The sequence below is a fragment of the Telmatherina bonti genome (genome assembly GCF_933228915.1).
Source record: "Telmatherina bonti genome assembly, chromosome: 2".
NCBI lineage: Eukaryota > Metazoa > Chordata > Actinopteri > Atheriniformes > Telmatherinidae > Telmatherina > Telmatherina bonti.
In genome coordinates this window covers 9,954,687-10,243,044 of record NC_136620.1, presented here as the reverse complement: position 1 = coordinate 10,243,044, position 288,358 = coordinate 9,954,687, and the positions used below count along the sequence as shown (strand labels likewise).

At 41.7% G+C, this 288,358-nt stretch overlaps 4 protein-coding genes across 4 annotated transcripts in view; 3 read left to right on the top strand and 1 right to left on the bottom strand.

Annotated features, from left to right (window-relative positions):
• The window catches only part of ranbp10 (RAN binding protein 10), a gene marked incomplete at its 5' end in the record, with an annotated part of 54,052 nt that extends 14,484 nt beyond the window's left edge, over window positions 1-39,568 (bottom strand). Inside the window, 11 exon segments of the mRNA XM_079256054.1 lie at window positions 1,600-1,810; window positions 1,907-2,078; window positions 2,081-2,132; window positions 2,134-2,242; window positions 2,320-2,432; window positions 2,890-3,074; window positions 4,367-4,389; window positions 4,472-4,639; window positions 16,858-16,910; window positions 23,059-23,170; window positions 39,370-39,568. Coding sequence (XP_079112180.1) covers window positions 1,600-1,810; window positions 1,907-2,078; window positions 2,081-2,132; window positions 2,134-2,242; window positions 2,320-2,432; window positions 2,890-3,074; window positions 4,367-4,389; window positions 4,472-4,639; window positions 16,858-16,910; window positions 23,059-23,170; window positions 39,370-39,568 — 1,397 coding nt within the window.
• A 19,690-nt stretch (window positions 39,569-59,258) lies between these two features.
• nutf2 (nuclear transport factor 2) lies at window positions 59,259-66,637 on the top strand. Its single transcript, XM_079247257.1, has 5 exons — window positions 59,259-59,327; window positions 62,307-62,416; window positions 63,018-63,089; window positions 65,457-65,555; window positions 65,743-66,637. The coding sequence occupies exons 2-5, from the start codon at window positions 62,318-62,320 to the stop codon at window positions 65,854-65,856; spliced, it is 384 nt and encodes a 127-aa protein (XP_079103383.1). The 5' UTR covers window positions 59,259-59,327; window positions 62,307-62,317; the 3' UTR covers window positions 65,857-66,637.
• A 2,611-nt stretch (window positions 66,638-69,248) lies between these two features.
• On the top strand, window positions 69,249-113,315 carry edc4 (enhancer of mRNA decapping 4). The gene is made up of 30 exons (XM_079253991.1): window positions 69,249-69,357; window positions 72,686-72,845; window positions 72,918-73,029; window positions 73,470-73,569; window positions 74,604-74,790; window positions 75,060-75,207; window positions 76,661-76,765; window positions 79,007-79,119; window positions 79,893-79,976; window positions 80,069-80,164; window positions 80,393-80,492; window positions 80,746-80,926; window positions 81,011-81,077; window positions 81,775-81,866; window positions 84,195-84,379; window positions 84,787-84,866; window positions 86,994-87,123; window positions 87,199-87,491; window positions 88,169-88,393; window positions 89,657-89,752; window positions 89,838-89,981; window positions 90,468-90,504; window positions 93,542-93,689; window positions 95,786-95,941; window positions 98,623-98,738; window positions 98,836-99,001; window positions 106,135-106,321; window positions 107,040-107,259; window positions 107,720-107,883; window positions 111,401-113,315. Exons 1-30 carry the CDS (start codon window positions 69,270-69,272, stop codon window positions 111,582-111,584), a joined length of 4,164 nt encoding a protein of 1,387 aa, XP_079110117.1. The 5' UTR covers window positions 69,249-69,269; the 3' UTR covers window positions 111,585-113,315.
• Window positions 113,316-123,620: 10,305 nt separating this feature from the next.
• On the top strand, window positions 123,621-269,753 carry nrn1la (neuritin 1-like a; the record flags this gene model as incomplete). The annotated part of the gene is made up of 3 exons (XM_079254519.1): window positions 123,621-123,675; window positions 232,143-232,293; window positions 269,456-269,753. The coding sequence occupies 3 exons, from the start codon at window positions 123,621-123,623 to the stop codon at window positions 269,751-269,753; spliced, it is 504 nt and encodes a 167-aa protein (XP_079110645.1).
• Between the last annotated feature and the right edge of the window lie 18,605 nt (window positions 269,754-288,358).

The window sequence follows — 288,358 nt, the reverse complement described above, 5'->3', positions numbered from 1 at the left end:
TTTCCTGCTTTGTCGGCGCCGATTGATTTGATTTGATGTTTACATAAATGTGACCAAAGATACTTTATCTATCCCCGAGGGGAAAGTCAAGGTTCAAACCAGCTCGTCCAAAGTTAGACATACAGACATTTGACAAGTTTACAGGACGAAGCTGATACTTAAGCCCTGCTGCAAGTTTTTTAACCGACGCTACCTTAAAATGCAGAAAAATAGATTTTAAGGCAGCGCGACATGAGGAAGAATGGGATGGGCTCCGAGAACATGATGACAGCAGCGTGATTCTTCCGTATCACACGATTAGAAAGAGGGGTCGGTCATACTGATCGGCCAATCACAGCCAAAGTTACGCGCATTAAACACACGCCCACTGCATACGATGACGTAGTAGTCAGTGGCGCGGCGTCTGCTTTGTACTTTTTATTTAACAAACAGGATCCAGGATCTCTTCCGGATCTCCACCAAAATGTCATCATTTGTTCCTCGTGTCACCTCCAACATATCCCGAAGATTTCATCAAAATCAAAACAGACAAACAACAAACTCAGACGAAAACATAACCTCCTTGGCGGAGGTAATGAATAAAACTGCATCTTGTCAACTTCTTACGATGACCATTTAATTCCAGTCAGGTGTGTTGGAGCAGGGAAACAACAAAAACCTGCTGGATTGCGGCAGTTTGCGATCCCTGCTTCAGGTGATGTGTAGAAGTTTTCCAAGCATTTCTATCCCATCCAGGAAGTTTACAATCCAGTGTTTATTCAGGCACTTTATATCAGCGGTACTCAGTTCAGTCCTAGGAGACCGGCAATCCAGCCGGTTTTCCATTCATCACCTGACTCAGATGAATGAGTGTTTGTGCAGAACCCAATAGGCTGTTAGATCCATTTTATTTGATTGAGGTGTGTTGAAGCAGGAAAACCACAGAAAACCTGCTGGATCGCAGTCAGACTGAATTGAATACTCTATATGGTAAATCCACAATGATCCAGGATTATTTATCACATTTTTCTAATAAAGCTAGATCACTATGATGTTGCTAGGAGACCTTTGTTTTAATCTGGAAATGACCACGAAGCCACTTCCTGTTAAACACTCTATATTGTGTAAATAAAACTTTTGTTTGTTAAACTTCTCCTCAGAGGAGCAGGAAGGAAAATGTGGGTTTTACCAGGTTTTACTAATGGAATGCAGCCTCTTCCTCTTCACCAGGGTGGTTTGTTATCCCACTACCTCCAGTGACGGGATGTGATGTAACAATGCTGCTTGGCGTCTCTACGTGTAACGCAGCCTTTGCTTTGCCTTTCAGGACGTATTTACCCCCCCCCCCCCCCCAGCTGTCTCAGACTGATAAAGTCTTCTCTTAAATAGCGGCGGAGTCGTTACATTCGGCTCTTTTAGTCGCCTCACAACCACTTTTCCACGTCTGCAGCGCCTCCTGCTGCTGCTGCTGTTTGGTTTGCTAATGAAAACGACTCCTTAATGCATGTTTGATCTGACGTCTGGCTTCGTTTGTCTGCCAGCAGCAGCAGCACATCTGGCTTTACTGACTCATTCAGTCTGCCTTCGGCAGCGGCGATGGAGGGGCTCGGGGGGTCCTACCTGGTTTCCTGGGTGCTGTTGGCGCTGTGCGGCTGGCTCTTGGTGGAGTCGGAGGAGTTGGACTCTGAGTAGTTGATGGAAGAAGGGGAGGAGGAGGTGGAGGAGGAGGCGGAGGCGGAGGAGGATGCGCTGGGGTATTTGATACTGCCGCCGTGGCTCTTTGACTTGCTGGGGGGGGTCACACCGTTACTGCAGGTGGGGCTGTCTGCTCCTGATGGACACAAGAACATAAACCTCATTTCTACCAGTGTCATTTTTCCAGCGTGTGTGTGTGTGTGTGTGTGTGTGTGTGTGTGTGTGTGTGTACCTCCACTGTGCAGGTGTGTGTTGCTAGTGGCGTGGCGGGGGCTGAGGCTGGGTGATCCAGGGTAACTGTCCTGGGACTTTGGGGAGCGGACGGTCAAGCAGCGAACCTCGCTGTCCGTACCGTTCACCATCTCCACAAACTGACGACATCTGGTGGCCAGAGAGCACGAGTGTTACTGGTTTTACTGGGAAGCTCCCGTCTACTCTGACTGGTAAATCCCAACATACTTCAACATGAAGAGTAGGTTTGGGTTGCGCTCCAACAGGCCTGGATACAGCTGCTGAGTGGCTTCGATGGCTTCCCCCACCCGTCCTGCCAGCACCAGCTTCTGTATTCCTGTTGAAGCAAAACGCCGGCGTTTACGGCGGAGAAGCCAACAATCTAGTACCAACATCGTTAGACCGCCTGCTCACTTTGTCGGTTCTTTATAGACATCTGGTCCTCTTGGATCATGGTTTCCGTGGCTCTGGCGAAGGCGGTGGCAGTGGCGCAGTAGCCGTGGTGAACCAGGTAGCTGGACACCATACTGGATACAAAAACATCAGCTTGTTAACCACTTTGATTCATCTGGTGTTTCATTATGTGGACATCAGAAAAACAAAAGTTTATTGTTGTTTCTGGGGGTATAAAACTGAATAAATAACAGCAAAGGTTTGAAACGGGATGGACATCTGCAGAAAAACACCAAAAAATAACAGTCCAAAAACGTTCAGCCTGACACCGGCATCTGTGAGAAACCTTCACGCTGCTTCTTCCGCCAAAAAAAAGGACAAATTTAGGAAGATTTCCAGCCTTATTTCTGAATAACTTTCCGGCCTAAACTTTGTATTTTACAGAAAAAAGAAAAAAGGAGGAAAGATTGCTGTAAATTCTTCCTGTGTGCATATAATGTAAGGTTTATACAGCGTGCGTAAACATGCTGCAGTGTCCAATTATGACCAATTACAACAGCAGAATTTTGTTTCATCAGCATGCGGTCTTACTTCTGCAGGACGGCCTGCCACTCTCCCAGCCGCTCGCCGATGGGGAAGCGTGCGATCATGCCGTGGATCTTGGCCCGCCACTCGCTCATGTAGTCCTCGATGTCAAACACAAACGGCTGCTGGCCAAAGTTGGCATCTACGATCTCCCCGGGCGTCTGAAGCCCCACGGTGGGGTACAAGTTGGGCTGTTGGATTGGAAAGAAGGTGGACGTTAACACGTCTTTACTGGATCAGGTTTCATGGTGGTGGGAGTTACTTTGCTGTGGCTGCAGGTTCGCCAACAAAGCCAATGCTTAAAACTGTTATACGACCTGAGAGACAGATCTTTGTGTCTGAAATAAGACGGCATCATGAGGACAAAAAGAAACAACTGCAGCTTGTTGATGTTCCCTGGAAAGTGTGTTTTTCTGTTTACTTCTCTGTGTTTGATGTTTCTTGTAAAAGCAACAACTTCAGGCTCCGACGCAACAAAGCAACATGAATAAAGAGCCACCGGCCAATGTTTCAGTGCACTGGAAAGGTGGTGGTTTACAACTAGGGCTGTAACGATATGCTTTCCTCCCGATCTGATTCTATTACATTTAGGTTTTTTGGGTGCCGATTCCATTTAAATTGCGATTGTCGCGATTTTTCGATATTGCTGATTTTTGAGACTAAAACCATTTTATTGTCTCGTCATTTTTCTTATTTTCAATTATGAAAAAACAACCCAGTAGCCAGACCATCATCCTGCTTCTATAATGCCCAAGAAGACAAGTAAAAAAGATCCACAAAAACAATAAAAATGACAAAAATTTCATATTAGATTATTGTTATCTATTTAATTTAAAAAGAATCGGCACCCAAAAAAAATCGGAATGGAATTGGGATGATAGCATATCGTCACAGCCCTAATAGCCTGTATATAAAAGATGGGCGGAGCCTCCGCGACGTCACCCGTATGAGTATAAAGAGCTGAACTGAAGCTAACTGGAGGTTCCCACCGTCAAGCATGTCGTCTCTCTCTCTCTAGATTGAACTTTCCAAACATTTTAAATAATAGACATGAGCAGGATTGCACTGATTATTGGTTTTGGACGTTGGTTTCGATTAATTTGATGAATTGCCCAGCAGGTCCATTCTGATATTCCCCAGGAAAATGCAAACACATTCAGTGTATTTGTTTGACATCTCCAGAAAGGAATTAAATGAACATGCAGCTCAGTCTGGAGACTCAGAGTGTCTTGTACATTCTTAAACTGGTTTGATTGGTTAATCTTCTTTCTCTGGAGATTTTTCCAGTTACAGCTGCCACTGGACACCCCCACAAAGAAAGAAAAGATTCCCAGCTCAGCTGCTTACATAAACAACACTTAAATGGGCAGCATCGTGGGCCTGAGGGAGGAAACTATCTTGCATTTGTTGCTTTTGCTGAAGGAAGTAAAACTTCTAATTAGAAAACATGGGAGCAGTAAAATTTAAATGCTTTAATACTTACAGGGAGGTCTGTGAAGGCAACACCTGCGGACATGAAGGACACGCTGAGTTAAAACTGCATTTACACCTGATAATACCTCACACAGAAGCCGCCAAGCTGACCGACCTAGACTGATGCCATTTTTGGTGTAAAAGCAAGTGTTGTTGATGAGGTTGACGCAGCAGCCAATCACATCGCCCGTGGTGAACGTCGGCCCGTACGGCTGGCCAGTTCCAGAGGAGCAGAAGGAGTGCCCGTCATCTCCATGGTAACCATATGAGTGCTTGTCCCATCCTAAATAGAAAGAAGATGGGGATTATTTTTTCCTGCATTTCACACTTGACCCCCTGTGAAATATTCCCACTGTGACAAAGTGGGACACAGTTACTCATTGCCTGCAACGACACAGACTTTCCCATCATACGCTGCCTGCAGGGCGACTCATAAATATTCACACACACACACACACACACACACACACACACACACACACACACACACACACACACACACACACACACACACGCTTGCTGTGTTTCTGTCGTGGTGCTGCTGCAGCGCCCTGCACCGCCAGCAGGGGGACTGGGTCTCTGCAGAGAAACTGGTGAGTCACCGCTGACAGGAGCAGCAGCTCAGCGGCCAGAACCAGCAGAGTAAAAAACCTCCGGAGGGAGAGAGGACGATGTCATGATGCGCTTATTATGTTAACCAATTTCTTCTTCATTCTGCTGCTGGTGATGCATGTGAATGCAGCACAGTTCATTTCTGGGTGAAACTGCACACACACACACGCAGAGTAAAATACACTCATTTCTTTAGATTTTGCTTCCAAGTAGCCAAACTTTCTTTAAAAAGTCTCCATTTCTATTCCTCTTCTGTTAATGTCCTCCTATGAGTCAGCCGTTGAGCACATTCAGCATGACCAGTGTGTTGATATCCAGTTGCTGGTGTGTGACAGGATACCGTAAAGAAAAACGCAGCTTTCGTGTGACGCTCCGAAGTGGAAAAACAAACTTCTAAGTGAAGTTTCTACGCCTCAAGACGCTGCTGGGGAACAAAAGCTGCATAAATCATGTCAGCGTGCCATCAGACAAGGCTGGGTCTTAAGCTTGGAAAGTCAGCGGAATTGCATTTATATTTAATTTCACCTCAACAAAATCTGACATCTGAAATCTGTTTAATGGCATTGTTCAGTCCAGGGAAAGAGAAACAGTTTCAGACTGTATATTTTAAATATGCATGACTACCATGGCCATTAAAAAGAAGAGAAAAAGAGCTTCAGATGCAGCGCAGAACATGATGAAGATGAACTACGACTGAACATGAAGGCAACATGCAGTCCAGTCTGACCTAAAATGACCTTCATATATTTATATGCCCCTCTTAAAGAGTGTAATTCAATCCTTACAGTAATCTGCCTGTCCAAGACAAACACACTGACACTAATATTGAGCTGGCACAGACAGATTCCTGCAGCCTGACACACACACACACACACACATCTAAAACCCAACCTCAGACTTCCTACGAGACAACATGGATCCCGAACCAGTTGCGCGATGCAAAGTAAAGCAAGCAGACTGAATCAGAAATCTGTCTCTGTGACACATATTCACATCAGGACTTTGTTTACAGGAGGATTTGTCTGCGCCGTGAGGCCAACCATTAAATTTTCCCCTCATCAGACCTTTAACTCATCCAGACGAGCCCTTTTAGTTCTGTCCTAATCGAGTTTTTGCAGGAATTCCTTTTCCTACGCTGCCCGAGCCGACGACGTTGGGCTACGGCTCGCTCTGACACCGTCCCTCCTCGGTTGCAGCGTGCATGTTGTTGCCAAAAAGCAAAGCGGGGTTAACGGAAAGTAGGTCGTGGGACAGCGGAGATATTAGATGTGTGCTTGTACATGTGCATATGTGGATCTGTGAGCATGAAAGAAAAAGTATTAACCTAAGCTGAGAGTGTGTGTTTGTGTGTTTAGATCCTCTGTGCAGTGGTGTATTTCTTTCAACTTGAGCACATATTGTCTTCCATTTCTCCATGTGTTCTTCTGTGCATATACTTGTGTTTGTGTGTGTGTGTGTGTGTGTGTGTGTGTGTGTGGGGAAAGGTATTAGATTAATCTGCTGACAGGGATATTGCCTCTAAAGCCAGGCTCACTGCTCCAACATGCTAATGAAATGGGCAAGCCTCCACGGCAGGATCAGACACAGAGGTCAGCAGTGGAGAACAGTGTGCCCAGCAGGACACACAAGTACTAAAAACTGTTTATCACATGCTTTACTCAGCTCACTCTATGGCAAACCACTTCTAAGAGAATTTGTCTCACATGTCTGAGACAGATTTGTCATGAAATCCTCCAGGTTCTCCTACTTCCTCCCAATAACAGCAACGATGCAGGAGGTGTGATGTTAATGCAGGGAAATTACTTAAAACTAGTAATTTTTGCTGAAACAAACTCTGAAGTTCTCATTTGTTTCATGTCAACTCCACAGAGGAAATCTAAGAGGACTCAACGTTTGTTTACAGGACGTGGTTTGTTGCCGGGGAGTTGCATGCAGTCTCAGCGTGTGCACAGTGGGGTGAGTGAGGAGGTTGTGAACCGCCCTGTTTGTGGTTGGACACCAACCTGTCAGATGCGGTGCAAATGACGTGTTCGGAACAAACTGGAAAAGCTGGAGGGTGTGTGAACAGGTCTGTCTCTACAGATGCTGGTTTGATCCCCCAAAACCAGAAAAGGCTAAATAACTGTGAGTCAAATGAATCAAATATGGGGTTAAAAATAAAGTAAATGAAAGCTATTTTATATGAAAGAAGCACTTCCTGTCCAGTTCTTTCTGGCTGTATTCCTGCAGGGTTTTTGTTTCATTTGCTTGCTGCTGACACCTACTGGTCAGGATAAAGAAGTGCAGCAAACTCAGTCCAGTATAAGCACTGGAAAAAAAAGGTTTTGATGCTGTGTTGAAGCATCTTCACAGCATTATTCCAGAGAAACTAACTGCAGCATTGCATGTAAACTAAATGATTATGATTATGAACCTGCCATCTGGATGAGTTGAAGAAGAAGGAAAGCACATTTTCACAGAAGAGAACTGCAACACCTCCGGCTTTGGATGTAAAGGGTGACTGATAGGTCTGTGAAAGACATTAAGCCCAAAGTATTCTCTCCTGGCTGGCCAAGGCACGGATCTGTTGCAGAGATATCATGTCCAACTTCAGTGACTGTAAACAGGAATTCATTTTAACACTTTTAATGGTGTTATCAAGATCCGGGACGTTCCAAGAGACCTGGGACAGTGAGTCTAAAATGCTATACACAAGGAATACCTTTTCCATTATTGTAAAACAAATACATAAGATTCAGTTCAGCAGCCAAAATAACAGGTCAAACAGCAATCAGAACACTAACAAAGCAAACTGGAACATGTCCACAGACAGAACTCTACCCAAAGCTTCCCCAGTTGCCCTGGGCGTGGGGTCTGGAGCCATCTGGAGGTATGTCCTCTGGGTGCTCTGTCTTCGTTCCGTCTATGATGACCGGCTTTTTGAGCTTGTCTTTTCACAGCAGCTCAGGGATGAGGCTGGGAACAAATTCAGTTAACTTCCACTTCTCCTCCCTTCTGGAACACCAACATTTTTTATGTTGATCTATCTAGATCTTCCCTTGAGATGCAAGAGTTTGATTGTAGTTTATTATTCTCAAGTAATAGTTGGGGACAGGGATTTCCATTAATGCGTGGCTCATGATGTGTAGCTTGACTCGGAGGTGGACCACCTCTCGGGTAGTGCTTGTTAAGCAGCCTACAGACTAAAAACTCAGCTCAGATTGATCAAGCTTCTTGTTCATGGCCTGCGGGAGTTTGTTTGACATCTGAGAGATGAGCGGGGGCCTCGTCCTAACTGCTCTCCACGGATGGGCTGGGCTTGTCCTGCTAGGTTCATTGCAGCCAGTGATAGCAGAAGCTGCCACTTTACTGCCTTGTAAGTTCTTGCCAGACGTGTTGTCTTTCCAGAAAGCTGAATAGGGTGGATTGCCCTCTCCGGGTCGGGAGTCAGGTCCTGCCTCAGGTGGAGGAGTTTAAATATCTCGGGGTCTTGTTTATGAGTGAGGGAAGGATGGAGCGTGAGATCGACAGGCGGATTGGTGCGGCGTCTGCAGTAATGCGGACTCTGTGCCGGTCTGTCGTGGTGAAGAAGGAGCTGAGCCAGAAGGCAAAGCTCTCAATTTACCAGTCAATCTACGTTCCTACCCTCACCTATGGTCATGAGCTGTGGGTCGTGACCGAAAGAACAAGATCTCGTATACAGGCAGCTGAAATGAATTTCCTCCGCAGGGTGACCAGGCTCTCCCTTACAGATAGGGTGAGGAGCTTGGTCGTCGGGAGGGGCTCAGAGTAGAGCCGCTGCTCCTCCGCATCGAGAGGAACCAGTTGAGGTGGCTCGGGCATCTGGTCAGGATGCCTCCTGGACACCTCCCAGATGAGGTGTTCCAGGCATGTGCCTCTGGGAGGAGACCCAGGACATGCTGGAGGGATTATATCTCTTGGCTGGACTGGGAACGCCTTGGGATCCCCCCCGCAGAGGTAGCAAATGTGGCTGGGAAGAGGGAAGTCTGGGCTTCCCCGCTTAGGCTGCTGCCCCCGTGACCCGACCCCGGAAAAGGGGCATAAGATGGATGGATGGATGGATGGATGGATGGATGGGTAGGTGGGTGGGTGGGTGGTTGGATGGATGTCTACTCTTTATCCATAACCGCTACAGCAGTTCTGAAGGCAGGAGGGTCCAACCCCAAACACGATAAAATGGTTAGTGAGAATATATTAATGCCTGTGTACACAAGATAATCCTGATATTTTAAAAAGGCGAGGCAATGCGATTGCTAGAGCATGTATCCTACAGAAACAGCAAATACATGTCACTTTCAGCAAACACAAATACAGTCAACATATAAGAGTAACTGATTAAAGAAATGACAAACATAAATAATCATGTAAAAGTTTAAATAAGGTGATAGAGATAAAATAAAACTATAAACACAGCCAGCAATAAGATTTTCAGCCTGGTCTTTGAATATTGGCACACTAGCCTCCCAGTTCTAAGTCTGGAACAATAAGATGTAATGCAGCCTCGACATGCTTCGTCCTGACTCTGGGAACTACCAGGACACTACTTTCTGAGGTTCTCAGAGCCTGATATGGTTCAAATCGTTCTAGTGTGTCAGAAATATTCCTCTGTGCTCGACCATGAAAGGACTTGTAGACAAGCAGATTTGCCAGAGGGCCAGAGAAGCCAGCGCAGAGACTTGAGCACTGGTTTGTTTTCTAGCTTGTTTAGAGAGTCGTTGCGATAATCCAGTCCCTCCACATCAAATTTGGACATGACGCCATTGATTTTGGCAATATTTTCTAGGTGTTAAAAGACTGCTGATATTGATTTAATTAGACTCTTAAAAGTTCCAAGACTGAATCTATTACCAACCTATTTTTTATGTTTTAGAGAAGGTGACTTATAACACTTTCTCTTTGTTTCTGTGGGCCAAAGACATTGATTTCGATTCTGACTGGGTTAAGCAGTAGGAACTTGTTTTGCATCCACACACTGATATTTTCAGTGGAATGAGAGTGACGCCACAGGGCCATGTTCAGTCTCTGTGAGTGACACGTAGATCTAGGTGTCCTCTGCATAAATGTGGTAGAACATATTTTTGCTGCACATTAGCTGATCTGAAGAAAACATGTATAGGTTGAAGAAGAGGGGCCCCAGGATGGAACCCCACAGGTCATGACCACCTGATCTGAGACACCAAACAAAACAACCCTGTTCTGGGAAGTAATCTCATGTACTTCCTCTATGTTTTATCCCACCATAAAGCATTACGTTATTTTCCAGTACCAACATTCATTGTGTTGTCGCTAGGGACCTCCTCCAGTTTTAAAGACTGGTTCTGCAAAGTTTCAGAGTGCTTTTTAAGAGTCTCAACTTGCTTTTAAGTACCTGCACATTTGAATAGCAGAAAAGTGTTTTAATCCATTAAGGATGATCTTGGTTAACTGTTTGCCTTTCGGTGGAAAAAATATTGTAGAGATGATCAACATTTATAGTTGAGACATCAAGGAAATTATATGCAACCAAGATTTGGTTTGTCAGGAATCACTCACGAGTGTGTTTTTAGTCTGCCGTACACATCCTAACAACAGATGCTTAAAGTCACCGCTTACCAAAACAATTTTGACAGAAAAAAAGAGCTTAGAATAAAAAGAGCACTAAAAAATGTAAACAACATGCTAGTTTTGTTTTGTTATTGTATGGTTTGCTGATGTGAGCTCAGGCAGGATATGTTACTCAGGGCTTTCACTTGAGATAAAGTATTTTCAGGAGGTTGTGTTGGTATTTCTCCAAACTACCCTAACAGAGTCAGCTGTTTTAGCACATCAGTCCTGGAATAAAATCATCTCTTCATGATGGCCAGTTTTATGTTGGATTCATTAAGAAAAGAGTTGAATCAAACAGAAGCTGCATGGTGGTGATGTTTAACTGTACTGCAATACACCGAGGGCAGCGTCTAATGTTGTGTCCATCTCTGCACAAACTGCTGAACATTGTAACCTTTACCAGAACATACAGTACATGCACACCCTGCTGGGAAAGTGTGCTCAAACACAGATGCCCAGATGAGCCGGGATGGACGCACTCAGAAATGCAATCAGTCAGCGCGGGACACACGCATAAATCCACAGAGTTTGGGACAAACACACTGGCACACAAACACACAGAGTCAGTCAGAGTTAAGGCAATCAGCAGTAATCTGCCAGCCGGGGCCGCAGACCATCTGTGGTGGGATCCTCGCAACAACATATTTTCATAACCGCCATGTGGCCAGGTTTGAAAGCACGTCGGTCGCCGCGACGCTGTTTCAGCCTTTGTGTGACTTTTGATGTTTGTCAATGAAGAAGAAAAGAGAAGCAATGATGTGTGTGTATGTGCTGAACTGCACAGTGTTGATCCGCCCATCCCTGGCGTCCACAGCATTCCACAAACCTCTGCCACTGCCCAGATCTTGACCAGTCGATATGCAGGTCAAATGGCCCTGGACAGGCCTCGAATAACCGGGACGCAATTGGTCAAAGCCGAGGAGTGGTCTGATTAGTTGAGCAGACAAGGGGGGCTTCAGTAAAGCTATTGACAGCTAAATGGCTTCTACTCTTCGTCCTATGCCATCAGAGTCACTGAGCCAGTCACGCATACCATCGCAGGCGAGGATGGAAGCAGAGGAGTGAGAAATATCAAAGACAAAGTCACAATAAAAACAGATTTTTTTTTAGTTAAAAGACATTTTTATGTGACAGTTTGAGTTTGCACTCTTACAGAAAAATGTAGAGAGCACAATCAATGTTTGTGAATCAGCAGACAAAGGAAAGTTTTCTTATTAAACCTTTAAAGCGGCCATATTATTCTCAGAATCCTCCTGATGCGAACACCATCGCTTTAAAATGTAAGGATAAAAAAAAACAGACTTTGCAAATATGATCCCCAACAGTTATAATTATATCTTCTGTTCTGGGAAAAAAATGACTTCTTCCATGGAGACGAATGTTTGGTCTCAATTATATGGCATGTTTGCGCTTTGATTTAATTTGCTGAACTTTTTTTTTCCTGAGGAAAATCTGCTCGTATGAAACTGAAGAAAATCCAGCACTTTAAAGCTTGTATCTAAAAATAATTCAGTAAACAGCTCCTGTCAAAAGGTTTACATACAAACATCCACGGCAATGTCATGGCAACGTTGCGTCCTCAGTCTTTCTTTGTTGTGTTTTTCTTGTGCAGACTGAACGTGAATCTTCAGGTGCTGCTGATCAAATGTATTTGATTAAATGAGCATAATGAGCAGTGTGAGCGCCTCCATAAAAGCAGCAAGGAGGAAACGCATTGACATTGAGCGTTGAAGCAACTGCTGCTGTTGCTGAAGGGTTGCAGGAAAAAAGAAAAAAAGGAATTAAATCATTCTCAATTCACTGTATTCTACGAGTTTACATAGAAATAATAATTTTGAATGGGGGTTTACATGAAACTCGTCCTTACTAGGGATGGGAAAATCTGGATTTTTTTGTTTCACAATTTTAAAATATATTTTTTTGTTAAAAAAAAATTATTTTTTTTCAAACAAATAAAATTAATCCACTAAAATTATTGTCATTTTTATTGTTTTTACTGATCTTTTTACTTGTCTTCTTGGGCATTATATCAGCAGAATGATGGTCTGGCTACTGTGTTGTTTTCTCCTAATTGAAATAAAAAAAAAATTACTAGAAAAAAGATGTTTTATCTTTTTTTTTTTTGTTTGTTTTTAATCTACAAAAATCAGCAATATTGAAGAATTTTGAGAATCGCAATTTAAATCAAATTGGCACCCAAAAATCTGAGTTGAATCGAATCGGGACAAAAGCATATCGTCACAGCCCTAGTTCTTACTTAACTCCTCTTTTGAGCGGTGGGTTGGGAATAATAATTTTGCGCGTTGCCCTCACCGAATACTTGTCCTGGTACTTGTAAAAACTACATCAAAACGCCAGTTTCGCCGCTTTTTTTTACAATAAATTTGAAGTACGAGCTCAACACGAGCATACTACGTCACTTTTTGCAGAAACTAAGAAGGTGAAAAAAGATGAAGGAAGAAGAAGACAGGAGGCAAAACAAGAATATGTTGGAATATGTGCGTCATCAGGACGTCGTCGGACGGGACAAGGTAACGATTAACACGCAGAACAATAGGAATCAACCTAAGCAGAATAAATGTTTACATGACAGAGAAATCAAACAGTTCGGGTTTAAAATGCGAATAAACCATCCACTTATATCGGATTAAGTTTAATTACGAATTTTTGGAAATTTGGAATTAGGTGTTTACATGTTCATTCCTTTGTAAGTTTAAAGTGTAATTAACTTTTATTCAGAATTAAAGAGGAATATAAACTCTAATGTCCTGTAGACAGACCAGACCAAATTTGGAGACGTAGCAGCATAAACACCTCATACCAGCTGTCAAGCACGGTGGTGGAGGGATGATGATTTGGACCACCCTTCAGTGACCAATGAACATGTCGGCATACCAGCCTATTCTGAAGTCACATGTGAATCCATCAATCTGCCAGCAAACAATTAGCTAAAACTGTTTCTTGCAACCGGACAAAAGACCTTTTACATGCATGTTTGTCCCTACCAAAGATGGTCAGAAAAGTTTATTTGCACTTTATTTTCCCATTGAGCGCAGATTATTTTTTTAAATTCCGGTGAAATGGCTTGCATAGAAGCCGATTCAGAAGTGAGGAAGAAAATAGACTTATTTGAGACTGCCAGAAGTTATTCTAACCTGCCCAAGAAGCTGCCCAAAACATCTTTAAGTTAAACCAGCCCACCTTGTCCGCAAGGCTTTCGATTGAGCTGTTAAACACGCCTCAGTGGGAAACGTCAGAGATCTACACCTCTCTGGGCTTTGGAACAGATGAGATCTTTTAACAAGTTTGCATTCCCTTCATGTGGACGAAGGAAAACACTTATTTGTCGTGTTGCGCTCACCGAATGTCAGGTGCCAAGTGGCCGAAAGACTTGTACTAAGAGAAAAATTGGCCCATTTAACCCCATTTACAGGGACAGATGGCCCATCTGGCACAGCGGTCATTTTCCTGGTAGCCTGATGTGTTTCTGGGCCAACGGAGAATTTATTGGTCTCGTTGGTTCATAAGATTCACTAGATAAGCAGCTCAACGAACACTGGATCGCCTGCTTCATTCTAAACTTATTCCCTGTTTAACTCAACTTCGCTCCTTTTCAGCTGGAAAAGTCAAACCTGCAACAACTCTCTGGCATTGTTCTAATTTTCCTGCTAAAAGGCGACTGTGCAGATTTAAAATGGCATCAAAGCTTTCTGACCTTCTCAAAAGGTCAAGGCTTTCTACGAGCATGCGTAATGTATGACGTTTTAATGAATTACAATAATCAACTATGATCCCAGAAAAACACAGCAAACGATCTACAAGAGAATCAAGGTATTGACGTGATTCATACTTCAGACCTCAACCTGCTTGAAATACTGTGGTGGGACCCTCAGAAAACTGTGCAGAGATCAATGATGAAAATTTATTTGAACCGAAGGAAGAACAGATCAAACTTCTTTTTGAATGATGCAAGAGACCTGGTATTTCATTATGACGACATGGTGCAAGATGTGATGTGCTATTGTTTATTAGCGGGCCTTCACACCACGGTGGTCTGGGGGTCTCAGTCCGACTGGGTGGGGATTGTCTTTATTCGATATAAAGAAGATAAATAAAAAAATGTAACCACAAAAAAAATATATGGAGACACACAAAGCCATTTATAATTATACAGAGTTTCCTATCTGTAGCGAAAGAAATTTATGAGTGACAAACACATTAATGGATTAAGAAATATATTATTAAAAATCTATATTTTTTATCAAGTTTTCTTTTTCTTTAATATTTCTGCATGCCATCATTTTCCAGGGATTTGTTCTTCTGCCTGTCACTGTATTAATGTATGAATTTTAATTTTGAATCATGCATTTAATTTGACTGGTTATATGTGTGTGTATATGTGTATGTATGCATGTATACATATGTATATGTATGTATGTTTCTTTCCTTTTTTATTTATTTTTTTTACCTGGATAGATGAGATATTGAGAGGGTGGGGTGGGAGGTACAGTTGGTCTGTTTTCTCTAATCTTGTAGACTGTTTCTCTGTGTTTTGATCCAACATCAAAACTAAAACCAAAATTAAACAAAATAAATGTTGAGAAAAATTACATAAATAAATAAATGAAGTCACATACAAGGTACTTGTATGGTTAAGACATACAAGTACCTTGGAGTCAACCTCGACAACAAGCTGGACTGGTCTGTGCAGGCAAACGCTTTGTACAAGAAGGGACAGAGCAGGCTCCATTTCCTGAGAAGGCTCAGGGCTTTTAATGTGAGCAGAGACATGCTATATATTTTCTATCAGTCTGTTGTAGCCAGTGCAGTGTTTTTCGGGGTCATCTGTTGGGGGGGCAATATGACCCTGAGGGACAGGAACAGGCTGGATAAACTGATGAGGAGATGTGTTTCTGTGATGGGGAGGAGGGTGGACACTGTGGGAGAGATCCTGGAGAGAAGGATGAGGTCTCTCATGCAGGGCATCCTGAGTAACACCAGGCACCCACTACACCAATGTCTGTCTGCTCAGAAGAGCAACCACAGTGACAGGCTTCTCTCCCTACGGTGTAGAACGGAACGGTTCAGGAAGTCGTTCGTCCCTGCTGCTATAAGACTGTATAACAGCTCAGTCTGATCATGTGCACTTTTTATTACTATTGCTAGTAACTTTTAACTTTTTAACCTGTACTGAATGTGAATTTGTGTGAATGTACAGCTGCTGGACACTTGAATTTCCCCTACGGGGGATTAATAAAGTATTTATCTATCATCTATCTATCTATCACATTTAAGACTGCAGTTTGACGGATTGTTTCTACTGTATATTGTGGAAAAATAATTTCCCTCAGTCTTTTAAAATTCAAATAAAACAATTCAACTCAAATATGTGAAAAATTAAAATTAAGACGTATAAAAGCCATAACATAATTTCTTTTTAAAATACAAACTGAGCAATCCCTAAATAAAATGAGAATCCATGTTTGTCTTAAATCGGATTAGAATGAGGTCACACCATGAGATCATGTCCACATCATCTGTCAGTGATCCATGCGACATGTCCAGACATGTTCCCTCTGCTGCTGTCAGATTGTCAAATCCACAAACAACATCCAATAATTACACAAATGCCACACGTCCCCTCCTGCTTTCACCCCCAAACGTCACCAACCAGCTTCATTTATCCACAAAATCAGCTTCTTCTTCTTCTTCATTCCCTTTATCTACCTTCATGCAGATCCACATGATTTCCTCAGCCACTTCAGCTCTAAAAATATCCTGTCTGAATGAAAACAATGAAGAAGAGCTAATGAGAAACGCTTTTTCCAACGTTTACAGTGTTAGAAGTAGCCTCCCTGTTCTCAGGCTAAAGTACACACAACTCCATCAATGCTGGGCCGTAATGTGAGCTGATGAAGTCACAGAAGTGAAACCGTTGGCCAAAATGTAATTAGAAAATTTCAGGGTGGAGGTTTTGAATCTCCCGTCCAGTTTCAACCCGAAATGGAACAAAAGAAAAAAGTAACAGGATGTTTTTCTTGCCAGTCTGCCAAAGCACCGGTCCGAACCGCCGGCTAAGTGGCTGAAATTCTGGCTCCAGTCCAGGAAGTCAGTGTTATTGTTAGACACTGGTATTATGAAATAACAGCATTCTCCATTAGTAACCTTAAGGATCCTTATTACGACCTCATTTCACTGAGTTCTCTTCTTCAAAGCATCTTCAAACAGCCCGCTGTTGCAACCTGAAATCAAAGTTCGCCTTCCTCCTGGTCACGTTTTAGTGATTTCATTCAGGTTACTCACCAGGCAGCCTGTTCATGTTGACACCCTGGGCAGACAGACCGATGCCCATGTACCTGCAAGCAGCAAGACAAGAGATTATCATCAATACAGCTGAAAAATATCCAGATAAAGCTCGCATTTTGATGAGAGTTTGGCAGAAATAACAACTTTGAACTCCTCTCATATCACATCTAGTCTCTGCTGAGTGAGCCGTGCCATCTTAAAACTGTCCTTCAAGGATGAACTGCTGGCACTTTCACAGCAAAAACAGCAGCGCAAAACCTTTCAGCTCAGTTGAAGGAATCATGGTCATCACTCACACCAGTTAGAAATATCTGATCTATGAATGGGATTAATCACAAGTTCCCTGCTTTTATCTCAATAAATCTGGAAAAGGACACTGAGAGTCACAGGGGTTAAGGCCAACAATTAAACAGGATTTTTTTTAGATATTGCCAAATAAGTTGGTACAATAACACTGATGTGGAAAAACAGAACGAAGTCAGACATTTCTGTGGTAATTTCCCAGCCTGGCATTGTGAAACCAAACAAGTCTGTAAAGCACTCGGAGACCAACGACTTCAGTAGCAGCCGTTGCAGCTCGGACATAGATGTTTGCATCAATATGGTTTCTAAAGTAAATGAGTCATTAAAATATTCTGAGATGGAACGGCAGAAAAGTCACAAAATAAATGTAAATAAACCAACAGATTGGATCCTTTGGGGAGCATCAGAACTCTAGAAAAACGCCCATCAACCCTCCAAATGTAGGATGAAGTTTCATTTCTGTTGGTTTAAGTTTGGCCAGTGATGACTGAGACTAATCATTTCAGCTATTTGTCCTGTTGGTGCCATAACTACCTTCCTATTAACACTATTTCATCCATCTGTTGGCTGTGTTTGGTAAAGTCATGTGCAGACGGAAAACCTAGCATGTGGCGGTGTGAAGAACGAGGCTGGTTGGAAGAAAAGAAAGGAGGTAGGGGAGAATGTTAATATTAATGAGAAGGTAAGGAAAAAAAAAAAAAAAAGAGGAGGTCTGGAGCGGCGTTTGACAAACATAATTTACTATCTGGACTGATGCATCTACACTACAGGTGGGCCGATTCCATAGATTGTATATAAAGAGATGGACGGAGCCTCTGTGACGTCACCCGTAGGTTTCTGAAGAGCTGAACTGAAGCTCGGTGGGTGGTTCCTACCATCACCATCTTGGCAGGGGCATGCGTGTCGTCTCGCCCGGGAAAATACAAATATGGAGAAAGAGGTGGACGTGAGAGGGGGGCTGTGAGCGTCATGGTGGATGATTGACATCGAACAAACTCCGAGCTTTCTTTTGCTTAGAGCTAACCGAGCTAACCCGGAGACAACAGGAGCTAACCAGCTAACGGAGGTAAGCGGGCTAAAGCTAAGTCACGTTGTTAACCGGCTAAAAACCGCAGTTGTTTTACGTTCTTCTTACTTGAAGCGGGAGATCGGGTACCTGTCAATCAAAAGGACACGCCCCTAGATATGCTAAATTTTGAGATTAAATTACTTTTAAAAGGGCGACTTGGAAAAAAATTCACTCCCCCCACAGTTGTCATGGAGGTAACCCTGACCTATTAAACTGAAAATGGATTTTTGTACCAGGCTGTAAACATGTTTATTTCTGCTGTAAAGTTGGTCTTTTTAACATGGGAGTCTATGGGGATTTGCTCTGTTTTGGAGCCCCTAGTGGATGAAGGGGGAACTGCAGTTTTATGCACTTCCGCATTGGCTTCACTTTTAACCGCCGGAGGTTGCTGCTTGGCCGATTCACTATCTTATGGATACATTGTGATGCAATTCATTCCAATTCAATCATTATTTGTAAATGCCTAAAAGATATGAATTTATAATAATTAAATGGCATCCAGACAGCTGGAAAGTGTGGCAGGAAACCAAAAGCCGTGTTGCTGCCCAGACACTTCGGATAGAGGACACGCCCCTAGATATGCTATGCCCACCCTCCCCTCATTTAGTAGAATCATAACTTGTCGTATTTTTTCGGGACCAGTATGTTAAATGGGATTGTTTGTAGAAGAAGTGTGAGCATTTCATGGTTGATTCATGGTTCACACACCTCTTGTTTTTTATGGTTAATCATCTGTTAAAGAACAGAATTTCCTGCAGTTCTACGTGTGTACAAAGGTTTAGAGGAAGTCTCATTTAATTCACCTGTAAGGTTATAGATGCGTTATGACATCACAGAAAGCGAGCAGTGTATGCAGCACATTGGCTTGCCTGACTGATCTATGAAATATGCTACATAAATAAAATTGATTTTGTTTTCATAATCATACAAGTACAGGCTTCAAAATGATTATTTCCCCTTTAGAAATTAATACAAGTAATTTGTTTCCTTTTTGTTTTGTGTTCATTTATAGATATTTTTACTTTTCTGGTTTTATCTATTGACTGGAATACTGAGCTAAAATTAGACTCTGTTTGACTTTTGTTGTTTTTTTATTTAAATTCAGTGTCCTACTATGTTTAGTATTTTAGAACTTTTCTTAATGCAACTTTTGTTAAGAAAAGTGCTAAATAAATTATTATTATTATAAACAAAATGATTTTTTGGAGCTATTTAATGAAGCATGATAATAATAATAATAACAAAGATGCTCAAAGTCCAACTCAGAGTTTGAAAACCATCTTTTCAGTCAACCTGAGCCAGTCGAATGCTTAATCTGAAACAAATCTCTGCTCCAGATAAATTCTGATTTATTTTTGCTTTGCTACAGACCGTCGCTGTAATCTTTGGCTTGTTTTCACTGTAACTCCCATTTCCAGCAGTATAATTGGTACATAGAGTACACAGAGTACATGCGATACAGTGGAATGTGAAGGCATTACTCACGCTGTATTTCCTGACATACGGCTTCTATCCTCCCTGTTGAATGACAGGAATGAATTTTACATCTTACACCCTGTGTTTAGTGTTTATGCTGCAGCGAAAACACACATTTGAGATTGCAGCTCTTATGTTTCACTGGTTCAAAAAAGTTTAGCAGCTGAGTTGGTTTGGAGAGAGCATGTTAAACGTGAAGATACTTCCTCTTGTAAACGTCTTGAACACCACAGTTTGGCTGGAGCTGTTCGGCTGGAAGTGGGGGGTGCTGACAGCTCATTATGCAAAACTTTTACTCGGGACGATGATGAAGAGTCTGATCAAATAGTGGGAAATCTGAACACAAAGCAAAGCGATGCACCAGAGCTGAAGCAAGAATGAGAGCACTACATCTGTGCAGCATCATTTAAAACCGTCTCCAGAGACAGATTTAATATGGAGGGATTTTTACTGAAGTTGCCATTTTGGGTTGTAATGTTGGTATTTTTTATGCCGAGTCAAGATGAGAAATGCTCAAGCAGCCACAGAAAGAGAAGTGTTTACTTCAGACAGTAGCATCTGATGGTAATCAGTGCAGAAACTGGACCAAGATGGCTGTTTATGTCAGACATGATAATATGTACAGCACCATAACTAATAGGGGTGGGACAATCTAATCGAAAAATCAAATATTGGGATTTTTTTGCTTCACAATTTTAATTTAAAAAAAATTTTTTATTTTTTTTTAAACAAAAACTTTTCTTTTTTTTTTTCCAAATAAATAAAAATAATCCTTTACAAAATTGTTGTAATTTTTATTGTTTTCGTTTATCTTTTTACTCGTCTTCTTGGGCATTTTAGCAGCAGAATGATGGTCTGGCTACTGTGTTGTTATTTTCTCATTTAAATCAAGAAAAACGACTAGCCAAAAAAAAAAAGTTTGATACATTTATTTAATTTTTAATCTACAAAATTCAGCAATATCAAGGGATCATGAGAATTGCAATTTAAATCGAATTGGCACCCAAAAAAAATCGGAATTGAATGGGGACAAAAGCATATCGTCATAGCCTTAATGAATACCTAGAAATCTGTGTGTAAAACACAAGCGGGTGTGATAAGAGCTTTCTTCTCAGAAAACTTCTTCTTTCATAATACTTATCAGGAAACAGACAATGCAGCGCAGTGATTCATTGGCCTGAACATGAATCTGAGAAGTACGGACTAGAATTAATGAGCCGTGTGACCTCAACCCAAGCCTCACAGTTCATATACCTCCACTAACCCTTCTGTCCTCACAGAAACACAACCATTACAAGGAAAAAAAAATTAAAAGGAATTTTGTATAAAAAAAATAGTTTTGAAAAAGTCTGAAGCTGACTGATTGTTTTTACTTTGATTTGTAAAATTATCAGTCAAAGCATAGAACCAGCTGATTTTTTCACCAGAGAACCAGTGTCTCCTCACCCCCCCCTTTTTGCATCATATTAAATGCCAACAGGTTAATAACACGACTGAGAACAAGAGCACCCTAGAGAGGCCGAGTCCATCTGACATAACGGTCGGGAGATGGATTACAATTTGGGGAATTCATTGTCTAGTTTTATGGTTTTATCATTAAACAACCTAAAGAGATGGGAGAATGCTCTATCTGCAAAAGACACGGCTGAAAACTAACACTGATTATTGGAGATCAGAATGAAATAATACACTTCTGACAGTCTAAGATCCATTTACGCTCGAGGCAGAAGACAGATGTGCAGAGAGAAGGACAGTTTGGACTGTCTCCTCTGTTGTTTACACAAGTTGGCTTGTTTTCAAGGGGCTTAGCTTTCCGTCACTTGAAGAGGAAATCAGAGCAATACCCCTGGAAAATACGGAAGCAGCATTGAGTTGTATAGCTAACACACAACCAGAGAAGGATGACGAGGAACAGGAAGAAAAGGACTCAGAAAACACCAAATAAGAAGCACCTGAAGAAGATGCAGAAGAAGTTTAGTAAAGCAAAAAACATAGTGGTTTTATTCTTCTTCTTCTGGTGTTTTATTAGGTGGTTGTAAACAACTTTATAGTGGTGCATTACTGGTGCCAAAATGCAGAAGTGAACGCTGAACTCAGCACTGCCCACTAGAGGATGAACTGATGTAACTATAGCAACGTAAAAGACGCATCGCAGCATGACGGTGGCGACGTATAACAATGTTTAAAACAGACGTCCTCATTTATGTGCGCAGAGGAGTATAAATACAGGTGAACTGACCGAATTTAATTCTCTGAACTTTTCAATATGTATCCAACTTTTTAATGGTTAGAGACTTTCTGTCCATGTTGTTACCCAGCAAGATGAACAAACAAACAAACAACATATCTAAACCAGGAGTCAACCACAAAATATTCAGATTAAATAAACACTTGTTTCTAAACCATAAGAACCAGTGTGACAGATGAAACTTCCAGTTTCTGAGACATTTGGCATCACTTTGATGAAAATCCTGTGGGACAGTCTGATTTTTGTCTTCTGCTGGCTGGACACCAGAAAGCAGAAGATTACGTGTTAAAATTTTGACACATCACATTTTAAAAGAGGGAAATATCCCTTAAAAAATGGTTAAGAAAAATTTTTTCTTTTACATTTTTAAAGGAATAAATAAAGACCTGATGTTAAAAAATAATTGGACTTAACCCATGAAAAAATATTAGGATAAGTCTTTATGGGTTAAACAGCCCTTTCTATCATGCTGTCCATATTTTGATTTCATCCGACCAACATTACACCGAACACATAAGTTGTTGACATGCAGACATTTTACTTTCTGGTACACCGGCCAGTGTTTTGTTTGCGTCAGTTTGTTTGAGATTAAAGATTTATCCTTGAATGCTTCTACATCCAAGATAAAATATCTCTGTAGCATGATTTTTTTTGTTACATTTTCTGTAAATTTCACCTAAAAGTTGAATATCCTAAACTTAGAGTCACATATACATCTGCAGCGTCCTCTGGGGTTAAGAGGAAACAGATCCCCCAGCTTGTGACTGTATGAGGTAAATGGACATGCCACTGGGTCACTTGCCCCTTCGAAGGCAACATTAATGCTGAATGATTTATGCAGATCCAGGAACAAAAAAAGCTGCTATGTCAAGATACTTTTCAGGGAATATCTTATTCTATCAAAACCAGTAAGATTCTGTGATACTACCAGTCCAGATGCTTAACGTACCTGCCTACAGTAACAACTGTCAGTGGTATGAGGGAAAGATGCTTCAGCTGTATAGTTTGATTGGGAAACCATGAAAATATTATGTGAGAGAGGTAAAAGTAGCAGACATGGTCATTTAGGACAGAAACTCTGAACAGAGACGTGTCTACTCACCCATCTCGACCTTTACTGACGATCTTCACTTCAAAGTAGTAGATCCCGCAGGCAGCAGGGATTGGGTGTGTGGCTCGCACCGATGCTGCATCCTTGTGGTTCTTTCCATGGCCTGGAAAAAATAAACACATGTGCAATAAGCCAACGCGTTTACCCTGGTAAGTCTACATCATTTAGCCATGAAATTAGGAATTTTACAGTAAGATTTACTAAGACTCCCTGAGCTGCCGAGTCATACAACAGCATCAAGTGTTGATTATGTTTCAGATGTGGGCAGAAACTATAGACAGGCCAGAAAAAAAAAGACATAAGACTCCTGCACTTATCACATCTCCAGATCTATACTATCAAAAATACAGTTTCTTAATTGGGATGAAACTAAGAAAACTTCCTCATAACATTAATGTCCAGAAAACTACCTTTCTTTATGTCTTAAGCCTTTTTTTTGGCCCCTGAACTAAATAAAAATGCAATATGGGAATGGGAATTCCCATATTGCATTTGGGAATTTAGTTCTGTTGGATGTTGGATAAATTTTGGGAATTTATCCCACAGTTTTGAGAAAAGCTTTTACCATAAAATGATGCAACAGGAGCTAAAGGGTTAAGTTGTCTGGATCAAATCCAAACAGTCTAAAAGGGTTCTTATGAACCAAACCAAGAACCACAAAGACGACTTCCTACTGCAGACTTCCTGTCTGCGTCTGTCTTTTACGTGTTTTTAGTCATGCTAAACAAAACTGGTCTCATGAATTCTGCTTATTGGTTTCTTGGCTATGCATGACCATGATGGTGTAAAAGATCCAAGACTTTCTGGAAGGTTGAAGAGGAAAAATAAGAGGAGGTTGAGACGTTTTAAGCTAGCTGCTTGCTTTCTGTTATCACGGCCACTGCACTTAAAGCCAATCAGACTGAGTGCTCTCGCTGACTAACCTAAAAGATGTTCATATAAATAAGTTTTAATAGAAAACGGTTCATCCCAGAGGGAAATTGTAACGGCATAAAGTCTTTTTTCTTTTAAAAGAGCGCATCTCTAGATTTACTATTCTTCACTTTTCCCATCATCCGTTAAACAAAATCCAGCTCCTCATCTTATTCCATTGCTTTCTTCCCCGTTTGCTTCTTTCACAAATAGTTTGTTCTTTGTGTTTCTTCACTTGCAATTGGATAGATGGTGTGTCCATCTGAATAAAGTACTCCCCCTTTTTAGGGTTCGACCATAGACTGTAAAGAAACAGATGGACGTAGCCTCCACGACGTCACCCGTAGGTTTCTGAAGAGCTGAAATGAAGCTTGGTGGGCGGTTCCTACCATCGCCATCTTGGCAGCGTCATGCGTGTCGTCTCACCCGGAAAATACAAATATGGGCAAAGAGGTGGAGGTGAGAGAGGGGCTGTGAGCGTCATGGTGGAAGATTGACATCGAGCGAACTCCGAGCTTTCTGTAGCTAAGAGCTAACCGAGCTAACCTGGAGATAACAGGAGCTAACCAGCTAACGGAGGTAAGCGGGCTAAAGCTAAGTCACGTTGTTAACTGGCTAAAAACCACGGTTGTTCTACATTCTTTTGACTTGAAGCGCGAGATCGGGTACCTGTTAATCAAAAGGACACTCCCGTAAATATGCTGAATTTTGAGATTAAATTACTTTTAAAAGGGCGAGTTACAAAAAAAACCACTCCTCCACAGTTGTCATGAAGGTAAACCTGACCTATTAAACCTAAAATGGATTTTTGAACCAGGCTGTAAACATGTTTATTTCTGCCGTGAAGTTGGTCTTTTTAACATGGGAGTCTATGGGGATTTGCTCTGTTTTAGAGCCCCTAGTGGATGAAGGGGGAACTGCAGTTTTATGCACTTCTGCATAGGCTTCACTTTTAACTGCTGGAGGTTGCTGCTTGCGTTTAGCTCAATGACAAAAGTTGACAATTTGCATTGACTACAAACAATCTACTTTAAGAGTCGGCTCATTCATATCAAAAAGTCACCTTGCCATGACCAACATGGCTGACGCATTGCATGTGTGTACTCATCTTAAATCCTTTTTAAAAAACTAGAAAAGATGCAGGTGGTGTGTAAAAATCGACTTTCCTTACATGTTTACATTGAAAGCTAATTCAAGGAAGAATGTTATCAACTTACTGAGCATTTATGAAAGTGACATTCATAACAAGAATCAACATAAAAAGTAAGAGACTCTAGTAAAGATGTCCACAGCAGAGTTACAGAGCTCATGAATTGTGTCTGGACCAATTAGATTAAAGCACATCAGACTGTGTGTCACTCTATATTCAGATGGCTGCTTATGCAATCCGTTGGGTTATGAAGGAAACTGTGTTCAGTAGAGGGTTGTATAACGGCAATTTAGCCTCCACATTAGGCATGTGCATCTCTTTCTGTAACATGCCATCACTCCACTAACTGAGCTCACCTGTTGTAACACATAACAAGCCGCTGTTAGCCGTGCACATGTACCAAACGCAGACAGGCTGTAACTTTAAACGTAGCAGCTGGTTGTCAGCAGACACCTTGAGGCTGTTGCTGTATTTTGTGTTCACGAGAGACACATGAGCATGGCTGCCTCAGTCACCGTCACACAGCACGTGCAGTTACAATCACACTGTTACAAACACACTGCTGACTAAAGCTGAGCTCGGTGTTCTGCTTCATTATTTACTTTGACATTCTGCAGTTTAGGAAATCTAACATTAATGCTGGCAGTGATTTCCTAACATCTGAAAATGATGTTGAAAAATATGGAATTGCATAGCACTGGTAAAACAAAATATGCGCACAAACATGATACACACACACACACACACACACACACATTACACACTAAAAAAAAAAAAAAAAAAAAAAAAAAATTTATATATATATACATATATACATATATATACATACATATACATATATACATACATATATATATATATATATATATATATATATATACATATATATATATATATATATATATATATATATATACATATATATATACATATATATATACATATATATATATATATACATATATATATACATATACATATATATATACATATATATATATATATGTATATATATATATATATGTATATATATATATATATGTATATATATATATATATGTATATATATATATATATATATATATGTATATATATATATATATATATGTATATATATATATGTATATATATATATATATATATATATATATATATATATATATATATATATATATATATATGTATATATATATATATATATATACATATATATATACACACACACACACATATATATACACACACACACACACATATATATACACACACACACACACATATATATATATATATATATATATATATATATATATATATATATATATATATATATATATATATATATATATTTTTTTTTTTTTTTTTTTTTTTTTTTTTTTTTTTATAAATATGTTTTGTGACCCGTTAAATCTACTGTGGTACAGAGTTGTGTCAAGTGTCATTTCATGTGTGTGCATGTGGCCAACAAGCCTGGGCATGTTCAAGTAGCGCTTTTGTTGTGATTTTTCTGACCCAGAATCTCCAGTTTTAATCCTCACAAAGCCAGTCAGTCTCTTTGTTGCAGCATAGATGAAATGATGCGTAATTTCACTTTCAAACGTCATAGTTTGTGTAATAGCAGGTGAGTAACTGCAGCTGTAACAGAGTATCAGAGCTGTTGACCCTATATGTTAAATAAAAATCCCATCATGTTTTGCAGATTAAGACAAACAGCGGTAGTCGTAGTGTCAACCTGCCACGTGAAAGCCCACTTCTACCCCGCATGTCAAAGATCTAAAGGTTAAACTCCTACACTTCTCAACCAACATCACCGCAAGACCTTAAATGCCTACAACCCTATCAGTGATCCCACCCCAGGCTCTATCTTTGACTGTTACCAGGGCAAAAGTGCAAAATCTATCAGTTCAATAACAGCAATGACAACAAAGCTCGCAGCAACGAGTCACACTCTGTGTTGTCTTGTCAACATCCTGGTAAGCAGAAGAGGGAACGGTACCACATCCCTGTCAGGGGGGTTGAAAGGGTCATTTTTAACTCAACTTGATGAGATGAATCGGTGCCATTCGGATCCAGTCATATTTAGTTAAATCAAAAATCTAACAAACTATTGTTTTGATCACCCAAATAACAGTCGAGATTTGTCTCCTTCAGACTAACATAATTTATCTGGAAAGAAAGAAGAAATTTTGATCTTCAACAAGCTGTCACATGCAGGAATTTAGCATCTACTGTACATTTCATACACACTTCCCAACACACACTACAATCAATAAGCAATTTAAGGATACACATTGGAAAAACACAACTGGAGCAGCTGTGTAGCAACTGGGTAGCTGTTGGGGAGGTGTACGGGCTTACTGGGAGGCTCTTCCATGACGACGGGGACATAGTAAGGCAGCTGATCCTTCTTTGTTGGTTACAGAAGCAAACCAACGACCTTTAGGTTACAAACTGCTTCCCTAACCTCAAACCCACAGCTGAAAACCAACGATCTGAAGATGCTGCTGCTTGTGTTCACACATCCATTTGGCAGATACAGCGTGCTTTGTTTAGCTTTTTATTTTTCCCACCTGAATAAAAATAACGTAAACCACAATACCTTAATGTCAACAACGCATTCACATCAAAACTTTCTGACCATTACAACAAGTTAATATAAACTTACAACACCTTTCATTTGGTCGAAGAAAATCCAGACCAATTAGCGGTTTGCAAAGAAAGGCTCATTTTCGGCTCCCACAAACTTTGATTCAGCAAATGTAAAGGGGCTTTAGATTATATCTGCTGACCATTGGTGAAATGATACAAAAATATGTTGCAAGGCAACATATTTAGGCCCCTACATGATGAGAATCCGTAGCTAGCAGATGGAGTAACCATGTCTATGACAGAGCTAAGTAGCTGTGGGTAAAACTGTTTACATGCACACTAAGGCTGCAACGATTAGTCAACAAAGCCGACAACGAAAATTAATTGAAGCGAAATTTCAGTCGATGCGTCGCGTTATAAACACCCGTAAAAGCTTTGGTAATAAAACACTACGCCGGGCAACCTAATGCCATTTACCAACCACGGCTTTTCAGACAGTAGAAGAACTCTAAACACCAAGCAAACGACGCAAAGCACCACGAGAAGTGCTGGGGGCAGTATTGACATTTTGTGCAGCGTCTTTCTTGAAACAACGAAGAAGAAACTGACGGCAGCGCAACCTATTTCCAAAGTTTGGGGATATTTCACGCTAAACAAAGTGTCAAACAGGTGAAATGTGTCGTCTGCCACGCAGAGCTGGCGTAACCACGGCAGCACGACAGTCATGCATGAGCATCTGGAGTGAAAGCACACCGGAGTCGTGGTTTCCAGCATCCTGGATGGCAAAGTTAACATTAGCAAGTAGCGATGTGATGTTGTTACCTCTGCCAAAGAGCTTATGTTTCTACCACCGTTTATCTGTTTGTGTTCAAGATAACTCAAAAGGTTATGGATAGATTTTCATGAAATGTTCAGGAGTTGTTGGAAATGTGAAAAGGAAGAAGTGATTTAATGTTGGTGGTGATCCGGATCACCCTTTGGATTCAGGAATTTTTTAAAGGAATCTGGCCCTTGTTTACCTATAAAAGCAGGCTTTTTCAAGATGTAAATAATCATTTCAATGCAATTCCATGAAAATTAAGGTGTTAAAACATTTTATCTATTTTGTTTTCCTTTTGAGGCAAATTCTATACAGCTTGGATTATGACACTATAGCTAAGTCTGAATGTTTCAAAATAAATTAGTCGTTAGCTGTTAAGCTTAAATTTAATATTCAACTGGTTCAGGAGTCATTATTTTAACTTGCTAAAGGACAATCCGTGCATTTACATGGGAGTTTTAATTCTTGTTTAATTCCAAATACAAGTTAATTCCTCTCTAAAGTGATGAAAAATTACCATGTAAACACTTAATTCCTAATGCAAATTTCTATTCGGAATTAAACTTAATCCCGATGTAAGTGTCTGGTTTATTCGCATTTTAATTCTAAACTATTTAATTCCTCTGTCATGTAAACCTTCATTCCGCTCTAAGTTAATTCTGGTCGTTCTGAGCATGCTCGTTACCTTGTCCTGTCCCGATGACGCGCGTTGTTTTGCCTCCCGTGTTCGGTGGTCTATCTTTCTTCTCCTTCTCAGTTGCGGCAAAAAGTGAAGTGGTATGCTCGCGTTGAGCTGCTACTTCACATTTATAATAAAAATAGCGGCAAAACTGGAACTTATTATGTAGTTTTTACAAGTTACGACTGAAGAGACGAGAAGCAGGGAGCCAGCTTTGTTTATTTCCGGTATACGTCATACGTCACGTGCACCCTCTGTCCAATCAGAACCCTTCCCAACCCGCCGCTCTAAAGAGGAATTAAATGAGGACGTGTTTCATGTAAACCTTCATTCGGAATAATTATTTTCATGTTAACTCGTAAGAGAATACGTTAACTCCGAATGATTTAACTCCGAATTATTAATTCGGAATTTTAAAAAAAACACCATGTAACATTAGCCATTTAGTAGTGACTGACTGGGAATCAGGGGGACATTCATATGATGCAAATGAAGAGGGTGGGGTAGAACATACTGGAGCCTGTAAAAAGAGCTGTGTCAACTGGAAGCACAGATGGTGGGCGTGACAGAAATGATCGTGACTAATCGAAAAAATTATTTAAAGATTAGTCGACTATAAAAATAATCGTTAGTTGCAGCCCTAATGCACACCAAAGCTCTGATTTTTCCTCATTACTGCTGTTATCAGATAATGGATGAACACAGCATTATTTGATAACTTTAACAGACAAAAGCAGTCTGATGATGATGAGAAATCAGATTAACACATACAGATTTATGTAATGTCTTCATTCGTTCATTGTCAAAACTGAAGCGAACCACCCAAAAAAACTTCACCCTGTGGAGTTTACTGGCCGAAACTATCTCTACTGCCACCTGGAGAGCCAGAAAAGAAATTTCAACTCAACACTCAAGTATTTACACAAACTCCATCTGCGTCAGCTACGCAGGCCTGAACTGATGAAGACGTCGCACGAGTATAAACCGGCTTAAGACTAAATCTAAATGGAAATCTAAGTTAAGAAAGTTGCACTGGTTTGTAGGGGGCTTCTCTTCCAGAGCTCGGGTGAATCTTTAGAGGACTTAACACAGTCCTGTGATTGGTCACAAGCAGCTACATCTGACTGATCATCTTTCTCCAACACATTTGGTGTTTACAAAATCTTTTATTCCAGTTTTATGAAAGGCAGAACAGTTGTGGGGTGCCTGGAGGCTGTCCGGGCACTTCACTTCTGCTTTTCCAACACTTCCCTTTGTGGTTCATCAACATTTCCAAACCAGTTACGATGCAGATGGATTCAGATATGAAACAGATTCAAATTTTTCCACATCTGCGTCTTGATACATCTGAGACTTGATTGTCATTGTCATAAATTAGTATTGACACTCAAGTGTATTATAACTAGGGCTAAGTCAATGGTGAGGTTTGCTATGGTGTCTGCACAAGTTTTCTGCCTTTATAACAGCAAAATAAAGTTATGTACTCCAATGCAGAAAAATATATATTTTTAATGTTTTTATTATAATTTCAGTTCAATTAGCTGTTGCCAGGCTGCTCTCACCAATGGTTAACATGATTTGTTACAAAAAAATATATATATTGCACATATATTCATACCCATACACATATATTCATACCCTACTAAATTCTGAGTCCAGTCAGGCCATAAATCAAAGGAGATGATGTGACCGCTGGACTTTTGTTTGTATCAGAAACAACAAAAATGCAGAATTTCTATTATCGTATCTATTAGGGCTGTGCCATAATGCCCAAGAAGACAAGTAAAAAGATCAATAAAAACAATAAAAATGACCCAAACAAACTTGGAATGGATTACTTATATTCATTTGAAAAAAAACATTTTTTTTGTTTAAAAAATCTATTTTAAAAGTTGTGAAGCAAAAAACCTGATATTTGATTTTTCAATTTGATTTTCCCACCCCTAATTATAAACCCTCTACATAGAAATGCATTGATTCAAAACTGACTCATACACCTTAGAGCTATTATGTCAAAGCACACTGTAGAATTTTGTAAAAACAACATTTTTTTCAATGTTACAAAGCGGTTTATAAATAAAAATTCATTTTACCCCCTACTTCATCTACCAGGTTACTATAAAAATCCCAAAATGGGCATTGAGTATTCCAATGCTCCCGCAATATGTTTGTGTTTTTCTCGGAACATCACAGCTCCTCTTACAAGCTGTGAAGAGGAAGGTGGGGTGGTGGCCATTCAGTTAGTTGTTATTTGCAGTTTGCACAGCTAAAATGTCACTGCATCTTAAAAAGCTGAGCTTATAAACACACAAAGGATATCGAAAACCAGATCTGACCAGAATCCATCCACATTACAGCATGTTTACAGTGGGAAGAGTTTAAGTTTAGATGAGAGGGACACTACAGGTTCTGCTGCCAGCTCACAGCTCTCGTTTGCAAATTCATCTGGTCAAATAGCACGACTACTCTCATCCAACCACCTGCCCACGTACTACATATGATGGTGTGAAGACTGACTACACAAACTCCACGAGCCAGAAGTCCAACATTCCAGTCTGAGGGAAAATGTGTCCATTTTGCAAACAGCACCAGTCACAGGTTTACAGAACATGCTGAAATTAACAGTTCCAAGGAGATCTGATCCAATCTGAGGACCATCAAGTTAAAAGAATCAATCACATCAATTAAAGCTTTTTTATTTTTCAATTAACTGCAGATTCCAAGATGCTGGATAAATAAGATCCTGATAGGTGGAACTAAAGTGTTCCCTGTTGCCAGGAAACAAAGTGATTTAAATATTGTAAGGAGCCACCATAGGAACCAACAAAGACAGGTTTGCCTTAAAATGAAAGCAGGTGATGTATTTTATTTCTACTTCCTCTACATACGTCCATGTCAACTGCTGTCAAATGTCACTGCCTAGATCAGGGCTGTCCAGACCTGCAGCACTGTGGCCCAGAAGGACCGGGACTGTACACCCCTGGCCTAGATGCTCTCATGTGTCCTTTACATTGGCGTGGTTACAAGTGAATACATCCACTAGTGTAGTGGACACCCTTCAAGCAACTACAATCTCATGTAAAAAAGCCTTGATTGAAAAAACTACAACATAAATTATTAAAATTTCATAAATTTTGCTAAATTATTACAAGAAAACCCTAAAAGTGTGGTAACTTTAGCTCTAAAGCACAAGAAGGTTTCTAACTTCGAGCGGGAGCTAAATGACTGCTTCCTGTTTCCTGATGTAGCGTCTGATGGACCAAAACGTTGTGTTCACACCCGAAACGTTTTGAGCGTCAAGAGCGTCAGGTTTACATGTAAAGTCTATGTGAAGGCGTGTCAAGGATGCGTCAACGTTTCTCGCGACGCGATTTTAGCATTTGCTTCAGCAGCGTGACGCGCCAAAAATGGCAGAGACGGAAAATCCAAACTTTTGCCACTTGATGCGGGGCGTCAACCAATCGCAGCGATATATAATTCGGCTCAGCAGGTTGTCAAACTGGGCCGGGTAGACGAAAATAGCGCTGGAAGTGAACCTCATCAGCATGCAGCTCTCAAAACTCAGAACAGCTACAATTTATCTGGTGAACCCAGACACGAAGCTGAGACGCCCTACGACAACGTAGCCATCCTGCTCTCTCTACTGAATCTGCCATCATTCAAACTGACCGGAAGGAAAGCTCCACCTTTCCCCCCCTCTCTTTTCCGCCGCGATTGCCACTCCCTCCTGACAAGCAGCAAACGCGACACAAAAGTGACAGTTTAGTGAGTCAGCATTTTGAGCGTTTTTGACACTAAAAAACACGTTTGGTGTGAACACACCGTTAGAGTGGCGCTAAATGAAGGTCCACAGTGTGCTGAAGGGGCAGATTTAGGGACCATTGAGCCTGATGCTGTGAACAACAGGACCAAAACCTTTGTTTTCATTCCTGGCACATCATAAGACTCCTAGAGATAATGAATTCTGTCAGAATTTACATCAAAGGACTGGAGGATGTCAAGTCTTTGGTCGAACTTGCAAACAATTTATTTTGGTTTTTTAAGCCATCCAGCAATCTAAGTCCCTGTGTGGCTTTGGACTGTTGACTATCATGGTTTATTGTAGGTCAGTGATTACATTTTCATGTCAGACTGAGATGAAATATCTCAACTGGAGTAAACTCCACCACGACTTATAAAGTTCTCATGAGAAATGCAGCATTCCTTTTCAAGGACAAACCTACGTTTAAAGCATAGACTGTACATAAAGAAATGGATGTAGCCTCCGTGACGTCACCCATAGGTTTCTGAAGAGCTGAATTGAAGCTTCCTACCATCACCATCTTGGCAGGGGCAAGCCCAGAAAATATAAATATGAGCAAAGAGGTGGAGCTGAGAGGGAGCAATGAGCGTCATGGTGGATGATTGATATCGAGCCAACTCCGAGCTTTCTGTAGCTAAGAGCTAACCGAGCTAACCCGGCGATAACAGGAGCTAACCAGCTAACAGAGGTTAGTAGGCTAAAGCTAAGTCACGTTGTTAACCGGCTAAAAACCACTGTTGTTCTACGTTCTTCTGACTTGAAGCGGGAGATGGGGTACCTGTTAATCAAAAAGGACAGGTCCCTAAATGTGCCAAACTTTGAGATTAAATTACTTTTAATTAAAAAAAAGTTCACTCCCCCCCCACAGTTGTCATGAAGGTAAACCTGACCTATTAAACCGAAAATGGATTTTTGTACCACGTTGTAAACATGTTTATGTCTGCTGTGAAGTTGGTCTTTTTATGGGGATTCGCTCTGTTTAGGGGCCCCTAGTGGATGAACGGGGGACTGCAGTTTTATGCACTTCCACATAAGCTTCACTTTTAACCGCCGGAGGCTCCATTCATCTTTCATATACGGTCTATGGTTTAAAGTCATTTCTTCAGCCACATGATGATTCAAAGTCCAATATTTACCCTTCTGCATGACAGATTCATCATTTTGTTTTTCTTTGTTTTGGTGTGACTGCAGATAAACACAGTCTTGTTCTTTACTGGCTAAATGTTCCTTTATGTTTACCAAGCAGTTGTCGGACAGCACTGTGATGTCAGTCATCTAGAACCAAGGTTTATTGGAGCGCTGGTTAATAATTGTGGATTTTGAGGAACGGAAAGATGAACTGATGGTTCAGATAGATGTTAAACTTTTCTATGTCAGACTTCTGCAGTCATAAACCAAACAGCATTGTTATTATATGGTTTGTTTTGGGATACCCATCAGCTCCATGGAACATGGATAGTTTGGGATGGTTTTATCAACTTTAAAGACAAGTTGAAGAAAGCAAAGTTAATCTTTCTGCACACGGACAAAGCATTGAATTTATTAAACGTCTGCATAAATGCATAACTGAGCTTTTTCTTCAACTAAATCTCCATTAGAAGAAAAAAAAACCACCTTTCTTATACTCTGAAGTGGTCTTTTACGCTTGGTCTATATTGTTCATCAAACGGCTTATGTAACACAGAAATCATTACAGACAAGAAAAACACAGTGATGTGTTGCTGGGAGAAAGAAATGCTGAGAAATACTGACCAAAGTAAAAACAGTGAAGCAAAAAGACCACAAAACATACTGAAAATGACGAGTCAACAACTTATCACTTACTGCAACAAGTTACCACGAATTTCTACAGATTTCTGGAGTCCCAATGAGGGTTTATGCAAATAACACGAGACCTCTCAGTTGCAGAACCTTTTAAGCTAGAAAAAACTATGGATTTTTCGCACTAGCTTGTTTGACTAGTATTCTGTCTACTTTACTGGAGAAGCTGTGGGATGGGAGGGTTAGAGGTGGGCCTCATCTGCATATAGAGATCCTAAAACATTAGATAAGATTTTTTTTTTTAATGTAGCAACATCCAAGATTTATATGTGGACAGACAAAGACATCATGCCTTCCATAACAGGCCTTAGAATTAGGTAAATATGATGCAAGATGAACAAGTGAACGTACTCTACCACATCGTTTCTGACTTCCCAAAAACAAAAAGTCAAAATGCCGCCACAGTGTGAGGAAATCTAACTACACTATGTTTTCTAAAAGTTTGTTTTGGCCCATAGAAGCAACACAGAAAGCTTGTGTTCCTCCACAATCAGTGATAACCAAATTAACCAGCTCCAATAAGACTTTCACACAGACACAATTCTGGTTCTGGTTGTGGTCATGGCACAGGCTTTGTTCTGGAGTCTCAGAACCTTGGTGCCTTCATGAAAAAGCCTGGAAGTAAACAGACGGACAGACGGATGGATGGTGGATGGATGAAGAGACGGATGACGGTGGGATGGATGGAGGATGGATGAAGGGTGGATGAATGGATGGATTGACTGACGGATGGATGGATTGACTGACGGATGGATGGAAGCATGGATGGATGGCAGAGGGATGGATGGTGGATGGATGGATTGACAGACGGATGGATGGATGGACGGACGGATGGATGGACGGACGGACAGATTGACAGTTGGATGGATGGATGGATGGATGGATGAATGGATGAAGGAGGGATGGATGGTGGATGGATGGATAGACTGACAGATTGACAGTTGGATGGATGGACAGATGACGGAGGGATGGATGATAGGATGGATGGATTGACAGACGATGGATGGATGACAAAGGGATGGATGGATTGACAGACAGATGGATGGATTGACAGATGGATGGATGGATGGATGGCTGGACAGACGGACGGATGGACGGACAGACAGATTGTGAGTTGGATGGATGGATGATGGAGGGATGGATGGACAGATGACAGAGGGATGGATGGATGGATGGATTGATGGACGGATGGATGTATGGATGACGGAGGGATGGATGGATGGACGGATTGACAGAGGGATGGATGGATGGATGGATTGACAGACAGATGGATGGATCGACAGATGGATGGATGGATGGCTGGACGGACAGACACAGATTGACAGTTGGATGGATGGATGACGGAGGGATGGATGGATGGACAGATGGACGGACAGACAGACAGATTGACAGTTGGATGGATGAATGGTGGATGGATGGATGGCTGGACGGACAGACACAGATTGACAGTTGGATGGATGGATGACGGAGGGATGGATGATGGATGGATGGGTGGATGGACAGACAGACAGACAGATTTACAGTTGGATGGATGGATGATGGAGGGATGGATGGATGGATGGATGGACAGATGGACGGACAGACAGACAGATTGACAGTTGGATGGATGCATGGATGGATGAATGGTGGATGGATGGATGAATTGAAAGCAAAAGTTTCCAAAAATAAAGAAAATATGCAGACAACCTGGTGAACTTCATGAGATGTTAGGATGTAAACAATCAGCATAAATCTCCTTCTGAAAATTAAAATTGGTTTCCAGGCAACATAATAAATGATGGCTGCACCAGATCTGAACTTTATTTTCAATAATAAACCTCTTGTTTTAATCGGTGGAGGACAATGCAAGGAGACGGTGCTTTTTTCCCCCCATCTACCAAGGTGTAGGTCTTGGTGGTCAAACCATGTTCAGCTCCACTTCTGTCCAAGTCTGTTTAACTTACTTCTTTAACACTTTAAGTTACAAGTATGTCAGGAACAAGTAGAAATAAATGAGTGATTCATTGGTCATAATGTTAAAACTTGGGCTTTTATATATTTAATGTGTTTTAAGGTTGTGTTTAGTTGTTCATTTGAAACCTGTTGTCATAAACTAAAAACAAACCACTCACAGTATTTTTTTTAATATTATTTTAATTCTTTTTTATTTAATTTATACAATTGTATATATTTATTACTATATATGATAGGATTATTTACACTATGTATTCACATCATTTGTTTTTATTATTTATTTTATGTTTAATTGTAATTAATTTATTTAAAAGTCTTTATTTACAAATAAATTCAGGAGCTACAGGCTTTAAATATTTAACTGAAAAATGAAAAAAAAAAAAAAAAGCTTAAAAAATGTTTTGGTAACAAGAAAAATTACCAAGACAGAAGCCATGTCAGATAGTGAAATTAGGCTAAAATAGTTGTTCTGAATTATACTAAAAATACAGTTCAGTACAACTTAATCCACAAATCCACAGAAAAGCTAATTATATCCATATTTTTTCCTGCTGAAGTCATCTCATAGTTTGGCTGCTAGTGATGATAAAGTCATATTAATCATATTAGGATTACTTTCATACTTTTAAAGACCGAAAACATATTGTTCAAAGCATAAAAGCTTTAATTTGTCCAGTAAATGTATCTGTCTTTACATCCAGATGCATTTTTCTGGACCTCAAAGGTGCATTTTTGTAAAAATACACAAATAAATAAACAACATCGACATCAACCACTTGCAGAGTCATTTGGTGGAAAGTCACATTTGTCTACATATGTTGCTGCTGAAACAGGCCAGATAAATCTGTGTCTGCCGGTGCACATTAGGTCTAGGTGGAGACTGTGTGGCCTTGAACAAAAATTGGCACACTGGTCAAAATAGCATCCAAACCACAAGGGTGAGGTAACAGAGCAGGAGCTGGAACAACCAGGAGGAGAAAAAATATCCTGCGCACTCCAGAATAGACCTATTTATGTGTCACCCCTTAACAATTGTGCAGTGTCACTTAATCTCAGCAGTCTTTACAGACATAAAGACTCAATGTCCTAAATAACCTCAACATGAAATGGCATGATTTATCTTTAGCTAGAAGATCCCCGTGTGCCAGCACCACAAGCTGTGGCATGTGCATGGAAAAAAAACAACATTACGATTAAAAAAAGTTCAATTAAAACAGTTGCTATGACTGTATTTCGTCTCCTAATAAAAGAAATCCACATTCATAAAGTGACACCACGTTAAACCCAATGTGGGCTTTTATCCAGTTTATCAGCAGCGAGGTGATTAATTATTCATTAAATGATCAGTGGGTTCAAGCTCTTGATTTAAACAAATACTTGGCCTTGCCTGGCTAACTACAGCTGAGCTGATATTTAACAGATAAGCCTTTCAAAATGGGATACACAGTCTGAATGTATCCTCTCAACGTTTGCACTGATGCAAACAGCCAAGCAGGCCCAAAGGCTCCTTTATGCTGATTTTATTTGGCTTTGCAGCTACTGGAGGGGCTGTCCAATGCACAATATCCAACTGAACACACAGATGTCACCTTGTTTTGATTCAGAAGGTGAACATATTGGACTGAAACTGCACCGTGTAGTTGCTGTTATTGTTATAAACTACCAGACTGTGTCGATAACCTGAGATTTATGACAAAACCTGGCCTGATGTAATGCTCAGAGGCCTCCTGTGTCACAGCTGGAGACAGGACCTGAGGCTGTTGTTAGCACACCCAGATCCAAATGCAGTTGGGCCGGTTGCTTCTAGGCTGAGTAAAAAATAAAAAAAGATTTCTGGACAAAAAAAGAAAGAAAGGCGTCTAGAAAAGACTGCAGCTGAAATCACGCGAGAAAACACACAATGCCATTTTTTATCCTCTTTTTTCCGCTTGCTGTAGTGAAAAACTAAACAGCTATAGCATTGGGCCCTGCATTGTTAAATGTTAACAACAAGTTTGGCTCATGTCCATCTTGTAACCCAGTGTTCCCAGTACAGCATTAACCAGCAGGAGCAGCTGGGTTAGCCAGGCTAACTGGTTAGCCACAAGGCCAGTAAACTACTGCTGTATTTGCTTCAGAAGCTGCGTTGTGTTAGCAGAGGACTGTCTCTTAAACACCATTAGAGCTTATCTACAGTCCCTGGACTCTCTGCTTCCAATGCTTGCTATGCAGACCGTCAGATACAGCTGATAGAAAACAGACATGCATATAAACAAAAATAAACAAAGAGTGCCATGTTGTTGACTGTCAGGTTAGCGGGTTCACTGTCACCCATTTGGGCATTCCTGTGCTTATTGGTGAACAAAGCAAGGACAGGAGAGGCAGCTCAGACTAGATTTACCAGGCTGCACACACACACACATATACACATTCAACATAATCGCATACAGTGTGTGTGTGTGTGTGTGTGTGTGTGTGTGTGTGTGTGTGTGTGTGTGTGTGTGTGTGTGTGTATAAATATGTGAGTGAGCGTAACAACAGTGACAGATCTTAGCTGAGACCTGTCTAACCCATCGGGGATGAAGTAGCTCTCTAACCTTTATAATGGACCCGCAGGTTGTTCTGTGACAGTCCGATGTAGCTGTATTTATCCTTGGGGCTCCAGGAACGAGGTAGCGGGGTCTCTTCCTCGTTTACAGCCGGGTAGAGTCGCTTCAGCCGCTCGCTCAGCTCCTGCTCCTGGTAATTAAATGCAGGATCCCCTAAAGGCAGGCTTCCCGCAGCAAGCTCTGCCATTTTCCGCCTCTGTTTGGTCTTATGGTCGGTTTGTTTCTGTCCAGAGCCCAGTGTTAGTCCGGTGGAGCTGTAGGCTGAGAGTGAGAGGGACTGAGGGGAGAAAATAGCAGCGGTGTGACATCCCCGGATAAGCAGCAGAATGTACTGTAGGCTGGAACAGGGCTGTGTGGGTACTGTAGTTCAGCTCTGACTTCGCTTTTATGCTGATATATCTGGAACCAACCACACAGCTCCACCGCTTACCTTCTAGTTCAGCGCTTTCTGCTCAAAATGGAAGCGAGGGAATTTAGTTTTAATGCATAAACTATATAACTTCATAAAAAATTATGTTTTAGGGATGGAAACTAATTTAGAGCATTAACAAACGAATACATTTGGGGCGAAACAGTTGTGAAATAACAGTCTAGATACAAAGATTTAATTTTTATTGATGTGATTAGGTGTTAAAGGGAAAAGAATAATACATCAATGTGATCAGTTTGCAAATTGTTAAGGCGCGCCGCGGACTACTCTGAAGGGGTCTTGGGCCCAGACTCGTCACCATGGCAACCGCGCTACAACATTCTGTGATGCTAATTACAACCTGAAGCAAACGCAACAATATTACACGAGCAAAAGCTTATTATCTTATTGATTCGTTTTCATATAATCACAAGAGATGTTTCCACACAGATATGTTACATTTCCAGCTTTAACAGGGTCACAAAAACCAAAGCAAGTGATAAAATGATTAAATTGTATTAGATCTTGTAATAAGCTAATAAGCATGGTCTGATGTCTGAAGCTGTAATTCTGTATTTATATGTGGATTTATGCTGTGTATTCAGTATGATTATATGATGTGCAACATTGACAATCAGAAAAAGGGATAGGATTTAATAAGTTTTCCACTTCTTGTCTACTCCTTTTCGAACAGATTGTTCCCATATATGTTTTTTGCGTCACATGTGTTACCTTTTAATTTAGTTTGCTTTGTCATTTTATATTCATGTTTGAGTTATAATCTAACTACTGTTCGAAATAAACAAACAATTAGATTAAACTGGTGTTACAGTGCTTATAATATATGTTTTGTTTTAATTTCGTCCAGACTCACAGATGACCACAGTCTGCAAAAGTACTCTGTCCAGACGACCAGGGAAGGACATAACAGAACCACTTCTGTTCAAACCTGTTCACAGAGAAAGGTAAGTAAACCACATACAGGTAGATTCAGTCTGGAAGAATTTAATTTACGCAAAGTTGATGCTAAATTGATTCAATTTCAATTTAACTTTATTTATATAGTATGCCATCTCAAGATGCTTTACAGATAGGAAAAAAACATCATGAAGACCAATTCACAGTAGCCGATATAAGGAAACCAACAGATTGAGTTGGAGGCTCCAACTCAATCTCGCATCCTGAGCAAGCACACTGGCGACAGCGGGAAGGAAAAAACTCATTTTTAACAGGAAGGAAACCTCCGGCAGAACCCGGCTCAAGGACAGGCAGCCATCTGCCTCTGCTGTGTGGGGGGAAGAGGACAGAAAGACAACAGACAACAGGAACTGCTACTCCCGGCCAGGGAGACCTTCTGAGACAGGAGACATACATGTTAATGATGCAACACTGTTATTGGGGGGTGAATAAGAGAGAGAGAGAGAAAGAAGCTCAGTGTATCAGGAAATGTCCCTCAGCAGTCTAAACCAATAGCAGCATAACTAAGGGATGCTAACCATCCCTAGCTATAGGACTTATCAAAAAGACAAGTCTTCAGCCTAGTCTTAAAGGTGGGGAGGGTGTCTGCTTCCCTAACACTAACTGGGAGCTTATTCCATAAGAGAGGGGCCTGATAACCAAAGGCTCTGCCTCCTGCTCGGCTCTTTGAGACTCTAGGAACCACAAGTAAGCCTGCAGTCTGCGAACAAAGTACTCTGCTTGGTATGTAAGGAACTATGAGGTCTTTGATATATAGTGGTGCCTGGTTGTGGAGGGCTTTATATGTAAGGAGAAGGATTTTAAATTCTATTCTAGATTCAACAGGCAGCCAATGAAGAGAGGCTAAAACTGGAGAAATATGATCTCTCATGCTGGTTCTGGTCAGGACTCTGGCTGCAGAATTCTGGATCAGCTGAAGGCTTTTCAGGACATATTTAGGACAGCCCAGTAATAGAGTTACAGTAATCTAGTGTTGAAGTAACAAAAGCATGAACCAGTTTCTCTGGTTCTGTCACTCTGAGACAGAATGTCCCTAATTTTGGATTACTATATTTGACATTTTTTCTGTAAAAATAATTACCCTCACTAGTTTTTATTCTGTTTGCAATACGCTGGTAATGTTTCTTGTAATGTTTGAGGTGGTCTTGAGCAACAGTTTTTTATCAGGTTTTCTGAAAGTTTCTCTGTTTTACTTTGGACATCAGCTGCTTTTTCACTCATATTTGTGCAGTCCTTGTCCCTGACCAGTTTCAGTCAAATCTATTTCTGTTTGTGAAGCTAGTTTTGTCTGACTTGTTCATAATTTTTCAACAATTGAAAAAGGAGTTCCTAACTAAAGTAGTGAAGCAGCGTTTTGCCTCCAGATTACAGACATTTACATCACATTTAGGTTTATTGTTGTTAGCAGCCTGTCACCAAAAAGCATAATTTCTTTAGGCTTCTTTTATTGTGACTTAAAATAAATGACATAACATTAAACAATCGTCTGACAGACATGAAATTGTATTTTTGCACCAATAAGGTGTCTCCCAAAGAGCTACAAGCTGGAAACTGGCATATCTTAGTATGGTGTGTTGTGTTTGGCTGAAAGTGATACAAGTACTCTGTCTACCACTGGAATAAGCGATTGTCTCCCCTCCCCCACTCTCACAGCTAAGTCGTTATCACAGCATAGTGTTGGTACATGTCTGTGTTTGAAACCTGTAGCTGTGCTGGACTGGAAGCAGCTACATGTACACAGGCTCAGGGAGAAAACCTCAACTCCTGGTGCAGCTGGAGAGCTCCATGAAGGCGCAGCTTCATGATATCAGCCCACATGAACCAAAGTTTCAGGAGCTGAAACTACAGGTGCTATGTTTTTGTTTATGATAACAACCAGATGAAATGGACACTTTCCAGAGGCTGAATTCTTACAAATCTTCATCTGCTTTGCGTTCAGGTCTACCGCGATGTCTTCAGTTGTTTCATAAGTGCATCCAGGACCTACCAACCTCTTCTTTCTGCCATCAAAAAAGAATATGAAAACACTTTAGGTCAGTAAATTTACAAACTGAGGATTGATCATAAACCATACTATAAGTATTCCTATACTTCAGACACATACACACACCAGTAAAAGACTGTGATGATGTGATAAGGAAAACTTCTGGTAGTTGAAAAAATAAAGAGTCAGCAGAAAACAAGCAGCATGCAGTCATGTTTGGATTGTCCTGCATTTCTACAAGAACACATTTGTTTGCTTTACATATCTTCATCCGGGCATTTGACGCCATCAGAAACCTACGTGTTTCCTAAAAACAGGTGGAAGTAATGAATGCAGAGATTATTTAACCTTGAACAGATCGTGCAGCCGTTTGGGAACAGCAAGGTAGAAAGTACATTTAATCCATCTGTTTGAGAGAATTGTGCATTATATACTGATATGCTTCACGTTTTCTTCCTTTTTAAAAAAAAAAAAGTAATATATTTCTGTTAAATTCATTTGGGAAAAGACAAGAAAAGAAGGGATTTTCTCAATTACAGAAAGAAAAAAAACTTCAACCTCCTATCATGGGGAATGAGAGCATACGAGAAAGGGTCTGAGATTGAACAGAAAACATTCTTATGAGGGCAGCAAACAAGAAATGTGCCCGTTAGAAATATGCTCCATTATGAGATGATCATTTTAACTTTTATGATGTCTTAAGTTATACTTTGTGTTCATAATAAAAAGACCTGGAATGGTGTAAAAAAGCTGTATTGAGGCAAAAACAAATCAGAATTCAACCACAATATCTAATCAGTGACATTGCAGCTTCACATCTGACCAGACAAAAAAAAACGCAGTCCTAAACCTCAGATTCGGATATGATTTAAATCACTCACACTCACATATCTGCTGGTTCTGGTGGAGGCTCATCTTGGCTGAGATTTATTTGATTAACTGCATAATGGAAAGTCACACTGTTTAAAGTGAGAGAAAAAGAGTGAGTGTTATCTATGCAGCGTGAATACAAATATCTGAGCATTTTGCATAGAAAAGAGGACTAAGTGTTCACTTTCAGCAGAACTTTGTAAGAGTGGGGTCATCATCACAATTACACTGCATGATTATGTCGCTCTGCCTCTAAATCCCAGGTGTTAAACTCCAGTCCTCAAGGGCTGGTTTCCTGCAGGTTTTTGTTGTCTCCATGCTCCAACACACCTGACCAATACTCATAAATAGGTTGACGAGAAGCTGCTGGATCCATTTGATTTGAATCAGCTGTGTTGGTAAAGAGAAAAAACAAAAACCTGCAGGATACCAGCCCTTGAGGACTGGAGTTTGACACCCCTGCTCTAAATGAATGACTTGCTATTGTGGTGTAAATGCACAACTTTAAAAAAAAAAGTGTATTTATTTAAAACATGTTTTAGGACTTTAGTAAACTTCCAAGTGTCGTGGTTTGTTGGCTTTGACAAGCTCAGGATGCAGCTGAGAGAAGAAAGAAGCTGGTACAACTGGAAGCGGAAACTGGTGTCACTGGAGGCGGAAACTGGTGCCACTGGAGGCGGAAACTGGTGTCACTGGAGGCGGAAACTGGTGTCACTGGAGGCGGAAACTGGTGTCACTGGAGGCGGAAACTGGTGTCACTGGAGGCAGAAACTGGTGCCACTGGAGGCGGAAACTGGTGCCACTGGAGGCGGAAACTGGTGTCACTGGAGGCGGAAACTGGTGTCACTGGAGGCAGAAACTGGTGCCACTGGAGGCGGAAACTGGTGCCACTGGAGGCGGAAACTGGTGTCACTGGAGGCAGAAACTGGTGTCACTGGAGGCAGAAACTGGTGCCACTGGAGGCGGAAACTGGTGCCACTGGAGGCGGAAACTGGTGCCACTGGAGGCGGAAACTGGTGTCACTGGAGGCGGAAACTGGTGCCACTGGAGGCGGAAACTGGTGCCACTGGAGGCGGAAACTGGTGTCACTGGAGGCAGAAACTGGTGTCACTGGAGGCAGAAACTGGTGCAACTGGAGGTAAAAACTGGTACAACTGGAGGTAAAAACTGGTACAACTGGAGGCAAAAACTGATACAACTGGAGGCGGAAACTGGTGCCACTGGAGGCCGAAGCTTGGTGCAACTGGAGGCGGAAACTGGTGCCACTGGAGGCAGAAACTGGTACAACTGGAGGCGGAAACTGGTGTCACTGGAGGCGGAAACTGGTACAACTGGAGGCAGAAACTGGTGTCATTGGAGGCGGAAACTGGTGTCACTGGAGGCAGAAACTGGTGTCACTGGAGGCGGAAACTGGTGTCACTGGAGGCGGAAACTGGTGCCACTGGAGGCGGAAACTGGTGCCACTGGAGGCATAAACTGGTGCAACTGGAGGTAAAAACTGGTACAACTGGAGGTAAAAACTGGTACAACTGGAGGCGGAAACTGGTGTCACTGGAGGCAGAAACTGGTGCCACTGGAGGCGGAAACTGGTGCAACTGGAGGCGGAAACTGGTGCCACTGGAGGCAGAAACTGGTACAACTGGAGGCGGAAACTGGTGTCACTGGAGGCAGAAACTGGTACAACTGGAGGCGGAAACTGGTGTCACTGGAGGCGGAAACTGGTGTCACTGGAGACGGAAACTGGTGTCACTGGAGGCGGAAACTGGTGCCACTGGAGGCAGAAACTGGTGCAACTGGAGGTAAAAACTGGTACAACTGGAGGTAAAAACTGGTACAACTGGAGGCGGAAACTGGTGTCACTGGAGGCAGAAACTGGTGCCACTGGAGGCGGAAACTGGTGCAACTGGAGGCGGAAACTGGTGCCACTGGAGGCAGAAACTGGTACAACTGGAGGCGGAAACTGGTGTCACTGGAGGCAGAAACTGGTACAACTGGAGGCGGAAACTGGTGTCACTGGAGGCGGAAACTGGTGTCACTGGAGGCGGAAACTGGTGTCACTGGAGGCGGAAACTGGTGTCACTGGAGGCGGAAACTGGTGCCACTGGAGGCGGAAACTGGTGTCACTGGAGGCGGAAACTGGTGCCACTGGAGGCGGAAACTGGTGCCACTGGAGGCGGAAACTGGTGTCACTGGAGGCAGAAACTGGTACAACTGGAGGCGGAAACTGGTGTCACTGGAGGCGGAAACTGGTGTCACTGGAGGCGGAAACTGGTGTCACTGGAGGCGGAAACTGGTGTCACTGAAGGCAGAAACTGGTGTCACTGGAGGCAGAAACTGGTGCCACTGGAGGCGGAAACTGGTGCCACTGGAGGCGGAAACTGGTGTCACTGGAGGCGGAAACTGGTGTCACTGGAGGCAGAAACTGGTGCCACTGGAGGCGGAAACTGGTGCCACTGGAGGCGGAAACTGGTGTCACTGGAGGCGGAAACTGGTGCCACTGGAGGCGGAAACTGGTGTCACTGGAGGCAGAAACTGGTGCCACTGGATGCGGAAACTGGTGTCACTGGAGGCGGAAACTGGTGTCACTGGAGGCGGAAACTGGTGTCACTGGAGGCGGAAACTGGTGTCACTGGAGGCAGAAACTGGTGCCACTGGAGGCAGAAACTGGTGCCACTGGAGGCGGAAACTGGTGCCACTGGAGGCGGAAACTGGTGCCACTGGAGGTGGAAACTGGTGTCACTGGAGGCGGAAACTGGTGCCACTGGAGGCGGAAACTGGTGTCACTGGAGGCAGAAACTGGTGCCACTGGAGGCGGAAACTGGTGTCACTGGAGGCAGAAACTGGTGCCACTGGAGGCGGAAACTGGTGTCACTGGAGGCGGAAACTGGTGCCACTGGAGGCGGAAACTGGTGCCACTGGAGGCGGAAACTGGTGTCACTGGAGGCAGAAACTGGTGTCACTGGAGGCAGAAACTGGTGCAACTGGAGGTAAAAACTGGTACAACTGAAGGTAAAAACTGGTACAACTGGAGGTAAAAACTGGTACAACTGGAGGTAAAAACTGATACAACTGGAGGCAGAAACTGGTGCCACTGGAGGCGGAAACTGGTGCAACTGGAGGCGGAAACTGGTGCCACTGGAGGCAAAAACTGGTACAACTGGAGGTAAAAACTGGTACAACTGGAGGCAAAAACTGATACAACTGGAGGCGGAAACTGGTGCCACTGGAGGCCGAAGCTTGGTGCAACTGGAGGCGGAAACTGGTGCCACTGGAGGCAGAAACTGGTACAACTGGAGGCGGAAACTGGTGTCACTGGAGGCGGAAACTGGTACAACTGGAGGCAGAAACTGGTGTCATTGGAGGCGGAAACTGGTGTCACTGGAGGCAGAAACTGGTGTCACTGGAGGCGGAAACTGGTGTCACTGGAGGCGGAAACTGGTGCCACTGGAGGCGGAAACTGGTGCCACTGGAGGCATAAACTGGTGCAACTGGAGGTAAAAACTGGTACAACTGGAGGTAAAAACTGGTACAACTGGAGGCGGAAACTGGTGTCACTGGAGGCAGAAACTGGTGCCACTGGAGGCGGAAACTGGTGCAACTGGAGGCGGAAACTGGTGCCACTGGAGGCAGAAACTGGTACAACTGGAGGCGGAAACTGGTGTCACTGGAGGCAGAAACTGGTACAACTGGAGGCGGAAACTGGTGTCACTGGAGGCGGAAACTGGTGTCACTGGAGACGGAAACTGGTGTCACTGGAGGCGGAAACTGGTGCCACTGGAGGCAGAAACTGGTGCAACTGGAGGTAAAAACTGGTACAACTGGAGGTAAAAACTGGTACAACTGGAGGCGGAAACTGGTGTCACTGGAGGCAGAAACTGGTGCCACTGGAGGCGGAAACTGGTGCAACTGGAGGCGGAAACTGGTGCCACTGGAGGCAGAAACTGGTACAACTGGAGGCGGAAACTGGTGTCACTGGAGGCAGAAACTGGTACAACTGGAGGCGGAAACTGGTGTCACTGGAGGCGGAAACTGGTGTCACTGGAGGCGGAAACTGGTGTCACTGGAGGCGGAAACTGGTGTCACTGGAGGCGGAAACTGGTGCCACTGGAGGCGGAAACTGGTGTCACTGGAGGCGGAAACTGGTGCCACTGGAGGCGGAAACTGGTGCCACTGGAGGCGGAAACTGGTGTCACTGGAGGCAGAAACTGGTACAACTGGAGGCGGAAACTGGTGTCACTGGAGGCGGAAACTGGTGTCACTGGAGGCGGAAACTGGTGTCACTGGAGGCGGAAACTGGTGTCACTGAAGGCAGAAACTGGTGTCACTGGAGGCAGAAACTGGTGCCACTGGAGGCGGAAACTGGTGCCACTGGAGGCGGAAACTGGTGTCACTGGAGGCGGAAACTGGTGTCACTGGAGGCAGAAACTGGTGCCACTGGAGGCGGAAACTGGTGCCACTGGAGGCGGAAACTGGTGTCACTGGAGGCGGAAACTGGTGCCACTGGAGGCGGAAACTGGTGTCACTGGAGGCAGAAACTGGTGCCACTGGATGCGGAAACTGGTGTCACTGGAGGCGGAAACTGGTGTCACTGGAGGCGGAAACTGGTGTCACTGGAGGCGGAAACTGGTGTCACTGGAGGCAGAAACTGGTGCCACTGGAGGCAGAAACTGGTGCCACTGGAGGCGGAAACTGGTGCCACTGGAGGCGGAAACTGGTGCCACTGGAGGTGGAAACTGGTGTCACTGGAGGCGGAAACTGGTGCCACTGGAGGCGGAAACTGGTGTCACTGGAGGCAGAAACTGGTGCCACTGGAGGCGGAAACTGGTGTCACTGGAGGCAGAAACTGGTGCCACTGGAGGCGGAAACTGGTGTCACTGGAGGCGGAAACTGGTGCCACTGGAGGCGGAAACTGGTGCCACTGGAGGCGGAAACTGGTGTCACTGGAGGCAGAAACTGGTGTCACTGGAGGCAGAAACTGGTGCAACTGGAGGTAAAAACTGGTACAACTGAAGGTAAAAACTGGTACAACTGGAGGTAAAAACTGGTACAACTGGAGGTAAAAACTGATACAACTGGAGGCAGAAACTGGTGCCACTGGAGGCGGAAACTGGTGCAACTGGAGGCGGAAACTGGTGCCACTGGAGGCAAAAACTGGTACAACTGGAGGTAAAAACTGGTACAACTGGAGGCAAAAACTGATACAACTGGAGGCGGAAACTGGTGCCACTGGAGGCCGAAGCTTGGTGCAACTGGAGGCGGAAACTGGTGCCACTGGAGGCAGAAACTGGTACAACTGGAGGCGGAAACTGGTGTCACTGGAGGCGGAAACTGGTGTCACTGGAGGCAGAAACTGGTGTCATTGGAGGCGGAAACTGGTGTCACTGGAGGCAGAAACTGGTGTCACTGGAGGCGGAAACTGGTGTCACTGGAGGCGGAAACTGGTGCCACTGGAGGCGGAAACTGGTGCCACTGGAGGCATAAACTGGTGCAACTGGAGGTAAAAACTGGTACAACTGGAGGTAAAAACTGGTACAACTGGAGGCGGAAACTGGTGTCACTGGAGGCAGAAACTGGTGCCACTGGAGGCGGAAACTGGTGCAACTGGAGGCGGAAACTGGTGCCACTGGAGGCAGAAACTGGTACAACTGGAGGCGGAAACTGGTGTCACTGGAGGCAGAAACTGGTACAACTGGAGGCGGAAACTGGTGTCACTGGAGGCGGAAACTGGTGTCACTGGAGACGGAAACTGGTGTCACTGGAGGCGGAAACTGGTGCCACTGGAGGCAGAAACTGGTGCAACTGGAGGTAAAAACTGGTACAACTGGAGGTAAAAACTGGTACAACTGGAGGCGGAAACTGGTGTCACTGGAGGCGGAAACTGGTGCAACTGGAGGCGGAAACTGGTGCCACTGGAGGCAGAAACTGGTACAACTGGAGGCGGAAACTGGTGTCACTGGAGGCAGAAACTGGTACAACTGGAGGCGGAAACTGGTGTCACTGGAGGCGGAAACTGGTGTCACTGGAGGCGGAAACTGGTGTCACTGGAGGCGGAAACTGGTGTCACTGGAGGCGGAAACTGGTGCCACTGGAGGCGGAAACTGGTGTCACTGGAGGCGGAAACTGGTGCCACTGGAGGCGGAAACTGGTGCCACTGGAGGCGGAAACTGGTGTCACTGGAGGCGGAAACTGGTACAACTGGAGGCGGAAACTGGTGTCACTGGAGGCGGAAACTGGTGTCACTGGAGGCGGAAACTGGTGTCACTGGAGGCGGAAACTGGTGTCACTGAAGGCAGAAACTGGTGTCACTGGAGGCAGAAACTGGTGCCACTGGAGGCGGAAACTGGTGCCACTGGAGGCGGAAACTGGTGTCACTGGAGGCGGAAACTGGTGTCACTGGAGGCAGAAACTGGTGCCACTGGAGGCGGAAACTGGTGCCACTGGAGGCGGAAACTGGTGTCACTGGAGGCGGAAACTGGTGCCACTGGAGGCGGAAACTGGTGTCACTGGAGGCAGAAACTGGTGCCACTGGATGCGGAAACTGGTGCCACTGGAGGCGGAAACTGGTGTCACTGGAGGCGGAAACTGGTGTCACTGGAGGCGGAAACTGGTGTCACTGGAGGCAGAAACTGGTGCCACTGGAGGCAGAAACTGGTGCCACTGGAGGCGGAAACTGGTGCCACTGGAGGCGGAAACTGGTGCCACTGGAGGCGGAAACTGGTGCCACTGGAGGCGGAAACTGGTGCCACTGGAGGCGGAAACTGGTGTCACTGGAGGCAGAAACTGGTGCCACTGGAGGCGGAAACTGGTGTCACTGGAGGCAGAAACTGGTGCCACTGGAGGCGGAAACTGGTGTCACTGGAGGCGGAAACTGGTGCCACTGGAGGCGGAAACTGGTGCCACTGGAGGCAGAAACTGGTGTCACTGGAGGCAGAAACTGGTGTCACTGGAGGCAGAAACTGGTGCAACTGGAGGTAAAAACTGGTACAACTGAAGGTAAAAACTGGTACAACTGGAGGTAAAAACTGGTACAACTGGAGGTAAAAACTGATACAACTGGAGGCAGAAACTGGTGCCACTGGAGGCGGAAACTGGTGCAACTGGAGGCGGAAACTGGTGCCACTGGAGGCAGAAACTGGTACAACTGGAGGCGGAAACTGGTGTCACTGGAGGCAGAAACTGGTACAACTGGAGGCAGAAACTGGTGTCACTGGAGGCGGAAACTGGTGTCACTGGAGGCGGAAACTGGTGTCACTGGAGGCGGAAACTGGTGTCACTGGAGGCGGAAACTGGTGTCACTGGAGGCGGAAACTGGTGCCACTGGAGGCGGAAACTGGTGTCACTGGAGGCGGAAACTGGTGCCACTGGAGGCGGAAACTGGTGCCACTGGAGGCGGACACTGGTGACACTGGAGGCGGAAACTGGTGCCACTGGAGGCAGACACTGGTGCCACTGGAGGCAGAAACTGGTGCAACTGGAGGTAAAAACTGGTACAACTGGAGGTAAAAACTGGTACAACTGGAGGCAAAAACTGATACAACTGGAGGCGGAAACTGGTGCCACTGGAGGCCGAAGCTTGGTGCCACTGGAGGCGGAAACTGGTGCCACTGGAGGCAGAAACTGGTACAACTGGAGGCGGAAACTGGTGTCACTGGAGGCAGGAACTGGTACAACTGGAGGCGGAAACTGGTGTCACTGGAGGCAGAAACTGGTGTCACTGGAGGCAGAAACTGGGGCAACTGGAGGCGGAAACTGGTGTCACTGGAGGCGGAAACTGGTGTCACTGGAGGCAGAAACTGGTGTCACTGGAGGCAGAAACTGGTGTCACTGGAGGCAGAAACTGGTACAACTGGAGGCAGAAACTGGTGTCACTGGAGGCGGAAACTGGTGTCACTGAAGGCAGAAACTGGTGTCACTGGAGGCGGAAACTGGTGTCACTGAAGGCAGAAACTGGTGCCACTGGATGCGGAAACTGGTGTCACTGGAGGCGGAAACTGGTGTCACTGGAGGCGGAAACTGTTGTGGTTCCTGCTCTGACCTGTGCTGCAGTGGGTGTGCCTGTTTCCCTGGCAATCAAGTCCACACCAGGTTCTCATCGGGTAATCAGCAGCAGCAGCAAGATAAAAGGCCAGCTCAGTTCACCAGTCATCGCCTGATTGTTGTTTCATCTGTGGTAACAGCTCTCGGCCATTGCAGCATTTCTGCTTAAGAATTTAAACTGCTTGTTTCACAACTGTCTGTTCTGTCACCAGTGCATGATTCTTGCCTGCCTGCCCGTCAACCTGCCTGCCTGCCCGCCAACCTGCCTGCCTGCCCGCCAACCTGCCTGCCTGCCCGCCAACCTGCCTGCCTGCCCGTCAACCAGCCTGCCTGGCCACCTACCATTCTGCCCAGGAGAACAATAAACCTGTCCTAGTATCCACATCCAATCTGCACTTGGGTCCTTGTTTGTCCTACACTACAACAGAAACTGGTACAACTGGAGGCGGAAACTGGTACAACTGGAGGCGGAAACTGGTACAACTGGAGGCGGAAACTGGTACAACTGGAGGCGGAAACTGGTACAACTGGAGGCGGAAACTGGTACAACTGGAGGCGGAAACTGGTGGCAGTAGAGGCAGAAGTCGTTGCTATCATCTTGTAGACACGGTGTGTTATGTCGGACATCTGCAGATGGAGAATCAGAGTAACTGACAAGCCATTGATGATGACGTCATACTCGACTCGTCACGTTCGACTTCTGACAAATCTTACCTTCATGTCAATAAGAAATCTCTGGAGTCGCGTTGCTACGGGCAACCCATGTTTAGCAGCTGTTTCATGTGGGAAGAGACAGGTAGAAACTCAGGGTTTCCGTCAGCGAGCAGGTTTACTTCACAGAGCCAGTTACCATGGTAACAGACTCGGAGTCAGACTAGCCTTGCTTTCTGGAACAGAAAACCCAGATTTCCCCAACTCAGGTTTACCATACTTCAGTTTCAACATAACCTGATGTGTAGCAACCAAAAGCAACAAAGACACAACACACAGGAGGATGGAGTCCGCCGTAAACAAAGACCAGACACGGAAAGCACAACAGAAAATCTACAAGAACTCCGTCAAAACCTACAGGCCAATACACCAAGAACGAAATGTAAACCTGCAGACCTGGAGTGGAAAGCTCTGATGGGAAAACATGAGATCTGTAAGATACGATGAAGCTTGGCTTTTATACAGTGTATGAGGAGAATTATGTTCTACATGTCTCTGAGAGGTGATGAAGAGGAGCAAAAACTGGACACACGGGATCTCTTGTGCGGGTTCAGAACCTGCTTCAGCATTTTCTGATTATAAAGGCATGATTTCACTACAAGTAAACACATGAACCAGCTTTTCTGCGAGTGTTAGTTTAGGGGTCCTGGTCTGATCAGAGCAGGGAAATAATATTGCCTAGAAATAGTAAAAACTCAACATTTTCCCTGGTTTTTTTTAGTGCAAAACAGAATATTATCAAAGGGTCTGCAGGTTCAACAATATTTCGTCTCAGTTTATCATTTACACATAAATTCCAAGTTAGAAATCACGATGGATCTACAAAACATTTAATCATAAATATCTGGAACTGAAAACAAAAACTGCACGGTGGCACAGTGGTTAGCACTGTGGCCTCACTGGTTCAATCCTTGGCTGGGGAGGGGTTTGGTCAGTGGCCTTTCTGTGTGGAGTCTGCATGTTCTCCTCGTGTATGCGTGGGTTCTCTCCGGGTACTCCGGCTTCCTCCCACCATCCAAAGACATGCATGTTAGGTTAATTGGTTACTCTAAATTGTCCCTAGGAGTGAGTGTGAGCGTGAGTGGTTGTTCGTCTGTCTGTGTGGCCCTGCGATGGACTGGTGAGCTGTCCAGGGTGTACCCTGCCTGTCGCCCAAAGACAGCTGGGATAGACTCCAGCTTCCCCGCGACCCTGAATTGGATTAAGCGGTTCAGAAAATGAATTAATGAAAACAAAAACAGGATTCCAACAGTATGATCAGAGTAAGTTGTCCAGAGCTTGAAGTTATTTCAAATGTACATTTGAACAGACTCCGCTCACAATACAAGCAGAACTGGCAGCTGTTCTTCCAATGTTTTACCTTGGATGAAAAAGTAAGTTCACATAGAATATTCCCTGTTTATCAATCAATCAAGAATACTTCATTCATCCCCAAGGAGAGAATTCAAGGTTCAAGAGCAACTCATCCAAGATTTTATCAGACAAACATTGAACATTATGACACAGATCACAGGTCAGAGCAGCCTTAGGCCTCGCAGCCGGCTTCATCATGTGGGTCAGATTGGACCCTCCGGCGGGCTGCTTTTGGCCCCTGAGCCATACGTTTAACACCCCTTGAAGAGGTTAAGTCAGTGCTTTTAACCAGCTTGTTTCCCAGGGAATCATATTGTTTCACTGTATCTGTCAGGCCTTAACATCCTTAATGTTTAACGTGCCACTTTTCACGTTGTCCTACTGATTTATCTCATCACGCAACTGACTGATAAATCATTTTAACAACTTTTTTTTTATGAAAAGCACATCAGCAGGATCAAATCCGAGAGCTGGAGCCTCTGCGGTCCCGCCTGAGGCTGATGGCCGAAGAATGTGAGCGGAAGTCTCAAATGCAGAGGAAAGACGTGCAGGCTGAGATTGACACCTTAAAAAAAGAGAAGCAGCAGCTGCAAAAAGTCGTTGAAGCCATGACGGAGAAAGAAAAGACCATGCAGACAGTGGTACATGACACATGCTAACCATTGTTTATCCCTCAGTATTGCTATGCAGAGGCATCAAAATGAGACGTTTCATCAGAAATGGCTGCATCAAAGCATGTCTGTTGTCCCTGTAAAGGTGGACCATCTCCAGGCTGAGCTGTCCAGCCAGTATCTGCAGTACAGGAAGGAGTGCGATGCTCGTAAGTTGCTGATTTGGCAGCTCAATGACCTGCTGGGAGACTCTGTGACGAAGAAGCTCCGTGCAGATGAAGACTCAGGTAGAACGGTCATCATACAATCAGCTGAGTGACAGAAAATAATCAACTTTGAGGTGGAAATACTTCTTGATTTCATTATGTTTCATTAGATCCTAAAAAACAACTCATTTATATTTCTAAAAATTGCCATTTTTCTTCATTTTTTACCCTGAAAAACTCTTGTGGCTTTAAAATGCCCGGGGATGTGTCGATGCCTTTTTCCTCATTCAGTCAAAGGGAACCTATAAATATGCTAATATGGTTTTTCCAACATTTCCTGCAACCAGAAGATGACTCTGCCCTCCCTGTTCATGCTGTACATGTCCCAACCAGAGAGAAGAGGACAATAAATTATATAAGGCTGCGTGCAAATGGAAATATCCGAATGGAAATTTATTCACCTTCTGTCTCTCTCTACAATATTAGAAATGCACTGCTTGCTAGTTGTCTGAGTCTCCAGGTTCAAGCAGCCCGCAGCTGTACCTGCAGGCAGCCCCCTCAGCTCTCCTGGCTTTCCCAGTCTCAGGGCTCCTTGCAGGGCTTTGCTTTTACCGTCTTGTCTAGATTGCATCATGTCCTTATCATGCATCCCTCTGGTGTTTTACATGGAACACATGGGTTGCCAGACCTGTTCTGTAGCTCCTGTTCTGCAGTTTAAAGGGAAGAGTTCTTCCATCATCACATCAAGACAACAGGAGTTCTCACACATAACTGTGATTTTCATCTTTAATAAGTAAATTCTGAAATGTGTTGCACAAAAACAAGTCATTTAGAGATGTCACCTCGGGCTTTAGGGTGAATTCTCACTTGTTTCGCACATGTACCTGGCCTTTCGTCTTCTTTTAACCGTTATATGGGGTAATAGGACATGGGTGAGGGTGGTCGTGGGCGGGTGAAAGGGAACTATGGATGTGTGTGTGTGTTTTATCTATTTTGATATAAATTGTTTTATTATGTGAAGCACTTTGTATTGTTTTTAAGCACGAAAAGTGCTATACAAATAAAGTTTGATTTGATTTGATTTATTTTTAAACCAAATCTGACATTTAAAGAGACAGAGACAAAAAACTTAACATACAGATAAGAAAGTAATCATTTGTTGCTCTGTTTTCCTTTAAGTCCTTCTTTACAGACTCATTATTTTACATAGGAGGATAGTTTAGCCTATGTCAGTCTAATATTGGCTAAAAGTTCGTCTGTTTGCAGTGTGAGCTTAAAAAAAAAATCATTCTAATTAAGAAGCTTTTGTAGCACTTAATTCTACATGAATTCAGGCGGCTGTAGCTTAGGAGGAAGAGCAGTCGACTTTCACCTGGGTAGTTGGGAGCTCAATTCCCCTGACTATGTGCCGAAGTGTCCTTGGGCAAGACACTGAAGTCGCTTTGGATAAAAGCATCTGCTAAATGACTATAGAAAAGAAAATAAAACAAGAAGCTGCAGCCTGCAGGCCTTTATATTAGCATCAAACCTCGGCACACACAGGTTTTACCACATTCCTAAAAGAAGCCTCTGAGCCTGGTTGTTCTGAACTGCTCCTTCATGAACCGGTGATGGACTCGCAGCTTGTTCGGGACGCACTTTGCCTCCCAGCCGGTATCATCACACGATACAGAACAGAGCAAATATAACTGGTGTGTGTAGAAATGTCCATATGAACGTGTGTTCTGCCTGTTTGACAGAATATTCCAAAGACTCTGTCGAGCTGCAGCTCGCTCTCAGAGTGTGCCGGGAAGACCTGACGAAAACCCAGGAGCAACTCAACAAGTTAAAGGCAGAGTACTGGGAAGTTGTTCCCCGACGCAACTGGGACACGCTGGAACAAACCCACACACAGACTCTGCTGCAGGTATCTCACACAGATGCAGAACATGATACTGGACACACATGCAGCTGAGGACTTTTGTCTTTCATCCTGATGATGTTTGTATTTGTCCAGCTGAAGACACTACAGGGTGACTTTGATCTGATGAGGAGTGAATATGAGATCCTGTTGGAGATCTGCACGAAAGGCAGCATGGAGACCAAGACACACGTCTCAGCTAGCGTACAGGTTCTTCACATGATGTCTGCCATGATCAGGAAGTTTAGTTTGGTGTGTTTAGAGGCAGATTGCTCATTCATTTTGTTTCAAACAAAGGTGGAAGGGAAAAAAATCAGCTAAACTTTGCTCAGACCTGATGAGGGTGTTAACTTTTATTTTAAAAAACTAATTTTTAAGTTTTAAAAAGCAGTTTGTTGTTTTTCAGACGGGGGAGGACGAACCTGAAGAGCAACACCAGATCCAGTCCGAACAGCTGGAAGAACAAGTCAGCTCTGAAGCTAACCTCACCATCCAGGAGTTCAGGTGATATAAATGTATACTCAAGCACCTTTTTTAGCAGATTCTTGCTTCAAATTCAATTCAACTTTATTTGTATAGCGCCACTTCACAACAATGTTGTCACAGGGCACTTTACACACACGAATCAACATACACATCATTTCAAGCCAATTCATACATATCCTATAATAGAAACCAACTGATTGCGTCGAGTCATGACTTGGATCCAATCCCCCATCCTGAGCTGCACAAGGCGACAGTGGGAAGGAAAAAACTCCCCTTTAACAGGAAGAAAACCTCCAGCAGAACCCGGCTCAGGGAGGGCAGCCATCTGCCTCGATTGGTTGGGGTGGAGAGGACAGGAAAGACAGATCAACATGTACAACTGCACTTAATCAGAAAGACCTGCGGAAAAAAGAAAAATAAGTTAGAAACGGCAATATTGACATATATTTGAGGCTTTGGCATATATTTGAGCCTATATTGGCACATAAATGAGCCTTTAACCCTTTGTATGCGTTCTGTTTTCTGTGTTTTGTGTCATGTTTGTGTATGTAGGCATGGGGATGACCTTGAGACAGCAAAGTATAATGAAGAAACAGATGAACATGTGGCCGAGGCTGAAAATGAAGCAAATCGCGGCAATGATGATGTCCTGTCTCAGATTCCACCATGAGACAAAGAGAAGCTTCAGTCCTCAATCTAAAGTTTGATGCATGTCAGTGGAGACTCTAAAACTCTACAGCTGGTGAAAATGCCACATGCAGTCTTTCTTCAATATGTCCTAAAGGTTTTAGATGCTACACTGCAATTGCAGGAAAGTAGTTCTGGATAGAGAAGCACCTGTGATACCTAGTTGTTTTATTAGTTTATTTCTTTTTAAAAGTTCAGAAATATATCACCATAATGATGGATGGAACTTTGGTTATTGAATCACATGTTATTTTATGTTTTTTTAAAAGCAGATTCACATGGATGTGCAGGAAAAATTCCACCCAGATCAATGGTGTTAGGATCAAGTCATATTTCTCAGTGTAACTAATTTTACATCCTGGTGAAATCTTGAGCAAAGATACAACATGTTGAAAAACAGGTTAAATCCATCATGTCTTATGCAGCTTATCAGAATTTATAAATCTGAATTTATAAATAGAATTCAGACAATATTCATTTATTTGTGACTTTATCAGTCTTCCCAAGAGGATTCATTAAACATCCAGCGTCTACTGTGCTGTACTGTACATTGTACACCTCCGACTTCCAGTACAACTCTGAGTCCTGCCATCTGCAGAAATACTCTGATGACTCTGCAGTTGTGGGGTGTATCAGGGATGGACAAGAAGCAGAGTACAGAGAACTGGTCAGTCAGTTTGTTAAATGGTGCGCTGACAATCATCTCATATTAAATAGCAGCAAAACAAAAGAGATGATTGTTGACTTCAGGAGGAAGAAGAATAAACAAAGCACTGTTTCCATCCTGGGAGAGGAGGTGGAGGTGGTGGAGGAATACAAGTATCTTGGAGTTCAGCTGGACAACAAACTGGACTGGAAATGCAACACTGACTACATCTACAAGAAAGGTCAGAGCAGACTGTACTTCTTAAAGAAGCTGAGATGGTTTAACGTCTGCACCAAGATGTTGCATATCTTCTATAAGTCTGTTGTGGAGAGTGCAGTCAGCTTTGCAGCATCTGCTGGGGTAGTAGCATCAGAACCAGAGACTTGAAGAGAATCAACAAACTGATCAAGAAAGCTGCTTCTGTGCTTGGAGTAACTCTGGAGCCGCTGGAGCTGATTTTCCAAAGAAGAATGCTGCACAAGCTGATGGGGATTCTTTACACCCTCTCCACAACACAGTGATGAAACAAAGAAGTGTGTTCAGTGAGAGGCTTCTTCAGGTCCGATGCAAGACTGAAAGATACAGAAGATCATTCCTGCCAGCAGCCATCAGCCTCCGGAACAAGACCTCCTCAAATTAATTATATACTGCAATATTGAATTTCCCTCTGGGGATTAATAAAGTTTTTTTTATTTATTTATTTATTTTATTTACTGTGCTATTGAGTTTTATCAGATTTATTTTAAAATGACTTACTCTGCAAACCAGTAATACATTTAATCTTTTTTATTTTTTGAAAGCTAGAGGTCACAAACACTGCACACTTTCTTAGTCTCGAACTAGTCTCTAACTGCTGCTTCAGGTTGAAAAGAAAACAAGTAGATTGCCCCAATAACATTGTCCCTACAGTAAAAAAAAAGTTTGCTTCGTGTGGCTTGTGAGGAAATATGTACAGAACTACAAATCCCACAATTCCTCGGGTCAGTTACGTCGTTTGCGTGCGTGCCCCCGTAGCGACGAAGACGTTGCACCGTGCGATCGTGCAGCCGGCCTCGGCGTTAGCGAGAGGTAAGTTTGCATTACTTCTCTAAAGAGAGCTCTTGTACCAAGTAGTGAATGGAAACATGTACTAAAACAAAAAGTCCTTGTTTGGATTGAAATGTGAAGAAACTAAACTGTGTATAAGTACTTAAATCGGCTGCTCTCCGCCTGTTTTGGGGCTAACGTCTGGCACGCCTAGGTGGGGTAGCGGCTCCAGAAATGTGCGCCCGGGCCCACAGGAGGCATCGGCTCCATCAGGAGACTGTTTATTTTTAGCAACCGGTGACAAGGCTGACACCACACAGTTGTTCCAGCCAACAACTGGGAAAACTATTTCTCTGACGATGAACACAAGCTGGCGGGAAGGCAAGCTAGGTCAAGTTAGCAAACAAATCAGCACTGGAGCTAGCAGCTGCTACCTAGCCAACTAGCTAAACAAGAAGATCTTTCACCACTTATTGACCTAAATACTTTGTTTCTCCTTTGCTATTTACTCCGTTTGATCTGATGTAATATACTCATATATAGCTGCTAATGTCTATGGCGCTCAGATTGTCCCAGTACGTGTAGACGTGATGAAGGAGCACGTGACCTGTGCTGTCAGTGTCGCCCCAGGAAGACCAGTAACAGGGTGCTCAGTCTTAGTTTATGATTGTTTTCCTTTCTGTTGAGAGGATATTATTGTTATAAATTATATATCATTATAAATAACAATATAAACAATCTTGTGTGGACGTTTTTCAAATATTTATAAGGCATTTATTACGATAAATAAGCAATTATGCTATTCTTGATCGATTGATTGAAAAAGTTTATTTGAACATAATGAAATCTAAAAACAAGAAAAAACTGAAATAAAAAATGACAAAACGGTCAAAAGGAGTGGGTCGAAGCATAAGTTTATATGTAATCCCACCCCAGTGATGAGCAATACAGTATTAATAACAATATTAACCCATATCAATACAACAGTAGCAACCCAGTATATTAGTAATATCTGGATAAAAATAATAATATCCTTTATATGTCATAATCTATATGAATAGAATAAGCAGTTACAGTGATGGAGCAATGCAGTCATAATACTAATAATAAAAACAATTCTTACTTACAATGTTTGACTGCTCCACCCACCTCTGATTATCATCAAAGCGAGTTAATTTGAACTAGGTGAAATCCTTCTGACAGTGTTTATTTGAAAGTGTTTGTACTGAGTGTTTACAGTTTGTTGGGTCCAAAGAAATAAAGCATCAAAAATTAAAAGATCAGTTATGATGTTGTATTCGCCTCCATATTAGAGAATTCAGTTGCGTATACAGGCAATGGAAGGTTTGATTTGTATTTGCATCCAAGTTTAAGGTCATTCATTATGTATACTGCTTAGGGTTAGCTGACGCCTATCCCAGCAAACATCAGGGCAGAGGGAGGAACACCCTGGACAGGTCACTTATCTAACAGTAAACTTTATTTATGTTAGAAACAGGGCAGGTCGTCCAGCAGCTACTTTGTTCTCCTGTTTGAGCCGCATCATTTACTGTTTCTGTATAAAACAGCAGAGAAGCTAATCTGTTAGTTAGCCTACAGTGGAAAAGCTCCGCAGTTTTCACTTTCTGTTTACAGAAGTCATACCAGCAGGCCACCGTACGCTTCTTTCACTCATATTTTCCTCATGTTTCATTATTTGTCTGATGATTTGTCAAAGGGGGGTTGACTCCCTCTTGTCACACCATTTCACACAATAACATTAGATTAGCTGTAGCTTGGTAGCAAATCCATGGAGGACATGCTTGTAACGTACAGGCATCAATAAGGAAACAGAATTGTGTATCATTCTGCCCCTCATCACCTGACGGGACTCTCTGCCGCTTCGGTAATGGTAATAACACGCCTAAACAACGAGATGCCAGAGAATACGTCTCGGTTGTTTGCATTCAGTCACTGCACCACTAGATGGGTGTAATTCCCACACTCTGTGGTTTTAAATGTCCCATATTACGTATTTTTTCAACAATTTCTATGGTTGTCAGAGACCCAACAACAGTCCAAAAGTGTCTCCAGTGAGTGCTGCTGAGAACGGACTGTTTCTGTATCTGAACCTTTACATGTTCATAGGCGGTGCTTGTCCACATGGGAGGGCTCATCTATAGACTGAGACACGTATGACTTAGAAAGGGAGTTTTGTGAACATGGGACCTTTAACTAACCAGTTCAAGTAAAAGCAGGACATTCCTGACTAATCCTGGACCAGCCATGGGGCAAATCAATGGCTCTCAAACTGGGAGCTGGGACCCCATTTGGGGTTGCAAAACCATTTTAATGGTTTGCCAGATAACTGTAAAAAAAAGGAAAGATCTTGTTCATATTGAGCTGAAAAATCTCGCCATTTAGCTCATATATCAGCAGGTATTAAACAGCTAATTCATCGTGAGCTCAATCCAACTTGCGTGTTAAATATAAAATACCAACTTTCAATAATCAGTGTTCATTTAATGAAAAAGAAAAACTCAAGTGGCGAGTTTAATTTTGTTTACTGACCAGTTATAATGGATTTATAAGTGGCAGTCTCCTGTTGCTCCTTTTTTACAGATTTAATTTGTCAATTATTTGTGTTTTTTTATTTTTTTTATTCAATTTCTTTCATATATTTTCCTATTGTTGTTTTTTTCTTCTCTAAAATCAGTCTGCATGTCTACTCTGGTAGTAAAATGTACTTCAGTTTTGTATGTAAAAAAAAAAAGCACACCAGTACATCTGCCACTGAAAACAAGCATCCATATTTACTGGTGTAAAATGAACACGAAAGCTGCCAGAGGTGATACTAAAAAAAAGCTGCTGTAATTCTGATTTTTGTTTTATTTGTCTGACCCACGCATGTTCCTGCTTTCCTGTGTGTGTGTGTGTCTGTGTCTGTGTCTGTGTCTGTGTGTGTGTGTGTGTGTGTGTGTGTGTGTGTGTGTGTGTGTGTGTGTGTGTGTGTGTGTGTGTGTGTGTGTGTGTGTTATGCAGGGTGATTCAGGATGGTGGACCAGCCTCTGTGGGAGCAGATAGGATCCAGCTTCGTGCAGCACTATTACCAGATGTTTGACTCTGACAGATCACAACTGGGATCTATATATGTGGGTGTAACTCTTCTTCTTTCCTCTCATTACTGCCTCAACAGCGAGACTTTTACTGGTTTTTTATTCTGTCTCGGCAGTTCTACTCTCTGTTCTGAGCACATAGGTGTCGGAGCTTCTGACGGTCCAGATGTTATACGCGCTGTGACCGTGGTTTTATGTGTTATGCTTTCTGAGCTGTTCATTGCTCAGCTGCCAAAGGTAGCAGTTAGGTGATCGAAATATTGTCACGATTTTATATAAATTTATCAAGCTGAAAATCCAAATATGCATGTGGTCCAACTTAACTGTGTGGATTTCAGTCTTTCTTCATTTTTAATTGGCTTTTTTGGTGAATTTTTTTTTATTTTGTTGATGTTATTTCATGTTAGAAATTTGACATAGAAATCAACTTTGAAACTCTTCAGCAAAGGAATGACGCGTTTATTTCCTGCTGAGTTTAATGTCTTTATTTAAAGGGTTTCGTCATTTTGTTCAACATTGTACTTTAAACTGTAAATTTGTTTGTTTGATTTCCACATAAACACGACAGGCTGGGATTATTGAGACCTTGTGAGGTTGTCACCTGGAACTTGCTCTTTTTGTGTGTCACTCCACACAGATCGATACATCATGCCTTACGTGGGAAGGACAGCCGTACCAAGGAAAAATAGCAATTGTCGAGAAGCTCACTGTGAGTCTTTATGGTAATTTATTTTTTCACACCTGTGACGTGTAGTTTCTGAATGCCTGTCAACAGCAAACCAGAACAAGATAATTTGTGATGACTTTAATAATCTCATTGCTCCTCAGACCCACAGGAGTAGCTACTAAACTAAACCATCTCTTTTCGCCAAGTTGCTGCTTTTTTACTATTTTTCTACATTACATTTCCAGAGTCTTAAATAAACCCAAATTTCTTTATACATCACAAAGAAATAATATTTATGTGTCCATCAAACGGTGTTTGGCACTTTTTGTCGATGCAGCTGAAGATTTGTAAACAGACAGCTGGTGACAAATGACAAAACGAGATCAGTTTTAAAGTTTAGCTGCTCGTTATGTGCAAAAACAACCCCGATTGACATCTCTCAAACTCCGACCTGCCTGTAGCTAAAAGCTAACTGAGCTAACTTGGAGTTAACACAGCGTGTTAAAGCTAAGTCACACTGGTAACCAGTTAAAACAGCGGTTGTACCACTCTGCCTTCCTACAACCGGATGTCGGGTACCTGTCAATCAAAAGGACACGCCCCCAGTTATGCTTAAAATCGGGATTAAATTACTTCTAAATGGATAAGTTAATAAAAAACCCTCACACCTCCCACAGTTGTCATGAAGGTAAACTTCCCCTAATACATCTAATTGTTTGGTTTTCTTTTTGTACCAGCCTGTAAACATGTTTATTTCTGCTGTAAAGTTGGTCTTTTTAACATGGGAGTCTATGGGGATTTGCTCTGTTTAAGAGCCCCTACTGGATGAAGGAGGGAACTGCGATTTTTGCACTTCTGCATAGGCTTCACTTTTAACCGCCAGAGAAGATTTCCCCTTGCTTTAAAGAAAGATAACACACACACACACACTTCTATAAATGTTCAGGTTAAAAACTAGACTGAGAATGGGTAAAAAATCCACCCGAGTGCCTGAACAGCTGCTGCTCCAGACCACGTTGAAGCATAAAAGTCTGGTTGCTTGGAAGAAAAATGAAAAAAGATGAAGGATGAATGATGAAGTGGCGCATCTTCATCTTTAAGTTCTGATTTCTCACAGTTTAATGAGGTTTGTTGAGGATGACTTAGGTCCTGTTTATACTGCATTTCCACAGGAAACTTTTCCCTTTGTAAAAAAAACAAAAAAACAAAACAAAAAGACACTTTTATACAGAAGCAGAATGACAATTATTTCTGTGCAGGGTGAAACACAGATGGGACCAGAAACGATGTAGCGCACACGGCAGGCCCTTCAGAGGGCTGTAAAACTAAAATAACACACCCAGGTGTGCGCCGCATCCTCAAACGGAACAGAAGCACTGCATGCTAACTGCTGGTTATCTGGCGCATGTAACCTCTGCTTCTTAGCATAAATGTTTTACCAGGTTCGAAAAGACGTCACTGTCTTCCTGTTCACACTGACAGGATTCACGTTGCAAGAAACCTTCGCGCTGGAGGCTGTCGCCAAATCTTTGAGATTTTATCGGTCTGTTGTCATGGCAACAAGAGGCTCAAACGCAACAAAACTTTTCCGTTTTACAGTCACAGTGTTGTGTTGCAAACCATAGACCGTATATGAAAGATGGACGGAGCCTTCTGTGGTTAAAAGTGAAGCTGATGCAGAAGTGCATAAAACTGCAGTTCCCCCTTCATCCACTAGGGGCTCCAAAACAGAGCAAATCCCCATAGACTCCCATGTTAAAAAGGCCAACTTCACAGCAGAAATAAACATTTTTACAGCCTGGTTCAAAAATCCATTTTAGGTTTAATAGGTCAGGTTTACCTTCATGACAACTGTGGGGGGAGTGAATTTTTTTCTAACTCGCCCGTTTTAAAGTAATTTAATCTCGAAGTTTGGCATATTTAGGGGAGTGTCCTTTTGATTGATAGGTACCTGCTCTCCCGCTTCAAGTCCGAAGAACGTAGAACAACCGCGGTTTTAAGACGGTTAGGAAAGTGACTTAGCTTTAGACTGCTTACCTCCGTTAGCTGGTTAGCTCCTGTTATCTCCTGTTATCTCCAGGTTAGCTCTTAGCTACAGAAAGCTCGGAGTTCGCTCGATGTCAATCATCCACCATGACACTCACAGCCCCCCTCTCAGCTCCACTTCTTTGCCCATATATGTATTTTCCGGGCGAGACGACACGCATAGCGCTGCCAAGATGGTGATGGTAGGAACCGCCCACCGAGCTTCATTTCAGCTCTTCAGAAACCTGTGGGTGACGTCACGGAGGCTCCGCCCATCTTTTTATATACAGTCTATGATGTCAACGGGACCTTAGAGGAGTCAGAGGTAATCGTCTCCTGCTCGACTTAATCCTCTTCTATGTCTTGTGTGTCTGTGTGTCCCAGAGTCTCCCATTCACAAAAATAGCGCATAGTATAACAGCGCAGGACCACCAGCCGACGCCGGACAGCTGCATCTTGAGTATGGTCGTAGGACAGCTAAAGGTAGGTTCCTCTTGTTTAAAGGCCACGGTCGTCCCCCTGTCCAACGTCGCTGGTTGCTAGTGTGGCTGGTGATCTCGCATGTCCTCCTCCTGAGCCTCCACTCCCACTAGAAACTGGAAACCTGACCCCCTCTCCTCCCGCCGGATGCCTTCACACTGACGCTTCTGTCTTGTTTGTGTGTCTGCAGGCAGATGAAGACCCGATCATGGGTTTCCATCAGAGTTTCATCCTGAAGAACATTAACGATGCGTGGGTGTGCACCAATGACATGTTCAGGCTGGCCATTCACAACTTTGGTTAACCTGACTCTCCATGCAGGCGGGCAGGGGCGGCCACCATGAAGGGCACTGTGAGATGAAGTCTGGAGGGTGGGGAGGGAGGAGTTGATGGAGGGGAGAGGGGGGACACTCATCCCTCCCTCCTGCCATTTCATTTACGCCTTTTTGACAAACAAGCAAACGCCGGATTCTAGATGTCAATCACTGAACCTCGTCCAGGTGGGGTTTCCAACCAGCCCAGCTAGTAGAACTGCGATGTGTCGCCGGCTGACCAATCAGACGCCCCTGTCTGCCGCTCTGCTGACCTGCATGACGCTGGGAGCTCCTCATTACAGTATCTACACTCAAGCCACCGGAAGGACAAACAGCTGATTGATGCCATTAAATCATGTTTTGCTCTCTGCTCTTTATTCTAACCCATTCTGCTCTGCGGTTGACGCTGTCAACCGGGTTCTGTTAGCACTGTCGTTGACTGGTTTGTAGATCCATGTTCAGGTTCAGAGTCGGCTTCTTCAGTTCAGACTTAGTGTGTTGTTATTTGTCTTTTTTAGATGCCACTCGTGTGTTTACTTAGCTCGCCTTAGTGTGTTGATTGAGTTTTATCCTCCTCTGCACCGTTCGCCATCATCCGTTCTTTTTCCCGGGTTTCGCTCTGGCAAACCAAAGGTTTGTTGAAGACAAGGGTTGACCTCCATGTATTATTTTCTCTGATCCTGCTTTTCTTTTTTTGTTTTCTTTCACATGTCTGGCAGATAACATGGACTACAGCCACGATACACAATAAAACCTGGACTTTTTTCTTAATGGTGTGGTCTCTCCATATCATTTTCTGGCTGATTCAAGGTTTTTGCTTGTTGCAAATGTATTTGATCGAACAGCAGAAAATGGATTCATGCCGTTCCACGGCCAAATAAACAGGTTTTGTTATTATAAAATGCAGTGATTTTGTTTTAAGTTGTAGAAATCCGTTTCCAAGTGAGTTTGACACGATGAGATTTAAATATTAAAAGTACGAGATGGTGATTGCTCAGCAGATTCCCTGACTTGAGCATTAAGAAGTTTGGTTAAAAGGCTGACAACGAAAGCTGCGTGCGCACACGGTTTGTGTGGCAGATCCTCAGGATGTCTTCGAACTGTAAACAAACCTTTTTCTTCCAAGCAGCAGTAAGATTTTATGTGTTTTTATCACTTCATCCTCTAGAGATGCTGCGTCCCTTTGCCGGGTCTTCCTCTGGGATTAAATTTGTCTGCGGTTCATGAATGCTCTCATTGGACGGCAACAGCATGCGGCAGGAACAAGTGTCTGAAGACTGATTCAACTTTTTCCCTTGACGCCCTCATTAAACTTCTCTTTATGTGTAGCAAAGTGTTTTCATAAAGGTTCTCATTTTTGGACGAAGCTCTTGAAAACATTTAATAAAGCAGAACCGTAACATTAAAATACAAGAGTTTAATGAACTTTCAGGTGTTAGTTTCATTGTTTTGGTAAAACTGAAGCGATCAATAAAGGATTCAGTTACAGTAGATGTGATTCTTTCATAAAATCTTCATTAACTTGAGAAACTCTTTGATATGAGAGATCTTCAGTGCAAAAGGCTTCAGATGTGGGAGAAGCTGTTCAAGTGCAGTGATGAAAGCTTTGATTCAGCGTCACCAGGGGGCCTCAGTGAGAGTCTATTTGTGGGACTTAAAAGGGTTTGCTTCTTGTTGGACATTTGTGCTGCAACATGAATATATCTGCAATAAGATTTGAGTAAATTTATGTGGTTGTGATGTTTTCTGGTTGTCATGTATTACAAAAGAACGATTTTGAAATTATTTTGTGTCCAAAACAAACATGCTTTCACTGTTCTTTGGGGCCCACAACAAAGAAAAACAAAATGATATATAACTGGGATTATGTAATCATATAACGTGGTAATAATCTTTATCTGCTGGTTGTTTACGTTTGGCTGCAATCATTTTAACTAATTAACTAAACTAAACCATTAACTAAAATCTTTGTTTAAATTATAAATTAAATTATAAATAAATGATAAAATTATCCTTCACATTAAGCATCCCTTTTATGTTAGGGGGAGCTCTTCCTCTGTATATGGCTTGTCTTAAAATCTGATGTAATAAACATTTTCACCAAAAGTAAGATATCCCAAGACAAATGCAAAACACACAATGTGCACCTGCTGTTTGTCAGCACTGCTTATCACCAGTTTTAGCCTTTCTTCATTGGCTGCCTGTTGAATCTAGAATAGAATTTAAAATCCTTCTCCTTACACATAAAGCCCTCCACAACCAGGCACCACTATATATCAAAGACCTCATAGTTCCTTATATACCAAGCAGAGTACTTCGTTTGCAGACTGCAGGCTTACTTGTGGTTCCTAGAGTCTCAAAGAGCCGAGCAGGAGGCAGAGCCTTTGGTTATCAATCAATCAAACTTTATTCATGAAACGCTTTTCCAACATAAAATATGTGACTCAAAGCACTTTATTGTTTAAAATCAGACATAAATGAAACACACAGACTGACACATTATATAAAAAGATACCTCCAACCCCCCTTTTTAGATACACCTAAATGAGAGAGGTGAGTGCCCCTCTCTTATGGAATAAGCTCCCAGTTAGTGTTAGGGAAGCAGACACCCTCCCCACCTTTAAGACTAGGCTGAAGACTTATCTTTTTGATAAGTCCTATAGCTAGGGATGGTTAGCATCCCTTAGTTATGCTGCTATTGGTTTAGACTGCTGAGGGACATTTCCTGATACACTGAGCTTCTTTCTCTCTCTCTCTCTCTTATTCACCCCCCAATAACAGTGTTGCATAATTAACATGTATGTCTCCTGTCTCAGCAGGTCTCCCTGGCCAGAAGTAGCAGTTCCTGCTGTCTGTTGTCTTTCTGTCCTCTTCCCCCGACACAGTAGAGGCAGATGGCTGCCTGTACTTGAGCTGAGTCCTGCAGCAGGTTTTCTTCCTGTTAAAAGTTTTTTCCTTCCCACTGTCGCCAGTGTGCTTGCTCAGGATGGGAGAATCTGTTGGTTTCCTTATATAAGCTATTATGAATTGGCTTTCATGATGTTCTTTTTTTCTGTCTGTAAAGTGTCTTGAGATGGCATTGCCGGGATTTGACGCTATATAAATAAAGTTGAATTGAATTGAATTGAATTGAATTGAATTTAGTTGAATTACAGACTAGTAGAACTATCATGACAGGGGTAAAGTCTAGGTGACTTTGTGGTGACGTGTGGAATTATAATAACTGAACAGCAGTAGAGTTTGATGTAGGAACCAATGACGTGACCCAGTGACAAGCCGGAACTGTCGGCACGGACTTACCGGAAGTTTAGACGGTTGCTCTGGGTGAATAGTGACAGCATCGCATCAAACAAAACTTGTTTTCTCCCTTTAAACTAGCCCAGTCTCCCCCTTTCCCTCACCCATGGCGTCCGGTTCTAATATGGACATTGAGGGGGCAACTCAGCACCTCCGGGACATCCTCAAACTGGACCGTCCGGGAAACGGCACCGGTAGGTGGGATCGGGAATAAAAAAGCGGGTGCGCTGCTTTAGGCCGCGGATGCTAATGGAAGCTAGCTGGCTACATTGATGCTAACGGAAGCTAGCTGGTCGCATTGATGCTAATGGAAGCTAGCTGGCTACACTGATGCTAATGGAAGCTAGCTGGCTACATTGATGCTAATGGAAGCTGGCTGGCTGCATTGATGCTAATGGAAGCTTGATGGCTTCATTGATGCTAATGGAAGCTAGCTGTTTACATTTATGCTAATTAAAGTGAACAGTTTCCATCTCTGACAAGAAATTTAAGAATGCTTTCATAAGAAAACGCATTACTAAAACCATTGCACCTGCTAGATACAGATGGCTAGAAAACAGACACTATATGATAAAAACGTGGAAGACTATATTTACTCACAAATTTATTCTGCCCAATAAAGTTAAAGAACTTGTCTTCAAAATTGTGCATAAATATTATCCTGTTAATAATCTCATGTACAAATACATACCTGGTTTAAATGATAAATGCAACTTTTGCCAAAAATGAATCTGAAACCATAAAACACTTATTCTTTCGATGTAATTTCTGGTCTGACTTTTAATTAGATTTTAAGAAACATTTGGGTAAGGATTTCCTTTTAAACGAGCCTGACCTGCTTCTTATTCTTAGAGATTCTAACTCCACCAAAAATGAGTCATATATCATCAATTTGCTGATTATTTAGCAAAGTTTCACATGCATAAAATGAAATACTTGGGGGGGGGGGGGGGGGGGCTCATTTTCTCTCTTCAAAAATTTTATCTATGTACTTATTTTCATGTGATCCAAAAATTGAACTGTACTAACCTAAAACATACTAAAACCTTACATCTGTGCAAACTGCACCTCATTGGTTGATTCTCCTTGTATTATACCGTTATATTTGTTTGATGTTGTTCCTTTTTAATGATCATCTTCATAATTACACTTTGGAAAAACTGACCCATGTAATAACTTTTTGAAAACTTAATAATGATAATAATAATAATAATAATAATAATAATATTGATGCTAATGGAAGCTAGCTGGCTACATTGATGCTAATGAAAGCTAGCTGGCTACATTGATGCTAATGGAAGCTAGCCGGCTACCTTGATGCTAATGGAAGCTAGCTGGCTACATTGATGCTAATGCCAGCCGTAACGCAGCAAAGTTAGCTCCGTAGCAGTTTTACACGCTGCTTATGAAAGACCTCGCCCCGAGGAACTACTTGAATGTCAGTAAATTATTCTGCTTTTATCCAAACTTATTTAAATGAACGAATTGATTCACTTTCGATCCTGACTGCGTTGTCCTCAGTGTTAGCAGGGTAACGAGCTAGCTAATGTCTCAGTCTATTTTCTGTGTCGCCTCACGTCAAATGTCTAAAAAGGAGGATAAAATGGAGTTTAATTAACATTATATTTATTAAATGCATCTTATTTAGGGTTTACAGTAGTAGTTTTTGGCATTCTGTGTTCCCCACGTTTGTGGAAATCATTCCACCTGTTCAGTAATTAGTTTGTGTTCACACAAACTGCGCAGAAGACACTGCTTTTGGCTGGTCTAAATATCACTTTTTAGGCTTATTAATGTCTATTATGAGCAAAGGATTTAATTTGTGACACTAGTTTCTCATTCTCCATATTATGATAAAGTTTCACAAGCCAATGTATGTGTTTTTAAAAGGCATTAGGTTATTATAATGTTTTATTCAAGTGTCAGAGATGAGGTGGAAAGTCACAATGTAATGCAATAAAATACAGCAAATCAAGTCTTCTCTTGATAAATTATGTCCTTCGGTTGCAAAACATCAAATACATCTAAAATAATGTAAATCTGAAGTGTCAGTAAGAGTACGGTGACTAAAAGCAAAGGTACAACCAGGTTTCTGGTTGTATTTCAAAACATTGATCAGAGATCATTTTATACATGTAAGATCAGACTGAAAAATGTTTAACTACATACATAACTACACAGTGTGTAGTAACTAGTTTCTAAGTTGTTGGACTGGGTCCGCTGTTGAGTTTGTGGTTTCCAGTCTGCTCTGTGTGAGAAGACTGAAAGTGACTTCACATAGATGTTTTGTTGAGGTTTGAACAGGAAGGAAAGAAGAGGCTGGAATATTTTAATGATTTCTCGACTGATTGTGATGGTTGTTTGGACGGACATTATTTTCAGTAAAATAAAACTGGGAAAGCTTCCTCCCTCATCCAAACCTTCATACTGTTTTACAGATATGTGGTTGAATTTCGTTATTATGATTCCCCAAACGTAGTAGCTGTTATATTTTCTTCCATCTTGTGTTTTATGTTATTGTTAAGCTCATAGCATGCTGCTAGTCTCACCCAGCCTTTCTTTTAAGCCCTTTGATCAGGATTAATCTCCCAGTTGAATACTAAAATAGTTGCCCTGTTGCTGAACTGTGGAAGTTTTTCACACGTTATACAGGAAGTACAACATGATGACCGTCTTTGCTGCTGGCCTCAAAACGATTTATGTGACCTGAATTTGAGAATTATTTTATTTACGTTTTAAATCATTTGAATAAATACTACTCTGATGTTGTCCTGTCACAAAGCAGGCATTCGCCCTCTGTCTTAATAAATTAGATATAATTTAAAGTGTATTAATATGAATATAATAAAGAGTTCTATCAATGTTAAATCGTCCTAGAACTGGTAAGCATGAACACAGTTAATAATATTACTATTATTTGTTCAGTTTTAGTTTATTGAACAGGAACTACAAAAACGGATCACAGGGGAAATGTGCTTTATATCATATTGAATACGTTGAACAAAGAACACATTGAATTATTTCCATTTATTCTGTTATAATAATCAGAATATTTTATTTTCATGTGACATGGACATGTTTCTGTCCAGTAACTATGATGAAAGTTGGACGAAAATAACTTTATTATAACGGACCTCCTAAAAGGTTCGGGTTGAGTCTCCTAAAAGGAGCAAGCTTTACACACTCTGTCTGTAAATATCTTCTTTGATGTGAACATTTTAAAGCTCGTCGTATGTTTTTTTTTTTTTTCTTTCAAATAGATTGTTTTTCATTTAAATGTCTGATTGAGCTTCAAGTTTGTATTTTAGTTGTTTTGTAGTTCGGTAAGCGGTTGTGTTAAACCAGCTGTGATATCCTCTCATATCGATGAGCGGCTCCTGATTCGTATTGTGACGCTGTAAAACCCTGAAATGTGAGCTTCTGGTAATGTGACTAACTTGCATCCCCAGTTAGAACGTTTCATAGGCTTTCCACCTGCTTTTGTTTCTCAGATTCTTTGCTTTCTCTGTTTATTTCTTCCAGATGCACAGTCGAGTGACGGTCAGAGGAAGCCGTCGTTCAACGGAGAGCTGAACGGATTACTGGGAGCCGGCCTGCTGGGAAGCACTGATCGGTCAGCCATGTCTGAATCCACTAGACCCATCTCCACTGACATGAGCAGTGCTCAAGAGAGTCAGATGATGTGAGTGTCACTTCATCATCCTCGCTGTGTATCTGTGAGGGAATAAACTAAAGCCATGTGGTGCATTTTCAGCTGTCTGCTGGGCGACGATGGCTCCACCTGCATCCCCATAACCTCCAACAATGTGGAGATCGTGGCGAGTCAGGACTCCAGCATCAACAGCAAGGCGCGAGGCAGCAACAAGGTCAGATGGTGGAAAGAACGAAATGAATCAGACACGTAAAGATGGAAAAAGTTGCTGGTTTTTTTTCTGCTGACTCGGCAGGGTGTCTTTTATTTTGGTTCTTACAAAGAAACGGTTTCACGCTATTTATTGATTAAATGTGCAAAAGTATAACAGAATATTGGAGTTTTATTCCAGTTCCAAAGCTTCACAATAAGCCTTCATTACGCGCTTTGTTAGACTTAGACTTAGACAGACTTTATTCATCCACAAGGGAAATTCTGTTGTCACAGTAGCTCAGAACAGCAATAGAGGAAGAAATAGAACAGCAATAGTAGGTAAGAAAAAAAAAAAGTAAATAATAATAATAAAATAGAATAGATGAGAGTTTATTAATGTTTTTGTTTGTTTGTTTTTGGTTTTTTTTTTTTTACTAATGTCAAATAAAATTGTTCATTTAGGTGAAGATTCAGCCTGTTGCCAAGTACGACTGGGAGCACAAGTATTATTATGGGAGGCTGATAGCTGTGTCCAACTCCTTCCTGGCCTACGCCATCAGAGGTAAGCCTCCCAGCAGAGTAACCATCATAACCATTGTTACCACAGACACACGATATCTGTATGTTTTATATGTCTTTTGGACATACAGCCGACTCCAAATCAGATCAGGTTGCCTTTATTTGTGACATTTACATCATGATACAATGAGCTTTGTGCTCGTCCTCCAGGTGCTTAAACGCAACAACAACAGGACCAGGTGTGTAAATGAAAACATCAATATGTGTCAGTGTTGATGATGCTGATGGTCTGAGGAAAGAAGCCCTTCCTCGTCCTCGTCACATGAGGCAGCGATAACGTGTCCCTGAAGGCAGCAGGGTGAATAGTGGCTTCTGATTGGTCTAACTCGTAGGATCCACTGAACGCGGAAGCGCCGCTGTGCAGCTGCACCGCGCCTTCAAACAGCACACCAGGTGCGCTGCGGTGCGTTTCTGAGGCATCCCAGAAGCGCCGCCACTTTCTGCTATTCTAAAACACATGTAGGTTGTATTTTTGCCGCTTTGAAACCTCATCAATCCAGAGCAGACGAGTTGTTCAGGCAGGAATTGGATCCAGTGGCTTTTGCCAGTAAAAGACCACATGTCCACTTTGGAGGCATTTTACTCTGAAACATCAACATTTCTTCATCACCGGCGGCAGCGCCACCAAGCCGGTAAGTGAGACGGTTTCACTGAACAAATGACACCGTGGAAAAAGCACATTTATCTCAGGAGGAACCTGTTGCTGTGACGCCACACTTCACCGCTAATGAGGATGGTTCTGTTCGTATGGAGCAATATTTCAGAGGTTGTCTGGGTGGAAATGGACTGAAAGCGGAGAAGCACAGCCAGAAATGTCTGAAAACATGTTCATGAAATAACATCAGGACGGAATAAATCCCAGAAATTTCTTTGTCTCTCGTCTAAAGCTTTGTCTGTTTGATTCTTAACTTTATTTAGTTTTGCTTCTGTGATATTCACATGAAGACAAATCGTTCCAGATAAAACATGTCTGATTGTTGAAGCATTTTTCCCCACAATGAACGTTTTTTCCTTCAGGAACCAACAACCACGCCATGATTCGGGTCCTGAGCGTGGATTTTAACGAGCGCTCCCTCCTGAAGGGGTTCACTGGGGCGGTCACAGATCTGGCTTTCGCCCACCTCGACTCCTCGCTGCTGGGTTGTGTGGACGAAGCAGGAAACCTGATGGTCTGGCAGCTCACCTTCACCGGCAGCAAGATCCTGTATCCTGCCATATGGCGGCAGCAGCAAGGCTGTGTGTGTCTGTGTGTGTCTGTGTGTGTGTGTGTGTGTGTGTGTGTGTGTGAGAGAGAGAGAGAGAGAGAGAGAGAGAGAGACTGTGGAGAGAGAGAGTGAGTGAGCGAGTGAGTGAGAGGATGTTTGGCTGTATTTCTGTTCCTGGTGCAGATTCTCAGATTTTTACACCAATCTGCGCGGATCCTCCAGGAACAGTTCTTCTCCTCCTGGTTTTGCTTAACCGAACACGTTTTAGGGATCAGATCGTGGTTCACATCCAACGACCAGAAGACACACCGCTGAACTCCCACCGTCGCCTCATCTGGTGCCCGTTCATCCTGGACGACAGCGAGGAGAACCAGGATGACGTCAGCCAGACTCTGGCTCTCCTGCATGAGGACAGGGTATCCATGTTTACACGTCACACTGCCTGAAATCCACTCAGACTCGTATGCCAGCCGTCCCGTCCGGAACAGCAGCAGGAAGTGGCAGGTTTTCCCTCCGCTGTAACGCTGTAGAGGGATTTTCAGCCAAGGTCCGCCTCAAGCAGGACTGTCCGTTTACATTTTAGTTCAGGGCCGCGAAGTAAATGATGAAAATATCTTTCTCTTTGTTTTCCTATAAACAGGTTCGTTATGAAGATATTCATATTTAATGTTTTGTTTTAGAAAAAATCATAAACGACCTAAAATTTCATCGTGAACGTTTCAATTTTAACCCTCAGTTACACATTTACAGTTTTATTTAATTAGCCAATGTTTTTATCAGATATTTTTCTGTCATTTATTTCTTACTGAAAACACATTTATTTATTTGAGGGGGGGTGGCTGTGAAGTGCTCACTGTGGTGGTTCAAGTTCCAGAGAACCCAGGCTCTTAAATTCTCTTAAATTTTTATTTAGTTATTTTTTTATTTTATTTTTTTAATCTTTTATTTTTCCAGTGTTTTAGCTTCCAGACACAGTTAAGGGGGTCGGACATACCTTAATGTGTTTACCTTGTTGGGTATATGTAGGCTTCGCAGGCTCTTTATTTTGGGCGATTGATAAGTTGATTTTTTAAAAAAAATTTTTTAATGCTTTAGCGCAACATTTTCATTGTATAAAAAGTGCTTTACAAATAAAGATTGACTGATTGAACTTTGGGCCGTTAATCAGTGCAGCTACTTGCTGAATGCAGAACTGATTTTCCAAATCTGGACTCATTTATTGATTTAGTTTTGCTTTATTGTTATTGTTTGTTTATATTTTCATAAAATAAGCGTTATTATTTATAGATACATTTTAATTTCATGTACAGATATGTGTCAGAATACTTGTTTAAATGATATTTTTTTGGCAATATGCGACTTTATTGCAAAGCAAGTTTGCACATAAGGAACTTGTCTGCCCACCTCCGACATCACATGTTGGATCCACGTGGGATATTTATCTTCATTACGTCTCACAGATCACAGAACATTTCATCTCTGGTATCTGGAACAAATAAAATCCCGTATTTCACATTTTGATCCGTAACTTTATAGGATCTTCAAGGTATTTTAAATCCACATGCGTGTACATTTCCACGTGTGTGTCGGAGTGCTGACCGCCTGAACTCGTCTCATGTCAGAAATATTAAACGTGACGCAGGAGAAGTTATTCCTCTTTTGTTTTCTCATGTCGCTCTGGAGGGCTTTTTCATGTATCCCTGCTCCAACACACCTGCCTCAACTTAATGCAGAAAGCAGAACTACATTGGCTGTTGAATCCATGTGTGTTGGAGCAGGGATACAGTGAAAACCTGCAGGAGCGACTGAACCCTCCTGATGTAGCAGCTGATGAGAAACGAAGTCTTTCATGTCATTCCTCTCTTCTAGGCGGAGGTTTGGGACCTGGAAATCCTGCGGGCGAACAACAGCAGCTGGCCCGTCGATGCCACCGAGCTGAAAGACGGACTCATCACAGTCAAGGGCCACACGCAGGTAAACTGGTTTTTCTCTGGGAGACGAGTCGGCTGGCCAGCGTCCAGCTGGGATCCGGGTTCGTTGCTTTGGTTCACCGTCGCCCTGTTTGCAGCTGGAGATGTGTGTTCTGGTGAAATGAAGTAAATGGTAACTAAAGTCTGGTTGGGCTCTGCTGGTTTCCTCAGTCACACAGTGGAAAATGTGTCCCTGTGATGGTTTTCAGTGGCGTGAATGTTTCGCCTGTTAACGTTCATCCAAAGCGGTACAAGCAGGTTAGTCTCAGCTTTATGTGGAGCTTGTAAAAAGTAGACAAGCAGCAGTTTAACGTCGTTCTTTTTATACGTTTTTACTCGTCCTTGATGATATTTCAGGATTGTTGCTCGACGTGGTTTGATTTTCTATAAATAGCTTGTTTTGACTGTTGTGTGAAAAGAACCCATCTCTGCACTGTGTTCCACATGATCCTACATGTGTTCATTTAGTTTCTTACTGGGAAATCGGTGCAAATGACACTAAATATAATGTTTTAAACGCTCAGATCATCAGATTTTAACGGAACAAAACTGCCAGTGATGAAAACTTGTCCCAGTTGCTTAGAAAAGCTTCCGGATGATTCTGGAGGAGTTGTAAAGAACTGAAAATGGTCTGTTCTTTCTTTCCTACCATGGCAGGAAATAGTTGGAAAGTGTACACGCTTGGCAGAGGTCACGACAGCCTCGTTTCCACTAGCAGGTGTGGCGCGTTGCGGTGTTGTTGTGTTGTTGCAGCCTTACCTGAGAGGCGGAGTATCAGCGGGATTGCGGTTGATGCCGCAGCTACGTGGTAGCGTGACGCTTTCCTTCACCAAGGCCTCTTTGGTCCTTTTCCTCCCTGATGATGCAGAGGAAAGTGCCGGCGCCCGCGGGACTCTCCTTCCTTTTTAAACCTTTTGTTTTATTTTGATTTAAAATCAGTTGAAACAACTTTTCATTTACAATGACGACATTTCTTCAACAAAAAGAGAACCTGTTGCTCTCAACGAGAAGCCGCTGCTTTGTTTCTATGCCAACCGGAGATGCCAGACCTTTTTTTTTTTTCCCCCAACCTATCAAATTATTGCAGTGTGTTAAGGTCCAGTTTGGGTCGGATCGGTTAGAGTTGTTCTCCAACAGAAAGGCCCCAGAAAGGTCAGGTTGGATGTTAGGCTACCCTTCCCAGTTTTTGCATGTGGACACATACGGCATACATTTGTTGGTGGAAACAAGGGTTGAGCTGCACTCAGGGCCCTAATGGGGCCCCACCTCCTTGCTGAAGGGGCAGCCATGTTGGCAGCCATTCCTCAGCGACTAAAACAACATGAAGAGGAGTTGTCATGCAAACGTTTGTCTCTTGTGATCGTTGGATAAATCTGCAGCATCCTGCGTGGAGAGCTTCACCAGTCGTGTGAAGAACCTGCTCAGCAGCTGCTCGGCTAATGCGATTGATGTAGATTTTCCTTCATCTGAATCACACAACAACCGTTTGCATCGAATCCTTCTCTGTCCACAGACTGCGTGGAAACTGGGACGTGCGTCGCAAAGTGAAACTGGTTGCTTCGCTTTAGTCCAGCCCATCTGGGAAAACGCGTTAGACAGGAACCAGATAATCGGTGATCTGAACAGGCAGATGTGACCCAAGCTGCATCTTTCCAGATGTCAGCAAAACCCAGATGTTTAATGAAAATGAAAAATACTTTATTAATCCCCAAAGGGAAATTCAATATTGCAGTAGATAATTAACTAGAGGAGGTCTTGTTCCGGAGGCTGATGGCTGGAATGATCTGCTGTATCTTTCAGTCTTACTGAAGAAGCCTCTCACTGAACACACTTTGTTGTTTCTTCACTGATCACATCCAACATGCAGAGTAATTGTGTGTAAATTATATTTAATAGGTCTCGAAAAGCTTTACACATTTATTTCAGGTTTAGTTTTGCTGCCAAGTATTAAAAAACCCACAACCATTAGAATAAATATGACATTTATAAATGAATGAATAGTTCTGTTTTTTACAGTGTTTTCATTCTTGAATATTTTTATTAAATTGACACATTTCTGCAGTCATGTGTTTTACACGTAATAAAACATTTATTGATGTATTTGTACTTTTATTTGTACTTTTCTACGTTTCTTTCCTGTGATGAAGAAGTTCTAACTGGAAACCAGTTCTGCTCCCCCCTTGAGCTTCATTCCCGTAGATCCTTCACACTCATGACTATTTTCATCATTTTCCGTCTTTTCCAGCGAGTCAGTGAAGGTGCGCTGTCTCCTGATGGGACGGTGTTGGCCACCGCCAGTCATGATGGATACATCAAGTTCTGGCAGATCTACATAGAAGGTGAACAGGACAAGCCCAGGTAGGCTGCGCCATCACCGTGTACGGTTAGATCTACATGTCTTTATTCCTCACAGTGGCTACGGTTACATTATGGTTTTTAATTCAGAATTAACGTATTCTCCTACAAGTTTATATGGAAATAATAATTCTGAATGAAGGTTTAAATGAAACACGTCCTCACTTAATTCCTCTTTAGAGCGGCGGGTTGGGAAGGGTTCTGATTGGACAGAGGGTGCACGTGACGTATGACGTATACCGGAAATAAACGAAGTTGGCTCCCTGCTTCTCGTCTTTTCAGTCGTAACTTGTAAAAACTACATAATAAGTTCCAGTTTCACTGCTATTTTTATTATAAATGTGAAGTAGCAGCTCAACACGAGCATACTACTTCACTTTCTGCAGCAACTGAGAAGGAGAAGAAAGACAGACCACCGAACACGGGAGGTAAAACAACGCACGTCATCGGGACAGGACAAGGTAACGAGCATGCTCAGAACGACCGGAATTAACTTAGAGCGGAATGAAGGTTTACATGACAGAGGAATTAAATAGTTCAGAATTAAAACGTGAATAAACCAGACACTTACATCGGGATTAAGTTTAGTTCCGAATATAAATTTGCATTAGGAATTAAGTCTTTACATGCTCGTTTTTCATCAGTTTAAAGCGGAATTAACTTTTATTCTGAATTAAACAGGAATTAAAACTCACATGTAAACGCAGCAACTGTGGGTTTTATTGTTTCGGTCCTAATTTTCTCCCTGAATCCTCCCTTTGCGCTCTCTTCTGCAGATGTCTTCATGAGTTGCGGCCGCATGGAGGACGTCCGCTGTCCTGCCTTCTTTTCTGTGACAACCACAAGAGACAGGACCCAGAGTCAGTACTCGTGTTTATTTCCTGTCAGCTGAAGGATGCGGCTCATCTGCTTTGCTCCTCATTTCCACCTTGTTGCTGCTGTTTGTTTGAAGGGTTCCTTTCTGGCGATTTCTGATAACCGGAGCGGATCAGAACCAGGAGTTGAAGATGTGGTGCACCGTCTCCTGGACCTGTTTACAGACTATCAGGTCATCATCTTGACTTTTACTCATTCCCAGTCTGTGTTACTGGTGTAATGTGATACGTAAAGCCTCCTTTAAACAAGCCTTTCCAGATCAGCGTATCTGTTGGGTTTAGCTCAGTTGAAGAGATTTTCTGGGTGATTATTGACGGCGAACTAATCATCCTTTTAATGCAGGTTGCTTTTCAAGAACATGTCAGAACGATGCTAATGGTGGAGCTGTTTCTTCTCGCAGATTCTCACCAGATCCGTTCAGTTCATCGGCTCTGCCGAGTCTGAAGGCCAGTTTGGATCTTGCTGCAGAGTATTTGATCCTGACGGACGTTCAGAGGAAGGTCAGCACAATGTTTTCAGCTGTGGGTTTAAGATGTTTGTAGGTATAAACTCAGTAATAATCTGCAGGTAAAAAGCCTGATGTACCAGTTAAAATACTTTATCACACAAAATGAGGCATTAAATTAATGGTCATTTTATATTGGAGAGGTTTTTTTTAAAAAATTTAGTTTCTTTTCCTGTCTGGACCAAGCAGCCGTCTTCATCGCCCTCCTTCACCCAGCTTCATGCCTCTCTCATGTCACCCTGTGCCAGGTTCTGTACGTGATGGAGCTGCGGCAGGACCTGCTGAAGGGGAAAGCCAGTTTCACAGCGGTGTCAGAGTTCCTGCTAACCCACCCCGTGCTCAGCTTCGGGGTCCGGGACGTCACGACCAGCCGGCTGCGACACACCGAGGTCCTCCCCGCAGAGGAGGAGAGTGAGAGCATGACAACAGGTGCACATGCGCAGAAACCTTCATTTTAAAAGTAGAAACTGGATTTAGAGGCTCATTGTTCCTTCTTTGTGCTTTTTCCTCCAGAAAGCACGCAAGGACCCACAGAATCCAAGTCTGGGATCCAAATTAAGCTCTACTGTGTTCACACAAAGTAAGTAAATCTGTAAAAACTCTGGACATCCAACGCCATCCATTTGACATCCAACCACGCCCATTGGACATCCAACCCCACCCGTTGGACATCCAACCCCACCCGTTGGACATCCAACCCCACCCGTTGGACATCCAACCCCACCCGTTGGACATCCAACCCCACCCGTTGGACATCCAACCACACCCATTGGACATCCAACCACACCCGTTGGACATCCAACCACACCCATTGGACATCCAACCCCATCCATTTGACATGCCCATTGGACATCCAACCACAGCCATTGGACATCCAACCACACCCATTAGACATCCAACCACACCCATTGGACATCCAACCCCATCCATTTGACATGCCCATTGGACATCCATCCCCGCTATTTGACATCCAACTCCGCCCATTGGACATACAGCCCTGCCCCATTTTCCAGGCTGCTGCCGGGGGTTATTGTAAAGGTTTGGCTCGTTTGACCAAAGTGCAGCGTGCACGCATTCTCGGTCTAAATAGATACACCCCCCCTACAACTGAGCTGAGTCCCAATCGGACCAAGTCTGGCAGACTGTCACGATGTGAAAGCAGCATAAATGTGCTCAGAGCTCCCAGAATGTCTCGTCTTCCCGTATGATCTTTGCATATGAAAGCGGCTGGTGTCTCAGGTGTCTTCATTTCCTTTTCTCCTCTTGTGCATTTTCAGGAGTTTGCAGGACGTCCAGATCTGGTTTCAGCCCAATGTGGGCTCCAGCTCTGCCGACTTTCTTCCCCACTCTGATTCTCAGGACGGCTTTGGTAAGTTGGCGTGTGGCGAGGGATGCAAGAAGTCAAGATTTACACCCATTCAAAGTCAACTAAAACTTTATTCACTCTGTTGGTCTCTTTAACGTTTGACCTTTTGTAAATCTTACGCGTTTTTAAAGCTTTTTTCTTTGTGCAAAGTTTAGAAACTCAATGGGCCCTCATTGTAAGTCATCTGCCGAGCACTGAATTGTTAGTTCATCACACGTGACCATAAATGACTCTTTAGAGCAGCACACAATCATCGACTCACATGTTATTTTAAAGTCCAGCCAATGTATGAAGATGGCGTGTTAATGCAGCTTACTGTTAACACTTAAACTCCATGAAACATGTCGACTGCTTGTGAAATTCAGCGAGTTCATCTCTTAATCTGTGGGCTACTTCCAGTACACATGTTGCTACGTCTTCTTTTTAAGTAATGGAGCTCCGGTGTGTTCCCTTGATGAAGCTTGGCTAACTTTCTCCCCTGTAGAGCCATTTGTTTCTCAGGGGAAATCGTGTCACTCTTGATGTGAGTATAGTCATGGGGGCAGGGCGGTCCAGATAGTGGGTACGGTTACATGGTGTTTTTTAATTCGGAATTAATAATTCGGAATTAAATAATTCAGAATTAACTTAATTCTCTTACGAGTTTACATGAAGATAATAATTCCGAATGAAGGTTTAAATGAAACACGTCCTCACTTAATTCCTCTTCAGAGCGTTGGGTTGGGAAGGGTTCTGATTGGACAGAGGATGTATGACGTATACCAGAAATAAACAAAGCTGGCTCCCTGCTTCTCGTCTCTTCAGTCGTAACTTATAAAAACTACATAAGAACCAGTTTAGCCGCTATTTTTATTTTGAATGTGAAGTAGCAGCTCAACACGAGCATACTACTTCACTTTCTGCAGCAACTGAGAAGGAGAAGAAAGATAAACCACCGAACACGGGAGGTAAAACAACGTGCGTCGTCGGGACAGGAGAAGGTAACGAGCATGCTCAGAACGACCAGAGTTAACTTAGAGCGGAATGAAGGTTTACATGACAGAGGAATTACATAGTTTGGGATTAAAATGCGAATGAACCAGCCACTTACATCGGGATTAGGTTTAATTCCGAATAGAAAATTTGCGTTAGGAATTAAGTGTTTACATGGTCGTTTTTCAGCAGTTTCAAGCGGAATTAACTTTTATTCTGAATTAAACGGGAATTAAAACTCCCATGTAAACGCACTTAATGAATCGGATCGTAAAAAAGTTGCAGCATCTTTTAAACTCCTGCATAGAGGATTCTTATACTAATTCTGCTGCCTTCAGTCATATCAGTCCTCTCCTCTCTCTCAATGGCGTTCACTGAACCAACAACGTGCCTTGTTTTGTGGTCCGCTTCCTGTATTTGGTCCGCCTGAAACAGACCGAGACCTGCTTTTTTTTTTTTCCAGGTGGACGGAGTCAGCGTCTTTGAATCCGAACCAGAATATATTTGTACATTTGCAAAACCCCTAAACGAAGGATTCTAATCAAAAAGGCAACTGTGAATGTACCCTCAGAAACCGTCTTTTCCAGTGTGTTCATGACGCAGAGAAGCAGCCAATCAGCTGGACTTTGGCAGAGCCTGCGATTGGTTGGATTTATGATCCATTTATAGCTCCAATGGTAAAGAATCCTTTTCCTGAATAGAAAACCATTTAAAGCAACAGATAAAAGGAGAAAGTTGACAAACTTTCAATAAAGCGCCGGTAAAAGTTACATAAAATGTTCGCGCAGATCCAAAACATATCGAGGCTTCTTTTACGATGGACTCCGTTTGTGTCCTTCTCAAAATTTAGCTGTGAAACAAAGACTGTATCCGAGTACCTGCAGGTCTGGACGATCCGAACCTCTTCGACGTGATTCCTGCTGACTTGTGTTCAGTATGAATGAATGATTTATTTGCTTTTGGTTACATGCAGATCGAGGGAATAAACGCGCGAGTCGGCGAACAAATAAGCCTCTGCTGTGATCTCACTAATTAGCCACGAGTAGCGCGCAGTTTTCTATGATGATCACAGAATGTTGACATGTTTACATCTGTCATGTTGTTGTTTGTGTGATCGTTTGTTTACACTATTTAACTCCTGCAGCGTGCTGGTCGCTTACATCAAGCGTGGTTGTATTCATACAAAGTGACACCATGTTGATGCCTGAAAGCGGCAAGGAGACGGAGCCGTTCTGCTTCCCCCTCATTTTGCCTCGACTCTTTGAAAATCACACAAGCCTATAAAGGAGACGTACATAGACTCCCCTGACTAACAGCATGAAGTGAGGCTGACCCACTCCTCGTATTTTCTGTTTCCAGCAGCTTTTTCGGACCATCTCACTGACCAGAGCTCCGATAAGGAGTCTGGAAGCGGCTCCCAGACCGACCTGAGGAAGATCCCATCACTTCCTGCTCCTTCAGATTTCCTGACAAACTCCGGCAACGATGGCGGCTCGATGCCCAAACTGATGACTCCAGACGCCTTTATGACCCCGAGCACTTCGGTACAGATGTTATTTATTTATTTTACTTTGTTCAGAAACAAATTGAGCTTTGGTAAATGAACACTATGTCCCGTATATGTTATTGTTTGTCGCCTAGCAACGTCTTATAAGCGAATACCACTTCCTCCCACATATTTGAGTCCTACTAGCAACAAAAAGCAAACAGGAGCTCCCAGCACTGTTAATGGGGAGTCTATACAAAGTCCTTACATTTTTGGCGGCAGCGGTATTTTTACACGTATTTCATGTTCGCGATGACGTCAGTCCTGTTACACGGCTTCTCCAACTGTTTTATAAGTCATATAAAAGTTTTATATATCATCAGTCATCATTTAGTTTTTACCATGTCAGAAGTTTTCCACATCTTCTGGTTTCTTCATGCGTGTCGTGTTTTTGTCTGCGTTCAGGTACCGGCGTCTCCCGGCAGCAGCGCTAGCAGTCTGACCGTCGTGACGGGCATCAGCAGCAACTCAGACTCCACTAACAGGTCAGCTTTTCTCTAAGACCTGAAATTGTAAATTATTCTGTTGAGTTTTACCAACAGAATAATAAGACTTTTATAAAATAATTTACATTAAAATAGGTTAAGATGTTAAAAAAAGACAGTTAATCCACTTCACTGATTATTCTTTACAAAAAGTTATAGTAGTTTAAAGGTGGAGTATGTAAGATTTTCAATATTTTCAGAATAAATTAACAAAAAATAACTACAATCATAATTAGTTTTTTTAACATGTAGGTTCCAGTCTGTCCATATTTGATGTGTTAGTAGATTACAAGTTTAATTAATGACAAAGACCCTTCTTAAATGTTTGCCTACCAGTAAAAAAAAAAAAAAAAAAAAAGAAGCTTTTTGTCATTAATTAAACTTGTAATTTAATAACGCATCAAATATAGACAGACTGGAACCTACATGTTCAAAAAACTATCTAATTATGATTGTAGTTATTTTATTAGTTAATTTATTTTGAAAATAAAAGGTTCAGTGTGTGACTTATTTAGCTTTTTATTTACCAAAAAATCAAGTAACACTTTGATAAATACGTATTTTACTGAAGTTAAATCCCAATCGCATCCTGATGAAAGCGTCTCACAGCTTAGAATGACTTATTTATAAAGGCAAAGGTGTCGGCGCACCAAACAGAGGGCTGCCATGTTGCTTCGCCATCTTTAAATGGTTTAGCCGAATGGGGACAAACTTGTTAGCCTTACATGGTTTAGCTGTGGTGTAGGAGGAGGGAGGGGGACACCAAAGATGACCATTTAGTCGTTCATTGTGCCTTTTAACAATGAAATGGAGGAGGATCCATATTTTATGTCCGATGAGACGAAGCACAGAAAAGCCAAGGAAAGAAAAAGAAATAAAAACCAGGAGAAAAGGAGCGTCTAGAAGGGTGTATGGACCAGATGGAGGCAGATTATGAGGGATCTTAGGTGGAGGTTTCAGCTTTCTGCTGTTCATTCAGTCTAACAGTGATGTTTGTTAATGTTAGAAACATGGCAGGTTGTCCAGCAGCTACTTTATCCTCCTGTTTGAGTCGCATCATTTACTGTTACTGTATAAAACAGCAGAGATGCTAATTTGTTAGTTAGACTACAGTGGAAAAGCAGTTTCAGTTCCTGCATACCAGCAGACCAGCGTGCGCTTCTTTCAGATGAGTTTTTCCTCATGTTTCATTATTTATTTCAGCTGATTTTTCATAGAGGGTGGGGATTGATGTCCTCGCTGTAGTCAAACCATTTCACACGATAACATTAGCTATTAGCAGTAGCTTGGTGCCACAAATATGGAGGACATATAACTTATCAGCATCAATGAGGAAACAAAATTCAGTGTCTTCTGCACCTCATCACCTGACGGGAGATTTTTTTTTTCCACATTTTTTTCACATTTGGTTGTGATAATAACATGCTAAAAAGAACTACTCAGTTGTTTGCATCCCATTGGTACACCACTAGATGGGAGTAATTCTTATACACTGGGGCTGGGACTGGGGTGTGCGAATTAAGGCTTGATATTTAACATTAAAGATGTAGATAAATCTGATTTCTGGGTCAACATTGTTCCCTAAACCAGCGATTTACACTCAGTAGTTGCTTATGAAAGATTTGGCTCCAGATTTTATCCAAGTTTAAAGTAAGAACATCACCACTGGTGGTGCTCTGAGTAAATTGGATGGTTTAAGCAGCGTATCGGCCGGACCACAGAGCAGAGAAAACTCACATATGTCTATGATCATCCATCATAGAGGTGTAATGATGAATGGAACATGAGCGACTACTGATGGTGCATCTTTTATCCAGATGTTTCTCCATCAGTGGATGACGAAGAGCCTTGTCCCGCAAGTTGACAACAAACTGCTAGAGAAGCATTTGAGTCACGTGTTGCAGCAGGGAAACATGTAAAACCTGCAGGACTGACCCAAACGGTTCGGTGTTGGGGGGTCCCTGAACTTGGCTGGAACTAAATTTGTTAAACAGTGGAGTTGTACAAAATGCAGTGTTTCATGTTCAGATATGTTCAGAGGAGAAATTTTAGGTGAAAACCCTTTTTCTCATGGGGCTGTGCAGAAAGTCTGCATGTAGACATGCATGTCTTGTGATTCCCCTGCAGAGCGATGGACGATGTCAGTCAGAGTCCGAGCAGAGGAGACAACAGTGGCAGCAGCCTGGGCCTTTCTGGCTCCACCAGCAGTCCAAGGACCGCCTCTGCTGTGCTGCTGCCTGGACTAGAAAGCCTACCGGTAAGAGTCGCGTCCCGCTCACTGTCTCTTCTTTACTCTGACTCCTATCGGTACATTGATTGTTTTCTTCTCCAGGCTTTGCCGTCCCCTAGTGGTCCTCTGGGGCTAGATAACCCTCAGGTCCTGGATTCTCCCCTGCTGCCACCCCTGACCTCTCCGACCCGGGCCCGATCCCCTGACGTCATCTCCTCAGCCTCCACGGCCATGTCGCAGGACATGCCAGAGATCGCATCGCAGACCCTGCAGCTGCAGCGTGGACTTGTGTCAAACTTGGACTCTTTACCTCTGTCTGCCCTGCAGACGGACAGCATGGCCTCTGCTGCCTCTGCTCTGCACCTGCTAACCTCACCACGTGCAGCCAACAACAGGTAGGAAAATAAGTCGAGTCAATTCTATCCCATCATAACCCCAACTTCTATTAGATCACTTATTGACCTAATGCTTTAATCATTTTTTACTTTTTATTCTTTTTTCCTATTTTTATTTTTTATTTTGTTTGTATGATTTTTTTAAACTTTTTATTCTTTTTTCTATTTTTGTTTATTTTATTTGTGATTTTTTAAAAATTTTTATTCTTTTTTCCTTTTTTTGCTTTTTATATTTTATTTGTATGTTTTTTTTTTACTTTTTATTCTTTTTTCCTATTTTTGTTTAATGTTTTATTTGTATGATTTTTTTTTTTTACTTTTTATTCTTTTTTCCTATTTTTGTTTATTTTGTTTTATTTGTATGATTTTTTTAAACTTTTTTTTCAAACTTTTTTTTTCCTATTTTTGTTTATTTTGTTTTGTTTGTTTGTTTTTTCCTTTTTTTCCCCCTATTTTTGTTTATTTTGTTTTATTTGTATGATTTTTTTCACTTTTTATTCTGTTTTCCTATTTTTGTTTTTGTGGGTTTTTTTTGCTTTATTTGTATGATTTTCCTTTTTCCTTTTTATCCTTTTTTTTTTTTTTTTTTTTTTTTTTTTTAAATTATTGTTCCTGCCACATTTTGTTTTATTTCACAGACTTTAAAATGACTAACTCAATCCTATTTCCTCTCGCAGCTTGTTGCCTCTGGAACTCGGAGGAGCAGACGGGCCGGTAGGCGGGTCAGCAGACTCTGAATCCTTACTCAGCAACACTCCATCTCTACTGGAGAACGCGTTATCCCAGGAAAACCCCGGGGCAGGCTCCTCAGACGGCAACGTTAGCCACACCGCTTGGCCGGCTGCACCAGACATCACCAGGGAAACCAGGAACAGTCTCAGAGACAACGGTCTTGGAGAGTGGTCAGTAACCTCACATATAAACGCATAAAATCTTGAAAACATTCTCCTGGTGAAAGTTTTCTGAGGCTTGTTTTGCTTTTGGATCAGTTTTAAAACCAATTCATATCAGTTATGCAGCAGTTTGATCAGAGCGGTGCTGGTTATGTGTTTATCCTTCTTTACATGAGTTCGGGAAAGTTCTGTCTTTGGAAAGAAAGAAAGATGGGCTCTAAAAACAGAAATAAAGAGAAGTTGAGGTGTCCCCCCGTACCCCCCCGTCTCGGTCACAAAACCTCCAGCTGTGGGACGAAAACAGCTGCAAAAGACTTTGGCTTGAAAATACCTGACGTTGATGAAAGCAAACTGCTTTGTCACATTTACACCTCTGGGCTGTTTCCCAGCTCAAAGCTGGACGACTGGTGGCTCTTATGGCTCAGTCGCTTGCAGTCATTCCAGACGGAGATTTTCCTTGTGGGCGACATGAAGATGTGTTTGTGGAAAGATGTTTTATTTATTTCTTGCCAAGACACGGAGTAGAACAGAGCATGCAGGGTGAAAGTTGTTTCACAAGGTTATTGTTACGCCCAGTCTAGGGGTTCCTGAACGCAACAGGAAAATACCGTCACACCGGCTCTCGGGAAGGTTCGAAGAATAAGATACTTAATAAGATACTGATCTGGAAAACAAGTCAGAGATTACAATGTGTAAAGTAATCTCAACAAACAAAAGAGATCCTGTGCTCCCTGTTTGACTTAACTATGCGAGAAGCAAACATGAAAACAAGACAGGTGCTTACCTCCTTATCTAGCAAACACAGGAGAAAAGTCAAACCAAAATATGCAGCTCACAGCGACTGACAAAGTTTCCAGGAATATTTCACAAACTTTCACACTCTCTGCCCGCCTGATGCAAGGCGAAGGATGGTACGAACGCTGCGTCCCTCTGAGCCCTCCAACCAGGCCCGCTGCTGTCCGTCTTTTTAAAAAGTGGACAGTCAATCCCGTCCCGACCCGTCTCCTCAGGCGGTCCAACGCCGGTGTCGGGCGGCGCATCTGTCCTTGCCGACGCACACTTATCGAGAAAAAAAACCAAACACACAACTAACAAAACAACCGCAGTCGTAACAAGATGTTTAGATATTTAATTCTAGTTGTCGTATCAATAAATAAGAGTAAATCTACAGAAACGATGAAAGTGTGTTTTAGGCTTTGTTCTCTGCAGCCTTGTGGTGTGTGTGTGTGTACTTGCTGATGGGATTAACTTGATGCGTTTTGTTTGCTGCAGTTCAAGAGAAGAGTCGAAGCACTTGAGCTCGTCGTATCACCGGCGCTCCTACCACCTCACGCAGAACGACAGTCAGGACGGCGGCGCTGAGCAGAGGTAACAGCCCAGCACGGATCAGTCAGTGGGCGTCCACCCTGCCGAGGCTGCAGCAGTTTAAAGATGACTTCTGTGTTTGCTTTAGTGATCCCGACGACGAGGTGGCCAGTCTGGCGTCGTCTTCTGGAAACTGCGGCTCTCGCTCTTCTCACAGAATCCCAGTTAAGGACTGGAAGATGTCCCCACGAGGCTCGCCCAAAGTAAAGAGGAAGATCAGGAAGGATGACAGGTGTGTTTTCCAGCTTTTCATGCTCATGCTAAATACCTCAAGTATCTGCAGGTCTGATGTCTACAAGCAGCGATGGGGTTGGGTGCCTAACTGGCCTGAGAAAACTTTCCAGTCCATCATGTGTGGAGTGACACATGAAGCAGTTTGGTGTATTTTAAGATTTGGTCACCAGACGTTTGCAGGGTATTGACTGGCTAAAAAAAGGAACTATTTATATCAATACTGCAGTTTTTAAAGAAACACGATGACAAGACTGACAAAGTATTGATCCAGACTCGGTTCATCATAGTTAAGTTATAAAACTGCAGCTTCAGCCAAACATCAGTCAATGTCGCCTCTTGGAGTTCCTGAAATAATCAATCTAGTCCATATAAAATGGTACCAGATAGAATAAATGACTTTGTACACAATGAGGACAAATTGATTGATCTGAACGCTACAGTTGGGTTTTAGGTTTACTAACAGATCTGTTTCTTGTGTTTTCAGCGAATCATCTCAGTCCAGACAGATGGATCCTGGTCAGGTAGGATTTCTATAAAATATCACTTTGTTTTGGTTTTATGCTGTTTTTTTTATCTTTTGAACACAAACTTTGTCAGAATCAGCTGATTCTGCTCACACAATGTATTTGATCGGTTATGTAATGTTTTAAATTAGTTTAATAGTTTTAGTATCATTATATTTATAATTTGTGAGATGAATATGTCATAATGATGAGTCATCAGACTAAATATCATCATATCTCTGGCTTAAATCACAGCAGTCTGTTCTGCTGGAGTGGAAACCACTTAAGGAATTGTTGTCTTACTTAAAAGGAACCTTTTTAACGTAATATAAATAAAAATTAAATGGACAATTAAATGAAAAGCAGGAGAAAATTCCTGTTTGTGTTTAGTTGTTTTAGGATATTGTAAAGCCACCAGGCTGTGAAGCATTAGCTAAAGGGTGATGGGAGGTCTAGCAGAAACTCTGTTTTCTGCATTAACTACCCTGAATGCAGCATTATTTAGTACCATAGAGCCGGTTTACATGCGCACCAAAACATGGATCATCATGTGATTTCTTGTGTTATCAGATAATGCATGTAGGCGGCATAATCTCATCTATTTTTGAAGAGAACGGAAAACTTCATCAACACACCTGGATTTCTACCTCAATACCGTGATGTCTTTGTGCTTGGATCCGATTTTATTTAGTTTTTTCACGTCTGTATGTGTTACAAAAATGTCTTAAAGACTGAAACAACAAAGGCTCAGCATGAGTGGAACATGAACACCGTGGTGGTGTGCTGCAGCAGGAAGTTCACGTAGTAATTTGCAGGTTTCTTCGCTCCTATATTAGCAGCTAACGCTAAGACGATGATGCCATGTTCAGAGTTTTTACCGCGTGAGCCTCCGCTTTAGCTGCCTGCTGCTCGGGTTTTGGTCGTGTGTTGTAGAAAAAAAAGTCTGTCACTGACAAAGAGTCTGGTTCTGAAGTGAAAAAGATTACAAAGTTTATTGAACAGAAAATAAGAAAGAACAGAACAATACAAATTGCAATTAGGAGAGACAGTCCAGAGGTCCGACGGGGTGGAAGTCTGGAATGCTCTAAAGAGTCCTAGACTAAAATGCCTTTTAAGGTCTCACCTACAGTACGTCAATTGCATATCACAATCTGTTATTCTAAACTCAGGATGATCTGTTGTCCTACAGATGAGATCCACCTGACCACTAACTTTTAATGTCCCTAATGGCTCCCTGGTATCTGACCTCCTGGCTGTAAAACTCTTCAAAGGAAGAGAGTGTCCCAGCTAACCAGATCCAAGATGTCTGAATGCAGACATCTCAGAGGCTCTACACGTTATCTATGCCTGTAAGGAGGATAAGCAGACCAAGCCTGAGTTCATCGTGACCTCTTCAGACCTGCCCATATATGACAATCTAAGTCAGAACATAACATTTCCACAACACGTGTTTACCCTTCATGCGTCTTTGCTTTGTAATCCACTTGCATTTGGTTCACTTGAAGCATTAACGTTGAAGCAGACTTTGCCTTGTTGGTCTTGTTGGTCTTCGCATTCACCAGACTTTCCGAGCAAATGGCCTCCCATCCAAGCTGAAGCAGCTCCACAAGCTAAGCGTTAATGCAGAGGATGCCGGTTGGATTTAACTGCTCAGCCAGCCAGTTTGCATGCTGCGTTTCCACCACTTGTGTTCCTCAACATTTTTATTAATTAATATCTTAAGAATCAAGTTTTGAACATTGACACATCGATCCAGAATCGTCTGTGTCTAAAAGGCAACTTTTTCTACGACCCTGAAATGGACTTACCGTTTAACTGCCACTGATTGGGCCTCATGTTATCCTGTAATTCCCCTTCATTTGACTAATTTTAGTGAGATATATATTAACAAGGAAAAAATGCAACTGTGTGTATATAATCGGTGTCTTACAAATGCAACAGCTGTCTTGACGTTAGACTCCGCTGCATGTCCGTTATTCCTTTTAGGCAGGTCAGGACTCAGTGCAGCTTTCCAGAAAACAAACTAAATAAATTAAACCAATAGTCTGATCGGACTTTTTAGTGACCACAGAGCAAGTAATCAGTCGGGAAACCCTCGATACGGTCCTGCAGGCCTTCATTGTCCCGGTATGTCTTCTCCTCAGGACTGTGTTGAATTGGTTTTCAACACTCAGGATATTTTGAAATGTCACAGGAAGAAGAGCACCTTGATATAAATGTTAAAAATGATGATGACTGAATTCCTTCATCTGCTCCAGTTTCTATGTCCAAGTATTACAACGTTGGCTCAGAGTCACAACTAATGGCTCCGCATATTTGTAGTTTTTTCTTGCTTCGATTCTCCATAGCGTCAGAAATGTACGTGCATGTTGACAAAGCACTGCTCTTTTAAAGTAGCTGAACTTGGATCTTAGTCCTGGCTTGAACATTTTTACTGGGGCCTAAGGTTACTGGGTAGATTGGGTTGATAGAACCAAGAAGTTTGCTTCAGGTGTCAAACTAAACCATTTCAGGTCATCCATTTTAGCTCATTATTTGTTTTAACTGCTGTTAAACATGCAGATTGTTTTATTGCGCTGATTTCTGATTAACGTAAAGTTTTATTAGAAAATCATTTAACTGAAGTCTGTAAATCTCTTTTTTTTATGTGCTGTTTTTTTGTTTTTTATTTTGTTTTATTGCATTATGTGTTACTGTAGCATACCTGGCCAGGTTTTTTTTTTTTTTTTTTTTTGTTAGAGCAACATAGTAAAACACTGCTTATAAGTTGGGAAAAACATGACACTGCAGTCGGTTTTACATGGTACATTTATTTGGAAGTAAAAGAATAAAATGTTTTAATCTCTCTCTCTTTCTAAATCCCTTCTACTAATGTATATACTCACCTTCAGCCCTTCGAATTGTTTCTAACATCATTTATCTTTTATGCAAGGTTTGCAGGGAAACATTGCGGGTGTTTAATGTTTGTACACTAGGATTGAAACTTTTTTCTACTGCAGGTATTGAATGTTTTTTCGAAATGTTTTGTTCACGTTTCCTCTCCATCTGTGTGCAGTTCAGTGCAGAATCGCAGGACGAGCTGTTGATGCTGCTGCGCGCCCAGCAGAGGGAGTTAACTGAACTGTGGGGGCTGATTGAGACCATGCCCACCACCATCATGGCTCAGGTTGAGCACGTCCTGATTAAACATCAGGAACAAGAGCGTATCCTTCTGTTGTACATGGCATGTACTTCCTCACATGAAACTTACTTTCTTTTGTTTGTTTTGGGAACATATAACAAATAATACAAGCGATAGCTTCCAGACAATGCAACAAAAAATATGCAGGCAAAATATAAAAAAGAAGAAAAGAACATTTTTAATGACTGCAAAGGAGGGGGAAGAAGATCTGACCCCTATTTCATCAATAACTTATCATGATGCAGTTTCTAGTTTCCCAAGCCTCAAACAAGGACAACGAACAAACAGCCCATAATAGATGGAATCAAGGTAATTTAGGCTTCTTTCAAAGAGGGTAAATGGCTACATCCGGTGCTTCACAACCAAGCGGCAACCTCCGGCGGTTAAAAGTGAAGCCGATGCGGAAGTGCATAACACTGCAGTTCCCCCTTCGTCCACTAGGGGCTGGCTCACAAACAGAGCAAATCCCCATAGACTCCCATGTTAAAAAGGCCAACTTCCATGCAGAAATAAACATGTTTACAGCCTGGTTCAAAAATCCATTTTCGGTTTAATAGATCAGGTTTACCTTCATGACAACTGTGGGGGAAGTGAATTTTTTTCTAACTCGCATGTTTAAAAGTAATTTAATCTCAAAGTTCGGCATATTTAGGGGCATGTTCTTTTGATTGACAGGTACCAATCTCCGGCTTCAAGTCAGAAGAACATAGAACAACCGCGGTTTTTAACCAGTTAACAACATGACTTAGCTTTAGCCCGCTTACCTCCGTTAGCGGGTTAGCTCCTGTTATCTCCAGGTTAGCTCTTAGCTACAGAAAGCTTGGAGTTCGCTCAATGTCAATCATCCGCCATGACGCTCACAGCCCCCCCTCTCAGCTCCACCTCTTTGCCCATATTTGTATTTTCCGGGTGAGACGACACGCATGCCTCTGCCAAGATGGTGATGGTAGGAACCGCCCACCGAGCTTCAATTCAGCTCTTCAGAAACCTATGGGTGACGTCACGGAGGCTACGTCCATCTCTATATGTACAGTCTATGTTCACAACTGAAGAACATCAGACTTGCAAAGAAGCAGGAGAGCTGGAGTTACCTGATAGTTACAGCTTTATATTGCAAGCTAAAGCCCTTTAAACTAAAAACATTTCAGGTAGACTTTAAGCTAAAGACTAATCTCTAAAACTCATTGAGCTAAAGACTTTTAGCGAGGAAACTTTAGCTTGAAACTAGTAGCCAAATCCCTTTTAGCGAAAGACTTCTAGCTTAAAACCTTTTGGCTAAAGACTAGTAGCTAAAAACTTTTCAGCTAGACTTTTAGCTGACGAGTAGTAGCTAAAGCCCTTTTAGCTAAATAGTTTTAGATAAAAAATTTTCAGCTAAAGACTAGTAGCAAAAACCCATTTAGCTAAAGACTTTTAGCGAGGAAACTTTAGCTAAAAACTAGTAGCTGAAACCCTTATAGCGAAAGACTTAGCTTGCACAATAAAGCTGTAAAAGTACTGGTGAGCCCCAGTTCTTTCCCCTCTTTGCAAGGACACAATAAATTTATTTGACAGTATTCGCTTCATTTACCAGAATATGTGAAAAAACACAGTAGTAAGGTACATTTGCATGTTGTAACCAAGGGCAAAAGTCAACCTTTTATTTATATTTAATTAAAAAAAAAAAGGTAAGAAACCGAGATGTGACCACATCATATGTTTATATACCAGTTTAAATCTGTAGATATTTGTTTATGGCGTGTGTTCAATTTCCAGACCCTTCCAAGTTTTGCTCCACATGTAGACACACAAACACGAGGGGTTTGAGTTTTAGGTCATGTGTCCATGTCTCCATTTCTTCTCGAGTTATGAGAATTCCTTTGAATTGTATAACTTTTTTGTAGATGACTTGGTAGTTATGTTATTGAATGTTTGGAACAGAATTATTGATGTGTTATATTTAATATCATTAATTTTAAGCTTTCTTGCCCAGCCTTGTGAATAATCTGTAGTGTGACCAATGGAAACCAGAGATAATGATTAAACATTTTAGCCAAGAAGCATTTTAACACCCTAACGTCTGGATGGTGAGCTCTCCTCGTCGTGTTCCCTGTGAGCCTTGACTCAAAGCGACCTCAGACCGCAGATTAGAGCGAGTCCTGGCAGAGAGTCAGAATCACCACCAGCAGCTTCAGGAGCAGCTCAGCCAGCAGCTCAGCCACACTCTCAGCACAGCGCTCACCAACAGAGTGGACAAAGTGCTGCGAGAGGAGATGAAAAAGACTGTCCCACAAAGTAAGAACACACACAGCTCACAGCAAAGGAACGTGCATGTGTGCCTTTTACAACTGAATACATTCTGATTGATACATGCAGTAAATCTGCTACGTTTTTTTTAGATCAGGGATGTCCAGTTCTCCTTGTCCTTGAGGGGCATAATCTCACAGGTTTTCAGTGTTTTGCTGCTTCAGCGCGCCTGACTTAAATGCACGACTCATTGCACTAAACTTCCAGACAGGAAACATTGACCTTTTTTGGAAGTTTTAAACTGGTCCAGCCAATTAAAGCGTGCGTTCCCTCTGCAAGTTGGACCGCTGCTGCGCATGCAGGGTTTAGACCTGAAGCCTAGTGTGGCGTCATAATACAACAAACGCTAAAGTTGTAGTTCCAGAGCCGATCAGACCAGGCATCCTTTTCCCTCCATCTTTCCCACGACCACTGACCATGAGCTGAACTGTTGTTTGTGTTTCCTTTGGACACTCCTAGTTTTGATGGCTTGAAGCAGTGACCTGGCCAAAACTTGTATGATTTATATGACATAGTTCTCAACTGGATGTGGATTTAACAGCTCTTATATGACTCTTTTTTTTTTTTTTTTTCTCCTTCCTTTTATGTAATTTTTGTATAATTCTATGTATGTGAAACGTAAAACAGGAAATCAGACATCCAGAGGAAACCTCATTGCAAGTGTAAATTGTCCTGCTGGGAGAGGCTGCAGAGGAAACGATAAGTTCAGATGTATCGAAAAGAATGATAAAATTCTGAAAAAAGGCATCAACATCATAGTTCAGCTACAGTCATGCTACTAACTAGAGGTGAGATAAACCATGAAATGGTGCTTGTGCTCCTCATTCTGGCCAGTGCAACATCATAAGAGCTTTCCACTCTTGGTATGTTAAATGTTTGGCAGATTTTCAGCGTAATTTACAAAAACGTGAAGATGTTTCAGTAAAAACACATTTCATTGACCACATGGATGAGAAGATATTTGTTCCTGGTGTCAGCCTCTCTTCCTCCCAGATGATGGTGTCATTTCACAGTTCAGATGTTTTATTCTACTTTTATGTGTATACTCATTTCTCATTTTAGGTGGAGTGCTGGGCTACAGTTTTTCTTTTGTTTTTAAGATTGTTTCATTTTCTCTTTATTTTTACTTTATATTATTTATTTCAGAAATTACTGAAGTATTTTCAGAAAAAAAACTTTCTTTTTTTAGTATTTTAAAGGATTATTTAACATGTTATTCTCAGAGTACTGTTTAATGTGATGTTTATGTTTAAGAGAAACATACAGCTGGACTCTTAACAAATGCAAGTTTTGTCATATTATCTGTTATCAAACCACACAATTATGCATATGCATAATCACAATGTAGGGGCAACCATACATTGCGATACATTGTGATATATTGCGATATATCATGTAATATATTGTGATACATTGTGATATATTGTGATACATTTATATATTACAATATATTATGTGATAAATTGTGATAGATTGTGTTATATTGCAATATATCATGTGATACATTGTGTTATATTGTAATATATTGCGATATATCGTGATATATTGTGATACATTGTGATATATTGCGATATATCATGATATATTGTAATACATTGTGATATATTGCAATATATCATGTGATATATTGCTATATATCGTCATATATTGTAATACATTGTGATATATTGCCATATATCATCTGATAATTTGTGATACATTGTGATATATTGCGATATATCACGTAATATATTGTGATACATTTTTATATGTTGCAATATATTATGATGAGATACATTGTGATATATTGCAATATATTATGGTGCGATATTGCGATATATTGTGATGTGATATAAAGCAATATTTCTTCATACAATGCGCTTTTTCTTTAGTCAAATTTTATGGTAAGAAAACCGTCACAGTGAGTGAACACTCGAAGCACGTACACGTGTTTGACATCAACGTACTGAATATGAACAAGAGATGAACATTTCACTATAGAGTAAATAAAAACACCTCTTTCTATGAAAGATGAAAAAAGGAAGTAGTAAGATTTACCTCATCTGTTCATTAAAAAAAAATCAATACAGTGCTTTTGGATCTCAATATAATGTCTTATAAAATATTGCAATATTTCAGCATAATATTTTTGTGCACATCTACAGAACTACAAACTGACAGTTTGTGTCCGTTGTCCGGAACAAAAGAACATTTCATTTCATAATCTAATCTGAAGGCTAAAAAAGGCTTCTTACCGTTCTCTACGCTCTTTCTTTCAGTTTATGCTGTAGTTCAGGTTCTTATTCTGAGCAAATGAAGCATAAAAATGTTTTAAAAGTTTGATATTTTATTTACTCGTTACATAATTTGACATCTATTTGGCATCTTTAACTTTTGTTTTGGGACTTTGAAACAAATGCAGTGAGTGAGTGCACAGCAGGCGGTGCATCAATAAGTTATTGTTATTTAATGCTAAAGGTTGTCCAGGCGTGAGTAAAGGTAAAAATAGTCCTGAACATGGAGGTGAGTTGAACGGGGCAGCGCCTGGAGAGATGTTTCCGTGCCTCGCTTCTCCTGCCCCCTTAACTCAAAATTTATTTATTTTTTCTTTTTTTCACCCTCCAGCCTCACTCACTTAATTAAAGAAAACTTCTAGCTAATCTCTCCTGCTAATTCTCTTCCTTCTCCAGCCATTTCTAAGAGTCTGGAGCCGGTGACGGGTCAGCTGAATAACACAATCGCTGCTAAACTCACCGCTGTGGAGGTCACCCTGAAAGACAACATGACCAAAGTGGTCAAATCTAAGGTTTGTATTCATCTGTTTCCGTTTTACTGATGAGGAAAGTGCAATCATTACTCGGTGCACGTCTCAGATGGATTTACCTCTGCTTCCTGTCCCGCAGAACACTACGGATGCAATTGGTCGAGCGGCGGCTGAAGCCATTCAGGGACCCATCCACGCGGCATATAAAGACACTTTCCAGAGCATCGTGCTGCCTATCTTTGAAAGAGGCTGCCAGTCCATGTTTCAGCAAATCAACGACAGCTTCAAACAAGGCACACAGGAATGTAAGTCGTTTTTATACAAGTCCAAGTTGTACTGATGTGGTCCTGTGCCAACTCTTTGTTCTGTAAAGAGCATGGTGCAGGTTAGAGCCCCGTTAAATCAAGAGTAGATTATGTTAGAAATTTACAACTGTATCAAAAACTGCAAGACAGGAAGTGATGTAGGAAAAGGGAGCTGGTGTTGAGCCGAAAAAAGCCCCCAATCGCAAGAAGCGCAGTAACCTCATCTCACCTGCAGATGGCGTGTAGTCACTATTACCCTTACAACGGCTTTATGTGTCTCCAAAAGGCCAAATAGTAAATTTATAAGTGGGTTTGTATTCAACATCAGTTCCAACAATATTGTTCTACATGCTGATTTAAGGCAGGCTCTAACCTGCAGCATGCTCTGTAAGTGTTCTGAGTCTATCTCAATCTTTTAAAGAGCTCTTGAGCAATATTTCTTTTGGCTTTTTGAAAGTAATTCCATTTCTTTACTTAGTTATTTGCTACTTTCTCACTTATTTTCAGTCCCATCCTTGTCCATGACCATCCTGAACCTCTTAACACTGACCCCTGAATTATTCAACCATGTAAGATTTACTGAGTAAGGTAATGTTTTGTTCATGCTCAGACACCTGAGCAAAGAAACTGTTTTAAATTAGATCTTTAGATAAGATGGGTTCTCGTAGCCTGGTAAATAAACAAATTAAAACAGTATTTTAGCCGCGACACATTGATTCCCAAAGAGCTGTTGCTCTGGATTGCACGGTGAGCACTGTGTCCTTCAAACTTTTGTGGAAACTGGATAATCAGAGGATAACGTCACTACCCACATGCTCCCATTCACGCTTCAAGCTGACATGTTCAGAAATACATCAAGTAGCAGGTGACGTCAGTCTTAGGCAGGAGGAAACGTGGTGACGTTGGAGGAGATTGTGATGATGGTCGTCATCAATAGAGACAGAGAAGAAGCAGCGCGGTCGATGGCACACCACTAGATATAAATGAGTCTCTTCTTATTCTCGATCTCTTTTGTTGGTCACGCATGAGTTGTACAACACAGCAGTGCTCCTGCGGTGCCTATTGGTACAGCGCCGTGTTGCTATGCATCAACAAGCACTCCACATGCATGTGCACGTCTCTTAAAGATGAAGCTTCAGTGGTGCTTCAGCGACGCTCACACTGCAGTTAAATCTGACTTTTTTTCTGATCCATACCTGTATTTTTTTATTTGTTGTTCAAATCAGACCCAGAACACGTCTAAATGTTGTCCTAAATCAGATACATGTCAGTGTTTTTCCAAGAAACCTTAGTCTGGACCTTCGCGTACTGTTTCATCTGACTTTAATGTCCTAGAAGCGAGGCGGAAGCAGCGATTTCTGCATTGGAAGAGGCTGGATGCGGCAAGATCCAATGTAAACAATGGACATAACACAATATTATGTAATTGACTCCGATTGAACGATGACTTTAAAATTCACATGCACCCGCCAACATACATCTGTATTTACCGAGCACGCTGCATGTGACGCCACGTCTCCTTGTGCTGCTTCTGGTCACTTCAGGCCCGTGGATTTTCACACCATGCAGAAGGAAAAAAAAAAATCTCCTTCAAACGTCTGATTTGAGCAGAAAGGACCTGCAGTGTGAACGTAGCCAAGCCCATTCAGATCCTCCCTCTGTTGATGTTCTCTTCTTTTTTGTGACCTGGAAAATAGTTCATGGTCTTCATGGGGAGTTATGTCGCCATCGCTGGGCATCCCAGTGAGTTTCTCTCATCTCAACCTGGTTGTATCTAACATTTCCCTCAAAACACTGCATCCCCAGTGCTTTTTCGGCTTATTTTTGCTGGATGGACATGAAGTGTTCAGCTTGTCCGGACATCAGAAACTGTGTTTTCATCCGGGTGATTCTGATGAGAGATGTGGGAAACCATGCTGTCTGTCTGCGCAGAGAAATCCAAGCACAATGTTCTGTCTGCAGAGTGAAAATTTCCTTGATTACACGTGGGAACTTCAAATGTTCCTGCAACTATGCCCGTCCCAGATACTTAGTTTTTTTTGTTTTGTTTTTTTTTGTATTTGGGGAAGATTTTCATTTTGTTCTCCAACATTACAGACATCAAGCGGCTTGAGAGTAAAGAAAAAAATAAAAAGCACAAGACTACAAGGTTGTGCAGCTTCTGTATCGATGCCTTCTCACACTGATGTGTAGATTTGCTGGCAGCCTATTCTTATTCTCTAAAGCTGCTAAGCTGCAGCAAGCCTACAGTAAGTAAAACAGCCTCAGCGGTCTCCGCTTCCTATTAAACTTAATCCATGATCAGAGTTTGACTGAAGCCGCAGCATCAGCAGCTATGTAGGTACTACACCCGTCATGATTGCTTCATTACGCTTCGATGGTGGGTATTTAGCATGATTAGTCAGTTTTTATGATCACATGTGGAAATAGTTTGGCTAAACTCAGAGATGGTTTTATGTTTGTATTTCTATGAGCATCTATGAACATTTAACTCATTGATGTAGCTTCAAGGCATCGATGAGGGCAGGCTTATGTCTGATATTAAAAGGTTTGTTAGGTTTCTAAACACCACCATGTTTAAAGATATCATGAGCAGCACCACTTGATCTCGTATATGCAAGTGGTTGCATGGAGCGTTCAGGGACACCAGCTGTTAGAACAGCATGAAAGGTGACTTTACTGCAGCAGTTTGAAGGAAAAATTAGACTAACTTTCTGTGGTTTTCTACACAAACTCTGAGTTCACCAGTAAGACGTTCCAACAAGTATAGAAAGATGCATTTAAAGTGATGCCAGGACACGTCACTGTTGTGACTCTCTGGAAAGTGAGACCAGTTTCCAGCTGGTTATTTATAGAACCAGCTTAGAACTGGCTCCTAGACCAGCACTGATACCACTTTGATGTATGATACATATATGTCAGAAGTAAATGATTTACTTTTACTGTGAAATACAATAAAAAGCAGGTTATTTAATGGTGAAATAGAAATGTTTTAGATGTTATTTCAGTGGCAAACATTCACTCACTGGTCACTTTATTAAATCCACTTTGCTGACACAGTGTTTGACCATCAAAAATAACGGCATTTCTCATCGCTGCAGAAATGCCATCATTTTTGGTGTCATAGATTCAACAAGGTGTTGGAAACATTTCTCAGAGATTTTGTTCCATGTTGACATGAATCATCACACAGTTGCACAGTCCACCACATGATGATGATGAAAATCTCCCGTTCCTCCTCATTATAATGAGAATCTCCCGTTCCACCGCATCATGATGAGAATCTCCCGTTCCACCACATCATGATGAGAATCTCCCGTTCCACCTCATCATGATGAGAATCTCCCGTTCCACCTCATCATGATGAGAATCTCCCGTTCCACCTCATCATGATGAGAATCTCCCGTTCCACCACATCATGATGAGAATCTCCCGTTCCACCTCATCATGATGAGAATCTCCCGTTCCACCTCATCATGATGAGAATCTCCCGTTCCACCTCATCATGATGAGAATCTCCCGTTCCACCTCATCATGATGAGAATCTCCCGTTCCACCTCATCATGATGAGAATCTCCCGTTCCACCACGTCATGATGAGAATCTCCCGTTCCACCACGTCATGATGAGAATCTCCCGTTCCACCACGTCATGATGAGAATCTCCCGTTCCACCACGTCACGATGAGAATCTCCCGTTCCACCACGTCACGATGAGAATCTCCCGTTCCACCACGTCACGATGAGAATCTCCCGTTCCACCACATCATGATGAGAATCTCCTGTTCCACCTCATCATGATGAGAATCTCCCGTTCCACCTCATCATGATGAGAATCCTCCGTTCCACCACATCGTGATGAGAATCTCCCGTTCCACCTCATCATGATGAGAATCTCCCGTTCCACCTCATCATGATGAGAATCTCCCGTTCCACCATATCATGATGAGAATCTCCCGTTCCACCACATCATGATGAGAATCTCCCGTTCCACCACGTCACGATGAGAATCTCCCGTTCCACCACGTCACGATGAGAATCTCCCGTTCCACCTCATCATGATGAGAATCTCCCGTTCCACCACATCATGATGAGAATCTCCCGTTCCACCACGTCACGATGAGAATCTCCCGTTCCACCTCATCACGATGAGAATCTCCCGTTCCACCACGTCATGATGAGAATCTCCCGTTCCACCACGTCACGATGAGAATCTCCCGTTCCACCTCATCATGATGAGAATCTCCCGTTCCACCTCCTCATGATGAGAATCTCCCGTTCCACCACGTCACGATGAGAATCTCCCGTTCCACCACGTCACGATGAGAATCTCCCGTTCCACCACGTCACGATGAGAATCTCCCGTTCCACCACATCATGATGAGAATCTCCCGTTCCACCACATCATGATGAGAATCTCCCGTTCCACCTCATCATGATGAGAATCTCCCATTCCACCTCATCATGATGAGAATCTCCCGTTCCACCACATCATGATGAGAATCTCCCGTTCCACCACATCATGATGAGAATCTCCCGTTCCACCTCATCATGATGAGAATCTCCCGTTCCAACACATCATGATGAGAATCTCCCGTTCCACCACATCATGATGAGAATCTCCCGTTCCACCTCATCATGATGAGAATCTCCCGTTCCACCACATCATGATGAGAATCTCCCGTTCCACCTCATCATGATGAGAATCTCCCGTTCCAACACATCATGATGAGAATCTCCCGTTCCACCTCATCATGATGAGAATCTCCCGTTCCACCGTGTCCCAAAGCTGCTCTGTTGGATGGAGATCTGGTGACTGTGGAGGCCCTTGGAGGACAGTGAACTCATCGTCATGGTGGAGATGACGTGATCTTTGTGACATGGTGCATCATCCTGCTGGAAGTTTCCATCAGAAGATGCTACATTTTGCTCATAAAGGGATGGACATGGTCAGCAGCAGGACTCAGGTAGGCTGTGGAGGTTAAACCATGTCATGATGGTACTGAGAGACCAAATAGTCACCAAGGACAGATTCTGATCCTACCATGTGAATGTGGAGCTAAACTGGAGACTGATCAGACCAGCAATGTTTCTCCATCTTCTATTGTCCAGTTCTGGTGAGTCTGTGTGAATTGTAGCCTTAGTTTCCTGTTCTTACTGACAGGAGGGAACCCGGTGTGGTCTTCTGCTGCTGGAGACCATCTGCTTCCAGACCATATGGACGGGTTGTATGTTCAGAGGTGATGTTCTGCAATGACCTGGTTAGAACCAGTGTTGACTGGACTTCCTGTTGGCTTTCTGTCATCTCCAACCAGTCTGCCCATTCTGACCCCAGAGACGGTTGTGTGTGAAAATCCCAGTAAATTAGCAGTTTCTGAAATACTCAGACCAACAACCATGTTATGTCTGAAGTCACTCAAATCTCCTTTCTTCTTGATTCTGATGATCAGTTTGGACTTCAGCAAGTCGTCTTCATCACGTCTACATGACCAGATGTAACCAGTTGCTGCCATGTGATTGGCTGATCAGATAGTGTTTAAAAGCGATTGAACAGGTGGACCTGATACAGAGACCAATGCATGCATGTTGGTGATCTTACCAGAACTTTCTCTCTAATCATGTAGCCAGGCTGTCAGACTTTGCTTGTGCGGAGAGGAGGTTTTATTAGACTCCCTGCTCGCCGTGGAGATATCATGAGCTGTTTGAAAGGCGGCACCTTTGGTTTTGGCTGTTTGTTTTGCTCTGAACTGCTACTGCTTAAGTACAGCATACAGTAGGGAAATTATATAGGCATTGTACATTACCCGTTCAAGCTCTCATTAACATCTTGCTTGCGCAGTATTTTGTTTACAAAGTCTAAAAGGCACAAAGAACCACTGTTTTCTCTCCCTCTGTGTTTATTACTCGCTAATTGCTGATAGTTCACATGTTGTATACAGTTAAAAATGTCCTGGCTTTATATCACACCATAATATATTGCAATATCACACCATAATATATCGCAATGTATTTCAAATTATCACTTGATATATTGCAATATATAACAATGTATCACAATATATCACATAATATATCACAATATATTATAATGTATCACAATATTTCACATCAAAATTTCAACATATAACAATGTATCTCAATACATCACATGACATATCAGTATATCACAATGTATCACAAACTATTACAACATATTGCAATAAATAATGTATCACAAGATACCACATATCACAATGTATCACAATTTATCACAATGTATCACAACATATCACATAATATATCATAATATATCACAATATATCAGTGTATCACAAATTATCACATAGTATATTGCAATATGTAACAATGTATCATAATATATCACATAATATATCACAATATATTATAATGTATCACAATATTTCACATCAAAATTTCAACATTTAACAATGTATCTTAATACATCACATGACATATCACAATATTTCACAATGTATCACAAACTATCACGATATATTGCAATATCTAACAATGTATCACAAGATATCACATAATATATCACAATGTATCACAATTTATCACAATGTATCTCGATATATCACATAATATATCACAATATATCACAATGTATCACAAATTATTACAACATATTGCTATATATAACAATGTATCACATTATATCTAATATATCACAATATATAGCAATGTATCACAATATTTCACATAATATATTGCAACATATAACAATGTATCTCAACACATCACGATATATCGCAATGTGTCACAATGTATTGTTGCCTCTGCATTGGTATCCATATCGTATCACCAGTATACACCTCTATTTGTCATATTAAGAAACTTAAAAATGGAGAATATCCAACATCTGACAAATGCTGTTTTAAACCATCAACAAAGCTGCTAAAACCATAATTTACTCATTTCCAGTTGATGTTTTTTGTTGGTTTGCAGCAACACTAGTTTACCTTGTGTCAGCCGTTTATCAGGCTGGTGGATTGCATGCTTTTTATTGAAGTAAACAACAAGTTTAATGCACTTCAACAACACGGGGAGTCGTTTCACTCGGTGTTACTGTGGAAAAACAATACTCGGACGAGCTTTGACTGAGCCTTTTTCCCTTTGACTTTTATCTCTGCAGACATCCAGCAGCTCGAGACTCACATGAAGAACAGGAAGCAGAGAGAGCAGGAGACGCGGGACCCGATGATTGGGCAGCTCCAGCAGATGATCGACAGCTTCCAAAGCTCCACCGATCAGCTGGCCAACAACATCACAGCTACCGTCCGGGCTGAGGTCCAGCACCAGATGCAGATGATGGTGGGAAAGTATGTATCCCAGCCGTCCCCCATTGATTGTTCTGGTTTCTGAATCTGAAATGTTACTGTGTGATTTTCATGATTCTAGTTGTGCTTATTCAGTGCTCCCCAAAGGATTTTTTTAGTGCAGTAAATTAATGAATTCACATTTTAACCCGTTAAACTCCAAGCAGTTTTACTTTACTGAGAAACTGTTAATAAAAGCTCATGTGTGCCGGCGATGTTGCGGAGTTTTAAGGGTTAAAGGAGGTGCTGTTTCTAAAGCCTAAAGCATCGATCGTTAATCTTTTCTCTCATGGACGCTTTGCGTATCTGGTATAGGTATCGGCAGATGTCCATGCCACCTGCAAGCCTTCGTTCTCTGCCTCTGAGCAGGTGCATAATGGACTGAGAGTAAAAGCAAGTAAAGCTTAATCCTGAGGCTAATGTAAGAACATGAATTCGATCAGGTCTCTTGTTCCCCGTGCAATTAATTTCACGGCCTCCAGAGTTTATAGATTGTCGGGGGCGGAGCAGAGAGGACATAAGTGGCGAACTAAAACTTTCAAATCTGGAAAATGAAGGTGTCGGGTCTTTATATATTAGCAGATCAAATAAACATTGTGTCAACACAGGAATCAGATTGTAATCAAATGAAGGGATGTAGCATTAAGCGTCTTTATGAGACTCGACGGTGATGGAAATAAACATAATCTGAAGGTTATCTTCCTGTTTTGCTCCTCTTCAGCCTGCAGGAGTCCATCCTCAGTCATGTGCAGCGGATCGTCAAAGGGGAGGTGAGTCTGGCGATGAAGGAGCAGCAGGCCGTGGTCACCTCCAGCATCATGCAGGCGATGCGGTCGGCGGCAGGAACCCCCGTCCCCACAGCACACCTGGACTACCAGACACAGCAGGCCAACATCCTGCAGCTCCTCCAGCAGGGCCAGCTCAACCAGGCTTTCCAGCAGGTAACCAGTTGATACAGATTCCTCCCTTTTCTGTACGCTAATGAATGCAGGCACTGACACACAACTCGCCGACGTAGTCACGCTCGGATTCCCTGGCATACTGAGGCTCGGCGGGGGCTAAAAGGTCCAGAAAACCCCTGCAGTGTCAGTGTTGGTCGCTCCACAACACACCTTCTCCTGCGATTTACTTCCAAAACTGCTTAAAGCTGTAGCTGCACCCACATTTCCACTACTTTTCCATCCATTTTGCTCAGTGATCTTCCATGTTTGGTGTCTACACTGGCAGTTTGAGCTGCCTGTCTGGTTTTATTTAACTCTCTGTGCATGTATCTGGAATAAATGTCTGACGTTGTGGCTAAAGCACGTGTTCAGCGGTGTTCTCCGTGCTTATGGAGAGTCTTTACAGCAGCCGCAGGACCCAGGTTTGATCAGAATAAAGGCTCCTCTGCTTCCTCCACAGGCGCTGTCGGCGACAGATCTCAACCTGGTCTTGTATGTGTGCGAGACCATCGACTCGCAGCAGGTGTTCGGTCAACACGCGTGTCCTCTCAGCCAGCCCGTGCTGCTGTCGCTCATCCAGCAGCTTTCCTCCAACCTCACAACCCGCTCCGAACTCAAAATCAGGTGAGGAGACCAAGAAGGCCGCTGCTCTTTCTAGGCGGCTGCAGTTCTTCATGTTGTTGTGTCTGAGCGGTCAGAGAAAAACATTTCTGTTTCCAGCTTTTAAATGATCACTGAGACATGTTTCTGCGCGCAACCTGGACCACGTGTCAGGTGAAGTCTGTTAACGGCGGATCCTTCCTCACACTGACGTTTCTGCAGACCCATCAACACGTTTATTAGGGCTGTAACGAGATGCTTTTGTCCCGATTCGATTCCGATTTTTTTGGTGCCGATTCGATTTAAATTGCAATTTTTAAAAAAATCTTTAAAATTGCTGGGGTTTTTATTTTTTACATTAAAAACAAAAGAAACTTATAAAACTTTTTTTTGCTCATCATTTTTCTTGATTTTAATTAAGAAAAACACAATAAGCCAGGTCATCATTCTGCTGCTATAATGCCCAAGAAGACAAGTCAAAAGATCAATAAAAACAATAAAAAATTACTAAAATTTGATAGTTGATAGAAATTTGATTTCTTAGAAATTTGAACTCTTCGGCGGAGTTCGGTGCAGCTGAAATCAGCCAAAACTGGCCACTCTGACAGGGTTAGTTAGGGCCATTAGGACAGCAAAGCTTCTGCAAGCAGCCTGCAGCTGTTTGTGGAGAGAACTGCAGCGTTGAAGATCATTATGACTTGTTAACATCTGTATCCGTCTGTCCATCCATGTTTTCTGAGGGTTAACATCTGTATCCGTCTGTCCATCCATGTTTTCTGAGGGTTAACATCTGTATCCGTCTGTCCATCCATGTTTACTGAGGGTAAACATCTGTATCTGTCTGTTTTTCCATCCATGTTTACTGAGGGTAAACATCTGTATCCGTCTGTCCATCCATGTTTTCTGAGGGTTAACATCTGTATCCGTCTGTCCATCCATGTTTTCTGAGGGTTAACATCTGTATCCGTCTGTCCATCCATGTTTACTGAGGGTAAACATCTGTATCTGTCTGTTTTTCCATCCATGTTTACTGAGGGTAAACATCTGTATCCGTCTGTCCATCCATGTTTACTGAGGGTAAACATCTGTATCTGTCTGTTTTTCCATCCATGTTTACTGAGGGTAAACATCTGTATCTGTCTGTCCATTCATCCATGTTTACTGAGGGTTAACATCTGTATCTGTCTGTTTTTCCATCCATGTTTACTGAGGGTAAACATCTGTATCTGTCTGTTTTTCCATCCATGTTTACTGAGGGTAAACATCTGTATCTGTCTGTTTTTCCGTCCCCTCTTGTTTTTTTGGGGTCGTGTTACGGGAAAAGCAACTTAAGCAGCGAGATCCTAACGTCCTGCTCACTTCTTCAAGCTCACCCATGGGACTCCTGAGGTGTTCCCAGACCAGCTGAGAGATGTAGTTCCTCCAGTGTGCCCTGAGTCTTACTGGCGCCTCTTCCCGATGATTATTGCCTAAAAAATCCCCCCAAAGAGGAAACCAGATGACCGAGTTTCTCCCCGTGTCTCTACGGGAGAGTCCTTCCCCCCCCTGCAGTGGAAACTCATCTCTGCAGCTTGTATTCATGGTGTTGCCCATTCTGTCCCCCCCCCCCCACAGCTCATGGCCTTATGTAAAGATAGGAACGTAGATCCGCCGTAAGCAGGAGCTTTTCCTTTCAGCTCAGCTGCTCCTTCACCGCCACAGACCGATGCGGCGTCCACATCCCTGCAGACGCTGCGGCGAGCTCCTCGTAGATCTCCTGCTCCATCCTTCATCACTCATGAACAAGACCTGAGATGCTTGAAGTCCCCGGCTTCATGCAGGACCTCGTTCCCAATCTGGAGAGGAACTGTCGCCTTGTCCTTCCGACACAGAACGTGTACATCTCATTTACACGCCACTGAAACTCAGAAATACCTCCGATTGCTTTCAGTTTGTTTTATTTTTTATGTTCTTTTTATATTCTGTGAAGTGGGAGGATGAAAAAAGGCAAGAGTGTGTGTGTGTGTGTGTGTGGTTGCACATCTTTCTGCTCAGAGAGCAGAGCTGACGTGGAGCTGTCGTCATCACAGCAGCGCAGAGCGACCTGGTCTGACGCGTGTCTGATCCTCTCGCTGCTCCGTCACATGGTTTACAAATGAAAGCAACACGTGTGACGGATCTTATGGTCACTTGCAAGCGTGTTCGTTTCCACGCGCTTTGAATTATTGTGAAGCAACTTTATGCTGCACAAACATGCAGATTTTGTCCCTCCTGAGGTCATTAACCGTCTCTGATTTGACATTTTTATGCACCTGCGTGTGAATGGAGGCAGAAGCTTTTTTTTATCATGGAAAATGTCCTTCCCTCCTCAGAACAGCCAGAGAAAAGTCCATTATTCACCGCCTCCGGGGGGGCGAACGGTACCGAGGTTCTGACCCCGGCGTTCCTCTTAGTGTCCAGAGAGCTCACATAACCCCATGAATCGTCTCCCAGTTCTTAGATGATCTCTGTCTTTCTGTTCTTCGCGTCCTTGCTCGTGTTTGATGTTTTATTCGTTCGAAGTGCCGATGTGTCCCGTCAGAAGTCTTCTCCTTATGTTCCTTTCTCTTTCTTCTTTGTATCCCGTCTCCTCCTCCTCCTCCTCTTCCTCCTCCTCTCTGAGTCCCGCTGCATCACCGCTCTGCGTTCAGCTCGTCCGCCTGGCTCTGGGTGCATGACGCTGACGTAGCCCTGTGGTGTGGAGAACCCCCGGACCCCCGGCAGGGTTCGGTTTGCAGCCGACGTATCCAGAGTTTAGTTAAAAGATTTACAAACACTTCCAGTTTAATCTTTACTGGAAAGTTCTGTCTCAAGCGTCACCACGTGTGATGAAGATGAGCTTTCAGCAGGATGAAGGATGATGCTTCGGTTTTCCAGCAAGTCTCCTGTTGGTTCTGGTGATCCCCGCTGAAACCAGCAGCCTTTAACCACCTTGTTCTCTCCCCAGTCCCTCAACTGGACATACTGGTCCATATCATCATGTCTAGAAAAGCTTTGCGTTACATTATCAAAATACTAAAAAAGAAAATAAAAAAAAAAAAGACTGTATTGCTATAATTTTTTATTTTTGATGTTATTCCTATTATTATTTCTATTATTAATATATGTTTTTTAAACATATTTTAATTTAATTTACATGAAAAATAAATATTTTTTAATACATTTTTTATTACAATTTTAAAAAAAAATTGTTTGTTCTTTTAAAAAACATAATTAATATTTATTGATCTTTTTAATAAAAATATAAATGTGTGCTATTATTGATGATAATCAGTTCAAATCTATTTAAAGTAATTGAAAAGAGAAAATGTAATTTTTATTCCACAGATTACTAAACAATACATTTATTGATGTTTATTGTTTATTATTCCTGTGCATCAGATAAAACCTGCAGTTTACTTCCAGGTTTGTTGCGATTGTTTTGCTGATGATGATGATGATGATGATCCATGTCGGCAGGTGATCTGCTGGAGCCAAGTGGTTCAGATGAATTCAGTCTCACCCTGTCTTTGTCCTCCCGCAGCTACCTGGAGGACGCAGTGATGAACCTGGACCACAGCGACCCCCTGACCAGAGACCACATGGCCTCGGTGCTGGCTCAGGTGCGGCCGAAGCTCATCACCTTCCTGCAGCAGGACCCCCACAGTTCGCTCAGCAAGAGGGCCCGGCGCCTGGTCATGATGCTGCAGGGACTCGTCAACCACTAGTGGTTTGTTTTCCTCCTGCATACGATCATGTTTCTCCGCGAATGTTCCAGAGGATGAAGCATCAGGGACCGCTTCGATCTGCTTCAACCAGACTCAGAAACCCACATCCAGCCGTTTCTCCTCTCATCCCTCCTTCATGCACCGCTCGCGTTCAGAAGTGGACCTTGTTTTTTCCTGCTGGACGGTGATAGTCCAGATAGAACGATTGTCATTTTAAGTTCACTTTAAAGACTCTGAAACCTTCATTTCTGCTGTTGACCCCCAAGAGACGTTAAGTTTGACTCCGCAGCGCTTCCCAGAAGCCCCAACGCACCTGTTGGCGAGACGAGCCTGGAAGGATGTCCGGCTGGTCGCAGCTGCTCCTCCAGATCTGCTGCGTTGATGCGATGCAGGTGGGGAATCTGAAGAAAACGTGTCCCGGGTGGAAATGTCGCCTTGTTTTTCAATGCCGTTGGAGCAAACAGGAGGCTTCAGACTTTTTTTTTTTGTTCTTCAGAGCAGACCAGCATCTTTTGCTCATCTTTCTGCTTATTCAAGCTTTCTTTAAAATCTCATCCTGGCAACCAGAAGTATGGGAGCTCCACAGGCGGCGTCCGACGGAGGCATATTTCTCCTCTCAGTTATTCCCTAATGAGCTGGATGCCGCATTCTCGCCACGCCAACTGTTTTGGAAAGGGTCAAAGATGAGAGAATTTGTTAATAATCATAAACATAATGTGTTTGTTGGGCTTGTTTCAGGTCCGATTTGAGTGAACGTTTCAGAAGGAGAAAAACAAAAAGGAGACAAACGAGTAAATCATTGTTAATGAAGCTGATCTGAACTCTCCCTTTAAAATCGGACATATCTGGAGGCCGTCCACGTGTACAGCTCCGACCTTTAATCGATCATTTCCTCCCTGTCTTCTCTACGTTAGCCCCTTTTTTATATAAACATTTAGTATTTGTAGGCCATGTATACTTGATTTCAGTAGCTTAATGAGAACACTTCCTACATGATTGTTACTGAGGTTATTTTACCAGGATTTTCCAGGAAACTGAAATGTTTGTGAACTTTAACTTGCAGTTACTTCTCCTCGGCTCTAGGAGGCAGCACTTAGTCTGACGGCAGACTCTCGCTCTGCTTGGTGTTTAGGTTTTTGGTTTCACAAATCATTCCTGCTTGTTTCCGAACGTTTTACCAATCGATAAGAAACCTGCCCTTTTTTCTTTTTTTTAGGTCCTAAACACAGTTTTGTTTGCTTTTGAAAGTGTACGATGGTTTGTGTACAGCCCGTTCACTCACACACACACACACACACACACACACTTACACACGGTTGTTTAACCACAGGGTGGCCGCACTCTTTCGCTCATTGTAAAAATAAAAAACCAGTTCATTTGAGCGGTGTGTGTTTAGGAATCGGTTGGATTTTGTCTAGTAAGTGCCTTACTGTGTTTTATCAGTTTTGGGTTCACGCGTGACGCCACAGCGGCTCCGTTTAGTTTTTATGCCATTGAAACGGGAGCGGCAGAGGAGAGCCTGTATGTTTGGTTGACTAACATTTGACTTGGAGACGGTCGCTCTGGACGCTTTTACTCGGGGGTTTGAGAAAGAGAGAAGCGCTTTTTTGACTACTGGCGGTTCAGCCTCAGCCACAGTCGGCAGCCGAGTCTGCTCGACATCAATAAATGTCAGACTCTGCTCAAATCGGCTGCGCACTCGGATGCAGACTTGAATTGGCTGCGTACTTGGCTGCGTACTCGGCTGGAGACTCGGCTGGAGACTCAACTCTGCGGCAGACTCTGCTGCGTACTCGGCTGCGTACTTGGCTGCAGACTCGACTCAGCTGCGTACTTACCTGCAGACTCGGCTGCAGACTGCTGCAGACTCGAATCGGCTGCAGACTCTGCTGCGTACTCGGCTGCAGACTCGGCTGCAGACTCGGCTGCGTACTCTGCTGCAGACTCAGCTGCGTACTCGGCTGCAGACTCGGCTGCAGACTCTGCTGCAGACTCTGCTGCAGACTCAGCTGCGTACTCGGCTGCAGACTCGGCTGCAGACTCGGCTGCGTACTCGGCTGCGTACTCTGCTGCAGACTCAGCTGCGTACTCGGCTGCAGACTCGGCTGCAGACTCGGCTGCAGACTCGGCTGCGTACTCGGCTGCGTACTCGGCTGCAGACTCGGCTGCGTACTCGGCTGCGTACTCGGCTGCAGACTCGGCTGCAGACTCGGCTGTGTACTCGGCTGCGTACTCGGCTGCGTACTCGGCTGCGTACTCGGCTGCAGACTCGGCTGCGTACTCTGCTGCAGACTCGGCTGCGTACTCTGCTGCAGACTCGGCTGCGTACTTGGCTGCGTACTCGGCTGCAGACTCAGCTGCGTACTCGGCTGCAGACTCTGCTGCGTACTCTGCTGCAGACTCGGCTGCAGACTCGGCTGCGTACTCGGCTGCAGACTCGGCTGCGTACTCGGCTGCAGACTCGGCTGCGTACTCTGCTGCAGACTCGGCTGTGTACTCGGCTGCGTACTCGGCTGCGTACTCGGCTGCAGACTCGGCTGCGTACTCTGCTGCAGACTCGGCTGCAGACTCGGCTGCGTACTCGGCTGCAGACTCGGCTGCAGACTCGGCTGCGTACTCGGCTGCAGACTCGGCTGCGTACTCGGCTGCAGACTCGGCTGCGTACTCGGCTGCAGACTCGGCTGCGTACTCGGCTGCGTACTCTGCTGCAGACTCGGCTGCGTACTCGGCTGCGTACTCGGCTGCAGACTCGGCTTCGACGCTTCACTGGGAGTTCTGTCTGAGAAACAATAATGAGGCTTGTGTTGACATTGTTTTTTCTCTCTCCATTCTGTTCATTTCTGCTCGGAAGGTTATGTTGTACCTTTTACAGTTTATTTTACCCTCAGCATTTTGGAATAAAAGATAAAACCTCGTACGTGTGGATTTGTGAGTTTTTAATTAAAGGGGGCTGATAAAAGTTAGAGATTCACTTCTCTCCATGAACTTATTTCTTTTTTTTTTTTTTTTTTACTTTCAGAGGCTCAAAACGGCTAAATCATTTCTTATTTCACTCATCGACGAGCCCATCAGAAGCAAAGTGAGCTTCAGTGTTTAGTCTGAGGACATTTCAACACAAACACCGTCTGCGAAGCAAATCAGGACCTTCTGATTGGTCGACACAGATCAGTTCTCACATGGTGACCCTTGAGCTCCAGTTACAGTTTATGTCTCACATGGCTGCAGAAGCAAAACAAAACAAAGCACAATGCACCACCATGCCTGAAAAGGAGCAGGATGAATAAAACATTCTTTGATCTGCCCCTTTTTATAAAAAATAAATAAAGTAACACACCAGTAAATGGTCTGTCAATTTTTTGACAAGACTTTTTTTTTTTTTAAACTATCAATCTATAATCAGCTGTTGTATATCCATAACTCTTCAGTTTATAAATGGAGAATCTCCCACATTTTAACTCCATTTGTATGATTTCCACAAATTAATTTCACATACATACAAATACATTCATACTCACATTTACATGTACATAATGCATACATGTACGTGTGTACATATGTATGTATGTGTGTATATATATATGTATATATATATATATATATATATATATATTCAGACACATGGACATTAACACACATAAGTCAAGGTGGTTCTGTCCTGTATATTTGTAATATTTGATTTATTTTAAATATTTTCACGTTGTCACTGAAGTTGTTCCACAACTTAATCCCGGTGGTTGTAATTCAGCGATATTTAGTTTTCGTTCTTTATCTGTTTTTAGGATGCTTGTAGCTTGTAGCTCTTAGTGAACTCCCCTGGATACTTTGTGGTACATGCTGATGAAATTGGCGAGATCTTTCAAGGTGACAGAGTTGGTCTGTGGATCGTCTGGACGTTGCTTATAATTCTTATTGCTCTTTTCTGGATGACATACATTGACTTTATAAGGTTTTGTACGTGCTTCACAAACTTCCACGCAGTGGGTCAGGTATGGGAGTATGAAGGAACAGTACATATATATATATATATATATATATATATATATATATATATATATATATATATATATATATATATATATATATATATAGACACACACACACACACACTTACACACGGTTGTTTAACCACAGGGTGGCCGCACTCTTTCGCTCATTGTAAAAATAAAAAACCAGTTCATTTGAGCGGTGTGTGTTTAGGAATCGGTTGGATTTTGTCTAGTAAGTGCCTTACTGTGTTTTATCAGTTTTGGGTTCACGCGTGACGCCACAGCGGCTCCGTTTAGTTTTTACGCCATTGAAACGGGAGCGGCAGAGGAGAGCCTGTATGTTTGGTTGACTAACATTTGACTTGGAGACGGTCGCTCTGGACGCTTTTACTCGGGGGTTTGAGAAAGAGAGAAGCGCTTTTTTGACTACTGGCGGTTCAGCCTCAGCCACAGTCGGCAGCCGAGTCTGCTCGACATCAATAAATGTCAGACTCTGCTCAAATCGGCTGCGCACTCGGATGCAGACTTGAATTGGCTGCGTACTCGGCTGGAGACTCGGCTGGAGACTCAATTCTGCGGCAGACTCTGCTGCAGACTCTGCTGCGTACTCGGCTGCGTACTTGGCTGCAGACTCGACTGCAGACTGCTGCAGACTCGACTGCAGACTGCTGCAGACTCGAATCGGCTGCAGACTCGGCTGCGTACTCTGCTGCAGACTCAGCTGCGTACTCGGCTGCAGACTCGGCTGCGTACTCTGCTGCAGACTCGGCTGCAGACTCGGCTGCAGACTCGGCTGCGTACTCGGCTGCAGACTCGGCTGCGTACTCTGCTGCAGACTCGGCTGCGTACTCGGCTGCAGACTCGGCTGCGTACTCGGCTGCAGACTCGGCTGCGTACTCTGCTGCAGACTCGGCTGCAGACTCGGCTGCGTACTCGGCTGCAGACTCGGCTGCGTACTCTGCTGCAGACTCGGCTGCAGACTCGGCTGCGTACTCGGCTGCAGACTCGGCTGCGTACTCGGCTGCAGACTCGGCTGCGTACTCGGCTGCAGACTCGGCTGCAGACTCGGCTGCGTACTCGGCTGCGTACTCGGCTGCAGACTCGGCTGCGTACTCGGCTGCAGACTCGGCTGCGTACTCGGCTGTGTACTCGGCTGCAGACTCGGCTGCGTACTCGGCTGTGTACTCGGCTGCAGACTCGGCTGCAGACTCGGCTGTGTACTCGGCTGTGTACTCGGCTGCAGACTCGGCTGCGTACTCTGCTGCAGACTCGGCTGCAGACTCGGCTGCGTACTCGGCTGTGTACTCGGCTGCAGACTCGGCTGCAGACTCGGCTGTGTACTCGGCTGTGTACTCGGCTGTGTACTCGGCTGTGTACTCGGCTGCAGACTCGGCTGCGTACTCTGCTGCAGACTCGGCTGCGTACTCTGCTGCAGACTCGGCTGCAGACTCGGCTGCGTACTCGGCTGCAGACTCGGCTGCAGACTCGGCTTCGACGCTTCACTGGGAGTTCTGTCTGAGAAACAATAATGAGGCTTGTGTTGACATTGTTTTTTCTCTCTCCATTCTGTTCATTTCTGCTCGGAAGGTTATGTTGTACCTTTTACAGTTTATTTTACCCTCAGCATTTTGGAATAAAAGATAAAACCTCGTACGTGTGGATTTGTGAGTTTTTAATTAAAGGGGGCTGATAAAAGTTAGAGATTCACTTCTCTCCATGAACTTATTTCTTTTTTTTTTTTTTTTTTTACTTTCAGAGGCTCAAAACGGCTAAATCATTTCTTATTTCACTCATCGACGAGCCCATCAGAAGCAAAGTGAGCTTCAGTGTTTAGTCTGAGGACATTTCAACACAAACACCGTCTGCGAAGCAAATCAGGACCTTCTGATTGGTCGACACAGATCAGTTCTCACATGGTGACCCTTGAGCTCCAGTTACAGTTTATGTCTCACATGGCTGCAGAAGCAAAACAAAACAAAGCACAATGCACCACCATGCCTGAAAAGGAGCAGGATGAATAAAACATTCTTTGATCTGCCCCTTTTTATAAAAAATAAATAAAGTAACACACCAGTAAATGGTCTGTCAATTTTTTGACAAGACTTTTTTTTTTTTTTAAACTATCTATCTATAATCAGCTGTTGTATATCCATAACTCTTCAGTTTATAAATGGAGAATCTCCCACATTTTAACTCCATTTGTATGATTTCCACAAATTAATTTCACATACATACAAATACATTCATACTCACATTTACATGTACATAATGCATACATGTACGTGTGTACATATGTATGTATGTGTGTATATATATATATATATGTATATATATATATATATATATATATGTATATATTCAGACACATGGACATTAACACACATAAGTCAAGGTGGTTCTGTCCTGTATATTTGTAATATTTGATTTATTTTAAATATTTTCACGTTGTCACTGAAGTTGTTCCACAACTTAATCCCGGTGGTTGTAATTCAGCGATATTTAGTTTTCGTTCTTTATCTGTTTTTAGGATGCTTGTAGCTTGTAGCTCTTAGTGAACTCCCCTGGATACTTTGTGGTACATGCTGATGAAATTGGCGAGATCTTTCAAGGTGACGGAGTTGGTCTGTGGATCGTCTGGACGTTGCTTATAATTCTTATTGCTCTTTTCTGGATGACATACATTGACTTTATAAGGTTTTGTACGTGCTTCACAAACTTCCACGCAGTGGGTCAGGTATGGGAGTATGAAGGAACAGTACATATATATATATATATATATATATATATATATATATATATATATATATATATATATATAATATGTATGTATACAATAAAGATGAAATGATGAGATTTTTAATTCAAAGTAATGTGATTAATTTAGATGTTTATCTTAAAATAACCTATATGTGGTTTCCAATTCAATTTGTCATCAATTATTAATCCAAGAAATTGATATTTATTACTCTACTTTATTTATATTCAATTTTTTTGTTAGCAGAGGTGTATAAAGTAGAAGTAAAAATAAAGTAGAAGTCCTGCCTTTTTTCTTTTAATCTACCGATTCGAATAGGTGTTTTCACAAACAGGCTCATCTACCTGCAGTGGAGCTGAGCTGATTACATTCAGTTGGTTTGGTGACTGATTGGGAAGAACTGCTGAACAGGATTTCTACTTTCTACTTCTACTTTTTACACCTCTGCTTTTTAGTGATAATTTGACGATTTCCTAAAATATTTAGTTTTATTTAAATTCAATGTCAGTTTATTGTCATCAAACCATCTCTTCAGCGTTAAAAGCCCTCTCTCCATTGTATCCAGGAGAAACTTCAAAATAAATTGGTGTCGTCTGCAAATAATATGGGTTTCAGGTTGTAACATGATTTGTTTAAATTATTTATGTAGAAGATAAACAGGAAAGGGCCCAGAACTGACCCCTGTGGAACCCCACAGCTAATCTATATTTCAGATTTTACTTCTTGTATTTGTACATATTGTTTTCTGTCCTATAAGTAATTTCTAATCCAGTTCTGTGCGTTCCCTCTAATTCCATATTTTGTCCTTTTCCCTGTAATCGTTCATGGTCTACATTGTTATAAAATAATAAACCTAATTACCACCGGATGGTGGCGATGGGTACTACTGCATCCCTGGTGGGGATGAAGAGGTTAAAGAAGGCGGCACGCTGTGTTAAATGTTAACTAGAAAAGTTTTGTCTGTAACATAGAATCATATTTTTGGAGCAACAAGCTGATTATTAAGTAGCTGTTAGATAAAAACTTAGCATATCTTGGAATGGTGGATGTTCAATTCAGCTTTATTTGTATAGCGCCGCTTCACAACAATATTGTCTCGGCACTTTACAGACACATCAGTTCAAGCCAATTCATACATAGTCTATAATAGAAACCAGCTGATTGCATCGAATGATGACTTCGATCCAATCCGTTACATCCTGAGCTGCACGAGGCGACAGTGGGAAGGAAAAAACTCCCTTTTAACAGGAAGAAAACCTCCGGCAGAACCCGGCTCAGGGAGGGCAGCGATCTGCCTCGACTGGTTGGGGTGGAGAGGACAGGAAAGACAGATCAATAAATTGTTGTCCTGAAAGGTCCCATATTATGCAAACTTCACTTTCTAAAGCTTTTTAATAGTCGTGTCCCCACAGCCTGGGAGTGGGCAACTCTGGTACTCAACTGCTATAGTCCTGCAGATGTTGAGAGTTTCCCTGCTCCAACACACCTGACTAAAATCAATCGCTAATTAGCAGATTGCTGCAGTTTAATGTCAAGCTCTGCGTCGGCATGTTCATTAGGTCAGGTGTGTGTCAGGTGTGTTGCAGCAGGGAAACTCTGAACTCTTGCAGGACTGTGGTCCTCGAAGACCGGGGTTGCCCACCGCTGCCACAGCCTGCGTTCAGTTCTGTCCCTTCTCCCGCTTGCTTACCGAATGTGTGCTCAGTCAGGTGGGTCTGATGACCTCATCCCCGGTGGTGGATGCTGATGTCGACCCGTCCCCCCCTTGGCTAGCTGAGCCTACCCTCGGGACTCACCAGGCAGGCGCCAACGAAAGCCACATCCACTCTCCAAGAGAGGTGTGGAGTGGGTGTGGACAGGCACTGCTCATGAACAGTAGTAGATTAGATAAGAGTAGATTCCAGTAGAAACACTTCTAGACTATCTGAAATTAAGAACCAGTTTGGGGTAAAACGCTTTGAAAGTTATAGTGTTGGACCTCTGATATCCAGGTGAAACTGGCTGAAAAAGTGTTGAGTGTGGGACCTTTAAAACACTGAAGGAAAGTGGACCAGTGGAGGACAGAAGACTTGTCCAGTCTGAAAACTTGCAGCAGAAGAAGAAAGGGAGACTTTGAAGAAATCCAGAAAAGACCTGGACCTGAGAGATGCATCTGGACCTTCCGCTGATCCATGTACGGTTGTCTTATCAGAACTGGTCTCCATGGAAACATGGCTGTTCATATGACTTGTATAGCAGTATTTGTGAGTAGTATGGGAGATCTGTTAAAGGTACGAGTAAACGACTGAATAAATAAGCAGAATGAAACGGATGAGTTTTCTGTTGGGATGTGAAGGGGACTGGGTCTGTGGTGTCTCAGCTGTATCATGGGTGGAGGAGCATGGATAAAAGACCAGATCCCACCCCCCTGGCTTAGTGCTTGTTCCAGGACAGTCGGGAGGTCGGCATCAGTGGAACGGAGGGTTCAGGAGGGGCGTTGGAGAGGAACATGTCTTTTATTTAGACAAGGAGGCCTGGTTAGGAAGTGGTTTGTGGGTGAGGAGGAGGATTTTGTTTAGGATTCCAGATCAGGAACCAGTGAAGGTTCTGGAGGACAGGGGTGGGCGGTGGTTTTCAGATGATGGAAAGTTATTTAATGTGTTGGATGAAGGCGAGTTTAGTAGCAAAAGCTTCCAGCAGTGAAGAAAGGGGAGGGAATCAGGACGGGTTTGTCTGTTTAACTGGAGAAGAGGAGAGGACCAAGCACAGGGTCTTGGGGAACACCTTGGGAAGGGGGGGGGCGGCGTTACTGACGGGGATTAACTACTTCTGGTCTGCGAGAGATGAAAGGCAACAGGGAGTAAAGGTTGAGGTATGCCAGATGACACCACCAGGTCGGACGGAGGGATCAGTCCTCTCCAGAACCTCTCATAAGTCTTCATATTTAACCTTTAAACAAGACCCAGCACATGCCATGAACCTTGTTGCATGAGATGGTTTCGGCCAAGTTTTAGCAGTGAGACAAATGAACTGCTTTGTTCTGGATGGGTCCAGGTCCTTTAGCGGTAGAACAGGCCCAGATCATCATCCTGCCACCACCGTGCTGCTGACTGTATGAGTTGTTTCTGTTGACATGATGCAATTTTCTCTAAACATCTCTACTTTGGTCCAGTTTGGTCCGTAGTCGTGTGTGATACCACTGATTTTCCTTCCGATTCGATACCAAGTAAAATTCAAGACAGTATCAGTGATACTGACACTGATATCCTTTGTGCAGAAATGTAATGTATTCATAAACTCACTAACTCAGGGGTCACCAACTCCGGTCCTGAAGGGCTACCATCTTGCAGGTTTTATTGTTTTCCAGGTACAACACACTTGACCCAAACCAATGGCTCATTAACAGGCAGGTGCAGAAGATGACAACAAGTTCTTGGAGAACTTTTTCACTTGGATCAAATGTGTTGTACAAGGGAATCACTAAAACTTGCAGGATGGTAGCCCTGAAGGACTGGAGTTGGTGACCCCTGCTGTAACTGTACATAAACTATATATTTACCTGAAATGGCAAAAATGTTGACATTCCTTCATGAAAATGGATTCTAAAAGATAAATAGCTGGCATCAGAGGTGTTGATATTCCAGTATCTGGTCTGTCAATCGGACGTTATTCCCAACGTCTTGTGGTCTGTTTGGATGGCGCTTTGTAAACCTAAACATGTTTCTTTACAGAGAAGTTTCCCCTTCCGTTCCAGAGTCATACTTGATCAGTTTTTCCCTTTTGGGCTGTTTTGAAGTTTGACGTATCATGATGTAACTCTGATATATATATATAAAAAAAAAAAAAAGCCTTCTGACTCATTTTGAGGGTACAGTGCAACTTATAATGTCGCTCTTGGAGCTGTCGTTGCCTGCAGCATCCTGAGGCTGAGAAACTGAACCTCTTGGAAGCTGCATCATGTTACGGCGGAGTTTTGCTTCATGGCACCATGTCACACACCGATGACTGAAAATCAACAGTCCATCTGCTTTTTTTAACACACAGTAAGGCCGATTCAGCAAAGAGATGCAAGAGGACGTTGTCAGAGAAGAACTACAGATGAGTCAACATTATCAGACTGACTTTTACTGCTGGGAGAGAGTTGAGAGAAGAGACAGGATGCAGATGATGATGACTCATCAGTTCAGTACTGTTTGTATTTAACATGCAAAGTGAGCTCTGTAAAATGTCAGATATGTTTTTTTTTTTTTTTTTTAAGTTTCTCTGCGGCTGCAGGTCTGATCTGCTGATTTCACTGTGATATCTTGACTGTTTTAGACTTGGAGAAAATTATTCTCCAGTGCAGTGTTTTTCAACCACTGTGCCTTGGCGCACTAGATAGCGGTGATCATCAGGTGTGCCCGGAGAAATGATCCAATGTCACCTGATTGGTCTAAAAAGCAGATCTGTGTTCATCCAGGGCCCAGGTGAAAGATAATGAAATTAATTTTTGTGTTTATCTTATTTCTATTGAAGGCCACTTTGACAAGATGGACTTTATATTCATTTTATGGGCTTTTTAAAAAAATAAAAGAATAAAAATAAATAAAAACAAAAACAAGAAAACATTTTGGTTTGTGGTGTGCCTTGTGAGTTTTCAGTGAAAAAAAAGTGTGCCTTGGCTCAAAAAAGGCTGAAAAACACTGATCTAGTGGGTTCCGGACTGATGCACAGCAGTGGCTGCTTCTCGCAGATCCTTTCTGATGACTTTTTCCCTCCTTTGCTTGATGTTTGCGCACATGAATGGCGCAGAAAACAGCTCTGCTGCTTTCTGACTTCAGTAAACCTCCACAGGGTCTACTTTCTTTTCCACATCACTGTAAATGTGGAAAAATCTTGTTTTCCCTCCCCATCAGTCCCACCGAGTCTGTGGAGGTGAAAGAACCTCATGTTAGAGACATTTGGGGTGAAAATATTCCGCATAAATCAGAACGGCGCTAATAACTCTGCGCTCTGACTTGAGGAGGATTGTGATGCGGCGCAGCGGTCCGTGCACAGATTCCCTCACATGCAGCTCATCAGGAGGCGCTGCTGTAGATCTTCCTCCTCCTCCTCCTCCTCCTCCCCTGCACGGACTCGCCCACCCCTTCAGCTGAGCGGAGCGCGCGCGCGCGGCGGATGCTCTGGCAGTGCGTGCGGCGCTGTGAGGAGGACTGCAGAAGACTTTGACCAGCAGCGGGGAGCGGACTGCTGCTTTTACACCTTTTCAGCACCAAACTTTGGAGTTGCGCGTGCAAGCTGAACTTGTGAGTTCCACGGACGGAGTGTCGGGTCAGCATGGCGTCTCTGGTGCACTGCGCGTGCCTCCTCCTGCCTGTTGCTCTGCTTCTCAGTGAGTACCGACAAATTAATCTGCGTGTCTGTTGGAGCGCGTGCTTCTGGTGTGTGTGCGCAACTTTCCGCTGCAGCAGCGGTGTGTGTGTGTATGTGTGTGTAACTGATCTGGACCTCTTGGTGCTGGTCCGGTTCAGTTGTGCCGGGATGTTCGGGCATCTGCGCGTGCGTCTCATCCAGCCGGTCGCGCGTGCTGCAGCTGCGCGAGCGATCCGGTCTGAGAGGCTTTTTAGAGATAAAAACCACGCAGAGGTTGTGGATGCAGCAGGATGGGTGCTGCTTTCTGAGTTTCTCCTCTCAGAGGTGGATCAGATCAGGTCCGTTACGCAGGATGCAGGTTTCCAGAAAGTGTCTCCAGCTCTGACACACACACACACACACACACACACACACACACACACACACACACACACACACACACACACACACACATTCCCAGCTCGCTGTGCTTATCAATAACATCTGCAGCGTTATATTAGAAACTGGTAGTTTGTTTCCACGTGGCAGTTTGAACACAGTAGCATCTTTAAGTTAATTTTCACGCATCTCTGATGTTCAGATTCAGGTAAAATGAGTGAAAAACCGCCAGAAAAGAGCTGCAAACCGCAGCTTGGAAATATGTTTCATTAAACACTGATTGTTTTATAAAAAAGATACATGTGCAAATAGATTCAGATGAACCTGCAGCTGGTTAAAAAAAAAAAAACAACAAAAACCCACTTTCAAGTCTGTTTTACCTTCCATGAGGGTGAAAGTGGACAGAGGAGAAATGCTGACTGGACTCTAAAGACCTGATCAGGAAGTTACCAAAACTAAAATATTCTGATATCCCTACGGTACCAACATGTTTTAGACAAAGAAAAAAAAAACATTTCAGAACTGTCGCAGTAATTTCTGACACACATTTCATGAAACTTTTTCTTGAAAGAACATGAAGGGATTTATAATTCAAGTACATTTAATCTTACTCAGGATGTGCTGAAGTGACGGACAAAACTGGGACCAAATTGCGACTTACATCGCCCTCTTGTGGCCGAAACTAGTATTACAAAAACATCTATCTATCTATCTGATATATATATATATATATATATATATATATATATATATATATATATATATATATATATATATATATATATATAAAATTTAAGCATTAAGAGCAGGTAGAAGCAAGTAGAATGAAAATGTTTGAACTGAATTAGAGGAAAGAGAGATAAAGTTATATCCACATGGTGTTATGATTTTTCTGGGAGTTTGTTCAACATTTGAGGAATGTAAAAACTTAACGTTTTTTTTAAATCAATATTTACACACACACACACACACACACACACACACACACACACACACACACACACACACGAAAACACAAAACGATATAAAAGAAAATGCCATATTCCAAAAGCTGAATTACAGCCCAAAAGTTTATTTTTTATTTTTTATAGAGAATAAAAAATATTTTAGCTCTGCCGTGTCTTCGTCTTATCTCAGCCCCTATTTCTCTTCTCTCCTCCATCCTCTATGTTTGATCTGGAAATCATTTTCAGCAAAATGTTTTTATTCTTTTCCATTTCCTCTGGCAGTAAAGGTCTTTATGTAAGGGTGTCAGAGGCCGGGACGTACAGCTGTGCACCAGAGGTCTTATCTCAGCTGTAACTTCTGCAGTGGGGATATCATGCTGACCGAACATTGTGACTGAAGCTACAAGTAGTTTATAATTAGTTTGAGTAGTTTATAAATGGTTTTAATTAGTTTTTAAGTAGTTTCTGATTAGTTTCTGAGTAGTTTATAAGTAGTTCATAAACTACTTATTAACTAATTATGAACTACTTATAAACTACTTAAAAACAATTATAAAGTAGTTTTTTAGTAGTTTATAATTAGTTTGAGTAGTTTATGTAGTTTATAAACTACGTAAAAACTAATTATAATTAGTTTTTAAGTAGTTTATAATTGGTTTATAATTAGTTTATAAGTAATTCATAATTAGTTTTTCATTAGTTTCTAAGTAGTTTATTATTAGTTTATAGGTAGTTTATAATTAGTTTTTGAGTAGTTTATAATTAGTTTATAAGTAGTTTAGATTTAGTTTTTGAGTAGTTTAGAATTAATTTATAAGTAGTTTATAATTAGTTTATAGGAAGTTGATAATTAATAAGTAATTCATAATTAGTTTTTCATTAGTTTCTAAGTAGTTTATTATTAGTTTATAGGTAGTTTATAATTAGTTTTTGAGTAGTTTATAATTAGTTTATAAGTAGTTTAGATTTAGTTTTTGAGTAGTTTAGAATTAATTTATAAGTAGTTTATAATTAGTTTATAGGAAGTTGATAATTAATAAGTAATTCATAATTAGTTTTTCATTAGTTTCTAAGTAGTTTATTATTAGTTTATAGGTAGTTTATAATTAGTTTATAAGTAGTTTAGATTTAGTTTTTGAGTAGTTTAGATTTAGTTTATAAGTAGTTTAGATTTAGTTTTTGAGTAGTTTAGAATTAATTTATAAGTAGTTTATAATTAGTTTATAGGAAGTTGATAATTAGTTTATAAGTAGTTTATAATTATTTTTTGAGTAATTTGTAATTAGTTTATGATTATTTTATACTTACTTTTTATGTAGTTTATAATTAGTTAATAATTAGTTTTTGAGTAGTTTGTAATTAGTTTATAATTATTTTATAGGTAGTTTATAATTAGTTTTTAAGTGGTTTATATTTGGTTAATAAGTAGTTCATAATTAGAATACAATTAGTTTATTATTAGTTAATAAGTAATTTTTAAGTAGTTCATAATTAGTTTAAAAGTAGTCATGAAAAGTTCATGAGTAGTTTATAATGGGAATATAATTAGTTTGTAATTGGAATATAATTAGTTTATAAGTAGTTTATAAGTATTTTAATCGTAGTTTATAGCTGGTGACAAACAGAAAGCAGAAGCCTGCAGATCATGCAGTTCTGTCCTGCTGGTAGTTCATTGGTAGTTTTCTGAATGAAAAGATCAAATGAATAGGTTTTTTTGCTATTTTAAAGTAGTTCATATTGTCTTACATCGTTCATACCAAAAGAAACATGATGTTGAATTAACCCCTGAAGCATCAGTGAGGTTTAACTCCCTCAGTGGAACAGCGATGACAGAAATTCTCAATCACACACTAAACACACGTTTAATGTTCCAGCTGAATTTGTTGTGCATGAAAGAGTTTGCAGGGAAGATGATGTTGCTGTTGAGATTCAGTGGTGATGACGGCTCGTGTGGCAGGAACACAGTTACGCCTAAAAACAGAAGAAACAACCAGTTTACAGTTTACGTCTGTAAAAACCGTAAAGTTATAGAACAGAAAAAAACAACAAAGATTACACAAGATTGGATTGTCTTTCCCATGCGCAGACACCCCCCCCCACCACCACGACTTCTGTTTGCATTAGTTTTAATACAAACTGTGCATTTATAACATTTTAACTAGACTTCCTTTATTTAAATAGCAACTATTTTTCATGAATGACTGAATTATTTCATCTTCTTTGTGACATTGCAGCTGCTACACGAGATGCCGCCAAACATTATTTCGTTGTGTTTCTCTGCAAAGTTCCGATTCTATTAAAAATAAGCAAAAGACTAAAATTCTGAAGCAGCAAACTGAAACTCAGACTGGAGACGAGGAAATATTAAAAACTTTGTGTTTCCTGCTTGATGGTTTAAAACTGCATTCAGGTCTGTTCGTCCTGGAATCAAAGCACCTCCAACGTCTCCAGACGTGTTACAGAGTAGATACTGGCCGGTATCGCTGATACAGATACCGATACTTTTTTATAACTTTACAGTTCAGAGAGACAGGATTTCTGCATCGAGGACTTGATTTGGAGATACCTGCTTTAGATGATCAATGTTAGCACACGAGTATCGATTGATATCAACGCGCTCAGCTGGTAGAACCGCTTGTCTTGTGACCTGATGGTCGGTGGTTCGAGTCCTGCTCCCCTATGCTGCTGCAGCCTCGAGGAGGATTGTCCTCTAAGGCAGAGGGCATCCGGTGTAAAACACGTGCCAGTTCACCTAAATGATGATTCGCTGTGGATATTGATTGATATCAATGGAAATATTGGTATCAATATAAATGATATTTGGATCAATCTGCCCACTAGGCATGTGATTATGGTGTCTTCTGTTGACCTGGTTAAACTGGGACAAGGAAGAAACATTTTTAGGGATATTTAACACGTGAAACGTCAAACTTCTTATAGTGCAATCTTCATCTTTCTAGTGTCCTTGATTTCTGAGACCGATGTGTGTGTTGATCAGTGTTTTCATGTGACGCCTTGTTTGTGAGGAGACACGATCAGAAGCTCCAACATGGACGGTGATGTTCTCCCGGTTTTCTTACGTTGCCATGTTACTGCCTGGAGTTTGAACTGTTTTATTTGGATGCTGATGCTTGGTGGAGTCTTTCAGCAGCTCTTTTACTTGTCATTTTAAATTGTTATGAGTTGCTGCTGTCCAATATGTGCAAAGACCTTGCAAAGACATGTTAAACCTATTAAGACCCAAACCATGGAAAAAATGGGAAGAAAAGTCTCTTTATTTGTCCTTTTAACTAAATGTCAACAAAAAAAAGGGAGAAACATTTTTAAGGATATTTAACACGTGATATGTCAAAGTTCTTATAGTGCAATCTTCATCTTTCTAGTGTCTTTGAGGGGAAGAAAATTATGTTTAACATGATTTTAACAAAGTTTTTTACCATGAAATGATGCTGAATGTCTCACACCCCCCCCTCCCCGCCTATATGAGGTCCTGAGCAGAACTTAAAGTTAATGACGCTTTTATTTGTGATGCTTCCTTTAGCTTTGTGTCTGTTAAAATCTTGGTTTAACTGGTATATTAGTGGTGAAGAAGTCGTCCCAGTGACGTCTGATGAGTTGAAACGTCGCCTCTTTTCACATCACAAAACATCTATAATTCAGCGTTCGGCGCTCCTGCTTTCCTTTCTAAACTCTCATCATCCACATTGATCATCTTGATCTCCTGCTGTTGGTGCCACAGAAATGAGGAGCTGGATGGGATGTGGAGAGGGGGGGGGGGGGGTCCCGTGGGAGGAAAACACAGTGGGATAAAAAAGGGGAGAAAAAAAGTCGTGCTGATGGAGATAAATGATGAATGAATCACATCTGTCCCCTTCCTCTGCGTCTCCAGAGGCCCGTCTGTGCCCTGCATGTGAACCGGACCGTGAATTAGCCGCGCGCTGCTGCCCGTCCAACTCTTTCAGATAAAACTTTTCTTTTGTTCCCATCAATGTGTCTTAAAAGCAAACTAATAATGTAAAGAAAAGAGTCAAGCAGAATGTTGACAGTCTGCATCTGAGCCTCATGTTTCGGATTGTGGAGGCGCCGCGGCTTTAAAACGTCGCCGCTCACTTAGATTCATTAGTGGGATAAAAACTGATCTTCCTTCTGCAGCTGTTCAGACCTCACTCTGCTTTCTTGATGGATGCTCCTCTTCCTCTCAGAGAACAAAGCTCAGCGCGTCCTGACGGCTGTTAAAAGGGTTAAAGATCTTAAAAGACGACCTGAATGCAGCAGATTTACTTATTTATCTGTTTTCTTTGTTAGATGCGGAGAGGTTGTGTCCTTCCGCCAAATTTTACATACATAAGATAACCTGCTATTAAACCTGATCATGAGTGCACCTAAAGCTTCTGCACCTCACAGCCATTAAATAGAAAACAGCTTCATTTTAGACCAGAAAAACCTCCCAGTTTGCCAAACACCAGTGTAGAAAATCTTCTAAGAGCGTCTGTGCTCGGTGTGTTTAAGGGGGAAATGCACAACATTTATACGAAAACATTCCTCTGAAGAAAAAAGGAAGCTTTGATGCACAAATGCAGACACACAAAAAGGGGTTTTGAGTGGCGGCTACGCTGGATTGCAGCGTATTTCAGGCTCTGCTGCTCCTCCAGGCTGCATCCACACTGATGTGTTTATACTAGTACGGACACACAAGAGATGAGGTGAAAAATAAATTAAAGCAAATGTTTTATCTGTTTATTGCCCTAAAGTGCATCTTTCAGGACCCTGAAGATGAACCACGGCTATAAGTTGCAGCTAACGGCCCCATGCTTCATGCTCCCGACACAATATCCCCGCTTCATTCACACCCCCCATCTGTTCTGAGACATTAGGTCACGTGAATCAAGGAAAAACAAAATGGAAAGAATTTTAAAATGTTATATTTCTGTCACCATCCTCTTCATGAGAGAGCTGCTGCTGAAATCCAACAGTCCCCATTTAAAGGCATCACAGGACAAAGGAGGAGATTCAGCCCGAGCATGCAGTGCTGAGTAACGGTTGTAAAGTTTCTGATGATCCTCCATCCGCTGCAGATGACAGCTACGGCGATGATGTGCAGATTTGCTGCACAGAGATACAAGATGAGGTGACTATTCCCATTCTAGCCTCAAAGAAAAGAAAAGACTTCTTAACCTCTGGTATCACAGGCCTAATTATTCTGCTTCTTGTCCGGAACGACACGCCCAAAACATATGAAGTTTATTTTTACAGCTACAAAGGCTCAGACGGGAGATTTCTACAGATGTATTACTGTGATGGAGTAAATTACCTTTACATTACCTTTACTTTACCTTTAGTGAAAGCCATCTACGAACACATTCATGAATCTGAGATACGAACTATCTATGAACACGTTCATGAATCTGAGATTTGAACGATCTACGAACACATTCATGAATCTGATATTCGAACTATCTATGAACACGTTCATGAATCTGAGATACGAACTATCTATGAACACATTCATGAATCTGAGATTCGAACTATCTACGAACACGTTCATGAATCTGAGATACGAACTATCTACGAACACGTTCATGAATCTGAGATTTGAACTATCTATGAACACGTTCATGAATCTGATATTCGAACTATCTATGAACACGTTCATGAATCTGAGATACGAACTATCTATGAACACATTCATGAATCTGAGATTCGAACTATCTACGAACACGTTCATGAATCTGAGATACGAACTATCTACAAACATGTTCCTGAATCTGAGATACGAACTATCTACGAACACGTTCATGAATCTGAGATACGAACTATCTACGAACACGTTCATGAATCTGAGATACGAACTATCTACGAACACGTTCATGAATCTGAGATACGAACTATCTACGAACACGTTCATGAATCTGAGATTTGAACTATCTACGAACACGTTCATGAATCTGAGATTTGAACTATCTACGAACACGTTCATGAATCTGAGATACGAACTATCTACGAACACGTTCATGAATCTGAGATACGAACTATCTACGAACACGTTCATGAATCTGAGATTTGAACTATCTACGAACACGTTCATGAATCTGAGATTTGAACTATCTACGAACACGTTCATGAATCTGAGATACGAACTATCTACGAACACGTTCATGAATCTGAGATTTGAACTATCTACGAACACGTTCATGAATCTGAGATTTGAACTATCTATGAACACGTTCATGAATCTGAGATACGAACTATCTATGAACACGTTCATGAATCTGAGATACGAACTATCTACGAACATGTTCATGAATCTGAGATTCGAACTATCTACGAACACGTTCATGAATCTGAGATACGAACTATCTACAAACATGTTCATGAATCTGAGATACGAACTATCTATGAACACGTTCATGAATCTGAGATTTGAACTATCTATGAACACGTTCATGAATCTGAGATTTGAACTATCTACGAACATGTTCATGAATCTGAGATACGAACTATCTACGAACACGTTCATGAATCTGAGATACGAACTATCTACGAACACGTTCATGAATCTGAGATTTGAACTATCTACGAACACGTTCATGAATCTGAGATACGAACTATCTACGAACACGTTCATGAATCTGAGATTTGAACTATCTACGAACACGTTCATGAATCTGAGATTTGAACTATCTACGAACATGTTCATGAATCTGAGATACGAACTATCTACGAACACGTTCATGAATCTGAGATACGAACTATCTACGAACACGTTCATGAATCTGAGATACAAACTATCTACGAACACGTTCATGAATCTGAGATACGAACTATCTACGAACACGTTCATGAATCTGAGATACGAACTATCTACGAACACGTTCATGAATCTGAGATACGAACTATCTACGAACACGTTCATGAATCTGAGATACGAACTATCTACGAATACGTTCATGAATCTGAGATACGAACTATCTATGAACACGTTCATGAATCTGAGATACGAACTATCTACGAACACGTTCATGAATCTGAGATACGAACTATCTACAAACACGTTCATGAATCTGAGATACGAACTATCTACGAATACGTTCATGAATCTGAGATACGAACTATCTACAAACATGTTCATGAATCTGAGATACGAACTATCTACGAACACGTTCATGAATCTGAGATACGAACTATCTACGAACACGTTCATGAATCTGAGATACGAACTATCTACGAACACGTTCATGAATCTGAGATTTGAACTATCTACAAACATGTTCATGAATCTGAGATACGAACTATCTACGAACACGTTCATGAATCTGAGATTTGAACTATACGAACACGTTCATGAATCTGAGATTTGAACTATCTACAAACATGTTCATGAATCTGAGATACGAACTATCTATGAACACGTTCATGAATCTGAGATACGAACTATCTACGAACACGTTCATGAATCTAAGATACAAACTATCTACGAACACGTTCATGAATCTGAGATTCGAACTATCTACGAACACGTTCATGAATCTGAGATACGAACTATCTACAAACATGTTCATGAATCTGAGATACGAACTATCTATGAACACGTTCATGAATCTGAGATTTGAACTATCTACGAACATGTTCATGAATCTGAGATACGAACTATCTACGAACACGTTCATGAATCTGAGATTCGAACTATCTACGAACACGTTCATGAATCTGAGATACAAACTATCTACGAACACGTTCATGAATCTGAGATACGAACTATCTACGAACACGTTCGTGAATCTGAGATACGAACTATCTACGAATACGTTCATGAATCTGAGATACGAACTATCTACGAACACGTTCGTGAATCTGAGATACGAACTATCTACGAACACGTTCATGAATCTGAGATACGAACTATCTACGAACACGTTCATGAATCTGAGATTCAAGAAATCACACGTGATGCTGTACAAATACCACAATTCTTTCAGGATCTCAAATAATGGATTAAATATTGGGCAGATGAAGTTAGTGAACATTAAAGACACACTACAGAACTTTTACCATTTTTCTCATCACGCCCCCCATATTGATGGCTTAATCCTAACACCTGACCTGTTAGCTCTCTCCAGCCCGCAAACGACGGTCTTAGGATGACTCTTGTTTAGTCTCTTTCTCGCTTTTAAACTTCTTGTGTTTTTTTTGCTGAATCGCCGATGTTGCGTGATAAAAACAACCAAAGTGTTTTCTAGCGTGAAGCAAAACTTTGCTGCAACGTCACGCAGCATCCCGGATTTAAAAGTTGTATAGTGTCGGTTTCTCAGCCTCAGGATGCTGCGGGGCAGCAGCTCAATAAATGCACATGATAGATGTCACTGTGTCATTAAACAAGTCCAGGATGTGGAGTTTTAGCGTCAGAAAGTTATGTAATACGTCTTTAAAGCTTCAAAGAATGAAACATCTTGCTATAAAAGGCTGAAAAGCTTCAGGAAGTCTGGAACTGCCACACACACAAAAAATCATGTTATTATGGAATCTTTTTTGTAAAAGGATACAACATAAACCGTCTTAGTGGTTTCATAATTGAAAGAGAAAACGTGCTGCAGTAGATCAGGAAAATACCGGATTGAGATTCTGTCGGATGATGCTTCATGTTGACGTTGCATCCTTAAAGGACAACGTCTTTGTGAAGCTACACAGCCCATGATATATGTATACAAAGCATTTTAATTCTGGTTGAATCTGAGATGGCTGGGATGTAGCTGCAGCCACTGGTACAATAGTTATGGTCTCCATCTTATTTTTCCAGTCTGCACAGTTTTATCTTGAAACTTTAACCCCCCCCCCCCCCCCCCCACCCCCCCGCTCCACTGCAGTCCTGGTCCACAGCCTGGTCACCTCCCTCCTCAACTGCTGCAACTCCCTTCTTTTCCATCTGCCTCTAACCCCACTCCATAAACTTTAACTGGTCCAGAACTCTGCTGCCCACGTGGCAACTAAGCCCATCCTCTTCCCATATCACCTAGTCCTACGACAGCTTCACTGGCTCCCCGTAAATTCCCAAATCCCTTTAAAATCCTTCATTTCACTTTTAATGCCATCCATCATGTCTGTCCTCCATACCTTCCCGCTCTGCTACCACCCATCGCCTCCTCTTCCTTTCTCCTTCTAACTGTCCCCTCCCTTCATCTTTGTTACCACGACGAGCAGACTCCCATCCTCCTGACCTCCGTAGTGCCCACTCTGTCCTCTTTACATCTAAACTGGAAGAGTGAAATAAAAAAAATAAGATAAAAAAAAATCTGGAATTACATTAGTCCTCTTGTCAGACATAGAGATTGCTTACTGATGCCACAATATGGAATGACAGATTGATATTGGATGGATATGGGTCGGTGGATGGATTAATAATGGATGGATAGATTGTGGATGATGGACGGACATTGGATGAATAAATGGATGGAAGGATGGGTTAATGATAATGGATGGATAGATGGGTGGATTAATGACAATGGATGGACAATAGATGAATGGATGGATAGATAGGTGGATAATGGATAATGGATGATGGATGGATTAATGATGGTGAATGAATGGATTATTGTTGAGCAATGGATGGATGAGTAGATAATGGATGGATGAATAAATGGACTAATGATGATGGATGGATGGATTATTGTTGATGGATGGATGGATGGGTGGATAATGGATGAATGGATGAATGGATGGGTGGATAGATGAATGGATGGATGAGTGATAATAGATGGATGGATGGATAAATGGATTGATGATGGATAGATGGATTATTGTTGATGGATGGATGGATGGATGGGTGGATAATGGATGAATGGATGGATGAGTGATAATAGATGGATGGATGGATAAATGGATTAATGATGATGGATGGATGGATTATTGTTGATGGATGGATGAATGGATGGATGGATGAATGGATGGATGGGTGGATAATGGATAATGGATGATGGATGGATTAATGATGATGAATGAATGGATTATTGTTGAGCAATGGATGGATGAGTAGATAATGGATGGATGAATAAATGGATTGATGATGATGGGTGGATGGATTATTGTTGATGGATGGATGGATGGATGGATGGATGGATGGATAATGGATGGATGGTTGGATGGATGGATAATGGATGGATGGTTGGATGGATGGATGTACAATATGGTGTTCAGTGAACACATGACATTGCTATCAAGTCAACCCGAGTCGTAAATTATCATGAAAGAGACACAGTGAGGTTTTACTTCATTTATGTTAGATAAACATGAGCATCATTTATCAGACCACTGAACATTTAGCTTCAGCATTAAATGCTTCTGGTTACTGTAATGTCTTTCATGTTTTCCTTCCTTCATCTGTAACTTTTCACATCCTGCTTCACAGGCCGATGAACCATCCTCCACAATACAGTGACATGTTGGTCATCTTCTACTTCTATAACCAAAAACCCAACAAGAATGACTTAATTCATTGGTTAGAAGGGAATAACTCTTTCTCTGTCACAGTGTTCCACTGACAGCCTGTTCTCAACCAAAACAAAGCGACACAAGCAGCAACATGGAAGTAACTTGGAAGCTGCGCTGATCTGCTGACATGTTTCAGACATGATTCTTTGTAGAAACGGACACTGTTGAGGGATTTTTACAATCAATTAATTATGGCGTTTAAGACCACGATTAATTGTAGAATGAAATCATCATAACATCTCTATATCTGATGTGTTTATCTGTTGAAGTTCTGGTTACTGAGTTTTGGGCAGAGCTGTATAAAGGAGGTCCAGTTCATACCGAGCAGGAACTTGTACGTGTTTTAGAGAAATATACGTACATGTTGAATAACTGAGACGTAATGAACTATAAACACAGCAGAAGGGGGAAAAACAAGAGCAGGTGAAGTTTAGGCTCCATTCGTTCTGACCCCGGACATACGTCAGATTTGCGTTCAGCTGACGGGTGACTCACTCGTCACTCATTTCTCTTCAAAGTTTTTTCTGTCAGAATAACGAGAACTAAAGCAGACATCTGTGTTACAACTTCTCTGTTAGCTTTGAAGATGTTTTTGTCCAAGCCGTCAGGCTGCAGGAGTTACCGGGTCGCGTTCAGCTGGTGTAGATCAGCATTGAGGAGCAAATTCACCAAATTCACCATGTAATTATTTGATAATTACATGGTGGTTATTTTGCATTGTGCCAGCATCTTACACAGCGTCTTCATCCTTTTCATCTTCTCCTCATCTATGCCTCTCATCTGCCAACCTACTTTCACATCATAAGTGGCCGCATGCATTTAAATGTTTCACAAGCACTTAAATCTCACACAGGCAAACGTTTACCTTCTCCGTGATTTCCTCAAGGTCGGTTTTACTGGCGTGGAACTAAACAGAGGTTTGTGTCAGGGCTGCAAGAATTGGATTTAGACCATTAAAACCAGATTTTTTTTTCAAACGAGTTCTTCTGTTGAAGCAGTCAAGCAAGCTCTCTCTCTCTGTCTCTCTCTCTCTCTCATCCTTTTTCCCCCAAACCAGCCACGACATGAATATTCATTGCCACAAACATGAGAACAGTTTAAAAGCTTTATCTACATACTCACTGCATGAAGATGTAGCTTGTAATCTCTGTAAATGAATTCACTGTGCGGTCGTGCAGCTCTTGTAGTTTTAGTCAGAGGTCACGAGGCGGGTCTGAACGTAACCATGACACGTGTAGTCCGACAATCACACAGACGGACAGAAATGACCGGATCTAAAGCCTGCAGCAAAACCAGGTTTAGCTCTACAAATTCATGTCATTGAACTCTGGCGATGAGGCGCATCGTCACATTTTTCCTTCAGCCTCTGATTTGAGAAGTTTTTCTGCAACGCTGTCTGACATGACATTTCTCAGGCCTGATAGTCCTGCGTGCTAAGTCCGATGTTCACAGCCTTCTGGGAATCACACTGTTGTGAAAAGTGGTGAGATGATCCCCGTGATGATGCTTTACAGACCTTCTGAGGACCAGAGGAAGTGAATCAAGCCAGCTTTATAGGACTGATTCAGTATCGTATGAGCAAGGAAGTCCGCAGCGCTGAGGAGGAGGCATCTGCAGCTCTGGAGGCTGCAGGGTGAACCACAGTGATCACTGGCAAAGATTAACTCTTTAATATATGAATAAAAACTGGGTTTCTGTAGCTTATCAAATTATCATTAGAAAATTTTCTTTAATTCTTCAACTTGTACCTCCATTTTTACTACGGTGTCTCTGAAAGGACAAGCAACTGCGTGTGAAGTGAGAACCCTCTGAGCTTTAAACCTGCAGAACCGGCTTTGTTTGTTAGGAGCCAGAGCTCCGCTTGGGATAAATATTGCCTAAAAAGGACCACAGAAGAAGACGGTACATGTGTGCAACGTTGACGTATAGCTACCTGCAGAGAACGTGTTTCATGTCTGGAAGAGATTTGGCCACTGATGGCCACCATCCATTCACAGCTTTGCTATGAAGTCAGTGCTCTATGACTAGGGGTGGGAAAATCGAATCGAAAAATAGAATATCGGGACTTTTTCCTTTACAATTTTAAAATAATTTTTTCTTGTTAAATGAAAAAAAAAAAAAAGATATATGTATATATATATATATATATATATATATATATGTTTTTTTTTAATCTCAAATAAATAAAAATAGTCCATTATGGAATTTTTGTCATTTTTATTGTTTTTTATTGACCTTCATCTTCATCAGCAGAATGATGGTCTGGCTGCTGGCGTTGGTTTTTTTCTACTTGAAATCAAGAAAAATGATGAGCAAAAACAGTTTTTAGTCGCTGCCAAGATGGCGATGGTAGGAACCGCCCACCGAGCTTCAATTCAGCTCTTCAGAACTCTACGGGTGACTTCATGGAGGCTCCGCCCATCTTTTATATATAGTCTGTGGTTATAACAAAGGAAAACGCAACACAAAGACAAAGTACAATGAGGGAAGGAAAGAAATCCAGCAGTTTTCTTCTTGCGTGTCGTGTGGCTTTAAAGAACAAATAAATCCACTTAAACATGGAGCTGTTTTGCTATTTCCTTCTGCTGACTCGCACATCAGTGGACTGCAAGCTCCACCCTTTTGGGTTGGATCAGTAATATTGGGACCCTGAAGAAAATGACACAAACTGGTGTGATATTCTGTTATCCTCCCCAGTTTTTACCTCTGGAAAAAGAATAATATGTTCTGACCCGTGCCATGCTGAACCAGACTGGACCCGTTGGTGGAAACCGGGTTACTGTGTGCTGTTCCAACCAATCAGCTTATCAATAAGTTACTCACAACCCTGGTCCTGACAATATGGTTTTGGTTTGCAGCAACGTGACTAATACACATTTCTGATGAACGGATGAAAAGTCCAGAGCAGCCAAATGATGATCCTGTTGGATGTTATTCTGCTTTTACTTCCTGTAGGCGAGTGTGGTTCTACTGCAGCTAAGATGAGCGGATGGTTTGGGGTTATGTATTTTATTTTTCAGCTCCTGTGGTCCTGTCTGGATGTTGCTCTTCACGAAACGCTGAAGTTTCTTCACAAGCACAACTTGTAAAAACCAGCCTGTGACTGAGAGTTGAGGTCAGCTGGGATAGAAGTGGAATAAAACCTCCCTGCTTTCCCACTCCACCATGAAGACCTCCATGTTTACAGAAGAAATCCTTCACTGAAGCTGCTCCTCATGATGAGGGATGTTTTTAAGAGTCAGAAGACGTCCTGCAAACAAACAGGCATTCATCACGATGCAGCTTTTTATCTTTAGTTTTTATGTATCATAGTTATAAAACAGTAAAATGGAAACATGGAGCTCAACTTAAAAATACTGGAATTTCTAATTCAAGTTCAGTCTTTTTCCCAACATTGAGCTTTTTACTGGGAGAAAAGGAAGCAGATTCCGGTAGAGTGACTGGAGGAAGGGTTGCTGGGGTCCAGTGGTGGAAACACTCCTCTTCATCTGTAAGGCGCCAGCACCTTCAGTGAGGTCTCAACCCTCCAACAGAACTTTTAAATGAGTTTGAGTGAGTTAAATGGAGCCAAGCGCCACATGGAGGGCAACAGCACTGCACTTGCAGCTGCAGGTCTGCAGGGATGAAGAGCACAGAGCTGCCTTTCACTTTGAAGGAAGCAGAACGGCGAAAAATTGAAATGTAGTTTGAAGAAACACAATACAGCGAAGCAGTGAGAGGAGTGTGCTGAGGTGACTGCGAGAGGAAGAGGCAGAGAGATCAGGACCTGTATTTATCAAGGCTGTCAGGAAGAGGCGGACCATCATGGATCACTGACCGCAGCCTCCAGACAATTCAATTTAATATGATCCGTAGCCAACAAAAGAGGTCCTGCAAAAGCTTTTAAACTCTGGAAACTTTGACTAAAAGCCAGCAGAGAGACAAGCAAAGAGAGTGAAATGGAAAACAGAGACAGTTAATGCAGCAAACCTGCAGTTCCACGCAGAACTAACTGGCTGCAAATGTGTTTTCCACACAGGTTGAGACGACGACTATCACACAAAGTCAGGAGAGTGAACAGCCGTGTCGTTGGTCAGAATGCGATTTGGCGTCCTTCTGAATGGGCTGAAAATGCGATGAAGCCTGTTAGGGAAATAAATGAGCGGATTATGATGCATTTTTGGACAAAAAAGGTTCATGTGATCCCTGCGTCGTGCAGCAGTGCTGCAGGTGAAGCAATGGCAGCTCGCAGCACACAAAAGTGCATGATGCAGTCCTACAGCTGCATTTAAACATTTTAGTTTTTGCATTTGAACCACTTTTTTCCATCATGTTGATCATTTGTTCTTTAAAGACTTGCAATCAAAATGGATATTTAATTGATGATGCATAAAAATGCCTGAATTCTGGTTTGTTGGGATGACGGAAGCAGAAGCAGTCCTGACTTTGATAAGTTTTTTACTCATAAAGCATCCCTGCAGCACACTGAAGATTACTTAAGTTTCATTTGCAGCCACCCTTCCAAAAAGCTGGAATGTGTAAAATGTCAAAGTTATTGCTGGACTGGTTTACGTGTTGTTGCGTTAATGTATCCATACTTCCATTAGACACCAGAATGAAAAGTTCTGTTCTGAACACTGAGAAACAAGATGCAGATGGGTGGATGGATGGATGGATGGGTAGATCGAAGAATGTATAGATGGGTAGATGGATGGATGAATGGATGGATGGTTGGGTGGATGGATGGATAAATGGATGGATGGATAGGTGAATGGATGGATGGGTGGATGGATGGATGGATGGATGGATGGGTGGATGGATGGATGGATGGGTGGATGGATAGGTGAATGGATGGATGGGTGGATGGATGGATGGATGGATGGAGGTTTTGGTAAATGGATGGGTGGATGGATGGAGGGTTGGGTGGATGGATGGATGGATGGATGGGTGGATGGATAGGTGAATGGATGGATGGGTGGATGGAGGTTTTGGTAAATGGATGGGTGGATGGATGGGTGGGTGGATGGAGGGTTGGGTGGATGGATGGATGGAGGTTTTGGTAAATGGATGGGTGGATGGATGGAAGACACTGCTTTCCTGTTCTCCAGCTTGGTGTGGAAGGAAAGCCGGTGCATCCCAACTATTCAAAATGAAATGAAACAATTCTCAGTCTTTTTCAGTGTCTTTTTGATGTTTTATATTCAAGCACTTTCGTTGTCTGCCACAGAAAGAGTGTGTGTGTGTGTGTGTGTGTGTGTGTGTGTGTGTGTGTGTGTGTGTGTGTGTGTGTGTGTGTGTGTGTGTGTGTTGGGGGGGTAGTTAGAAAAATATACACAAGCTGAGTATCCGAAGCGACTCCAGCATTAATAAAACATGTGCATGCCTCCTTGGATGAACATATATGCAGGCTTGCAGCAGCCCATGTGGGCGTACCCGTGAGTGTGTGTGCTTGTATGCATGAATGCTTGTGTGATCGTGGGGTGGGGAGGACGCAGACCAGGTATGAGACTGGAGGGCCGACGGGTTAGAGACTTTTTGAATGAGAAAGCAAAGAATCTCCAGGAGACCACACATCCTGATGAACCTGACAGACGGTGGGGGGAGTCAACAGAAAACCAATGAGAAAAATCAAACTGAAGGGTGAAGGTTGAGGAAGATGCAGCTGTCTGTCTGCTCGAGTTGTTCACAAGCCAATCAGCCCACGCAGACATTTAGAAATACAGTCTATTGCTGCTCGGATGACAGCGGTTTAATAACTTGTGACCTTTCTATAACATAAACTTGAAAAGCTTTGCTTCCGCCTTTCTTTCATATTTCACAGATGAGAAAAGCTGCAGAAAAACCTGTCGGTCTGGTTCGATCCGTGCAGCTGTCCTTCTTCATCCTCTCTGTGCACTTTTCTGACTTGTAGACATCCTCACTTCTTCCATGCAGAAAAGTACGTGCCCTGTGAAAACTCATTGCATCATCAACATCACGATTCGTCTGCTTGATTACTGTTAGTGCTGGGTTCAGGGCAGGTTCCCGATAGGAACTGATAAGCAAACATTTCAAGGCAGTGTTTCAGCTGCCAGTGCACTTTCAATGTGAAGCCAGCGCATGAACTGCGGCGCTCCTGATAAGGCTGCTGCAGGAAGCGTTGTGAGTCCAGCTGGTGTCTCGCCCGTTCCTGAAACTGTAACTAAACATGATTTATTCATTCATGTCTTGCATGTATTTATTTATTTACTTCTTATTGGAGCGATGACTGTCAGCTAGGAGACCAAAGATCAGCCTGAAACTTCTTCTGTACCATATTTGATCTGAAATGTGGCTAATTTTGATTTTTCTCTGTTTGATCTGACCCCCTCAGTAGCTGCCCACCTGTCCACGTTCAGTCTGATCATCTTACATTTAAATAAAGTTTTTTTTTTTTCTTAAATTGGTCAGCATTTGAACCAACCAGCTCTGCTCAACCACTTGCACTACACACCACCCCATAACACTAGTACCATTAAAATAAACAAAAAAATAATACTTGTTAGTGAAGTAGATTTTTGATCTGTGGTTCTGGTTCAGTTCAGTTTAGGGCGCATTCACACTGACACTGTTTGGTCTACTGGCCGCGGTCTGCTTGTACAAACAGCGCAGCTTGTTTGAAGTAGCGTGAACGCTCATTCGCTCTCTGATGTGGACAAAAGAAGCAAACCCTGGTTTGCTGAAAGCCCATTCACACCAGGATAGTAACTGTTAGGTGTTGTCCAGTCAGTTTGGTCCGCTTGAGTAACGTGCAGTGTGAAAACAAGCCAAACCCAATGAAGTGCAAAATTTTTGGGATTTCCCCGAATAATCGTACACAGTCCACCAGACTGGTGTAAATGCACCCAAGAACAGCAACAACAATAGTAACAACAAAAACCTTGTTTTCTGTTGTTGATGGTCTGCAGTTCAAGTCCTGCTCCCCTACACTGCTGCAACCCCGAGGAGGACACGACTGTTCTCTGAGCTCCGGCCCCAAACCCGGGTAAAAACAGAGGGTTGCGTCAGGATCTGGTGTAAAGCACTTCAACGGTGCCATGATGCTCTGTGGGAACCCCATCAGAGGAACAAGCCAAAAGGGAAAAAAACAGCAATTATGTTTTCCAGACTGATGGACTAAAACCTGCTGATGGTCAGGAAGCGACTCTTGATGGGGATTTCTAGTATTATCTCCCCATCTCTGAAAATCATGTCTGCTTACAAAATTATTTGTTCCAACTAATTAATTAGTTTTTTGTGTGTGTTTGTGACCTTGAGGAATACAACCATTTCATACACAGCGGTGTCTACACTGGAATCCTATTGAAAAGCTGTTTTCTGGTACTTTTTCACATCAGACACTTCAGTAGACGTCAGCTTATACACGACCACTCACATATATATCTATAGACTTTCCAAGTTTCTCAGTGATAAACAGGAAAAAACACAAGTTTATTTCCATAAAATATATTATATAAAAACAATGTATTTATACTTTTTTATATAAAAGACAAAAATAAATAGAAAGTAAATAAGACTAACCCTGCCTGTCGCCCAGTGCTAACTGGGATAGACTCCAGCTTCCCCACAATCCTTAATTGGACACAGCGGTTAAGAAAATGGATGGATAGATAAAATAAAATTAATACATAAAAAGCACTATTGTATAAGTAAATTAACTTAAAATATGGTGCTTTTTCACTTTTTTTAATTTATTCATGAGAGTTATAAAAGGAAGTCCACATTTGGAGGAATAAAGATCACGACTTTATAATCCAAGTTGAGCATTTGCTTTGTTGTCAAAACCTTTTCTATATTAAATTAAATTCATTCAACAAAACCACCCGGTTAGGTTTAGTAAAACATTGTTGAAAAAAACCTCCTCAACTTCTGAGCAAGTCTGGTTCATTGAAAATCTTGTGTGGTGTGTACATTTAGACACAAGGTTCCATAACTTGGTTCCACCATTTTATTTGTGGTAAAAGGATGATGCAGGGCCCATGGTGGATGACTTTGAAATAAATTCACATAAATTAAATACAATATAAAGTGATATATTTACATTAACAAATTGAAAGATAACCTACTTCATTAATGTCTTTACTTTCATCATGCTGATTTATCAGAAAATCAGTATTAAACTGAGTGTATGAACACAAATAAATATCAAACATCTTAGAATATCACAGAAAGGCAAATCAATTAAATAGTCTATTTGTAAACTCACCACAGTTCCTTTGTGTTCTTTGGTTTGGAGGGAAAACTGGGCCAAACTAAAGGGTTGGGTTTTATACCTTCCTGGTGGTTCATATTGGGTAACAGGTAATGGTGGGAGTGGTGATATTAGGTAAGGCAATGGCAAACAACTTGTTATTTAACAGTAGTATTTTGGAGGAAAATCGTCAAATTACAGCTTCTTCTATTAAAGATTTTCTAATCGTTTTCTAATCTTTGAGATCTAAAATTGCAGTGGAAACATAGATAAGTACAGGCTCAGAAAACACTTTACTTAACTGGAAAAGGAAAAGATGGGTAGATGGATAGATCCATTTTCTTGGTCGCTATGGTAACGTGTCACAAACACAAAACACTAAACTTCAAACTAAAAGCATCGATTCTGACTATTTGGTCTTTGTCCAGTTTCCATGAAACAACACATCAATACAACACTGATGCTAAAGTACAGTGTGTATTATTGCCAGTGTGTATGAGAGGAGTTCAAATGAGAATCAGCTACTTGGACTAAGTTATGCACCAATCTGAGTACGCTGCACACTTTCACACCCCTAATAATCATATCACACACACACTCCCATAAACACACAGATATGTAAATGCATTAATAAAGGGGCCCAGCCACAGGTTCGCTCCTAATCACCCAGTGCTCTGAAATGTAGATGCGGATTAAAATGAACACACTTACCAACGCAGCCTCAGGTTAACACAATACATCGTCTTACACATGAATGAACCCCGTTTTCCAGTGCAAGCTGAGTAATGGGATTTAAAGAAGTGTTTAGATTCTTCTGCTGTAATTTACACACGGGTGTGCCGAACATAATGTTCTTCACCAGCATGGTGCGGTCTGTGCAGCCGCTGGAACAAAACGTGGAAGATTAGATTTCCACATTTTCATGTTGGATTTAATTTGATCTAATTTCCCTTCTTTTTCTTCAGTTTGGTCACATTCTTCCTGTTTTTCATTCAACGGAATAGTTATGTTAGCTAAAATGCCTTTAGTGAATAGTAAGTTTAATATTATTGAAGAGAATTCACTTCCTTTTTAAGAGCAGCATTATGACCAAAATTAGAAAAGCAGGATGAGGGGTCAAACTTCCCCCAGCAGCTCATTTCCAGCATATACTGGCTGCCAACCTGCTATGGTCCTATATTCATTTGGATTCAGGCATTAATAACGAATCCACAGTGTCTTGGCTATATTATGCTGTTTGTTGCATGTTTATATATTAATTTGTTCTCTTGCAGTAGTAAAAATTCCAATGTTGTTCCTGTTCTGGATGGTAATATCCAGAATGTTGTTCCTGTTCTACGTGGTAGGATCCAGAATGTTGTTCCTGTTCTGGATGGTGTTATCCAGTTTTTTTGTTCTTGTTCTGGATGGTAGTATCCAGAATGTTGTTCCTGTTCTATGTGGTAGGATCAAGACTGTTGTTCCTGTTCTATGTGGTAGGATCAAGAATGTTGTTCCTGTTCTGGATGGTAGTATCCAGAATATTGTTCCTGTTCTGGATGGTAGTATCCAGAATGTTGTTCCTGTTCTGGATGGTGTTATCCAGTTTTTTGTTCTTGTTCTGGATGGTAGTATCCAGAATGTTGTTCCTGTTCTATGTGGTAGGATCAAGACTGTTGTTCCTGTTCTATGTGGTAGTATCAAGAATGTTGTTCCTGTTCTGGATGGTAATATCCAGAATGTTGTTCCTGTTCTACGTGGTAGGATCCAGAATGTTGTTCCTGTTCTGGATGGTAGTATCCAGAATGTTGTTCCTGTTCTGGATGGTGTTATCCAGTTTTTTGTTCTTGTTCTGGATGGTAGTATCCAGAATGTTGTTCCTGTTCTATGTGGTAGGATCAAGAATGCTGTTCCTGTTCTGGATGGTAGTATCCAGAATGTTGTTCCTGTTCTGAATGGGAGTATCCAGAATTTTTCTTCCTGTTCTGAATGGGAGTATCCAGAATTTTTCTTCCTGTTCTGGATGGTAGTGTCCAGAATGTTGTTCCTGTTCTATGTGGTAGGATCAATTTGTTGTTCCTGTTGTGGATGGTAGTATCCAGAACGTTGTTCCTGTTCTACATGATAGGATCCAGAACGTTGTTCCTGTTCTGGATGGTAGTATCCAGAATGTTGTTCCTGTTCTGGATGGTGACATCCAGTTTGTTGTTCCTGTTCTGGATGGTAGTATCCAGAATGCTGTTCCTGTTCTCTGTGGTGGTATGTAGAGTATTGTTCCTGTTCTGGAGGGTAGCATCCAGAATGTTGTTCTTGTTCTGGATGGTAGTATCCAGAACGTTGTTCCTGTTCTACATGATAGGATCCAGAACGTTGTTCCTGTTCTACATGATAGGAACCAGAACATTGTTCCTGTTCTACATGATAGGATCCAGAACGTTGTTCCTGTTCTACATGATAGGAACCAGAACATTGTTCCTGTTCTACATGATAGGACCCAGAATCTTGTTCCTGTTCTGGATGGTAGTATCCAGAACGTTTTTCCTGTTCTACATGATAGGATCCAGAACGTTGTTCCTGTTCTACATGATAGTATCCAGACCGTTGTCCTGTACTACATGATAGGATCCAGAACGTTGTTCCTGTTCTGGATGGTAGTATCCAGAATGTTGTTCCTGTTTTCTATGGTGGTATATAGAGTGTTGTTCCTGTTCTGGACGGTAGCATCCAGAATGTTGTTCTTGTTCTGGATGGTAGTATCCAGAACGTTGTTCCTGTTCTACATGATAGGATCCAGAACCTTGTTCCTGTTCTGGATGGTAGTATCCAGAATGTTGTTCCTGTTCTACATGATAGGATCCAGAACGTTGTTCCTGTTCTACATGATAGGATCCAGAACCTTGTTCCTGTTCTGGATGGTAGTATCCAGAATATTGTTCCTGTTCTGGATGGTAGTATCCAGAATGTTGTTCCTGTTCTGGATGGTGTTATCCAGTTTTTTGTTCTTGTTCTGGATGGTAGTATCCAGAATGTTGTTCCTGTTCTATGTGGTAGTATCAAGAATGTTGTTCCTGTTCTGGATGGTAGTATCCAGAATGTTGTTCCTGTTCTACGTGGTAGGATCCAGAATGTTGTTCCTGTTCTGGATGGTAGTATCCAGAATGTTGTTCCTGTTCTGGATGGTGTTATCCAGTTTTTTGTTCTTGTTCTGGATGGTAGTATCCAGAATGTTGTTCCTGTTCTAAGTGGTAGGATCAAGAATGTTGTTCCTGTTTTCTATGGTGGTATATAGAGTGTTGTTCCTGTTCTGGACGGTAGCATCCAGAATGTTGTTCTTTTTCTGGATGGTAGTATCCAGAACGTTGTTCCTGTTCTACATGATAGGATCCAGAACCTTGTTCCTGTTCTGGATGGTGGTATCCAGAACGTTGTTCCTGTTCTACATGATAGGATCCAGAACCTTGTTCCTGTTCTGGATGGTAGTATCCAGAACGTTGTTCCTGTTCTACATGATAGGATCCAGAACGTTGTTCCTGTTCTACATGATAGGATCCAGAACCTTGTTCCTGTTCTGGATGGTAGTATCCAGAACCTCGTTCCTGTTCTGGATGGTGGTATCCAGAATGTTACTGGGATCCAGATCTATCTTTCAAACCTGCTGGGAACAACTTCTGGATTTTTGGCCAAGCACCGGTCCTGGTTTTGGTTTGTGTAGTCCGGTCATGTTTACTTTTGGTTCCCTGCTTCATGTCGTTGGTTCTTTTCGCTTGCAGATTGCATTCTGTTTTGCTTGGTGTTTATTAGCTCACCTGGTTTGATTTCGTCATTCATTTCACCTGGTCCTCATCAGCTCCTCTGTGTATTTATACTCCTTTGATTTTCAGTTTCCTTTGTCAGATCATGCTGTCATGTTTTTCCCAGTTTAGTTTTTTGGTTCTGGTATATTAAACTTTGTTCCTGTGTTCCATCTTCCTCGTGTCTCTTCATCCTGCAACTGGGTCCTCACTATCCCCTCCCCATGACACCACCCTGACTTTATTGTGGAGTTACAGGCATATATACTGAAAATGACCCTATCTTGCAATGATAAAGAATCCTTAAAAACATTCCTGGATCAAGATGCTGATCTGGATTCCTCCCAACTTTTTAATGGAATCAGAGTTAGACTAAAACCCATTTTAAAGAAATCAGAAGGAAATAATGGACCCAGCATAGAGACATGCTTGTATCTCCAGTTTTGTTAATTTTTAATATGCACAAATCAGATTAGTTCTGCAAATCTGGACATATAAATCAGTTTCATCAGCACAAAACGTTTGATCACACATTTTACAAGCTACAGTAAGGATCAGATTTCTTTAATCCAGAAGCAATTGCAGAGAGAAGAAGTTGGAGATTTGGTCCTGAAAGTTGATGGTTAAGTTGTCTGGTTCCATTGTAAACTAGTTTCTCAGAAATAACAGTGTGTGTTAAGATGACTGAGCGAAAATGATGTTAGAACACAAACATTAGCTTATAAGTCACCTACTGAAATATGTTCGCCAGGCAACATAACGCAGCAACATCCAGGTTTTACTCAAAATGAATAATTCCAGTGTTTGACCAGCCAAAGTTGGACTTTATGTTCAACTTTGGACCCAGGTGGGGAAACTGATGGTCGATTGTAGCTGCTGCTGTGATTGTCCAACAGCTGGAAAGATGGATACGTAACACCCTGTCCAGCTTTGCTTTGTTTTTTCTGTATTTGTTTCTTCGTATCTTTCTGAAGTTAACTGTTATTTTGTCTGATGTTTTGGTTTTTTACTCTTAATTCAAAGCCTGTGCAAAATAGCTGAACATTGATGTACCGGATTGGTCTGGCTTCAGCTCTTTTTTCCTTTAACCTTATAGAAACAACGGTGTGGCATTCAGGTGACTTCAGCTTAATCCCACTCTTAGTTTGTGGTGTCCTTGGTGCCTTTTAGAGACCTTTTTTAAAAAAAAAAAAAAAAAGTTTTATAGGTTTCCAACCAACTTTTCTTTGGTCTGAAGGTGTTGACTGGTTCTCAGTTAGGTTGAAGAACCAGCTATGTGAAAGCAGGAGATAAGACCAAAGTCAGCTTTGGACTGACTTTTACTGAACTCAGAAAAGAGAGGGGTTGCAAGACGGATGCTTAATACTGCCTTAGTCTTCTCTTGGGGCACCAAAGTCATCCGCCAAATTTCAATTATTGATTAATTTATTTTGTTAAATTTTCATCCCCATTAGGCGTTGTGGGGAAGCTGGAGCCTATCCCAGCAGTCATCTGGCGAGAGGCAGGTACACCCTGGACAGGTCACCAGTCCATCACAGAACCAACCAAATTGTGTTGCTTTAAAATTTGTTCAGGAATAAAAACTCGTGGGGGATGTTACTCCATGTTGTTTAGTTTTAAGGATTTTTAAAAAAAAAAAATCTGAACCTCCAACGCTACATAAAAAGTGAAAAAGCTACATTGTTTCTGCTCAATATTGGCTTTTTATGTATTTTGGCTCGTAGACCAAAATAAAGTGTCATGAACGACACCTCCCTCTATTTCTTACCCCCATTTTCCTCGTCTAAATACGAACCTTCCAAGTGGAAAAACATTGAGCAAAACCATTCACCATTCTGTGGAAAATGTGGAGGTAACATGTTCATGTTGTTACTTACCTGTCCAGGAATAGATGAGCTAGCTTCGAGTCAAACTGTGGTCCCTTTAGCTCTGACAGCGCTAATGTTAATCCGGGATCTGAACCTTTCATTTACCCGACAACTTCTTCATGAACGACCGTTGTTATTTTTAGAGGTTATGTTGGATTGTCTTCAGGTGAACATTTCATTCTGTTCATTTATTTTTGAAAATACACACTGCACTTGCTCGATTGCAGGAGTTGTTTATAGTCGGGAGGGTTGATGGCTGCGAGAGGAGAAAGCAGGCGGTGCTTCACATGAACATACATCTTGGATGGGCAAGTTCTGCTAGTGGACTGGAGTTTCCCAGCCCTGACGTACATGAACATGCAGCTGCACCAGCTGGGAAAACAAAACAAGAGACGATGTATATTGTTATCGTCCAGATCAAATTGCTTTGCTTCCTCTTCATCTGCAGATGTTTCACTTCCTTCAATCCAGAAATGATAAATTTCCACTCATTGTCCCTTTAAATATGTATCGTGTTGAGAAAGCAGCTTGTACACAACAAACCCCAAAATAAGAACAAACATCACCTTTGAGCTGGTCAGAAGGTCAGACTATGAAATCTTGTTTGAGTTTTTACATTTCTAAATTGCTCCAGACTTTGTGAGCAGAAAGCTTGTGCATTTTCCTGCATCTCCATAGATCCTTGTACATACAAACAGATGATATGTGTGTATCTGTGTGCATGTGTGTCCACCCCCCTGTGTGTTGTGTGTCTGAGGAGCCAGGTCCTAACAGTGATAAGTTACAGCAGCGGCTTCGGGTGTTGAAGTCAATAAAAGCTCATTAACTCAACAAGAGGGTCAGTGGTTCTGTCCACCACAATATTGCTCCCACTTTGTCTTCTTCACAAGGCAGAGGTCTGTGTGTGTGTGTGTGTGTGTGTGTGTGTGTGTGTGTGTGTGTGTTTTCTCCGCACGTGCATGCATGTGCAACCTGCTGGATCAATGGGACTGCACGGTTCATTTCCTCTGACTTTACAAACACAGGCAGAGAGGATGTGGAGAATAAGATCAGAAATAACTCAACCAATAATAAGAGTTTTATAAAAGAATAAGTCATAACGCTGACAGATCATTTTACAGATTCATTTCTCACTTCACAGGCACTTTGGTCTCTGTTTCAATTCAGTCTAATTGAACTCCAGAGAAGAGGCGGAGGGGTCTGTTTTGTTTCAGAGCAGATGCTAGAAGAGAGGAGGAGCGTTTAACGTTATGCCATAAAATTTATATTACTGGTCGAATGCTCCACATGAAGCTGCTGAATGTTCAGAAACCATTTTTTAAGGATTTCACCATTACTTGGCTTTACAATTATTCGTGATTAATCAGGAGGATTAAAGAAAATCTTTGTTCATCTTCTGTGTTAGGTGCATAGGATAAGATAAGATAAGATAAGATAAGATAAGACAGAGCTTTGTTTGCTTTCGTTAGCTGTATATAATCTACACAGAACCAAAGTAAGAAAAACACAGCAACAGAACATAATGGGAGTGGCTATAAATACTGTACAGGAATAAGCCATGTATAAAAGCTGTGCGGAATGATGGTTTTTGATGTTAATAGATATAAATATGAATCTGTGCACATGAGGAAGATATGAGTCAGATCATTTAGTCTCTTGATATTGGCGTTTTTTTTTGTTGCCATACCATACCATAACATCTCAGACCATACCATACAGTACTGTACCATACCATACCATACCATACCATACCATACCATACCATACCATACCATACAGTACTGTACCATACCATACCATACCATACCATACAGTACTGTACCATACCATACAGTACTGTACCATACCATACCATACCATACCATACCATACAGTACTGTACCATACCATACCATACCATACCATACAGTACTGTACCATACCATACCATACCATACCATACCATACCATACAGTACTGTACCATACCATACCATACCATACCATACCATACAGTACCATACCATACCATACCATACCATACCATACCATACCATACCATACCATACCATACCATACCATACAGTACCATACCATACCATACCATACCATACCATACCATACCATACCATACCATACCATACAGTACCATACCATACCATACCATACCATAACATCTCAGACCATACCATACAGTACTGTACCATACCATACCATACCATACCATACCATACCATACCATACCATACCATACCATACAGTACCATACCATACCATACCATACCATACCATACCATACCATAATACCATACCATACCATACCATACCATACCATACCATACCATACAGTACTGTACTATACCATACCATACCATAATACCATACCATACCATACCATACCATACCATACCATACCATACCATAATACCATACCATACCATACCATACCATACCATACCATACCATGCCATACCATACCATAATACCATACCATACCATACCATACCATACCATACCATACCATACCATACCATACCATACTATACCATACAGTACTGTACTATACCATACCATACCATACAGTACTGTACTATACCATACAGTACTGTACTATACCATACCATACCACACCACACCACACCACACCACGTCACACCATACCATACCATAACATCTCAGATCATACCATACCATACCATACCATACCATACCGCACCGCACCGTACCGCACCATACCATACTGTACCATACTGTACCATACCATACCATACCATACCATACCATACCATACCATACCATACCATAACATCTCAGATCATACCATACCGTACCGTACCATACCATACCATACCATACCATACCATACCGCACCGCACCGTACCGTACCGCACCGTACCATACCGTACCATACAGTACCATAACATACCATACCATACCATACCATACCATACCGCACCGCACCGTACCATACCATACCGTACCATACAGTACCATACAGTACCATACAGTACCATAACATACCATACCATACCATACCGTGCCATAGCATAGCATAGCATAGCATAATATAGCATAGCATAGCATAGTATATAATTTTATATTGCACCAAACAGTACTGTGCCATATCATGTAGGGCTGCATGATTCTGGATAAAATGAGAATCACAATTTTTTTGTTTAGAATTGAGATCACGATTCTCTCACAATTTTTTTCCAATATAAATATTTATTGCATGTATTACTGGCACATCAACTTTGCAACAGCGGACACTGAACATAAAAACAATAAATGTCTCTCTTGTCTTCTCTTACACACACAACCTTTGAATAATTTTAATAGTAACATTTTTTAACAATATTTTTTCTGTGCATTAAGCGATGAGAGGTCGGTATGATTCTTTAAATATAAACAACAGGAGGGTTGGACATGAAGCTAGAAATTTCCCACAGCAGTTCTTTGGTTAAATTTGATATTCTGACATTTAACAATGGAAGACAAACGTTATCTATGCAATGTGGGTCTAAAGGTATTCAAAATTTGCTTTTTTTTTTAAAGTGATAGCCTATTTTAATGGCAAAATAAATAAAAAAAACCTTAAAAAAAATCCTAACAGAAAAGAGTTTATTCATAGTACTAAACATATTTATGGTGGTTTTGACTCGCCTTTTGTTTCTTCCACATTATTCCTCTCTCCTACAACGTCCATTACATCACACACATTTGGCCAATTTAAAGTACCAATCTAAATTAACCGAACAGAGACAACAGAAATGATGTTAGTTTACATCTCTGTAAGCCAGGGTGGGATCAGCGGTGGATTTGCATATGCATTATTCATTTTGACTGTAAACGTGGACTTGTGCAGGCGTCCTCTCTGCTCCTCTGACCGGCTGGGAGTGCTTTATGAGGAGACGGTCTCTGGCTGCTCTTTCGTAACAGTAACTGCTAAACAATATGTGCTTTCAAGTCAGTCGCCAAAACACCAGAAACGTCTCCTGCGTCACGTGGTTTAAGGATCCGCCATTGTCATTTGTTGAGGGAGAAAGAGGGACCGCTTGTTTTGATGCAGGTGATGTCCCAATTCAAAATGCGGTACATTCGTGGTCTTTTTTTTTTTTTTTTTAAATGGTCTTCATTTGAAAATGAGATGAGTATGAATCGAGGTTGCGATTCTTTAACGATTAATCGTGCAGCTCTAATGTCATGTCATACCATACCATACCATATGGTACCATGTCATAGCATAGCATAGCATAGCATTGCATAGTGCCATACCATGCCATACAATACCATACCATACCATTTTATTTTAAAGCACTTTTAAAACAACTTGACAGATGACCAAAGTGCTGAACAATAAAAAAGAATTTTATAAATGACAAGAATTAAACAGCAAAACAGCTAAAGATTATTACATAAGAACTATAAGAAATTTAAAATAAGTGCGTCTGACTGATAAAAGATTAAGACACTCTCTGTAAAGACTGTCACTTGCTCGAAAGCAAAGGACTAAAATGTGCTTTTTCAGGACTTTTAAAAACAACAAGAGAAGGAGCCTGTCTAGCCTGCAGCGGAATCTCATTCCATGTTCAAGGCGCTGCAACTGAAAAGGCTTCATCTCCTCGGGATCTATAAAATGTTTTTGGGTCAGATAAAAGCATCTGGTCAGCTGATCTAAGAGAACGCAATGTCATGTAAGGATAAAGGCGTGCAGACAAACTACAAGGGCCTGTTAGGAGACTTGGATTGGAAACGGAGCTGGAAGCCAGTGAAGGTAGGCTAAAACCGGAGTTATATGCTGTTGTTAACTCGTACCAGTCAAACATCATGCAAAAGTGTTTTGTAGCAGCTGTAAGCTGCAGCTGTAGATGGAAACCTGCCTAATTCTAATAAAATCCAGGCATGAGGTAGAAAAAGCACGTCTCACCAGCCCCAGGTGACCTCCAGGCAGGGCAGCTTGATTATGGACAGCTGTTCGTTGACAGATTGTTAATTTTCCTGATGTTTTTACAAACACAGATTACACAGTTTGACGTGAAGTAGATTTGCCAACACTGTTTTAACTTCTGTGTATGCTGTATCTCCACTGATGCATACACGTTTCAGCAGATCACTGCCCCTAACAGCAGATGCTGATGACTCAAAGCCATCAGTCACGTGTTTCGATTGGTTGCTAGTCTGAGATGATTAAATACTCACCAGCGAAGAAGACCTTCGAGAAAGGCAGTTTTTTCATCTACCAGGGTTTTGTTCAGCTTGGGTCCTGAAAGGCAACAATCCTGCAGCGTGTAGTTGTTTTGTTGAACCAAAACTGTTTTTCCTCAGCAGCTTGTCGAGATCTGTTCCATCAGGTTGACCCATCAATCTGGTCCAAGTGAGCTTCAGCAGGACCGACACCAAACACCCCGGACCTACACACTATTTTATTTAATTTTAAGTTGAAAGTTAATTCCCTTTTTTTTAAATTTTTTTTAATTAAATATTTTACTTCTGCAGTTAAAATGCAAGACAAAAGAAGAATTTGGTTTTAAGACTTTTACCTGGTGATGTACAAATTGCAAAGATCTTTAAGGTTGAAAAGTCGTGAGTCAGCACTGCTGCAGCCACCCTTTGTTAGGACACAAATAAGAGATCATTTTATTAGATAATTTCACAAACATAAACTACTGGACTTCATTTAAATGACCTGGTGAGGTCAGGTTTACCTTCATGACAACTGTGTGGGGGGGATTCTTTTTTATAACTCCTTTGTCTAGAAGTAATTACTCAAATAAGGTACTCAATATCTCACTACAACAGGGATGTCAAAGTCAAATACACAGAGGGCCAAAAAAACAAACTGGCTATAAGCCGAGGGCCGGATTGGTTCAATGTTTATTAAAACATATTGAAATTATTGCACGTAGTCTATTGAACCAAGACCTAACACAGTGTATTATTTAATGATTAAATGAATAATCGGGAAAACATTTTTCAGCAGGCACACAGACAGGAACAAACTGCCTTCAAAGAAAAATCACATGTCCTGTACATTAAATGAATAAATATTTTCTTATGGCTCTGTCAGTAAGTTAAAGAGAAAACATTTTCAACAGGCAAACAGCAAAAAAGCAATTTTCCTTCAGAAACAAAATAAGTTCCTTATATCAAGATAAATGCATAAATGAAACTGCATGCATTATAAACTGAAAATGCAATATTATGCTGCTCTATTGTCCTACCAATTACTGCTTCAAATAGTAAAATGAGAAAATATAGAATAAATCAAATCGGTTGTATTCTTTCTCATGGCTCTTATCTGCAATTCCACCTGAGTCCATTAACTGAAAAATAAATATAAATAAATAAATAAAATACAATAAAATAAAATGCAAAAATATATGGCACACAGACAAAACAATACTTTCTGTGTGTTTCTTAGACGTTTCATGGTGCCTTCTTAGATTGTATTCTTTCATTACAGCCAAACTTTCTCCGCACAGGAGACACACAGGTTTGCCATTTACCTCAGTGAACATGTACTCTGCCTCCCACCTAGCTTGAAACCCCTTGTTCTCAGCATCCACCTTCGGTTTAGCCATTTTTTGGGGAGGAGGTAGCTGAAAGTTGACATCTGCTCTGACTGCTAATGAATGATGAAGCAGAGGTCCGCTTGCTGCGCTGCAGTGAGTTCGCGGGTTACCGTTGCATTGTGGGAAATGTAGTATTGGTGCGTGCAAAACACCAGCGGGTGGCTACAGCCTGCGGGCCAGTTCTAATACTAATCAAATATCATCCCGGGGGCCATAGATAATTCATTCGTGGGCCGGATTCGGCCCGCGGGCCTTGACTTTGACATATGTGCACTACAAGAAGGCTGAAAGTAGCACAACAACAGTTTTTGGCTGGCTAACACTGTGATTTAACTTTAGCCTGCCTACCTCTGTTAGCTGGTTAGCTCCTGTTAGCTATGGTTAGCCTTTAGCTACAGGCAGGTCGGCGTTTGATAAACATCAATCATCCACCCTGATGCTCAGAGCCTCCCCATCAGCTCTTCCTCTTTGCCCATGTTTGTATTTTTCGGGACAGACGACACGCCTGATGCTGCCAGAAACCTACAGGTGATATCTTCGTCCATCTTTTATTAACAGTCTATGGACTGAACAGAGATTGCCAAGAGAGTGAATTCAGGCTCTGATCCTCTGGATGCAAACATGCAACAACACAACTGATACTTTAGCAGCTCTGTTATTACACCGTCTAATGTATGACAAAGCGAGTTTATGTGTAAAACACATTTCTTCTACAAGACAACTCAAAGTGCTTTACATAAAACATGAAAAGCAAAGAAAGCCTTAAAAAGTGAAAACTGGCAGCAACAAACAGTAAAAACCACAATAAAATAATATGAAAGATAAGACAAGACAAGATTATAAATGCTGATGTTATAAACATCATATGTTGACACAAATCTTAAAAACTTCAGCTTCAAAGAAACTGTGCAGATTTGGACTTTTAAATGAAAGCAATTCAAATGCAGCAGTGATTTTCTGACCGGCTCTGCCTGTTGATGTGAACCTGGAGTCATTTCAGCCACCAGCTACATCTAATGACAACACATCAACGCTTGTTCTCTATTAAAGAGAACAAACAATGGTGAAATAATGGTGAAACCATGGTGAAACCATGGTGAAACAATGATGAAACCATGGTGAAACAATGGCTCACGATACTCCCTGTAAGGTTTTCCAGAATTTGGCCTTGAGAGAAACGCCTGACCCGACCACCTCCCTCCGGGGGAACCGAGTGGTCCGTTGCAATGCCTGCAGCAGGTGGATCAACACAGCAGCTGATCTAACGGAAAGGGAATCCGATATCCATGCACACACAACCAGTGTTCATCATCCTGCAAGTTAGGACATCGGCCGCTGCTTGGTGCATTATTCAGCCTGAAAGCTTGTTAAGCAGAGCTCACAACTGAGTCGTATGAAAGATTAATGAGTAAAAAACAGTTTAGTTAGCCTGTGTTATGTAAAGCAATAAGGCAGCGGTGGGAAGACGGCATGCAGAGGCAGAGGGAGGGAAGGAGGAAAGCTGAGAGGGAGTTACACCTGAATCAGGAATTAAAAAACACCAGTGAGGAGGAGAAGAGATGAGATGTGTGAAACAAAAGCTTGAAGAAAATAACAGTATGAAAAGAGTCGAGGTAAAGCAGTTCATTAAAACAAAGGTAGGACAGGGATCCTACATAAAGTTTTCCCTCAGAAACAAGATGACATGGACATGTAAACTTCTGCAAACCAAAGCAGCAGAACACCAAACATCCGACACAAAGCGGCGGAGCGACAGCTCGGCTGAGACGACGTCACGTTTTAATCCTAAACAACTCACAAGTTTGGGATTGATCTGAAAAGAATCATGATAAATGAAAAACAGCCATGTTTCCATGGAGACCATTTCTGATGAGGCTGGATCATCTGAAGGTCCAGGTGCATCTTTCAGGTCCTTCTGTCCTAACTCTTCTTCTGTCCCCCACTCGTCCAGTTTCTGCCCACCACACTGAGATATGCTGGTTTAAAGCTGGCAGTTCTTTGGGAATCACCTTGTTACTGCAAAAATACCATTTTATGGTTGTCATGCTGTGAGTCTTTGTCATTTTTGCAACTAAATAAGTGGGAACAAATGCTTTGCAACCGGCTGCTGGCAACAAGGGGCTTAAGGGTCCCATTTAAAATAGCTTCTCTGCTAAATCTGTTGCGTAAACAGGACACTGGTTCAACCTTTTGAGTGAGGAGCCTTTAATATGCTTGAATGATGGAAAGGTTAGTGTTAAGTGGCTTTAAATACACACACACACACACACACACACACACACACATTCCTCTGATAATAGCATAGACTGAAAATGAGAAAAGGTCAAAAAACTTTTAAGACCTTCAGAAAGCTGGAGAAATGATGAAAACTACAAATATGTTGCTGCTTGGGAAGAGAACATAAAGAAATGTGAGTGAATAAAGTCTTAAAGAAGTTGACATGGACACACGGTTGCAACATGCTGTGAGTCTGTCATGAATGTGTCACTTCAAATTTTGTTTGTGTTAAAAAAAGTTTGTGTTAATGCAGTCTTCTCAAACCCATTTCAGTGGTTTCCAGTAGAGAATCATGTCTGGTTTTAATGTGATGCTGCCTAAGATTCTGAAGACCATAAGTATCCCCCAACACACAGAGATTCCTTCTAATTTCTTCTGATCAAATCAAATCAAATCAGGTCAAATCAAACTACTTATAATGCCCTTTTTCTACAATTAAATGCAACACAAAGCACTTTACACAATATAAAAACACAACAAAGAAAATTCATCAGCTCCTCCCTTCTTACACCCTCATGCACACAAACACACACACACACACACACACACACACACACACACACACACACACACACACAACCAACATCAATTTCCCACACTTGTCTTAAACATCACGCATACACCTACCTAGTTATATCTTGCTAAGCACAGATGAGCGCAGTAAGGAAACACCATGGCAGGAGCCGTCTGCACCAGGAGTTGACCAGACCATAGTACCAGGGGCACCATCACGGTCATTAGACATGAAAGGTGTCTCCACAGCAAGTATGACACCCAGCGCAGTGGGCTCCCTCTGAGGAACACCAGAAAAAATGCTAAAAATGATAAAATACATTAAAATAGATAAATAAAACAATAGCCATTCATTCATTATCCTAACTGCTTAGTCCGATTAGGGGTCTCAGGAAGCAGGAGTCTATCCCAGCAGTCTTTAAAGGTGGAGTATGTAGGATTTTCAATATTTTCAAAATAAATTAACTAATAAAATAACTACAATCATAATTAGAAAGTTTTTTGAACATGTAGGTTCCAGTCTGTCCATATTTGATGCGTTATTAAATTACAAGTTTAATTAATGACAGATGACAAAAAGCACTTTTTTTGTTTTACTGGTAGGCAAACATTTAAGAAGGGTCTTTGTCATTAATTAAACTTGTAATTTAATAACACATCAAATATGGACAGACTGGAACCTACATGTTAAAAAAAAACTATCTAATTATGATTGTAGTTATTTTATTAGTTAATTTATTTTGAAAATATTGAAAATCTTACATACTCCACCTTTAAGCGAAAGGCAGGGTACACCCTGGACAGCTCGCCAGTCCATCGTAGTAAAACAATAAATACTTCAAATAAAATAATACAATAAAGATTATGACAGTAGTATTATCAACTATAAAATAAAAATAAATAAAATGTCCCTAAAAAGAATTGGGTAAAAGTAAATAAATGTAATATCCACTCTAACATAATAAATAATTAGTAAAGGCTAAATTAAAAAGATACGTTTTAATGATGCTATAGATGGTGGGATCTTCAAAGTCTTTGGAAATTCACATTTCAAGAACATTTTTTCAAAATGATTTCAGACCCAGTTTGTCTCAGACTGGTGAAACTGTCCATCTTTCCATCTGAGAGACTCTTCCTCTCTGAAATGCTTCTTGTCATGTTACTGACCCGTTGCCTCTGAGCACAATTAGTTGTCAAAACGCTCCACTAGTTTGTACCATTTACATTTCCAGCCTGGAAATGCAGATTTACTGGAAGCTCATATTCTGCCTGACGTGTAAAATGTCTGTTTCTGATTGGTTGTTGTGAAATTTAAATTAATGAGATTTGGAAATCACCGCTTTCTGTTTTTATTTACGTTTTGGACCACGCCCCAACTTTTTGAAGCTTAAGGCAGCAGCACTCTGACTCCTAAACTCTCCCTGTTAGACTGAAATGATTTCTGAGTGTAATTGTTTGGATAACAAACAATTGTTTGGATAACGTGCTGAGAAAGAAATGTGATGTAGAAAATCCTTCAGAGCATCAATTATCTGTGCAAAACCAGAGTAAAGATGGCTGAATCTTCACTACTGCTGATGGAGAACATGGCCGTAATGTTCCTGCAGTTAGTTTGAAGAGAAAATTACACGATAAGTAAAAAGATAAATTCCTACCCAGCTCCAAATCATTGCTTCAGGATGTCGTTTCTTTAACCTGAACAAGCACGATTCTTGTCAGTAAGCCTGACATTTCATCTAAAAGCTGTGTTGATAAAGAGGCTGTGTGTGTCTGGTTGATTCCAGTCAAAGTGAAGCGGCTTCACAGACACAACACCTCTGCATGTTCGCTCATATGTGCAGCTACGTTACAGATTTGGGTTTCGGTGTTTCTGCAAAGCATCAGCGTATTGTCTTTCAGTCTGCTTGCAAAACTTTCTCTCAGACTAAATCCACTCTGTTGTGACAGATGAGGTTTCCCTTTGTGCAGTGCAGTTTGTGCCGTTTCAGTGCTCGCTGATAGCCTGTGTTACATAACGAGGTGTATTCCCGCGCGCAGCACCTCCGTAATGCTGCATGGGCACTTATGAAGTGCGCATTGTGTCTGTGCTTATTTTGACAGAAACTGTGGTAATTATTTTTGGAGCTGGGATAAATTTGCATAAGCTTTGAGAAGAGGTTCATTTATACTGGTGTGTATCAGCGTGAAGGGAGAACAAGCGGTGATTCCACTCGGACGTTAACTTCATGTTACATCACTAAGTATGATTGTTCATTCATGTCTTGCAGCAGTCAGTGGAGATTTCCAGTCAGAAGTGACCGGGAAACATTCAGAACCTCCACATAAACATGATAAACGCTGAGAAAATAAGGTAGAAAATCACTCAGAGGTTGGTGTCCTCGGATTGTAGATGCACAGTTACAACCCATTTGGGGCTTGTATGATGAGTTTGCACGTTCCACCCTTCACGTGCATGTCTGGGTTCTCTCTGGGTTCTCCAGTCCAAAAACACGTACCTTAGGTTAACGGTTGCTTCTCACCTGATTATAAGAGTGTTAGTTGTCTTTGTGATGGACTGGTGATGCCTCCAGGGTGCGAGACGAGCTCCAGCACCTCCCACAAGATTAACAAAGTTACGCTTCGATATGATTTAAATGTGAAAGTCGTAGAAAAAGGATGAATGGATGAAATGTGAAACATTTTAGAGCAAAACAACATAAGTTTCTAACCTTAAAATTTGTGCTTCTGACTTGTTTTGATCCCACATTGACATTTACCATGTGCATTCGTGGAGCTGTTGTTGCCCTGCAGCATCCCAAAGCTGAGAATCTGCACCTGACAGCTTTTTTCTCATCATTTTTATAGCTGCGTTTTGTTTTACGGCCCCTGATCACATGCTAGTAAGTGGATATTAATACATTGGCTGATGCAGCAAAGAAACTGGAGATTACAGGAGGAGGAGAGGAGGAGAGGAAGAGAAGAAAACAAAGAGACAGAGAAGGAGATGAAACAAGAGTCAGAATCAGACAGAATTTTACTGACTGGAGAGATCTGAGAGAAGAGACAAGATGCAAGAGTAAACTGCTGTTATGGGACCAAGTACGGAAACTTGCTAACGTTGTATAGAGAGGCTTCAACAGACCTGAAACAATAATTCTTGTTTACACAGATGCTTTTTTTGTGTGATAAAGTTTTTTTTTTTCATTTGAATTTTTATTGAACCTTTATTTAACCAAGAAAAAGATCCCATTGTGATTAAAAACCTCAACAAATAGAAAACCTGGTAAAAACAAACCAGAAAATGACCTTTACAAGCAGTTTATAAAAGCAAGTGCAAGTTGTGGAGTTGGTCTAAAAACTCTGTTTGGATTTAACCCTTTAGGACCCAAACCATAAAAAGAGATCATATTTGTCCATTTTTTTATTTTTTTATTTTTTTATAATATGGGGTCTTTATTTGTCCCTTTAACAAAATGTAAAATAAAATAGTACCAAACTTGCTTTTGCTTTCTGGTGTCCATTAGGAGGCAGAAGATGAAAATCTGATTGTTTAACAGGTTTTTTTTTTTTTTAGAAACATTTGTACCATAAAATGATGCAGAAAGTTTAAAAAACTGTATGTATCATACATGTCATGCTGGGCTCTTATGCGTTAAAAGCGCTGCATGCAATTAGCTCATAGTTTCCAGTCCGTCTGCAACGTCTTCCAAACAGGTGAACTTTACCCAATTCAGACCGAACACATGGGAGAAAGCAACACTTGATCATAAACGATCATCATGAGATCACCATGAGATCACCATGATCTGGAGAGTATGTCACGATTTCTGGTTCCTGCAGGTTCAGTCCTTGTTAGATTTTTGAGTTTGTTTTGCTTCTTTGGTTTTCATTTTAGGACATATTTGAGTTCAGGTTGAGTTTTCTGTATGAAATTGTGTGGAACTCCCTGAAAGCTCAGGATGGGGGTTGAATATGACAGAAGATTTCTGTAGCTAGGGAATCATTGTTTCATGATTTGGCTTGTAGGAACACTGTAAACTTAAAAGGAACTAATGTGGATCATGCATGAACTGAACTCTATCTTTAAATGAACTGAGTCGTGACTTGATGCAGACTGAAGTGACTTAGACGTCCGTCATGCTTCCAGTATTTTCCTCCTGCTGTACTGTGTATTTACTTCCTGATGCCCAGTTTCATCTCATTCTCCTTTGCTGATTCCTGCACCTGCCTCTCATTTGTCGTCAGTCCCTCCGTACGTAATCTGTCTGGTCTCCTTTGGCCTCTTTGTTTGCTGCTTCTGGTCAGTCTTTCTGTGAGAGGTCCCGGGTTCAAATCCCGGACAAGCCCCCAATTTGTCACGACCAGCGCGGGAGGCCGTGACAACAGTGAGGGAAGGCCACGCTGTAAATACACAAAGATGTATTTATTTAAAGAAAGAACTCAAAGTATGTGTATGCAGCGTGTAAACGTGGAAATCAGTGGTGTAAAGTGGTTGCAAGTCAGTGTCTGAACAAACCAAGCTGTGAGCTGAGAGAGAACGAGAGCAAACAGCCCACAGCTTCATATAGGCAGGTGCGCTACAGCCAGGTGCTCTGATGACTGGAACCGCCCATAGCACACCTACCTACGAAATAAAGAAAAACTGTTAAGACCAGACCGTCACATGGTTAACATCAGTTTATTTTGTCTTTGCTTTTTGCGAACTTCGGAGTAGATCTGAATTGCATATTTACTTTTTTTTTTACTGGTGTTCATTAATGTGCAGTAGTCTCTTCTCAGATACATGCTTTTTAACAAATATCTATCTCAAACTCTCTTGAGGGCTGCAATCTGGCAGGTGTTTCTTGTTTTCCTGCTCCAACAGACCTGACTGAAGTTAATGGGTCATTGTGAAGAAGTTGACAAGAAGCTGTTGATTCATTTGATTTGATTTAGGTGTTTTAGTCAGGCCCTCCAGGACTGGTCTGTACTCAATATCTGCCTTTCCATCACCACCAGAGCAGAGAAACACCTAAATATTGCAATAAAAACTACTAATAGAAACTTATATAGATATTTCTAACAGGTCTTGAGGCTGTTTCGAGGTGGTTTTTTCAGGCGTGTTAATAAAGAAAAACATCTCAGAAGTTTAATGGAAACACTTTTTTTGCATTTACCCTTCTCCAGATGTAACATGAGGGGGTCACATGACCAGTTAATTTTAATTAAAGACGGCTTTTTGATGACTTCGGATGATGACAGCAGCAACTGTGTAGCATGCAAAATGTTTAGTATCTCCATCCTCCTCTAACGGAGATTTTAGGTTTTATGCCAGAAACACAGCTACTGATCACACTTACCTTTTGCGTGATTTCTTGTCATTATTTTCCTTGCGTATGACTCGTCCTTCTTCATCTCCATAGCGATAACAGTTGTTATCGTTGGGCCGTTTCCTGACGAGCACAGGGAGCGATGGGAACCAGTCTGCTGAATAAAACACTGGTGTAGACATAAAAAGCTTTCTGCCAAAATGATTAGATCCTGCAGCTCCTCAGGACGCGGGAAATGTGTGTGTGTGTGTGTGTGTGTGTGTGATGCATTCAGCTTTTTAATGCCTGAGGGATCAGCCACCACTTAGCACACACACATTCCTGAGCGAACGGCGTTTGATCTGAAGTTGTTTTAATCACCCCGTGTTACTGAGGCAGGCGAGTGTGTGTGTGTGTGTGTGTGTGTGTGTGTGTGTGTGTGTGTGTATTGCTGTCAACACTTACAACAGTGTGTGAAACCGTTTGGGAAATCACCAAGAACAATCATATCCACACATCGTTGCTTTCTTTGTTTTATTGGAGAACTGACAGATATTTAGCGCAGCAGAACATCTTCGTCTCCGTCTCATTATCTGTTGCTTTCTGTCCATCTTTCCCCTCCTCATCCTCTCTCTTCCTCCCTCCTTTCCCTCACAGCTGAAACTCCCTTTTCCGTACTTCAGGCAGGAATTTTACATCTACCTCACGTGGCTGCATTTTCCCACCCACCACTATCATTAATTCCCTTTCTTTCTCGTCCTCAAGGTGCCCTCGTCTTCCCCAGCACCGCTGCACACCTCTCCTCCCACCAGCTTCCTTTATTTTCTTCTTCTCCTCATTCCACTGCCCCGGCTTTCCCCAGAGCCTCCTTTAACTTTCATCCCATTTTTCTGCCCTCTCTTACAATCCCTTTTCTGCCTCTTCTTTCCGTTTGTCAGATAAGTGCATCAGTCGCTTCCAACTCGCAGGATTGCCTCCGTTAGATCGTCTTGTGTGAGAGTGAGGTTGTACCCTTCACAGTCAGTCTCTGGAGGGCTTCACTTTACACATGTGCTGCCACGGTTCAGGCTTAGCCTGTTACATATTCATCTGTGTTAGCTGCCATTTGCCTGGTGTGTTCTACACAACTTTATTTAGCTTTTACATGCAGCTCTGTGTGTGGCATTAAAATGCGTGGAGAAAGGCTTGACAACCTGCTGGATGATGAATTTGTAAGCCCGGCTTTATTCCGGTTCAGGCAGGTAGTAAGATATTTTGCTTAGCTTTGGCTGTAGGAACTGCACTAGTAAATAATAATAACATACCACATAATTTAGTCACATGAATCATGTGAGATTTAAGGGTCATTTATTCTCGATGCAAGGGATGGTTACGCAGACGGACAGACAGCTTCCTGCGCCACGTAATTTAGTTAGTTTTTAAAGGGCTTACCTATCTGTCACTTGATGCAGAAAATGGAACGATAGCACGGGAAATTATGGAGCAGTGTTGAGTTGAATAGCAGACACACAACCAGAGAAAGGCGCAAACCAGAGAAGAAGAGGAAGAGGAAGAAAACAACGTGGAAACTGGAAAATAAAAAAAAGATGCAGAAGAATTTGAAAACAGCAAAGTTGTGTTCTTCTACTTTCCACAAAGAACTTTGTATTTTTTCTTAAATCACTTCAATTTAAGAAGAAGAAAAATGGGATAAAATTATCGTATTTTCACGACCATAAGGCGCACATTGAAGTCTTAGATTTTCTTCAAAATGTGCAGCACGCCCTATAGTGCAGTGCGCCCTTTGTGTGCGTGTTGTTGTTGTTAGTGTAATCGGACATAGTAGAGAACACCATGAGAACGTTAAAGGGTGAAGCGTGGGCGTTGATCGCATATAAAAGAACAGGTATGTGCGTTATGCAGAACACCTTTTTCTAACAATCCTGAAAATGGCAAAAAGACGTGCTTATGAAGCACAGTTTAAACTGAAGGCCATCAACTACGCCAAGCAACGTGGAAATCGAGCAGCCGAGAGAGAATTTAAGATTAATGAATCGATGGTTCGCAAGTGGAGGAAGATAGAAAACGAGCTCCGACAGGTAAAGAAGACGCAGCTGAGTTTCCGTGGACATAAGGCAAGGTGGCCCGAGTTGGAGGAAAGACTGGAGCAGTGGATCATCGAGCAAAGAACAAGTGGGAGAAGCGTTTCGATGGTCACCATTCGACTAAAAGCAGCAACGCTAGCAGAGGAAATGAAAATTGAACATTTCCAAGGAGGTCCATCTTGGTGCTTTCGTTTCATGAAACGGTGCCATTTTTCCATCCGGACAAGGACTACGGTAGCGCAGCAACTTCCAGCGGATTATAATGAAAAGCTGGACATTTTCCGCTCTTACTGCAACAAACACATCATCGACAAACACATCCAGCCCAACCACATCACTAACATGGACGAGGTGCCGCTCACCTTCGACATCCCGGTTGGTCACATTGTGGAGAAGAAGGGGACCAGCACGATAGCGATACGCACAACGGGGCATGAAAAGTCGTCTTTTACTATTGTGCTTGGCTGCCATGTTAATGGACAGAAACTGCCGCCAATGGTGATTTTCAAGAGAAAGGCTTTGCCTAAAGAGAAGTTTCCAGCAGGAGTCATCATCAAGGCAAATGTAAAGGGCTGGATGGATGAGGAAATGACGAAAGAATGGCTGAGGGAGGTGTATGTAAAGAGACCAGATGGTGTTTTTCACGCATCACCATCGCTGTTGATCTGTGACTCTATGCGTGCCCATCTCACAGCCGATGTGAAAAAACAAGTGAAACAAATGAACTCCGAGCTTGCTGTCATTCCGGGAGGCCTGACGAAGGAACTCCAACCGCTGGACATCGGTGTGAACCGGCCGTTCAAAGTAAGGCTGCGAGCGGCGTGGGAGCGATGGATGACCGATGGAGATCACAGTTTCACTAAGAGTGGAAGGCAGCACCGAGTTACGCCACAATTTGTGAATGGATTGTAGATGCTTGGGCTAACGTGTCTGCTGGCACTGTTGTCCGCGCTTTCGCAAAAGCCGGCATCATTTCCGAGGAGCTGCACGGCACGGAAAGTGACTCTGACAGTGAAGAAAGTGAAGCTCGCATGTTTGCTGGAGATTTAGTGCAGCTGTTCAGAAACAGAGGATGAGGACTTTGATGGGTTTGACTGATGACGATTACCGGTAAAAAAATGTGAGTACCAAACTCAGTTTTGGTCCCGGTCTATTTTTAAATGCGCACACTTGTGTGCTTGTTTTATCCGTGTGTTTTACCATGCCCGCGCCTATTGATGATTGATTGATGATTAAAAAATGTTAGTACTTTGTAATCAATATTTAAATAAACCACAACCAAACTCAGTTTTGCTCTATTTTTAAAATGGCGTACTTGTATGCTTGTGTGCATTGAGAATGTTAAAGGGGGAAGTGTGTGCGTGGATTGTACCGGTATATAAAACCCGCACCCTATGGTCAGGTGCGCCTTATGTATGTGTTAAATACAGAAAGGGCGCACATAACTGAGACTACGCCTTTTAGTACGGTGCGCCTTATGGTTGTGAAAATACGATATATGAATTTGTACGAATTTGTAAACTTAACTCTGGTAGTAAAATATTTATTTTTTTCCGTTTTTTTATTCTCTGTAATTTTATTCTTAATATATTTAGGTATTTATTATTGTTGTCATTGTATAATTATTTCCAACCTGCTGTAATGTTTCAAATTGTTATGTATAAAAAATATTCTTCTACTTCTGGTGTTTCTAGACTGTTGTGAACACCTTCATAGAGTTGCATTATTATTACCAACTGGTGTCAGATGCTCTGAACCAACACCATTCTGCCCAATCAGAGCCGCAATTCCCAATTTAACCAGTTTGAGAAATGTTAATAATAAAATAGTCTTTGAGTTTGAAGGTTTAACATATCAGGACATAAGAAAAAAAACAAAACAATCTTTATTATCTGGACCCCAAGATTAAAGTGAAGTCAAGTCTACCTCAGATGAGTAGCAACTTCGGTTAAAAGTGAAGCCTATGTGGAAGTGCATAAAACTGCAGTTCCCCCTTCATCCACTAGGGGCTCCAAAACAGAGCGAATCCCCATAGACTCCCATGTTAAAAAGACCAACTTCACTGCAGAAATAAACATGTTTACAGCCTGGTACAAAAACATTTCTTGGTTTAATAGGTCAGGTTTACCTTTATGACAACTGTGGGGGGAGTGAATTTTTTTCTAACTCCATTTAAAAGTAACTTCGTATCAAAATTTGGTATATGTAAGGGTGTGTCCTTTTGATTGACAGGTACCCGATATCCTGCTTAAAAAAGGAGCAATATAGAACAACCGCGGTTTTTAGCCAGCTAACAGCGTGACTTTGCTTCAGTCTGCTTACCTCCGTTAGCTGGTTATCTCCTGTTATCTCCGAGTTTGCCAGTTAGCTCTTTGAGCTACAGGCAGGTTGGAAATCGCTAGATGTTAATCTTCACCACCACGTTCACAGCCCCCCTCTCAGCTCCATCTCTTGGCCTATATATGTTGTTACTCCCTCGAAGTTTAATCAAGCTCGAAATCGTTCTTGGATTTTCACAGACATTTATTGATGGACAGTGTCTTCAGCTTGCCTTGAAAGATCCTTAATTGTCCCAAATATGCCGTCAGAACTAAGAAAAGAAATAGCAAACTCAAATTAACTTAAAGCAAAAGAGAGGAGTTACATGAATAAAATAGGAATTCACGAGACATAGCAAAAGGTAAACTTTTCAGAAATACATAAAATTAAAAGCTTAATTGGCATTACAGTTAGACTAAATTTACATAATAACCCAATTAACAATAAAAACAAGTAAAAATTGTACCTCATTGGCCGCATCAACTCCAAGGGAATAAAAACATCCACGGCTTCCCATAAGAACAAAGAACTTCTCTCCATTCTCTTGGCACATACATACAACCTGTTTCTTGCAGACACGCATGCACAGCGCCTCATGTGGCTCCCTGAGTGCATCAATCAACTACATCCCCGGAGCAACAATGTGGGCCAGCGGAACAAAAAGAAAATGGTCCCCCTTTCTTCCATACACTTCCATCTAAATAAACAACATGTTTTTACATGAACTTATTGAATGAAAAATTAAATAATTATTGAACATTTTATTAACTACTACTTGGATGTGAATATATATCGAATGTGAAAACTAAATTATGACAGGTGCTTCTGACAGCAGCTACATATGTATTTTCCAGGCGAGACAACACGCATGATGCTGCCAAGATGACGATGGTAGGAACCACCCACTGAGCTTCAATTCAACTCTTTAGAAACCTATGGGTGACGTCACGGAGGCTCCGCCCATCTTTTTATATACAGTCTATGCTCTTAACTCAGCACTGCCCCCTAGTGGATGCACTGGCTTAACTATGGCAAGGATGTATGAAAGTATGATGGCGGAAACATATGACAATGTTGAACACAGATGCCTCCATTTATATACACTATTCACAAAAAGTTAGGGATATTCAGCTTTTGGGTGAAATTTCACAACAAGCCTAAAATGCATTCAAACCTGTACAGGTGAACTTAATGTGATCTTCTCTAAGCTTTTAAATGCACATGTCCAACTGTTAAATGTTTCAATAAATTTTGCACAAGTTGCTGTTCTCTAACAAGGAGCTTAACGGCAAAAATCACGGCAGGTGGGTGATCCTTGAATTGACCAATAAATGTCCTGGTTCAATTAGAGCTGCTGTTTAAACAGTTGTCCTCATCATGCTGTTCACATTTTGACATCATGAGACCAAGACGACACCTAACAATGGAACAACAGTCCCTTGCCATTGCGATGCTTCAAACAGGACGTTCTCAGACAGAAGTGGCCACTGAGCTTGGAGTGTCACAGAGTGTCATCAGCAGGTTGCAACAGAGATATGGAGAGACTGGAAGAGTCACAGAAAGGCCTAGAAGTGGACGTCCTTTGGCCACATCCCGTGCTGATGACCGCTACATTGTGAACACTGCCCTGAGAAACCGGATGATGAATGCCACTCAACTCCAGGCACGTTTAAGAGAGGTGAGAGGCACCCAAGTGTCACGTCAGACCATTCCAAACCGTTTCCATCAGTGTGGTCTGCGTGCTAGACGACCTGCACGGGTACCTGACCACACCACCAGGCACAGGCATCATCGTCTTGCATGGGCCAGAGAGCATTTACGCTGGACGAGGAACCAGTGGGCCTCAGTGCTGTTCTCTGATGAAAGTCGATTCACACTGAGCAGAAATGATGGCCGGCAACCATGTTGGAGACGTCAGGGAGAGCGCTATGCATCAGCCACTGTTGTCACCAGGCCAGCTTTTGGTGGTGGCGGTGTTACAGTGTGGGCAGGGGTGTCCACTTGGTACAGAACTGCCCTACACTTTGTGAATGGTACAGTGACAAGCCCATACTACCTGAATAACATCATTAATCCAGTGATTGTGCCCCTACATGAACAGCACAGGCCTAATTTCATCTTCATGGACGACAATGCTCCTGCTCATCGAGGCCGCATCATCAGGGAACGGCTGTTGGAGACTGGTGTACCTCAAATGGAATGGCCTGCACTCTCTCCAGACCTGAATCCCATTGAAAACCTGTGGGATCAGCTGAGCCGTCGTGTAGAGGCTCGAAACCCTGCACCCCAGAACCTCAATGACCTGAGGGCTGCCCTTCAAGAAGAGTGGGATGCCATGCCTCAGCAGGCAATAAGTTGCCTTGTGAACAGCATGAGACGTCGTTGTCAAGCTGTAATTGATGCTCAAGGGCACATGACGAGATATTGAGACGTTCAAATTTTTTGTTGTGGTGTAACTACCATTGTTGTTACCTTTTGTGTTGAATGAATTTTTTGAGGAAATCAGTAGTGCATCCTTCTACTTAAATGTCTTACTTTTATGATATTATATCACTGTAGCATGAACGTATTGCATTTTCCATAAATTTCACCTGAAAGCCAATTATCCTTAACTTTTTGTGAGTAGTGTATGTAAAGGAGCATAAATGGGCCTTTAGTCAGCAAAAAAGTACATTTCTATAAAACTACATTAGTCAGGGCTGCTGGTTAGGACGCCCTGAGCGCAAATACTTTGTGATGCCCCTCTAATACTCACCCTTTCAGCCATCCCAACAAAAGATTTGCCACTGCAGCTGTCTTCAAGTAGATTCTCACTATTAAGCTTTATGTTATCATTACACTCTTCAGTCATTCAGGGCAAAATGTCCAGATCCAAAGATCTGCTGTTAAACTCTGAAGTTGAAGAGTCTCAATCCACTCGTTTTGCCCACAGGCTGATCTGACAGCCTACGGAGAGGGTCGGTCTGAAGTAAATAAAGCCATTTGTGACAATAACTCCATCAATCCCAGCCCTTCTGGTCTCAGAAATAAAAATAAATTAGCCTGAAATGCACATAATAGTTCCACTTTAAATAACAGTGGTGCATAAAAGTGGATGGTAAGGGTGTCGGGTGGTTACAAGTCTGTGATCAGAGAAAGAGAAAAAGAGCTTCAGGAAGCCTGGAGCTTTATAGTACAGGTGCACTTAGGCCAGGTACTCTGATTAAATAGGCACATAGCACACCTACCCATAAACAAAGTTAGTAAGACAAGGCCAGGGCGTCATAAAAGTAAAACGTATAAAAGTAATGCAGTATTGTTGAGTTTGTTTTTATTTGCATCTGGTAACCTCAGCTTTATTCACACTGCAGGCCTTAAGGCTTCAGTCCATGTTTGTTTCTTCTCTTTTTAAACGTACCTATTTGCTTTTGCAGGGTTTTGTACAATATACAACCACATCAAATTCCTGTGTGATCTATCTGATGCCTCAAGTGACGTGTTTACAGTTGTAAACATGGATGCCACATGTTAGCGTGTGTGCTAATTTTGAAGTTGTTTTACAATTGGAGCCAACAAAGTTATGATTTTATCCAAAGGTAACAGTTGATCTGGCAGCATCCTGCCTCCTCCAGTGAAGCTGAAGTCGTTCAGACTGAGACCGCATTGACAAACATCTCATATGTATCCAGTTTAGTGCCACCAAAGTGTGGGACACCGTTCTGAAATACAAAAAATTGTGTTTTTCAGACTGTTATAAAAAAACTGATCACACATGGGGAAGACTCAGATTTACCTGCAGTGGGAAAAAAAAAGACAAAAGTGGGAAGATCTTGTTACAGCAACATACACGAGTTTCCGACCTTAAAACGTTGAGCGTCTGATTGTTCTACCGGCACAGGAACATGCATGAACACAATCCTGGAGCTGTCGTTGCCCTGCGCTGTCCTGGTCGCAGCATTTCACTCTACATCACCGCGCGGCACACCAGCAACTGGATATCAACACACTCAGAGTTTTAAATGTTCACCTGATCTGACTTTTAGAAGAAACAAAGAATTACATTATCTGAAGAGCTGGAGAAAAGAAAGTTTATAGGATAAGAGACATGAAAAGAGTCGACGCTGAACTGACTAGCTGGCTGGAGAGAGCTCTGAAAAGAGACAGATGTGAATGATGGAGGCAGCACAGCTGCAGGAGAAGCTCAGCAGGCTGATGGAGCTCCTCTGATGGACTACGATGCCATAAAAACCTGGATGAGTAAAGAGACAAACTACAAAATGTAAACAAGACGCAATAAAAGCACCGATTTTGCTCTTCTTGCTTTGCGTGATCTGAGGCTTTTTTCTTACCTCCGCCGAGGAGGTTATGTTTTTACTGCGTTTATCTGTTTGTGTTCAAGATAACTAAAAAAAAAGTTATGGACGGATTTTAATTACATTTTCAGGAGTTGTTGGAAATGTGAAAAAGAAGAAATTATTTAATTTTGGTGGCGATCCAGATCACCGTTTAGATCCAAGAACTTTTTAAAGGCCTTGTTGGAGGTTTGCGCTCTTCAGGTGTTTTTCTAGTTCGCAGATTTTTCCACCAACAATTTTCTCTTTCTCGGCTGTTTAGCAGGAGGAGGCAAATAAACCGAGCCGGGTCGGGAAATCCTTCCTGCATTTTCTCAGCCATGTTTGCCTTCCGAGTTTCTTCTTCACTACTTTGTATTTTCATCCAAACACACTATTTATATGCAGGGTGTGGCTATCAGGTATGAGCTGCCGGAGAGGGAGGAGTGGAGCCGGGAGAAGAAGCTTACAAAATATAAGAAAGGAACAACTTTAATTCGGTCCGAACGTTTGGATTGGTCAGAGTTTTTACAGATTTACAGTAAACTGAGGGGTCTAACTATATTTCTTATTGTTCATGATTACAGAATGTACAGACTACTATCAGGACGAGGAACCACTTCACGCAGAGTAAAGTAAAAAGTCTCTGAGAAAGATTACCTACTCCATCTTTAAGTCCAACAGTGTGTGTAGCAGTAAAGTCGTGGAGCAGGGTTGTCCGAGTCCAGCTCTCGTACTTGTCTCCCTGCTTGCACTCGCCTGGTTAAAGCTATTGGGTCTTATAACAGGTTGGTGTTCAACTTGAGGGAATGAATTCAGTTTGACTTTTAGGTGTGTAACATATAAAACCTGCAGGCCAGTGGCCCTGGAGGACCAGGTTTGGACACACCTGCTGTAGACTGAATATTTCATGGCACCAAACACTGAAGAAACAGACCGTGGAGTAAATAGTTTAATGAAATGCTTCTCCCACGTCGACACACACCAACTGCGAGCTTAATCAGTTCTGGACCTGACCTTGTTAGCTGGTTATCCACCCAGGTAGCTGATTGAGACGCTCGCTTTGCCAAAATCCATGTTGGCCGCTGTTCATTTCAAATTCCCTGTGATCCGTCCAGCTTTGTTAGCACTGGTGCCGGCCAGTCTGTTCTTCAACCCACCTTAATCCCACTCTGGGCTTTTGTTTGTCAGCAGGCAGGATAGGTTTGGCGTTCAGTCAGTGTAATTGGCTATGCCCCAGCAGCTTAAAGCCAAGGCTGAGCCTTGTTACACTTCTATTTCCCTGCAAATCCTTCACCAAAGTGGGATTTCATCTGGCGATGGTTAGTGAGGTGCACGGCGCAGGATGCTGCAGCATTTAAAGTAACATAAATTAAAGAACAGCTGAAACGATAAACAAGAACTTGAACCATAACGTGATGGCTGAACAGAAAGTTCTGTGAGAAGAGAAGTAAAAACACACGAGAAGAGATGCTGTTTGAGAAAGTAGAGGTTTTTACTTTCACCTCTTGCTCTGGCTATTTGCACTCACTTATTGATCTAAATGCCACAGACGTATAGTGTATCACCTGGTGGAGACACGGTATACCCAACACTACAGCCCCGTGCTGCAGTCATTTCACATGGCTGGCCTCCCAGCAACGTCTGGCTCCTCTGGAACAGAGGATGGACTTGACTTCCTGCTGAACTGAGAGTAAAAGCAGAGTTTTGGAAGGCGTTGCAGCACTAATGCATCTCTGTGCAGCGTTAACGGCTCAGAGACCAGGAGCTCTGCGCTCCTAAATACAGCGACATTAACCGTTTTGTGTGAAGAGGACCAGAAACCTCTGTCTGTGATGTCATCAGGAGACACTTTGTGAAGCTGCTGCATTTAAAATTAATGCACGGCGTCGGTGCGGAGGGATTTCTACGAACAAAACGACAGACAATCCTAACACGCTGATTAAAGTCACATAAATTAGTAGTTTTAGTCAGAAAAGGAGTTCAGCACACCGTGTACCCTGATCATGGTTTCCAGCAGCCTCTTTAATATTTCCCAGCCTCTACAGTATTGGCAGTCTGATACTGATATGTAATTCAGATAACTGTGTAATAACTTGTTTAACATCTGAGCATCAGCCTGCTGAAAAACACTGCTAGACCCTCACTGCCCCCCGCCCCCCAGATCCGGCTTCAGACATCGCAGTTCATAGACTTTCTTTTGCATGTGCTTTTAAATGCATTTTAATATTGTCTTGGCAACAGAAACGCTTTAATATCGTCAACACATAAACACCTCAGTGAGGTTGAACCCACAGCCTTGTCTCATAGAATTATGTATGAATAACATGCCATAGTGTGTCATGACGGTACAGTTCATGCGTCGCTGTGCTCGGTGCATGGCAAGCCGTTAGTATGAATAATCGGACGTAAATCACCTTAAAAAGCGGCATGTGCCGTTTTTTTCGCGCAAACGTGTTGTGAGCAGTCAGAAGACAGCCTCTTGAAGATAAAATATGCATAAAATCCCACTGCCCGTAATTTACGCCAACGCGCGTTTAGATTAACAATGCGTTTGCACAAAAAAAATCGGCACATGCCGCTTTTTACGGTTTAGAATACGGTGTTCATTTACGTCCGATTATTCATACTAATGGCTTGCCGTACTCGGTGTGCAGTCTGGAGCCATGTTGTAACACGCTGAGTCATGCTTAGCCATGCATCACTGTGTGCATGTTGGACTACACAACTCCCCTAACCTCATTCATTCATTGAGTAGTAAAAAAAAATAACTTTCTTTGAGCTTAAAATGCACTAAAAGTTTGACTAAAATGTGCATTTTATGTGTATTATCATGAGACCACATTACAGTTTCATGTTTTTTAATTTCATATAATCTCCTTTGGTGTGGGGATTATTCACTGCCAGTGACATTTTCCAGTCTGAGGTTATTCTTTTCCATTTATGAGTTGGTTATTTAGGCACTAGAAGGGGTTAGGAGGGCCATCCATGGCCAGAAGGTCAGGAGTTTGGCATGCAGATTTTAGCCAGATGTGTCCCGGATCTTACAGCCTGGCTTTGCAAAAGGTAGCGAGGGCTGAACGGAGAAAAGTGGATATCTGTTGTGTCTGGATAGGTTTAGACGGACATAATTTCCTCTGGTCAATGCTGTTATTTAAGGCCGAACGCAGGCCAGACAAAACTGCTGATGTTGGCCACGTTTGGGCCAAACAATCTTTGATTTTTTGGGGATGGTTTATTGCTGGCAGGGACGTTGTTCCTGCTGCTGTGTTGCTGCAGTCTGACTGAAGCCTGGTGAGAGTGACTTCCAGCCTACCAGGCTTGTAATGTAGCACATATGATAAACTACGTTAACTCATCCTATGTTTTTATATAGCACACTTTTCTTTTTCTGTTTTATGCATTTTAGCATCAAATTATAGATATAGATCATCAAATCTAATGTTTTTATTCTGCATGGCACAACTGTGTGCCCTAAGAGCTCACCAGACTGTGTAAAGCCATGTAGTCTATTTATAAAGTGCGCTCAGGAATCTCAGAAATTTATATGCAGTGATGCACTATTCTCTTTTTCTAGTTTCTCTCTTTTTCCCTGCGCAGGTTATGTTTTTGCTGGCATTTATCTGCCTGTTCGTTTGTCTGTCTGTTAGAAACTTTATGCAAGAACTACAGGATGCATTTCCATGATGCTTTCTGAGAACGGGTCTTGGTCTAACTGCTGGGTGTTGGGAGTAATCTGGATCACCATCTGGATCCAGGGATGCTTTGCAGGATTCTTTATCCATGCGCCATACGGGCATTTTTTTAGTTTATCTGCATCTAACTCCACGATAAATGGTGAGAAAATCCAGGAGAAGTTTCCAACCGGTTTTGTCAAAGATAGATCCGAATCCCGGCAACATTCTGGATACTACCATCCAGATCAGGAAAAATAACAGGATCTCTGGAATTCTCATCACTGCAAGAGAAACAAGTTAAGACACAAACATGCAACAAACACAACAATATAGCCAGGACACGGGATTCCATGTAGGAATCCAATAGTGAATGTAAAATGAATGTACGACAAGAACAGGTTGGAAATCACAATATGGGTAGAAATCATAGACATAATATATGTAGAAGCCTCATTGTGTGCTGGAGCGTAAGGCAGCGTCGCCGCCATATTGGATGAGTCTCCGCTTTCAAGTCTAGGTTTAGACTCTTGGTTTCCCCACATAACTGTTTTCTGTGGAACAACGTTTGTCTGTAATATATTACACACAAACTAAACACTTTTCTACATAACTGGTTTATAAATAATGTTAACACAGTGAATAATCTACTACATGGAAATGATAAATTTTACTGCTATGAGATGTTTATGGAAAAATCTGGTATTGATGCTTCACTGGCATCTCAGTTACAGATAACAGAAGTAACTATAGCAATGCTTTTATTAGAAACTTGATCCTGCCACAACTCCTACATGTAAACACCGATGGACACTCCTGGACAAAAAAAGTCTGGAACTTGATTTTGCTTTTGCCTCATCAGGATATAACTAAAAACAAAACTGTGCACAGGTACGACCCTTCAAAAGCAAATCTGTGTACATTCTTTCCTACGGTATGTAACCTTTGTACATGTGGATGTGAGGGAGAAACCATGGAGCACCTTTTGGTTCAACCTACAAAGATACATCTCTCAAAATATAAAAGATTATTATCTGAGCAAACTGGAAATGCTTCGTCAGTCACTAACTCAAATCTGTCAGACAATGAAAAATATGGAATTAATTTGTTCATTATTTTAGTAAAATACTACTTGAACAAAGTGATTTTGGCATAAAAATTTACCCTTATTTTACAACTTTAGAATAAAAGATCTTTGTGTATAATAGAACAACATGGAAAATTTGAAAAAGAAAAACAAATTAACAAAAACAATTAAATTATGGATAAAATGTAACCTCAATGTAAAGCAGATCTCTTTAAGAGTTTAGTTTCTCTTTAGTTTGTTTAATGTCTATTTTCTTTTTCTGTTTTTGTTCATGTTTTATCAACCTCTGAATTGCACAATTTTGATGCAATACTTTATTTTTAGACTTTATACAACTGTATTTATATATTGATAAATGAATAAATTTAAATGAAAGAACGAGTCAGTCGTAGTCAAGAGAAAGCGAGCAACTCTGCCTGTAAAATGAAATTGGTGTGTGTATTGGATAAAGTTGGAAAGGCGCATCACAGCACTGAACATTGATAGAGAATATATAGGAATATGAAACACGTAAGACGGTGTGTTGGAGTGTGAGTGTGTGTACACTGTTTAGCTGCTGTGGTCTAACCAGCACACAGATGAGATTGATAGTAAAACATGAATGAAACAGTTATAGCCATAGACTGTATATAAAAGACGGATGGAGCCCCCATGATGTCACCCGCAGGTTACTGTAGAGCTGAATTGAAGCTCATTGGGTGGTTCCTCCCATCACCATCTTGGCAGGGTCACGTGTGTTGTCATTCTCCGAAAATACATATGTGTGTAAACAGGTAGAGCCGAGAGGGGGGCTGTGAATGTGGGGGTGGATGATTTACGTCTATTAAATGCCTACCTGCCTGTAGCTAAGAACTAACCGAGCTAATAGGAGCTAACCAAGCTACCAAGAGCTAACCGAGCTAACAGGAGCTAACCGAGCTAACAAGAGCTAACCGAGCTAACAGGAGCTAACCAGCTATCAGAGATAGGTGGGCAAAACTAAATCACACTGTTAGTCGTGCTTGTGATGTGCTTGGGCTATTAGGAGACCCGTAGTCAAAAAGCGCCTGTGCCTTGTTGGTCATCCTCCCATGTTGTTATGTTAGCTGCTAGCTGTACTACAGGAAGTTATGTGCAGCATTAATAAAACGTTTACGTTAAGTTGTGCTCCGGGGTCTCATTGTTATGTTGAGTAACGTGAAGCTGTGAAAGATATAACAGTGCTTCATTCTGCCGTCTTGACAATCAAAAGGACACGCCCCTATTCATGCCTCATTACTAGATGAAATTAGTTATAAACGGATGAGTTATAAATTTCACTCTCCCCACAGTTGTCATGAAGGTAAACCTGACCTATTAAACCTAAAATGTTTCTTTTTTTTTTTTTTTTTTTACCAGGCTGTAAACATGTTTATTTCTGCTGTGAAGTTGGTCTTTTTTAACATGGGAGAATTTGCTCATTTTTTGAGCCCCTAGTGGATGAAGTGGAAACTGCAGTTTTTGGCACATCCACATAGGCTTCACTTTTAACCGCTGGATGTTGCCGCTTGGTTGCTGCTTGGTTAACACACCAGTTTGTGGTGTGGCGGATAGCTTACACAACTACAGGAATATCTGTCTGAAATGCATTAATTAAAGCAAGTGGACGGCTCTTTGACAGTCTTCTGATGATTGTGAATTAAACAACTGCTCATGGTGGTTTCACAGAAAACCATCATAACAGAGTAAAAACACAAAGCAGGTAATCAGCAAGGAGCTGCGAGAACTGGATCGAGACAAACCCCAGCGATGAAGACAACCAGTCCTGTTCTGGAAATGACTGGAGGAGATCCCGCTCTGTGTTTGATTACAGGATGGGATGCAGGGAGACAGTGCAAGAGTGTGATGCACAACAACCTTGTAACGGAAGAGCTTTGCTAGAAATTGTGACATACCTTCCTCCGTGTGTGTGTGTGTGTGTGTAGCTTTAGAAGAGGGTGAATCCTGCGTCAGCTCTGCGGTGGAAATGGAGCAGACCAGAGTGTGTATCTGATGTGGAGCTGAATTGATTTTTGTCTGAAATGTTTCTGCGGAGCAACATGAAACCATTACAGTGGCATACAAAGTGGGAACAGGTGTACTGCTGGCATGGCGTATCCCGTGCAGCCGTTGAATGTGGTAACCATGGCAACATTTATTGCCCATTAAAGATGTGATGTTTCAATATCTTTTTTTTCAATCTTGCTTTAACTTTAGCCCGACCTTCTCAGCTATTTCATTTGAATTTCATGACTAAAATCAGCAGGTCAATGTTAGATTTCATCATCTTATTAAACAGCTGAAGGGAAAAGCGACTGAATCAGCAGTTCATGTTTATCCTGAACGGAGAGCAGGTTATCAGTCTGGCTCATTATTATGTGTAAAGGATTTAACAATCCCAGGGTGAGAATGAGGAGAAATGGATGTAGGATGAGCGTGGCCTTCGTGTTCTGTCTGTTAGGATTATCTCCAGCTGTGTCCTCAAATGTACCATTGTTCAATGAATATTTATTCACCTGCACTCAGCCCCCGCTGTCACCTGCAATGTTTCTAATGCTTCGTTACCTTCATTTTCTTATTTTGTTTGGGTTTTTTTTACCTTCAAACAAGTTCATGCAGAAGTAGAGGAAAATAACACTTAATTAGTGCAGCAATAGCAGACAGAAATACAGAGAAATCAGTTAAAAGTAAGAATAAATTAAGCAACAAAAGTATTAAAATATAATAAATGAATATAGATACACAAAAATTAGTCTGCAAAAATTACGTTTAAATAAAATTGCAAAATGCAGAAAATATTAAAAGGTATTAGTTTTTGCACAAAAGGACCTGAGGTTTGGTCAGTGGCCTTTTTGCATGGAGTTTGCATGTTCTCCCCGTTTATGAGTGGGTTCTCTTCGGGTACTCCGGCTTCCTCCCACCATCTAAAGACATGCTCGTTAGGTTAACTGGTTACTCTAAAATTGCCCCTAGGAGTGAGTGTGAGCGTGAGTGGTTGTTTGTCTCTGTGTGGCCCTGCGATGGACTGGTGAGCTGTCCAGGGTGTACCCTGCCTTTCGCCCAAAGCCAGCTTCCCTGCGACCCTTAATTGGAGTAAGGGGTTAGGAAAATGAATGAATGAACACCAACCAAACCAGGAACCAAACTCAGGAGCTACTCTGAAAGCCAAAACCAAACAAAATAAACTCCTAATTAACTTATCTACTAAACAGGAATTAACCAGAACATATGCAGTGGGTCGCAACAACTTCTAGCCCAGGGGTGTCCAAAGTCGGTCCTTGAGGGCCGATGTCCTGCATTTTTCCCATGTATCCATGCTCCAACACACCTGACTCAGTCATTGTGCAGAACTTCATTTGCTGTTGGATCCGATTAATGTGAGCCAGGTGTTGCTGCAGCGATACATGGAAAACCTGCAGGACATCTGTCCTTGAGGACCGACTTTAGACACCCCTGCTGTAGCCCTAGTGTGTTTATGCACATTGTGCAGGAAACGTAAAGGGCACCCCAAACGTACCTAGTCCACATTGTCACACCACATACTGGTTCCAAGCCTACAGGACAAAAGAGATTCAGCTTCCAGGTGCGCTGCTTTTAAAAGATAACCTATAGGGGTGATTAGAGCATTCAATGTTGGAGCAGCCAATGAAAAACCAGGGTTGGGCAGATCTCCAATTTCATTATCAGGCAACACCAAAGGAGATAAGACAGCAGCTGGTGACGTCGATCCAAAATGCAAATCTTATTACGATAAGCATTTATCACAAACTGTTTTATTTTGAAAATCGACAGTAGCTTGAGTTCCTCCGTCATGTCATTTTCATTTATTGCTTTTTAAAAGTATTTTATACCAATTGAAACACCTCAGGAAGAAAAAGGTAAAACGCAGTTCTCGCTGCTTTCTGTGATTCTGACATGAATGGAAACGACTGTTTAATTAACGTTAAACCTCCATCCATTAAAAACGATATATCACAGTGTGATCAAACCTGTGAGTTACAGCCTTACTTGTCACCATTCAAGGAATCCTGAATCCATTTCTAGATACAACTCTGTGACCAGATGCATCAGTCTGGTACTGAAGTCTTTCACTCCAAGACGACCGTGCCGGCCCCCACAGAGTGGGGTTCGTCATAACTACCTCCAGAACGTGGGGGCGGAGAGGATGAATACTTGTGGTACCAGCTTGGACGTACTGTTCATATTGTTTAAGTGACGAACACGACCATATATTCTGACTGGTGGCAGATGCTGGCTGAGAATTTGGCTTCCGTCACACAACAGTGTGTGACCAAGCTGGTGAGCGGCATGAGGAGGAGGTACCAGCCTGTTGTAGCTGGTATGAGTCCCACATCATACTGACCCCCCCCCCCCCCTGTTGAATTAAGAACCTTGGCAAAGTTTTTCTTCATTTTGTTCCAGTCTGATAAAAAAAATACCAAACAGCTTATTGCTGAAGAGATTTGCATGTTTTTCATGGTCTTTATGAACATAGTCGACCCTGCTGCTCATCCCACATTTCCATTTTCCGTATACATGGTGCACCTTTTAAAAGGGAAAACAGGGACTTTCCTCTAGTAAAGAGAATCACTGTTACAACTGTTACAACAAGAAAACAAATGTTTATTAAAACGAGCAACCTTCTTTCAGTTTCACTTTATTTTTTAACGTTTGTCTTACGTTTGTGGAATGATCTGAGACCTCAAATCCAACAGAACTGCTTGCTTAATTCTCCCGTATGAAAAGTACCGTAAAGTATCATATTAATCCATGAAAGGAAGTTATAAACGATAAATGATGGAGATGATACAGTGGTGAAAGGGGGCTGTTGGGGCCGCCATGAACTTTTTTAACGTAAACGAAGCATCTGAGTGACTGGTTGGGAGTCCAGTTGAGCAGATGGTGCCAAACCAGTTACAGAGTTGTTATTAAAGACACATGTTGAAGTCTGGCTTGCAGAATTAAGTTATTAAAGATGCTTCTAGAGAAATCTTAGCGTTTCAACTGTCAGTCATTTTCTGAACGGCTCGTTCCAATTCAGGGTCGCAGCAAAGGCTCCAGTCATTGGGCGAGAGGCAGGGTACACCGTGGACAGGTCGCCAGTCCATCACAGAGAGACAACTAACCATTCACGCTACAAACACACTCTGCGAAGGGACAATTTAGAGTAACCAATTAACCCAACATGCATGTCTTTGGACGGTGCGATGAAGCAGGAGTACCCAGAGAAAACTCCACATGCAACTCCACGCTGAAAGACTTCCCTTGTCTCAATCAACCTTCTCGCTGTGAGGCCACAGTGCTAACCACTACGCCACCGTGCAACCCCGTTTCAGCTGTGGTGAGAAAAAATTCTGCTAGTCGCTCTCCAAAATAAAAAAGATAGTATTTTAATGTGTGAACTTAAAAAAAAAAAACATGTTTTCTTCTGTGGTCACATTTAAAGTCGTTGACATCATCCTTTGTATCCTGAAGATTTTGCCATTGAAAATACAAAACATTAAAAATGTAGTGTAATTTAAAGAAAAATCACACTCGTGTGACATTAGATTAATGAAAAATAAGGATGAAACAGTGAACATTAAATGAAGTAATCACAGATCACACTTAAAGATACACGTACATATAGACCTGGATGTATGCACACACACACACACACACACACACACACACACACACACACACACACTCACTCACACACATTATGTCAGTATCCTTTATTTTTCTGCCGTCTTTATGCTTGTTCTCTTTCCTGCTTTATCATCTTATAATTAACTCTAAACATTTATCTTGTTGTATAATTTTTACTGTTTATAGTATTTTAATTCAATACAGTTTTATTGTCTGTTTTTTATTCAACAGAAGCTGCAATTTAGGCTCAGTTAGACACCTGTATGCACGGCATGTACGCTGTATGATCCTATTAAACAGTTTTTTATGCATTTGTCCCTCTTAAAAAACATGCATATAAATTAGTGCTGTTTCTGGCAGCCTGGAGGAAGAAATTATGGTTTTGTTCTCAACAGCTGGAGCTCAGGAGGAAGAGCAGTTGTTTTTCAACTGGAAAGTTTGAAGATCAATTCCAGACTTCCCCTGAATATGTGCCAAGGTGCCCTTGGGCAGGACACTGAACCCCAAGTTGCCCCCAATGTGCCTATCAGGGTGTGTGTGACATGTAATATAAAGCACTTTGAGAGGTTGGTATGACTGGAAAAGTACTGAGTAAATTCAAGTCCAAAATATTCTTCAAATTTAATTTAGTGTAATTATTTAGAACTTAAAATTTTTTTTAAAAATATTTTTATTAAATTTATATCTATATTGTTTCTGGAAATTAAAAAAAAAAAAAAGTAAATATTTTTTCCAATTTTCATAAATTTCATAAACCACATAAACTACACAATCCCTTCCCAGTTATGCAGCAATAACCCAGATTTCACTGCAGCTTTTGATATGGTGTGATGCTGCAGGAGTCGGGTTCTGATACTTCTGTAAACTGTGTGTCTGTGATTCGCAGTGGCTTCCTAACATCTACACTCAGGAACAAAACTACTAAAAACTCATTTGAAGATTTTCTTTGATTTCAGCAACAAAAAAACTCCAAAACATTTACTGATATTGTGCAACATATCGTGTGTGTGTGTGTGTGTTTTGGCTTTTTTTGCTCATTCCGATGGAATGTCCTGTGATAATGCTCCTTCAGCAGAATGGCGATGAAGGAGCGCTCCAGTTCCCTCATGGTGTCTTGCATGGTGTCTGGGAGCGACTGGGATGAGGAAGTATCCCAGAGCAACAGGACCCAGCAGACCCTTCCATAAAAACATGTCTGATGCGTGAAGTAAGTTGAATAGTCTTCAGGAATGTGCTTAAACATTCACTGATGGGTTACTCGCCCTTCACCCTGAAATACAAAGAAGAGAGACGAGACATACAGCTACAAGCTACAATTTGCCCAATTTATATCAAACTACAGAACACACACACTCACACACACCACCCAGTCATGCTCAGACCTCCCTGCTATTAAAGCCAATTCAGTAACTGATCAGAAGCCTTATCAGAGCTAAAAGCCCTGCGCCGACGCCTGAGGCTCATTTCATCTCATCTCTGCTTTGGAGTGGAAGTTCCGCCTGCTTCGTATTAAACATCTCGCTCCTGCCAACGAATGCGCCGCACGTATTAAAGTCAGAGCCGGATCTGTCTGCAAGTGCAATAACTTTTCCACGGCTGAGCTAATGGCTTGTTGGTATAAATACAGCACCGGGCCAACTGCGAGGAAGTCATTCTTTCTGCTGTTTACAGCACTAATATTATTTCTAGCGAAGCACAGAAAGGAGGGATTTTTGGCTTATTGATTATAACACAGCACTTGAACCAGAACTAACTGGAAAAATAACTGGAATTCATGATGGACAATGGCTTCCTGTTGGATCCCAAACAGTTACATGGCAAAATTATCCTGTCGCTTACGTCATTGGGACATATTCTAATGATAAAATGAAGATATAATTAGATAAAATATGGTACTAATGATCACTTATGAAGAGAGAGAGCAGCTGTGAGGTATGTTTTATTTTCCTTACATTACAAACGAAGCACTTTGTGTGACTCGTGTATAAAAAATGCTTTATGAATACAAATGGATTTGATAAATAATATTATAAACTCAGAAGGTGTAAAACGACGTCAAACTAAACTCCTTTGGGGGTCAGGTGGCATCCTTTCCCACAAAAACAGTGATTTAACATGTAAATGAAGCATTCAGGTGCGCTCTGAGAAAAACATTTGCTTTAAATAAAAATCTGATGTATTTACAGCATGTTCTTAGAAATGTGAAAAACGTCGCTTTCGTTATCTTTTTAAATGACTGTGACGGCAGGAAGCTGTGTTGAACCACCTTGACCTCAGCTTGACCCCCTTTTTAACAGCGTCCATTTGCACCTCAGCTCTGAATCATAAATTCAATTCAATTCAACTTTATTTATATAGCGTCAAATCACGGCAATGCCATCTCAAGACGCTTTACAGACAGAGGGGAAAACATAATGAAGGCCAATTCATAACAGCCTATATAAGGAAACCAACAGATTGAGTTGAGTCCAACTCAATCTCCCATCCTGAGCAAGCACACTGGCAACAGTGGGAAGGAAAAAACTCCCTTTTAACAGGAAGGAAACCTCCGGCAGAACCCGGCTCAAGGACAGGCAGCCATCTGCCTCTGCTGTGTGGGGGGAAGAGGACAGAAAGACAACAGACAACAGGAACTGCTACTCCCGGCCAGGGAGTAGCAGTCCCTAGCTATAGGTCCCTAGCTATAGGACTTATCAAAAAGATAAGTCTTCAGCCTAGTCTTAAAGGTGGGGAGGGTGTCTGCTTCCCTAACACTAACTGGGAGCTTATTCCATCAGAGAGGGGCCTGATAACCAAAGGCTCTGCCTCCTGCTCGGCTCTTTGAGACTCTAGGAACCACAAGTAAGCCTGCAGTCTGCAAACAAAGTACTCTGCTTGGTATGTAAGGAACTATGAGGTCTTTGATATATAGTGGTGCCTGGTTGTGGAGGGCTTTATATGTAAGGAGAAGGATTTTAAATTCTATTCTAGATTCAACAGGCAGCCAATGAAGAGAGGCTAAAACTGGAGAAATATGATCTCTCATGCTGGTTCTGGTCAGGACTCTGGCTGCAGAATTCTGGATCAGCTGAAGGCTTTTCAGGGCATATTTAGGACAGCCCAGTAATAGAGAGTTACAGTAATCTAGTCTCGAAGTAACAAAAGCGTGAACCAGTTTTTCTGCATCACTCCGAGACAGAATGTCCCTAATTTTGGCTATATTACGTAAATGAAAGAAGGCTGTTTTAGTAACCTGCTTAATATGTGGGCCAAAGGACAGGTCAGGGTCAAATATTACTCCAAGGTTTCTCACTGTAGCACTGGAAGCTAAAGTAATGCCATCCAGGTTCATTACAAAACCGGAAAATTTAGCTCTGAGTTTTTCAGATCCAACGAGAATTACTTCAGTCTTATCTGAGTTTAAGAGGAGAAAATTTCTAGACATCCAAGTCTTTATGTCTATGAGACAATTTTGTAGCCTATTGGGCTGATTTGTTTCATCTGGTTTAAAGGATAAGTATAGTTGAGTATCATCTGCATAACAATGAAAGTTTATTCCATGCTGTCTAATAATTTTGCCTAAAGGGAGCATATATAGCGTGAAGAGTATTGGTCCAAGTACAGAACCTTGAGGAACTCCATGACTTACTGTAGTTTGGGAGGAGGACTTGTCATTTACATGAACAAACTGAAGTCTATCAGATAAATATGATTTAAACCAGCTTAACGCTGTACCTGTAATTCCAATCACCTGTTCTAGTCTTTGTAACAAAATGTTATGATCGACTGTATCAAATGCAGCACTAAGATCAAGCAGGATAAGTACGGACAAAAGTCCTTTGTCTGAGGCCATAAGAAGGTCATTAGTAACTTTCACCAATGCTGTCTCAGTACTATGATGAGCTCTAAATCCTGACTGAAACTCCTCGCATAAATTATTTCTGCTCAGGTGGGCATGTAGCTGAGCTGAAACTATTTTCTCCAGAATTTTGGACATAAACGGGAGGTTAGATATAGGTCTATAATTTGCTATCACCTCTGGATCCAGAGATTGCTTTTTAAGTAAAGGCTTGATTACAGCAGTTTTAAATGATTGTGGTACATATCCTGTCACTAAAGACATATTGATAAGATTTAGTAGTGATGTATTACTTAAAGGGAAAATGTCCTTAAAGAGGCTCGTTGGGAGAGGGTCTAAGATACAGGTGGATGGTTTAGATGAAGCTATTATTTTAGTTAATTCAGAGGGTTGGACAGGACAGAAACTATTTAGACACAAGTCAGATCCTGGTTCTAAGGATGCTTCGGAGACCACAACAGGCTCAACATTATAGGTAGAAGGAAGATTATTGTGAATTTGATCTCTAATAGTGTCAATTTTATTCCTGAAAAAATACATGAAATCATCACAGCTAAGTGAGAAAGGAATACATGGCTCCACAGCGCTTCGGCTCCTAGTAAGCCTGGCTACAGTGCTGAAAAGAAACCGAGGGTTGTTTTTGTTTTCCTCTATCAATGATGAATAATAAGCTGTTCTTGCCGTACGTAAGGCTTTTTTGTATACGATTAAACTTTCTTTCCAGGTTAAGTGAGACTCCTCTAGTCCTGATGAACGCCATCTGTTTTCCAAACGCCTTGATGCCTGTTTTAGAGCTCGAAGCTGGGAATTAAACCAGGGAGCCTTCATAATCTTACCTAATTTCTTCTTCTTTAGGGGAGCAACATTATCCAAGGTTGTACGCATTGAAGCTGTTATAGTATCAGCATGTTGATCAATCTGAGCAGGAGTAAGGCTTAAAGGGGGACTCTCAGTCATGCTAACACATGGTAGATGTGAAAAAATTGATTCAATTGATTGTTTAAATTTTGTAATATTATTGTCTGATAAACATCTACTATAGTAGAATTTATTTTTGGTCAGTGAGTAATCAAATAAAGTGAATTCAAAGGTTAACAAGAAGTGATCGGACAAGACAGGGTTTTGAGGAAATACTTTGAGCTTATCAGTCTCAATACCATATGTTAGAACAAGATCAAGAGTATGACCATGAGAGTGAGTGGCTCCACTGACATTTTGTGAAAACCCAATTGAGTTTAGAATAGAGCTAAAGGACATGTTTAAACTGTCATTTTCAACGTCAACATGAATATTAAAATCACCTAGTACAATGACCTTATCAGTAGTCAGCACTAACTCAGACAAGAGATCAGAGAATTCGGTCAGAAACTCGGAGTAAGGTCCAGGTGGGCGATACACTAATGCTAAAAGGAGTGGTTTCTCTGAATTCCATTTTGGATGAGATAAATTTAATGTCAGGAATTCCAAGGATTTATAGTTAGTTTTGTGCTTAGGATTAATTAAAAATTCTGACTTAAAAATAGCTGCAACACCTCCTCCTCTGCCTGTAGTTCTAGGAATGTGAAAGTTTAAATAGTTAGCTGGCGTAGCTTCATTAATACTAACATAATCCTCTTGCTGTAACCAGGTTTCCGTAAGACAGAATAAATCAATGTGGTGATCACCTATCAAGTCATTGACTAATAAAGACTTATTTGGGAGGGATCTAATATTCAGTAGGCCACACTTTATTGTCTTATTTTCAGATTTTATTAGATCCATTGTTTTTATTTTTATGAGGTTTTCACGATTAACCCCAGAAGTGTTTTTGTGTTGTTTAATTCTTACTGCTGGGAAGTTGTATAAGGTCGGAATGGGGTTTTGGGTGGGCGGCGGCAGGTGGGAAGCTGCAGAAAAGTGTGTAGGACTACAATTCTGCCTCCTGGTCCCAACCCTGAGTTGTCAATTTAGCTGACTAATAAAAGAGTCCATATTGCTAGATAAGAGAGCTGCTCCATCCAATGTGGGATGGATGCCATCTCTCCTAATAAGACCAGGCTTTCCCCAAAAAGCGCTCCAATTATCTATAAAACCCACGTTGTGGGTTTAAATAAATCCTTTTTATGAGCATAATGGTTTAAGGCTAACCCCAGCTTCATCCAGCCACGTCAGATTATCCACCAGAGCAGGTAATCACTTATTAAACCGGACACTACTGTGTGTTTTTGTTTCCCTTTTATTTAATGAAACAAAGGAGAATTAACTTCTTTATAATATACGATTTGTGAAGAAATGAAAATATAACTCCTTCATGTTCTTTGCAATTGTTCAAAACAAAATGTGAGGAAAAGAAAGACTTATAAACACAATGTTAATTTAAAATTGATGAATAATTTGTGGATAAAATGAATTTAAATACATTAATGTCAGTAAATAAATGAAAATAAATTTAGGCAGAGAACATTAACACATTCACACAATTCATTTTAACGCACATCACGCTGTGTGTTTTTGTTTTTCTTCAAAGTTTAGCTCTGAACACTCAGAGGAAACACGTGTTTGCCAACAGACAAACGCTTTGGTTCCTGAACCAGGAGGTGAAATTTTAAGTTTAATTTGACTCGCACAGAGCAGTGTCCAGCTGTAAAGGGCTGGGTGGGAGGTATTACCAGAGGTCACCACTAGGGGGCAGTACACAGCGCTTGGACTCTAAAATAATGAAAAGGCCAATCTGTCGGGCACATTGTCCGTCCATTTATCAGTTTTTTTTGCCACTTATCTGCCGTCGGGTCGCAGGAGCAGCAGCCTAAGCAGAGAAGCCCAGACTTCCCTCTTCCTAAAATCATTGATTTTATTTTGATGCTTTTAAATTTAAAGCAAAATATTTTTAGCCATGCGATCAAATTGGCAGATCCTTACCAAGGACTCCAGAAAGGTTTGTTACTCTGAGTTGCCAGTCTTTCTTGAGCAGACTGGTTCCAGAGCGCCAGCTGTGTCAAGTGGAATCTAACAATAACTAGCTGGAAACGCTCAAACTCGTGCACCACCTCAGACCACCAGATAGGTGGCCTTCCACCTCCTCAGAGCGAGTTCCTGCAGCTGAGGATCGGACTGCCAGGGTCCCCACCTTTGCCTGCCACCCAGCTCGCGTTGCACCCGACCTTTATGGCTCTTCTGGTGACACTAGAGTAGGGGGAGCCCATGTTAACCTTTGGGCAACAGCACCGGATGCTTGCCTTCGTGCCCCCAGCCTGGCTCCAGAAGGGGGCCCCAGTGACCCTCGTCCGGGCACATAAACTTCTATACCGTCGTTCATTATCATAATTTTTGACTGAAACTTGATGTGGTCGTTTCCCCAGAGACCTGTCTGCTAAGAGTGACCCTACCAGGGGCATAAACCCTCCGACAACATAGCAGCTAGGATCTCAGGACACACAAACCCCTCCACCAGGATAAGGTGGCGGCTCAGGGAGGGAAAAATACTTGTTAGGGACGAGTGTTTGTCGACGTGCAACAGAGAGGAAAAATCATAGAGACACAGGTAGTTGTGAACAAGGCTGTCTTCAAAATGAGCCACCATCGTGTTTACATCTGAAGTCGTGTTCATGCTCTTCTGCAAACAGCCTATGTTCCATACGAACGCTGGAAATGTGTAGCAGCCATGGTACGTACGCAGACGCCTTGTAACAGCAGGTATATCCCAGCCCTAAAGGGGCCCCGCAGCCAGCTGTCACTATGCTGCTGCGGTGCCACTCATGTAAACATACCGGCGAGAGCAGGTTTATAAAACGTCTGTCTCACACACAAAAGAATCAAAGAGGAAAAGAGAAGCGAAAGAAGAGAGAGAGAGCAAGTCAGTGGTGAGTAGTGCAGATAAAACAGATAAAACTAATTTAGCTCAGAGCAGTTGAGTCTCTTCACCTGGTGACAGGGCCGGATTAAAAGTGTAGAGGCCCGTGGGCCAGAGTGTTCCAGTGGCCCCCTTCCCCACCACAACATTGTGAAAACTGTGAATGATACACTGTGAAACGACATTTCTAACATCTCTCAGTCAGTGGTACCAACAGCAACACACTAGACACTGTGGTGTAACTATCTGGCTTTTATGTACATTTTGTTTTATGTCCAAACTGCTGGTGTTTTCCCTACGTGGGCCCCAAGTGGGTGTGGCCATAATGTGCCCATAATGTGCTTTGGATAATCCGGCCTTGGCTGGAGAAGCTGGGCGCCACCATGCTGAAACTTGGACTAAACTCTTTATTGATCACATGAAAGCTGTGTCCAGTTGAGCTAAGAAGTCAGAGAATTTATAGAAAAGGAGTCTGGATAATGTACCACTGAAGGTGCACGGATGGAAGTTATTGTGTTTCCAGATTTATCTCACCTCAGAATCTCGAAGATCTGAGCTTGTAATCCTGGTTTCTGTCCGTTCAGCTGACGGCTGGAAATTCATCACAGGTTCAGAAAGAAGCAGCTCGACACAGATTCATCCTGCTGACAGTATTCTTTTTAGTTAGTAAACCCTAATATTTTCATCCTTCCTTGTCACAAATGTTTTCTAACAATAAATTCTCAAAAAGGTGTAGTGGTTGGCATTGCGGCCTCACAGCAAGAAGGTCGCTGGTTCGACCCTCAGCTGGGGCGAGGTTTGGACAGTGGCCTTTCTGTGTGGAATTTGCATGTTCTCCCCGTGTATATGTGGGTTCTCTCAGGGTACGAAAAGGGACTATAAACCTGCAAAACTGCATGTTCTCCTCATATGGTTTTCTCAGGGTACTCCGGTTTTCTCCCACCATCCAAAGACATGCATGTTAGGTTAATTGGTTGCAATAAATTGTCCATAGTGTGAGCGTGAGTGGTTGTTTGCCTCCAGGGTGTACCCCGCCTCTCGCCCAAAGCCTGCTGGGATAGACTCCAGCTTCCTCGGGACCCTTCATTAGACTAAGCGGTTAGGATAATGAATGAATTTCTCAAATAAGTTTTACTGTAAAGAGAAAACTGCTTTTGAAAGCCATCTTTTATATACAGGCTCTGATACTGATGGGTACCACCAAGGATGTTTTATTATGAAGATGATGTCTCCTTTTTTTTGTCCTTGAGAGTCGCCCCCCTGAACACACACACACACACACACACACACACACACACACACACACACACACACACACACACACACACACACACACACACACTTTTCTGAGCTATATGATCCATGTAAATTTCATATTTGCATTGAAAAGCTGCTACTTTTACCAAAAAACGGCTGTTAGATGAAACTCCTGGTCTATTGAAATTTCTTTTCAAATTAAATTTACGCATTGATCCCCTCTGCTGAAATCTGTTAAATCTGTTCAGTGTTGTCGGTCTTTTTGGTTTTATTACATTGTGGCATAAAAAAAAAAAAAATCCTGTCGTTAGTTTAAAAGAAAATTTGTTTACAATTCATAAAAAGATGTTCACATTGTAGACAGAGTCAGATGTCCTGAGATGTGAATGAGACAAATGTTTGCTTCCTGGGGGCTTGTTGCTTATTTGCTGTTTGCTGTCAAACTGGAGGAAAAGTGTGACGGTGGATTGTTGATACTTTGGTCTGGTTTTAACAAACAGCCTTGGATTTCTCGGCGACAGGCTGCATGTCTGAGATGATCTAAAGAAACTACAGCGACTCCGTCTGTGGCAGCCTAACCATCAGGAGTCTATTTCTGAACGCATGTTTTCGTCTATGTTTGAGCTTTCATACGCAGCTTGTTAGGCGACGTGAAGACCTGAACTTGAAGCAACATAAAGCCTGAACAGAAAATTGTTACATAAACTGCCTCACAGAAATATGTTCTCCTGCGTATTTATTTATTTATGAGACACACATGTTCGGTCTCAAAAACTGCAAATCAGCCAGTTAACTGAGTTTAGTTTAGCTGTAGCAAGCTACAGCTAATGCGGATCCTGGGGTCAGGCACAATTATTTAAAAAAAAAAACTTGTAAAAAGTTACACAGCACATCAATATATCAGTACAATCCTGGAATACAAGATATTTACATCTTCAAAATCATCTCTTTACATCCATTTTTACACAAGTAAATGCATGCATGTAATGTCAATTCATACTACATCCTATCATGTAAACTATTCATTTACAAAAAATACAAAAAATATGCTTACTTATAATTGGATATCAACCTATATATTTAATTATCTATAATACAAATATTATCTATGATACAAATAGTCTCGTCAAAATGGTCAAGTTGACTTGTTGAGGTTCAAGCTGAACATCCGAATGAGGAAGAAAGAGGATTTAAGATACTTTGAAAGTCGCCATCAGAATATGAGTTTTAAAGCAGGGCAATAGATCAATATGATTAAATAATGTTAGGATTAATTAGCAGTTATTTCAGGGCCATTTCTATCCCTCATAGCTGAGATTTACTTTCAAATATTTTTTATATTAGAAGAGCAGATATTGTGAAATAAGTTTAATTAAACACACACAGTTTATATCTGGTCATTTAGCTAATAATTTTTTACATTTATCAAAAAGATGTTTTAAATTTCCCAACATTTTAAATAAGAGACTTGATCACATCGAATATTGGTTCCGAAAGTTGGTTGCGATTAATTTCCCAGTCCTACTGAGCATGCAGCAAAGGTTGTAGCTGAACGACAGGACGGACGACAAGGAGGAAATATAACCAGGAAATAACCAACATGCCACACGGAGGTCGAAGGAGGATGGACAGACTGGTCCACACTGGTTCCAAACTGGTTTCAGCAGTTTATTGTCCCCAATGGGTAACAGGATCTACAGACAGGTCCTTCTGAACATCACACAATAAAATCCAGTCATTCACAACAACCGGGAAAGTTCACGGAAAATGTCAACAAGATGAAAAAAAACATTATTAACAAATTAAAAACTATTTAGAATCAATGAAAAGAAAGAAAATAACAAGGCACCTAAAAACACTTGAATGATTAATCAAATAAAACGCTCCAAAAGGGATAAAAACGTCAAAAGAGATCATTTATCAATAAAAAGGCATAAAAGAAGCACAATTATCTGAGGGTATTTAGAGATGAGGAACAAGGGAGTTTTACAATCTGTTGGTCCTCAGTCTCAGGTTTCTGAATCTCAGCCTGAAGGAAGCAGCTCAAAGTCTGTGTGAATGGTGGTTCTACTTTCCCACAATGCATCTGGCCTGCAGCTCATATTTAGCAAGCGGTGCACTGCAAAAGCTGAAGTCTAAGTAAGATTAAATATCTTAAATTGAGTACAAATATGCTTATTTTTTTAAAGGTAAGACAATTCTTAGTTTTTATGCCAGAGAATTCCTCTTGTTTTAAGAGTATTTTTACTTGTTTTGGGAAGTCTTGACAAGACATAATTTCTTGTTCTGTTGGCAGATGATTTATCTTATTTTAAGTAACATTTACCTGATTTTTGTATATTTTTTTCTTATTTTTTAAGGCTGAGATTTTGCAGTGTGGGGACTGTGGGAGGACACCATCACCACCCAGTTCAGCTTGGTGGAATTTTTTTTTTTTGACACATCCAAACCAAGAAATGATGTGAATGTTCAAGCAGATTTAATAAACTTTTATGAAAGAACCATAATTTCTCCTTCCACATTAAAACCCGTAGCTTCCTCAGGAGTATGTTCAGGCGTCGGTGGCTCTTCTTCATCACTGCTTCCACATTCACATCAAGTTTCAATTTGTTGTCTTAAACCATGACAAGATATTTATACCAAGATCTGCAGAATATCATCTCTGAACACACAACACGTCCAGCCTGTAAGCAGATGGTCTCCAGCAGCAGAAGACCACAGCAGGTTCCCTCCTGTCAGTAAGAACAGGAAACTGAGGCTACAATTCACACAGACTCACCAGAACTGGACAATAGAAGATGGAGAAACGTTGCTGGTCTGATGAGTCTCCAGTTCAGCTCCACATTCACATGGTAGGATCAGAATCTGCTGGAAACATCATGACAACATGGATTCATCCATCTTCTTGTCCCGCTTTCAACCCCTCAGTACCAGTATGACATGGTTTAACCTCCACAGCCTACTTGAGTGTTGCTGCTGACCATGTCCATCCCTTTCTGAGCACAGTGTAGCATCATCATCATGGATGTGCAGACAATAAATCTGCAGAAACTGATGCTTCATGAAGCAAAATCTCTGAGGAATGTTTCCACCTTGCTGGATCTACAACTCCATGAACTGTGGTAGTTCTGAAGAAAAAGGGATCCAACCCAGTGGAGCTGATCAACGTGCTGGTTGGTGTTTGTTAATCTCATCACAAAGAATCTAGTTTAAATTCCTGAAACTGATTCAGAATCAGCCTCCCTGGTCATTTTCAGTCTGTTCCACAGCCGGCCAAAGGGCAGCTCCACTGGCACAGCTGTAAGCTAAGGCCTGGCCTAAGGCGACTCAGCACGGACGTCAGCACACACAAAGCTCTGCTGGGGCACACACACCAATCCTCCAAATCACCTCTTTTATCATAACGTCTGCTGCATGTGGGAAATGTGAAACCTGTTCTGGTACATGAGCTTTGCTTTCTGAAGCCACTTTACCGTTACCACAGCTGGTAGAGGTAAAACACTTGGGCTATATGTCCATTTTAACGGGTAAAATGTGTCCACATATACCATATTTTGGTAGGAAAGTAAAACAAAATGTAAACGCAGAGCTGTTGGCGTCGATTCAGGCTGCAGACAATCACAATATTCAGGCAGATTCTGAACACGAAAAGTTACGCCCCAAAGCAGAGAGTCTGCAAACAGGGAGATCATGACAAAAACACCTTAGTCTAGAACTTAAAGCGAGTGTGAATGGACATGTTTTAAACACACAGCCTTATTTTATTTAATTCTCTTTAAAGTCTCCTTCTGTGTTTAAATCCTCTCTTCAGACTCAGACTGGAGTTGTTGACATCTTTTTATGTTTTATTTTATCCTGTTTTATTGTTTTATTGTGTGTAATGTTACTTGTATTTGCTTGTATTGCTTTTATACTATATTATATTACTCTTTAGTATGATGTCTATATTGGTTGTTGAGCCCAGGATTGTGGACAACACTTTGGTTAAATGTGGACTGGAGTTATTTCAGAGATTTTTTTTTTTTTACCAGGCAACACTGTATAAACCTCTGGGAATGAAGACAATGATCCATGTCAGCTACCTTCGTGTAGGACTTCCTTCTCGCTGGCATCACTCACGACACCACGTCCCTGCAGTGCAACAGTCTGCAGTAGCTTTGCTTGTTAAATTACCACTAACGTGTTGTTGTGTTGCGTTAGCATGCAGCAGTCAGAGATGCATCTGAATTGTCTTTCTATTGTGCTCCTGATGTGCCTCAAGCTGCATGCAGGTTCAGTGAATGGCTGCATGTGCAGCGACAACATGCATCCTGCTGTAGTGTTAAGTGGTACAAACAGATCCTGCAGCTAGCTACTTTCTGCAGCTGGCTGCTCTTTGTAGTTAGCTGCTCTCTGCAGTTAGCTGCTCTCTGTAGTTAGCTGCTCCCTGCAGTTATCTGCTCTCTGTAGTTAGCTGCTCTCTGTAGTTATCTGCTCTCTGCAGTTAGCTGCTCTCTGAAGTTAGCTGCTCTCTGTAGTTAGCTGCTCTCTGTAGTTAGCTGCTTTCTGAAGTTAGCTGTTCTCTGTAGTTAGCTGCTCTCTGTAATTAGCTGCTCTCTGTAGTTAGCTGCTCTCTGTAATTAGCTGCTCTCTGCAGTTAGCTGCTCTATGCAGTTAGCTGCTCTCTGCGGTTAGCTGCTCTATGTAATTAACTGCTCTCTGAAGTTAGCTGCTCTCTGCAGTTAGCTGCTCTCTGTAGTTAGCTGCTCTCTGCAGTTAGCTGCTCTCTGTAGTTAGCTGCTCTCTGCAGTTAGCTGCTCTCTGCAGTTAGCTGCTCTCTGCAGTTAGCTGCTCTCTGCAGTTAGCTGCTCTCTGTAGTTAGCTGCTCTCTGCAGTTAGCTGCTCTCTGTAGTTAGCTGCTCTCTGTAATTAGCTGCTCTCTGCAGTTAGCTGCTCTATGTAATTAACTGCTCACTGTAGTTAGCTGCTCTCTGCAGTTAGCTGCTCTATGTAATTAACTGCTCTCTGCAGTTAGCTGCTCTCTGCATCTTGTACTTGTATTTAGCTGTTTTATTTGGCGCTGTGGTTAAAGACGGGGGGAAAAATGCAATTGTAGGACGATGAATCAACATGAGGAAGCAAGGCGAATGAGAGGTTACGATGTGGAGGTGAACTTCAGTTCTTCTGGGTTAAACAGCTCACTAGAATTTCAACATTTGAGATTTTAAGTAATATTTTAAAACAAACATCTAGTTTCCTACTGGGTTTAAGCAGTCTTTGGAACGCTCTCAGTTTGGAGAATTGGGAAAGATTTGGAGGGAAACTAAGGCTAAGTTCACGCTGCAGATATGTGACAGTCTGAAGGGTACAAATCAAGCCCAAGCCCACTTTCATATTGTGGTCCTGAGTCCGATACGTATCCGATTTGTGCCAAAGTGATCTCAGTCGGAACGGTAATGCCACAGCAGTGAGACTACACCAAACAATCGCGGATGATGCAGGCTGTCAAATGGAAAGAAAGTGAAACAGTTTTGTCGGATCTAACTGTGGAATTATTTCCAAATTAATACACAAACACATGAAGCATCCATATTCACTTCTGACATCATGTTCTTCAGCGCATACCCTTCTCTTCAGGACTGCGTCCCGCTCACACCTAAAGGTTCAGCGTTTAACTTATTCAGCCTTTTATTAGACAAAATCAAGAGTTGCTTTCATAAATAGGTATTTTACTGAAGTCAGATCACGGTGGTATCAAAGCGTCCCGTAGCTTAGAATGAGTTATTTATAAATATATATGTGGCAGCACATCAAACAGAAGGCCGTCATGTTGCATCGCCATCTTTAAATGGCATAGTTGAAAGGAGACAAACTTGTTAGCTTTACATGGTTTAGCTGAACCTCCCTGTGGTGTTATTGATCATTCAACGTACTGTTTAACATCGAAATGGAGGAGCATGCATACTCTTTGCAGATGAGAGCATACCTGTCAAGTATCCCGTTTTGGCCGGAAACTCCTGTTTTTTACGCTTCTTTCCCGTATTATTTCCTAAAAATTTTCTAGATAATGACATGGACATCACAAATAGTGAACGTTTGCTATTTAACTTTGATGACACTTTTTTTTTCTAAACAAACTGTAATGAGATGCAGCTACTGTCACTGTTTGGCTCTGAGCAGCCAAAGTGCACGCCTGATTGGCTACGCTGCATAAATAAGCTATTTTAATATAAGTAAAAAACAAGAGAAGATTCAGACTGTAATCAAGTGAAATGTTCTGTCCATGCCGTAAGATAATTACACTCAGTTATATTTACTGAAATAAGACAAATTTTCTAGACAAGTATAAACAGGTTATGAACCCATTATTTATCCTTTATTAAGTGGAAAAAAGCCTTAAAATCAGCCTGTCTGTGTTTCTTTCTCACTCTGTGAGGAAAGATCTTAAAACAGAAGTTGCTGTTGTCCTTTTGGCTTTTTCCCGCTGAACGGGTTCCAACAGGAAATCTTACAACCAACAGAAGCTCTTTTCACACAGCTGTAACTTTGACACGTTTTACGCTGGATGCCTGTCCTGATGCAACCCTCTGCGTTTATCCGCACCAAAAAGCCACAGCGTAGGAGAACAGGACTCAAATCGGCAACCTTCAGGTCACCGGACGTCCAGCTCCGCCACCTGAGCCGCTGCCAGCCCATCTAAAAATTAGAAAACAGCTTTTATTGGTCCTTTAGTCTTTTGTTTTACGAAAAAAACCCCACTAAAACAAATTAACAGACTGGTTGTACGTTTATGTTTTCATTTATTGAGGCATTTAAAATGAATTAAAAGTTTTTTACAAAGTTTTTTGTGAGTCGGTGCTGGGGGTCCTGTAAAAGGTCTTTACAGCTAAAACTGGTTGTGATAGATGGTTAACCAAACCAGTGACTAAATAAGAAGCCAAAACATGATTAATGATCTTCTAAATCCTGTTCTTGCCAGGTCTATTCCTCTGAAGACAAGACCAGGAAGACTTTTCGGCTGAATGTAAGCTTGTAATACTTGCATAGAGAGGTTTTATTGGTATAAATGTCAGCTTGCTGTGACGTCAGGAAGACGTTGCAATAAGGCCAGGTGTAAGAAAAAACTTGGTTTCCTAAACTATTAAGCCTTATTATGCCTCATGTGAGCTGTGTGTGTGGATATCGGGAGGATGATAAAGTGCTAATCTTCCCGTACGAATAAAATGTTAACATATATGGATAAACTGTAAAAGTCAAATCAAATCAAATCAAATCAAACTTTATTTGTATAGCACTTTCCGTGCTTTAAAAACAATACAAAGTGCTTTACATTATAAAACAATTTACATCAAAATAGATAAAACACACACACAAATAAATGCATAGTCCCCTTACACCCACCCACAACCACCCTCACCCATGCCCTATCAGCCCTATAACAGAAGATGAATGCCCAGGTGCATTTGTACCAGATGTCCACCAGATAAGGAAACAATATTCTCAGGGTGCCTCTACACAAAGGGCGATCCCCAACCAAGACCACCCAGGCCATCACCATGGGGGCCACCCGATTCCGGGCAGACAGGACCCACGCCACAACTGTAAGGCTGCAGCGCCGGATCCCGACCCACCTGACAGGGACAGTCCCCACTGCAACACCCATGCAGTCAGAGCAGGGGCAGCCCTCGGTGAAGAGGACCCCAATGAGGAGAGAGCTGGAGCGATAACTAAACAAAAGTAAAATCCATTTAAAAAAAATAATAAAATCTATACTAATATGTGAATAAATATATAAAACATATAAATAAATCAAATGAACTAAAAAGAAGAATAAATATGGGTTAATATAAGAATGTTAAAACTTATTTAAAAGCTAAACCATAAAGATAGGTCTTGAGCATTTTTTATTTAAAACATCAACAGTCTCTGCAGCCCTGAGGCCCTCAGGCAGGCTGTTCCATAGGCGAGGCCCGTAATACTGAAATGTGGCCTCGCCATATGTTTTGGTACGAACTTTAGGAAGAACTAAAAGGCTGGTACCTGAGGACCTCAGGGTCCGCGAGGGCTCATACTTTAAAAACAGGTCAGATAATAAGAAGGCCCAAGACCATTAAGACATTTATAAACCACTAAAAGAACCTTAAAGTCAATCCTGAAATGCACGGGGAGCCAATGCAGCGACTTTAAGACAGGTGTAATGTGTTCCCGCCCCCCTGGTCCTTGTCAGAACTCGTGCTGCCGAGTTCTGCAGTAGTTGTAAACTAGAAATACTCTCTTTGGGAAGACCAGAGAGCAGGGCATTCCAGTAGTCTAGTCTACTAGAAATAAAAGCATGCATTAGTACCTCCGTGCTGGAAAGAGAGAGAAATGGGCGGACTCTGGTGATGTTTTTAAGATGATAAAATCCTTTCTTTGTAACATTTCTGATATGTGGAATAAAATTCAGCTCAGAGTCAAAAATAACACCCAGATTTCGTACACACTGGGAGGATTTAAAACTCTGCAGTTTGCATGAAATGATCTCTCTCTTGTCTTCAGGACCGATGATTAAAACTTCAGTCTTGTCCTGGTTGAGCTGTAAGAAGTTCTCTGCCATCCATGACTTTATATCTAAAATACCATTTAAAAGGGTGTTAATTGGCTCAAGGTCATGAGGAGACACGGCGATGTAAAGCTGTGTATCATCAGCATCGCTGTGAAAATCAATGCCGTGTCTCCTGATGACGTCCCCAAATGGCAACATGTACAGGTTAAAAAGTAATGGGTCTAAAATTGATCCTTGGGGAACCCCACATTTTATTTTATGGGTCTTTGAGGAGCATGTATCCATACTTATAAAAAACTGTCGATCTGTGAGACCCACCAGACATCTGAGTCTGTTTAATAAAATCTGGTGGTCTACTGTATCGAAAGCGGCACTGAGAGGACAGAAAGTTTGTGTGCATCCAGATTGCCTCTTAGATCATTCACAATCTTTAAAAGGGCCGTCTCAGTACTGTGGTTTGTCCTAAAACCAGACTGACACTTGTCTAAGATATTATTCCTGTTTAAAAACTCATTTAGCTGAATGAAAACTACTTTTTCTATCATTTTACTAAGAAATGGCAAGTTGGATACAGGTCTGTAGTTATCAAAAATGTTGGGATCCAGATTACTCTTCTTCAGAAGGGGCTTCACCACCGCTGTTTTAAAGGCGGTGGGGAAGACACTGGTCTGAGGAGAGTAATTTATTATAAGTAAAAACTCAGACTCAAAGAAGCCATAAAATGTCTTCAACAGTGATGTGGGAATAGGGTCTAAAAGGCAGGTTGTTGGGTTCAGCTGGGAGAAAACTCAACCAAGCATCTTTGTATCAACCAGGACAAAACTCTCCAGCTTCTCCTCGGGTAAAAACTTTGCTTCAGATCTGTTAAAATCAACACTGCATTTAGATAAAAGACCGGATCTGATAGCATTGATCTTACTTCTGAAGTGGTCTGCAGCTGCAGAGTCATCACATGCTGTTTGTGATGGTTGCATGGAGGACTTATTAAAACCAGTGTTTATTAAAATATCAATGTAGCTAACGGGGGAGAAACTTGCAGAAGTTGAGCATTTCTTCATCACCAGAGTTGGTTTTCCTGCCTCACCGACATGGACGAGTTTGTATGAATAACACATTACTTCTAACTCTGAAACATTTCTGTGTGGATTAAACATGAGCCTTAATTTAAACAGTTGTCATCTTGAGGAGGAGGGAAGGAGTCCTGCGTGGGAGAAACTTCAACACTTCAGAATGAGGCTTCAAACGACTGAAAAAAAAATTAAGTTTACCAAAACCAGACCTCCCTCGCCCCATCTCCATCTCTTTCTTGCCATCTTTTCATGTTAACAAGCTCTGAAGTTGCCCACAAAGGCTGTCTGTGTACTTTATTCCCTTCTCTCAGGTTAGACTCTTCTCTAAGTCAGTCACCTGAAGCCATTCACTAATGAAGGACCTGCTGATTTGACGCCTTTCTTTCTTTTCTTCCCCTTTCCTTTAATTTTTTCCTGCTCTTCCCTTTCATTTACACTCCACTCTGGGATCGCAGGCGCAGGGAAAGCACACACCGAGGTGTTAATGGAAAGCTACTGTAGAGCTGCTTGTCCAGTCTCACTGAGGAGTCTCCTGACCTGCACTGCTCTAATTATAAGCTGTTATTGTTCACTTCTTTTCCCAAGAACACTGATGCACACACACTTAAATGCCTGTTGAAGCAGGAATATGTTTTATATGCTGTACACATACGTACACAGGGGTCTAGATGTAAACACTCTCCACAGTCTCTATGGGCGTTGCTTCTCACGCGACGAGGCCGCTCAGCCTGAGCAGCATCATTAGTTTCCTCATACATGTTGTCACGAGGAAGCACGTCAGAGGCCGGAGTTTCCATAGTGAGCGTTGCTGGAGTGTCACAGTAAAAACACCCGCTGTGTGATGGTGTGTGTGAGGAAGAGAAAGGTGGTTGATGGGGTCATGAGGAGTCATGTGCATCATTCATGGATGGATTGACACCTGGAGGAAAAATAGCTGCAGGTCTAATCAATGCGAATGTGCTCCCCAGAGATGCTGTGTGTGTGTGTGTGTGTGTGTGAGAGAGAGCGAGTGCGTGCTTGTCAGGTGAGTTGAGCAGTAGGCATCAGCAGCATTTCAGTCCAGTCAGCAGTGATCCTGCCAGTCCCTGTACGGCCACACTCATGAATAGATCAGTACTTTGTGTGTGTGTGTGTGTGTGTGTGTGTGTGTGTGTGTGTGTGTGTGTGTGTGTGTGTGTGTGTGTGTGTGTGTGGAACAGGGACAGAGAGAGAGAGAGAGAGAGAGAGAGAGATTGTAGGTGTATATGTCTTTATACAATGGACTCTTCCAGACCTCATCTGCATTCTGTTCTCCATCCAAGACATCCTGGTGACTGTGAGTCCGTCTCATGTAAAATGACACATAGTACTGTCAACGAAAGGTGTGTGTGTGTGTTTGTGTGTGTGTGTTGTCCAAAGCAGTGTGCTTCTTTGACATAGAAGTAAGGAGGGAAAAACTCTGCTAACAAACGTAACTATGCCCCGATATTTAAAGTGGAACTATTCTGTACATTTCAGGCTAATTAATTTTATGTCTGAGCCCAGAAGGGCTGGGATTGATCTAGTTATTGTCACAAATTGCTTTATTTACTTCAGACCGACCCTCTCCGTAGGCTGTCAGATCAGCCTGCGGGCAAAACGAGTGGATTGAGACTCTTCCGCATTAAGCCCCGCCTCCCGCCACTGCACTACATCGGGAGCGCGCACCGCACCTGCTTTCACCGTCATTGTAACATCTCATAAACAGAAAGATTAGGCTAAAATGAACTCAATAAAAAAAACAAAATACAATGTCAACACATAGCATACAGCCCTACATGTTGGAACCTGAATCAGAGCCTGAAAACGAAGTGGAAAACAGCAACCCACAGCAACGAATGCAGCAGGATGTCTCTCTTTGGTAAACTCACCAGCCATCGTTGGAAATAACTTTATCCCACGTTTTCCACCCGCCTGATGTATTTGTACATGCCCTTGTTAACCAGTAGAAGGTAACCATTCACCCAACCTTATCCCCCGGGACGTCACAAGGATTTCCAAGTAGAAAAAACTCTAAAACGACGCATTTTTCGTCGCCATGGAAACCGAATGGAGAGCGTGCTGGAACTCAAACTCAAACTCAAACATGCGTTTAGGTGATAAAAAACAGTGCCGTTCACATGTCTGATGAGGATTCAACACTGTAACACTGTAGAAAGCTCAGAAAACCATAATAGCACCCCTTTAAAGGTACAGCATGTTAGAGTTACTGACATCTAGTGGTAAAGATGGGCATAGCAATGACAGCATGAGTGGATGGTGGCCGTCAGTGGCCAAAACTCTTCCAGACTAAAACATGTTTTATCTGTGAGTGGGTTCAGTTGCTTCAGATGCAGCGATGACCGCACAGCTAACTACTTAAGCCTAGTGTACACGTGTACCGTCTTCTTCCATGGTCTTTTGAAGGTGTTACTTTCCCAAACGATGCTATGGCATCTATCAAACAAAGCCGGAACTACAGCTGCTAAAGCTTCACACACACTGTTGTTTGTTGAGTTGTTCTGAGACATCGTAGTAAAAATATTAAGTGGACCCATGGCAAGTAGATACAAATGGCCCACTCTAAGAGAATAAAATCCCACCCGTCCATTCTCGTAATTAATCAATCTATTAAGTATGGTGGGGAAGCTGGAGCCTATCCCAGCTGTCATCAGGTGAGTGTCATGATATGACGTTTCATGATGTGTTTTATGTTGTTTCTTTAGTTTTAGTTTCCTGTTTTATTTTGTAGTTTTTCCCTGTTCAGTCCCCTTGCCTTATTTTCTGTGTAGCCTTTATTCTAGTGGCTTTTTTATTTATTTATTTATTTTTTTTAATGAAAATGTTTTTTTCTTTTTATTTAATTAAAAACTTCCTGCAGCTAAATGGCTGAAAAACAGAAGAAAACTGGAACACCGAACCAACTCCACTCCTACGCCCTCACACCCATTTTATTTTCTGGTCATACCATTCCCCTCTCCCCTTCTGATACAAACCTGGGGAGTAAAGTTTGACCCCCAACTCTTTTGAAAACCATCTCACCTCTATCTGTAAAACTTCCTTCTTTCACCTCCGCAACATTTCCAAACTGCGCTCCTCCCTCTTGCAGAGAAGCTCGTCCACGCCTTGGTCTCTTCCAGGCTGGACTATTATAACACACTCCTCATCGGGGTCCCTGGCGAGAGCCTTCAGAAGCTCCACTACGTTTAAAACAGCACCGCCAGGTGTCCTGATGAGGCTCCACAAGCACATCACTCATATCCTCCACTCTCTGCACTGGCTGCTGTTCACTTCAGAATAGAGTACAACGTCCTCCTACACACCCATCACTGTTTACACAGTGCGGCCCCCACTTACCTCACTGAACTGCTCACACCCAACACCTCAACTCGGACCCGGTCAGGCCAACAGCACCAGCTGCTCCTGCCAAGGACGGGGCTCAGTACAGGGGGAGATGGGGCCTTTAAGGCAGCATCTCCCCGCCTGTGGAATGCCTTCCCGGACCACCTTAGGGCCCCACAGACAGTGGACTCTTTTAACCCTTTATGGGGCAAATGACTATTTTTGATCACTTCATTTTCTTTCATATTTAGCATGAAACTATTTTTTTTGTTAACGTAACAACAGAATGGAGGTCTTGGTACAAACCAGAAGGACAATTTTAGGTTAAAATTTTTAATTCCAAAGTATTTCATTGATTGCCCTATAAAGGGTTAAGAAAGGACTGAAAACTAGTTTTTAAAAAAATGTGTTTTATGGCTAATTTAATGAATTTTTATGGTTTTTGTTGTTGCTGTTTTCATTTGTTGTGGTTTCTTATTTTATTCTTTTTCTATTCATTACTGTTTTTAACCCTGCTCCTTGTAGCACTTTGAGATTTGGATTCAAATGTAAAGTGCGTTATGAATAAAAATGTATTATTATTATTATTATTATTATTATTATTATTATTATTATTATTATTATTATTATTATTAGGGTCTGACTTATACAAAGCCTATTGTTATTGAAATGTTTATTCTATATATTTTTTTATTATTATTCTCGTTGATATTGTTATTATTATTAGTTTTAACTTGTGGTTTGGATCACCCATCTAACAGAACAAAAGAAGGATGGAACATAGAGAGGTTGGTGTACAAAGGCTGCCGACAGAAAGTTAAATGACTTGCAAACCTCGTAAGGGGTCGGAACCTTTGTGACATTCTTTTGACCCGAGTAACTCTGCATGGACAGCACATGTTGCTCCATCTGGGGACAGATATTTAGTGTCCAGATGAAGAACCAGCTGCTCTAAAACTTATTTTCCAGCCTCCATCAAGATCGTAAATACTACTGTGTCATTGTTGTATTTGAGAACGTTTTGTGTGTCAAAGTGTTGAGTGGTATGGTGTGGTTTTATGGTGATCCGCTGCTTGCATAAAAAAATATCCCACGGGGACAATAAAGTTTACCTTGAAGCTGGTTTGATAGGTGTTAGACACCATTTGGCATAAGTAACAACTTAAGAGTAGTCGGCGATGCATCTGAGGGTTTTGGATAAAAACATGTTTGTATCTGGAAGAATTTTGGCCACAAATGCCCACCGTCCGTTAACAGCTTTCTATGCCCATCTTCACCACTAGATGTCAGTAATTCGTACACACTTCACCTTTTTAATGGAGTAAATTTAAAATAAAATTGTAGATATCAACCAACACGGCTGGTTGTTGAAGTTATTTCCAACAGGTCATATCATCAGGTTACTGTATCCGTAAAGGATTTAGACTTTAGGGCAAAGGTGGTTGGATGATCTCCGGTTTGTCAACAAATTTAGAAGGCATGTTTGTGTTATGTCAGTTTGCCAAACAGCCATCTCATTTTGTGAAATGTATTCACAGCTCGACACCTTTTTAATGTCTGATTTTCTGGTTGAAGGATGGATTTTGCTGCTTATTCTGGTGTGAAACAGCTTGCTTGCTGTTTGTTTGATCAATTAGTTTCATTTTTAAAAAATCAAGTCTGTTGAGGCAGAAAGCTTGGCTTTGATCACTTTCCATTTCACAAAAAAGAAGAGACAGTCACCTTCAAGCCCCTTTGACGGCATCGTTTTCAACAACAGCGGGACCTTTTGATCAAAAATCCTTGTATACGTTGAACTCTGGTGGTTAAGCGTCTCGCTTGGCTGCAATGCGTTTGATATGTGGTGACACCCCTCCTGACCACATCCTTTACGTTTAACTTCATCCTGTTGAAAATTGTGATTCGCAGCAGCTCTCTAAAGTGAAGTCTATGAAGTACCAAAGTCTTCAAGAGGCAGCAGCTGATATGCAATTCTGTGCAAAAGTCTTGAGCCACCCTACTCCTTTATTATAGTTCGGTCTTAGTTTGACAAATAAGGATGAATAAATAAGCAGATTGTGTAACATTGTCATGTGTTGTTGCCATAGAACAGGAGTGCCCAAAGTCTGTCCTCGAGGGCCGCTGTCCTGCAGGTTTTCCATGTGCCCCTGCTCCAACACATCTGGCTTCCATTAAATGGATCCAACAGCTTATGAAGTTCTATCCAATGACTGATTAGTTTGAGTCAGGCATGTTGGAGCAGTGATACATGAAAAACCTGCACGATTGTGGCCCTCGAGAACCGGAGCCTCTGGGACACCACCGGTACGTTTCTGAAGAGCTGAATTGAAGCCAATTGGGTGGTTCGTACCATCACCATCTCGGAGAGTCAAGAGTGTCATCTCTTCCGGAAAATATAAAAATGGGTAAAGAGCTAACCTGGCGCTAACAGGAGCTAAACAGCTAAGAGATGTAGGCGGGCTAAGGCTAAATCATACTAGCCGGTTGTGCAGCATTCGCCTTCTTGCAGCGGGATATCGCGTACCTGTCAATCAAAAAGCACGCCCTTAATTATGCTGAATTTCATGATGTACCTTTAAACACATGAGTTTATCACTCCCTCCACAGTTGTAATGGAGGTAAATCTGACCTATTAAAGCTAAAATGGTTTTTGTACCAAATCAAATCAAATCAAATCAAACTTTATTTGTATGGCACTTTTTGTGCTTCAAAACAAAACAAAGTGCTTTACATTATAAAACAATTTACATCAAAATAGATAAAACACTAACACACATACACATCCCCTTTCACCCACCCACAACCACCCTCACCCATGCCCTATTAGCCCTATGACAGTTAAAAGAAGATGAATGGCCAGGTGCATTTGTACCAGATGTGCACCAGATAAGGAAACAATATTTTCAGGGTGCCTCTACACAAAGGGCTACCCCCAACCAAGACCACCCAGGCCATCACCATGGGGGCCACCCGGGTCCGGGCAGACAGGACCCAGGCTGTAAACATGTAAGTTTGTTCTGTCCATGTGTGTAATAAGGCTGTTCCGTTACTGTCCACTAAACTAGAAACTTAATGAAACTCTGTGGAGATGAATTTCCACTTGACCTTGGTTCAGTGATTTTCAATCATTCATTTTCTTTGCTGCTTAGTCTAATTCAGGGTCATGAGGAAGATGGAGTTTATCCCAGCCATCTTCAGGCAGGTACACCCTGGACAGGTCACCAGTCCATCATGAATATTATCCATTAACCTTTTTATTTTCTTTCACTCTCTTTATTTTTTAAATCTTTTTTCTCCATGGTTAATTACATTGTTAGTGTTTATGTGTACTTGTACATGTTCTTTTTTCACTGCGCTGCTGCTTTGCTTTGTTGCTGATTCACCCTGAAAGAGGCTGGGAATGAAAAGGAGCTCTGGCTAAACCTCAAACAATTCACACATGTAGTATATACTGTAGTAATGTGTACTGTCCCTTTCTAAAAAATAAATAAATAAAATATTGGTGATTAAAAAAACCAATCAGAATCTCTGAATGATGTGAAAAATCTGCAAAGATCAGCAGATGATGATTAATCTTTCATCAGCACAGTACCACTGTGCAATTCCTTCTTATATTTTATTGAAGCTTTTTTATATAAATATATATATGCCATACCTTCCACCATGTACTCTTCTCTTTATAAACACAAAATATAGTTTTTACTCATCGTACAAGCTGTACTGGTTGAAGATAATTGTGTTTGGTGGAGTTTAAGAGACCAACATCCTGGATTTAAAGAGTTTCAGTGCATCTGGTGGAGTCTGGTCAGGGTTCAACCCGTCGCATGCAGAACCCAGACATGTGTTTTACCTGTGAGAGCCACCGATGCTGATTGTAAAATAAAACATAAAAAAGAAACCAAAGCCTCCAGCAGCAAGACGCTGCGCTGGTATTTGGACACGTCGGGGGGGTGTGTGAGCGTTCACTGGTCCGACTGGCCACACGATACAATCTGAGCTGAACATTTCAAACATTTTTCCACATAAAACACTTATTATCACGTTCTCAGCATCCATCAACAGCTTCTCCAGTCAAAATGGCCAGATAGGTCACACTTTCTTTACCATCAAATCTAGAAAAATTACCCATCAGGGCAAAATATGACTGATGTCAGAAATTTACTGCATTTTCTGGCTGTCATACATTTTACACCTGAGATTTTGTCCCCCACAGAGATATGAGAGCCAAAGGCTGCTATTTTTTGTCTGTTGAGGTAATAATGTGACAGATGTGCAAATAAAGTTACAGTGTGTCTTCTGGTTTAGTGGTTTGGATGGGTGGCAAATGTCACCAGTTCAGTCTCGATGCTGGCAGGTCCGAGCAATCGTTAAACTCGCCACTTAGAGGAAAGATACTAACAGACACGTTCATGAATCTCATTAAAACCTTCTGAAGTACAAATTTAAGCTTTGTAAATAGATGTTGCTGAATGAGCCCGACATTTCCTGACATCAGCGATCCGAAACATCTTTTGCCAAACAAACGCGACGAATCAGAACGATTCATCATCATCCGCTCAGAAAAATGATTTTCTGCATTACCCTTTTCAACTGATCCATTTCATTTCTGTCTGATAACAATCCAGTCTGCAAAGCCTGGAGAAACTTCTGGCTGCTCTCCTGCCTGCTTTAGTCCACATATCAAATGTTGATCCAGGAAGGTTCAAGTAGTTGATCAGCTGTCCTTTTATTGATCTCTTTTCAGCACTACAGTGTCCCCTGCACTCCCAGCTGTTATTCCACGGATCATTTATTGCCTTTTTTTTGTAGTTTACTCTGTTTCTACACACAAAATGTCAGCTAATGATGCATTTTGTTCACAATTTTCTGTTATTAATACAGTGAAAATTGGAATAGTTTTATAATTTAAACGGAAAAATTGACCAGACGAGTTTGAGGGTTAAAGAAGTTTATTGAAATTCAGGCCAGCGAGCACATCTGCACTAACCTTGGCAGATTCTAGCTCCTGCCAAATGGGAAAGCTCCGCAAGATCTTTAATAATTCTCAGAGGGTCAGGATTATTTAAATTCAGACTTGGTGATGTCTCACATTCATTCAATGATTTATTTTTTTCACCTGCTCATCCATCTAAAAGGGGGTGGAGACGTCCCAGCATTGACTATGCAGAACTGGAGGTCAGACATCAGAAAGCAGAAAAGTGGTTGCTCTTTTGACCCCAGGATTTGCTCCTTGAACTTTATCTGCACTTAAAATGTTTGAATCTGGATGAAGTTTTCATTTCTTATTCACATCTCCAACCCCATGTTTCTGGTGTGTAGGTGGCACTTAAAGGCATACCATGGATTTAAAAACTAAAAAGAAAGAAAATATAGACTAACATCAAAGCAATCTGTTTTATTCAGTGATATAAATGTGCAGAATGACTTCTTGTGATGAAAATAAGGTCAAGACGTGAGTATTAGTGTGTTTCTCTGCAGACAGACATCGGTATTTGAACTATTTGAACTATTTCTGTGTTTCTACATAAACATGTAACATCAAACGTGCCATATTTGATAGTTCCCGTGAGCTAAGCTCCATCCACATGCTCTAAAGGTTTCTCCAAAGCCTGTTAAAGTGCAACACGTCTTCGGTACTGTGGTGGATTTACAGATGTTTTGCAGTGAACAACAAACCACTGTGGTGTTTACAGTGGTTGCCTCCAATCGTTACGCAAACATTTGTTTAGTTTTGGTTGTTTTTATTGTCATTTATCTAATGTATTTACTATTTTGTTGTCTTGCAGCAGCCTAGCCTGCACTTGCACGGATTCATGTCTGACTGTATTGTGGCGTTTGGAGATGTGGACCCAAATGATAGGGAGGAGGCAGGGGAAATGCTGTGGATATTATTTTAATAAACTGAACAGACCCCAGGGTAAAGCAACTAACTCACGGCAAATGAACAGAGAAACCAGGTAGCATAAATACATGGAAAACACAACGAGACATGGTGGATTGCTTAACTAACTGAAACCAGGTGAACTAATTAACAGGAAGGGGACGCTAAACCAAATATTCAGGTGGAAAAACTAGAAAATAAGACAGGAAACCAGAACTAAACACCACACCAAGACACACATTGAATGCTGGCTGGTGTGAATGAAAAAAGGGAAGAATGAATTCTTCTGAATCTGAAAAATCCCACTGCTATAAAATGGTATAAATGTAGCAAGAAATATTAATAAGTTAACAAACATTTAAATTACATTAGCAATGAAATCATATTTTTACCTCTTTGAGCAGAAAAGTGTAGGTTTAAATAGTTTAAATAAACAATAATCACTATAAAAACTGTACGTAGTCTGTGTGTAACTCACTCACAGATTCAGCCTGTTTTTCCAGGACCCCTTGGTGTCAATGTAAATCAATACACAGCGTCACCTTTAGCTTGTTGTCCAGCTATTAATCATTGCTTACCAAAACTCTGCGGCAATGTCACAAACAGGGCCGGAATAAAAGTACACAGGCCCCTGAGCCCAGAGTGTTCCAGGGGCCTCCATCCCCATCGCAACATTGTGAAAATTGTGAATGGTACACTGTGAAACGACATTTCTAACATCTCTTAGTCAGTGGTACCAATAGCAACACACCAGACACTGTGGTGTAACTATCTGGCTTTTATGTACATTTTGTTTTATGTCCAAACTGCTGGTGTTTTTTCGACGTGGGCCCTGAGTGGGTGTGGCCTGTGCCCATAATGTGGATTGGATAATTCGGCCTTGGTCATGAAGCAGCATCATTTCATCCTAAACACAGTCTTTTCTTCAACCTAACACAGTATTTTAGTGCCTAAACTTAAGCAAGTAATTCAGTTTCTTTAACTTTAAACAAAGCAAAAATAAATGAAAGAACAAAATGAACAATAAAACTTTAATCGTTGGTATTTACTGCAGCATTTAACACCTCAGAATGAGAACGACTTAGTTGCTTTTTAATTTCGTGAAATATCACCACAGGGTAGGGATGTTTCGCTCCTGACTGTCTTGTTTTAATGTAATAAAAAAAACACACAAATCGGAGCCTGTCAGCTGCAGGCATACACATGGGTCATTCTGTGGACTCAGGTGTTCATCCAGCTGTAAGGCCGTAGTGTTAAAACACTAAAGCATCTGAGTTAAACCCCCCAGCGACCTCTGTGTGAGGTGGAAAAACTTCCATCAGGCCGTGCAAACAGCACCACATCAAGCCCGAAACAGCAAACTCCTGCCAGATGAACAGATGCGCCTCCCCGCCTTGATTTCCCAACTGCATCAGCGAGACTCATTTCAGCTTGAATAGCGGCTTGTGGAGATAATCATACAGCACTTTCCTGAAGAGGACCTCTTTCACACAAGTGAAGAAATTCTAATTAGATCACCACGGGAAAACCCTGCATGCTGGTAATTTGCATTTATTCACTATAATGGACCCAAGTGGACAAAATTCCAATCTATATAAATTGTTAAGAGCATAACAGCACTTTGTAAATACCACAGTAGTGATTCAAGATTTAAGCTCATTGAGACACAAACTGTACAAACTTATTTACTTCCATATTTATGCTCAGGAGCTATTTTTTGGTGACGAGCAGATGGATGCAGTGATGGATGCAGTGAGCACCATCCATTAAAAACACAATACAACACGATACAACACAATACAACACGGTACGACTCGCCCAAAGCTCATCGGTTTGGGTTGGCTGGTCATCACTTAGTGAATTACGCTGCTCTAAAATGGATCATCCTCCATACATGCTTATGTATTGAAGCGTGGATGCCAAAAATCGCATCTTGGCGTAAAATACTGCAGTAAAACACCTAACCCTGGCGTAAACGATAGAGCCTCGTATGAAACGATAAACATTTTCCAAAGGATATATATCATCATATCGCACAGCCCTATGCCAGCATTAGGTAAAACAGCAAGCCCAACTAACTAGTATTAGTATTTTTCTTTTTTTTTTTTAAAGATGATCTGGTGACCCCCCCTGAAAATATATCATGACCTCCAGTTTGGAAAAGGCTGTTTTTGGTTATCTTGAAGATCACCTCCATATTTCATCTTGCATGAACATTGAATGAAATTCTGAGGATGTTGTGAACTGATTCTCTCCAGTATGAGTTATGAGTTAATCACTATGAATATATACATAGGTGGCAGCACACCAAACAGAAGGCTGTCATGTTGCATCATGATCTTTGAATAGTGTGGCCAAAAAGGGAAAAACTTGTTAGACTTACACGTTTTAGCTGTGAAAAACCGTGTGTTGTTGGGGGAGGAGAAGAAACAAGCAAAGATGATTGTGGATCATTCAGCTTGTTGGTTTCCATTTAAAGGGAGGAGCATCCATATTCTTTACCCCACTAGCAGGAGGTAAAATAGCCACGGAAAGAAAAAGAAATAATAAGGAGAGTCAACGGGGAGGGTAGCGTTTACAAGATGGAGATAGTTCATGAGGGAACTGAGGTGGAGGTTGCAGCTTTCTGCTGGACAGGTAAGTTCATTGAATCTTTCCTGTCTTTCCTGTCCTCTCCACCCCAACCAGTCGAGGTAGATGGCTGCCCTCCCTGAGCCGGGTTCTGCCGGAGGTTTTCTTTCTGTTAAAGGGGAGTTTTTTCCTTCCCACTGTCGCCTCGTGCAGCTCAGGATGGGGGATTGGATCGAATTCATGACTCGATGCAATCAGTTGGTTTCTGTTATAGGATATGTATGAATTGGCTTGAAATGATGTGTCTGGCCATATAGCCATAAGGCAGGACTTCCAGATTGAAGGGATTGAGGCGGGGCCAGAGTTCATAAAATCTCTCTCTTCGCGGATGATATCCTGCTCTTTATAAAACATCCCCTTACCTCCATACCGTCTGATGCAATGTCTGAAAAATTATAGAGACATCTTTGGATATAAAAAACCCCAAAATAAATCAAAGGCAATGATGATATCGGGAAAGTGGCCTGACCAACTTGATGAGATAGTGTAATTTCACTAGTCAAAACAAGGATTCAAATATCTGGGAATTACTATAACATCTGATAACACTAAACTCTATGATTTATATTACAATAAGTTAATTAAACAAATAACAAGTGATCTAGTATGATGGCACGTTTTATCCTTATCTCTTTTTGGCAGAGTTGAGACTGTGAGGATGAATCTGCTTCCTCGTCTCCTGTTTTTATTCCAATCGCTGCCTGTTAAAGTCCCCATTTCTACTTTTAATATGTTAAACAAATCGATTTCTCAATTTATCTGGCAACACAAGTGACCCAGAATTAAATTGAAGACTCTTTATTTACCTAAAAATAAAGGAGGTCTGGCTTTGCCAAATTTAAAACATTATTACTGGGCAGCTCAACTGTCAGCTATTATGACATGGATCAGTGGAGACAATGACGCAAAATGGACCCAAATTGAACAGGGTGAAGTTAAAGATGTACCATTATCTGTCCTTCCCTTTGTGGATAAAACATACTATAAAAATATGGGCGGATGTTAAAAAATGGATCAAAGACACAGGGTCCATCTCTCGAGCTATGCCAATAGTGGGTAATTTAGATTTTTTGCCTTCTATATGGGATCATGGCTTCAAGAGCTGGGCCTCTAAAGGCCTCACTATTGTGAATCAGTTGTTTGAAGGAACACGTTTAAAATCCTTCTCACAAATTCAAGAACAATTTAATCTTCCGCCAAGTGACTTTTATAGATACCTTCAAATTAGGAGTTACATTACAAATCATAAGGAAAAAGAGAGACTTCTCAAAATCCCAAATAACATAGAGCAATATTTTATTACAATTATAGAAAAACATTCTCCAAGGTCCAAATATGTCTAGTTTTCATCAGATGTTGTTATGAATACCTACAACATAAAGAAAAAATGTGGAATTAGAATCTTATAGTATAATAGAGGACGAACTGTGGGATAAAATTTGTAATGAGAGTCATAAAGGTATCGCTGGTCAGCAGTGGAAAGAATTTGATTGGAAACTATAAATCAGATACTTTCATACTCCAATGGTCATTTCTAATTTTCATATATATTTCATATATATATATATATATATATATATTTCATATATATATATATATATATATATATATATATATATATATATATATATATATATATATATATATATATATATATATATATATATTTCATATATATATATATATATATATATTTCATATATATATATATATATATATATATATATATATATATATATATATATATATATATATATATATATATTTTTTTTTTTTTTTTTTTTTTTTTTTAAATTTAAATATCTATTTGTTTATTTTCTCTCTCTTTTTGGTCACTTGTCTCTGGTAACACGTTCTGTTAGTTATGTGTTTAAAAATGCAAATAAAAAGTTAAAAAAAAAAGAAATGATGTGTCTGTAAAGTGTCCTGTGACAACATTGTTGTGAAGTGGCGCTATACAAATAAAGCTAAATTGAATCTAACAGTAACGTTTATTTATGTTAAAAACAGGACAGGTTGTCCAGCAACTACAGTTGTGCTCATATTTATTCATACCCTTTCATTAAAGAAGGAAAAAAAACAGCTGCCTGTTAAATAAGCTGAAACTGACTAAAGTAATAACAAATAAAAATTTTATGAAAATCATCACATTAGTTTCTCATTTTGGTTCAAAAGAATTTTTTTTAAAAAAAGTAAACAAATGAGATTATTTATTACATATTACATCAGTCATAAACTAATATTTTGTTAAACAACCCTTTAATGTTTCCGCTCCAGTCAGATGTTTTCTGTTCCTCTCAGTCAGACTTCTGCACCTGTTGATGGGTATTTTGTCCCACTGTTCAACAGAAAAGTCTCTAATTTCTCCAGGACCAATTTGTTTGTTTGTTTGTTTTTTCTTCACCTCAATTAAATGAAAAAACAGTGTCTTATATTACTAAATTATATTTTTTGCAAATTTTTAGTTATTTTTCCTTTTTTAAGTCTCCAGTTATTTGAGTGACTGTTGTAAATTCAGCCTTTTCTTTAATGAAAGGGGATGAATACATATGCATCATTTACTGTAACTTGCTGCATAAGACAGAGATGCTAATTTGTTAGCCTACAGTGGAAAACCTCCATTGCAAGTTTCAGTTGCTGTTACTCTTCGCAGCAGTCATACCAGCAGGTCACTCTGCACTTTTTTCACACGTATTTTCCCAGAGTTTTTACTTGTATTTCATCATTTATTTCAGCTGATGTGCCAAGGAGGTGGGGCTTGATGTCCACCATTTCAGACAATGACATTAGCCAGTAGCTTGATAGCAAATACAATGAAGACATGCTTGTAACTTATCGGCATCAATAACAAAACAAAATAATGTATCATTCTGTACTTCATCACCTGATGGGATGCTCCAACTGCTGCAAGATGTTTTCACATTTGTGGCTAATGCTTAAACAGTGAGACACCAGAGAGCACTACCCTGTTGTTTGCTTTCAGTTATTGCACCACTAGATGCGAGGTATTCTCACACACTGGAGCTTTAAGACTACAAGTTAAGAGTACATGGTTAGGGTGAGGAGTATTTGTTTGGTGTCACGCTTTAAAGTTTTAGTATTTATCATGTCGGTTGGAAACTTCCCCATCAGTTCCCAACTCATCACTACTGGATCTTGACATGTGGGCAAACACACCTTTTAAATGTTTCCTATGGAGATTCCAGCTTTCATTTCTCATTTCCCTCTCCATCCACTCTGTTCAGCCATTGTTATCTCAAACTCTTCTCCTTTTCAAGCTGCTTTTCTACTTCAAGTGTTCATTAAAACTTCATGTAGATGAGTGAAACCAATAATCGTCAAGCTCCACAAACAACCCACCTTAAAATCAATAGTATTCTTAGAAGAAAACACACACACACACACACACACCAATAGAGAACTTTAGTGGGGGAAGCTGTGGATTATTAAATATTAAACAGCAGGTCTCTGAGGAGGTGGGGAGGAGTTGTGGTGATGCAGTGTCTGACCCAATTAACGTCTCCTGTTCACCTGCCAGGCACCAGCCGTGGCTCCACTCTTTACCCATCACGACAAGCCTCCTCTGCAACAGTCACACACTTTAGGACTGTTATCTCCTCAGTCGAGTACACTAATCATGACATGATGCATCTGTGCCTGTCACACCCTTGAGGAGGACCATCTTACCTCTGAAATATCCCTTACAACCAGCTCTAAAGCAATATCTCTTCAGGACAACTGCCTGTCATAAAGCTCCTCTGGGATGGGATAAACTCTTTAGCAGGATTGTCTTGGCTTTTTTTTGTCACCAGTAAAAGAGTTTCTGCTGCTGTTTTTCACTTTTCTGTTCACTTCTACTAAACATTTACTTTCCAGACCAGAACTTTAAATGTCATGTCCGAAGTAGACCCCTGAAGACAAATGTTTGATACCATACACTTATTTTAAAGGCACACAACTGAACCTTTGCCATTTTCCCATCACGCACACCCCATTGAAGGCTAATTTGGCATCCTACCTGACTTGTTAGATGATCATACGATGACTTTTGTTTTGTCCCTTTTACTCTTTTAATCTTCTTGCGTATCTTTGCAGAACCAGCGACGAGGTGTGTTCAAAATAGCCAGTTCCTTATTTTATTGTGAAGCAAAACTCCTCCTGACTGGAGAGCTGTCCAGGGTGTACCCTGCCTGTCGCCCAAAGCCAGCTGGGATAGGCTCCAGCTTCCCCGCGACCCTGAATTGGAATAAGCGGTTCAGAAAATGAATGAATGAATGAATGAAAACTCCTCCTCAACATCACATCATGTCATCATGTAAACGTTGTATAGTGTCAGTTTTTCAGCCTCAGGACGGTGCTGGGCAACAGCAGCTCTAGAAATACACATGATAGATGTCACTCTGTCATTGAACAGGTCCAAGACACAGAGTTTTAAGGTCCAAAAGTTACATAATGCGTCTTTAAAGTATGGGACCAACAAGCAAAACAAGGGAAAAGAGAAGCTTTGCAGAGGGTGTTGGAGAGCTTTGCAGATACTATTGACACCCAGCCCACCAACGGACACAAGGAAGCAGAGCAGGAGCACATTCAAGCTGCAGATGTATAGATTGAAGCAATCACAATGTGGTCCTTGTCAAAGTCTCTTGAATCTTTGTTTGTCTAAAATTTCTACATCAGCTTCAAGGACAGCTTTGTATATCACACCGACAGCCACGTTCCACTGTGAAAAGACCATTATTTTAATTCATATTACAAGCTTTCAGTCATTCATCATGGGTTGCTGGTGTCAATTTCTCCTGTAGGATAGACTGAAAATCTCACTTTTCGATGAGTCGTCAGCTTCAGTGGCCTACCACTCACCACAAGTACTGACAGGTAGTAAAATGGCCAGATGCTGGGGATTTGGGATTGTTTAAAGACAGTGTTGCGGAGTTAGCAAGATTTGAAAGTGGCGTCCTGTCTTGGCTCCTCTCCTTCTGGTTTTGCTTCTTGCGTGATCCAAGGTTTTTTTTGTCGCAGCTTTTTCCACCAACGATTTTCTCTTTCTTGGCTGTTTAGTGGGAGGAGGCAAATAAACTGAGCCGTGTCGGGAAAATCCTTCCTGCATATTTTCGGCCATGTTTGCCTTCCGAGTTTCTTCTTCACTACTTTGTATTTTCATCCTAACACGCTGTTTATGTGCAGGGTATGGTTATCAGGTATGCACTGCTGGAGGGGGAGGAGGCGAGCCAGGACAAAAAGGTTACGAAATATAAGAAATTAACAACTCCATTTCGGTTCGAACGTTTGGATTGATCAGAGTTTTTTACAGATTTATTGTAAACTGAGGGGTCTAACTATATTTCTTATTGTTCATGATTACAGAATGTATGGACTCGTATCAGGATGAGGAACCACTTCACTCAAAGTAAAAAAAGTCTCTGAAAAAGATTACCTACTCCAGCTTTAATGTTAGAAAATACAGAAATAGCAACTTCTTCAACAGTGTGGAAATATTTTGGTTTAAATCTGGAATATACGTTCTGGAAAACCTGTCTTGTCCATTCTTTCAGAAAGAACAGTAGAAGTGTCACAGTAAACTCAGAGGCCACTTTATTAGGTCTGCCTTGCTGGTATTGGGTTGGATCTACTTTATTCATCGGAACTGCATTCATTCGTGTCAGAGACTCATTTATATATAAAAAAGCTCCTCCCTCACCCACCCCTCCCATCTCCCCAGGGTAGGGCGGGTGGATGTTCATCTCTCAAGCTCGGGTTCTCTACCAGAGTCCTGGGAGCTTGAGGGTCCTATGGAGTATCTTAGCTGTTCTTAGGACTGCACTTTTCTGGACGGAAATGTTTGATGTTTCACCAGGTATCTGTTGGAGCCGAATCTCCAGTGTGGGGGACACGGCCCCCAGTGCTCCCATCACTATGGGTATTGCTGTTGCTTTCACCCTCCAGGCCTTCTCTAGTCATGCTCATTTTTCCTGACATTTCCATCATTGGGGATGGATACATCGATCACCACAGCTTTCCTCTGCTGCTTATCCATGATCACTATGTCCGCTTGGTTGGCCACCACCATTTTATTTGTCTGGATCTGGAAGTCCCAGAGAATCTTAGCCCTCTTATCTCCACTACCTTGGGGGGAGTTTCCCACTGGGACTTAGGGGTCTCCACTCCATATTCTGAACAGATGTTCTTGTGCACTATGCCGGCTACTTGGTTGTGGCGCTCCATTCTTTGCCCATTTGTATCTTGCACCCTGCAGTGATGGGCTAAGATTGTTTCAGGGGCTCCTTTGCATAGTCTGCACCTGGGATCCTGCCTGGTATGGTAGATCTGGGCCTCGATCGCTCTGGTGCTCAGGGCCTGCTCCTGTGCTGCCATGATTAGTGCCTCTGTGTTGTCCTTCAGTCCAGCCCTCACCAGCCATTGATAGGACTTGTTTATATCGGCCACTTCGGTCATCTGCCAGGAGTACATCCCATACAGGGGCTTTTCGTCCCATGATGGTTCTTCCATCTCGTTTTCCTCCACACTCTGAGACATTCACTAAGTGCTTCATCCCTTGGTGCCCTCTTCCTGATGTATTTTTGGAGCTTGGATATTTTATCTTGGATTGTGGCCTCGATGCTCACTAGTCCCCGACCCCCTTCTTTGCACTTAGTCCATCGTCACTGGACACTGGACATAAGGAGGAACCCTCCATGCATGGTGAGCAGCTTCAATGTTTTGACATCCATCGTCTTCCTCCTTTGGCCAGCTTATTATCCCAGCAGGGTATCGGCTCACTGGCAGGGCATAGCTGTTAATTGCCTGGATCTTGTTCTTGCCATTGAGCTGACTTCTCAGTACTCGTTGCAGGTATATAGCTGTGGCAGCTTTCCTTGTGGCTTCTTCATGGTTGCCATTCGCCTGTGGTATGACCAGGTACTTGTAGCTGTTCTCCACATCTGTTATCCTGCCCTCCATATGCCCTCCATATGGATTACCATCCGTCTCTTCGTTATCATCCACCCACATTTCTCCAGTCCGAATAACATTCCGATGTCCCTGCTGTAGATCCTGGTGGTGTGGATCAGTGAGTCAATGTCCTGCTCACTCTTAGTGTACAGCTTGATGTCATCCATGTACAGGAGGTGGCTGATGGTAGCCCCATTCCCGAGTCTGTATCCATAGCCAGTCTTGTTGATAAGTTGGCTGAGGGGGAGTTCAGGCCTGTACAGAACAGCAGCAGGGACAGGGCATCTCCTTGATATAGGCCACAATTGATGGAGACTTGTGCAACTGGCTTGAAGTTGGCCTCCAGGGTGGTCTGCCACAGCCTCATTAAGTTTGCAACAAAGGTCCTTATGCTGCTGTTGATCTTGTACAGCTTCAGACATTCCAGGATCCATGTGTGTGGCATTGAGTCGTAGGCTTTCCATTAGTCAATCCAAGCGGTGCACAGGTTTGTCTGTCTGGTTTTGGAGTCTCAGGCAACTGTTCTGTCAACCAGCAGATAGTGTTTGGCTCCTCTTGTTCCTTTGCCAATGCCTTTCTGTGTCTCCGCCATGTATTGATCCATGTGCCCACTTACCTTAGCCGCTATGATGCCTGACAGGAGCTTCCATGTTGTGGAGAGGCAGGTTATTGGCCGGTAGTTGGATGGGACTGATCCCTTGTGGGGGTCTTTCAGTATCAGGACTGTTTGTCCCTTGGTCAACCATTCAGGGTGAGTCCCATCCCTCAGGAGTTGGTTCATTTGTGCTGCCAGGTGTTCATGGAGTGAAGTCAGCCTCTGTAGCCTGTAGGCATGGGTCATATCAGGGCCAGGCGCTGAACTGTTCTTCATACCTGAGAGTCTATACTGGATATCTGCCACCATGATGGTAACTGGACCTTGTTCAGGGAGGGAGCTGTGGTCTGCTCTGAGGTCTTTTAACCACTGTGCTTCGCTCTTATGTGATACCTCCTTCTCCCAAATGCCTTTCCAGTATTGTTCCGTCTCCAGCCTTGGTGGGTCATCTTGTGTAGTGTTGCCCTGCCACTGGGAGTACACATTTACTGGGTTAGTTGAGAAGAGCCAGTTTATTCTTCCGGCCTCAACATCTCTTGTGTATCTCTTCAGTCGCACAGGCAATGCTTGGAGTCTTTGTTTGGCAGTTTCCAGGACCTCAGGTATGGACATCTCACTGTACCTCCCTGGCATGGTTTATGGTTGTGCCCGTCTGGAGTTCTGACAGTTGACTAACTTCCCTTCGAGCTGCCTTGATCTTGGTTTCTAACCTCCTCTTCTATGATGCCTCCTTCTTGCCCTTGACACATCAACACATTGGTTTCAGTGACGGTCAAGGTAGGGATTGTACTTATTCTTGCATTCATCTCTGTCTCTGTGATGTCCTTTAAAAAGTTTTTATAAACTTATAGGTAGTTTAGTGTACATGCTTTGTTCCTAATGTCCTCTACGAGTTTTATTCAAGTTAACCTTTTTTTTTTCTAGGTTTTTTTTGCTTGCCCGGACAGAAGCGCTGATCAAGGCAGATTTCTTAGCTCCCTTTAACTTCTAACGGCAGAATTTCATCTTCTGTAGTGAAATGACACATTTAGACATGTTTTAAGTAAAGAATTAAATCCCCCCCCAAAAGCTTTTTATCAAGTAGATTACTTTAAATTACTTTAAAACTAACTTTAAATGAGAGATTACTTGAGAGATCAGAACAAGTCGCACTATGTCCCTCTCTCCCTCATGTATCCGGTGATTACTATTCAGATATCAGAATTCAACAAGCGATAGTCACCAGTGCTTGTTGTTTGCCAGAGACAGGAGCGTCGAGATGAAAGAGTAAAGAGATGAATTCTAATATACATGGAAATAAGCAACAGATGGCAAAATAAAGAAGTTGCCAAAACCTTTTACAGCAGCTTCTCTTCTTTCCAGTCTCTCCATCGCTAGCGAGGAGACAGAGGGTGAAGGTAGGAAAACACTGCAGACCTGTCAGTCACACGTTTGTGCTCCCGCTTCAGCCTGTCACCTTTCAGTTGTGACGGGAAGTGACAGACTGATGATTTATTTATTGATCATCTCTCTCTTCTCCGTCTGATGCATCATTTCTCATATCCTATGTTCAGAAGCCGAGATGCATCGTTCTGAAAGTTGTTGATTAACTGTGTTTTAAAGAGAAAAAATGAGAAAAAAAAAGAAGTTTTACTTCATCCTTGTTTTTCTGTTGGTCAACAGGTTTTATATATTTATTCAAATAGGGACATTACGCACTGGAGAGATGTCCAGGGTGCCCTGCCTGCCACCTAGTGAGTGCTGGGATGGGCTCCAGCTTCCCATTAACCCTTGGTTGGATGGAGTAGTTAAGAAAATGAATGAATGAATGAATGAATGAATGAATGAATGAGACAGTACCCACATCAGATTTTAGCCTTTAACTAATTTACATCTGTTGATGTAAAGTTCATGATAAAGAGTTTACTTTTAAGTTTTAGGGTAAAGTCACAATAAATATCTAAATATAACAAGAATGCATTGTCTCATTGTGTTAAAATAACCAAAAGACTAAGATTTCAGTGTGCCTGCGTGTTTAATGAACACCTTGGAACACAGACCTTATGAACAGACCTTATGGCTGTTTTGTGAAGTCTTCTCAGTATTCCCACTGTGGATAGCCAAGGAAAACATTTTAGAGAACTCAGAGAAGCAGGGATTGCAAATGTTTTGGTACCTATTGGAAGGTCAGATTATCCACTATGATAACCAAAGACTGAGAAATGAACCGTTACTGAACACAGCTCGGAAGAAACCTGAAACACAAAAAGGAAATGTACAAATGGAATTCTTCATATATTGCAGGAAATGAAAAACAATATACAGAACCACGACACTTTGGTTCAGCAAGTCCTCCAAGTCCTCTTTGTTAACTGTAACAGTTAACAAAGACATTGTTCATATTCTGCTGTAAAGGTCCGTTTAAGCTCCTGTACGTACATAAACAGGGACGTCCGTTTGAAATGTTATACGTTATTGTCCCTACTCTCATATTTCCATGTGTATTTTATAGTTGTTACATCAGTTCATCCACTACAGGCAGTACTGACCTCAGAGTTCACTTGCATGTTTTGACACCGATCGTAATGCACTGCAAAAAGTTGTTCCTACAGTCTGAAAACACCAAAAGCAGAAGAATTAAAGCACAAAGTTTTCTGCTGTTCTCAACTTATTCCTGTTCCTTTTCTTCTTCCCTTGCTGAATGACCATGACTTACACTGAACGGAAATATAAACGCAACACTTTTGTGTTTGCTCCATTTCTCCTGAGCTGCACTCAGGGATCTAAAACTTGTTCTATATCTACAACACAACATTTCCTTCAAATATTGTTCATGAATCTGTCTAAATCTGCATTCGTAAGCATTTCTCTCTTGCAGAGATAATCCATTGTGCCTCACAGGTGTTGCATATCAAGATGCTGATTAGACAGCTTGATTATTGCGCAGTTGTGCCTTCGGCTGGCAACAATGAAAAGCCACTAAATTAACCACTAATGTGGCACATTTTTGCAAAGTAAAAGCGTTATTTGTAAGTTTCGACAAACCAACTATTGCGATTTGCAGGTGTCTCCATTGAACGGTGTTTAGCGTATAAGCCTCAGTTCCCGCAAAATTTCGTCTGGCTGATGAGATTTTGCGAGAATAGTGGCTTATACGAGGTAGCCACGTCATATTATTTTGGGGTTTTCTACTTGCTGCTGAGAATTTGATATGGTTTTTCAACGCTTTTCTCCCTCATTTTCTCTTCTAAAATTGTTGTTTGTTTCGCCGCGCCATCTTTAATGGAAATGAACTGGTCACGAACTCCCACGTAACATCCGGGGACATGTAAATGCAAGAAAAGTGTTTCCATTACACTTCCATTACACTTTTGCAATATATTTCAGTATCAAAACATCTGAAAACCCACCTCATGAGAGCGTAAAAACTTTAAAGATATATTTCAGTCTTTTTTCGAAACCTACGTGTTTCCATTAGCGTTTTTTTTAAATGCGATATTTAGTTTTTGCAAAGTTCTAGGTGAAATAGAAACAGACCTTGTGTTTCATGGTGAGTCACGAATGGAGAGGAACTTATGAGCATTGTCAAGTAAGCAAGTTTGTGACTTTTTGAATAAACAAAAAGGTTAAAAAAAAATAAATAAATAAAATTTTAAAATAAACAACATCCAAAAATCATGACTTCTTTTAACTCTTTAAACCACAATCCCTCTGTGGTGCAAAAGTCAGATCAAATTTATTTGGATAGCACATTTAAAAACAAAGGTAACTAAAGTGGTTTGTAATTTTCATAATCAGAGAATAATTATAAAAGACTTATAAAATAGGATAAAGAAGTAACATAATTCTAAAGTGTACACAGTTATTTCCACATAGCATTTCAGAAGCAGGTAGGGGTGTATTTTTTCCTTTAATAATGACCTGGAACTATTTATGCAGGTAGAAAAAGGTTTAATTTGGGATTAAAATGATTCAAATTATCTTATAATTCTGCTTACTCCTTTTACGACACTTTATTAGTCCTTAAAGCGCTTAACATCACTGCCCACACTTTACAAAGGACATCTGGAACTTTGCTGCGGGTGAAAATGTGCCTGAATGTCAACAAAAACTGATTTAGAGTCCACCCACCGATTATACTTATAGAAATTTCTCTTCTCTTCTGATTCAGCACATCATTGGCTTTATTTTAACAGATGCTGACAGTAACTAAGTGCAAAGTAAAAGGGAATTTGGTGGTTTATTATTATTTTCCAGCAGCTCTGTGAAAGAGCCCATAATTTTTGTTTGGATAAGAATAAAAACCCAAATGTGTAAAATTATGATGATTTTCTGGGAAATGGCACGGTGGGAACTCATAAATCAGGGAAATCATGAAAATTAAATTGAATGAAATATATGTTTTTACCCACTGTATCCCATATTTATAATATTTCTGATTAGTAAATGTATAATTATCTGATACAGGTATATTATACACATCCTTTTTACCAATCATCGTCATTTTTAATGACAGTTAATGTTATTGTCTTCTCTTCGGTAATGTAAATGTGTGTTATCTTTCCATTTTAAGCACGTGTATGTGTGTGTGTGTGTGTGTGTGTGTGTGTGTGTGTGTGTGTGTGTGTGTATGTCACAAATTAAATATAACCTTTATTATTCCCTGACACCTGCCATTTAACAACATTTCCAGTATAAAACGTCATATTCCTTCTCTGTCATGCTTGTCACATCCTGACTCAACCCATCTGTCTCCTTACAGGTGACAGTAAAATCCTCTTCAGCTTGTTCTCTGTCAGAAAGTGTCCTGAAAATTTCCTGCTGACAATTGACAAGATTTTTGAGTTGACAGACCTGTTGCTGTTACCTATATGTTGTTGTTGGTTTGTTGGTTTTCTGCAGTTGTGCCTGTAGAGTTTGAAGACTACATATCCACCAATGAATGCAAGTATTGTATGATGAATATTAGCATATTAGCAAAGTCATCATGTTTCTTAAATGGATGTTCTGGATTTTCCTGTTACCAGTTCAACTGGTTTACCTAAGAGACGATATTAAATGTTTATTAATTATTATCTAACCTTAATTTAACCATCACATGAGGAGCAGTTCTTATTTGCTAACAACTAGGAGGTAACAATATATTCACAGAGCAATGCCACAAGTCAATATATTATCTTATTTTTTAACTACTGTTGCTGCTACAATAACCCATCCATCCATCCATTCATCCATCTTCATGCCGCTTATCCGGGGTCGGGTCGCGGGGGCAGCAGCCTAAGCAGGGAAGCCCAGACTTCCCTCTCCCCAGCCACATTTGCCAACTCTGCGGGGGAGATCCCGAGGCGTTCCCAGGCCAGCCGAGAGATGTAATCCCTCCAGCGTGTCCTGGGTCTTCCCCGGGGTCTCCTCCCAGAGGGACGTGCCTGGAACACCTCACCAGGGAGGCGTCCAGGAGGCATCCTGACCAGATGCCCGAGCCACCTCAACTGGTTCCTCTCGATGCGAAGGAGCAGCGGCTCTACTCAGAGCCCCTCCCGGATGACCGAGCTCCTCACCCTATCTCTAAGGGAGAGCCCGGCCACCCTGCGGAGGAAACTCATTTCAGCCGCCTGTATACGAGATCTCATTCTTTCGGTCACGACCCACAGCTCATGACCATAGGTGAGGGTAGGAACGTAGATCGACTGGTAAATCGAGAGCTTCACCTTCTGGCTCAGCTCCTTCTTCACCACGACAGACCGGCGCAGAGTCCGCATTACTGCAGACGCCGCACCGATCCGTCTGTCAATCTCGCGCTCCATCCTTCCCTCACTCGTGAACAAGACCCCGAGATATTTAAACTCCTCCACTTGAGGCAGGACCTGACCCCCGACCCGGAGAGGGCAATCCACCCTATTCCGGCTGAGGACCATGGTCTCAGATTTTGAGGTGCTGATTCTCATCCCAGCCGCTTCACACTCGGCCGCGAATCACTCAAGCGAGAGCTGGAGATCACGACCAGATGAAGCCAACAGGACCACGTCATCCGCAAAAAGCAGGGACCCAATCCTGAGGCCACCAAGTCGGATCCCCTCAACACCTCGGCTGCGCCTAGAAATTCTGTCCATATAAGTTATGAACAGAATCGGCGATAAAGGGCAGCCTTGGCGGAGTCCAACCCTCACCGGAAACGAATCCGACTTACTACCGGCAATGCGGACCAAGCTCTGACACCTGTCGTACAGGGACCGGACAGCTCATACAAGGGGGTCCGGTACCCCATACTCCCGGAGTACCCCCCACAGGAGCCCCCGGGGGACACGGTCGAATGCCTTCTCCAGGTCCACAAAGCACATGTAGACTGGTTGGGCAAACTCCCATGCCCCCCCCAGGACCCCAGAGAGGGTATAGAGCTGGTCCACTGTTCCGCGACCAGGACGAAAACCACACTGCTCCTCCTCAATCTGGGATTCGACTATCTGGCGGACCCTCCTCTCCAGGACCCCTGAATAGACCTTACCAGGGAGGCTGAGGAGTGTGATTCCCCTGTAATTGGAACACACCCTCCGGTCCCCCTTCTTAAAAAGGGGGACCACCACCCCAGTCTGCCAATCCAGCGGTACTGCCCCCGATGTCCACGCGATGCTGCAGAGGCGTGTCAGCCAGGACAGCCCCACAGCATCCAGAGCCTTAAGGAACTCCGGGCGGATCTCATCCACCCCCGGGGCCTTGCCGCCAAGGAGCTTTTTGACCACCTCAGCGACTTCAGCCCCAGAGATAGGAGAGTCCACCCCTGAGTCCACCAGCTCTGCTCCCTCATGGGAAGACGTGTTGGTAGGATTGAGGAGGTCTTCGAAGTATTCCCTCCACCGACCCACAACGTCCCGAGTTGAGGTCAGCAGCTCCCCACCTCCGCTGTACACAGTATTGATGGAGCACTGCTTCCCCCTCCTGAGCCGCCGGATGGTGGACCAGAATCTCCTCGAAGCCGTCCGGAAGTCTTTCTCCATGGCCTCGCCGAACTCCTCCCATGCCCGAATTTTTGCCTCGGCAACAGCCGAAGCCGCATGCCGCTTAGCCCGCCGGTACCCATCAGCTGCCTCCAGAGTCCCACAGGCCAAGAAGGCCCGATAGGACTCCTTCTTCAGCTTGACGGCATCCCTCACTGCTGGTGTCCACCAACGAGTCCTGGGATTACCGCCACGACAGGCACCAACTACCTTACAGCCACAGCTCCGGCTGGCCACCTCAGCAATAGAGGCACGGAACACAGCCCATTCGGACTTAATGTCCCCCGCCTCACTCGGGACATGTTCGAAGCTCTGCTGAAGGTGGGAGTTGAAGCTCGCTCTGACAGGGGACTCAGCCAGACGTTCCCAGCAGACCCTCACAACACGTTTGGGCCTGCCAGCTCTGACCGGCTTCCTCCCCCACCATCTGAGCCAACTCACCACCAGGTGGTGATCAGTTGAAGCTCCGCCCCCCTCTTCACCCGAGTGTCCAAGGCATGTGGCCGCAGGTCCGACGATACGACTACAAAGTCGATCATTGAACTGCGGCCCAGGGAATCCTGATGCCAGGTGTACATATGGACACTCTTATGCTGGAACATGGTGTTCGTTATAGACAATCCATGACGAGCACAGAAGTCCAATAACAAAACACCATTTGGGTTCAGAGGGGGGGGACCATGCCTCCCAATCACTCCCCTCCAGGTCTCACTGTCATTGCCCACGTGAGCATTGAAGTCCCCCAGCAGAACAATGGAGTCCCCAGAAGGAGCACCCTCCAGCACTCCCTCCAAGGACTCCAGAAAGGGTGGGTACTCTGAACTGCTGTTCGGTGCATAAGCACAGACAACAGTCAGGACCCGTCCCCCCACCCGGAGGCGGAGGGAAACTACCCTTTCATCCACCGGGGTAAACCCCAACGTGCAGGCACCAAGCTGGGGGCTGATGAGAATGCCCACACCTGCTCGGCGCCTCTCACCATGAGCAACTCCAGAGTGGAAGAAGGTCCAGCCCCTCTCGAGGGTACTGGTTCCAGAGCCCAAGCCATGCGTCGAGGTGAGTCCAACTATATCTAGTCGGAACCACTCAACCTCGCGCACAAGCTCAGGCTCCTTCCCCACCAGAGAGGTGACGTTCCACGTCCCTAGAGCCAGCTTCTGCAGCCGGGGATCGGACCGCCAGGGTCCCCGCCCCTTGCTGCCGCCCAGCTCACATTGCACCCGACCCCTACGGCTCCTCCCGCAGATGGTGAGCCCACGGGAGGTGGGGCCTATGTAACCCTTTCGGGCTGAGCCCGACCGGGCCCCATGGGCGAAGGCCCGGCCACCAGACGCTCGCTCTCGTACCCCGCCTCCAGGCCTGGCTCCAGAGGGGGGTCCCGGTAACCCGCGTCCGGGCAAGGGAACATTCATGCCCAGGTTAGTCGTCATCATAGGGGTCTATGAGCCGTGCTTGGTCTGGTCCCTCCCCTAGACACCTGTTTGCCATGGGTTGACCCTACCAGGTGCATAAAGCCCCCGACAACATAGCTGCTAGGATCTTCGGGACGCACAAACCCCTCCACCACGATAAGGTGACGGCTCAGGGAGAGCTACAATAACCCACCAACCAAATTTAGTTTTTCATGTATAATAACAATAAAATCTATGTGTCTAATTTGTCTCTATCTTTTAAATATATATCGTTTCATAAAAGGTAAAACAAAAAGGGCAATTAATCAAATTTTCCAAAAAGTGGAGGAATAAAATAATAGCAATGGTTCCAGTTATTCTGATGTAACTGGTTCTGTTAGTTAAAGCTGCAAATTGGGATGAGAAACAGCCAAATGATAGAAAGGCTTTGGGATGAATAAACTACTCAAGCATAACTTACAGTCACTGCTAGGGATAAAAAGTAAACAGCTGAGGTTAGCAGGGCTTTTGCCAATTAAGGTTGTGTAAATAAACTGATAAAATAAAGTGGTTGTTGACAGGATACACATAACAGTGAAGGGTGTTGATGGAGTGGTAGTGACAAAGCAGATGGCCACACGGTAGATGACATCTTGTTAGTGCAGAAGACCTTTAGATACAGTTTAACATCACAATAATCAAAGTGGGAAGGACTGACATTTTGACCAGCGCGGTCCTCGCAGAGTGGGTGAAAGATGATTTATTACAGTAAATAAACCAATGTGGAGGACCATGCGGTCAAAGTGGAGGAGTTTAAATATCTCGGGGTCTTGTCACCCAGTGAAGGAAGGATCGAGCGTGAGATCGGCGTGCGGCATCTGCAGTAATGCGGACTCTGCGCCGGTCTATCATGGTGAAGAAGGAGCTGAGCCAGAAGGCGAAGCTCTCGATTTACCAGTCGATCTACGTTCCTACCCTCACCTATGGTCATGAGCTGTGGGTCGCGACCAAAAGAACAAGAAATGAGTTTCCTCGGTCATCCGGGAGGAGATCAGAGTAGAGCCGCTGCTCCTCCGCATCAAGAGGAACCAGTTGAGGTGGCTCGGGCCTGGACCTCCCTGGTGAGGTGTTCTGGGTACGTCCCTCTGGGAGGAGACCCCGGGGAAGACCCAGGACACGCTGGAGGGATTACATCTCTCGGCTGGTCTGGGAACGCCTCGGGATCCCCCCAGCAGAGTTGGCAAATGTGGCTGGGGAGAGGGATAAGCGGCAGAAGATGGATGGATGGATGGACCAATGTGGATTTGACTTAATTAAGAAGTTAAGGAGAGTGAGCTGTCAATCCAGATACCCAAGTATGTATAGGTGTTAATGAATTTCATGTCTTTACCTTTCAGTTAGAAGGCTATGTGAGGGTCATGGGTTTTTTTTTTTTTTTGTTCCTTTTGTAAATTTGTATTGAAAGTTATTTAATTTGTTTCCCTTCTGTTTAAGGTTCATGAAAGTTTAATACAGTATTTCTCAGTCCAGGTCCTCAGACCCACAACCCTGCATGTTTTATAGGTAACCCTACTTTAACACATCTGAGTGAAATAAAGGACTCGTTAACAGGCTGCAAAGAACTTCATTAGGGAGTTCAGTTATCTGACTCAGGTGTTTTGGGAGAAGAACATGTATAAAACATGCAGGAAAGAGGTCCTGGGGACCTGGATTAACTTACTAATAACTCTGGAGGATCAAGTGTCCTTATTAAAGAAGTGTAAGGACAAGATGTGCCTGTTACCGTGTTATTCTCTGATCTCTTGTGATTAAACATACATAATCCGGACACTTTAGGTGCACAGAAACAAAAAAAAGGCAAACATTGTGCAAGTTGTGCACCTTCTATAGACGTATGGTCACAGGTCGTTGTCTTGTGGGGAGGAAAGAGTTTGTGGGCTGCTAATAGAAAAATACATTAACTTCTGATGGGCCTAATGGGGTCACTGTCTGCTTTTTATATCTGGTCCAGCAGTTTTTAGTCATATTCACACTGTTTCTGTTTGGAACACTTTAACCTGGGGTCCAGATAGTACTGTTCTTTTGGAGATGTGTAACTGGTCATTTTCACTCTGGCATGGACCAAAGAAGCTAACTTTGGTCCACAAAGTAAACCCTGGTGAGGTTCACTTACAGTGTGAAAGCAAACAAATCATCCAGTGACCCAAAATAGAGGAAGTGACCAGCATATCCTACTCCTGCCGCTGCTGCTCATACTGGACTGATTCTGGTGAAAACCACATTTGTTTTGAAAACCAGCGAGAAAGCTGGTTTTCAAAGAGAAAACCCTGAGACTGCATAAACTTATTGTTGGTTCTTTGCTTACTTGCAGTGAACAAGCCATTTTTGGTCCCGTCCAATCAATGAGCCAGATTTTCTTCTTCTTTCTTGTTGGCCAGAAGTCCGTTTGGGGAATATCGCCCCCTAGTGTGGAATTGTAATGTTGTGACATTGTTCTGCTTAAGTCAAGTAGAGTAAACCAAACCAAACCCAACCAAAGGAAGGTGTGAAATTTCTTGGTGTTTTCCACCCAATCAAACCAACATCCCCGGACTAAGATGAATGGACTCGCATGTCACCTCATGTAGCTCAGGATGGGAGATTGGATCAAAATCAAGATTCAATGCAGTCTGTTAGTTTTTCTTATCTAGGTTATTTATCATGACTTGTCTTGAACTGATGTGTCTGTAACGTGCCCTAAGATGACATTGTTGTGAATTGGCGCTGTATGAATAAAGCTGAATTGAAATTAATTGTCAACTTTTGTATCAAGCTGTGTCCTTAGGTTGCTCTGTGTAACACGGTCTGTGTGTTTTTATGTTGTTCTCCAGTGTTGAGCCCATGCCCTGCTGCTGCAGCGTCACCCAGAAGGTGCCACTCCATCTACAAAGGTTTCGCTCACTGCCTGATGGCTCTGGGTGACAGTCTGACAGACACAGCCCGCAAGGACGAGGATACACATGAGATACACTCCATCTGCAGGTTGGTCATGCTTATACACAGCAGCAAATACACTCAGTCATACACAGAACCCAATTAATGGAGTATTTATGAGAATCTAGTTACCTTGGGATGGTGGATTCAGAATTATTGATATAATTGTGCAAAGAACAGTCTAGATGAGCATTTTATCGTATCATCTGAAATCAATACCTGACACTGATGATGAAAGCTGAAACAACAACAGCTCTTTTATTCCTCATGGCCTCTTTATTAGCAGCTAGAACTCTCTTTCTCTCAAATAACCTTTAGAAAATGTATACATTATAATAAAATTAATCCAAAAATGAGTAATAACTAACAGTAAAGGGTTTTACAGTCATTTTCAATAAAAATATAGGAGGGTGGATGAGCTGCGTGCAGTCACGCTGGGAGACTACATTTACTGCATGCTTTAAATTAGACTCCTCAGTTGTTAAAGGCCAACTAAATGCTGGGCTATTTTTGCCACTAAGCATACTAAGCGACCGCTTCGGGCCCCACATCACTAGGGGACCCTTGAAGAATAAGGTTGTCTCAATGAGTGGTTTATGGGCTTCATGTTAAAGAGGAATTATCCGAAAAAGGCTGAAGAATCAGCTGCACAAGGACAAAGTCATTCCTTTTGCAATGATGAAGTAAGTTATCAGCCTGGTGTTGATGACAATGAAGATGGAACAGATTAAATATGTGATAGCACTTCCTGAAAATGCAATTTGATTTAACATGTTTAGCAACCGAGGGTAGCTACTGTTAGCTAGCAAAGCATTATTGACTCAAGCTAGCAGTAGGGTTGCCAACCATCCCATAAAATATGGAATCCTACCTTATTTGACAATTAAATGTTGAATCTCAATGTTTTATTGGTGCGGTAGGGGCTGTGAGGCTGGTTGTGGTGGTAGGAGAAAATTGCAGAAGCTCAGCTCTTTAACTTTGTCTTGTCTTTATCAGTCACAAAAATAAAAACCCATGAGTCAACCATGCACCAACTAGCAGTTGGACAAGCAATATTCGATGGCTGCTCAATCACAACAAAAATGCTCTCTCGCGCCTGAAGCTTCTCCTCCAGCTTTATACTGGAGGCCCCTCCTACAAGACAAACCAACATTAATTGATATTCACTTTACAATTAATACAATGCCCAGATACAATATTTACTACGTACGTCAACCTGCCAGTAAAATTTAGCCAAGACTATAAACAATCCAACATGGCTCGATATATACATAAACAAATAGATTATTCAGAAATGATCTGTCACATTAACCCCTTCAGGGTCTCTACACATGGTACATGCCATTTCACCTGCTCTATAAAGGTATTTGGGCACTCACCATTCTGGTTCACCTACTCACTAGGAGGCATGGTCTACACCATGACAGGGGCGGTCCATGTTGAACCAATACCAATGACCAATACACATGTCTGTCACACACACATTAACATTAAATATGGTGATAATGATTTAAACACCATACTGAGGCCAACAGAATCATTGTGGCAAGATGAGTCTGGGTCCGTTATCATCATGGCTGCTTAGAAACAGACGCCACACACTAGCGCTGCTCACAACACCCGAGATGTTTAAAAATGTCCTCTGCATCAAATACTCCCCCACGACCTCGAAAGCAAAAATGCTTTCATCCTGGACAGCATCCGTGGAGAGGATTACAGGACTAAGTGTGCAATGTGTTGGCGAGTGTTTGCAGTTGCACGCAGTGGGCTGTCTGACGCCAGACATCATGCATCAGGACAGCAACACTGCAGGCACGTAAGAACAAAGAAGACTAGAGCGCCAGTGTCCCAGTTCTTCATCCCTCATCATGTCCTAACTGGTTATGCCTTTTCCAGAACATGATGGTGCTGCTTTAGGTGACCACTGTGGTTTGACCGATTCTTGAGGATGTTGAGTTTTTAAAGTAAAACAAATGATCATTTATTGGATATACAGTAGCATTCATCAGTATAAATATCGCATTTATGTTCATTTAAAGAAAAAAATGAGACAAATGTTTTAACAGTTAATAAGTAAATGTTCAGAATACCCTAAAAAAGGTTTAGTTGCTGGTTCTGCTGCCACATGCTAAATCATAGAGGATATAAAGGTTTATTTCTAGTTTATTTTCAGGTGTATAAAGTTATTTTGGAGTGTTTGTAGGCCACATGTTGAAACATGCCTACTGTGTGAGATTATAATCCGTACATAAGGATGAGCTTTGCCGCAGTTATTTTATCTTGAAATATCACACCGAAACAAGCTAAATAAAATGCACAAGTTTAGTCTCTTTTTAAGTGTAAGCATATTGTAATTACTAAATTTTTTGGATCAAAAGGTACACTGGATGATAAGATGCTTAATATAAAATCTATTTTGAAAACAGGGCAACAATCCCCTGTGCTTACATCACTCTCACACTTTTTAGGGGAGATGTCCTAATGTATAAATTCAGAGACAAACATCCATTTGACACTCGAAAATAATCAAATACTTAAATGTTTATTTCTAGCAGCATGTATGATTCTTACCGATGCGTTTCTGTCATCTCAGCAGCAAGTATATTTATCATTCGTCTTCTGGTTGCATCTTGTCTGAGGTTTGGTTTTTTGCATATGTGTTCACCACCAGGCTTTGTTGTTAGAATCTTTGTTTATCAACTTTAAGAGAAATAAAACATGAAAATAGAAAACGATAACAAAATAAATAAAAAGAGCAACACCCACACGTGATTTAATAGTGCTTAATACTTACCTTTTGCCTCTGAGTTTAAGTGGCAACTTCTTCAGCAGGGTCATACATGGTGAAGTTCAGAATAATAATATCATCAGATGATGATGAGGAGGAGGATGATGATGATAGCGATGCACCTGTGCGTTAAGAAAAAACAAACCACAAGCATTAAATGGAACTGTTAATGCTCCTATCTCAGCTTTTATATTTTATATAAATACAAATGGTTGAGGATTACCAAGTTCTTCATTCCTCAGCATGATTTGGAAGGTTTCAGGTGACTCCCTCACTATACTACAAAACCTCTGCATCAGCTTCTGTCTTAACTGGTCATACACCTTCATATCTATCTGTCTGCCTTCTGGTTTGTCAAAATTTAGGCACACTGAAGTAACAAGAAAGAAGAAAAAAGAGGAGAAAATAAACGTTTTACTAAATATGAGATGCCATGTATTTACATCTCTGATGGAAATCACACAACCTTAATTGCACTAAGCAGTTAATAAAACACATGACAGATATTGTGACTGAGTTCTTCAAACATTTTTTGTCCTAATGTTACCTCCAGGTTGACGGAATCGTTGTAATTCACTAAAAGCTGCCAGAGAAACAGGTGACATTAAGCAGACCACATTTCCATCCTCTTGCATGTGCACTGATGTAACACATCCTAAGTTGTCATTCTTGTGTCATATTACATGATCCTTCTTTGTAAAACCTAAGGAATTCACCTGGAGCACTTAAACAGAAAAACACAGTCAAAGCCAAGAAACAAAGACCTCCCAGGTTCCAATTCAACTTCACAGATAGAATAGTTATTATTTAGTGGCCATGCTGCAGGACCTTTGTTGCTTCGCTATCATCCTCCTCATCTATTTTTCAGTCCTAAAGGTGTTTTTCACACCTAAAACTAAAAGAGCAGGGGTTCCCAACCGCCATGCACACCCGCCGCACCCCGTGCTGAAAGCATAGCTGGTTTTATGTTTTTATTTGTGAGATTTTAACTATAAATACTGGATTATGTTCTTTCCATGAAACAGAAGTTAAATTAACAACATTTAGTTTAATCTTTTTTTTTTAAAACAGCAACAGATCATCTGCGGTGTTTCTCAAACATGTTTTAAATGTTACAGTTAAAAATTGTGGTATCAGGAGAAATGGGAAGTGCTCCACTATTGTAGCTCCACCTGCTCCCTGACCACTAAACCCCCAGAAGAAAACTGATTGGATGCACAAGTTGTAGCATTTTTTCTTATTTTTAACTGAAACAGGGCAAGTTTATTCGTATAGCACCTTTCATGTACAACCCAATTCAAAGTGCTTCAGAAGCATTGAACCCAAACTTTAAAAAGAAACAAAAGACCAAGGATACATGTGCTAAGATATTGTTTAGCAGATTTTGATGACCCCACCTTTATTCACTTTGGGATCTGGTTTAAAAAGTTCACATTTTAAGGGTCCAAAACTCTAGCTTCATGTGAACGAAATGTCCATAAATAAATAAATAAATAAATAATAATAATGATATATGTATATATATATATATATATATATATATATATATATATATATATATATATATATATATATATATATATATATATATATATATATATATATATATATATATATATATATATTTTAACTTGTCTCTGTGGACTTGGTTTTCATTTTTAATCACAGTTGCTCTGACTGATCAAAGCCTCAGAGATCAGTCTCTTAGGGGGATCCTGGACCTTCAACTAGGTACCACTGATCTAGAGTGATGAAACTTCATGCCATGGTCCCAAATACACCCTCAAAAAAAGTTAAGACACAAGCAATGGTGTAGAAATCACGTTTTTAGAAATCTTTTATCATTATTATTAGAATTCTTTTCTCAGTTTTACTTACACAGTGTGAAAACTTGGACCAATTGTCACAAAGTTCATATCGAGACTCATGCAAAGGCTTGTGTAACAGTCTGCAAATAATCATTATTATTATTATATGACTCGATAAGTTATTTTTATGATTAATTATACGTTTACCTACTAAAATTGAAATCAGATGTCAAATTGTGTAACTTCTGACAGTTTCTAAAGAACGATGTTCCTGGGAACTGTGGTAATAAATCATTCCTTACATTTGCATGGAAACAGGCGGTGAAATTCTTCTCTGAAATGGTCTTTCAGTTTCTCACTTGAGTAAATCAAATAAATGAGAACCTTTATATTTACATGACCAGTCAATAGTTTGGACACACTTTTCCATTAAAACCAATGGGAAAGCAAGTCCAAGCTTTTGACTATTAGCTTATCTTTTTTAGTTTTTAAAGATATAAGATTGTATTTACTCTCGAAACAGTATGTGTTCAGATCAGATTCAGAATCCAGTTTAAATAAAAGAAACAGCTCAGTGCCAGTCAAAACCTTAAATTCAGCATTTATGGAGAACAACTGGTGTATCTCAGAGAGGCTAAATGCTAAAATAAGCCTTTGAATAAGCATTGAGTGCAGCCTTGATTTCTCTGTGGAAAAAAACAAAACAGAAAAACACTAAAGCTGGTGGGAGACATTGAGATTTATGCACAGACATATCTTCTGCACTGAGAAATATTCCTTCTGAGAGATGCAAGAACTCAAAAACCAACATCGAAACTGGTACTATGGCTTTAATTTCTCCCATCTCAGTTACAAATGAAACTTTCATTTATTAACAGAGGAGTCCTCCTGTGCGCCATCTGCTTTTTGACAGCCCAGCACCACAGGACGGCAAATTTCTCACTGACATTAACAATAACAAGATAGGAGATTCATTTTTACAATGAACAGTGAAGAGGGGCAAATCAATCTAACATTTATCTTATTCTTTTTTGTTTAAAACACACCCATCACAACATTATTTACCATAGATTTCTGACTGAAAACAGTTTTCTGAGCTTTAGGCCTCTTAATGGGCTCAACTGCAACTATTGCTGACATCCAAAGTGTTTTTATGGAGCGCTAATGATGCTAGCTGATACCTGCATGTGTCTGCAGACTTAGTTACCTATTTCTTTGTAAAGATCAACATTTTATGAGGACTCATCTTGCTGTATTCTTTTTAAAAAGATGCAGTTAAACCTTTAAACTGAAGTAAAACCTGAATAGCCTAGCTTACATTTAGCATTTAGCACTGCTTCTCATGTAAGTCTATTAGGACTGTTTAAAAAGCATTTCAATTCAATTCAATTCAATTCAACTTTATTTGTATAGCGCCATTTCACAACAATGTTGTCCCAGGACTTTTTACATACACATCATATCAAGCTAATTCATACATAGCCTATAATAGAAACCATCTGATTGCATCGAGTCATGTCTTCGATCCAATCCCCCATCCTGAGCATGCATGTGACAACAGTGGGAAGGAAAAAGCTCCCCTTTAACAGGAAGAAAACCTGACGGCAATATTGTCATATATTTATACATTAATATATTAGAGAAATAGAGCGAGGTACTTCTCAGTGCATCAGGTAACATCCACATTGCTACATAAGTAATGGTTGGCTAGACTACCCATAACTATAAGAGCAATGAGCATAACCTGGATAGTTGGGTCCCGTACATGCAGACTCCAACTCAGGAGATGCTCATATCCTAACTATAAGAATCATGGAAAAGGAAGGTTTTCAGCTTGATCTTAAAGTTGAAGATAATCATTGTAAGCAAACAAAGAGAAGATTCAGCGTCTGCAGAGTAAGGCCCCCGCCGAACGACAAGTTTGAATCCATCCATAAATACACATTTTTTCTCTTAATTTTTAGATGAAGACTTTTTTCTTTAGGTGAATCACTAATGGCCAGCCTTTCCAAGAGAAGCTGACCTGGTCATAAGGGTACAAAGATTTCCTGATGTAGTCAACATGTAGTCGTTATGTGGCTAAGTTTTGGACATATTAACATGGAGGCGAAATATTGATCAAACAAAACTGCAGATATTTGGGCCGGACATTTTTTGCTATCTGGCCAACGATGTGTCTAATCAGTGGGTCATCTATTTAAGTATGCTAATTTTTCTCCTCACCAGAGTTAATGCCAGCATCTCCTTGTTGATGGAGAACACAGCAAGTAGCTAATCTAACTGGTAACTAGCCTAGAGGAGCTTTTCACTAGAATTTCCAATGCTCACGCCATTGTCTTCTTGCTAATGGATGGTATAGCAAGTGTCTATGTTGGTCATCTGTCTAGATGATGTTAGCCTCACCAGTCATAGCACCATTCAAGACAATAGATGATACAATGAGTAGCTGTGTTATACACATTGTGTTGAAGAAACCCTAACATATGCACTCTTAAGTTTCTTGCAAGCTGTCATGTGAAATATTACTGTAATTAACATGCAGAAAATAAACTCATCTTGCTGTATTCTTTTCATAAAGAGGCAGCTAAACCTTAAAATTGAAGTGAAACCTGAGTAGCCTAGCTTACCTCTAGCGTTTAACACTGCTTCTCATGTAAGCCTATTTGGACTGTTTAAAGAGCACTTGAATAAAACCAAGTCATAGTGAGTTGAGTTTGCAGACATCTCTTTGTTTAACTGCTAAAATGGCTCAACATATCAAAAAAACTAAGGAGGTAGTTAATCCTAATGTTATAAATCACTGTGTTAAAAAAAAAAAACTGCAAGGAAGAGTTTGCTGTTTTGGGATGAATAGAAATAAAGCAGATTATGTGTGTGAGTGGAGAACAAATTTACAATACTGGCAACTTTTAGCCTTGTACACCTAAAAAATATGATGAGAGAAGTGCTGCCAACAACACTTCATATCTGAAATACTGTGGTTGGCTTAGCTTTCCCTCATCTATGAGGGAAAAACTAATTTTATTGTACAAATATCTTCTTTTATTTCTTCCTCTTTCGCACAATCAAAAGAATCTATCTGGAAAAATCAATAAGAACATCAAGGACAAGCCTTTTTTTTCCCGTTTGTTCAGTTAGGTTTCAGTGATTAGCTGTACTGCATCTTCTCTCCACCCAGTACAACTTCCAGTTTTGGCTCAAGGCCTGATGACACTGATTAAACATGCACTTTCCTTTTCTCTTCCATCTTTTCCTTCTTTCTCCATTTCACTTCTTTTATATTCTGCCCCCATCCATCATTTGCTCCTCACTCTCTATCATTTCCACTCACCACTATTTATACGCACCTTTGTCATCCATCTTTCAGAGATGTCCCCTTAACCAGGCAGAAAGAGATATTAAAGTGGGAACATTCTCAGAATTTCTGATTTGAAAGGTCTGTTTCTGTCAGCTGTAATTTCCAGCTAAATGATAATAGTCAGCTCGCAGAATGATCACCTCTAAGTGTGTACAGTACATACACAGCAGGAGGAGGTGCAAAAATTCAGTTCACTTTTTTTCATAAAGCACTTTTCACAAAAGAGAAGGACAGAGAGCTTTACAAACCAAGTTTTTGCATATTAAAAAGAATTAAAAACTAACAGTTTAAACACTCTCTTTGGCTCACACCCACACACGTGTTTTGACTGAATATTAACAGTAAAATAGAGATCTGGTTTAATGCTGGAACAGGGAAACAATATTTTGAGGATCGACCACACCAGGAGACACCCCATCTATGAGCACAGAGGCTTCAACCACAAAGACCAGTGCAGGCCGGGATCCACACCACAGCCATAGGGCTGTAGTGCAGGACCCCAGCCAACGAGACAAGGGCAATCCCAACGACCCTGAAGCAGGTATCGCCCCTCAGAGAATCCCCAAACAATGGAGTTAAAAAAGTGACAACAAAGATCAAATAAAGCTTAAAAATAATGAGAAGACATAAGAACTACACATGTGAAAATAGCAATAAACAAGTTGATGATAAAACAATGTAGTCTGAATAAAAAACAGAATAGAAAAAGGTCCTATTTATTGTAAATAAGTACATAAATAATTTGTCTAATAAGTAAATTATATAAAATAAAATAGAATAAACTAATAAAATAAGAGTTAAGCTACAAGCTACGATAAAGAGGTAAAAAAATAAATGGTCTGAGGTTCTCTGGCTGTTCCGCAAACAAAAGCTGTACTGATGGAAAGAGGCCTCACTATAAGTTTTAGTTCTCACTTAAAAGGCCAGTAAGGAGGACCTCAAGGTCTGCAAGGTCCATCAAGATACTTAGAGAGTACAAAGAGAACCATGGAAGAGGTCAAAGTGAGCTGTTACCTTTTGATAAAGCTGCTGCTCTTCAGACCTGACAGGTTAATGAACTGTAACAGGAAATGTGAGCAGCGTTTTTATCTTTCTACATTATAAATGAGCCTTTTGCTTCCTTAATAGTACTTGCAATATCATGCATGTGTATCTTCCATACAGCTTACACTTGTAATATGGTTCACAAGAAGGTGATGTCGCCCAGCTCACAACGTGTTTCTCTGAGAAACTGACTCCACTGTGGGTCTCCTCCTGCCTGATGCACGTTCATTGACATTTCCAAAGCATGGAATTATATTCCCATAGGAAAACCTAATTAGTTTTTATGAATATCGTCTTGTGATAAAGCGTGTATATGCAAACCCTTTCCTGTTTTATAACACAGTTTGCGATTCACCAAATCCACTTCTATGTGTTTGATCGGCACCGTCGACTGTCCTCCACATTAATCTACAACTGGAATATCTTGACAAGGATTAACTAAAATGAAATGAAAGAGGTCCTTGGATGTTTCTTTAAGCTTCATCATCAGGTTCATATTTTGTGATTTGAGGGTAACATTTTAAAGAACTTGTGACATGTTTATCAATCTTTTTTGGCTCATCTCCTGTTAAAACAGTGTTTTATGTCACCATTAACAAGAGCTACTTAGCTTTGGCAGATTTTCTCAGTAAGGTGTCTCCTAGTGGCACCTAAAGGCCCATTTATGATTCACATTATACAGAACCTTCTGTCCATATTCTGAGCCCTTTACATGCACAACTTAGTGGGTTTCCAGGGTATCCCATGGTGCAGCCAAAGCTGCAGTACCACTGGAAACCTGCGGGGGCAACGTTGACCAGTATAGAGCAGGGATCACCAATCCTGGTCCTTGAGGGCTGGTGTCCTGCAGGTTTTCTGAGTGTCCCAGCTGCAACACACCTGATTCAAATCAATATGTATTTAGCAGACATGTGCAGAGCTTGTCTGAGTCTGAGACAGGAGTTTTCCTGCAGGGTCACTTGGAAAACCTGCAGGACACCAGCCCTCAAGGACCAGGATTGGTGATCCCTGGTACAGCGGATGTGCAACAGATGAAAGGAACAATGAGAATGTTTTTAATGAGTGCATAGGCCAGAGCTTTCTGCTGTGCAGCCTCTTTTTATGTGTCTTTGTGAGTAAGTAGGTTATCTCCACTGTAACTATGCTTGTCTGACTCTGACGTTGGAACCTGGAGGTGACCTCTGAACTCTGCCCTCTAGTGGATGTACTGACTAACAACCATGCCAATGTAAATTGCACATGGAAGTATAAATTGTCAGAAGACGGCATATATATGTCTTAATTCAGCATCCTTCATGCATCTGGTCTCTTCTCTGAGATCTCTCCAGGCAGTAAAAGTCAGTCCACTTTTGACTCTTGTCTTATCTCTTGCTCTGTCCCTTCCTCTCTTTTTTTTTTTTTTTTGCTTTGTGAAATGTGAAATGACCAAGTAGGTGTCTCAGCCTGCCGGACGCTGCTGGGCAATCACAGCTACACAAGTGTATAAATGTCATTGTGGCATCAGAGTGAGCCAAAGCCCCTCCCCCACCTGACACAAAGAAATGATATTTTTAAATCTGAAGTAGTTTTAATCTGAAGTAGTTTTTTGGCTTATTAACAACATGTAAAATATGATAATATTAAGAAAAACTAATAATAATTTGCATGTAACCTTTTTTTAATACAATGTTATATGTCAGAATTATTGCATTGTAAAATTATCTCCTGGAGGGTAGAGGGCATGTATCAAATGGCATAAAACAAGATTCTGAGTAAAGTTTTTAGCATAAAATGATTTAATTGGTCTTAGAAATAGTTTGTATCCAATATGATACTTTCGGCATTAAAGCGTTAATCATCAGCCAAAACTAAAAATATACTATGTTTTAGTATTTCTATGTAGAAAGAACTTGTTTTATCCAGCAGCCTCAAACGTAAGCTTTTCTTTTTCCAGCCAAGGTCCACTTTGATAGAGTACACCATGATGTCCATTTAGCTCCAAATAATCTGATTATTTCGTCCTTGTGGAATTGTTATGAGCTCTAGGGCGAAGCTTGATTTTGAGATTGTTCGCACCTTAAAAATGAACTACAACGGCCGCTGGAATATGAGTGTTTTTGTACTTTTGATTTTTATTTATTTCATGAAAGTTGAAGCAGATATTAAATCTGAACAAGTGAAACTTTATAACATAAAATATTTTAAATGATATCTGTTGCTTGTTCGCAGTGTAATGGAGGTAAAAAAGAGTATTTTTGCAGAAAGTCTGCTCTGAGCATGAGCCCCTGCAGTATGAACGTGGTCTGATTGCACTGAGTTGCCGCCATGCGATTGTTTGATGGCTAATAAGGCGGATGGTGAGTGTGTTGGACGACCAGTGCACACCTTAACCTTCTTCCACCTGACTACATTCAGGAAAGTGATGTTTTTTATTCAGTTCCAACGTTAAAATGTGGTGTAATTTCTGGAGCTTTACAAGCATCTGGCAACCTTTTCTGCTGAAGTCTTGCAGCCCCGTAAACATCCTCACAGAGCAGCTGGCCTGACTTTATTCTTCGTTGGGTTTTATACCTCACAGCCAGCTCTGTTCCCTCTGTAACGTCTCTTCGTGCTTTTAACCCCTTTTTCCCAACTTTAATTCACATCTTCTCTGCGTTGCTTTTATCCCTGACTATTGCCAGATTCTTGTTTTTGTGTGTGTGTGTCTAAAGTATTCTTGTCACATATTTAGAAGCAGAGTTTGGTTGAATGGCGCCGGCTGTATAAACGAGGGGTGTGGAACTGGTTTGAGATCATTTCCTCACAATAACAACTTGTGTAAATGTGTATGTCTGTGTCACCATGGCCCCACAGCCCAACCCTGGTACCACTCCGCTGTTGTTAAGTCTTCTCTATTCCTTGAGGTGCCAATTAAACTACTAATCCTGCAACCCAGCCACCTCAGTGTGAGTGTTGCCTAATGCAGGCATATAGGAGCTCGCACACACAAGCGCAAAATCTGTGTGTGTATCATGTCCACGCACACACACTGTGTCCTCAACTCCCTTCTCCTCTTCTTCTTTCTGTTCCCTCACTCCTTCTTGTCCTTTTTCACCTCCTTCCTTCTATCTCTCCACTCTGTTTTCTTCCCTCCTCCTCTCCTCTCAGGAACATGGCTTTAGCACTTCTATCAGAGCCACCTAATGAGGAGGTAGCTCCCTTCTGAAGAAGCACATCCACACTCAAACTGTTTTATACCCACACACACATGCACACACACATGCACTCTGAATAAGAGGCTATGATTTGCATCTAGGCCAAGGCTGCACCATTGTCAGAGTATTCCCAGGGGTGCAGCGCTGCTTTTATTCCTCATATTCACAATAGGCATTATGCAGCTGCCATAATTCACTGTGGATTCAGAGTTGGTGAGGTGAAAAGGAAATATTTGAGGCTAAACATACCGAGGAACTCGGCACAATAGAATTAAACTGTAACCTTTTCCAGAAGCTTAAGAAAAAGGTTTAGATAAGAATAAAAGTAAAAATAGCAACTACTTGACATTATGTAGTTTTTAAAAAAATTATTATTACAGCTAAGAGTGGAAAACAAAGTGTTTGCTCCTGCCTATCTGGACCATAGACTGTATATAGAAAGATGGACGTAGCCTCCCTGACGTCACCCGTAGGTTTCTGAAGAGCTGAATTGAAGCTCAGTGGGCGGTTCCTATTGTCACCATCTTGGCAGCGTCATGCATGTCGTCTCGCCCAGAAAATACAAATATGGGCAAAGAGGTGGAGCTGAGAGGGGAGCCGTGAGCGTCACAGCGGATGATTGACATCAAGTGAACTCCGAGGTTTCTGTAGCTAAGAGCTAACTGAGCTAACCCGGAGATTACAGGAGATAACAGGAGCTAACCAGCTAACGGAGGTAAGTGGGCTTAAGCTAAGTCACGTTGTTAACCAGCAAAAAAACGCGGTTGTTCTACATTCTTACTTGAAGCGGGAGATTGGGTACCTGTCAATCAAAAGGACACACCCCTAAATATGCCGAACTTCAATTCAATTCAATTCAACTTTATTTGTATAGCGCCACTTCACAACAATGTTGTCAAAGGGCACTTTACATACATGAATCAACGTACACATCATTCGAGATTAAATTACTTTTAAACGGGTGAGTTAGAAAACAACTCACTCCCCCCACAGTTGTCATGAAGGTAAACCTGACCTATTAAACCAAAAATGGATTTTTGAACCAGGCTGTAAACATGTTTATTTCTGCTGTGAAGTTGGTCTTTTTAACATGGGAGTCTATGGGGATTTGCTCTGTTTTAGAGCCCCTAGTGGATGAAGGGGGAACTGCAGTTTTATGCACTTCCGCATAACCTTCACTTTTAACCGCCGGAGGTTGCCGCTTGATCTGGACGTGATAAAATAATCATTTAGTCCTTATCAGAGCTTTCAAATTAAGTCATTATAACATGACTAAACATGAACTATTGCAATTTTATTTATTTAACCAAACTTGAGCCCCCTGCGATGGACTGGCGAGCTGTCCAGGGTGTACCCTGCCTTTGGCCCACAGACAGCGGGATAGGCTCCAGCTTCCCCGCGACGCTTCATCGGACTAAGCAGTTAAGATAAGAAAAAAGAAAAAAACTTGAGCCAAAATGCAGAAAAATCCTTCCTGCTTCCATAGAAATGAAGAGTGAACAGCATAGCCTGGCAGGCAGGCTCTGCTGATGAAATGGTCATCGACAGTTTGAGCTCCTCTATAAACTGGTTTTGCTGCTATGCATGCAGGTGTGTGTTAACACAATGCCAAGGAGGAAAGACATCAGCAGGGATCTTATGGCAACAACTGTCTGAGGAGTGTTATAAGTTCATTTCCAAACTATTTGCCATCCACCGTTCTACAGTAAGAAAGATTAGAAATACTGTGAAAGAAGACAGAAGACGGCTGCTAATCTTCCAAGGAGTGGACGTCCTCACCAATCTTTCACCTTTTAAAGCTCAGATAGACAACAAAAATCCTTAAAAGTTATACCTCAGACTCTCCAGGGATAAGTTAACACGTTAAAGCCCGACTACTGAACTCTGAGGTGGCCTCTAACAAAGACTAATGCTGCATCCTGTCTCTTCTCTGAACTCTCTCCTGGTATCAGAAGTCAGTTTGATGTTTACTGTTGTCTCATCTCTTGTTCTGTCCCTTTCTTTCTTTTTCTCCCTTCCTGCAATGCAACATCGTCTTGTATTTCTTAAAAGAATCAGCTGTGGTACGCTTTTGAAGTGGCAGTGTGCTGACATCCAGTTGCTGGTGTGTGACTGGTGCAGTAAAGCGAAATGCTGCCACAACGAGATGTTCCAGGATGGAAAAAGCGCAGTTTCTCAGTATATGGATGCTGCAGGGCAAACAACAGCTCCAGGAATGTGCAACATCAGCATCACTGGGAAAGTTTTGTCACATTACTTTAAAAATTAAGGTTTATGACAGAACAACTAAAAAAGACTGAACAGAAGTCTTGTTTGTAAAGCTGTGTCAAAAACGAACATGGCAGCACATGTTAGGTTTGCAAACTGAATCTAAACCAGCAGTTCTCAAACCTTTTCTATCACGCTCACTGTTTAAAAATAACACATAAATAGATATGCATCAACAAAATTTCGCAAGTGGGTGGATCATAGAAGAGAAAAGATGTTTTCTTTAAATCTCAGAATTAAATAACTGTGTTGTGTTTTGAAAATGAAATAATAGTATTCCAAACTATGAAGCATTGTGTTTTCATGCAGCTGGATTCGTGGTTCAGGAACGAGAAAGTCTTTAGGTTTTTTTTGCAAAGTTTTGGATTTAAGAGAAAGTATGTCTCAGTGCAACATGATGCAAGTTACGTTGTTTGTTAAGTTTAGTTTATAATAAACCAACGAAATTCATCCAGGTTGGTTCAGTAAAGCGGATTTCTGCTGCGTTACCACAATGATTCCACAATTCTTCTTCTACTTGTCTTTAGTTGTTGGCCTCGCTGCCACCAGGTGCTCTGGAGTGTGGACCAGAATGTTTCCAAGAGCAAAATATTAGTTCCATGACTACATTAACCAAGTCCCACAGACCTCAGATAGAGAACCACAGATGTAAAGAAACCACAACACTTCTGGAACAATCTTGTTCCTCTGTAGAATCCCCCACTCTGATGGAAGAGACTGTAGAAAACCATTACTTCCAGTTATATCATTATTCTTCTGTTGGGTTTAGTTCTCGTTAAGTGACACATCTGAAGTTGCATTTACATAAATCCTAATACCTGTTAGGGATAATATGGTTTATTTTATCCCAGTTTGTAAAACCGTAGAATTGAAAGAGAGCATCCTTTCTATCTCACACGACTGTAAATACCTTGTAAATCAGCTTCAGTCCAACGGAACAATATTACTGCAGAGGACTGAAGAGCAATTTTGTATTTTTTAAGGATGAAATTAAAAGCAAAAAAGAAAAAGTTGTTAAAAACTGTTATTGAAAGTTATTTAAGGTCATTCTGACATGACAGGATGTAGTCATGGCTTAATACAGAGAAAGCTCTTCTTTCAGCCTATTAAGGTTGAAATATTTGTAAAGTGTAAACAGGAGCAAGGTAAAAGTGTGTCTTTTGTTTCCTTGGTTACGGTCACACAAACAAAAGCAGGAGTCTAAATCCGGTGTTAACAGAAAAATCCTTCTTACAAGGTTGAGATTTTTTCTCTCTCTGCTGCGTCTCTATTTGCTTTTATTCGCCTATTCTCTGCAGATTTAGATAAGGCCATTCATGCTTCTGCAGCATCTCTCGCTGTTTCTGCATCAGTTTAAAGTTCCTTTCAGATCCACGGCTCGTCTGGGACGCAGCAGTTCGGATTGAAGCTGCAGCCAGACAAAGAGACGATACTATTCCCAAGTTCAGCATCTCTCACCGGTTATCACAACCATTTAATGAGCGATTAAAGGCAACAAAACTGATGTTTTTTTTCTACTTATTTATACTAAAAATGCTTTTGCATATTTAAAAAGTGCAGTTATAGACCAATAAGATGCTCCTGCTCAGAACTGCCACATGACACGGACACATAACACACGTTAAAGCCGACATTTAAAGCTTAAATCTTTACTGATTTGGTTCTGCTAGTGCAAAATATAGATCAAGTGTTTTACAAGTAAAAAAGCAGATTTTTTAATACGTTTTCAACAAGGTGAAGGCAGCCGTGTTGAAGCACGTCAGCCACGTTATCCTGATGAAGGCCACAACTGAGATATGTTGGTTTAATATGAAAGTCTTGTCAGGCTCTCAGAATAGCTGAATTCTTTTCATTCCTCTGCTTCCTTTTAGTTCACGCTGCAACGGAGGGGTTTTATTTTTAATCTTTTACACTGTTTATACTTGGATGGAACAATCACACTTTTCTCTCAGCGTTCGGTGCAGGAAAGCAGAATTTCAAGCAGAAACAGACTCATGGAGATGTTTTATCTCTACCTTCTGTTTCCTGCAGGGAAAGGTTTTCAGTCTTCACAAAATACTTAAACTGCAGGTGTTTTCTTTGTCTAGTTAAGTCGTGATTTGTGTAAAAAAAAAAAAGGACAAAGTGTCTCGTGGCACAGGTGCTCGCAGAGAAGGAATGAAAGTTTGGAGGACAGGAGACAAAGCGGGGATCCAAAGAGCAGAGGAGGCGAAGGTGGACGTGTTTAAATACCTGAACTCAAACAGTAGGCGAGGGGGAAAGCACTCGGCGGGATGAAAAGGGTGTGACGGGAGTAATTCACAGTGAAAGATGTTGCGTGGGTTGGACATGCTGCCACTGATAAAGAAACAGGAAGAGGAGTAAAGATTGTAAGATTAGGAAAGAGTTCAGGTCAGAAAGTTCAAGCTGGAGATGAAGCTGCAGTAAAAAGGAAAAGGAGCGGAACAAAGATCAGTGGAAACCTTCGCAGAACTCGATCATAGCGGCAGAAAAACCTGAAGTGGTTTTGCTCTCTGGGTTTCTAGCAGCATGTTATTCCAGTGAAGTAAAACGTGAACAAAAGCAGAATATGATTAGTCAACTTCTTTTATTTTAACCTTTATTCAGCTGAATAGACTAAAAAAACTGATAAAACTTTATTGTTGTTTTTTGTTTGAGAAACGACGGACTAACTGAGCTGAGAAATGTAAAAAAAATAAATGAAAAAAAATAAAAAAAACACCTGCTTGGAGCATCCCTCAGCTGAACGACTCCTTTTATACCTAAATATGACACCTGTTTCCACTGCACCTGTTCACCTGTGGAATGATCCAAACTGGTGTTTTTGAGGATTCCTAAACTTTCTCAGTCTTTTGTTCCCCCAGTCCCAGCTTTCCTGGAGGCGGTAATTTCTGGAAAACCCCTTGTTTGCAAGGGGCATCATTCAGTTCCCTTACCGGTTAGTCCAATTAAGGGACGCGGGGAAGCTGGAGCCTATCCCAGTAATCATCAGGTGGGAGCAAAGTTCACCCTGGACAGGTCACCAGTTCATCACAGGGCCAACATAGAGAAACAAACAATCATTCACACTTACAGTGAATATTTACCTAACATGCATGTCTTTGGACAGGAAACCCACCTTTACACAGATACTCTATAATACAGGTACTTATACTATACGTATAAGAGATGCTCAACATACCACAACTATGTGCAGATTAACAGTTGACAATTTGCTATGTAATCCTGTTCATCTGCTTGTTAACACAAATATCAGCCAATCACATTGCAGCAACTCGATGCATTTACTCGAGTTTAGAGATAAAACATCCAGCGAGCAGCAGTTGTTTGGACCAACATATCTCGTTGATGTCAGAGGTGAAAGGACAGACTGGTTAGAGATGACAGAATGGCAACAGGAAGTCATATTAGATTAAATTAAATTCAGCTTTATTTGTTAAGAGCCAACTCACAACAAAGTCTTCTGAGGGGATTTTACAGACATAATCAGTTCAGGCCAGTTCATTGTGGTCCAGTTAAGACAAATCTGTGTCATTCCAGTTCATACTAATTGGGTCCACACACACTCATTTATAACAAATAGCAGCCCTGCAACAGCCTTGGATTGCATCGACATTTGACTTCCATTCAGTCCCTCGTCCCAAGCGGGCATGGTGTGGCGGGCAACAGTGAAAAGGAAAAACACTCCCTTTAAACAGGAAGGAAAAACCCTGACAGAACCAGAACCCGGCTCTGCGAGGGAGGCCATCTGCCTCGACTGGTTGATGTGGAGAGGACAGGAGAGAGAGTCAAACTAACGATGCCAACAATGTCATAAATTTATAGATGAGAAATAAAGAGCAGAGATGAAAAGGAAAGGAAGAGCTCGGTGCATCGTGGGACATCCCTCAGCAGTTTTAGCTTAAGGCAGAGTAACTTTAAGATTTATCAAAAAGGAAGGTTTTAAGCTTGTTGTTAAAAGTAGAGAGGATGTCTGGCTCCCGAAGCCAAACTGGGAGCTGCCTCCAAAAGAGAGGGGTCTGATGGCCGAAGGCTCTGCCTCCCAATCGAGACTCTGGAAACCACATGCAAACCTGCAGTCTCTTACTGAAGTGTTCTGTTGGGAAAATATGAAACTGAAATCTTTGTTCCACAATGGCGCTTGGTCATGGACAGCTTTATATGTGAGCAGAAGAATTTTAAATTCTTATATTTAACACTTTAGGGAAGCAAAAACTGTAGAAATATGATTTCTGCTGATGTGCGGCAGCATTTTGGACCAGCTGGAGGCCTTTTAGAGCATACTTGGGACAGAACAACAATCAGCGTTTTAGTCGTCCAAAGTTGTTCCTCGAGCGATAAAATCCAGTAGGTGTTCAATTTTTCTCTGCTTCGACACACCTGATATTGATGCGTTATTGTGTTAGGAAGCCTGACAGGACACCTTGTGTTTGCCTTGTAAACTGCAGCATTTGTTTTCTTCTTTGCTTTAGTGTAGCAGAGACAACAGTTAACATGACAATTAATAAGTACAGCTTGACTTTATCGTGTGTTTATGAATAAACTGTAGGTATTAAGATTACAGACAGTCAGTGTTCTTTATTTGATCATAATTCAATGCAGATACAATGAATCGGTGTATGTAATTCCGTTGTTGTAGTTTGTAAGCAGCTAATCACATCTTTGTCACTGCACAGTTAGCATGTAGCTGTATGCTAATTTGAGAGCACAATGTGGCAATTATTGCTATTTGTGTGAACAGAACTTCATTGATTCTAATCATTACTAAGAATTGTTCAAATGGTTCTTATGAATAGTCATATTAACTCTATGGCTGCCAAAGATGTTTTTTGACATCTTTCTGAAACTGAGCGTTCACTGCCAAAGATGCTAAACAACGTGAAAAAACGTCTTTAGTGCTTTTGCGGTTCCTGTGTACGGAAAGCTGATTTGGCCGGGTGCACACATCAAGATGTGCTCTCTAAGCACAGTGCAAGTGCTCACCCAGCACATACCCAACATGTTGAGACTGCACTCCCAGTGTGCAGCTTGAAGACGTCCCAACACATGCATTTGGCCAAATGGGCCCTCCATATCTGCTTTCTCAGAACTCACCATTACGAAGTTCTGAAAGACATGTCAAGATGCTCCAAAACTCCGGCAGTAAAGGGGGGGTTCTGCTACAATGATGGCTGCCAACCATTCATTATCCTAACCGCTTAACCCCCTATGAAGGGTCGCGGGGAAGCTGGAGCCTATCCCAGCAGCCTTTGGGCAAAAGGCAGGGTTCACCCTGGACAGCTTGCCAGTCCAGGGCCACACAGAGACAAACAACCAACTAGAGTAACCAGTTAACCTAACATGCATGTCTTTGGGTGGTAGCAGAAAGCCGGAGTACCCAGAGAGAACCCACGCGGCTGCCAACCAATAACTTAATAATGTTAGATTTGGAGAAATTTGTTTATTTATACACCTATATATGATTTAATACAAATAACCTGTCTTTAATTGTTTTTATACTTCAAGGAACAAGTTTTATTTCATTTTGGTTTCAAGGTGTGTTCTTCTTTCAGACCACACACACATACACTCATGCACTTACGTTCTTCTCATCTGTGTTGATGAACAAAGAAGTGAAAGACCGTCTCTTCTCTGGAGCCCGACTCTGACTGGAATCAAAGTCCATATTGTTACTGTCTCAACCAGCATCAAAGCTTAATGTGGAGAACCATTATCACAATTGTGCAGAACTTCATAGGCTGTTGGATCCATTCATTTGAGTCAGGTGTGTCGAAGCAGAAATATATTGGAAACTGGCAGGACGGTGGCCCACGAGGAGTGACTTCGGACACCCCTGTGGTAGCCCAATCTGGAAGTCACAAACGCACAGACTAGGTTTACTGCATTACTCTGTCACAAAATATATCACTAATTTTAGTAATATTTTACGAGCAAATCAGCACTGGTTCTAACCAAGACATGCAGAACATCATCTCTGAACACACACCACGTTCAACCTTGAAGCAGATGTTCTCCAGCAGCAGAAGACCACACCGGGTTCCTTCCTGTCTGTAAGAACAGGAAACTGAGGCTATAATTCACACAGACTCACCAGAACTGGACAATAGAAGATGGAGAAACGTTGCTGGTCTGATGAGTCTCCAGTTCAGCTCCACATTCACATGGTAGGATCAGAATCTGCTGGAAACATCATGACAACATGGATCCATCCTGCCGTCAGGATCAACGCTTCAGGCTGCTGCTGGTGGAATGGTGGCAGGAGATTTCATTAGCAGACTTTTGATGCCTTATAAGCAACAACATGGACTCAGTAAAACTGGACAGTAGAAATGTCGTGAAGTGGGAGATTCTCATCACGATGAGGTGGAACGGGAGATTCTCATCGTGATGAGGTGGAACGGGAGATTCTCATCACGATGAGGTGGAACGGGAGATTCTCATGGTGATGAGGTGGAACGGGAGATTCTCATCATGATGAGGTGGAATGGGAGATTCTCATCACGATGAGATGGAACGGGAGATTCTCATCATGATGAGGTGGAACGGGAGATTCTCATCGTGATGAGGTGGAATGGGAGATTCTCATCATGATGAGGTGGAACGGGAGATTCTCATCATGATGAGGTGGAATGGGAGATTCTCATCATGATGAGGTGGAACGGGAGATTCTCATCATGATGTGGTGAAATGGGAGATTCTCATGGTGATGAGGTGGAACGTGAGATTCTCATCATGATGTGGTGGAACGGGAGATTCTCATGGTGATGAGGTGGAACGGGAGATTCTCATCATGATGTGGTGGAACAGGAGATTCTCATCATGATGTGGTGGAACGGGAGATTCTCATGGTGATGAGGTGGAATGGGAGATTCTCATCATGATGAGGTGGAACGGGAGATTCTCATCGTGATGAGGTGGAACGGGAGATTCTCATCGTGATGAGGTGGAACGGGAGATTCTCATCATGATGAGGTGGAACGGGAGATTCTCATGGTGATGAGGTGGAACGGGAGATTCTCATGGTGATGAGGTGGAACGGGAGATTCTCATCATGATGTGGTGGAACGGGAGATTCTCATCATGATGTGGTGGAACGGGAGATTCTCATCGTGATGAGGTGGAACGGGAGATTCTCATCGTGATGAGGTGGAACGGGAGATTCTCATCATGATGAGGTGGAACGGGAGATTCTCATGGTGATGAGGTGGAACGGGAGATTCTCATCATGATGAGGTGGAACGGGAGATTCTCATCATGATGTGGTGGAACGGGAGATTCTCATCATGATGAGGTGGAATGGGAGATTCTCATCACGATGAGGTGGAACGGGAGATTCTCATCGTGATGAGGTGGAACGGGAGAGTCTCATCACGATGAGGTGGAACGGGAAATTCTCATCGTGATGAGGTGGAACGGGAGATTCTCATCACGATGAGGTGGAACGGGAGATTCTCATCACGATGAGGTGGAACGGGAGATTCTCATGGTGATGAGGTGGAACGGGAGATTCTCATCGTGATGAGGTGGAACGGGAGATTCTCATCACGATGAGGTGGAACGGGAGATTCTCATCATGATGAGGTGGAACAGGAGATTCTCATCGTGATGAGGTGGAACGGGAGATTCTCATCGTGATGAGGTGGAACGGGAGATTCTCATCATGATGAGGTGGAACGGGAGATTCTCATCATGATGAGGTGGAACGGGAGATTCTCATCACGATGAGGTGGAACGGGAGATTCTCATCACGATGAGGTGGAACGGGAGATTCTCATCACGATGAGGTGGAACGGGAGATTCTCATCACGATGAGGTGGAACGGGAGATTCTCATCGTGATGAGGTGGAACGGGAGATTCTCATCACAATGAGGTGGAACGGGAGATTCTCATCACGATGAGGTGGAACGGGAGATTCTCATCGTGATGAGGTGGAACGGGAGATTCTCATCGTGATGAGGTGGAACGGGAGATTCTCATCGTGATGAGGTGGAACGGGAGATTCTCATCGTGATGAGGTGGAACGGGAGATTCTCATCGTGATGTGGTGGAACGGGAGATTCTCATCGTGATGAGGTGGAACGGGAGATTCTCATCGTGATGAGGTGGAACGGGAGATTCTCATCGTGATGTGGTGGAACGGGAGATTCTCATCATGATGAGGTGGAACGGGAGATTCTCATCATGATGAGGTGGAACGGGAGATTCTCATCATGATGAGGTGGAATGGGAGATTCTCATCATGATGAGGTGGAACGGGAGATTCTCATCATGATGTGGTGGAACGGGAGATTCTCATCATGATGAGGTGGAACGGGAGATTCTAATGGTGATGAGGTGGAACGGGAGATTCTCATCATGATGAGGTGGAATGGGAGATTCTCATCATGATGTGGTGGAACGGGAGATTCTAATGGTGATGAGGTGGAACGGGAGATTCTCATCATGATGAGGTGGAATGGGAGATTCTCATCATGATGTGGTGGAACGGGAGATTCTCATCATGATGAGGTGGAACGGGAGATTCTCATCATGATGTAGTGGAACGGGAGATTCTCATCACGATGAGGTGGAACGGGAGATTCTCATCATGATGTGGTGGAACGGGAGATTCTCATCATGATGAGGTGGAACGGGAGATTCTCATCATGATGTGGTGAAATGGGAGATTCTCATGGTGATGAGGTGGAACGTGAGATTCTCATCATGATGTGGTGGAACGGGAGATTCTCATGGTGATGAGGTGGAACGGGAGATTCTCATCATGATGTGGTGGAACAGGAGATTCTCATCATGATGTGGTGGAACGGGAGATTCTCATGGTGATGAGGTGGAATGGGAGATTCTCATCATGATGAGGTGGAACGGGAGATTCTCATCGTGATGAGGTGGAACGGGAGATTCTCATCGTGATGAGGTGGAACGGGAGATTCTCATCATGATGAGGTGGAACGGGAGATTCTCATGGTGATGAGGTGGAACGGGAGATTCTCATGGTGATGAGGTGGAACGGGAGATTCTCATCATGATGTGGTGGAACGGGAGATTCTCATCATGATGTGGTGGAACGGGAGATTCTCATCGTGATGAGGTGGAACGGGAGATTCTCATCGTGATGAGGTGGAACGGGAGATTCTCATCATGATGAGGTGGAACGGGAGATTCTCATGGTGATGAGGTGGAACGGGAGATTCTCATCATGATGAGGTGGAACGGGAGATTCTCATCATGATGTGGTGGAACGGGAGATTCTCATCATGATGAGGTGGAATGGGAGATTCTCATCACGATGAGGTGGAACGGGAGATTCTCATCGTGATGAGGTGGAACGGGAGATTCTCATCACGATGAGGTGGAACGGGAAATTCTCATCGTGATGAGGTGGAACGGGAGATTCTCATCACGATGAGGTGGAACGGGAGATTCTCATCACGATGAGGTGGAACGGGAGATTCTCATCGTGATGAGGTGGAACGGGAGATTCTCATCATGATGAGGTGGAATGGGAGATTCTCATCACGATGAGGTGGAACGGGAGATTCTCATCGTGATGAGGTGGAACGGGAGATTCTCATCACGATGAGGTGGAACGGGAAATTCTCATCGTGATGAGGTGGAACGGGAGATTCTCATCACGATGAGGTGGAACGGGAGATTCTCATCACGATGAGGTGGAACGGGAGATTCTCATCATGATGAGGTGGAACGGGAGATTCTCATCGTGATGAGGTGGAACGGGAGATTCTCATCACGATGAGGTGGAACGGGAGATTCTCATCGTGATGAGGTGGAACAGGAGATTCTCATCGTGATGAGGTGGAACGGGAGATTCTCATCGTGATGAGGTGGAACGGGAGATTCTCATCACGATGAGGTGGAACGGGAGATTCTCATCGTGATGAGGTGGAACGGGAGATTCTCATCACGATGAGGTGGAACGGGAGATTCTCATCGTGATGAGGTGGAACGGGAGATTCTCATCACGATGAGGTGGAACGGGAGATTCTCATCACGATGAGGTGGAACGGGAGATTCTCATCGTGATGAGGTGGAACGGGAGATTCTCATCGTGATGAGGTGGAACGGGAGATTCTCATCGTGATGAGGTGGAACGGGAGATTCTCATCATGTTGAGGTGGAACGGGAGATTCTCATCACGATGAGGTGGAACGGGAGATTCTCATCACGTTGAGGTGGAACAGGAGATTCTCATCGTGATGAGGTGGAACGGGAGATTCTCATCACGATGAGGTGGAACGGGAGATTCTCATCGTGATGAGGTGGAACGGGAGATTCTCATCACGATGAGGTGGAACGGGAGATTCTCATCACGTTGAGGTGGAACGGGAGATTCTCATCGTGATGAGGTGGAACGGGAGATTCTCATCGTGATGAGGTGGAACGGGAGATTCTCATCGTGATGTGGTGGAACGGGAGATTCTCATCGTGATGAGGTGGAACGGGAGATTCTCATCGTGATGAGGTGGAACGGGAGATTCTCATCGTGATGAGGTGGAACGGGAGATTCTCATCATGTTGAGGTGGAACGGGAGATTCTCATCATGATGAGGTGGAACGGGAGATTCTCATCACGATGAGGTGGAACGGGAGATTCTCATCGTGATGAGGTGGAACGGGAGATTCTCATCATGTTGAGGTGGAACGGGAGATTCTCATCATGATGAGGTGGAACGGGAGATTCTCATCACAATGAGGTGGAACGGGAGATTCTCATCACGATGAGGTGGAACGGGAGATTCTCATCGTGATGAGGTGGAACGGGAGATTCTCATGGTGATGTGGTGGAACAGGAGATTCTCATGGTGATGAGGTGGAACGGGAGATTCTCATGGTGATGAGGTGGAACGGGAGATTCTCATCATGATGTGGTGGAACGGGAGATTCTCATCATGATGTGGTGGAACGGGAGATTCTCATCATGATGTGGTGGAACGGGAGATTCTCATGGTGATGAGGTGGAACGGGAGATTCTCATCATGTTGAGGTGGAACGGGAGATTCTCATCATGATGAGGTGGAACGGGAGATTCTCATCACGATGAGGTGGAACGGGAGATTCTCATCGTGATGTGGTGGAACGGGAGATTCTCATGGTGATGTGGTGGAACAGGAGATTCTCATGGTGATGTGGTGGAACAGGAGATTCTCATCGTGATGTGGTGGAACGGGAGATTCTCATGGTGATGTGGTGGAACAGGAGATTCTCATGGTGATGAGGTGGAACGGGAGATTCTCATCATGATGTGGTGGAACGGGAGATTCTCATGGTGATGTGGTGGAACAGGAGATTCTCATGGTGATGAGGTGGAACGGGAGATTCTCATCATGATGTGGTGGAACGGGAGATTCTCATCATGATGTGGTGGAACGGGAGATTCTCAGGGTGATTTGCAGCAGCTGTGTGATGCTTCATGTCAATATGGGACAAAATTTCTGAGGAATGTTTCCAACGTCTTGATAAATTATGACACCAAGAATTAATGCAGATCAGGCAGGAAAAGGGGGACGAACCAAACTGGTCACGTGGCTGTAATAAAATGTCCTCTCAGTGTTAATACAACAAGGTGCCATTGAGATAATCAGTCCGTTGTGGCATAAAATATGAAAAAATAATAATGAGAGCAGTAGAGCGAATAAGTAAATTTATTAGCTTGTGGATAAAAGTTTGTTTTTCATCCTGAGTTGTTTGGAAGCATCAATAACCACATATAATCTGCTTCAACCATTCCTCTCAGATAAATGATACTTTCAGGGTACAGCCTGTCACCGTGTTATTCAGAACTCACTGAACGTTTTTGTTGTTTCTGCTCTGTAATATTTTCTTTTCTCATTTCTGAATGAATTATCTCTGAATTCATAAAACGTGCAGCTAAATGTTCTTCGTGTTGTCTTCCACTTCAGCAGTTATATGGCACAAACCCACGATGCTCCATTACAACCGGACAACAAAACACACCAAAAGAAAGACAAAGTAAGCTCAGAGCTGGAGTTTGGAAGATTTGGGGATGTCAGCAGCAGAGCAGCTGTTTTCTCAGGAGGTTTTATCGCTGTTGAAACAGCTGCTTGTCTGTCAGTGTCCTCACCGTGTTTCTGCTGTCTCTGCACCACCTGTGTCTGTTTGCAGAGATGTGCACACCTACGTTCACCCACCAGCACTCCATGGAGAGACAGAAGCCCACACCTGCAAACACAGGCACCAAATCACTTCCTCATACGATGCTTTCACCGCCTCTTTCTGACTTTGTTATCCTTTGGGTATCTCCTGCACCAGCGGTTCCAGACCCCCCTCATGCAACCACCAAAAAGCTGTGGACCCCCTGCCCAGCCCGTGTTGCAGCCATGCTTGGTTTTATGTTTGAATCCGCTGCTTGTCATTTATAAATTATGCAAAGTTAAGGTTTTGGGTGTTTTTTAAAATAATGATGAATCATCTGCACAGTGGCTTTTCAGATGTAAATGAAATGTTGCAAAGTTAATCATTTCACGCGGGCGACTGAAGCACCCAAATGATCACAGACCGGAGCGAACACCCTAACTCCTCTCACGACTTAATTTAAACCACGCTCAATCTGAATAGTCAAAGCCTTGGGGGACTCCCTTCAGGGTCCAGGGAGGCCAGGTTGGGAACCACTGTCCAAAACACACGGTTCTGTATACACACACACACACACACACACACACACACAGATAATAGACAGATGCTGCCACCCTCTTCCTTCTCCGCCAAACTCCCCTCCATCATCTGCTCCTCCTGCAGCAGAGGGTCAACAGTCACTCTCCTCCTGATGCTGCTCGTGTCGGAGGTGAACCACTGGAGTGTTAAGTCTAACACACTCAAAGCCAACACAGGCACACACACACACACATACACACACACATAAAGACAAATGGAGGCAAGGTCTGCTGGCTGCTGTTCATAAAGATGTCCATGTCCACAGGTATGTGCGTAGATGGGTTCGAAGGAGTTATGTTTGTGAGTGACAGCAAAGATGGCAGATGTGCGCTCATGTTTGTCAGAGGAAATTATGTGTGTGTGGACGGGTGTGTGTTTGTTTGAATGTCTGCACCTCATCCAGCACCATTAAGAAAAGATACTGGAAAGATTTAAAGATTCGCTTAAAGTTTACAGCCACACTTCATGAGACTTAATGACAGAAGCTGTCAGGACACGCCAGCATGAGACGGCATGACGGGGTCTCACACAGCCTCATTTATTCATCCGAATGTGACTCTTTCAGCAGTTTCAGAGAGAAAATAAAAAGGCAGTTTGTCGAGCAGCTGGACGCACCATCATCTTCTCTGTCGTGTTTATGAAATATATGCAATATTTATGGGACAGGTGCTGGAGCTTTTCTGACTAAATTTAACTTAACCATCAGATGTAATGAATGAAAAATAAAGAAAAATCTCCTTTTTAGAATTTATTTGTAGCTCTCCATGTCAAGGCACTGCTTCTGTCCATCCCATTGAACTCCAGGTGAGCCAATGAACAGGAAACTAGAGATGAGGGAACTAAACAAGGAAAACTACAAAATAAAACAGGAAATCTGAACTAAAACGACACAAGAAATCCAAACCATGACAATGCAAGTGTGATTTCTTGACAAGGGTCGGGGGGAAAATCTTTGGAAACATCTGCTCCTGCTAGAAAGGTGGATATTAAGCTCAAATCACCTAAATATAGTTCAGTATAGTTCAATGAAATATAGTTCATTTTATTTCACTAGACTCAACTCAGATGTTGGTTTTTTTAGAATCTGGATTGTTTTGTATCTTTAAAAAATGTTTGTATGATCATTTAAAACCTGATCACATGAACATTTTTTCTCGCTGAAGTTAATTTGACATTCATCATGAATCCTGTCTCTTCTCTGATCTCTGTCCAACCTGCAAAAGTCAGCCTGGTGTTGTCTCATCTGTTATTCTGTACATTTTCTCTTTCTTTTCCTTGCTTTCTCTAACAATCTCCTCTTTTGCTGCTGAATCAAACATGTTGTGTGTTCTAAAGGGCAACTGTGTTGGGATCCAGTTGTATGTGACAAGGAGCCGTAAAGCGTAAATGCTGCTGTCAAGTGATTTGCTAGAACAGGAAAAAAAGTTGTGAGGTGCAGTTTTTCAGCCTCTGAACTCAGCAGGGGAGTAACAGTTATAGAAATGTTTATAATTAATGTCACAATACCACCAAAAGCCGTTAAGTTGGGTACACATATCAGCGTTATCAGGCTGTTTTTGTCCAGATTTTCCCTCTACAACCAGCAAATGTCTGATTGGATAGGGTGAATTTGTCCTGACAATCCCCTCCAAAATGTGTTGCGCAGACAAACACAACAAGCACAGCTCTAGACTCCAGAGATGGCAAGTGACAAAGTACAGATACTTCATTATTGTACTTAAGCAGACTTTTCAGGTACTCTGTACTTTTATGAGTATTTATTTCTCTGATGTTTTCACTTTTACTCCATCACATTTTCAACATAAATATTGGTACTTTCTGCTTCCTAAATTTTCCCAAAAAAGCTAGTCAATTAAGTTTTCTTTATTTGGCGCCACAGCACCAATGTGCATAGACGGTATATAAAAGATGGGCGGAGCCTCCATGATGTCACCCGTAGGTTTCTGAAGAGCTGAACTGAAGCTCATTGGGCGGTTCCCACCCTCGCCATCTTGGTAGCATCACGTGTCATCTCTCTCGGAAAATACAAAAATGGGAAGAAAAGTAGAGCTGAGGGGGGGTATGAGTGTTGGGGTGGATGATTGGCATCTATCCAACTGCAGCCTGCCTGTAACTAAGAGCTAATCAAGCTAACTGAAGCAAACGGGTTAACAGAGGTAGGCAGGCTAAAGCTAAATCATGCTAAAATCTGCAGTTGGGCTACATTCTGCCTTCTTGAAGCAGCACATCGGGTACCTGTCAATCTAAGGTACAAGCCCCTAATCAGGCAGATAAAACTGGTTAAAAATGGATCAGTTATCAAACATGTCACTACCCCCCACAGTTGTCATGAAGGTAAACCTGACCTATTTAACCTAAAATGTTTTTTTGTTTTTTTTTTTGTACCAGGCATAAAACATGTTTATTTCTGCTGTGAAGTTGGTCTTTTTAACATGGGAGTTTATGGGGATTTGCTCTGTTTTAGAGCCCTTAGTGGATGAAGGGGGAACTGCAGTTTGGCATTTCTGACCTGCCAGAGGTTGCCACTTGATTTTGAAGATAGTTTTTAATATAAAAGATTTTACTTTTTTTTTTTAACAAGATTTTTTATAACTTTGCAGCCTGTGAATCATGCAATAAAAATACATTTTACTTTTAAAAATGTAATGTCAATTACATTTCCGACACTGTACTTTTTTATCTTTACTTGAGTAGAAATTTTCATCAGTACTGTTTACCTTTACTCAAGTTGTTTTTTTATATAGGTATTTTACTTTTACTCAAGTAAGAAATCTAGGTACTTTTGCCATCAACTGATGGCTCAGTCATCAATAGTCCCAAGACCACCATCATTCCCCATGTTGTTTGTCCTCTTCAATGCTGGGTGTTGAGTTTTCTGGTTGCCGGAATGTTTCTGCTTGAAATTTGGGAACATATGATAAAATACACATATTTAATTATCAGTCTATGTGTTTATGGTAGAGAATTAATTAAGATGGTGAAATGTAAAATGGTTCAGGCTCACCCAAGAATAGCAAGAACTTTCAGAATAAATATGAATATGTCTATGAAGTGATCCAGCTGTAGCTCTACGTCTCTATCAGATCACAGTATAATATATGAATTTCATCTGGATTTATCAGAGGCCAACTCTAATAAAGTCAAGCAGAACTAAACGTTAGAAGTTTCAGTACAGTCAGTTCAGATAAGGTCTCCAAATATAGCCATTTTGACACAGTTTTAGCATCTGTTCCTGCTCACCCTCTGAGTTTGCCTCCAAACTCACTCAGCGTGAAAGCAAAGCAAGTTTTTTACTGTAGTGGAGGAAACCGACTGAAACAGCTTCAGGAGCCAAAAGTCCAAACAGAAAGATGACGAACGTGTGGTGGTGGTTGTGTTGTAGCTGACTGCGCGTTAATCTCACCTGGTTGTGTTGTAGCTGACTGCGCGTTAATCTCACCTAGTTGTGTTGTAGCTGACTGCGCGTTAATCTCACCTGGTTGTGTTGTAGCTGACTGAGCGTTGATCTCATCTAGTTGTGTTGTAGCTGACTGAGCGTTGATCTCATCTAGTTGTGTTGTAGCTGACTGAGCGTTAATCTCATCTAGTTGTGTTGTAGCTGACTGAGCGTTGATCTCATCTAGTTGTGTTGTAGCTGACTGCGCGTTAATCTCATCTAGTTGTGTTGTAGCTGACTGAGCGTTAATCTCATCTAGTTGTGTTGTAGCTGACTGAGCGTTGATCTCATCTAGTTGTGTTGTAGCTGACTGCGCGTTAATCTCATCTAGTTGTGTTGTAGCTGACTGCGCGTTAATCTCACCTGGTTGTGTTGTAGCTGATGCGCGTTAATCTCATCTAGTTGTGTTGTAGCTGATGCGCGTTAATCTCATCTAGTTGTGTTGTAGCTGACTGAGCGTTGATCTCATCTAGTTGTGTTGTAGCTGACTGAGCGTTAATCTCATCTAGTTGTGTTGTAGCTGACTGAGCGTTAATCTCACCCGGTTGTGTTGTAGCTGACTGAGCGTTAATCTCATCTAGTTGTGTTGTAGCTGACTGAGCGTTGATCTCATCTAGTTGTGTTGTAGCTGACTGAGCGTTGATCTCATCTAGTTGTGTTGTAGCTGACTGAGCGTTGATCTCATCTAGTTGTGTTGTAGCTGACTGAGCGTTGATCTCATCTAGTTGTGTTGTAGCTGACTGAGCGTTGATCTCATCTAGTTGTGTTGTAGCTGACTGAGCGTTGATCTCACCTGGTTGTGTTGTAGCTGATGCGCGTTAATCTCATCTAGTTGTGTTGTAGCTGATGCGCGTTAATCTCATCTAGTTGTGTTGTAGCTGATGCGCGTTAATCTCATCTAGTTGTGTTGTAGCTGATGCGCGTTAATCTCATCTAGTTGTGTTGTAGTTGACTGAGCGTTAATCTCACCTGGTTGTGTTGTAGTTGACTGAGCGTTAATCTCATCTAGTTGTGTTGTAGCTGATGCGCGTTAATCTCACCTAGTTGTGTTGTAGCTGACTGAGCGTTAATCTCATCTGGTTGTGTTGTAGCTGATGCGCGTTAATCTCATCTAGTTGTGTTGTAGCTGACTGTGCGTTGATCTCATCTAGTTGTGTTGTAGCTGACTGAGCGTTGATCTCATCTAGTTGTGTTGTAGCTGACTGAGCGTTGATCTCATCTAGTTGTGTTGTAGCTGACTGAGCGTTGATCTCATCTAGTTGTGTTGTAGCTGACTGAGCGTTGATCTCATCTAGTTGTGTTGTAGCTGACTGAGCGTTGATCTCACCTGGTTGTGTTGTAGCTGACTGAGCGTTGATCTCACCTGGTTGTGTTGTAGCTGATGCGCGTTAATCTCATCTAGTTGTGTTGTAGCTGATGCGCGTTAATCTCATCTAGTTGTGTTGTAGCTGATGCGCGTTAATCTCATCTAGTTGTGTTGTAGCTGATGCGCGTTAATCTCATCTAGTTGTGTTGTAGTTGACTGAGCGTTAATCTCACCTGGTTGTGTTGTAGTTGACTGAGCGTTAATCTCATCTGGTTGTGTTGTAGCTGATGCGCGTTAATCTCACCTAGTTGTGTTGTAGCTGACTGAGCGTTAATCTCATCTGGTTGTGTTGTAGCTGATGCGCGTTAATCTCATCTAGTTGTGTTGTAGCTGACTGTGCGTTGATCTCATCTAGTTGTGTTGTAGCTGACTGAGCGTTAATCTCATCTAGTTGTGTTGTAGCTGACTGAGCGTTAATCTCACCTGGTTGTGTTGTAGCTGACTGAGCGTTAATCTCATCTAGTTGTGTTGTAGCTGATGCGCGTTAATCTCATCTAGTTGTGTTGTAGCTGACTGAGCGTTAATCTCACCTGGTTATGTTGTAGCTGACTGAGCGTTAATCTCACCTGGTTATGTTGTAGCTGACTGAGCGTTAATCTCACCTGGTTGTGTTGTAGCTGACTGAGCATTAATCTCACCTGGTTGTGTTGTAGCTGACTGAGCGTTAATCTCACCTGGTTGTGTTGTAGCTGACTGCGTGTTAATCTCACCTGGTTATGTTGTAGCTGACTGAGCGTTAATCTCACCTGGTTGTGTTGTAGCTGACTGCGTGTTAATCTCATCTAGTTGTGTTGTAGCTGACTGAGCGTTAATCTCACCTGGTTATGTTGTAGCTGACTGCGTGTTAATCTCACCTGGTTGTGTTGTAGCTGATGCGCGTTAATCTCATCTAGTTGTGTTGTAGCTGACTGAGCGTTAATCTCACCTAGTTGTGTTGTAGCTGACTGAGCGTTAATCTCATCTAGTTGTGTTGTAGCTGACTGAGCGTTAATCTCACCTGGTTGTGTTGTAGCTGACTGCGTGTTAATCTCATCTAGTTGTGTTGTAGCTGACTGAGCATTAATCTCACCTGGTTGTGTTGTAGCTGACTGAGCGTTAATCTCACCTGGTTGTGTTGTAGCTGACTGCGTGTTAATCTCATCTAGTTGTGTTGTAGCTGACTGAGCGTTAATCTCACCTGGTTATGTTGTAGCTGACTGCGTGTTAATCTCACCTGGTTGTGTTGTAGCTGATGCGCGTTAATCTCATCTAGTTGTGTTGTAGCTGACTGAGCGTTAATCTCACCTAGTTGTGTTGTAGCTGACTGAGCGTTAATCTCATCTAGTTGTGTTGTAGCTGACTGAGCGTTAATCTCACCTGGTTATGTTGTAGCTGACTGAGCGTTAATCTCACCTGGTTGTGTTGTAGCTGATGCGCGTTAATCTCATCTAGTTGTGTTGTAGCTGACTGAGCGTTAATCTCATCTAGTTGTGTTGTAGCTGATGCGCGTTAATCTCATCTAGTTGTGTTGTAGCTGATGCGCGTTAATCTCATCTAGTTATGTTGTAGCTGACTGAGCGTTAATCTCATATAGTTGTGTTGTAGCTGATGCGCGTTAATCTCATCTAGTTGTGTTGTAGCTGACTGAGCGTTAATCTCATCTAGTTGTGTTGTAGCTGACTGAGCGTTAATCTCACCTGGTTGTGTTGTAGCTGACTGAGCGTTAATCTCACCCGGTTGTGTTGTAGCTGACTGAGCGTTAATCTCACCTGGTTGTGTTGTAGCTGACTGAGCGTTAATCTCACCTGGTTGTGTTGTAGCTGACTGAGCGTTAATCTCACCTGGTTGTGTTGTAGCTGACTGAGCGTTAATCTCACCTGGTTGTGTTGTAGCTGACTGAGCATTAATCTCACCTGGTTGTGTTGTAGCTGACTGCGCGTTAATCTCATCTAGTTGTGTTGTAGCTGATGCGCGTTAATCTCACCCGGTTGTGTTGTAGCTGATGCGCGTTAATCTCACCCGGTTGTGTTGTAGCTGACTGAGCGTTAATCTCATCTAGTTGTGTTGTAGCTGATGCGCGTTAATCTCACCCGGTTGTGTTGTAGCTGACTGAGCGTTAATCTCATCTAGTTGTGTTGTAGCTGATGCGCGTTAATCTCACCCGGTTGTGTTGTAGCTGATGCGCGTTAATCTCACCCGGTTGTGTTGTAGCTGACTGAGCGTTGATCTCACCCGGTTGTGTTGTAGCTAACTGCGTGTCAATCTCATCTAGTTGTGTTGTAGCTGACTGAGCGTTGATCTCACCCGGTTGTGTTGTAGCTAACTGCGTGTCAATCTCATCTAGTTGTGTTGTAGCTGATGCGCGTTAATCTCACCCGGTTGTGTTGTAGCTAACTGCGTGTTAATCTCACCTGGTTGTGTTGTAGCTGACTGCGCGTTAATCTCATCTAGTTGTGTTGTAGCTGATGCGCGTTAATCTCATTGGGTTATGTTGTAGCTAACTGCGTGTTAATCTCACCTGGTTGTGTTGTAGCTAACTGCGTGTTAATCTCACCTGGTTGTGTTGTAGCTGACTGAGCGTTAATCTCATCTAGTTGTGTTGTAGCTGACTGCGCGTTAATCTCACCTGGTTGTGTTGTAGCTGACTGCGCGTTAATCTCACCTGGTTGTGTTGTAGCTGACTGAGCGTTAATCTCACCTGGTTGTGTTGTAGCTGACTGCGCGTTAATCTCACCTGGTTGTGTTGTAGCTGACTGAGCGTTAATCTCACCTGGTTGTGTTGTAGTTGACTGAGCATATCGGTGCTGCGTTTAGCTCACCTGGCATTGCAGCCAGACCCACTCGCTTAAGATACACAAGATACATAAACAAAGTACAAATTAGTGTTTTGAACACATTTTACAAATCTATAAAGTGTCTTTTGCTTCAGTATTGACGACATAAAAGGTCTCCTTAGCTGACGTCAAAAATCAGCTGATATGCCTATATCTAATAAGTACATATATATTCACACCTTAGCAACACATTCAGACCAGTGCATATTTATTTCACCTGTAAGTGAAGCTCAGTGCTAACAAAGTTTTCATGCAGACCATCCATGCTCCATCCTGTCAATTCACTGTGTTGACGCACTGTTGCTTAAATGTGTAGCTTCATATTTCCTATTTAAACTGGTGCTGAAGAGCTTTTATGTTTGTTTTATTCCCTGCATTGTAAGAGCTGAAGCACAGCTGTAAGATCCGGAGCACTGCGTGGTCTGTTGATACTTTTAATTATAAAACTTTATAATTGAGTATTTCCATGTCAGATTGGGAACAGATTTATTTGCTGGTGCTTTCTCTCTCAGCCCGCCATCTCGTTAACTCCTCTCAGAGACAGTTTATCCAACACATTGGGGCTGAGAGGAAGAATTAGCAGCTAATTACAGTCAGACTCAGCTGTGGACATGAAGCTTTCAGTTCAGTGGAAAAAAAGTATTTGTGTCTCCTCTCACATTCTCACAATTTGGGTCTTTTTTTCTATATTTGCCTTGTCTAAAGTTACTTTAAAAAGTCTATAATGCTGAAAGAATAAAACAAAAATTTGGTTCCGCTCTGAACTAATGAAAGCCTTTCCATGTCTCAGTTTCATTCTGGGTCAGCCTTTGCTCTGAAAACAGCAAAGATCAGCAGATGATCTTTGCTGTTGTGTATTTTTCTTTGCTGTTGCCAGATGACTCCTGGCAACAACCAGAAGTCAAGGAGCGAACAAACAGATAAGGTTTGATTTACTCTGAGAAAAGGCTAGTGCTTCACTGTTGCTGCGTCTTCATCAGTTATTTTCAAAGTGCCCGTTCAGATCTGCTTCAGTTAAATCATCCTCGTACGCGCCACGGCTTATATCCATCATGGAGATTAGTAGCTTTGGTTCCTATGGCTTAAAGCATGATTGGCTTTTTACTGTTGTGTTGGATGAACTGATTGGCTGGGATGACCAACAAATCCATCTTGGAGAAGTTGGGCAGATTTTCCTGTCCCACTCTGGACCCCTCAGTACCAAGATTTTTTCTGTCTCTTTGGACTGTGTCATCTGTGGCGCGGCCCGGAGTTACATGACCTTTTTTCCCTCGACCCCCTATCATCCTAATGTATCTCTGTTCTTACCTGTTATAAAGCGGCGCCGGTAAAACTGGCTGCGTGGCATGAGCTTAAAGGGGTGCTATTATGGTATCTGGAGTTTTCTGAGCTTTCTACAGTGTTACAGTGTTGAATCCTCATCAGACATGTGAACGACACTGTTTTTTATCAACTAAACGCATGTTTGAGTTTGAGTTTTGAGTTCCAGCACTCTCTCCGTTCGGTTTCCATGGCAACGAAAAACGCATTGTTTTTTCTACTTGGAAATCCTTGTGACGTCCCGGGGGATAAGGTTCGGTGATTGGTTACCTTCTACTGGTTAACAAGGGCATGTACAAATACATCAGGCGGGTGGAAAACGTGGGATAAAGTTATTTCCAACGATGGCTGGTGAGTTTACCAAAGAGAGACATCCTGCTGCATTCCTTGCTGTGGGTTGCTGTTTTCCACTTCGTTTTCAGGGTCTGATTCAGGTTCCAACATGTAGGGCTGTATGCTATGTGTTGACATTGTATTTTGTTTTTTTATTGAGTTGATATTAGCCTAATCCTTCTGTTTATGAGATGTTACAATGACGGCGAAAGCAGGTGCGGTGCGCGCTCCTGATGTAGTGCAGTGGCGGGAGGCGGGGCTTAATGCGGAAGAGTCTCAATCCACTCGTTTTGCCCGCAGGCTGATCTGACAGCCTACGGAGAGGGTCGGTCTGACGTAAATAAAGTGATTTGTGACAATAACTCCATCAATCCCAGCCCTTCTGGTCTCAGAAATAAAAAATAAATTAGCCTGAAATGCACAGAATAGTTCCACTTTAAGCTTGGTTCTGTGTTATTCTTTTGTCATTAATGTTACATGTATGTATGTCAAACCTTGGACTAGCTGGCTTGAACTTTGAATTTCCCCTCAGGTATTATATAAAGTATCTTTGATTTGATTTGATTGATTTAATTAGTACCAAATGACATGGTTTAACCTCCACAGCCTACCTGAGTCCTGCTGCTGACCATGTCCATCCCTTTCTGAGCACAGTGTAGCATCTTCTGATGGAAACTTCCAGCAGGATGATGCACCATGTCACAAAGCTCAGATCCAGGAGAGGAGGCTGAAGGTAAAACCCTCCATGACAAAATAAGTCATGGTGTCACATCTGAAGTTGTCTTTCTGTCCTCATGTCCTTGTGTCTGCAGGTCTTGGGATGAGTTCCATGACTGCGCTAACGTGGCCATGGCCGGCTGTCCGGAGGAGGCAGCGGCCATTTGGGAGTCTCTCCGGCAGGAATCCAAGAAGATGCAGTTCTCTGGAAACCTTTATGACATGTGCTCCAACCGCAACATCCATCCGGCTGGCTCCATCTCCCCCGACGGCTCCACGAACAAGGAGGAGATCAACCAGGAGTCTCTAAGAGGGCGCGGCGACGGTCTGGCAGGCTGCTTCCACCCTCTCGCTCTGCTGTCGTCTCTACTGCTGTTGTTGTTTTGGATATAACCACCCTGAAGAAATGGGACTAGTGTAAATAGTTATAAACTTTGTGTATTTTTCTTTTTCCACGAGTCCATACTTTCCACTGCTTCTTCCTCTGCTCTGCCAGAGGTTGAATATTTCTATCTGCATGCTCAGAGGCCCAGCAGCCCTTTTGATATCATATCTCTAATCTACTGCGCCGTTTCATACATATTTTCTGCCTTTTAATTAGTTTCTCTGTTGAAAACTTACTCAACGTTCAAACAGAGACACATAACTTTGGGAAAAACAGAACTGCGAATACACATATTTTAAAAGATGCACACAGGAGCTCTGTGTCTTCTGTCTGTACCATATAAATCCTAGGTTTTGGAATTATGAGCTTGCATGTGACGATGCATCAGGAGTCCATCTTCCTGACTGTAAGACAAAGAGATATGATGACAAAACAAAAGTTCCACTTGAAGGCTTCACATTCTTCTTTTCTAGCTGACTTGGTGCTGTGTTACATCTGTAGTTGGGAGACTCTTGGTTTGTTTCCTTTACTTACTGGTAATGTTGAAATTGCCATTTTCTCAACCAAAGCTTTAAAAAAAAAAAATTAAAAAAAAAAAAAAAGAAAACCAACAGAAGAAAATATGAACAAAAGCACATTGTCAGCAGCAGTTTTTACATTCAGATGAACAGCTGGATCTGATGGTCCAGTTGGGATCTCAAAGCCCCTCTGCTCTGGGGGGGGGGGGGGGGGGGGGGGGGGGGGGGGCAATAAGGCAGGTGATGAGGTTGAAATGACTCCTGATGAGCCTCAAATAAACCAAAAATAGTCTGTAAACAAATAATTTTTCTTATTTTCCTGCAACGCATTAATCTCTTCCCCTGAACTAGATGATTAGTTGTGTTGAATTCTAGTTCCTGCTGCATCTCCTCTGGTTTTACTGTCATCGCTGTGTCTGTAGGCAGGATAGAAACTGGATTTTTAGGGACAGAAAATGCATGAATATGTGCAAGTACAAAGATAGTACAGTTCTAGGCACTTGCTCGATCTCTCCTCGTTCCAAACCTGAACAAACATCTGTATCATGTAATAATGGAGAGTGGGTTGGGTTCAAGTGTTGGTTTTAAAACAAAAGAAGACCTTAAAATTTGATATTGGACTATAAATGGACTATAAATTTAAGATTAATGTGAAAAACTAAAACAGTTGACCCAGAAGCTTGATGATCCTGATCTTTGAATCAGGTTTTACCACTGAAGTCTGGAGCTCAAAAATTTCCTGTGACTTATGACAGGAGCAGTCAACATAGAGCAAAGACTGCAGTTTTTTTGTGTGGAACATTTACACCCTGAAGTATGTATTTAGGTTTCCAGTGTGTACTGTTTGAGGTAATCGTATGCCACCTTAACAGCCTGCAAAATAAGAATAGGGGTGCTGTTTTCCCGCTGTATAACCAGCAGTTTATATCCCCTTTTATACTCTGTTGTGCAACCATTTTTTTTTTTGCAGTTCCACAGATAAAAATGAACCCAAAGCCATTTTTTTCCAGCTCGCTGAAAAGTGGAGTGTGACTGGCCATCATTCACTTGCTTGATTTGCCTTCTACTCCACGGGATGTTACTGATACAAACATGATCTTTTCCTAAACCTAACCAAACTATTTTGGTTAGGTTTAGGTTACTTTTCTTTATTTTGTTTGTGTTTTTATCTGACACAGTTTCTGGTACATCCCCAGCTGAGGTACTGTGAGCCACGCTGCACTCTTCTAAATTCTTCATTTATTAATCCCTTTTAACAGCGAGGTTATTGTGATCACACACAACAGATTGCAGAGTATCGTATTTATTCTTTCATACTTTAGGACGTATATCCTCCCCGGGGTTACCGTAGAGTTGGCAGACTACTTCCCATTTTAGTAAGATTGTGGTTTTTGGGGGAACACTAAAGCTGAATTTATTCTCGGACAGCGTCTGTTTATGGTGTAACTGGTACAGATGTACTTTCCATCATACGATTACGGTGTCATGTTGCACTTTTTCTTCCATCTTTCTCAACTGGAGAAGCTCTAGAAATTCATAAACGCAAACCGACCGAACACAAGGGAGTACATCCGTGGAACTGCGCTGCAAGCGAGGCTGCACTTTGGTTCTGGAAGAGGTGCATCGGGCCTCTGTGGACCTACGCGAAGCATACAAAGGTGAAGCCGTAAACAACCTTACACAGATGCTGCACGCGTATGAGTATAGTTAAACTTCACTTGTCAGAACCTCAGTTTCTTTAATAAAAATCATCCCAATGTTAAAATAAATTAAATATTTCATATTTATCCATGAACATTCCTAAATTCCCCAACATAGACGACACATGGCCACATATCAAACATCTTGTTTGTACTCTGTATGATTCATTTATCATTTACATTTCATTGATATTTTCAGTTTCTATCAATACTATTAGTTTGTTGATCCGTTGTTGTGTTGATGCAGACTGCAGAAATCATCTTCTCACAGCGTGACATTCTGCTAGTTGATTTTTACTTAAAACCAATTAATGGAAAAGATCACTAAACAGCCACATTATTTATTTGGCTTCTCCTTAAATGTGGAATCACTCCTTGGACCGCGCTATATAGTTCAGTTCCTACTTTTTTTTTTTATTTAACTTTGATATTTCTTTACAATGACTTGTCTTATATTTTCCAAGAAAACACTGGTTTCCTGCTGCAACATAGGCGCTATGCTGACATTAAACTGAAATCAGTTGCTTTTATTTGGTGCCTGTTCAGGTGTGAACCCCGTTGAGGTTCCTCCTTGGCATCCTGCTTTGTGGCACCTGCAGTAAGGGACCAATATCAGACCACAACTCTGCTGCATGCCATGTGGATTTTATGCTTCAAGAGCGATGGTTTGGCTCTGCAGACTGGCTGAAGCTGCTTGTTATTCTAAGTGGCTGCAGGTAACAGTTGTTTCCGTCTGGCCCAGGATCAGCGATACTATCAGCTTGAAGAAAGACTGAGAGACGAGAATACTTGGAGAGCAAACGCAGTTCCGCCTAGTTGGGGATTAAATCCACTTGTCTGGCACAGAGTGGTGTTTACACAGAGAGCTTTGGGTTATAGGTTACGTTTTTCTTCTTCACAAAGGATAAATCAAAGACAGATTCATTTTAAAGCATCGTGTTTCGATGTGTAGAAGCAAAGACACTAAAAGAGCAGAAATAACCGAAATCTGAGCCGAGTTGAGGGAGCTGGGGAGGTTGGATGTATTACAGGAGCCTAATTAGACAGGCAGCTATGGTAGTTATCTTTCAATCTTTTACATTTTTTTGTCACACAGACGCTCCAGAGAAATGAACCTCTTTGTTTTTACATTTTGACCCTGGTATGAAACGCGTATAACAAACCCAGTAGCTATAGGAACCAGCTAGAAAACACTGAGGCAAATTCAAAACAGAAGCAGAGAACATTTTTCGCCCTACATAAGGGACTTCACCCAGAGACATGCCTGCGTGGTTTAAACAGGCTGCTGCAGTTCCGAACTTTAATTAAACTGACAGAATTAGCAATTAGAAACCTCAATGGCTGGCTCGCCAAGGAGCCGCAATCTGAGGAGCATCTCCAAGGAGCTCCAAGGATAAGATGTTGTAACTGGAGGCCAAATCTGAGCAAATCAAAAATGTTAGGTTGTACTTGAAGCGCAGGCTGGATGTGTAGGTCTAAACCTGAGCGTACACTACAAGAAGCTTAATCATCATAAACCAGCATTGTTTTATGGGAATATTACGAGCCCGAATGAGATTTTCCTGCACGGAGGTGTTCTGAAACCCAAAGAAAACTCATGAAATCCATGTTATGAGAAGTTATGTAGTTTGGACAAATCCGATTTCAGAGTTCTTCCCAATAACACTGCAGGGTAAATGTAACATTATTGACCAAAGCGGAGAGGGGAATTATTCTGCAGCACCGCATTTGAGACTTTACAGCACCTCATTGTTGACAAATGGCTGAGATTGGAAAGAAAGGACACCAGGAGAAAGAGACGGAATAACCCAGTCCCAGTAGAAAGAACGTAAAGTGTCCCATCAGTGGGACAGTAGATCCTGTTATTACTGCAATCAAATGCCCACAACTGTAAAAAAAATAAAAAAAGAAGGATTATTACTTTTCCTGCAGCACTTTTTCTTTTATTTTGTTTACTCGTCAAAGGAGAAAATGATGTGTACATGCAAGGAAAGTCTTCAGCCACCTTTCATCTTCATCTTCCAGTGAGACAGTTTTTTCCTGGACTTTTTATTAATGGTCACCAGATAAAGTCTCACGACTTCTTATACTATATAATATCTCTGTGTACTTTGGGATTTAAACCACTTAAATCTGATTAATGAAGCTTTAGAGTATAAAGGAGGCTTCAACAGACAACTTAGCAAAGAATCCAAATAGAATATAATTAGGACCTTTTGGTTCTTTGTTTACCAGCAGCCTGTCACAAAGACATAATTCGTGTTACGTCTATGAAAAGTAGCAAAAATAACACTGTTTGACAGAAAATAGTATTTTCACCGCAACAAGGTGGTTCCAAAGCACTGCTGGCTGACAAGTTGACACATCTCAGCATGATGCCAAAAGTCACGTCCTGAAAGATAGGAACTGTCATGTCCTGCCTCTCTGGCATCCCCTGCACTGGTCCTGCTGGGATTCTCCCCCCTCGCTGCCTGCAGATGCACCCAGTGACGGCACACCTGCACACTGTCACTTCATCACACCCTCCAGATGAAAACCCAGTTGCTGCAGCCGCTCTTAGAAAGACCATCAGCTTACAACAACTCTCTCCGTGGCATCGAGCCCACACCTGCCTTTACAGCTTGGACGTTGCCTTTGCTTCTGTTTAGTAAACCATTCAAGAAGCAGCCTTTCAGTCCTCCAAGTCATGCAAGCATGGCCTGACCAAGAGTGGCTGCAGCGACCGGGTATTAATTAGTGATGGAGAAATGGAAGATGATGAATGATTGAATCCATATGAAGCAACTGTCTTGAAGTAGTTCTGTGTTGTGAAGCATTCAACACGAGAAGGAGTATTGTGTCATGAAATATGGAGACAATTAAACAACATAAATGTAAGCAAAATCTCTCATAAACCAAGCGATCCAAAGTGCTTTCGATAATTAAATAAAACAAAATCTGCATATTAACAACATCCCCCCCCCCCCAGTGTGATTTACAACACTGTAAATCCCTCTTGTTGAACTTTGCTTTGACCGTCTCAGTGGCGATAATACAGCCACTCCGTTTGTCATGGTGACCTGCACAGCGTCTGTCCTCTTCACTCGGTATTAAAACTGAGTGTGTCTTTGTTTCTATTTTAACAATCAATAGAATTTGTGATAAAAACCAGGAAACATTATAAAAGCACTCTATCTATACGACCTTTTTTTAAAACTGCAACCATATTTGCTTCGACTCGTCGGTTTGCAGTAAAGGTTTATTTGACATCATTTGAAGGCTGGAGGATATGAACTCCATTGATGTTTAGAATTAATTTATGATGAGCTGCAGCTTTTCAAGTGTTCCCGTACGCGTGATAGTTTTCTTCTACATCCCAAAAATTTTTGTTTCCTAAATCGTAATTTTCTCTTAAGTCTGTAAATCAGTGAGCGGGAGGAAACACCGTGCGTTTAGTCTCGTTCTGATGGCGCAGCATCAGTACCACCAACGCATTGAATCAGTGATGTCATTTCCCGTGTCTCGTTGGGGCGTACGAAATTTCAGCGTCATTGAGACGTAAGAGCTTTCATACAGGCATTAACACAGCGTTTCAAGCAAGTTCATCTCACTGGAAGAAAACAGGCTTCCCATCTCTTCCCGCGTGTCCTTAGCACACCATGACGTAATCTGTATGTGCACATGCGTGGAAGGCATAGAACCCCGCGATGGGTCAGATGACTTTTTTAGAATATTTCGTCCCAATAATTCTCATGGAAATATTTTTTATTGGATCAGTGTAAAGTCACTATGAACGCTCACATCAGCAACAAAATTCTGTCCAGCAATTCTGCCAGTTTTAGTTTTAAAATTGAGGTAGATGTTTCTTTACTTTGCATCCAACAGATATCTAATTGACCAATCAGAGAAGGCGTGTTGACTGATACATCACCAGCTGCGAGCTATGCAGGCGTCATTCTCGCTGCCATTTCATTCAAACTTTGTGTCATCATTGTTCTGTCTTCACCAAGTGTGGTTCCCATGAACGTAGACTCAGCTATACAGACAGCTAAACACTCTCCTAATCAAACTCCAAGGAGACGTCCAATGTGTTGAGTTGGATGGTTTAATCAGGTGAAGTGTGAAACTGTTGACAAGAGCAGAAATAAATAAAATGTTGCATCACTATATAACTACATTTTTTCTAGTTAACAACTCTTCAAATAAAGTATCACATCACACATGCTGACTTAATATTAATATTAAACAGCGTCACGTGACTTAAATGAACCACAATTAGCTTAAGTTACACATTTCCTAAAGTTAGGTTTAAACCACAAAATTTGTCACTTCCAAACAAATATTCTAACAAACACGTTGCAATGATAATGGACAACATTACTCACAGACAACGCCACGTTTCTACCTCTAAAGGCATGGATGGCAACCGATGAGCACATCGCCGCCCCTTGCTGGAAAATGGGGCTCAGAAGGAAGTGACCTAAAGGAAAGTGACCTCACTTCCTATTTTGCTCGAGTTAAGAAAAATGAAATACAAAAAAAAAACACCACTAGGGGGCGATAACTGAAGAAAATAAAAGATCTGATTCCATCACAAGCATGGCTGAGCATCTTTATCATTTTTTTCGCTGCTTCTTAAGCTTATTACCTACGAGAAGTATCGTGTGATTGGTCGGACATTTGAGGTGGGCGTGGTTAACACGGAGAAAGCAGGAAGCAGAGTTGCTGCTTCTGCGTTTTTGCTGTTGCAGGTAAAACGGATTGTTTTGATAAAACAGCTGATTGAGGTGGTGAAAAGTACAAACATTTTTACAACATGTGGCATTAAAACACTTGAACCCCGCCGCGTGCACAACCCGCCCTGCCGTGGACGAAGTTGCTCGTTAAATATGAAACTAGAAAAGCACGTGGAGAGCGGAAACCTCCACCAAGCACAATGTTAAAAAATCCTTTTAAAACATTCCTGGATCCAAACGGTGATCCGGATCACCACCAGAATTTAATCAGTTCTTCATTTTCACATTTCCAACAACTCTTGAAATTTTTATAAAGATCCATCCATAACCTTTTGAGTTATCTTGAGCACAAAGACGTTGGGGAAAAACATGACCTCCTCGGTGGAGGTAACAACCGGGTTTATTGCACATAAAGCAGACATCGCCCCCCGCAGTGATCCCTCCCCGCTGCAGACCTGCTTCTTGTGGAGGATAGATGGACCTGACAAAAAAGAATTTTTTTCTTGTTCTTGCAGCCTCGAGAACAAGAACTCAGTTCTTGCTTCTCCTGGAGTATGTAACAAGCTTTAGAGCCAGCAGCTAGCTGCTAAAGCAGAGCCTCCAACTGTCCCACGTCCGTCCCGAAGTCTGTCCTGACGTCCGTCCCGACGTCCGTCCCGAAGTCCGTCCTGACGTCCGTCCCGACGTCCGTCCCGAAGCGGTCGCGGTCCAGCTTCGGCTCTCCCAGTTCTCCTCTCGTTTCCACAACAGGATGAACCCAGCGCCTCTTTTTGTCTTTTCTTTTGCATCATCAGCACACTGTTGTCGGGGCTTGATGCGAGTTTGTTTTGGTATTTACATCATTTATTCACAATTTTGCATCCTACTTGGTGTGTACAGACAGAAACGTTAATAATTCACCTCCAGATTATTTGTAGTTTTGTGTTGTTTATTCGTATTGGTCTCGTTGTATAAAGGCCCCAAGGATGTTTATTTATCTAAAGCAGGGAAGGGCAACTCCAGACCTCCAGAGCTGCAGTCCTGCAAGGGATAGGAGTTTCCCTGCTGCAACAAACCTGACTCAGATCAATGTTTAATGCCAGTCTGCTAAGTAAGTCCCTGCTGCAAAGCTCTGAACACTTGCAGCCCTGCAGACCAGACCAGAGGTGGTGATCCCTGATCTAAAGTTTTCTTCTTTCACTCACATATGACACACATTTGTCCCCCTTGTTTGCTCAGTGCAACAAAACAATTCATAAAATTGTTCTCTATAAAACTTCTTTATTCTTTTAATGAAGAAAAACTGAAGCACTTCTCCATCAAAGACTGATAATTTAACCAGAAACCAAATGTGCTTGGTGGTTAATATTACTCTGCAGAAGCTTTTTTTTCTTCTTCCTGCGTCTGCAGATGTTTCTTCTTATAATTAGAGGCTGAAAAACCATTTTTACTTGTTTAAAGCAGTCAGGCTCTGAGCTTCGTGGATCTTAAGATTTGACCAATTAAAACCGGGTTCTGAGACTTTTCTGGCAATCAGGACTCGAGAGATGAAATTGTTTTCATTTCTTTGTCTCGTTTCGCTTTATAAAAGCACTTCTTTCAGTTTGGTGCTTCAGAGAAAAAACACCTTCGCTGGTTCTCGAGTCGTGTAGTAAAAAGCAGCGTCGCGGCTGACAGTCCTCCCAGCTAATCTTCCTAACAACGCTCTGCTGTTTGCAAAGCCTCTTTGGGAGCCTCAACATTTGGCTTCAGGAGTTAATGAGAGCAGAGTTCCACAAGACTCGTTTTTCTTTTCAGACTTGAATGACTTGTAAACTGTAATCACATTAGCTAGTTTAATGTCTGAGCTTTACAGAGGAACATCTAGAGCTGGACTAGTGTTTTCCTCCTAACTCCATGGCTTTTATCCTCTCTGCCAACCCTTATTAGCAACTCATATTAAATAAATCTCTCCTAATTTATCCAAATGAACTAATCAGTGGAGACCACGGTTTGCATGATCTATGGACCCCTACTAATCACATTAATTGGACAAATGTGGTTGGAAAATAACCTGGAATTATCCATTCACCAAATTCTGCAACTGTAAATGTGAACAAACCTGCTTCGGGAGGTCATTTCCGAGACATTTTGCCGGAGGTTAATATAAAACAGCCTCTCCAGATTTATAGGCTCTCCTTCAGCAAACGTCTGCAAGCACAGGACTATTTTCATGCTTGCAGCTCAAACCCCAAGCCTCCACTTTAAACTGCTGATAAGACAAAAAAGAAATCACAAGAGGCTGAAAACTTTGGGAAGTAGAAGTTAATTCTGGCAGCGACCTGTGTGCATCATGGACGATGCATCTCAGGAAGGAAATAAGTCTCCTTATCATGAAATTACTGCTGTTGTAAAGAAACAGGAAGGCACTTTATTTATTAAACAACCCCCACACCCCCCACATGAGGAAAAGCTGATATTTATCAATACAGAATATCAATCTGCTGTTTAAAGATGCGAAACACAAAGTTTTCAGATCACTGTGTATATGTACATTCTACACTAATATTAATATTAATGTATATACTAGTTTCATATGTATATAGATAATGTCATATATGCCTTGCAAGTACTTTTAAAGCTTTAAGATTTTCTGTTTTGCATCTTAAACACTGTAATTTCTCGTCCCATGATGTCATGCTGGTTTATCTCGTGGCAGTTTTTTCTGATTTATTTATGTTCCATCAGATGTGTGTTTTAGGGAGATAAATCAATATTTATAGATTGTTAAATGTGTTACATTTACAGCAGAAAATAGATGGATGAACGTTTTACTTTAAATTATCTGTAAAAAGGTTTTTTTTTTAAACTGACTTTTTGAATTTAATAAAAACATCTTCATCTTATTTGTAAAAAAAGATGTGCAAATATTTGAGGAAGAAGTGGGATTGGTTTTGCTTTTTAGAAGTTGCCATGGTTACAAGACTGTGGGTTCATGTCCCTCTCTGCTGTGCTTCGGCTGTGGAGATAAAAGTTTTAGTTATTTTCAGTTTGTTGATCCAAAGCTCTTTAAGTTTTATTGTTTGTTTTTATAATCTAAAAAGTTTTAGTTATGGAAACCTGATCACAAATATTTGCTGCTTTTTTGTGTTTTAATTGTTGTTATTATTATTATTAATACTATTATTATTATTATCAACAAATTAAAAAATGATGTGGAAAATGATGAAACAATCCTCTACAGTGGTTCTCATTTACACACTGGCACACCAGCGGTGGCAGAGCTGTAGTTCTGGCTCCACGACATCCCGATGCAACGTTTCATCCGAGGAAAACTCAGAAATGATATTTATGATCTGAGAACCGAACTAGCAGCCCTACATTCAGATGGCATCCTGCTGTTGCCTGCACAGAATATTTTACACAAAAAGATGTTAGTAAATACAAATAAATGTCAAACAATCTGACACATAAAGCCTCCAAAATCATTTAAGTTAATAAACTCGATCATATAATGATTCACTCTTTGATTTAAGTGAATGATTTATATTTTAACTTGCATTTTCTGCAGCAGGAGTATAAACTCTGGCCGTTTGTCTCCTTCCTGTCACATTTATACTCTGGGTGAGTCAAACATAGACAAAGTCTCACGGGGCAAGGAATAATATAGATAGAGAGAGGTGTTACTATACTATTTTATTATTATTATTATTATTATTATTATTATTATTATTATTATTATTATTATTATTATTATTATTATTATTATCATGAAAATAATTAAATACCTTGTTGGTAATACACACAATATCTTAGCTAATAAAATCCAAACTTTATTCAGTGCAGATTGTTTTCTATCATTTCTAAAGTTCCTTTCTCGTCTTCTGCTGTTAAAAAAAACAATGTATGTTTATGTTTTAATGGGCGTAAATGCTTTTAGCCATGTGTGTTGTATAAATTCATCAGTGTGAAACCAGTGGCATCTTTTAACTTGTCTTTTTTTCAAGACTTTTCTCAATAACTTGTTTATTGCAGAGGATCACATTTTATGTTGCTAAAAGTGTTGATAGTTATGAATTAATCTGCTGTTTTCCAGAGTTTTCCGAGCAAAATGTCACTTCATCTCCCTTTTCTCTGTGTGTGTATGTGTGTGTTTGTGGCAGCATGCAGAGCCGATCTGCTCTGCAGAGAAGTAGGATTGAGAAAAATAATAAAAAAATAATAATTATTATTATAAATGTTATCATCATTATTGTTATTAACAAATGAAATGTAGAAAATGATCAAACAATCCTGTAGAGAAACTGATCCCCAACGTATACGTCCCAACTGGAAGCAAGGCATGCTGATACCAAACTTTCCCTGTCGATACAACGGCATTAGTTTTTCATCAATACCAATATCAGTACATGCAAATATTAACTGCAAAGTGTGCATTCGTAACTTTAATGCAAGAGCAATATGGAATCTGATTAAAACCCAAAAACATTATTACTTGAAAGAAATGCTTTTGAAAACAATATGAAATGATACTGATGAGTAAATTTGACAAACATATGATGAAATAAATCATTTTAAAATGATGAAAATAATTTCACTACAGATTATATGATCTTTATTTTATAATCAGTCACAATTTTATTGGCTTAAATTCTCCAAGGTGCAAATTAATGGCATGTTTTGTATCAGTAGTAGTATCTCCACACTCAAAAAGTATCACAGCAAGGTATCGACTACAGAGTGACGAGTAACCCATATTTACGTGAAGTTGATGGTCAGAGTCTGCATTTAAAAGTAAAATCTAAAACATATGGCAAAACATATATATATATATATATATATATATATATATATATATATATATATATATATATATATATATATATATATATATATATATATATATGTATGAAATGATTGCTGGCAAGAGTGTGTTCAGATCACGCTGACTCAGCATTTTCTGGTCTCACAGAAAACTTTGAGAACTTGAGATTTTGTCCTTGGTTGTCTTTAGTCTGCTTGTTTCCAGCTTCCTCCTTCCTTTCTTTGGGCTGTACATCCCACCGCTCTGCTCCTCTTGCAGGAATATTTCTGTACTGCGTAACATAAATTATCCATGTGTAGTAGGTTTTGCTACCTTTGTAGAAAATCATTAAACTGGTGCTGACTGACAAATGAAGCGTGTTCATTTTTGCTTTACACGTTTCCCTCATGCATGTGCCTGGGTGTAAGAAAACCAACCATTTCACCTCATGATTTTGTAGCAGAAAGCAGAAAACGATGCTAAACAGGATGTTGCGCGGTGGGAACGTTGGCTGGAGCAAGCTGTGCTCTCTCCTAGTCCTAACGGTGCAGAGCTCTCCCACACAAGGTCAAATATGGATGTTCATTATTGACAGAAATATTGAAAAGGCACAACTACATATTAGAAAAAGTATTGGAGAGGAAGACAAAACTGCGATGCTATACGCTAACAATGCCTAAATTCTGGCTTGTGTGTAAATGTTTGTTCACAGCTTTTAGGAATTTGAAGAATTATTCATATAATTGCAACTTTTTCTTTCAAGTCTAAGGTTATATGTAGAAGGACATAATAAGGGCAAAAAAAAATCAATCTTCAGAAAGAAAAAAGAGCCTCAGATGAACAGTTTTATCGGTCTTTTTTCTCAACTCTTCCTCCCAGTAACGGTCTGTTCATTCATGCTTTCAGGACTGGTTTGTGTGCAGCTGTCTGAGGGTCCCACCACATCTGGACCGGACCACTCCGTTCTGCTGTAGATCTGCTGCTGTGTTTGGGATCAATGTCCTGGCCGCATTAGTTACTGACAAAAAGTAATTACTTCTGTAAATTGTGATGAGATTACTAGTTACTGCATGAAAAGTAACTTTACTAGTCATTACTTTAATTTCCCAATTTTTAATTTACTGTGACACGTTGAGAAACATGATGGGTGCATCATCACGTGTTTATTGTATGAATGTATAAGCAGCACATAATACCATAACATGCGCAGGAGGAAATATGCTTCAAACCCACAACCAGCAGGATGAAGGCGGCTGTGATGACCTCATGCTGATGCAGATAAGGACTTTAACACGTGGCTTCTTGACACTGTTTAATAAACACCTGTCATCTGCACACTGATGACATGTCATACCAATATTTTTGTCCTTTCGAGCTCTAAACTGAAAGGATTGATACTATCACTACTGTCTCCGTCCACATCTTCATCTCCCTCTCTCCTTCCTTCACACAAGCTTCACTCAAATCAGTCTCAGGGGGAAAGTATCCAGGCAAAAACACACACAGGCAGCGGATGCACACACTGCCTACACAGAGCTGAGCTTTCCACACAAGCAAACACGGCTCGGTAACACAGGAAAGTAGTTTCTGCAGTGCAGAAAAGTAGTTACATCACCGATATTTTACATGTAACAAACAACTAACTTTACTTTGGCTGTGTCTCCATTCAGGGTCTGCACACCTCCAAGTGCACAGACTACATCGGCTACGAAGTGTCCTATGTAGTCTGCACACTCCGAAGTGCGCTTACTGTCACTGAAATGAGAGAGTCTATCTAGTGTACGAGAATTACCCACAGTGCTCCGGTCCTCCGTCGCCAAGCAACCATAGATGTGACACCAGCTGTGTCCCATGATCCAATTAAAGCTTTCATGCATCCGGACTAAGTACTGTCCACAAAACACAACCAAATAGTAAAAGAAAAGCAAGACAATGGATCCAGAAATGTGGATCTTATTACCCATGTACCTGTGGGTTGAATTTGAAAACATGTCTAGGAGGCGACCTAAACGATCCCTCCTCAGACTGATAACGTACCCATTCCAGGTGTGGTTAATGTCTGGGAAAACAACATTAATGAGACCCGTTTACGAAAATTAATTTGTAGGCATGAGTAGACCACAATCCAGTGCCGCTGCTTTTCGATCTTGTCTTTATGTACTCACTAATTACTACGTATATACTTCCAAGTAGTTACCCAAAGTATGGTGATTAAACTATATAAATGACCGCTCATCTCTTGATTTTATTTGCGTACCACTGACGTCACTGACGTTACGTGCCCCGGAAGTGATAGACGTGCATATTTTTCCGCCCGTTGGTCTCGGTGGCAGAAAAGTCTTCATCTACTTTCCATTATCCTGTCTACCTTCGTGTGTATGTGCTAAACACGTTAGCAGCGCCTTGTGTGAAAGTGGGCTAAAGCAAGCGGCTATGAGTCAACTTGCGCCCCTTGGCAAGCGGAGCGAGGTATGTTGTTGATGTGTATGTCATGTAAATTCTGTATTGAAGTATTAAGCCTGTGAATATAATTTTCCTGAAATATTTCGTGTAAGTTTGGATGTTGCACATGAAGGCACCAGATTACTGATTTATGATTTAACTTGTAAGACTGAAATGAAGTTCATACATTTCATTTTCTGTGTCAGGAACTAAATTTCATATCTCAGCTTGTTTATTATTTTAATTTACAAACAATAAGTAAATGTATTGTCCCTTGTTTTATTGTGCTTTATAGTTTTCACGGTGCTTGTGATGCAATGCTGGCGGTGTCCGGAAAGTCCCAGCATCCTCAGATGTGAACAATAAAATGCTGCACCCATCAGAAACTCTCTTTTTCCTTTATTGATGTCAAGGGCTGCAACAAACTAGATCTAAAAACAGACCCTCATACTGTGCTTGGGATAAGTACTAACCCAGCACAGGCCACCATACAGTGACATAAACTTTTCAGTACCTGTGCTGGACAGGTGAGGACACCAGGCCCTGGCAGTGCTGCTTGATCCCTTACAACAAGAAAGAAGACACAGATGGGTGCAACAGTTGAACCCCTGGTTTTTCTTTTATGGCTGGCCTCTTGGGCATTATACAGGGTGGTCTCTAGAGTTTTTGGAATAGCCGTTCCACCGTCCACAACATCATCCACAGAGTCACTAAGGAGGTGGTGGCCCTTTGGCATCAAGTCATTCTCCTCCCAACATCCTAAAAAGATCTGGAAGCAGTGTCTCCAGGACTTGCAGGGCTGGTAAGACACCAAGCTTTCATAAAAGCTGCAGGTACCATGGACTGCTGCCATGTGAGGATAATGGCACCAAGTGGCCCTGATGGTTACTTTTACAGAAACTGCTAACTATTTCCATTCATTATTCTGCAGGCTGTCTGTGACCATCATGGCCGCTTTATTGACACATATGTGGACTGGCCAGGGTTGGTTCATGACTCGTGGGTGCTCTGGCACAGCCTACTGTATGGAATGTCAGTGTACCCTCCTCCTGGGCACTTCATCTTGGCTGACGGTGGGTACCCTTGCCTTCAGCAGCCACTCCCCCTCATCACCCCCTACAAACAACCACTGCGAGGTGCGGGAGCCCAGCGCTTCAATTGCCATCACTCCCAGGCATGCTCAACAAAATAGCATGCTTTCGGGATAATGAAGAGCAGTTTTTGTGCCATCTTCCTGCATGTGCTGGAAGCACACCACACCTTTGCACCATACGTGAGTTAACTAAACACTGAATGATTGTTTTTCCACCGAACAATACAGTGATTTGTCATGGATTTCTTCTGTCCTGTAAAAGGTCATTACATCATGTGCCATCCTTCACAATATCTGACTGGGTGTGGGGTACATTGTGGACCCCAAGGAGGAGCCGGTGGAGGATGAGTCACAGGATGCAGGTCACAGTGGTGCAGCATGGCGGGACCGACTGCCAGCCAAGGTGTCTGCTCTGGAGGAAGTGCCCATGGTATTTTGCGAGGTAAATCAAAGAACAGATAAACAACCAATGTTGCAAAGACTTAATGACAGTTCCTGCTATTTGATAATGTCCCTTTATGAGAATAGTGACGTTGCCCACCTTGCAAACCCAACCAGCCGATGATGCAGTGGACATAACGGTATTTGGAGACCACCCCAAAGTCAGGACTTCAGTTGTGGCATCCCAATCAACAAGCACTGCCAGGACCCCCCTGCTGGGTCATTGTAAATAGTTGTCTGTGTGCATTTTTTTCATCTTTATGTAAATAAAACATTCTCAAACATCTTCAACGGAAATTTATTTTTTTGTTGCAATTTTCTCCAGGAGAGAGAAAAGCCTGTCCATCGTCGCCCTGCTCTCTGCTGCTCTCCCCTCCTCTGCCGCTCTCTGCAGCCTCATGTCCTCCTGAATGAGGTCCACCAGCTCCTCACTGGTCCTCCTCTTCCTTCTGTTGCTCTCTGTCTCTGCTTGGGATGTTCCTCCTCCATCAACTGGCTGTCCACTGCTGAACTTGGCCCTGGTATGTCCTCATCAATTGAGGCAATTATGACAAGGGGCTTGGTGGTTGGCCTCTGTCCCAAAGCCTCGTCCATGAGGACGAACCAGGGCCAGGCTGCAGCAATGGGCTTCCCTGAAACACATTCTCCAGTGCCTGGGTACAGAAAAACATTACTCATAACAGTCATTTATTCATTCATTACCCTAACCACTTAATCCAATGAAGGGTCGTGGGGAAGCTGGAGCCTATCCCAGCAGTCTTTGGGCAAAAGGCAGGGTACACCCTGGACGGCTCGCCAGTCAATCGCAGGTCATAACAGTCAACAAATGCAAATTCATATATGTATCTTTATTGGGCAAAAGAGAAGAGGAAAATTATATGATGCATATTGTATATACTTTATACTTTTTTTAAAAAAATTATCCCATTTTCTTTGGCCTGTGCTGGAGAAACCTTGTTCTGGAGGCCCATTTTCTCCAGGATGGTTCTGATCAACAACAGGCGACAGAAATGACTCAAGCACATCAAATCATATTGAATCAACAGGAGCAAAAACTTACAAAGAAACATGTGAGATGCTGCAAAATTAACTGCTTAGGTTGTTATTTAGGGCTAATGTAATTACAAAATAACAGAACTTTATTGAGTGTTTACCAAACCACCAACCAACAGTGGCTGAATATTTAGCTCCAGTTAAGAGCTCCCAGTTATTTCTGCTATTTGGTCTTTCATCCCTGTCAAAAATTAAAGGAAAGGATTGTTCACAATATAGCCAGCTGCATTATATGACTATTTAAAATGGATTTCAGTGACTAATTTCATTGACACTGACATGTAATACATGATAGGTATATAATACCAATATTAATATATTGTATAAATTACATTGTATTCATTTATAATGATTATGATTATTGTAAACTTAGTGTAATGACACCATGATATTTTGTTAATTTAGTAAAAGACTGAATTTAAAAAAAGAAAACAAAAAAAACATTAACATAATTACTACTCGCTAAAGAACTTGTGAATGAGAATCTCTGAAATGGGATTCATCTTAATTTTTTCAATGAATAACGCCAAACGCTTCAAGCTGCAAAATTTCTCATTTTGATCTTGATTTTGAACTTTGACTTTATCGTTGACGGTTTTCAAACTTGGTAGCTGCCATTTTCTGGTGAATACTTCAAACCACAAACCACTGATTTTGCACAATTTATGTTTTATTCAACATAAACTTTTTGGTTACTGTCACATTTACAGAGATAAATGAAATACCTGAAAGCGTACTCTTTGGAACTCCCGCTCGGTTGCTCACTGCCATTTTCTGTGCAGTAATGTATTTTTATATTATATTTCTTTTATGTTTTTCTTTGTTTTTCACATTTATTCTGTCATTTATTTTCATATATTATGCAGTATTGAAACAGCGTCAGTATAAACACTATGGGCTGCCATTTTTGTGTGTTCTTGCACAACATTGTTCTTACATATAAAAACCGGTTAGCTTTCTGTCCTGTGTAAACATGCTGGTGACGTTACTTAAAAGAAGGGAAAAAATTCTTAATTTCTTCAGGATTTTGTTATAATGCAGACTGTTACAAAGCAGTTGTTTTTTTGTTTTTTTTAAGCAGACTTAATCACACATTTATTCCCCGACGCTTTATGACTGCAGATGAAAGCATCTTCAGACAGCTCAGCATGTTTGCTGCTCCAAGTGGCTGCAAAAGTTACGCAAGTGTCTGAACATTTTCTCCTTTTTTAAAAAAAAAACTTTTAACAGCTCTGAATCCTTTGAGGCAACATCAATAAGCAGCTCAACATTTCCATCTGTGACGCTTCATTTTAAGAAAAAGCGAGGAAGTTAGAGAAGATCTGACACTGCTGAGTGCAGCTGTTTCAGGACAAAGTGCTGCTCTCTGCTGTGTTTGTGTCAGGTGGGATTTCACTTTTGAATGGTGATTCTTCATTTACTGTCACCAGGAAAGTCAAAAGGACCCAAATGAAATGAAATGCATGTGTAGTTTTCAATAAAAGTTCTGGTTGGCTTGACAGAGAAGGCAGCAGAATCCTGATGTTAAAAAAAAAAAAAAAAGGAGACATTATGGAACAACACTGAGGCTGAAGACGTGCAGGGATGTGTGCTGAAATCAGAGGGAATTACAAGTCAGAAGGAAGTGGAGGGCTGTGAGTGTAGCGAAAAAAGCGGGTAAGATGTAAGCAAAACCAAAGAGGGTGGAGTACTTTGCAAAGCTGCTGAGTTTTCCAGGGTTTGTAAGAGTAAAGTCCCAAGAGAAGAGCGGCTTTGTAAGCTTCAGTCAGCTGACTGCTCACAGTGTATGCTTTAACCTGATTAGTTATTTTGAAGAAACTGCTCTTTTCTGTGTAGGAGCCTTCCATCGATCGACTCTCTCCCGTCCTGGAATTAGGGCAGAAGCATAT

Excerpts from the sequence above, each read along its gene's own strand:
- nutf2 (XM_079247257.1), top strand. The coding sequence starts at position 62,318 with ATGGTGGACCAGCCTCTGTGGGAGCAGATAGGATCCAGCTTCGTGCAG. Across the intron at positions 62,417-63,017 it reads CACAACTGGGATCTATATAT|ATCGATACATCATGCCTTAC; the intron begins GTGGGTGTAACT and ends CACTCCACACAG. Across the intron at positions 65,556-65,742 it reads TGGTCGTAGGACAGCTAAAG|GCAGATGAAGACCCGATCAT; the intron begins GTAGGTTCCTCT and ends GTGTGTCTGCAG.
- edc4 (XM_079253991.1), top strand. The coding sequence starts at position 69,270 with ATGGCGTCCGGTTCTAATATGGACATTGAGGGGGCAACTCAGCACCTC. Across the intron at positions 73,570-74,603 it reads CCTGGCCTACGCCATCAGAG|GAACCAACAACCACGCCATG; the intron begins GTAAGCCTCCCA and ends TTTTTCCTTCAG. Across the intron at positions 89,753-89,837 it reads GACGGCGGCGCTGAGCAGAG|TGATCCCGACGACGAGGTGG; the intron begins GTAACAGCCCAG and ends TGTTTGCTTTAG.